Source organism: Ranitomeya imitator, chromosome 5, assembly GCF_032444005.1.
Source record: "Ranitomeya imitator isolate aRanImi1 chromosome 5, aRanImi1.pri, whole genome shotgun sequence".
NCBI lineage: Eukaryota > Metazoa > Chordata > Amphibia > Anura > Dendrobatidae > Ranitomeya > Ranitomeya imitator.
Window position 1 is genome coordinate 459571856 of NC_091286.1, and position 288358 is coordinate 459860213.

The following is a 288358-nucleotide window of genomic DNA, read 5'->3' on the forward strand; positions in this document are numbered from 1 at the left end:
TGCAGGGAGGAAGTGGGGAGAGCACCTTTTCGGCGCGCACACCAGTGGTCACAGTGACTTGCCGATGCCTGCGCAGAAGATCCCTGAATGCAGCGCCCACAGAAGAGAAGATAAGTTATGTATTTCTGAGTGGGTGCAGGATTCTGGGGCCATAACTGATGCTGATGGGAGGGGGTGGTAGTATTACAATGAAGACAGGAGGCAGGGATTGCTTCCAGGCACTGCACGTCAGCCCTCCACAAAGTGCTGATATCTGTATACCTAGTTACATCATCTCAGGATTTGAGAAAGGCTGTTCACAGCCGAAATTTTGCTACACCATATGGGCTAATAAAGTCCACTTTTTTCATCATTTATTGGATTTTTTTCTTTTTTTATATTATTTCTATAAATGGATATTTGTTTTGGATGGCCTTGCACCCTAAATCCTAGTTACATCATAGCTATATCCATGAATGCAGGTACATGAGCCGTCATCACAGTGCATAGAGGTAATCAGGTCCACTGTTTAAAGGGAAGTTCCCATTATTCCTCTGATGCAGAGTATTACAATGGGATAATGAATTTTGTGATTACACATTGTGAAGAAACATCACTTTAAGGCTATGTGCACACGTCAGGTTTTTTGTGCAGAATTTTCCTGAGATTTTCCTGAGGAGAAATTGGCACCACTCCCAGGAAAACCGCATGCGTTTTTTGTGCGTTTTTTGTGCGTTTTTTATGCGTTTTTTACATGCGTTTTTTGTGCGTTTTTTATGCGTTTTTTACAGCAGATAAAGTTGGTTGAAAAAAAAAAAAAACCCATGAGTTCATTTCCTGGTCCAACCCCTCTTCACCATTTAGCTTCCTTGTTGAATTCAAGATGCCGCACCATCGTCTAACTCCAGAACAGAACTGTCTACTGTTGCATACGGCACTACTTTTGCTGCACCACTACAGCGAGCTGGTAAGAAAATGTCATTAGATGTGAACACTTTCCGTATTAGGCTGGGTTCTCAATGTGTACAGCAGCCCGTTCAACACATACGTTCACGGTCTGCTGCAACGCAAGTGCTGACTTTGGCACATCACTAACGCAGATGGAGCATCTGCTAGCTACATCTGCGCTAGCAGTGACAGACACGGAAACGCTGCAGTCAAAGTCTAGAGGTCCGACTGTCACTAAAATGACGGCACATGGCTAGTGATGTCAGACATAGGAGTCAATGGTGGCGCTAGCGGACTACGTTTCACCGCATTATGCAGCGGTGTTACGAAGTCCGTCAAAACGCAATGTGAACCCAGCCTTGCCAGCTGTATAACATGTGTTGTACAGTTCCATGTAATAACACATACTATATTCTCCCATAGGAGCAAGCGCGGAGAAGAAGGGATAGCAGACGGCAAAAAAGGATGTGGGTTCATCCCATCATTCATGAACGGGAGGAAAAGGGACACTTCCATGTTCTTTATCGTGATTTAAGGAGGTAAGATATAGTGAGAAATGGTATATTGACAGCTGTGTTTCTTTGTACCTTTTTTTGATATATACAACATACATTATGTGTGTGTTTAAAATTAAAGTTTTATGTTCCTTTTTATTTTCAGCTTTCCAGATAAATTTTCTCAGTTTTGCCGTCTTTCCATTGAGGCATTTGATCGTCTTCTAATTCTTCTTGGTCCACACCTCACTTACGAAGATACGGTCATGCGAAGAGCGATCTCTGCAGAAGAAAGGCTGCTCATCACCTTGCGGTAAGGCCTTGCTGCTAGTGCCCCCCTAAATGCTGCCACAAATGCTGCCTGTTTAATCCGTAGGCGTAAGTGAGGCGTAATCCCTATCAACCGTCGCCAAATCCCTATCTACCAAGGCCCCTTTTTAATTAATCTAATTGTAAACATTGCTAATAAATAAAAAATATTATTTAAACAATAATCGTTTCCATGTTGTTATTGTTTACCGTTGCTTAATCAGATCCCATTTCCGAGCTTCTTATTTTTATGATAATAAGAAATCTGAGTAGTTAAAATAATTTTTTTTAATAAAGTAAAAGAAAAATTAATTACATTAAAGAAACTTTTTTTAATGTATATGAACTTACATTTTATAACAAAACTTAAAGGGAACCTGTCACCCCAAAAATCACGGGTGAGGTAAGCCCACTTCTGTTAATGCTGTAGATAAGCCCCCGATGTTATCAGAAAAAGGAGAAAAAGACGTTATGTTATACTCAACCACAGGCACTCTCGCTGCTGGTCAGGTCAGATTGGCGTCTCCGGTCCACTGCGGCGCCTCCTATCTTCTTTCCATGACTTCCTCTTCTGATCTTCAGCAACGGCTCCAGCACAGGTGTACTTTGCTCGGCCCTGTTGAGGGCAGAGGATAGTACTGCAGTGCGCAGGCGCCGTGCCTCTGACCTTTCCGGCGCCTGCGCACTGCAGTACTATCCTCTGCCCTCAACAGGGCAGAGCAAAGTACGACTGCGCCGGAGCCGTGGCTGAAGATCAGAAGAGGACTTCATGGAAAGAAGATAGGAGGCGCCGCAGTGGACCGGAGACGCCAATCTGACCTGACCAGCTGCGAGACCGCCTGTGGTTGAGTATAACATAACGTCTTTTTCTCCTTTTTCTGATAACATCGGGGGCTTATCTACAGCATTACAGAATGCTGTAGATAAGCCCCTGATGACGGTGGGCTTACCTCACCCGCGATTTTCGTGGTGACAGGTTCCCTTTAAAGAACTTTTGTAAGATTTGGTCATGAACTCAACGGTTTAACATTCAATACACTCCCGTCTCTACTGAAATAGGATGAGATATCAAAACTCAAAATTGATGGTATTCCGGTTGGTAGCCCATATCATTAAATAAGTCAGGTTGGGAGTAGACACTGCTATTGGGCATACTGGAACGATGGCCAGTTGAACTAGGTACAGGTGTATGGCCACTGTACGCATCTACTTGATTGGCCCTGTATGTTGCCGCCTGTCCGTAACGCTGCGATGCAGCAGCTGGTGGTGGTGGTGGTGGAGGCATAATGGGGTTGCTGAAAACGTTGAAAATACCCGTCATTACTTGTGGAACAGGGGGTAGGGTTGGTGTGTCATCAATTGCCATTAACAGACAATTGACAGCTGTAACGAACATTTGCTGCTTGTCCCGTGGCAGTGTTCTAACACGGTCTGCCAAAAATGACCCAAATTTGTCATGCTCATCTTGCTTTGAAGAATTATCAAGAAGATTGAGCGTTTTACTCGTTAATTGTTCTATAATTTGACCTTGTTTGGTCTTCTTTTGCACCGGTCTTTTCACTGCCACGGGACGGACAGAAGCAGCCCCCCTCCCCATGTGCCTCGACACACCACCACCAGAGTTTGCACCAGCGTCAGAGGAAGTAGAAGTTGTGGTATTTGCTGCAACGTCATGTTCTCCAAGGGAATCACTTATTTCGGGTGATCTTCCGGACAAAGACATGTTCCCCGGAGATTCTTGGCTGTTCATTATGCTGTCTTCTAATTCCTCTCCAATACTGTCCACCGTGGTGTCACCATCGGTAAGGTCCGGAGGTGTTTGGGCAGAGATGTTGCTTTCTGTTCTGCAGACCCAAAAATAAAACAAAGGTTACAAAAATACAAATCATTACGTCAAGCAACACTATTTCTTTATATTATCTACCTCCTCAAACTCCGGCTTCCCAATATGAACTTCAGCTGGTCTCCATAGGGCACCCTCTTCCTTGGCGGCGAGCTGCCACTCGGAGTCTTGAGTGATTTAAGATATCTGTCTGTGACAGACCGCCATCTCGTCTTCACATCGCCCACTGCAAATTTAAAAATTTTAAATAAAACATTACAAATCCATTCTTCTTACTTTTTTTTAAAAAAAGGAAATAAATTTATACTTACAAATCTGTGTTTGCTGCTGTGTTGGGAGATTCGGCCACTCTGGAAAGAGAGCGGTTACTATTTTGGGCCAGGCATCACGTTTTGCCCCCTTGTACTTTTCACTTGACCGGTCCCAGACCTCAGGGTGTTGTTCAATCTTCATAAAAAAGGACAACAAGTAAAAAAAATTGAAATTAATTGTGGCCAACAATAAATACACGGTTATGTACATTTGCATATTTTAGATATAGTAGCATACATCGCAGCAACATAACATAGTGACCAGCCACGTAGTATATTGCACAGGCACTTAGTATATTGGCCAGCCATGAAGTATATTGCCCATCCACGTACTATATATTACCCATCAACGTAGTATATTCCACGTAGTATATTGCCCTACGTTGATGGCCAATATACTACGTGAATGGGCAATATACTACGTGAATGGGCAATATACTATGTGGATGGGAAATATACTACGTGAATGGGCAATATACTACGTGGAATATACTACGTTGATGGCCAATATACTACGTGAATGGGCAATATACTACGTGAATGGGCAATATACTATGTGGATGGGCAATATACTACGTGAATGGGCAATATTGAACCTAGCGAAAAAGCCAAACAAAAAACCAGTGTGGGATTGCACTTTTATTGCAATTTCACCGCACTTGGATTATTTTCCTGTTTTCTGGCACATGACATGGTAAAACCAATGGAACCGTTCAAAAGTACAACTCGTCACGCGAAAAATAAGCCCTCACATGGCCATATTGACAGAAAAATGAAAGTTATGGCTCTGGGAAGGAGGGGAGCCAAAACCAAAGACGCAAAACCGAAAAAAGCTCCAAGGGTTAAGGGGTTAAGAAATCAATGAAAAAAATATGTCTTGACGCATTTGTATATTTCATAAAATGGTTATAAACTGAAGTTTCCAAAAATGATTTGGATTGTTAAAATAAAAAAATGTTAAAAATGTTAGTGCTCTTCCCTATGATCACAACATCACTAAAAAGTATCAAGCTCTCATTATTGATATTGTGGGTGTCTCATTCTATGTAACATGGAATTACAGAAATATCATTATTTTCCACCAACCACTGAATGCATGTCAACGCTTTGGCCACATTAAGGGGCACTTACCCATTACGCCAAATGTCATAAATGTCGCCTCTATGAAATTCACACATCTCCTGATACCATTTTATGGAGAATGTGGCTGGAAATTTCTGAACTAGGGTCAGATAATAACTGCATGTACCTGTAGAGTGGTGTCAGCATAATCTTATTGGTGAATGTCCTGATGTTCGCCAAACGGTTCAAGGAACATACCTGAACCTCATTGACTTCAATGGGAGGCAAAACCAAACACATAGACAATACCATCAGGGGGGCAAAAAAAATGCCAAAACAGCTAAAAATTAGGGGCAGACACCAGGAAAAGTGGAATCAATTGACCCATCAATTGTGCTATAAATAAATAATAAAATAAAAAATTGACGTGGGGTACCCTGTATTTTTGATAACCAGCCAGGCAAAACTGACACACGCGCACACACATATATACACAGACACACACATATATACACATATACACACACACTTACCACACTTATCATCTGCACCACATCCAGCCTCATCCGATCATACCCCTCCATGTCGGCAGCCATAATACAGGAAGACGGGAATGGTGAGTTTCCTCTTCCTGGATTATGGGATGGGCATGAATGGCATGATGGGATAGATGGCATGTCACTTCCTGTAGTTTTTCAAGAAATAAATGCTAGAAAACCGCAAATTTTAATATGATTGCGGATTTCTAGCGTTTCAATACAAGTCAATGCATGCGGGAAATCAGCGATTCCGCAAAAATAATGAACATGTTGCTTCTTTTTCCGCAATTCGTTTTTTTTGCGGAAAAAAACGCTACATTGGCACAATTTTTGCGGATTCAATACAAAAGATTGGGAGCCTTATGTTAGCGTTTTTTTCACGTTTTTATCGCGATTTTATTGCGTTAAAAATGCGAAAAAAACGCAAAAAAACCTGAACGTGTGCACATACCCTTACAGTAGCGTAGCTTCAGGTGGGCCCCCTCAGAGCGTGGGGCCCTGGGCTATAGCCCCCTCTGCCCCCTATAGCTACGCTACTGATTCACACTCTAAGATAGGTATTAGGTAGCATTCACAGTCAATGTGGTTTGGTCCAAACCGGTGCAGTTTTATTGCTTTCATAAAACTCCAACTCACAAGCTCCATCCAGCAGACTGAAACATCTGGTGAACACAGGCACTGGTTTTAGCAAAAAAGGTATGTGGGGCTTTTTATCACATCCTGAAAAGCTAAGACTTAACCCTGTCCTACCTGGCTCTGCTACAACTTGTATATACCGTATTTTTCGGACTATAAGACGCACCGGACCATAAGACGCACCCCAAATTTGGGGTCAAAATTGCAGAAAAAGATTTTTTATAAGATGGGGGTCCGTCTTATTGTCCAAATTTACAGTATCTTACCTGAGGGCTGGCGGTGGCAGAGCAGGGTCACAGGAAGCATGGTGTCAGCAGAGATGTGGTGATGCGGTACGGCGTGCACCTGAGCAGGGTCCCTTCCTGATTAGGTGGGCGACGCCACGGCCTGGTGTCCATGGGGGGGTTGCAGCAGTGGTGTGGCGACGGCAGAGGTGCGGGGATAATGAGCGGTAAGGCGTGAGCAGGCTCCCTTCCACAGGTGAGGTGATGCAGCAGCCCGGTAAGCAGCAGAGCCAGGTTAATTACCAGTTTATTTGTGGCGGCGGCCATCTTCCTGAGGCCGCACGTGCGCAGATGGAGTGCTCTGCTTCCCGGGGCTTCAGGAAAATGGCCGCGGGAGGCCGCGTGTGCGCAGATGGAGATCGCGGCGGCCATTTTCCTGAAGCCGAGATCTAAATCTGCGAACTCGGCTTCAGGAAAATGGCCGCCGCGATCTTCATCTGCGCACGCGTGGCCTCCCACGGCCATTTTCCTGAAGCCCCGGGAAGCAGAGCACTCCATCTGCGCACGCGCGGCCTCAGGAAGATGGCCGCCGCCACCGATAAAGCGGTAATTAACCCGGCTCTGCTGCTTACCGGGCTGCTGCATCACCTCACCTGTGGAAGGGACACCACTCACGCCATACCGCCTCCTCATCCCTGCACCTCTGCCGACGCCGCACCTCTGCTGCCGCCACACCACTGCCGTTAAGCCAGCATTACGACTATAAGACGCACCATTCCATCAAAGTCTGCATTTTGAAACGTCACTACTTCCCTTCTAAGCCGCGATGTGCACCCAAACGGTGGTCCCCTCCACATATGGGGTAACGGCGTACTCAGGATAAACTGGACAACTTTCGTGGTCTAATTTCTCCTGTTACCCTTGTGAAAATAAAAATTTGGGGGCGAAAAGATAATTTCTGTGGAAAAAATATGATTTTTTATTTTCACGGCTCTACGATATAAACTTCTGTGAATCACTTGGGGGTTCAAAGTGCTCACCACACATCTAGATAAGTTCCTTAAGGGGTCTAGTTTCCAAAATGGTGTCACTAGTGGGGGTTTATACTGTTTAGGCACATCAGGGGCTCTCCAAACACGACATGGGTTCAGATCTCAATTCCAGCCAATTCTGCATTGAAAACTGTAAGTGTGTATATTCCTTCCAGTAAGGCTGCGTTGTGTAACTTCGTCTGATAACTGCATTTATACCATCTGTTTTGTAAATCAAGTTTTCTCCTGGTCAATGTTTGTTGCTGGAAATAAAACTTCAATGTAAACTCGAGAGATGTGAACATCCGAACAATTATGAGTGTGAAGAATGTCAGGAGAATGGCGGCTTTTATTGTCAGATTGATCCTAAAGTGACCCAAATTGTGCGCACACATGTTGGACCCATTTCCTGAAATTACCCCATGGCTGGAGTGCCGGTATACAACCCAAATAGTATCTGAAATAAAATTAATAATAAAGATGTAGAAAAGCTTAATAATCACAATGGAAAATAATGTAACCAACTCAATATTCAAGAAATACTTTATTGTACGAAACCACTATAAAGATTGAGTTTTTCTAAAGGTTTATCCAAAAATACGGACGGGATAGTACGTCCGATGGCAGTATCCCCGCTTTGATGTGGGCTCCAACGGTGAGCCCGCGTCAAAGCTGGAACATGTCAACTGTTTTGAACAGCTGACATGTGCCCGCAATAGGCGTGGGTGGAATTGCGATCCACCTGCACCTATTACCTAGTTACAGCGGAATTTAACAAGAGATTCAGGCCATCCAGCCGGAAATGCGCGCATCGGTGACCCCGTCACATGATTGGGGGTCATCGGCATGTCGGCAAGACAACTAGAGGTCTCCTTGAGACCTCTATGGTTGTTGATGCCGGACTGCTGTGAGCGCCACCCAGTGGTCGGCGCTCATAGCAATGCTGAATTCTACTACATACAGGCGATCTGAGCATCGCCTCTGTGTAGCATAGATAATCAAGTTGTTCCAGCTTCTAGCCTCTCATGTAGGCTATAGACGCATGGCAATAGTAAAGAAAAAATGTTTTTAAAATATAACAAAAATGAAAAAAATTCTAAAAAGGTCAAATCACCCCCCTTTCGCCCCATTCAAAATAAAACAAAAACAAAAAAAAATCAATCCTTTACATATTTGGTATCGCCGCATTCAGAATCGCCCGATCTTTCAATTAAAATAAAGGATTAACCTGATAACTAAACGGTGTAGCGATGAGAAAATTCAAAACTCCAGAATTACATTTTTTTGGTCGCTGCGACATTGAATTAAAATGCAATAACGGGCGATCAAAATACCGTATCTGCACCAAAATGGTATAATTAAAAACGTCAACTCGGCACTCAAAAAATGAGCCCTCACCCAACCCCAGGTCACGGAAAATGGAGACGCTACGGGTATTGGAAAATTGTACAATTGTTTTTTTCTTTAGGAAAGTTTGGAATTTTTTTTTACAACTTAGATAAAAAAGAACCTAGACATATTTGGTCTCTATGAACTCGTAATTGCATGTAGAAAAGCCGCGGAGACACCATCACGTGTTTCTCAATGCAAGCAATAAATAGCCAGGTCGTTCACCGGGAAGGAACAACCACAGGAAGGGCAGCATCCAAAAAGGAAAACCACCTATGCCAAAACATGGTATCCATCCACAGACAGCTGTTTCGGGGTATTTGCCCCTCATCAGTGTGGAGTAGGAAACTGGCTATTAGGAACAGTGCCTAGTAAAAGGACTATAAACATAAGGATGAATGACCTCGGGGAGATCAAAACATCCAACACCGCGGAGACACCATCATGTGTTTCTCAACGCAGTGATCCAGAACACTGCTCCCATCCCTTCTGGGAAATATGCAAATGCATGTAGAAAGCCGTGGTGAGAGACCTGGCTATTTATTGCTTGCGTTGAGAAACATGTGATGGTGTCTCCGCGGCTTTTCTACATGCATTTGCATATTTCCCAGAAGGGATGGGAGATCACTGCGTTGAGAAACACGTGATGGTGTCTCCGCGGTTTTGGATGGTTTGATCTCCCCGAGGTCATTCATCCTTATGTTTATGAACTCGTAATGACCTGGCAAATCATAGTGGCAGGTCAGTTTTAGCATTTATTGAACCTAGCGAAAAAGCCAAACAAAAAACCAGTGTGGGATTGCACTTTTATTGCAATTTCACCGCACTTGGATTATTTTCCTGTTTTCTGGCACATGACATGGTAAAACCAATGGAACCGTTCAAAAGTACAACTCGTCACGCAAAAAATAAGCCCTCACATGGCCATATTGACAGAAAAATGAAAGTTATGGCTCTGGGAAGGAGGGGAGCCAAAACCAAAGACGCAAAACCGAAAAAAGCTCCAAGGGTTAAGGGGTTAAGAAATCAATGAAAAAAATATGTCTTGACGCATTTGTATATTTCATAAAATGGTTATAAACTGAAGTTTCCAAAAATGATTTGGATTGTTAAAATAAAAAAATGTTAAAAATGTTAGTGCTCTTCCCTATGATCACAACATCACTAAAAAGTATCAAGCTCTCATTATTGATATTGTGGGTGTCTCATTCTATGTAACATGGAATTACAGAAATATCATTATTTTCCACCAACCACTGAATGCATGTCAACGCTTTGGCCACATTAAGGGGCACTTACCCATTACGCCAAATGTCATAAATGTCGCCTCTATGAAATTCACACATCTCCTGATACCATTTTATGGAGAATGTGGCTGGAAATTTCTGAACTAGGGTCAGATAATAACTGCATGTACCTGTAGAGTGGTGTCAGCATAATCTTATTGGTGAATGTCCTGATGTTCGCCAAACGGTTCAAGGAACATACCTGAACCTCATTGACTTCAATGGGAGGCAAAACCAAACACATAGACAATACCATCAGGGGGGCAAAAAAAATGCCAAAACAGCTAAAAATTAGGGGCAGACACCAGGAAAAGTGGAATCAATTGACCCATCAATTGTGCTATAAATAAATAATAAAATAAAAAATTGACGTGGGGTACCCTGTATTTTTGATAACCAGCCAGGCAAAACTGACAACTGCGTGCTGCCTCAGCCATCAGCTTCTGCAAAGCTGGTTATCAAGAATAGAGTGGTCCCCACCCTGGTTTTTAATTATTTAAATAAAAAATTTAAAAAAGGTGTAGGGTCCCCCCAATTTTTTTTTTTTTTTTTTTTTAACCAATCAATGTTTATTGAAAATTTTACATATTAAACAACACATCAGCAAACTTCAGGGCGAGGGGGGAGAGGGAGAATGAAAGAGGAAGACGGAGGGGGAGGAAAGGGGGTAAGGGGAAAGGTCCAATGCATAACATATTAAAGACCACAATGTAATCAGTACACAATACACAAATACAGTGTCAGATAAAGCAAAAAAAAAAAAAAACAGAATTAGAGAAGCCTACAATTTAAATAAGGGAGAGAGCAGACTGGGATATATATGCCGAGGACATCCAGGGATCCAACCACGAGAGGACCCTAGCTCTCCTCGATAGACCCTGAGCCATAATAACCTCATAGCAGAAGTGTAAGTCGATCCTGGAGACCAGCTCTGCTCTGGAAGGGACATCCGAGGACTTCCAATGCTTCGCGATACATTGTCTAGCGGCAACTAGGATATTAGAAACTATGGGCCGAAGGGGGGAAGGGAGATCAATGAGGGAGATGCCTAGAACAGCGAGCTGACCACTCAGCACAAGGGGGAGACGGGTCAGATCAACAATCAAAGCTTCCACTTCGCGCCAGAAGACCTGAATCTGCGGGCACGACCACCAGATATGAGAGGAGGACCCCAAGGCGCCACATTTCCTCCAGCAGAGAGGGGAGGAAGCTGGGAAAACCTTCGCCAGGTGGACGGGGGTGAGGTACCAGTGGAGCTGAATTTTTTTCACCTGTTCCAAGTGGCCAAGACAAGACGAGAACCTGGAAGGGTGTACCATAGCAAATTGCCAATCCTCCAGGGGGGCCTCAAAACCCAGCGCGGACTCCCAGGAAGACATGAAAGGAAGCTTGTCAGAAGAACCAAATGAAATGAGGGCTTTATAGATTATGGAGATGCCATGTGGCACAATAGTTGCCGGTCTGAAGAATCTATGGGCCGGATCCTCTGTCAAAGGCGGGGGCGCCCCGAATGGCCGACATGACCTGAGAAAGCTGCGGATCTGCAGGTATTGAAAGAAGTCAGACTTAGTAAGGGAGAATCTCCCTGAGAGGTCCTCAAACGACAAAATGCCGTCCGAGCCGAAAAGGTCCGCCACCCGGAGCACCCCACGCCTCGTCCAGGAGGAAAGAGAAATGTGGCCGATGGCACACTCCAGAGCCTGCAAAGAAACATAGTCAAACATAAATATTAGATGGGAAGTGCTAAGCAGCGCCCATAGTTTAGAAGCATTCCTAATAGAACGGAGACAGGGGTCCCCCCAATTTTTGACCAGCCTAGCTAAAGCTGACAGCTGCAGGCTAGTATTCTCAGGCTGGTAAGGGGCCATGGATATTGGCCTCCCAGCCTAAAAATCTCAGCCCACAACCGCTCCAGAAAAGGCACATCTTTGTGAAATTGATGTCCCCTTTTTAAATAATTAAAAAATACGTCATGAGGACCCCTCTATTCTTGATAACCAGCTTTGCTGAAGATGACAGCTGAGAGTTGCTGCCCACAGCTGTCAGTTTTGCCTGGCTGGTTATCAAAAAGACAGGGAAACCACACGTCATTTTTAAATAAAATGTATTAAATAATATCGTGCCAGAGGCGACTCATAAATACCCCCATCAGCCGCTGCTTGCTCTCGCTTTTAACAGTTGAATACAACTCTCAACATTGTCCCCTGGTAGTGCTGATGTCAGTGCAAACAGGGAACAGTTATGTGAGCTGTCTTCACTTCAGCATCCCATGCCTGGGAACTGCGTGAACAAACAGTACTTCTGATTTCCAAACACTGGTACATGTCACACTGATGACACAGGAATGTTATTCGTGTGTCATCAGTGTGTATATGTGCAGGATGTTTTGCGGCCTGTTCTGCTACCACAAACACTGACGTCTGAAAGGGTCATTTACCGAACTTATCCGATTTGTGGGAAAAATGCTCGGGAATCTGAAGATGAATCCGAATGAGCTACGTCCATGCCGAATTTGAGATTGGCGAACGTTTTCCGAACCAGTTCACTCATCTCTCGTCCGGCAATTCAGGTTAGTTGCTATAAAAAGACGTAAAGACCACGTCATCAGCCAAGACAGTACATAGTACTTGATATTGACTCCACTTTCAGCATTTCAGAAAGTGGAAAGGATCCTGCTGATCCAAAATGTGCACAAGGTGCCCACAATGGAAAGCCTCAAACAAGATCCTGGGACAGTCTAAAAAGAAAAGCACCAAGCTCTGAGGACAGTCAGCCAGGGATGCTGTCTCCAACCAAAAGAGCTGCTACCACAAACTTTTCTGATCTACTAAGAGAAGTAACCCCGGAGTTGGAGACCCCACAAATAGAGTTGCCCGATATCTGTAACCAGGAGAACAAATTGTCTCCAGAGAACTTAACCATCCTGAGGAGCAAATGTTTCCTGGATGACGATATTGTCAGCATGGCCCAGATGCTGCTGCAGAGTCTGTTTCAGAGTTTTGAAGGGCCAGCAGCCCCCACCGCTCTTCTAGTGCCAGGGTGCAGCATACTGAAGAATGGCGTAGAAATCCACTATGATGAGGAGAGGGTGCACTGGCTGACAACCTGATTCAAAAATGACCAAATGTTTTTGGCCAACAGCATCAACTTTATAAATCTGTCTCCATTCATCTGTCAGCAGACTAACAACATGTACAGTGAAGTGGTCGAAAAGCCTCTGAAACATCTGAGATTTCTCAAGGTGGAACAGCAGAAGAACTGCTATGATTGTGGCGTATATACTATAGCGTTTGCCTACAATCTTCTGGCAGATGACGGCGAATCCAGAGCTGAGTTCCTGCATCAGAAGATGAGGAATCACCTATTATTCAGCCTGCAGAACAGCAGGAGCAGCGGATTTCCCAAAAAGGTCAGGAAGTGACTCCAGTCTTCACCAGTAAATACCAATGAACTTTCCATAATAACCTCAGTATAGTGAATGCATAAATATGATAGGGGTGCACTAACAATATTGGGGGTGTCTGATCTTCATTGTTCTTACTTTTTGTTTCAGAAAAAGCACAAAGCGAGTAAATTGGGCCGTCACGAAGCTCCAGAGATGGATCACATGTGACGTCCTCACCAAACCCCATATCACATAAGTTAATTGTTCCATTTCTAATACAAATGTTCTGCTAAACCAGACACCACAAAATGTGGCCCCTCGGCCTCCGGGCCCCATAATTCTCCTGTGAAAAATAATTTTTCCCTTTTTCTTTCTATTCAGTTCCCGATTCCTGTGCTGTGGAACAATTAGAGGACAGGAATCATGTCCATGAGAAGATAGTAGGCCTCATTTATCAAAATTGTCATTCTGATGAATTTGAAAAAAGGCATTAAAAAACATGCAAAAGCACACATTTTTTATGCAGTTTTTTTCCCATCAAGAGACACATTTTTGATTCAGAAAGGTCTAAAGCAAATACTTAACATGTGCTCATTCCCTTCCATCACCTCTCCCCCTGTACAGCAGTAATGGCAGTGGGGGAAGGTGGGCGATATAGGAACTATTGTTATCTTGTTACCATTTATTTACTGCAGGGGATTTGCTAATTTTGTTTTTATCCTAGGTCATGGCTGTGAAGCCACCATCTACTTCTCCTCATTGACATCGCAATAAATATGATGGGGGGGCGTGGTACCATTTTTGGGGGTGCCTGATTTTCATTGTTTTCACTTCTTGTTTTCGAAAGAGCATAAAGCAAATAATTCCGGCCGTCACATCCAGGCCCAGAGATGGATCGCATCAGGCGACCACAAAACCTCACATAAGGTAAGATCATTATTACAGGAGTTTGAGTGTGTAATGTGATTAGGAGCTGATAATAAGAACTGCGATGACGCCACATTGTGATGACACGGAATAGATTAAGGGTGAGATTCTCCTGGAAGACGAGGGGAAAAGTGACCATTAGTGTGAAAGCATCCAAATCCTCTGCATTCAACTGGTCATATCCTGACCGCCTGCAGCCACCACTAGGGGGAGCTCCCATTCACTGCACTGTGCAGCCTCCACTGCTCCCCCTAGTGGTACCCAGATTCATAACTAGTGACAGACAGCAGAGAATTTGGAGCTGTGCATCAGATAAGCTTAGCTTCACCCCCTGTAAAGATGTATTAAGAGATTAATCATTGCAGGATTATAAGGTGTTTTTTGCTATTTTGTATAGAAATGTGTGAACCAGAACTAGAACAACCTCCATGTCACGGAAATAACAAATGTCGGTGTTTCTGTCATCACCATGGACCAAATATACCATATTTTTGAGACAGTAAGACGCACTGGTCTATAAGACGCACTGAGTTTTTAGAGGTGGAAAATAGGGAAAAAAATATTAGAAGCAAAAATGTGGTAAAATATTTAATAACATAAATAACATACTATTATATGTGTTGTTATTATATATAATAGTATGTTATTATGTTGGAAGCTACAGGTAGAAGATGGAGCTGCGGGACCAGTGTGGTGTCTGTAAAGTACTATATGAAGACGCTGGAGGGTGAGTATAAGAATGGGGGCACAGGGCTTATATTTAAAGCACCACTCCAAGCACTGAAAAATAACACTGGAGTGCTGCGTTAAGATCTGTAGCATGGCTAAAGGGTTTGTAGTCGATGGGAGGTATGTGCCACATAAGTGCCTGGTTGCTGTAATGTAGCCCGGAGTATTCCTTTCTTGCACATAATCTTGTATATGTGTTTCAGGACCTGTGGTAATGTCAGACCACATGGCTAATCATGTGATGGGTTACTGGGTGGGGTTAGCTCTTTATAAGACTGGCTAAGGCTAGGTTCACACTAGCGTTGCGCCGCCCTGCGTCGGCGACGCAACGCACGACACACGTAAAAACGCGCGCAAACGCGCGCAAAAACGCGCGCGTTTTGCGACGCGTGCGTCGTTTTTGACGAAAATCGGACGCACAGAAAATGCTACAATGTAGCGTTTTCTTGCGTCCGACGCTAGCGTCGGAAACTACGCACGTGGCGAAAAACGCCACCAAAACAACGCACGCGTCCCCTATGTTAAACATAGGGGCGCGTCGCCGCTGCGTCGCCGCTGCGTCGCCGGCGCAACAGCGACGCACATTGGCGGAACGCCAATGTGAACGTAGCCTAATCCTTTACACAGCAGAGATGTGTGGAGGTGAAACCCTCCTGAGTGTGTTACGGCTTCAGGACTGAGCCGGATGAACTGGACACTTGTTTTTCTTTACCTGAACCAAAGGCTATTTGTTTTCTGTTGTTTGCAACATGGTTTATGAAGCAATAAACCCAGTGAACTTTAAAGGAACACGTCTCCTGAGTGTCAGCCGTCGCAGCTGAGTGAGTGAAATCCTTACAATTGGTGGAGAATGCAGGCAGCGTTCCCAGCGGAGACGTGAGTTTATTTTGAATGTCCTGGGTCAAGGCTGTTGCAAGCCAGCAAGCATTGCCGGAGAAAATGGAGGACCTGCTGAAACAATTGGTCCAGATGCAGTCACAGCAGGAGAAAAGGCAGCAAGAGACCAACAGGCTGTTGATGCAGCAGATACAACAGAGCCAGCAGGAGCAACGGCAGCAGATGCAACAAAGCCAGCAGGAGCAACGGCAGCAGTTACAACAGAGCCAGCAGCAGATGCAGCAGAGCCAGCAGGAGCAACGGCAGCAGATGCAGCAGAGCCAGCAGGAGCATCAGCAGCAGATGCAGCTTCTGGCAACCGCCATCCAGGGCAAGGCGAGCGCCCCAACCCCAGGTTTGGCTGATGACACCCACGTCTGGAAAACGGTAAGACGCGCGTTGCAGAAAATGACTCCCGGGGATGATGTTGAGGCCTTCCTGACGGTGTTTGAGAGGGTCGCTGAGAGGGAAAAACTTCCGCCAGAGCAGTGGGCAGAGGTACTTGCGCCATACCTGACGGGAGAACCCCAGAAGGCGTACTATGATTTGACCTTGCAGGATGCCAAAGAGTATCACAAATTGAAAGCCGAGATTCTCGCACGTTTGGGGGTGACACTGACTGTCAGGGCACAGCGAGTTCACTCCTGGGGCTATCACCGGGATAAACCACCTCGTTCCCAAATGTTTGATCTGTTGCACCTGGTCCAGAAATGGCTGCAGCCAGAATCCTCTGCGCCTGCACAGATGGTAGAGCGGGTGATGATGGATCGGTTTGTCCATTCCCTCCCGAGGCCTATACAGTCTTGGGTTGCCCAGGGTGATCCCCAGAATGCCGACGAGCTGATCGGACTGGTTGAGAGGTACCAAGGGTTGGAAGGCTCCTTCGGGAGGCAGCCCATGCCGTACTGGGGATCCCAGAAGGCAGCTGAGTCCCAAAAAGGGGTGGTGCGTCCAAGGTCACAAAGGGCGGGGGAGGTGGTGCCCAAGGTCCCCACGGGTGATATTATTTGTTGGAGGTGCCACAAGCCAGGACATATAGCTGCCCGTTGTTCCCAAACCACTGAGCAGATGGACTGCAGCATGGGACGCCGTTGTTCATACTATGCGTATCCAGCTTGCAGTGTGAACACTCCGCCCAACGAGGGACCTCAAGCATGTCCCGTGAAGGTGAACGGTCAAGCAGTAACGGCACTGTTAGACTCGGGGAGCCTAGTGACCCTGGTGAGGGCCACTTTTCCTCTCCACCTGCTCCCGGGAAAGAAGGTCGGAGTGCGGTGCATACATGGTGATGCAAAGGACTACCCTGTGGCCAGTGTGAACATTGAAACGACATGTGGCACGGAGTCCCACATAGTCGGCGTCGTTCAGGACTTGTTGCACCCTATAATTATTGGCCGGGATTTCTGTTTGTTTTGGGATTTGTGGGGGAAAGGTTCTGAGCTCCCTAGCAAGAGTAGGGAACCAGTGAACCCGGGAAGGGTGGTGCCACACCCCGAGTCAGACAGATTTCCTTTTTGTGTCCTGGCTGGAGATGAGGAGGAAGTGTCCCCTGCATCTGACATTCTGGAGTTAGAGGTATCCGGTGAAAATTTTGGGACTGCCCAACATAGGGACCCCACTCTGAGGGAAGCCTTTAATAATGTCACAGTTATTGACGGGGTGGTACAGGAGCCGGGGGCAGACACAAGATTTCCCCATTTTCTAATGAGCAGGGAGTTGTTGTACCGGGTCACGAAAATAAGGGAGGAGTTGGTAGAGCAGTTGGTAGTGCCGGGTCCATATAGACGGAAGGTGTTGGACATGGCCCATTCACACATCTTGGGTGGACACCTAGGGGTGGAAAAAACGCAGGAACGGGTTGTGCAGAGGTTCTATTGGCCTGGGTGCCACCGGGAAATAGTGAACTATTGCAGGTCCTGCCCTACATGTCAGCTAACTGCTCCCACTCCTCATTTCCGGAACCCCCTTGTGCCACTGCCCATTATTGAGGTGCCATTCGAGAGAATTGCCATGGACTTGGTCGGTCCCTTAGTTAAATCAGCTCGGGGCCATCAGTATATATTAGTCATCCTGGACTACGCCACACGCTATCCTGAGGCAATTCCCTTGAGAAATTCTTCTTCAAAGAGTATAGCTCGCGAGTTGGTCCATGTCTTTTCCCGGACAGGTCTGCCGAAGGAGATCCTGACTGACCAGGGGACACCTTTCATGAGCAAGGTGATGAGGGAACTATGCAAAGCCCTGAAAATCTCCCAGTTGAGGACCTCGGTGTACCATCCCCAGTCAGATGGCCTTGTTGAGAGATTTAACAAGACACTGAAGAGCATGCTGAGAAAAGCTATAGAGAAAGACGGTAGAGACTGGGATTGTCTCTTACCCTATTTGATGTTTTCCATTCGTGAAGTTCCACAGGCCTCCACAGGTTTCTCACCGTTGGAGCTTCTGTATAGCCGACATCCACGAGGACTCCTGGATATAGCCAAGGAAACCTGGGAAGCCGAAGTCACGCCCCACAGAAGCGTCATTGAGCATGTGGCCCTGATGCAGCAGAGGATTGCAAAGGTGATGCCTATCGTGAAAGAACACCTTCTCCAAGCACAAGAAGCTCAGGCCAGGGTCTACAACCGGTCTGCAAGAGTGAGGCAATTCAATCCGGGAGACCGAGTTCTTGTGTTAGTTCCGACAGTGGAAAGCAAGTTCTTGGCCAAATGGCAAGGGCCATATGAGGTTGTCGAGAAACTTGGTGAAGTAAACTATAAAATTCACCAACCAGGAAGACGGAAACCATTCCAAGTATACCATGTCAACCTTATCAAGCCGTGGCAAGATAGAGAGCCGACAGTAACTCCATCGTTGTTAAGCAACCCAGAAGATGAGGTTGGAGCGGTTACTATAGCGGAGACGCTATCGGAGTCCCAGAAACAGCAATGCCGGGAGTTACTCCAGAAAAACAGGGACCTGTTTTCCGAGTTGCCTGGGTACACGAAGGTCATAGAGCATGAGGTCCTGACAGAGCCCCATGTGCGCGTGAACGTGAAGCCCTATAGAATTCCTGAGGCCCGTCGAGAAATAGTCTCCAAGGAAGTGGAGCGTATGTTGAAGCTTGGAGTCATTGAGGAATCCAAGAGCGGTTGGTCGAGCCCAATTGTCCTGGTCCCAAAACCTGATGGGGAGTGGAGATTTTGCAACGACTATAGGAAGTTGAATGAGGTCTCCAAGTTCGACGCATATCCCATGCCCCGAGTTGATGAGCTCATCGAAAGGCTTGGACCCGCCAGGTACATAACCACCTTGGATTTGACGAAGGGGTATTGGCAGATCCCCATGGCACAGGAAGCCAAGGAGAAGACGGCGTTTTCTACACCAGATGGATGCTTCCAGTATGTCCGGATGCCTTTTGGCCTACAGGGAGCTCCGGCCACCTTCCAAAGGGCTATGGATAGAGTCCTTGCACCCCACAAGGCATACGCTGCTGCGTACCTAGATGATATCGTCATTTTTAGCCCGGACTGGGAGAGTCATCTGGAGAAAGTTCAAGCGGTGTTTGATGCTATAAGAGAGGCCGGATTTACAATAAACCCGAAGAAGTGTGCATTGGGTAAAGAAGAAGCTAAGTACCTTGGATACATAGTGGGTCATGGAGAAATAAAACCCCAAATCAGTAAAGTGGAGGCAATTCAAACATGGCCAAAACCAGTTTCCAAGAAGCAAGTTAAAGCCTTCCTGGGAATCGTGGGATATTACAGGAGGTTCATCCCAAACTTCGCCACAATGGCGGCGCCTCTGACTGACCTGCTAAAAGGGACAAAATCAGTAATGGTTAAGTGGTCCGAAGAAACAGATTCAGCCTTCCAAGAAATGAAAGAGGCTTTATGTAAGCAACCCGTTCTGATGGCCCCAAACTTCAAGAAAGAGTTTATTCTTCAGACAGATGCCTCAGATGTTGGGGTGGGAGCAGTCCTTTCCCAAGAACTACATGGGGAGGAGCATCCTGTTCTCTATCTGAGTAGGAAGCTGTCCTCATCTGAAAAGAACTACTCAGTCGTTGAGAAGGAGTGCTTGGCCATAAAATGGGCAGTGGACACATTGCGGTACTATCTGCTGGGACGTAAATTTAGACTGGTATCTGACCATGCCCCGCTTAGGTGGATGAGAGAAACGAAAGGAAGAAATGCTAGAGTCACCCGTTGGTTCTTAGCCCTGCAGGACTTCAGTTTCCATGTGGAACATAGGGCCGGAAAGCTGCACGGTAATGCGGATGCCCTATCGAGAATCCCTTGTTTAGTGGGGGAAAGTGCCAAGCCCCACGGCTTTAGGCAGAGGGGGGAGGTATGTAGCATGGCTAAAGGGTTTGTAGTCGATGGGAGGTATGTGCCACATAAGTGCCTGGTTGCTGTAATGTAGCCCGGAGTATTCCTTTCTTGCACATAATCTTGTATATGTGTTTCAGGACCTGTGGTAATGTCAGACCACATGGCTAATCATGTGATGGGTTACTGGGTGGGGTTAGCTCTTTATAAGACTGGTTAATCCTTTACACAGCAGAGATGTGTGGAGGTGAAACCCTCCTGAGTGTGTTACGGCTTCAGGACTGAGCCGGATGAACTGGACACTTGTTTTTCTTTACCTGAACCAAAGGCTATTTGTTTTCTGTTGTTTGCAACATGGTTTATGAAGCAATAAACCCAGTGAACTTTAAAGGAACACGTCTCCTGAGTGTCAGCCGTCGCAGCTGAGTGAGTGAAATCCTTACAGATCCCATTGGAGACCTATAACTCCCAGCATGCCCGTCAGATTCTATGACATGCTGGGAGTTAATAGTTCACCACAATAGTGGCAGAGTGCATTTTTATGTGTTGTATTTTAAAAACTTTAATTTAATACTAACTTGTATAGACTGTGCAGGTCCGCCAGCCAGCCACGCTGTGGTGACAGGTAATGAAGGGCTGGAGCATCACAACTGAGCAAGCTGCATTGTTTTCAGTAAAGTCTCTGCAGGACCTGATGACATCATAAAGAGGGAGGGCTCTGTGCAGTCATGTGATGCTCCAGCCCGCCCTCTTCCTTCATGACCTCACACAGGTCCTATACCGGAGCACTCAGCAGAGCAGGTATGCGGCGATCTCTCCTCTGGCACCCTGCTTCTGCCTCTCCAACCGCGGACACACGATCTCCCCAGCTGTTGCAGGAGTCCAGAGTAGGGGAACCATGTGTGTCCACTGTTTAAGTGAAGGAATAATCATTTGCTGCTCCCCGCTCACTGCTCGGCACTGACAGGTGGGCGGGGAAGTGACTAATGAATATTCATTCACTTTAAGCATCGGGATCACGTGGTTTCCCCAGCGCTGGATTCCTGCAGCGGAGACATTTTCCTGCCTCCTGCGAGTGGGATCCCAATGCAATCTCACTCCACCACTGCTCCCCTTCCCACGTTACATTTGGTCCATAAGGCGCACCCCACACTTTCCTCCAAAATATGGAGGAAAAAAAGTGCATCTAATGGTCTGGAAAATACGGTAATCCAGGTAGGAGGAGTGTAATGAGCGGCAGTGACCAGGACTAAATCGTGCACACGTCTCTGATATGTAATATTTGTCTGCTCCATAATCAGGTTTGTTTTATCTCTCTACAGATCACCGTTTCAGAGCCAGGGTCTCTCTGTGCCCCCACAATGAAGATGGGGTACAGCTGGAGGTGATGACTTTGACAAGTTAATTATATGGCGGCCACCATGTCAAGAGCGGATGAGCAGCACTTCAGTACAAGGCAGATTCCAGGCTTAATGTTTGTTCCCATTACTTCTTGCAGTCAGATGTAATCACAAAATAAGTGAATCTTCTGCTGCATGCACCCCGATCTACGGCACATGCTGCCATGATCCAGCACCACTTTAACATGCTCATTGGTGGGACCACTGTGCCGTGGCCCAAGGAAAGCCTGGAGGGGTGTAACTAGGTGCCTCACCAAGTCCGACCAAGGATACACGGTGGCTGACAATACCGTGATCCGAGAAGAGACAAAGGATGTGGAACCAGGTGCTGAACCAGGACTGACCTGTGTCATCAGTGTGTACATGTGCAGGATGTTTTGTGGCTTGTGCTGCTATCAGAAACACTGACGTCTGAAAGGGTCATTTACCAAACTTATCTGATTTGTAGGAAAAATGCTCGGGAATCTGAACACGAATCCGAATGAGCTACAGTTAGGTCCATATATATTTGGACAGAGACAACATATTTCTAATTTTGGTTATAGACATCACCACAATGAATTTTAAACAAAACAATTCAGATGCAGTTGAAGTTCAGACTTTCAGCTTTCATTTGAGGGTATCCACATTAAAATTGAATGAAGGGTTTAGGAGTTTCAGCTCCTTAACATGTGCCACCCTGTTTTTAAAGGGACCAAAAGTAATTGGACAGATTCAATAATTTTAAATAAAATGTTCATTTCTAGTACTTGGTTGAAAACCCTTTGTTGGCAATGACTGCCGGAAATCTTGAACACAAGGACATCACCAGATGCTGTGTTTCCTCATTTTTGACGCTCTGCCAGGCCTTCACTGCGGTGGTTTTCAGTTGCTGTTTGTTTGTGGGCCTTTCTGTCTGAAGTTTAGTCTTTAACAAGTGAAATGCATGCTCAATTGGGTTGAGATCAGGTGACTGACTTGGCCAATCAAGAATATTGCACTTCTTTGCTTTAATAAACTCCTGGGTTGCTTTGGCTTTATGTTTTGGGTCATTGTCCATCTGTAGTATGAAACGACGACCAATCAGTTTGGCTGCATTTGGCTGGATCTGAGCACACAGTATGTCTCTGAATACCTCAGAATTCATTCGGCTGCTTCTGTCCTGTGTCACGGCATCAATAAACACTAGTGACCCAGTGCCACCGGCAGCCATGCATGCCCAAGCTATCACACTGCCTCCACCGTGTTTTACAAATGATGTGGTATGCTTTGGATCATGAGCTGTACCACGCCTTCACCATACTTTTCTCTTTCCATCATTCTGGTAGAGGTTGATCTTGGTTTCATCTGTCCAAAGAATGTTCTTCCAGAACTGTGCTGGCTTTTTTAGATGTTTTTTAGCAAAGTCCAGTCTAGCCTATTTATTCTTGATGCTTATGGGTGGCTTGCACCGTTCAGTGAACCCTCTGTATTTACTTTCATGCAGTCTTCTCTTTATGGTAGATTTGGATATTGATACGCCGACCCCCTGGAAAGTGTTGTTCACTTGGTTGGCTGTTGTGAAGGGGTTTCTCTTCACCATGGAGATTATTCTGCGATCATCCACCACTGTTGCCTTCCGTGGGCGCCCAGGTCTTTTTGCATTGATGAGTTCCCCAGTGCTTTCTTTCTTTCTCAGGATGTATCAAACTGTAGATTTTGCCATTCCTAATATTGTAGCAAATTCTCGGATGGGTTTTTTCTGTTTTCGCAGCTTAAGGATGGCTTGTTTCACCTGCATGGAGAGCTCCTTTGACCTCATGTTTACTTCACAGCAAAACCTTCCAAATGCAAGCACCACACCTCAAATCAACTCCAAACCTTTTATCTGCTTAATTGAGAATGAAATAACGAAGGGATTGCCCACACATGTCCATGAAATAGCCTTGGAGTCAATTGTCCAATTACTTTTGGTCCCTTTTTAAAACAGGATGGCATGTGTTAAGGAGCTGATACTCCTAAACCCTTCATCCAATTTTAATGTGGATACTCTCAAATGAAAGCTGAAAGTCTGAACTTCAACTGCATCTGAATTGTTTTGTTTAAAATTCATTGTGGTAATGTCTATAACCAAAATTAGAAAAATGTTGTCTCTGTCCAAATATATATGGACCTAACTGTACGTTCATGCCGAATTTGAGATTGGCGAACGTTTTCCCAACAAGTTCACTCATCTCTCATCAGGAGCTTCAGGTTAGTTGCTATAAAAAGACGTAAAGACCATGTCATCAGCCAAGACAGTACATAGTAGTTGATATTGACTCCACTTTCAGCATTTCAGAAAGTGGAAAGGATCCTGCTGATCCAAAATGTGCACAAGGTGCCCACAATGGAAAGCCTCAAACAAGATCCTGGGACAGTCTAAAAAGAAAAGCACCAAGCTCCGAGGACAGTCAGCCAGGGATGCTGTCTCCAAGCAAGAGAGCTGCTACCACAAACTTTTCTGATCTACTTAGAGAAGTAACCCTGGAGTTGAAGACCCCACAAATAGAGTTGCCCGATATCTGTAACCAGGAGAGCAAATGTTTCCTGGATGACGATATTGTCAGCATGGCCCAGATGCTACTGCAGAGTCTGTTTCAGGGTTTTGAGGGCCAGCAGCCCCCACCGTTCTTCTAGTGCCAGGGTGCAGCATACTGAAGAATGGCGTAGAAATCCACTATGATGAGGAGAGGGTACACTGGCTGACAACCTGATTCAAAAATGGCCAAATGTTTTTGGCCAACAGCATCAACTTTAGAAATCTGTCTCCATTCATCTGTCAGCAGACTAACAACATGTACAGTGAAGTGGTCGAAAAGCCTCTGAAACATCTGAGATTTCTCAAGGTGGAACAGCAGAAGAACTGCTATGATTGTGGCGTATATGCTATAGCGTTTGCCTACAATCTTCTGGCAGATGACGGTGAACCCAGAGCTGAGTTCCTGCATCAGAAGATGAGGAATCACCTATTATTCTGCCTGCAGAACAGCAGGAGCAGCGGATTTCCCAAAAAGGTCAGGAAGTGACCCCAGTCTTCACCAGTAAATACCAATGAACTTTCCATAATAACCTCAATATCGTGAATGTATAAATATGATAGGGGTGCACTAACAATATTGGGGGTGTCTGATCTTCATTGTTCTTACTTTTTGTTTCAGAAAAAGCACAAAGCGAGTAAATTGGGCCGTCACGATGCTACAGAGATGGATCACATGTGACGTCCTCACCAAACCCCATATCACGTAAGTTCCTTGTTCCATTTCTAATACAATATCTTTTCATGTGATAATATGTGTATATAACCAAAGCCACAGCCAAATGTTCTGCTAAACCAGACACCACAAAAAGTGGCCCCTCGACCTCCGGGCCCCATAATTCCCCTGTGAAAGAATTTTTTCCATTTTCTTTCCATTCAGTTCCCGATTCCTGTGCTGGGGAACATGTGTGGAACAATTAGAGGACAGGGACGATGTTCATGAGAAGATAGTAGGCCTCATTTATCAAAATTGCCCTACTGATGAATTCGAAAAAAGGCATTAAAAAAACATGCAAAAGCACACATTTTTTATGCAGTTTTTTCCCGTCAAGAGACACATTTTTGATTCAGAAATGTCTAAAGCAAATACTTAACATGTGCTCATTCCCTTCCATCACCTCTCCCCCTGTACAGTAGTAATGCCGGTGGGGAAAGGTGGGCGATATAGGAACTATTTTTATCTTGTTACCATTTATTTACTGCAGGGGATTTGCTAATTTTGTTTTTATCCTAGGTCATGGCTGTGAAGTCACCATCTACTCCTCAATGATATCGCAATAAATATGACGGGGTGGGGGGGGCGTGCTACCATTTTTTGGGGTGTTTGATTTTCATTGTTTTCACTTTTTGTTTTAGAAAGAGCATAAAGCGAATAATTCTGGCCGTCACATCCAAGCCCAGAGATGGATCGCATCAGGCGACCACAAAACCTCACATAAGGTAAGATCATTATTACAGGAGTTTGTGTAATGTGATTAGGAGCTGATAATGAGAACTGCGATGACGCCACATTGTGATGACATGGAATAGATTAAGGGTGAGATTCTCCTGGAAGGCGAGGGGAGAAGTGACCATTAGTGTGAAAGCATCCAAATCCTCTGCATTCAACTGGTCATATCCTGACTTCCTGCAGCCACCACTAGGGGGAGCTCCCATTCACTGCACTGTGCAGCCTCCACTGCTCCCCCTAGTGGTACCCAGATTCATAACTAGTGACAGACAGCAGAGAATTTGGAGCTGTGCATCAGATAAGCTTAGCTTCGGCCCCTGAAAAGCAGTATTAAGAGTTTAATCATTGCAGGATTATAAGGTGTTTTCTGCTATTTTGTATACAAATGTGTGAACCAGAACTAGAACAACCTCCATGTCACGGCAATAACAAATGTCGGTGTTTCTGTCATCACCATGGACCAAATATAATCCAGGTAAGAGGAGTGTAATGAGCAACAGTGACTGGGAGTAAATCGTGCACACGTCTCTGATATGTAATATTTGTCTGCTCCATAATCAGGTTTGTTTTATCTCTCTGCAGATCACTGTTTCAGAGCCAGGGTCTCTCTGTGCCCCCACAATGAAGATGGGGTACGGCTGTAGGTCACGACTTTGACAAGTCAATTATATGGCGGCCGCCATGTCAGGAGCGGATGAGCCGCACTTCAGTACAATGCAGATTCAGCACTCTCTGTTTGTTCCCATTACTTCTTGCAGTCAGATGTAATCACAGAATAAGTGGATCTTCTGCTGCATGCACCCCGATCTACGGCACATGCTGCCATGATCCAGCACCGCATTAACGTACTCGTTGGTGGGACCACTGTGCCGTGGCCCAAGGAAAGCCTGGAGGGGTGTAACTAGGTGCCTCACCAAGTCTGACCAAGGATACACGGTGGTTGACAACACCATGAGCCGAGAAGAGACAAAGGATGTGGAACCAGGTGCTGAACCAGGACTGACCTCGGGTGGATAGCAGCTGACCCCCAAAGGACTGGAGGCAAGGATGGCGGGCTAGAACAGTAGCTGGCACAACTGACACACGATCTGGTACTGGCGGACACAGCAAGTATCTTTGCTGCACGACTGATGAACAGGGGGGAACGGCTAATACACTAATACCCCCAGCACCTCCTCCCTCCCCACTCATCTCAGCTGAAGACTTTGCCTCATTTTTCAAGCAGAAGATTGATAGCATCAGAGACAGTTTTAGTAAACAACCCCCAGAACCCTTCCTCCCAACTACCCAGCCCTCCACCTCCAAAACCAACTTCTCCACCATTACAGAAGACGGATTCTCCACTCTACTCTCAAGATCGCATCTCACCACCTGTGCACTTGACCCACTCCCATCCCACTTCATCCCAAACCTCACCACAGTCTTCATCCCAACCCTAACCCATCTCTTCAACCTATCACTAACAACTGGTGTTTTCCCCTCAAGCTTTGAACATGCCTCCATCACACCTATCCTCAAAAAGCCCTCCCTTGACCCATCCTCTGTATCTAGCTATCGCCCTATATCACTTCTCCCCTTTGCCTCAAAACTACTGGAACAACATGTCCATCTCGAACTGTCCTCCTATCTATCTTCCCGCTCCTTCTTCGACCGCTTTCAATCAGGCTTCCGGTCACACCACTCCACTGAAACTGCCCTAACTAAGGTCACCAATGACCTATTAACTGCCAAGAGTAAGCGACACTACTCTATCCTCCTCCTCCTGGACCTGTCCTCTGCTTTTGACACAGTGGACCATTCCCTGCTGCTGCAGACCCTCTCATCCCTTGGCATCACAGACTTGGCCCTATCCTGGATCTCGTCATACCTAACTGACCGGACATTCAGCGTCTCCCACTCACACACCACCTCCTCACCTCGACCCCTATCTGTCGGAGTCCCTCAAGGTTCAGTTCTAGGACCCCTGCTCTTCTCCATTTACACCTTTGGCCTGGGACAGCTCATAGAATCTCACGGCTTTCAGTATCATCTCTATGCTGATGACACACAGATCTACATCTCTGGACCAGATATCACCACACTACTAACCAGAATCCCTCAATGTCTGTCTGCTATTTCATCCTTCTTCTCCACTAGATTTCTAAAACTTAACATGGACAAAACAGAATTCATCATCTTTCCCCCATCTCACACGACCTCCCCAACGAACCTATCCATTACAGTAAACGGCTGCCCACTCTCCCCAGTCCCACAAGCCCGCTGTCTTGGGGCAATCCTTGACACTGATCTCTCCTTCAAACCACATATCCAAACCCTTTCTACTTCCTGCCGCCTCCAACTCAAAAATATTTCACGGATCCGTACATTCCTAAATCAAGAATCTGCAAAAACCCTAGTCCATGCCCTCATCATCTCCCGCCTCGACTACTGTAACCTCCTGCTCTGTGGCCTCCCCTCTAACACTCTTGCACCCCTCCAATCTATTCTAAACTCTGCTGCCAGACTAATCCACCTGTCCCCCCGCTATTCCCCAGCCTCTCCCCTCTGTCAATCCTTGCACTGGCTCCCCATCACCCGGAGACTCCAGTACAAAAGCCTAACCATGACATACAAAGCCATCCACAACCTGTCTCCTCCATACATCTGTGACCTCGTCTCCCGGTATTTTCCTGCACGCAACCTCCGATCCTCACAAGATCTCCTTCTCTACTCCCCTCTTATCTCCTCTTCCCACAATAACATACAACATTTCTCTCGTGCATCCCCCCTACTCTGGAACTCTCTACCACAACATATCAGACTCTCGCCTACCATCGAAACCTTCAAAAAGAACCTGAAGACGCACCTCTTCCGACAAGCCTACAACCTGCAGTAACCACCGATTGACCAAACCGCTGCATGACCAGCTCTACCCTCACCCACTGTATCCTCACCCATCCCTTGTAGATTGTGAGCCCTCGCGGGCAGGGTCCTCTCTCCTCCTGTACCAGTTGTGACTTGTATTGTTCAAGATTATTGTACTTGTTTTATTATGTATACCCCTCCTCACATGTAAAGCGCCATGGAATAAATGGCGCTATAATAATAAATAATAATAATAATAATACACAGGCAGGTGGGCACAACTGATAGACAAGCAGGCAGGCTCGGCTGATAGGTTAATAAAAAACCTCAAAGGCAGAGTACACATCTACTAAATAATTGTCTAAGGGTCACTTCCATCTTTCTGTCTGTCCTTCTGTCTGTCACGGATATTCATTGGTCGTGGCCTCTGTTTGGTCATTTTGCCACGACCATTGCCACGACCAATCAGCGACGGGCACAGTCCGCCGGCAAAATGGCCGCTCCTTCCTCCCCGCAGTCGGTGCCCGCTCCATACTCCCCTTCACACAGGGTTAATGCCAGAGTTAATAGACCATGGTGTATCGCACTCCATTAACGCAGCTATTAACCCTGTGTGACCAAATTATTACTATTGATGCTGCATATGCATCATCAATAGTAAAAATATCTAATGTTACAAATAATAATATTAAAAAAAAACCTTTATTCTCACCCTCTGACGTCGCGCCCTGTTCTCGGCAGTGCAAGCGGCAGGTTCTGGTGCCAAGGATGCTATGCGAGAAGGACCTGCCATGATGTCACGGTCATGTGACCGTGACGTCATCACAGGTCCTGCGCTCATACCAACCCTGGGACCGGAAGCTGCCGCGTGCACCGCACACAGGCGCCAGGACTACAAGGGGCCCTCGGAAGGTGAGTATATGTTTATTTTTTATTTTAAGTCTTTTTTAACCTGTTACATACATGGCTGGGCAATATACTACGTGACTGGGCAGTATACTATGTGTCTGTGCTGTATACTACGTGGCTATGTGCTGTATACTACATCGCTGTGCTGTATACTACGTGACTGGGCAATATACTATGTGGTTGGGCAATATACTATGTGGCTGGGCAATATACTACGTCGCTGGGCAATATACTACGTGGACATGCATATTCTAGAATACCCAATGCGTTTGAATCGGGCCACCATCTAGTGTAGATAGTAATTAATATGATGTAGAGTTACATTGGAAGAAATTCAAAAGCCCAGAATATATGAAAGGAATATAACTTTATTCAAATTATAATAGACATTAACAAGTGAGGTAGGAGTGGGAAAAAATAACCAGGGAGAAGCGGACACAACACAAGGAGCAAGTTAAAACATTAAATTGTATGAGCAATAGCAGCAGAATTTAAATTAACCCCTTAATCCCATATGACGTACTATCTCGTCGAGGTGACCTGGGACTTAATTCCCAGTGACGGGATAGTACGTCACAGTGGATCGGCCGCACTCACAGGGGGAGCACGGCCATCGCGGCCGACTGTCAGCTGACTATCGCAGCTGACATCCGGCACTATGTGCCAGGATCGTATAAAAGCGCCAAAACATAAAAAAATGATATAAATGAGGTATTGCTGTAATCGTACTATCCCGAAGAATAAAACTGCTTTATCAATTTTACCAAACGTGGAACGGTATAAACGCCCCCCAAAAAAGAATTTCACGAATAGCTGGTTTTTGGTCATTCTGCCTCACATAAATCGGAATAAAAAGCGACCAAAAAATGTCACATGCCTGAAAATGGTACTAATAAAAACATCACCTCGTCCCGCAAAAACAAGACATCACATGACTCTGTGGACCAAAATAGGGAAAAATTATAGCTCTCAAAATGTGGAGACGCAAAAGCTATTTGCAATAAAAAGCATCTTTTAGTGTGTGACAGCTGCCAATCACAAAAAATCTGTTAAAAAAACCCTCTATAAAAGTAAATAAAACCCCACTTCATCACCCCCTTAGTTAGGGAAAAATAATAAAGTTAAAAAAAAGTATTTATTTCCATTTTCCCATTAGGGTTAGGGTTGGGGCTAGGGTTAGGGTTGTGTTGTGAATTCAGCTTTTGGGCTCCCTCCGGTGGTTGTAGAGGGTAATGCAGTTGTGCCTGGACTGCAGGATTGGACAGGTGTATCTACTAATTGCAAAACTGACTGGGGTATATAGCCTTGCAGGACTCTTTAGTCCCTGCCAGTTGTCCATTGTTTATGGAGGATTCACATCCCTTCTGGTCTCTCCTGTTCGCTGTGCTTTTCTTCAAAGATAAGTCCTGGCTTTGCTTTTGCTGTCCACCTGCTGTGGACCTTATAGTTCTGTGCATATTCATGTTTTTGTCTTGTCCAGCTTTGTCTGTGAAGGATTTTTTGCAGCCAAGCTGTGTCTCTGGAGATGCAGATATACCCCCATGTCTTTAGTCAGATGTGGTGATTCGTATGTTCTGTGGTGGATATTTTCTAGTGTTTTTATACTGACCGCATAGTACTCTGTTCTATTCTTTCTTTTTAGCTAGTATGGCCTCCTATGCTAAAATCTGATTTCATATCTGCGTATGTTATTTTCCTCTCCACTCAAAGTCAATATCTGTGGGGGCTATCTTTCCTTTAGGGATTTTCTCTGAGGCAAGATAGGTTTCCTGTTTCTGTCTTTAGGGGTAGTTATTTCTTAGGCTGTGTCGAGGGGTCTAGGGAGTGTTAGGTACCCCCACGGCTACTTCTAGTTGCGCTGCTAGGTTCAGGGTTTGCGATCAGTACAGGGACCACCTTCTCCAGAGTCCATCTCATGCTGCTCCTAGGCCACCAGATCGTAACAGGGTTGGGGTTAGAGTTAAGGTTGGGGTTAGGGTTGGGGCTAGGGTTAAGGTTGGGGCTAGGGTTAGTGCTAGGGTTAGATTTGGGGCTAGGGTTAGGGTTGGGGTTAGGGCTACAGTTAGGGTTGGGGCTAAAGTTAGGGTTGGGGCTAAAGTTAGGGTTAGGGTTTGGATTACATTTACGGTTGGGATTAGGGTAAGTGTGTAAGGGTTAGGGGTGTGGTTAGGGTTATGGGTAGAGTTGGGATTAGGGTTAGGGGTGTGTTTGGGTTAGGGTTTCAGTTAGAATTGGGGGCTTCCACTGCTTAGGCACATCAGGGGCTCTCCAAACGCGGCATGGCGTCCGATCTCAATTCCAGCCAATTCTGCGTTGAAAAAGTAAAACAGTGCTCCTTCCCTTCCGAGCTCTCCCGTGTGCCCAAACGGGTTTACCCTAACATATGGAATATCAGTGTACTCAGGACAAATTGGACAACAACTTTTGGAGTCCAATTTCTCTTGTTACCCTTGGGAAAATAAAAATTTGGGGGGCTAAAAAAAAACATTTTTTGGGAAAAAAAGATTTTTTATTTTCACAGCTCTGCCTTATAAACTGTAGTGAAACACTTGGGGGTTCAAAGTTCTCACAACACATCTAGATAAGTTCCTTGGGGGGTCTAGTTTCCAATATGGGGTCACTTGTGGGGGGTTTCTACTGTTTAGGTACATCAGGGGCTCTGCAAATGCAATGTGACGCCTGCAGACTATTCCATCTAAGTCTGCATTCCAAACGGCGCTCCTTCCCTTCCGAGCTCTGCCATGCGCCCAAACGGTGGTTCCCCCTCACATATGGGGTATCAGCGTACTCAAGGCAAATTGGACAGAAACCTTTGGGGTCCAATTTCTCCTGTTACCCTTGGGAAAATACAAAACTGGGGGCTAAAAAATAATTTTTGTGAAAAAAAAAGAATTTTTATTTTCACGTCTCTGCGTTATAAACTGGAGTGAAACACTTGGAGGTTCAAAGCTCTCACAACACATCTATATAAGTTCCTTAGGGGGTCTACTTTCCAAAACGGTGTCACTTTTGGGGGGTTTCAATGTTTAGGCACATCAGGGGCTCTCCAAACGCGATATGGTGTCCCATCTCAATTCCAGTAAATTTTGCATTGAAAAGTCAATCAGCGCTCCTTCTCTTCCAAGCTCTGCCATGCACCCAAACAGTGCTTTACCCCCAGATATGGGGTATCAGTGTACTCAGGACAAATTGCACAACTTTTGGGGTCCAATATTTTCTCTTACCCTTGGGAAAATAAAACAAATTGGAGCTGAAGTAAATTTTTTTGTGAAAAAAAAGTTAAATGTTCATTTTTTTGTTTTTTTTAAAACATTCCAAAAATTCCTGTGAAACAACTGAAGGGGTGCAGTTTTTAGAATGGTGTCACACTTGGGTATTTTCTATCATATAGACCCCTCAAAATGACTTCAAATGTGATGTGGTCCCTAAAAAAAATGGTGTTGTAAAAATTAGAAATTGCTGGTCAACTTTTAACCCTTATAACTCCCTAACAACAAAAAAAATTGGTTCCAAAATTGTGCTGATGTAAAGTAGACATGTGGGAAATGTTACTTATTAAGTATTTTGTGTGACTTATCTCTGTGAGTTAAGGGCATAAAAGTTCAAAGTTGGAAAATTGCAAAATTTTCACCAAATTTCCGTTTTTTTTCACAAATAAACACAGGTAATATCAAATAAATTTTACCACTATCATGAAGTGCGATATGTCAGGAGAAAACAGTGTCAGAATCATCAGGATCCGTTGAAGCGTTCCAGAGTTATAACCTCATAAAGGGACAGTGGTCAGAATTGTAAAAATTGGCCCAGTCAGTAACGTGCAAACCACCCTTGGGGGTTAAATAAATAGTAAAGTGTCTATGTGCAAAGTTGCAGTCATAAGGCATGATAATATCAGTATACTATATAAGTAACAGTTATTGCTGCAAAAACATGTGTAATGCAGTAGAACAAGCAAACACAGGTATATAAAGTGAAAGCAATGTAAACAGGGAGAGGAGATAAAGTGAGTAAAGGGCATGTGCAAAAAATGCCTGGAGTTAGGTAGCAGCAGGCTATATAAATGAATCAGGGAAAGGTGATAGCCCTCATAATGTTGCCTGAAAAGATTGCTCAAATGACATGCTGCTACTGAGAAAATATATCCTCATCTACAGTTGTGCTCAAAAGTTTACATACTGCAGCGGAATTTTTGCTTTCTTGGCTTTTTTTCAGAGAATATGAATGATAGCACCAAAACTTTTTCTCCACTCATTAGTGGTTGAGTGAAGCCATTTATTGTCAAACTACTGTTTTCTCTTTTTAAATCATAATGACAACCCAAAACATCCAAATGACCGTGATCAAAAGTTCACATACCCCATTTCTTAATACCGTGTATTACAACCTCTACCATCAATGACATCTTGAAGTCTTTTGTGGTAGTTGTGGATGAGGTTCTTTATTTTCTCAGACGATAAAGCTGCCCACTCTTCTTGCCAAAAAGTCCCCAGTTCCTGTAAATTCCTGGGCTGTCTAGCATGAACTGCACGCTTGAGATCTCCCCAGAGTGGCTCAATGATATTGAGGTCAGGAGACTGAGATGGCCACTCCAGAACCTTCACTTTGTTCTGCTGTAGCCAATGACAGGTCAACTTTGCCTTGTGTTTTGGATCATTGTCATGTTGGAACGTCCAAGTGAGTCCCATGTGCAACTTCCAGGCTGATGATTGCAAATTTGCCTCCAGTATTTGCTGATAACGTGCTGCATTCATCTTTCCTTCAACTTTGACCAGGTTTCCTGTGCCTTTGTAGCTCACCCCCCCCCCCAAAAGAAAAAAAAAAACACATCAGAGATCCACCTCCGTGCTTTACACTAGGAATGGTGTTCCTTTCATCATATGCCTTGTTGACCTCTCTCCAAATGTAATGTTTATGTTTGTGGACAAAAAGTAAAATTTTGCCCCATCTCTCCAAACTACCTTGTTCCAGAAGTTTTGAGGCTTGTTTCTGTGCTGTTTTTCGTATTGTAGGCAAGATACTTTGTGGCATTTATGCAGTAATGGTTTTCTTCTGGCGACTCAACCATCCAGACAATTTTTCTTCAAGTACCTCCTTATTGTGCATCTTGAAACAGCCACACCGCTAGTTTTCAGAGAGTCCAGTATTTCAGCTGATGTGATTTGAGGGTTTTCTTTGCATCCCGACCAATTTTCCTGGCAGTTGTGGACAAAATTTTGGTTGGCCTACCTGACCGTGGTTTTTGTTTTACAGAGCCTCTTATTTACTATTTGTTAATCACAGTTTGAACGCTGCTGACTGGCATGAATTCTTTGGATATCTTTTTGTATCCCTTTCCTGTTTTATACAGTTCAACTACCTAATGCTACACAGTATAATGGACCCCACATTGTGCACCACAATATAACATTCCCCACATAGTGCTCCATACATTATAATGGTCTCACAGTGCACAATACAGTATAATAGGCCCCAAAAAGTGCTCCACAGTATAATGAGCCCCACATGGGTTTCACATAGTGCTCCATGGTATAATTGGCCCACATTATACTCCACAGTATAATGGCCCTATATAATGCTCACATTATAATGAGCCCCACATATTGCTCCACAGTATAATGAGCCCCACATATTGTTCTACAGTATAATGTGCCCCACATAGTGTGTCACAGTATAAAAGGCCCAATATAGTTCTTCACAGTATAATGGCCCTACATAGTGCTCCATAGTATAATGGGCCCCACATAGTGCTCAACAGTATTATTGCCCCACATTGTGCTCCACAGTATAATGGCCCCGCATAGTGCTTCACAGTATAATGGCACCGCATAGTGCTTCACAGTATAATGGCACCGCATAGTGCTCCATACAGTATAATGTCTCCACACAGTGTTCCACAGTATAATGGCCCCACATAATGCTTCATTCAGTATGATGGCCCCCACGTAGTGCACTATACAGTATAATGGCCAACATATTGTTCCACAGTATATTGGCCTCACATAATACTTCACAATATAATGGCCCCACATAGTGCTTCATAGTATAATGGTCCCATATAGTGCTCCACAGTATAATGAGCCCCTCAGAGTGCTCCACGATATAATGGGCCCCACATAGTGCTCAACAGTATAATAGGCCCCACATTATGCTTCACGGTATAATGGCCCTCACATAGTGCTCCACAGTATCATGGCTCCACATAGTGCTCCACAGTATCATAGCCCCACATAGTGCTCCACAGCATAATGGCCGCAAATTGTGCTCTACAGTATAATGTCCCTGCATAGTGCTCCACAGTAAAATTGCACCACACTATAATGCGCCATACAGTACAATGACCCCCACGTAGGTAATTATACAGTTTAATGGCCCACATAGTGCTCCACAGTATAATGGCTGGCCCCACATAATGCTCCACAGTTTAATGGGTCCCCTATAGTGCACCATGATGGGCATTGTATACACAGCCCTATTATGTCAGTTTACAGTGGCATAGCAGAGCTGAGTCAGTAATTCAGAGCACAGCAGCGTGATGAATTCTCTGCTGTGGACTGAACATGGCAGGTGTAGGTGGTGATCTGCTGCCTGTATTGTACTACTGGTGTCACGCTGCAATCAACACTCCACACTGCGGATACTCACGTCATCCAGAACTTCCGATCCTGACATCTCCTGTCACCACTTACAGCCCGGCAGCTCCTGTCACCGTTTGGCTCGCGCTGTGCGCAGAGCGGTGACAGGGGGTAAGTGTAGCCCGCAGCATACTCAAAAATGGTGCCAATCTCTTCTGACAGCTATGACCTTGACAATCTAGGGGGCGTGCCCAGGACACAACAGGAGGCAACCACAGTGTAAGAGCTCCAGTGGGATGTACAGTGGCTGTTGTATTTGAGGTATACACACCTGCAAATGCCAGTGGCAGCCCCCAGTGATTACATAAAATAATAATTTAAAAAACAGATAAAACAATGAATTTAATTTTGTATTAAAAATAATTGATGATATAATTAATAATTAATGCAAAAATAAAAATCGTGGCACTATCCTTTAAGAGTTGGGCAGGCATTGCCACTGACTAGGTACCATGACCTAGAGAAAGACTTACTAGAGGAAGAAGAGTGAGTGTGAAAAGAGTGAGAAGTTGACAACCTGCAGAGTGCACCAGGGGAGTCTGGAAGATGATGAATTTATTAAAGGGAATCTGTCACCCCCAAAATCGAGGGTGAGGTAAGCACACCGGCATCAGGGGCTTATCTACAGTATTCCTTTTTTCTCATCTTTTAGGATACATCGGGGGCTTATCTACAGCATTACAGAATGCTGTAGATAAGCCCCTGATGCCGGTGGGCTTACTTCACTCGCAATTTTGGGGGGTGACAAATTCCCTTTAAAGGGTCTGTATGGTCTTCTGATGAAAGTCTGCAATTACCCTATGTGACTGCAGACTTCTGAATCATTTCTCCATCCCCTTGAGAAAGTGACATGTAACCAGACAAAACGCACGTCGGGGACTGTGTCATCCGTTTTCTATGGCAACCTGAGTTATCTAAATAGGTAAGATGTGCCGTCTCCAGTTTAATACAGATGATACTCATTTGGCTCGAGTAACTTTTGTTACTGTTGGTCTGGGCTGCATTTACTTATAAGTATATGTTTGGATACTGATTATCATTACTTGTTATTTTTGATAACCCTTAACTGTTATTCATTTGTCTTTTCAATACACAAAAAAAGTTATGAAATTTAAAATATATATATTTTGCTAATGAAACATTACTATTTAAAATAATTTGCACTCCTTATGCTCTTGTTTTTATATGCTTGCTTCGGATTGTTTTTTGCTATTGTGACTCACCGCACCCAATACCGTGCTGTGTATCTTTCACATTGAATATACAACTGGTTGGTTGTTTGATGCTACTGCAAGATGTTGCAGTCAGACAGGGCTTACTGCTTGAAGAGGAGGATCAGTCCATTGCAGTTAAAGTGGGCTTTTCACCAGATCAATAGTGGTCAGGTGTTTGCTCATATTTTAACCCTACTGCTCCCAAGTATTTCACTTTTTTTTTAATTTGCCATATGGTTACAAATACATAGGCCTTTTCTAGTGCTCCCATTGTGTTAATTCTTATGGTCGTTATCAAGGAGATGTTGCTCACTGGGTGATTATGCAGAGTAGCCTAAAGACCCCCCCAGAGAATCCCACAAGTACGACCCCCTTAGTAAACACTTGTTGCTCGGGTTTTCCGGAGCACGCTCGGGTGACCTCCGAGTATTTGTTAGTGTTCGGAGATTTAGTTTTCATCGCCTCAGCTGAATGATTTACAGCTACTAGCCAGCCTGAGTACATGTGGGGGTTGCCTGGTTGCTAGGGAATCCCCACATGTAATCAAGCTGGCTAATAGTTGTAAACCATTCAGCTGCCGAGATGAAAACTAAATCTCCGAGCAGTCATAAATACTCGGAGGTCACCCGAGCGTGCTCCGGAAAACCCGAGCAACGAGTATACTCGCTCATCACTAGTAAACACCCTGAAAACTAGCACGACATAAAAAGGCCCATATCTCTGGAACAAATGAGCCAGTGTGCCTTGTAGTTGGCTTTTCACTGTAATTCACAGTGACAGCAATTTGTGCGGGTCCCAGAAGTAGGATATCAAGGGATCCCCAATGTTTATGGAAATGGCCTCTTCAGAGGCATGGCCTAGAAGTCTCCTCATGCTGTCTATGCACTCTCCACAAGGAGACATAGTTATGGCATATACTAATCTAATATATAATTGCCTAGAATACTACTTCCTGCAATTTGTGCCAACTTCCTGTCCGGAGCTAATGTCCGGAGCTAATGTCCGGAGATAAGTGACGTCAACAGTGTCCAGTGTCTGATTGGTTGCCGCCTGCTGCGAGCGACCAATCAGAAACGTGCCGTACTGTGACACACTCCGCCCGCCATTTTGGTGTGATTTTTGAATTTTTACCTCACAGCAAGTTTCTACTGCGTGGAGGCGGGCCCAGTGACGTTGCTCTTCAAGCTCCTGCCGAATTTCGTCAAAAAAATGATAATACCATTTACCAAAACTATATATATTTAGTTGTGAAGTGGTTCAGTGACATTTTCACACCAATTTTGAACTTTTGTTTGGTGTTTTCTCCATATACTGCCTATTATTTTTGTTCTTTCTTACTATTATTTATTAATTGTATTATTCTTACATTTGAATAAATAAAGTATATATGGATTCTAGACTCCCGATTCTTTAGAATCGGGCTGCCATCTAGTGTATATAATAATACAGCAACAACTGAAAAATCTTAATCCAGCATTTCCAAATATTTTGCATAGGTTGTGTTTAATTTAGTAAATACACTAATAAAGAGATTTGAAAAATTGTCAGCAAAAAAATCACCCTAAGAAATAAAATGAAAAAAACAAAAACATTTAGTAAATCTATTATTTTCCCAGCCACTACAGAAAAAAAAAATCTCCAAACTAAAAATGATCAAAATAAGGTATTCCTTTATAAAGCTAGAGACGATGCTGAAGTTGGTTTCTTATTCGTTCAGTTTCTTATTCGGGCTGAAGTTGGTTTCTTATTCAGCAGTTTCTTATTCGGCTATTTTTTATTTTCTGTTTTTTTCAGGTTTTGGTATAAAAATAAACCATTCTGAGTATATAATAATATGCGGTCATGTGTCCTTTTGTGAATACACTTAAAAACAGATACAAAATTTAGAAGGCTGGCACAAAAATGGGCATCAAAGTGGGCACTGAGGTATGGTATTGAAGGGGTTAAATGCCTTTGTGCCACTAATCTAACACCTGATTTACATATTTACTGATGCCCCACATGAAATGCATGTCACTCCAGCCTGGCACAAATGGGTTCTGGGCATCAAAACTGGCATCAAAGTGGGCAGAGAACCAATTTTCACACATGCGAATAAGTAACAGCTATTTTTGAGGGGTTAAATGCCTTTGTGCCACTGATATAACACCTGATTTACATACCTACTGATGCCCCACATGAAATCCATGTCACTGCAGCCTGGCACAAATGGGTTCTGGGCATCAAAACTGGCATCAAAGGGGGCAAATCGCCCATTTTCACAGATTTGAATAAGTAACAGCTATTTTTAAGAGGTTAAATGCCTTTGTGTCACTGATTTAACACCTGATTTACATATTTACTGATGCCCCACATGAAATGCATGTCACTCCAGCCTGGCACAAATGGGTTCTGGGCATCAAAACTGGCATCAAAGTGGGCAGAGAACCAATTTTCACACATGCGAATAAGTAACAGCTATTTTTAAGGGGTTAAATGCCTTTGTGCCACTAATCTAACACCTGATTTACATACCTACTGATGCCCCACATGAAATCCATGTCACTCCAGCCTGGCACAAATGGGTTCTGGGCATCAGAACTGGCATCAAAGTGGGCAAATCGCCCATTTTCACAGATTTGAATAAGTAACAGCTATTTTTAAGGGGTTAAATGCCTTTGTGCCACTGATATAACACCTGATTTACATACCTACTGATGCCCCACATGAAATCCATGTCACTCCAGCCTGGCACAAATGGGTTCTGGGCAACAGAACTGGCATCAAAGTGGGCAAATTGCACATTTTCACAGATTCGAATAAGTAACAGCTATTTTTAAGGGGTTAAATGCCTTTGTGCCACTTATCTAACACCTGATTTACATACCTACTGATGCCCCACATGAAATCCATGTCACTCCAGCCTGGCACAAATGGGTTCTGGGCATCAAAACTGGCATCAAAGTGGGCAGAGAACCAATTTTCACACATGCGAATAAGTAACAGCTATTTTTCAGGGGTTAAATGCCTTTGTGCCACTAATCTAACACCTGATTTACATACCTACTGATGCCCCACATGAAATCCATGTCACTCCAGCCTGGCACAAATGGGTTCTGGGCATCAGAACTGGCATCAAAGTGGGCAAATCGCCCATTTTCACAGATTTGAATAAGTAACAGCTATTTTTAAGGGGTTAAATGCCTTTGTGCCACTGATATAACACTTGATTTACATACCTACTGATGCCCCACATGAAATCCATGTCACTCCAGCCTGGCACAAATGGGTTCTGGGCATCAGAACTGGCATCAAAGTGGGCAAATCGCCCATTTTCACAGATTTGAATAAGTAACAGCTATTTTTAAGGGGTTAAATGCCTTTGTGCCACTGATATAACACCTGATTTACATACCTACTGATGCCCCACATGAAATACATGTCACTCCAGCCTGGCACAAATGGGTTCTGGGCATCAGAACTGGCATCAAAGTGGGCAAATCGCCCATTTTCACAGATTTGAATAAGTAACAGCTATTTTTAAGGGGTTAAATGCCTTTGTGCCACTGATATAACACCTGATTTACATACCTACTGATGCCCCACATGAAATCCATGTCACTCCAGCCTGGCACAAATGGGTTCTGGGCAACAGAACTGGCATCAAAGTGGGCAAATTGCACATTTTCACAGATTTGAATAAGTAACAGCTATTTTTAAGGGGTTAAATGCCTTTGTGCCACTTATCTAACACCTGATTTACATACCTACTGATGCCCCACATGAAATCCATGTCACTCCAGCCTGGCACAAATGGGTTCTGGGCATCAGAACTGGCATCAAAGTGGGCAAATTGCACATTTTCACAGATTTGAATAAGTAACAGCTATTTTTAAGGGGTTAAATGCCTTTGTGCCACTAATCTAACACCTGATTTACATACCTACTGATGCCCCACATGAAATCCATGTCACTCCAGCCTGGCACAAATAGGTTCTGGGCATCAAAACTGGCATCAAAGTACTCAAATCACCAATTTTCATAGATTTGAATAAGTAACAGCTATTTTTGAAGGGTTAAATGCCTTTGTGCCACTGATATAACACCTGATTTACATACCTACTGATGCCCCACATGAAATCCATGTCACTGCAGCCTGGCACAAATGGGTTCTGGGCATCAAAACTGGCATCAAAGGCGGCAAATCGCCCATTTTCACAGATTTGAATAAGTAACAGCTATTTTTAAGAGGTTAAATGCCTTTGTGCCACTGATTTAACACCTGATTTACATATTTACTGATGCCCCACATGAAATGCATGTCACTCCAGCCTGGCACAAATGGGTTCTGGGCATCAGAACTGGCATCAAAGGGGGCAAATTGCACATTTTCACAGATTTGAATAAGTAACAGCTATTTTTAAGGGGTTAAATGCCTTTGTGCCACTGATATAACACCTGATTTACATACCTACTGATGCCCCACATGAAATCCATGTCACTCCAGCCTGGCACAAATGGGTTCTGGGCATCAGAACTGGCATCAAAGTGGGCAAATCGCCCATTTTCACAGATTTGAATAAGTAACAGCTATTTTTAAGGGGTTAAATGCCTTTGTGCCACTGATATAACACCTGATTTACATACCTACTGATGCCCCACATGAAATCCATGTTACTCCAGCCTGGCACAAATGGGTTCTGGGCAACAGAACTGGCATCAAAGTGGGCAAATTGCACATTTTCACAGATTTGAATAAGTAACAGCTATTTTTAAGGGGTTAAATGCCTTTGTGCCACTTATCTAACACCTGATTTACATACCTACTGATGCCCCACATGAAATCCATGTCACTGTTATATCAGTGGCACAAAGGCATTTAACCCCTTAAAAATAGCTGTTACTTATTCAAATCTGTGAAAATGTGCAATTTGCCCACTTTGATGCCAGTTCTGATGCCCAGAACCCATTTGTGCCAGGCTGGAGTGACATGGATTTCATGTGGGGCATCAGTAGGTATGTAAATCAGGTGTTATATCAGTGGCACAAAGGCATTTAACCCCTTAAAAATAGCTGTTACTTATTCAAATCTGTGAAAATGGGTGATTTGAGTACTTTGATGCCAGTTTTGATGCCCAGAACCCATTTGTGCCAGGCTGGAGTGACATGGATTTCATGTGGGGCATCAGTAGGTATGTAAATCAGGTGTTAGATTAGTGGCATAAAGGCATTTAACCCCTTAAAAATAGCTGTTACTTATTCAAATCTGTGAAAATGTGCAATTTGCCCACTTTGATGCCAGTTCTGTTGCCCAGAATCCATTTGTGCCAGGCTGGAGTGACATGGATTTCATGTGGGGCATCAGTAGGTATGTAAATCCGGTGTTAGATTAGTGGCACAAAGGCATTTAACCCCTTAAAAATAGCTGTTACTTATTCAAATCTGTGAAAATGTGCAATTTGCCCACTTTGATGCCAGTTCTGATGCCCAGAACCCATTTGTGCCAGGCTGGAGTGACATGGATTTCATGTGGGGCATCAGTAGGTATGTAAATCAGGTGTTAGATCAGTGGCACAAAGGCATTTAACCCCTTAAAAATAGCTGTTACTTATTCAAATCTGTGAAAATGGGTGATTTGAGTACTTTGATGCCAGTTTTGATGCCCAGAACCCATTTGTGCCAGGCTGGAGTGACATGGATTTCATGTGGGGCATCAGTAGGTATGTAAATCAGGTGTTAGATTAGTGGCACAAAGGTATTTAACCCCTTAAAAATAGCTGTTACTTATTCAAATCTGTGAAAATGTGCAATTTACCCACTTTGATGCCAGTTCTGTTGCCCAGAACCCATTTGTGCCAGGCTGGAGTGACATGGATTTCATGTGGGGCATCAGTAGGTATGTAAATCAGGTGTTATATCAGTGGCACAAAGGCATTTAACCCCTTAAAAATAGCTGTTACTTATTCAAATCTGTGAAAATGTGCAATTTGCCCCCTTTGATGCCAGTTTTGATGCCCAGAACCCATTTGTGCCAGGCTGCAGTGACATGGATTTCATGTGGGGCATCAGTAGGTATGTAAATCAGGTGTTATATCAGTGGCACAAAGGCATTTAACCCCTTAAAAATAGCTGTTACTTATTCAAATCTGTGAAAATGGGTGATTTGCCCACTTTGATGCCAGTTCTGATGCCCAGAACCCATTTGTGCCAGGCTGGAATGACATGGATTTCATGTGGGGCATCAGTAGGTATGTAAATCAGGTGTTATATCAGTGGCACAAAGGCATCTAACCCCCTCAAAATAGCTGTTACTTATTCAAATCTGTGAAAATGTGCAATTTGCCCCCTTTGATGCCAGTTCTGATGCCCAGAACCCATTTGTGCCAGGCTGGAGTGACATGGATTTCATGTGGGGCATCAGTAGGTATGTAAATCCGGTGTTAGATTAGTGGCACAAAGGCATTTAACCCCTTAAAAATAGCTGTTACTTATTCAAATCTGTGAAAATGTGCAATTTGCCCACTTTGATGCCAGTTCTGATGCCCAGAACCCATTTGTGCCAGGCTGGAGTGACATGGATTTCATGTGGGGCATCAGTAGGTATGTAAATCAGGTGTTAGATCAGTGGCAAAAAGGCATTTAACCCCTTAAAAATAGCTGTTACTTATTCGCATGTGTGAAAATTGGTTCTCTGCCCACTTTGATGCCAGTTTTGATGCCCAGAACCCATTTGTGCCAGGCTGGAGTGACATGCATTTCATGTGGGGCATCAGTAAATATGTAAATCAGGTGTTAAATCAGTGGCACAAAGGCATTTAACCCCTTCAATACCATACCTCAGTGCCCACTTTGATGCCCATTTTTGTGCCAGCCTTCTAAATTTTGTATCTGTTTTTAAGTGTATTCACAAAAGGACACATGACCGCATATTATTATATACTCAGAATGGTTTATTTTTATACCAAAACCTGAAAAAAACAGAAAATAAAAAATAGCCGAATAAGAAACTGCTGAATAAGAAACCAACTTCAGCATCGTAAGCTAGAGATTATAATATGCACAGTATACATTGTATGTAAGTAATAGTAACCTTTGACTTTATTACTATGTAATAGACATGTAGCAAGGGCTCCCAGGGGCTACATAGAGGATCAGCACATCAGCCCCCTGTATGAGCAGGGCAGTGGGTCCAGCCCCTAGGATGGGAGTGATACTGAGCATGGAAACTACAAGACCCAGCATCCTGTGCGGTCTGGGTGGGCAGGAGCATGAAAGCATCCATTCCACTGCCTCCTTCCATCAGCTTCCCTTCCAGCAGACGAGAGACAGGACAAAAGGATCTCAGCTGGAGAACACAAGTACATGCGATCCACAGCCTTCCATAGCCTGTAGGTAAGGGCCCCCCTGCATCTCTGGGGTATTGGGGGGCACTGAGAGCTGCAGCATTGATCCTGGCTGGTATGGGGGTGCAGAGGGATAGTAGATGTGGGGCTGTAAACACTCTATGGGAATCCACAAATATATATATATATATATATATATATATATATATATATATATATATATATATATATATATATATACACACACACACACACACATATATATATATATATATATATATATATATATATATATATATATATGTGTGTCACATTGGCACAGACATCTGTATATATGCATCAGGAAATGTTGCACAGGGAGGGACTGCAATGCTGAGTGTGATTTATGTAATGGGAGGATATCCTTGTAGGGGGGAGAGGTAACAGATCTTTCCTGCTGCTTATCATAGTGACACAGTGGAGACACATCTAGATGCTGGATATCTGTGTGCGCTGTGGGTGTGCCCATGTGCATGGTGCCACTTCAGGGGGCAGGATTACATCACTCAATGTGAGATATATATATATATATATATATATATATATATATATATATATAGTTTTTATATATATATATATATATATATATATATATATATAATTTTTTTGTACAGGAAAATATAGAAATGTATTGATATACTGTATGTGATGTCACTTTAGGAGGGAGGATTACATCATTTAATGTGATATATATATATATATATATATATATATATAATGTCTAGATATGTATATAATCCTGTCCGTTGCTTAGTGGATAATTTGGGTCAGGATGCCCAGGAATATAGATCTACGCTGGCTCATCACTATTATCTATATATAGATATATATTATGGAATCAGTGGTGCTCTAAGAATAAATGCTATTGATATACTGTATATATACTGCATATAGGGGGCAGATGTGTAATGTATCGCTCTTCCCAGCCGTGCCTCATCCTCATGTGTCACATTAATCCTGTTTCTGAACCCGTTGTGTCAATTTCCCTGTTTTCCTGCTATTAAGAAGAGGCGTGGTGAGATAGCTGTACATAACGCCATTTATTCTATGCCAAATAACCGGCACACATGAACCTGGGGCTGGATTTGTTGCGATCACTTCTTCTATTCTCTGTGCCGTATTCTGCATTTGCAGCAATTTGGGAAATGAGAGAGATCACTGACGAAAGTGACATGTATAGACAGTGCCCTCGATCATACAGGGGGCGCACATTGTAGCTTCAGTAATGCTTGTATTATTAAAATCTACCTATTATTTATAGATTGTGGCACTGATCCAGCTCATCTTATTATCATGCAGGGTGGATGCTGAATAAAGCGAAAAACGAACTTTTATGACATTTATAGATTTTCCTCCTTGGCTCCAGTCCTGACAAATCAGATCTCAATTTCCCATCATTGTCTCCAGGAGATGGATCTAAATTAATGTAAAGTGACCGTCCAACTTTTGGGGTACCGTGATATTTCCACCCTCCAATAAAGACAGTTTATACCTTCACATGCAAGATATATAAGACCTATAAAGTCACAATAACACAGTGTGCATGGCAGTAAGTGTATCGGAACGCATCTGGATATGGCGCAATGGCAATATTATATATCCCTCGCGGGCAGGGTCCTCTCTCCTCCTATACAAGTTATGACTTGTATTGTTTAAGATTATTGTACTTGTTTATTATGTATACCCCTCCTCACATGTAAAGCGCCATGGAATAAATGGCGCTATAACAATAAATAATAATAATAATAATATATGTTACCAGTAATTCGTGTGGGGTAACAAGAAGTATTGAGTAAAGTCGAAATAAAATGACCATTATATGTAATGAATATTTGATGTAACAGGAAGTCAGGGCAAAAGGACTGTTCGAAGTGAAAGTGTGCGGTATTTAATTGTTCTGTGTAAATAGGGAAGAGATGATATTTGTCTTTTGGTTTTGAAGATTTATAGTGCAATATGTAAAAACGACAGCTGCGTATTTAAACGCATTTCCGCCTTTATACCTAACGTAACAAATAATGGCTGCACGTCAGTGTTTCAATGAAACCTAGATTAAGGGGTTTCCGTTTCTGGAACCAGGCGTACTTTTCCCACACTTCCCTGACGTCATATCAACAGCCCTGCAGCCAATCTGTGGGCGCAGCGGCTCTGCCCAAATACACGGCGTTAGCCACTGAACTCGCCGATTGGCTGCTGCGCTGTATACATGATGTCAGTGATTGGACCTGGGGAGAGTGAGTAATGCCCAGTTATCTCAATCTGTGATATGCGAGCTTGTAGATCCATTGAAGGGATTCTTGAATACATTTTTTGGGCTGATTGGACACAAATTCCCATAGTTGTGTTAAAAAATGTAGTGGTAAGTCTAAAGTATTGAGCAAACAGAATGTGGACCTTTGCTTTATAAGCTAGGGAAGAGCAAAGTCACATTCCCAATGTGTGCTCTCTATGTAACACAAACACATAGAGGGGTTAAATAAATGTCCTGTATTTCTAAAAGGATTTTTAGAGTTCTCAATGAAAGCACTGTATTGATCACTTGCTATAGTTGGCCGAAGGACATAGGATGGATTGGATAGTTCTAACTGGAAGAACATGCTGGGGGATATTGAGAAGTCATCTTTAAAGGGAATATGTCTGCAGAATTTGCTATGTAATCTGAGAGCAGCATGATGTAGGGGCAGAGACTCTGATTCCAGCCATGTATCACTTGCTGGCCAGTTTGCTGTCGTTTTGGTCCAATCACTGTTTTCTCTGCTGCAGATGTAGGAGTGCTTATGTCTAACCCCGTACACACCACTAATTGGCAGCTTTCTATGTACTCATTGACTGAAAGCTGCTAATCAAGAGTGGAGTTGGGGTTACAGAGAACTAGTTGACCAGAATGCACGTGTCATCTAGTCCTGTAGTGATGATCTCCTGCTGATATAGCACTGATTTATTGAAACAGCAGCTCACAGGTCAGTAAGTGATGCATCGCTGGACTAAGGGTCTCAGCCCGTGCATTGTGTTGCTCTCAAATTACATGGCAAAAATCTGCTGTCGGATTTCCTGAAATAAGATTCACAGACTGACCCAGTTTAAATTAGTTCATAGAATATGTTATACTACAGATGTGCTGCGCAAAATGAATAGTTAGACCTACTAGGCGGAAATATTGGGCTCAAATTTTGCACATTTGGCCTGTGGAACTCTGTTTTTTTTTAAAGAACTTGAGAGTGAACTTGAGCTTAACCTTCCACATAATATATTAATGGGGATTCTTAATTGTACCAGTGAGTGGAATTGTAGCGACAGGTTAAGTAAACTTATTACTTATGAAAGAATATGGTTTAGGAGTAAGAGCCATTTCGAAAAATGTAGGGAAATCTAGGATATGTGGAAGAGTGGGAGTAAGTTCAATAGGTGGGATTCCTTTTACCTTCTCCACCTTCTTCCTTTTCTAAGTGATGCATACACCAAACAATATCACTATACCAATAACAAGTATTATCACCATACTGTTACTGAACAAAGACCATTATACTCAGACCGATATTACCATAATACCACTATATAAGGGAAAAATAATACCACCACTTCATATTAACCAAATATGACCGAAAATCACCAACATACTGATCATTCACAAAAAAACACTGTATCAAGACCAATATTGCCATGAATGCTTTAAGGGACACATAATACCACCAAGTCATAACCACATATTAATAACAAAGAATAGTGATCAAATAAAACCACCATGCTTATTAGCAGAAACCAACGTACTTAGACATTACTACCATACAGTGGCTATGTAGTGGTAGATACCAGTTCTGCACAGATAAATAATGGCCTCAAGGTGACGTTCTCTCCAATTGTCATTGTTCACTTTCCCTTTTCGTCTCCATTCAATCCAGACTGCCATTATTACTTTTTCAATACAGTACTCGTCTCTGCAGAATGTAACACACAGACTTATTTTGGCTCAAATTTTTCTAGCATCCTCCTAACTTTTTCCTATCTCTACACAAACCACATATTGTTATACCATATATACTCAAGTATAAGCTGACTCAAATATAAGCCGAGGCACCTAAATTTACCACAAATAGCTGCGAAAACTTATTGACTCGAGTATAAGCCTGGTATGCATGGTCTCCTCATCCCTATCATGGTATGCAAGTACCCTCATCCCTGACTTGGTATGCAATGCCACCTCATCCCAGTGATGTCATGCGTTGCTTACAAGAAGTGCACAGCTGCCATAATACTCACTTCTCTCAATGGGAGTGGAGAGCAGTGATTATTCATTCCCTTAAGTAGCGAGTACACTTCAGAGCCCAGCAGCTGCAGGAAGCCGGCGGCTGAGGTTACTGTGTGCCCGCTATTAAAGAGAAGTTAATATTCACTGCTCTCCACTCCCATGGGCATGGAAAGCAGTCAATATTAATCTCCCTTTAGCATGGGGCACAGGTGTTAGCCACAGGAGCCCACTTTTGCCTCCTGTGACCTGCTCTTTCACTGCTGCTCCCCCTCCGTCTTGTGGGACCCCCACTTGAGTATAAGCGAAAAGGGTCTTTTTTAGCATAAAAAATGTGCTGAAAAACTTGGCGAGTATACACGAGTATATATGGTAATTATCCATCGTGCCCTAAGCAGAGATAATGTCTCGCTTGCTGCCAGGGCCATATTTTGCACTCATGCTAATCTAGGCACTTTAAGTGGTCATGCCCCCTACTGGTAAATTAGACTAAACGTGCCCATACGCTATAGATGGTAGTCAAGTCTCCGTTACACATTCGAATACCATCAACCGAAACCACCAATGTTAAAGCGAACTCACTTGTATATTAGAGAGTCGAGCAAGATAGTAGCTGCCTGAATGATCGAACATCTATCTACAGTGTATGTTAGGCATTATTCGACTAATATATACAGTAGGGGAAATATAGATTTGAAACCTTACTGATTTTGTATGTTTGCCCACTGACAAAGACACGAACAGTCTATAATTTTAAGGGTAGGTTAATTTTAACATTGAGAGATAGAATATGAAAAATAAAATCCAGAAAATCACATTATATAAATTATATACCATATATATTCGAGTATAAGCCGACCCCCCCCCCCCCTAATTTTGCCACAAAAAAAACTGGGGAAACTTAATGACTCGAGTATAAGCCTAGGGTGGAAAATGCAGCAGCTACCGGTAAATGTCAAAAGTAAAAATAGATACCAATAAAAGTAAAATTAATTGAGATATCAGTAGGTTGTGTTTTTGAATATCCATATTGAATCAGGAGCCCCATATAATGCTCCATAAAGTTTGATGGGCCTATTTCCATATTAAAATATGCCCCATATAATCCTGCATAAAGGGTAATAAGGGCCCCATAAGATTCTCCATACAGACACTTGCCCCATTATAGTGCTGCACAAACGTTATGGCCCCATAAGATGCTCCATACAGTCACTTGCCCCATTATAGTGCTGCACAATCGTTATGGCCCCATAATATGCTCCGTACAGTCACTTGCCCCATTATAGTGCTGCACAATCGTTATGGCCCCATAAGATGCTCCATACAGTCACTTGCCCCATTATAGTACTGCACAAATGTTATGGCCCCATAAGATGCTCCATACAGTCACTTGCCCCTTATAGTGCTGCACAAGTGTTATGGCCCCATAAGATGCTCCATACAGTCACTTGCCCCTTATAGTGCTGCACAATTGTTATGGCCCCATAAGGTGCTCAATACAGTCACTTGCCCCTTATAGTGCTGCACAATTGTTATGGCCCCATAAGATGCTCCATACAGTCACTTGCCCCTTATAGTGCTGCACAAATGTTATGGCCCCATAAGATGCTCCATACAGTCACTTGCCCCTTATAGTGCTGCACAATCATTATGGCCCCATAAGATGCTCCGTACAGTCACTTGCCCCATTATAGTGCTGCACAATCGTTATGGCCCCATAAGATGCTCCATACAGCCACTTGCCCCTTATAGTGCTATACAATTGTTATGGCCCCATAAAGTGCTCCATACAGTCACTTGCCCCTTATAGTGCTGCACAAATGTTATGGCCTCATAAGATGCTCCATACAGTCACTTGCCCCTTATAGTGCTGCACAAATGTTATGGCCCCATAAGATGCTCCATACAGTCACTTGCCCCTTATAGTGCTGCACAATCGTTATGGCCCCATAAGATGCTCCGTACAGTCACTTGCCCCATTATAGTGCTGCACAATCGTTATGGCCCCATAAGATGCTCCATACAGTCACTTGCCCCATTATAGTGCTGCACAATCGTTATGGCCCCATAAGATGCTCCATACAGTCACTTGCCCCATTATAGTGCTGCACAATCGTTATGGCCCCATAAGATGCTCCATACAGTCACTTGCCCCATTATAGTGCTGCACAAATATTATGGCCCCATAAGATGCTCCATACAGTCACTTGCCCCTTATAGTGCTGCACAAATGTTATGGCCCCATAAAATGCTCCATACAGTCACTTGCCCCTTATAGTGCTGCACAAATGTTATGGCACCATAAGATGCTCCATACAGTCACTTGCCCCTTATAGTGCTGCACAAATGCTATGACCCCATAAGATGCTCCATACAGTCACTTGCCCCTTATAGTGCTGCACAAATGTTATGGCCCCATAAGATGCTCCATACAGTCACTTGCCCCTTATAGTGCTGCACAAATCTTATGGCCCCATAAGATGCTCCATACAGTCACTTGCCCCTTATAGTGCTGCACAAATGTTATGGCCCCATAAGATGCTCCATACAGTCACTTGCCCCTTATAGTGCTGCACAAATGTTATGGCCCCATAAGATGCTCCATACAGTCACTTGCCCCTTATAGTGCTGCACAATTGTTATGGCCCCATAAGATGCTCCATACAGTCACTTGCCCCTTATAGTGCTGCACAAATCTTATGGCCCCATAAGATGCTCCATACAGTCACTTGCCCCTTATAGTGCTGCACAAATGTTATGGCCCCATAAGATGCTCCATACAGTCACTTGCCCCTTATAGTGCTGCACAATCGTTATGGCCCCATAAGATGCTCCATACAGTCACTTGCCCCTTATAGTGCTGCACAATTGTTATGGCCCCATAAGGTGCTCCATACAGTCACTTGCCCCTTATAGTGCTGCACAATTGTTATGGCCCCATAAGATGATCCATACAGTCACTTGCCCCATATGCTGTGGCTGCGATAAAAAAAAAAAATCACATACTCACCTCTCCGTCGCTCAGGACCCCGGCACTTTCACCTGCTCCTCGTTAGGGTGCGGCTCTGTTTAGCACTGACGTTCAGCAGAGGGCGCGCACTGACCACGTCATCGCGCCCTCTGACCTGAGCGTCACAGCCAGAGGACGCTGATGACGGAGCCGCATCGGAACGAAGAGAGGTAAATATCGCGCAGCGCTGCGCTCCCCCTCCCTGTATACTTACCTGCTCCTGGCGCGGTGCAGTCCCTGATTCTCCCGCCAGTGCATATTCTTCCTGTACTGAGCGGTCACGGTTACCGCTCATTACAGTAATGAATATGCGGCTCCACCCCTATGGGAGGTGGAGCCACATATTCATTACTGTAATGAGCGGTACCATGTGACCGCTCAGTACAGGAAGAAGCTGCCGGCGCCGGGGAAAAGACGTGCAGGGACTGTGCCAGGAGTTGGTGAGTATAATTAGACAGCCCCCGCTCCCCCTCCCCTGCCGACCCCTGGGTATGACTCGAGTATAAACCGAGAGAGGGAATTTCAGCCCCAAAAGATGGGCTGAAAATCTAGGCTTATACTCGAGTATATACGGTACATTCATTTGCATTTTGCAGTGACAAATAAGTATTTGATCCCTCTGGCAAACAACATAATACTTGGTGGCAAAACCCTTGTAGGCAAATACAGCAATTGGATGTTTTTGTAGCTGATGATGAGGTTTGCGCACATGTCAGGAGGAATTTTGGTCCACTCCTCTTTGCAGATCATCTCTAAATCATTCAGATTTTGAGGTTGTTGCTTGGCAACTCGGAGCTTCAACTCCCTCCATACTTTTTCTGTGAGATTAAGGTCTGGAGACTGGCTAGGCCACTCCATGACCTTAAAGTGCTTCTTTTTCAGCTACTCCTTTGTTGCCTTGGCTGTATGTTTTGGGTCATTGTCTTGCTGGAATACCAAACCACAACCCTTTTTTATGTCCTGGCAGAGGGAAGAAGGTTGTCACTCAGGATTTTAGGGTACATGGCTCCATCCATTCTCCCATTGATGCAGAGAAGTTGTCCTGTGCCCTTAGCAGAGAAACACCCCCAAAACATAATGTTTTCACCTCCATGCTTGACATTGCAGACAGTGTTCTTTGGGTCGTAGGCAGCATTTCTCTTCCTCTAAATACGGCAAGTTATTACCAAAGACCTCAATTTTTGTCTCATCTGATCACAGCACCTTCTCCCAATCACTCACAGAATCATCCAGGTGTTCATTGGAAAACTTCAGACGGGCCTGTACATGTGCCTTCTTGAGCAGGGAGCCATCGCGGGCACTGCGGTATTTTAAACCTTTACAGCATAATGTGTTACCAACGGTTTTCTTGGTGACTGTGGTCCCAGCTGCCTTGAGATCATTAACAAGTTCCCCTGTGTAGTTTTAGGCTGATCTCTCACCTTCCTCATGATCAAGGATACCCCATGAGGTGAGATTTTGCATGGTGCCCCAGATCGATGTGGGCTGACAGTCATTTTGTATTTCTTCCATTTTCTTACAATTGCACCAACAGTTGTCTCCTTATCACCCAGCGCCTTACTTATGGTTTTGTAGCCCATTCCAGCTTTGTGCAGGTCTATGATCTTGTTCCTGACATCCTTGTAAAGCTCTTTGGTCTTGCCCATGTTGTAGAGGTTAGAGTCTGACTGATTAATTGATTCTGTGGACAGGAGTCTTTTATAATGGTGACTATATAAGACAGCTGTCTTTAACCCCTTACCGGCATCGGACGTACTATACCGTCCGATGCCGGCTCCCCTGCTTTGATGCAGGGCTCCGCGGTGAGCCCGCATCAAAGCCGGGACATGTCAGCTGTTTTGAACAGCTGACATGTGCCCGTAATAGGCGTGGGCAGAATCGCGATCTGCCCGCACCTATTAACTAGTTAAATGCCGCTGTCAAACGCAGACAGCTGCATTTAACTACCGCTTCCGGCCGGGCGGCCGGAAATGACGTCATCGCCGACCCCCGTCACATGATCGGGGGTCGGCGATGCTTGTATATTGTAACCATAGATTTCCTTGAGACCTCTATGGTTACTGATGACCGGTGGCTGTGAGCGCCACCCTGTGGTCGGCGCTCACAGCACACCTCCATTTCTGCTACATAGCAGCGATCAGCAGATCGCTGCTATGTAGCAGAGCCGATCGCGTTGTGCCTGCTTCTAGCCTCCCATGGAGGCTATTGAAGCATGGCAAAAGTGAAAAAAAAAAGTTTAAAAAAATGTGAAAAAAATAAAAAAAACATAAAAGTTTAAATCACCCCCCTTTCGCCCCAATCAAAATAAATCAATAAAGAAAAAATCAAATCTACGCATATTTGGTATCGCCGCGCTCAGAATCGCCCGATCTATCAATTAAAAAAAAGTATTAACCTGATCGCTAAACAGCGTAGCGGGAAAAAAATTCGAAATGCCAGAATTACGTTTTTTTGGTCGCCGCGACATTGCATTAAAATGCAATAACGGGCGATCAAAAGAACGTATCTGCACCGAAATGCTATCATTAAAAACGTCATCTCGGCACGCAAAAAATAAGCCCTCAACCGACCCCAGATCATGAAAAATGGAGACGCTACGAGTATCGGAAAATGGCGCAATTTTTTTTTTTTTTTTTAGCAAAGTTTGGAATTTTTTTTCACCACTTGGATAAAAAATAACCTAGTCATGTTAGGTGTCTATGAACTCGTACTGACCTGGAGAATCATAACGGTCATTTTTAGCATTTAGTGAACCTAGCAAAAAAGCCAAACAAAAAAACAATGTGGGATTGCACTTTTTTTGCAATTTCACCGCACTTGGAATTTTTTCCCCGTTTTCTAGTACACGACATGCTAAAACCAATGATGTCGTTCAAAAGTACAACTCGTCCCGCAAAAAATAAGCCCTCACATGGCCAAATTGACGGAAAAATAAAAAAGTTATGGCTCTGGGAAGGAGGGGAGCGAAAAACGAACACGGAAAAACGAAAAATCCCCTGGTCATGAAGGGGTTAATGCAGGTAATGAGTTGAGAAATCTTAATGGTTGGTAAGGGATCAAATACTTATTTCTCACTGCAAAATGCAAATAATTTTGTATAAATGTGATTTTCTGGATTTAATTTTTTATATTCTATCTCTCAAAGTTAAAATTAACCTACTCTTAAAATTATAGACTGTTCATGTCTTGGTCAGTGGGCAAACTTACAAAATCAGCAAGGGATCAAATACTTATTTTCCCAACTGTATGGCCTCATTCAGAGAGCTGTATTTTCAGTCTTTTAATTGAACAGTTGTACAGCAGACAGTATACTAACATCAGAGGCGTAGCTAGGGTTTTGGTTCAAGGGGGCGAAACTTCTCAGTGGGCCCCTAACCAGGCAACCTTGATTACAACTGGGTGAAGCACCCTAATAGTGGAGGAGAACCTCAGCAGATGACCGCGCTGTTACTGAAGATAATCTCAATATAAAGACCAACGTGGATATTACCGCCATATGGTCAGTGGTAGATACCAGCCCTGCAGAACATATAAGAGATCACAGCACAGTTGCAGATAATGTCTTACCGCTGACGTTCTTTCTGATGGAATCGTTCACTTTTCCCGTCTTTTCCATCTGGCCCAGACCGACATGACAACTTCTTCCAGCCACGACTCGGCTGCAGAGAATACAATAAAGACATATTTCACTTCTCATATTCCAGCCATCACCATCTATTCTTAACCTGCACAAACTCCTCATCCTGCTGATACCCCAATACTGAGCTGCTGCTGCCGTATGTGTCCCTATTACTGCACCTGCTGTGTGGTTCTCTGTGCCTTCTAAATTCTAAAGCGACCCTCTATAATATAGTAATGCCGGGTGCAAGTGCCCTAGAAAACAGTGCCCATATTTTACCCCCTAGAAAGTTTTAATGCCTTGTGTGCCCCTTTGACAGTCACAGTAACCTGAGTTCCCCTAAAACAATAAGTGCCCACTTTACATTTAATATTGTCCCGAGTCTCCTCCCTGTACAGCTCCCCTATCTATACACAGTATGATGCTCTCTTATACACAGTATAATGCCCCCTCACTGTATAGTACCACCCACACAGTATACAGGCCCCTTAGTAGCCCCCAAACTGTTTGATGGCTCCAACACTGTATGATGGCCCCTTCAATGTAATCCCCACACTGTATGATGCCCCCTCACTGTAATCTCCACACTGAATGATGGCCCCCTAGATAGCCTCCATATAGTATATTGTACCAGATCGTCCTAAATATAGTATAATGCACTCCCCATAGGCCTACTCTATATTGTATAATGCACCCCATAGGCAGACTCTATAGCACAAGACAGCACCCCCATAGGCAGAACCTGTAGTATAAGCCAGCACCCCATAGGCAGACCCTGTAGTATAAGGCATCACCCCATAGGCAGACCCTGTAGTGTAAGGCAGCACCCCCATAGACAGAGCCTGTAGTATAAGGCAGCAGCCCTATAGGCAGACCCTGTAGTATAAGGCAGCCCCCATAAAAAAACAACAAATACTCACCTCTCTTCCTCCTTGTTCCAGCGATGCTCCGAGCTCCCACTCATCTGACAGGGGGATGATGGGAGAAGGAGCGCAGCGCCCCTTCCCTCATCAATGCGGTCAGCTGTAGCGGCTAAATGCCAAAACAGCTGACCTTGCGGTGATGGGCGGGGGGCCCATTGCTGGCTGCGCGCGCCGATACAGTTACAGTAGCGTAGCTCCGGATGGGCCCCCTCTGAGCACCGGGCCCGGGACGATGGACTCCTCTGCCCCAGGTAGCTACGCTACTGACTAAAACTATAATACTCTATTGTCAAGTCTAATGATAGATTACTAAATCTACAGTAATATAGGATCATAACCATCAAGACATGCATACAGCACCATAACCTCCATCGGTACATAAATACAGCATCAGAACCATTATCAATACAGGAATAAGCCTTACCGCTATCATTAGTACAGTTAAACAGCAACAGAACCACCATCTGTAAATACATTATCTAAACTATCTCATCAATACATTAATTCATCACCAAAATCACCATCCATCAGAACATGCATAATCACAAGAATCACCATCAGTACCAAATTACAACACGAGAACTACCATTAGTACATGAATGCAGCATCAGAATCACCAATAGTATATGAACACATATCAGTGGAGGTCTTATGACCCGGACCCCCACCAATCTGTTCACAATTAAAGAGCGTGTTTACTTTAGACTATAATCGAGAACTGAATATTTCATTACATAAATAGTCTGCCAATCACCAGATTACAGGCATAATGTTCGTTTGTTGGTCAAAATGATTTTTAAATGTCATTGTTCTAGGTAGCACAATGTCCTGTATAAATATGTGCTGTCGAGAACAATGCTATTCCATGCACACACAAAAATATTGTTACTTACCGATAACGGTATTTCTCGGACCCCATGACTGCACCACGGAGAGAGGGGATCCGCCTCGTCGGGACAGGAAACCAACAGATAAAAAGCGGTACCCCTCTTCCACATCAGTTGTTTTACAGAGCATTAAAGGAACTATCAGGTTAAAGACATCACTAATTACATTAAATACTTATATTATTACTGAACGGAAGCACCGCGTGACAGTTTTACTAACTGGATAACTAAACAATTGCATAGCTGGATGTGCACACCCACGCGTGAAGGGAGGGAATATACAGGTGCCGTCATGGGGTCAGAGAAATATCGTTATCGGTAAGTAACTATATTTTTCTCTCACCCCCCATGATGGCACCACGAAGAGAATTGCAGAGATATGCAGACTAGGGTGGGCCCACCACCTCCAGAACCCTTTTGCCAAAAGTAAGATCTGAAGAGGAGGCTAGATCCAGCCGATAGTGATTGAAGAATGTAAAGGGGAGGACCAAGTAGCGGCTCTACATAGCTGTTTTATCGAGGCTCCGGCTCTTTCTGCCCAGGAAGTTGCCACTGATCTTGTTGAGTGAGCCTTTATTTTCTCCGGAACGGCTGCTCCATGAGAGGAGTATGACAGTGTGATGGCATTCCTTATCCACCTTGCGAGTGTACTCTTGAATGCTTTCCGTGGTCCCTGAAAGCAGACAAAAAGAGACCTGTCCTTCCTACACTCCTGTGTTGCTGCTAGATACTTGACTATGCATCTCCTCACGACTCTGGTGTGTAAAGCTTCCTCCCTATTATTTTTGGGGTTGGGACAGAAAGCAGGGAGAGTTATCTCCTGGTCCCTGTGAAAACGAGATGCCACTTTTGGGATGTAAGCCGGGTCTATCTTAAGGACCACTCTATCCTCTAAAAATTGGGTGAAGGGTGGATAAGCCGATAGAGCCTGAATATCGCTGACCCTGCGAGCCAAAGTTAAGGCCACTAGTAAGGAGGTTTTAAGGGACAATAGTTTCAGCGAGGCTTCTGATAGGGGTTTAAAAGGGTCCATTGTTAAAGCTGAGAGGACCAAATTTAGATCCCAGGGGGAAACACCTCGAGATAAGATGGGTTCGGATCTACTTGCAGCTTTGATAAATCTATCTACCCATTTGTTCCCTGCCAAGTTATAATTATACAGGGCACCTAGCGCTGCAACCTGAACTTCTAAGGTATTTGTGGCCAGCCCCTGTTCTAGGCCCTTCTGTAAAAATTCTAATATAGCCGTAAGTGGAACCTCCCCATCCCAGGAAGCACCCGGCACTAAGATACATTTTTTCCAAATTCTATGTTTTGGTAGTTACCGGTTTTCTGCTTTTTTGGAGGGCGGCAATTAAATTTGGGGAGAATCCTTTATTGCTTAAAGGGAAGGTGCCACCAGTTTTTTTGTATTTTGTTTTTTTGTGAAATTAAGCTTAAAATAGTAATTAAAATGTATTAATGCAATGTTTGCACTGTTTGCAAACATTTCTATATGAAAAATATTATATATTTATCTACAAATATACATATTTACCACTAGGGGGAGCATTTTCCGTTTTAGACCTCAAGCAGCTATAGTAAGATTTAACAGCTCTGCCCCAGGGATATTAGACCACCCAAAAGGGGAGGGAAATGGTGATGTCAGCAGTTACTGCTCCAACAGTAAGAATGAAGAGCAGCATCACAGGGCAGCACCATTTTGTGTGTGACTGCCCTGTGACCTGCTGTCACCAGCAGTTACTGCATCAGAGTGACAGCTCGTATATGTGACAGCTCGTATATATATGCAGCATGTATGTAGCATGCATGTATGTAGCATGCATGTATGTAGCATGCATGTATGTAGCATGCATGTATGTATGTAGCACGTATGTATGGAGTATATATGGAGTATGTATGGAGTATTTTTTTTTTTTCATTCAACACATTAGCCGGATGATGGGACTATTACTGTCCCATAATTGGCTAATGTGTCAATCACTGTCATTGTAGCAGGCATCGTCCGATGGGACTTGTAGTCCCATTGGACGATACTTGCACACACGCATAGAGACCTCCCCCACGCCGCACAGAGCCCCCCCCCCACGCCGCACAGAGCCCCCCCCCACGCCGCACAGAGACCCCCCCCACGCCGCACAGAGACCCCCCCCACGCCGCACAGAGAGGGAGAGCGACACAGGGGGAGACTGCAGTTTACCGGAGATCACTGGGACTGTGTGCAAGTGGGGAGGCGGAGACAGAGCAGAGGGAAGCACACAGGGCAGCGTGTGAGAGCAGAGGATGTCTGCCCAGGACATGCCTGCCTGGAGTACAGAGGAGCAATGAGTGCTTCTTCTGTCCTGCGATAGAGAGTAAGTGAAGCTCGGCAGATAGCACTGGGCTATAATAAAATGGCAGCTAGTCACACCTACAGCAGTGAGCTGTGCAGCCCACAGAGGCGTGCCCAGCTCACTGCTAATGCTGCTGCAATGTTAGAGATAGGGTCAGTGCCGGTCTATTATCTCCTATGTCCATGGGGTGCCGTAATCTGACACTGATAGGGCCCTGCTACTGCTGCAAAACCAAGATGTCAGCCCCCAGTGCCTTCTTTCTACTCATATAACACACGGAATCTGTTTTACATGCATTCAAATCTGGGTTATAACAGCATGTTATGCTACATTACAGTGATTTATTAATGATCTACAAACACGGTACCTTCCCTTTAAAAGTGACCTTTCAAGTTCCATGCTGTCAAGTGTAATTTTTTTACTTTCCTCCATTACACCGTTCCCAGCAATGCTTTGCGCGCCCGACGTCATCGGGATCCCGCACATGCTCAGTACTGGATTACCCAGTAATGCATCGTGGCCGCCTATCTCGCGCGTGCGCCCTCTAGTTCCGGAGTTCCGGAACATGGAGCCATGAGGGACGCCGGGAGAGGTGGTCTTCTGTTCCTTCTTCTGCTACCTCTCCCCGCACACCCTCAAGGGCCCGCTGACCCTGCGGTGGTGCTTCGGAAACTGCCCCAGTCGAGGCAGGGAACCCTCCTGCCTGCACCGAACTGACCGGCCCGGGAATCTGCAGTGACAGAGGTACGCTGGAGCTGTATGGTTCCCTCGGGACAGGAAACCAACTGATGCGGAAGAGGGGTACCACCATTTTATCTGTAGGTTTCCTGTCCTGATGGGGCGGATCCCCTCTCGCTGTGGTGCCGTCGTGGGGGTAGAGAGAAAATAGCATGTTGATGATAATTCTGTTCACATGAAAGCACTGTCGGCCTCTCTAAACAGGCTATTATATACTTATAGCTGGTCAGCAGTAATTTAAAAGCCTCAGTTATCCAGTGTAAATACACAGTTCTCACCTTCTCCATACTGCCGCATGATGAGGTGACCTGCTTTGATATTTACTACGGCGAAGTGGAGGGGGGACCAGTCTTGTTTTCAATTTACCGTTGCCACAGGCATTGGCCGAATATGGCCCTGGCTGCTGCCCCACACAAAAATAGTATCCCTTTTTGTGTATTCATACAGTGATAGTGCCCCCGCTCTCTTTGCCTCTATTTATTAACAGTGCCCCCTCTGTGCCTCCATATAGTAGTGTCCATCTCTTAAGTCTCCATATAATAATTGTTCCCCCTCTCTGCCTCCATATAGTAATAGTAGCTCTCTCTATCCCTTCATATAGTAATGGTTAGGGTTGAGCGAAACGGGTCGAACATTTTCAAAAGTCGCCGACTTTTGGCTAAGTCGGGGTTTCATGAAACCCGATCCGACCCCTGTGCGGGGTCGGCCATGCGGTACGCGACTTTCGCGCCAAAGTCGCGTTTCAATGACGCGAAAAGCGCCATTTCTCAGCCAATGAAGGTAAACGCAGAGTGTGGGCAGCGTGATGACATAGGTCCTGGTCCCCACCATCTTAGAGAAGGGCATTGCAGTGATTGGCTTGCTGTCTGCGACGTCACAGGGGCTATAAAGAGGCGTTCCCGCCGACCGCCATCTTACTGCTGCTGATCTGAGCTTAGGGAGAGGTTGCTGCCGCTTTGTCAGAAGCAGGGATAGCGTTAGGCAGGGTCCATTAACCACAAAACCGCTTGTGCTGCAGCGATTTGCACTGTCCAACACCACCCTCGGTGTGCAGGGACAGTGGAATTTTTTTTTTTTTTTTTTTTCCCCTCAGCGCTGTAGCTCATTGGGCTGCCCTAGAAGGCTCCCTGATAGCTGCATTGCTGTGTGTACGCCGCTGTGCAAACCAACTGCTTTTTTCAAAGCACAAATCCTCTTGTTCCTTCCTTTCTGCACAGCTATCTTTTTTGTTTGTCCACACTTTTTATTTCATTTGTGCATCAGTCCACTCCTTATTGCTGCCTGCCATACCTGGCTGAGATTACTGCAGGCAGGGAGATAGTAGCTGCCTGCCATACCTGGCTGAGATTACTGCAGGCAGGGAGATAGTAATTGTAGGACATTCCCTGTTTTTTTTTTTTTTTTTTTTTTGGTGGGAGATTAAGATTGGCAATTTGGCATTTCTGCTAGAGTGCCATCCCTGTGTGTGCCATCTCTCTCACATAGTGGGCCATAGAAAGCCTTTTCATTTTTCTGTATTTTTTTTTGTGGGGTGTATAAATTCTCCCTGATAAAAATACAGTGGGAGATTAATATTGGCCTTTGGGCTTGTGTGCCAGTCCTGAGTGTGCCATCTCTCTCACAAATAGTGGGCCATAGAAAGCCTATTTTATTTTTTTTTGGGTTTTATAAATTCTCCCTGAAAAAAAGGGAGATTAATATTGGCCTCTGGGCTTCTGTGCCAGTCCTGAGCGTGCCATCTGTGCCAGTCCTGAGCGTCCCATCTCTCTCACAAATAGTGGGCCATAGAAAGCCTATTTAATTTTTTTTTTGGTTTTATAAATTTTCCCTGAAAAAAGGGAGATTAATATTGGCCTCTGGGCTTGTGTGCCAGTTGTGAGCGTGCCATCTGTGCCAGTCCTGAGCGTGCCATCTCTCTCACAAATAGTGGGCCATAGAAAGCCTATTTAATTTTTTTTTTGGTTTTATAAATTTTCCCTGAAAAAAGGGAGATTAATATTGGCCTCTGGGCTTGTGTGCCAGTTGTGAGCGTGCCATCTGTGCCAGTCCTGAGCGTGCCATCTCTCTCACAAATAGTGGGCCATAGAAAGCCTATTTAAATATTTTTTTGGTTTTATAAATTCTCCCAGAAAAAAAGGGAGATTAATATTGGCCTCTGGGCTTCTGTGCCAGTTGTGAGCGTGCCATCTGTGCCAGTCCTGAGCGTGCCATCTCTCTCACAAATAGTGGGCCATAGAAAGCCTATTTAAATATTTTTTTGGTTTTATAAATTCTCCCAGAAAAAAAGGGAGATTAATATTGGCCTCTGGGCTTCTGTGCCAGTCCTGAGCGTGCCATCTGTGCCAGTCCTGAGCGTCCCATCTCTCTCACAAATAGTGGGCCATAGAAAGCCTATTTTATTTTTTTTTTGGGTTTCAGAAATTCTCCCTGGAAAAAAAAAGGGAGATTAATATTGCCCTTTGGGCTTGTGTGCCAGTACTAAGCGTTCCATCTCTCTCTCTCTCTCAGTCAGTGGGCCATAGAACGCATATTTTTGGTTTTATTTGTTTTCTAAATTCTCCCTGAAAAAATCATTTTATTTTATTTGGTTTCTAAATTCTTCCTGATAAAATCATATTTTTTTTATTATTTTTATTTCTAAAGTCTCCCTGAAAAAAAAAAAAAAAAAAAACAACCAAAAAAACAGTGGGAGATTAATATTGGCCTTTCTGCTTGTGTGCCAGTCTTGACTCCTGGGTGTGCCATCTCTCTCTCTCTCTCTCTCTCTCTCTCTCTCTCTCTCTCTCTCTCCAATTGTGGTCCATAGAAAGCCTATATTTTTTTTCCTTGATTTGGGTTCTAAAATCTACCAGAGAAAATAACTACATCAATCATTGGTAGAAAAATATTGGCCTCTGGGTTTGTGTGCCACTCCTGACTCCTGTGTGCGTCATCTCTCAGTCAGTGGGCCATAGAACGCCTATTTTTGGTTTTATTTGTTTTCTAAATTCTCCCTGAAAAAATTATTTTATTTTATTTGGTTTCTAAATTCTTCCTGATAAAATCATATTTTTTTTATTATTTTTTTTTCTAAAGTCTCCCTGAAAAAAAAAAAAAAAAACAGTGGGAGATTAATATTGGCCTTTCTGCTTGTGTGCCAGTCTTGACTCCTGGGTGCGTCATCTCTCAGTCAGTGGGCCATAGAACGCCTATTTTTGGTTTTATTTGTTTTCTAAATTCTCCCTGAAAAAATCATTTTATTTTATTTGGTTTCTAAATTCTTCCTGATAAAATCATATTTTTTTTATTATTTTTTTTTCTAAAGTCTCCCTGAAAAAAAAAAAAAAAAAAACAACCAAAAAAAACAGTGGGAGATTAATATTGGCCTTTCTGCTTGTGTGCCAGTCTTGACTACTGGGTGCGTCATCTCTCAGTCAGTGGGCCATAGAACGCCTATTTTTGGTTTTATTTGTTTTCTAAATTCTCCCTGAAAAAATCATTTTATTTTATTTGGTTTCTAAATTCTTCCTGATAAAATCATATTTTTTTTATTATTTTTTTTTCTAAAGTCTCCCTGAAAAAAAAAAAAAAAAAAACAACCAAAAAAAACAGTGGGAGATTAATATTGGCCTTTCTGCTTGTGTGCCAGTCTTGACTCCTGGGTGCGTCATCTCTCAGTCAGTGGGCCATAGAACGCCTATTTTTGGTTTTATTTGTTTTATAAATTCTCCCTGAAAAAATCATTTTATTTTATTTGGTTTCTAAATTCTTCCTGATAAAATCATATTTTTTTTATTATTTTTTTTTCTAAAGTCTCCCTGAAAAAAAAAAAAAAAAAACAACCAAAAAAAACAGTGGGAGATTAATATTGGCCTTTCTGCTTGTGTGCCAGTCTTGACTCCTGGGTGCGTCATCTCTCAGTCAGTGGGCCATAGAACGCCTATTTTTGGTTTTATTTGTTTTCTAAATTCTCCCTGAAAAAATCATTTTATTTTATTTGGTTTCTAAATTCTTCCTGATAAAATCATATTTTTTTTATTATTTTTTTTTCTAAAGTCTCCCTGAAAAAAAAAAAAAAAAAAACAACCAAAAAAAACAGTGGGAGATTAATATTGGCCTTTCTGCTTGTGTGCCAGTCTTGACTCCTGGGTGTGCCATCTCTCTCTCTCTCTCTCTCCAATTGTGGTCCATAGAAAGCCTACATTTTTTTTCCTTGATTTGGGTTCCAAAATCTACCAGAGAAAATAACTCCATCAATCATTGGTAGAAAAATATTGGCCTCTGGGCTTGTGTGCCACTCCTGATTCCTGTGTGCGTCATCTCTCACTCAGTGGCCCATAGAAAGCATATAGTTTGTTACATTTGTTTTCTAAATTCTCCCTGCAAAAATCTATTTTTTTTTTTTTGGGGGGTTTCTAAAGTGTTCCTGAAAAAAATAAAAATAAAAAAAAAATAATAGTGTGACATTAATATTAACATTTGTGCTTCAGTGACAGTCCTGCGTGTGGGGCATCTCTCTAATTTGCAGCCACCAAAAAAAGAGTGTGTAACATTGGGCCTGATTTTCGCTGTGGTCTCACCAACCTGTAAAGGGGTAGCTAAATCATACAGAAGTTATAGCTCACCGTGTAAGTTGTGTGACTGCAACAAATAACGTTAGTTTGGTTACGTTTTTAAAACAATGAGGAAGTCTAGTGGAAGAGGTCGTGGCCGGGGGCGTTCATTGTCAGCTGGTAATGAGGGTAGTGGTAGTGGTGGAGCATCAGGTGGTCGTGGGGGAAAAAATATTGCACCTAAGTCTGGAGCTGTGGAGCCAGGTTCGTCGTCCGGCTACACAAGGCCTCGAACGCTCCCTTTTCTGGGATTAGGAAAACCGCTTTTAAAGCCGGAGCAGCAAGAGCAAGTTTTGGCTTATCTTGCTGACTCAGCCTCTAGCTCTTTTGCCTCATCTCGTGAAACTGGTAAAAGTAAAAGCAGCGCGTCGTTAGTGGATGTTCACGGTCAGGGACAAGTCACTTCCTTGTCCTCTTCAGCAAAAACAACAACAGAGAAGAATGCAGCAGGCGACACAACGGGTTACTCCATGGAGCTCTTTACACATACCGTCCCTGGCTTAGAAAGTGAAGCAGTTAACAGTCCATGCCCATTACAAATTGAATCTGACATGGAGTGCACTGACGCACAGCCACAGCCAGACTACTATGCTGGTCCTTTGACTCAGACCACAACATTGCCCTCGCAGGGTGCTGATCAAGAATCAGACCCTGATGAGACTATGTTGCCCCATCACGAACGCTATACCACCGAACGACACGGTGACACAGACGAAGTTGCGCAGGAGGTACAAGAAGAGTTATTAGATGACCCAGTTCTTGACCCCGATTGGCAGCCATTGGGGGAACAGGGTGCAGGCGGCAGCAGTTCTGAAGCAGAGGAGGAGGAGGGGCCGCAGCAGGCATCAACATCGCCACAGGTTCCATCTGCCGGGCCCGTATCTTGCCCAAAACGCGTGGCAAAGCCAAAACCTGGTGGAGGACAGCGTGGCCATCCGGTTAAAGCTCAGTCTGCAATGCCTGAAAAGGTATCCGATGCTAGAAAGAGTGCAGTCTGGCATTTTTTTAAACAACATCCAATTGATCAGCGCAAAGTCATCTGTCAAAAATGTTCTACTTCCTTAAGCAGAGGTCAGAATCTGAAAAGTCTCAATACTAGTTGCATGCATAGACATTTAACCACCATGCATTTGAAAGCTTGGACTAACTACCAAACGTCCCTTAAGGTTGTTGCACCCTCGGCCAATGAAGCTAGTCATCAACGCAACATCCCTTCCGGCAGTGTAGGACCACCATTTAGCGCACCACCTGCTGTATCTGTGCAGGTATCTTTGCCAGGCCAAAGCAGTCAGGGTCAGGGAATCACCAGTTTCGTAGTAGGAAACACTGCATCTAGGGCACCGGCGGCAACAATACCATCTCCCACCGTCTCTCAGTCTGCCATGTCCACCGGCACCCCCGCTAGTTCCACGATCTCCAGCTCTCCAGTCCAGCTCACCCTACATGAGACTATGGTTAGAAAAAGGAAATACTTAGCCTCGCATCCGCGTACACAGGGTTTGAACGCCCACATAGCTAGACTAATCTCGTTAGAGATGATGCCCTACCGGTTAGTTGAAAGCGAAGCTTTCAAAGACCTGATGGACTACGCTGTACCACGCTACGAGCTACCCAGTCGACACTTTTTTTCCAGAAAAGCCATCCCAGCCCTCCACCAGCATGTTAAAGAGCGCATCGTCCATGCACTCAGGCAATCTGTGAGCACAAAGGTGCACCTGACAACAGATGCATGGACCAGTAGGCATGGCCAGGGACGTTACGTGTCCATCACGGCACACTGGGTAAATGTGGTGGATTCAGGGTCCACAGGGGACAGCAAGTTTGGGACAGTTCTGCCTAGCCCACGGTCTAGTAAACAGTTGTCTGTAGCCGTTCGCACCCCCTCCTCCTCCTCCTCCTCGTCCTCCTGCAGAAGCAAGAGCTCGTCCACAGACCGCAGTCGCACAAACACTCCATCCGCACCTGCCACTGTTGCACACCAGGTCTCCCATTATGGGGCAGCTACTGGCATACGTCAGCAGGCTGTATTGGCTATGAAGTGTTTGGGCGACAATAGACACACCGCGGAAGTTCTGTCCGAGTTCTTGCAGCAAGAAACGCAGTCGTGGCTGGGCACTGTAGATCTTGAGGCAGGCAAGGTAGTGAGTGATAACGGAAGGAATTTCATGGCTGCCATCTCCCTTTCCCAACTGAAACACATTCCTTGCCTGGCTCACACCTTAAACCTGGTGGTGCAGTGCTTCCTGAAAAGTTATCCGGGGTTATCCGACCTGCTCCTCAAAGTGCGTGGACTTTGCGCACATATCCGCCGTTCGCCTGTACACTCCAGCCGTATGCAGACCTATCAGCGTTCTTTGAACCTTCCCCAGCATCGCCTAATCATAGACGTTGCAACAAGGTGGAACTCAACACTGCACATGCTTCAGAGACTGTGCGAACAGAGGCGGGCTGTTATGTTTTTGTGGGAGGATACACATACACGGGCAGGCAGTAGGATGGCAGACATGGAGTTGTCAGGTGTGCAGTGGTCGAAGATTCAAGACATGTGTCAAGTCCTTCAGTGTTTTGAGGAATGCACACGGCTGGTTAGTGCAGACAACGCCATAATAAGCATGAGCATCCCCCTAATGCGTCTGCTGATGCAAAGTTTGACGCACATAAAGGATCAGGCGTCTGCACCAGAGGAAGAGGAAAGCCTTGATGACAGTCAGCGATTGTCTGGTCAGGGCAGTGTACATGACGAGGTACCGGGCGAAGAGGAGGTGGAGGATGAGGAGGATGATGGGGATGAGTATATTTTTAATGAGGAAGCTTTCCCGGGGGCACGGGAAATTGGTGGCGTGGCAAGGCCGGGTTCTGGTTTTTTGAGGGACACAAGTGACGTAGATTTGCCTGCAACTGCCCCTCAACCAAGCACAACCGCAGATTTGACAACGGGAACTTTGGCCCACATGGCGGATTATGCCTTGCGTATCCTCAAAAGGGACACACGCATTACAAAAATGATGAACGATGACGATTACTGGTTGGCCTGCCTCCTTGATCCTCGCTATAAAGGCAAATTGCAAAATATTATGCCACATGAGAACTTGGAACTAATATTAGCAACAAAACAATCAACTCTTGTTGACCGTTTGCTTCTGGCATTCCCTGCACACAGCGCCCGTGATCGTTCTCACACGAGCTCCAGGGGCCAGCAGACCAGAGGTGTTAGAGGGGCAGAAATCAGAAGTGGCGTTGGACAGAGGGGTTTTCTGACCAGGTTGTGGAGTGATTTTTCTATGACCGCAGACAGGACAGGTACTGCAGCATCAATTCAAAGTGACAGGAGACAACATTTGTCCAGTATGGTTACAAACTATTTTTCATCCCTTATCGACGTTCTCCCTCAACCGTCATTCCCATTTGATTACTGGGCATCCAAATTAGACACCTGGCCAGAATTGGCAGAATATGCATTGCAGGAGCTTGCTTGCCCGGCAGCTAGTGTCCTATCAGAAAGAGTATTCAGTGCTGCAGGTTCAATACTAACAGAAAAAAGGACTCGTCTGGCTACCCAAAATGTAGATGATCTAACCTTCATTAAAATGAACCACAACTGGATTTCAAAATCTTTTGCCCCACCCTGCCCGGCTGACACCTAGCTTTCCTATGAAAAGGTCTTGCCTGTGGACTATTCTGAATGACTTTTCCAATCTCGTAATTTTCTTCACCTGATTGTCCAGCATACGACATGTTTCCACCTCACGAAATGGCCAAACTCCCCACACGGGGCCGTGCTATCGCCACTTTGCGCTTGGACCCTTGAGAGTGCTGTTTGTCTGAAGAGGTGGGTGTGGCCGCTTTTGGTCGACGGCACTGCCACTGGGTCCCTCATAGTACAATAAAGTGTCTCTGGCGGTGGTGGTGCGCACCCAACGTCAGACACACCGTTGTAATATGAGGGGCCCTGTGCCTGTACCGCCGGCCACAAGACAGTTCCCCCCCCCAGCTCAAACAGTGCTCTACCACTAGCAAAATTATCTCTCACAGCTTCACCAATGTGTAGTCTAGCCGCTGACATCCTTCAATGCCTGGCACTGACAATACCATTGTTTTGACATTTTTGTTATGTTAGGCCTTCGAAGCCTGTCTGCGGTCCCTTCTTTCTACAACTACTACACTGACCAGGCCACTGCTGGCCGTGTTACCCTGGAACCAATTTAAAAGTGCCTACAGTCAGCCCAATTTTGTTATGTTAGGCCTTCGAAGACTGTCTGCCGTCACTCCTTCCACTAGACTTCCACTGACCATACACTGCTGCCCATGTACCCCTGGAACCAATTTAAAGTGCCTACAGCCAGCCCAATTTTGTTATGTTAGGCCTTCGAAGCCTGTCTGCGGTCACTCCTTCCACTAGACTTCCACTGACCAGACCACTGCTGCCCGTGTACCCCTGGAACCAATTTAAAAGTGCCTACAGCCATGTGTTATTATTTTAGGCCTTCGATGCCTGTCTGCGGTCACTCCTTCCACTAGGCCTCCACTGACCACACCACTGCTGCCCGTGTACCCCTGGAACCAATTTAAAATTGCCTACAGCCAGCCCAATTTTTTTATTTTAGGCCTTCGATGCCTGTCTGCGGTCCATTCTTTCAACTACTACTACACTGACCAGGTCACTGCTGCCCGTGTACCCCTGGAACCAATTTAAAATTGCCTACAGCCAGCCCAATTTTTTTATTTTAGGCCTTCGATGCCTGTCTGCGGTCCATTCTTTCAACTACTACTACACTGACCAGGTCACTGCTGCCCGTGTACCCCTGGAACCAATTTAAAATTGCCTACAGCCAGCCCAATTTTTTTATTTTAGGCCTTCGATGCCTGTCTGCGGTCCATTCTTTCAACTACTACTACACTGACCAGGTCACTGCTGCCCGTGTACCCCTGGAACCAATTTAAAATTGCCTACAGCCAGCCCAATTTTTTTATTTTAGGCCTTCGATGCCTGTCTGCGGTCCATTCTTTCAACTACTACTACACTGACCAGGTCACTGCTGCCCGTGTACCCCTGGAACCAATTTAAAATTGCCTACAGCCATGTGTTATTATTTTAGGCCTTCGATGCCTGTCTGCGGTCACTCCTTCCACTAGGCCTCCACTGACCACACCACTGCTGTCCGTGTACCCCTGGAACCAATTTAAAATTGCCTACAGCCATGTGTTATTATTTTAGGCCTTCGATGCCTGTCTGCGGTCACTCCTTCCACTAGGCCTCCACTGACCACACCACTGCTGTCCGTGTACCCCTGGAACCAATTTAAAATTGCCTACAGCCATGTGTTATTATTTTAGGCCTTCGATGCCTGTCTGCGGTCCATTCTTTCAACTACTACTACACTGACCAGGGCACTGCTGGCCGTGTACCCCTGGAACCAACATCAGAAAATATAAAAATAAGTATTTTGCTTATAAAAAAGAAAATACTGGTGAGATATCAAATGCAGACATTTTAACATTAAAAACAAACACACAACTCTAATCTGGTACAGTACTAAAAATGGCCACCAGCTACAATTACTTTCTCCTGCAAGTAGTTAACTGAAAGTTTTTTTAAATTGAAAACACACATATGGCATCCACCGAGTGTTGTCCTGTCGCGTCTTCTTTATATTATTGCCGAGAAGATGCAAAATAATGAAAATAATAAAATCATTAATTACCAAAATAATAGAGAAAGTCAACACCACATTGCAAATAAACATTCATTCCAAATAAAGAAGCAGGGCGCGTCCGAGGGTGAGTATATACCTAATAAGAATATAATCACCCTCGGACGCGCAATGCTTATTTCCAACAGCCTTCCTTCCTAAGAATCAGCCCTTCCGTCGTGTAGAGAGACGTTGTGTTACACTCCAAGGTGTTCCCCAGGTTGCCTTTCCTGAGCTTCGATCTTCCGGCTCTCGTTTAGTAGTTCTTGGAAACTACACTGCATTAGGCCTTCAAATTGGGTATGGGGTGTAGAGAGAGGGTGTGTTACACTCTAAGGTGTTCCCCAGGTTTCCTTGCCATTGCTTCGGTCTTCCGACTCTCGTTTAGTAGTTGTAGAAAAGTACACTGCATTAGGCCATACAAAATGGGTATGGGGTGGAGAGAGATGGTGTGTTACACTCCAAGGTGTTCCCCAGGTTGCCTTTCCTGAGCTTCTATCTTCAGGCTCTCATTAAATTGTGGTTAAATGGAACAACTGCATTTGGCGTACTAGTTGGTTTGGGGCCTACTATCGGTGTCTGCCACTCCTTGCTGTTCTCCTCCACTGAACAAAGCTGTGCCGCCTGTTTACTACGGTTGCCAATTTTGAACTGCATTTCGACTACTTACTGATTTGGCCCTACTCTCTGTGTCAGCCTCTCATTCCAGTTGTCCTCCACTGCAATGCCCCCTGGTTATTCCTGTGTTACCAATTTTGAACTGCATTTAGCCCACTTTCTTCTTTGGGCCTATATCTGTGTTTCCACTTCATCGTGCCCATTGCCCAGCCAGTGATAGATGAGTCTGCTGGTACATTGACCCATAACGCAACATTCCCCGTGCACGCTACACAACAACATTGTGACCCTGCTGAAAGTCAGGTTGCTCTTCCCGCATACCATACCACCTTACACGGGGACAAAGAGGAAGGTGCAGATGAAAGTGCAGGTTCCTTCATCAGGTGGGGGGAGGAATACTAGTTGGCGACGTCACTGGCACAGGGCCTCTCATAGTACGCAAAAGTGTTGCTGCCGGTGGGAGGCGCCCCCGCCGTGCAAACACACCGCTGTACTTTGAGGGGCCCTGTGCCAGTGCCAATGCCAACGAGTGGGCCCCCCCTGCTTGCTCAGGTTCACAGCACTTGCAAAGTTGAAATACTTACCTCTCCCTGCTCCACTGCCGTGACGTGGTCCAGATTTCCTGGGCCCACTAATTACTTGAACCAGCCCTACCCCCCACAACTTTAGCCAAATGACCCCCAATTTCAAATGCCTTCCAATTATTATAAGGTAAATTACGCTTGACAAGCTTCATTAAGAAGAATGGATGGTTTTGACATTAAAATGGCCACTCTAGGTGTTTTCCTGGCCCCCACTCACTGCCGACTATGCTGCCCCATTGACTTGCATTGGGTTTCGTGTTTCGGTCGATCCCGACTTTACGTCATAATCGGCCGATTTCACTCGACCCGACTTTGGACATAGTCGGGTTTCGCAAAACCCGGCTCGACTCTAAAAAGGTCAAGGTCGCTCAACTCTAGTAATGGTGACTACATTGTGCCACCATAAAGTGATAGTGTACCCTGTACCTGCTATACATATTAATAGTGGCTCCCTCAGTGTTCATACAAAACAGTGTCCTTTCTGTTCTTCATATAGTAAGTTCGATTCTATTGTAACTCCATATGGTAATAGTGTTATAGTGCCCCTATTTTGCATTCATGTAGTAAAACAACTCTCCTCTGTGTCTCCATATAGTAATAGTACCTCCCTCCATATAATAGTCCATCTTCAAATAGTGTCCCTTCTGTTCCTTCATATAGTAATACTAGTTGACCCGTGTGAAATTTTCGCAGATTGGTTGTCGGGGGCGCAGGCAATTTCAGGAAAATCAAGCTGGTCAAATGTAAATGTATTTAATGAGATGATGAACAAAGAGAGGTATGTGTCTCACTGTATATATGTTTTCAAGAATATTTGAGTTCATGGATCCATTATATGTCATTTTTGCAAGCTGGCGAGAAAATCTCGCCATACGGATATCATTGTAACTCCATATAGTAATAGTACCCCAATGTTCCCCACATAGTAATAGTGCCCCTGTTGTACCTCCAATTAGTAAAACAATGCTTTATCATACTGAAGAAGAAAAAGTGGAATAAAATGCAATAAAAAAGATAGATATAAATAATCCTTTACTGCGGTTTTTTTTTAAATGGAATCTGTTGCCATGGTCCACTTGTCAGACCCGGCCTGGAGAGAGCGAACTGCCCCACTACCATTCTGTAGTTCTCTCCAAAAATAAAAGCCCATGCCGGATTTCCTTAAATCTGCCTTGGGCAAATAGCTTGTCCAACACCACACTTACTTTTATTCTGCATTGCAACCACAGCTATACCTGTGACTGCAATGCACTCCAGCAGCCTTAGTATGCACATATGCACATCCTGGGGGAAACATAGCGACCCTCGCATATAACACCAGTCACTGCCTCACAATATTTACAATTATTTAAAAAAAAAGTGTAACTTTTTTTTTTTAAACTTTACTTTGTCCCACTATGGGACTATCATTTTTTTGCAGCAGCATCACCATACTATGCAAACTGTCCTCTCTACACTGACAGAGAAAGTTGCTGATCATGCACTGCGCGTGATGAAGCAACTTTCCTAGCTCTGGTGACCCAGATATCATCATGATGACATCGGGTCACCAAGGCAACGATCAAGTCCCCACGTCACGCCGCGAAGTCTCCCATCCAAAGGCAGAGGGGCTGTCATTCCTCTGCTTGCTCCCGGAATGGTGCATTCTTGTTTGATCGCAGTATTCAGGGGGTTAAAGTGCAGGGAGCGGTGCGTGACCGCACCTGGCATTTATTGCCGGGGGTCAGCTATCAGAATCAACTGACACCCATGTGCACGGGCGATGACATAATAATCCGTCCCTGGTCAAGTAGGCCCATGGCATAGGGACAGATTATTATGTCAGATGTCAGAAAGGGGTTAAAAAAATGATATAAATGAAGTGTCGCTGTAATCGTACTGAATAAAGCTGCCTTATAAATTTTAACACATGCAAAATGGCACAACCCCACCCTCCAAAAAATACAGTTCCTGAACTGCTGTTTTTTGTTCATTCTGCCTCCAAAAATAGAAATAGGAAGCGATCAAAAAATGTTATGCGCCCGAAAATGATACCATTATAAACCTTAACTGTTCCTGCAAAAAAAACAAGCCATCACATTACTCTGTTGGCAAAAATATGAAAAAAATTATAGCTCTCAAAATATGTCGATACAAAAACTAGTTTTTAAGTTTTTACTAAAAAAAAGTGTCTGACAGCAGCCAAACAGGAAAAAACAATATAAACCTGGCATAGCTGTAATTGCACTCACCCGAAGAATATAGTTATCCAATCAAGGAATCGCACAAGGAATAGCATAAAAAAAAACAAATAAAACCAGTTCTTCACTTTCTGTTGATTTATTTATTCTGCCTCCAAAAGATCGCAATAAGGCTCTTTGCACATTTATCCTGCACTCTACACTGAGCGCTTACATTGGAATTTTGGTGTAAGGCTGGTTTCACATTTGCGTTGGGCAGAGCTGCGGAGGGCTTTGTACTTCCTCCGTTAAGCCCCACCCTCTGCCGCACCTCTTCCATTCAGCTCTACCTACGTCAGCATGCGTTCTACTTACCTATCTTTAATATTGGGTACTTAGGCCATGTGAATGTATGCGGATGACTCCGCATGCGTCGTTTTGACGCCTCGTCGAATGCAACATGTTGCATTTTGTTGCGGTCGGCACAGCGTCAAAACGACGCATGCGGAGACATCCGCATACATTCACATGGCCTGTGTACCAATGTTAAAGATAGGTACGCAGGACGCATGCTGATGTAGGCGGAGCAGAATGGAAGAGGTGCGGCAGTGGGCGGGGCTTAACGGAGGAACTACGCAGCCCTCCGCATCTCTACCCTTCGCAAATGTTGTCCTACAGTAGCCTAAATCTTTGAAATACATGATTCAGACAGAAACCACAGCGGACTATTCCCTGTAATGAGGCAGATGGAGGCACTGTGGACGTGGTTTGGCCTACTAACCGACTGTGTGTCTTTTTAGGTGTGCATAAAAGTGCAGTCAACCATAGTTTTGTGCACTTCTGAAAAGAAGGACACTTCTGAACAGAGGCCCGACGGAGTCCAGAGTAACTGCTGCCTTATTATAGTGATTGGATCCATTGGGGGTTTCGTCTGAATCACGTCATTTGGAGATTTACAGTAGATGGAAACCCTGATGTAAGTGCTCAGCATAAAGCGCAGAATGAATGTGATCCAAAATGTTATGCAAAATGTTACCAATAAAAGCTTCAATACAATCCACAAAAAAAAGCCTCACTCAAGTCCTTCATCTATTAATGGAAGTAAAGGGGATTTCCATGTTACTGGTAGCACAAAGGCTCTGGAAAAACCCTATGGATCCTCGCCCCCCAAAAGAAATTCAGCAAATTCTGCACTCCCAAATGCCCCCTTCCTTTCTGCACCCCAGTGTGCCTAAACCACATTTAGCATCCACATGTTTGGCAGTTGTATAATCTCCACAATGGGGTCACTTGAGGGGTGACTCTGCTCTTCTATCACTTAGGGATTCTGTATATGGAGTCTGCAAACTATTCTAGGAAAATCTACACACCTGGAGGCAAATGGCGCTCCTTCTGTGCAGAGTCTCGCAGTTTGACTAAGTAGTACTGTACAGCCACATTTCCAAGTTCAGCAGAAATTGTGTGACAAATTTTAGTGCCATTTTTACCCCTTTCACTTTGTGAAAAGGTAAAATCTGGGGCTAAAACAAAATTTTGGTGGTAAAAATGCAATTATTTTTTCTTCACTGCCCAATGGTATAAAATTCTGTGACACACCTGTGGTGTCAGTATGATTACTGCATCCTTAGATTACGGATTATGGTAATTCATTGAGAGGTGTACTTTGTGAAATGGAGTCACTTATGAAGTGTTTTGCTGGGGGGGGCCGCATCGCACAATCATCCCTTAAGACTTCATCCTTTTTTTTTCAATATCATGTGGCTACATTTTTTTTATGTTTAATCTGTATTTTATGCTCAACCCACATGCCACACATTGGAACCTGAAAATTTGCACATGTTAGCGACACCTGCTACTTCCCACGATGTGCATAACCTTACTACTTGTGAGTCGCCTGCCAGGGCCGTGGGGTTACTTAGTACCTGGTCCAGTACTTAAAGGGATGTGTCATGGTGGCGACCCGGTCTGTGGCCCTGGGCGCCCATGTAAAAGGAAAATTGATTAAAGTTTGTGTTCGTGACACCACCTGTGGTATTTGGTCAGTGGGGACCGACGCTGCTTAAAGGGGCCTTTGGGATGATGTTATGGCAGCTAGATGGTATAACTTCCCACAGATGAAGTAGGTCCCCAGGGATCCCAGTGTATAGGCGGAGATGGTGAGAGGTGTAGTTAAGAACGAGGACACAGGTTTGCAGTCTTTTTACCTGGTTTACTGTAGGGTTCAGGCAACCGCAGTCCAGGGCACCAGATAACAGGTACAGGCAGGGTCCGGCCGGTCTTGGAAGCAAAACCACCCTTTACCAGGTGGAGATGAAAGCCTTCCTGAAAAAGCAGTGATGCTGTAGTCCCTTACTGCCTATGGCTTCTGATAAGGTCCTCACAGTTCCTCACTGTCCTTCATAAAGGTTAGGACACAAACCTGTATGACAGGTGACTCGAGCCTTTTTACAGGTCTCTATCACGACCCAGGCCGTATGTGTCACTGTGCCTCCTGGGTGTAAAGGCGAACAGGTAACTTAAAGTTTAGCTGTCCTGCCGGTTTCAGCTATGTCTCTTAGACTCCAAAACGGCCTCGGTCTTCCGGCCACCGGAATCTGCGCACAGCCAGGGAGGTAGCCAAATCACTGCTCTGCTCCCCTGGTGTCACTCTCCTGTGCCTTTTCTCTCCTACACAAGCTGTCCTTTCTTTCTCTGTTTCCCTTCTCCAGGAGCTGTAGCGACTCTGGCTACACGGCCCCTTCAGTCTTTCTGACACTCACTGTCCGACTGCACTCTCCTCTGTCCTCTGACAGACTGCTCACTAACTTCCCCTCCAGCCAGAATATATTAGGGAAGTTCCCCTTAATCCGGGTTTAGAGCTCCCCCTTCTGGCTCAGAGTATGAACGTGTTGCGTGTACGTGATTACCTTTCATCACTTCCAAGCGTGACATCACTCTCCCCATGAGGAAAGCAATGCCACTGTGATGACCAGGACCCTGGGGCGTCACACTTGTCCTTTTTGGTGTTGCAATTTAAATGTTGAGGATTATTTACACTATTCATGGTTGAGGGGAAAAATTCCTCCTGACTCTAAAATGGCAACTTCTTGAGAAGTTAATGATAGGGATTATAAGGCTATGTGCACACATTCAGGATTTCTTGCAGAAAATTCCTGAGAATTCCGGACATTTTCTGCAAGAAATCCGTAAGAAAACCGCATGCGTTTTTGCCGCGGTTTTGCCGCGTTTTTGCCGCGGTTTTGACGCGTTTTTGCCGCGTTTTTTTCTGGACACTTCCCAATGCATTTTGGAGTGGGAAATCCGCAAAAAAAACGAAAAATTAATGAACATGCTGCGTTTTTTTGCCACGATGCGTTTTTTTCGCGGAAAAAAACGCATCATGTGCACAAAACATGCGGAATTCATTCTAAATGATGGGATGCTTATTGTATGCGGTTTTTTTGCGGTTTTTATCGGGAAAAACCGTGAAAAAAACGCAACGTGTGAACACAGCCTAAATCTCAAATGTATTATAAGAACATTAACAATTGTTCACATATTTGTATGAAATGGACATGAGCATTAGGTATAAATTTGATAAAGTAAGAAAATCATGAAAATAGCAATATAATTCCTGTCTACCAATGAATGATATACAGTCATGGCCGAAAGTGTTCACACCTTTAAAATTGTTCCAGAAAATTAAGTATTTTCCCAGAAAATTATTGCAATTACACGTTTTGTTATTCACATGTTTATTTACTTTGTGTGTATTGAAACAACACAAAAAAAAGCAGAGAAAAAAAAGGCAATTTGGATATAATTTCACACAAAAAAAAAAAAATGATCCGGACACAATTGTTTGGACCTTTACAAAGTTGTGGGTAAACAACTTTGTTTCATGCATGTGCTGCTCCTTTAGACTCACCTATGGCAAGTAACAAGTGTGAGCAATATGAAAATCACACCTGAAACCAGATAAAAAGGGGAGAAGTGGACTTAATCTTTGCACGGTATGCATGTGTGTGCCACACTAAGCATGAGGAACAGGAAGAGAAGAAGAGAACCGTCTGAAGATTTGAAAGCCAAAATTGTTGAAAAATATCAACAATAACAAGGTTACAACTCCATCTCCAGAGAACATCTCTTTGCTGTTTGTCACGATTCACCGTGCTGCCAACACTAGGTCACGGGTCCCACCAACGTGTCAGGGATCCTGGGGATGATATCTTTATCGTCCCCACTACTCCCACCAATTTGTCATGAACCGGGGTTGTTTGGTTGCCTCTGGTTCCTTCTGAAGGGGATTTATCTTTATCCCACTTCCCAGTTCCGGTTTGGAACTTGCAGCTCTCTGGCGCCCCCCTTACCCTCAGTTCAGAATATGTACTGCACCTAGGGTATTTAGTCGCCAGAAAGGCTGCCTGCTATGTACTGGCTATTGGGCACGATGCAGCGGGGGCGATATAACTACTCCCACTCAGGCGGGAACAATAATTATCAATGCCGTCCGTTGCTACAACGATTCCCAATTGTACAGAACAATTATGCTGCCACCAGCTCAGATTAAACTGGTCCGAAGCCAACCCAAATCAGTAGCGCAATTCACTTCACAGAACGCACAGTTCGTTTATAGAGCAGTAGAGACAAGATTAGTAAAATTATATATTTTACTCCATTAGAAGGATAGGCAGTGTTTATAAAAAGATTAAAAAGATTTTTTAAAGGAGACGATCATATGTACAGTACAGATTACAAAATAAAATAGGGACTAAAATAGAAGATTACACTCACATTTTGCTTAAGTCATTGCGGGCTAACCATGCTGGTTGAGGATCCAGACATCACAGTGCATGACCAAGGGTCTTCATGGATTAAGCTCCCAGGCAAGAATGAAAGCCAGGCTAAGTGCAGGAACCTACACCTCTGAGCTTGTGACATCACTAAAGGGCTGGTTAATGACATGCACTGAGGCTCAGAGATATTTACTTATTCCAAGGTTTCAGACAAAAGAATTCCTGAGTGAGAGGGAGGGGACCACTAGTGGCTTTGCAGGATTGGTACCTGCAGTTTAAAGTCACACCCTGCTCGCACACTAGCTTCAAGTTACCCAGTCTCTGCCATAGGCTTTGTTTCGAGTAGGAGTGAAGCGCATTGTGCATTGTGAGTGTGTGCATAGAAAGCCATGTCTTTCAGACTAACTTCACAATATGACATTTTTTGGCATTATCGTGACACTGTTCCTTTGTCCATGGTGTGCAACATAATCAGGAAATTTACAAACATGACACAGTAGCTAATCTCACTGGACATGGACAGCAGAGAAAAATTGCTGAAAGGTTGCAACGCAGGGTAGTCCAGATGTCACCTATTGTCAAAGGACTGTGGGCACCTACCCTATCCCTCGAACTAGCGGCACCCTAGTCTATCCCTCTCCTGGTTACTCCTGAAGGTGGAGACGCCAGGTTCTTGTACAGGGCTGTGGAGTCGTTAAGCCAAACGTCTGACTCCTCACTACTGAGCCTGTACATAAAGTGCAGTAGATTCATCTCAACGAAAAAACGCTGCCACTTTTGATAAATTTAACGAGTGGACAGAGCCACGCACCATCTTGCCCTTGCTCCTATCTTGTTGGAGTTGGACAAAACTGGCATGAACATGTCAAAAGTCGCCAAATTTTTGTATTACTTCAAAATATTTGTCTTTTGAAAATGTTTTATACCATTTTTCACTTTGATTAATCACAGACTATTTCTTGGGATTTATTACTTAAGGAGATGTCCCCAGTGCATTGTCAATAATGCAATGTGTGTCACTATCACGGCTCCACACTGTTGCGCTGTGACGAACCACACACAGCCAATGAAGCTGTGTACTAGGCACAGCTTCAGTGTGCACAAGCAGGGAGCCGCTTGTCACGGCACATGCGCCGTTGCCCTATCCACACTGTGCAAGTGCTGCTCCATGATACACTGCGTAAGCAACTGTCTGTGACTGAATTAACCCCTTAACAACCGCCGATACGCCTTTTAACGGCGGCAGTTAAGGGTGCTTAAACCACAGCGACGTTAATTAACGGCGCTGTGGAAAAAGTGAATAGCGCCCCCCAGAGTCGGATTTTCTCTGGGGTCTCCGTTGCCGGGGTAGCCGAGACCCCAGAGAACATGATTCAGGGTTTTTTTTTACGAACCCCTGAGTTGCGATCGCCGGTAATTAACAGTTTACCGGCGGTCGCCAAAAAAAAGCAATTTCCCATTTAATTTATCTGTCCTCCGATGTGATCGCACAAAGAAATGGGGTCCCCAGTAGCCCCCTGATACTCACCTGTCTCCCCGGTGCTCGTCGTGGCTCCCGATGGGCGCCGCCATCTTTTTCCGGCCAAAAAATGGCGGGCGCATGCGCAGTGCGCCCGCCGGCCGGCACCCGAAAGGTCTTTGGGGTCTTGGCTGCCGGGGTAGCCGAGACCCCAAAGAACATGATCGGGGTCAGTTTTTACAGACCCCTGTTTTGCGATCGCCGATAATTAACTGTGATCGCACATCAGAGGACAGAGAAATAGGGGGATTCGTGTTATGAACTGGTGATTCAGAACCACAATGGACCTGGTGGTTACGAGCACAGAAAATGACCTGAAAGTTACTAATCACATAGGACGAGCTCTGAGACGTGGGAACTCTGCTGACCGCACTCCCTAATCCTATCACACCACACTAGAGGTAGCCGTGGAGCGCTCCTGACCAGACCTAGGCGCCTCGGGCACAGCCTGAGAAACTAGCTAGCCCTGAAGATAGAAAAATAAGCCTACCTTGCCTCAGAGAAATTCCCCAAAGGAAAAGGCAGCCCCCCACATATAATGACTGTGAGTAAAGATGAAAATACAAACACAGAGATGAAATAGATTTTAGCAAAGTGAGGCCCGACTTACTGAATAGACCGAGGATAGGAAAGATAGCTTTGCGGTCAGCACAAAAACCTACAAACAACCACGCAGAGGGCGCAAAAAGACCCTCCACACCGACTAACGGTACGGAGGTGCTTCCTCTGCGTCCCAGAGCTTCCAGCAAGCAAGACAAACCAATATAGCAAGCTGGACAGGAAAAATAGCAAACAAAAGTAACACAAGCAGAACTTAGCTTATGCAGGGCAGACAGGCCACAAGAGCGATCCAGGAGAGAGCAAGACCAATACTGGAATATTGACTGGAGGCAAGGAACAAAGAACTAGGTGGAGTTAAATAGAGCAGCACCTAACGACTTAACCTCGTCACCTGAGGAAGGAAACTCAGAAGCCGCAGCCCCACTCACATCCACCAGAGGAAGCTCATAGACAGAACCAGCCGAAGTACCACTCATGACCACAGGAGGGAGCTTGACCACAGAATTCACAACAGTACCCCCCCCCCCTTGAGGAGGGGTCACCGAACCCTCACCAGAGCCCCCAGGCCGACCAGGATGAGCCAAATGAAAGGCACGAACCAGATCGGCAGCATGAACATCAGAGGCAAAGACCTAGGAATTATCTTCCTGACCATAACCCTTCCACTTAACCAGGTACTGGAGTTTCCGTCTCGAAATACGAGAATCCAAAATCTTCTCCACTATATACTCCAACTCCCCCTCAACCAAAACCGGGGCAGGAGGATCAACGGATGGAACCACAGGTGCCACGTATCTCCGCAACAATGACCTATGGAATACATTATGGATGGAAAAAGAAGCTGGAAGGGTCAAACGAAAAGACACAGGATTAAGAACCTCAGAAATCCTATACGGACCAATGAAACGAGGCTTAAACTTAGGAGAGGAAACTTTCATAGGAATATAACGAGATGACAACCAAACCAAATCCCCAACACGAAGTCGGGGACCCACACAGCGCCTGCGGTTAGCGAAACGTTGAGTCTTCTCCTGGGACAATGTCAAATTGTCCACTACATGAGTCCAAATCTGCTGCAACCTATCCACCACAGTATCCACACCAGGACAGTCTGAAGACTCAACCTGCCCTGAAGAGAAACGAGGATGGAAACCAGAATTGCAGAACAACGGCGAAACCAAAGTAGCCGAGCTGGCCCGATTATTAAGGGCGAACTCAGCCAAAGGCAAAAAGGACACCCAATCATCCTGATCAGCAGAAACAAAACATCTCAGATATGTTTCCAAGGTCTGATTGGTTCGTTCAGTCTGGCCATTTGTCTGAGGATGGAAAGCCGAGGAAAAAGACAAATCAATGCCCATCCTAACACAAAAGGCTCGCCAAAACCTCGAAACAAACTGGGAACCTCTGTCAGAAACGATGTTCTCCGGAATGCCATGTAAACGAACCACATGCTGGAAGAACAATGGCACCAAATCAGAGGAGGAAGGCAATTTAGACAAGGGTACCAAATGGACCATCTTAGAGAAGCGATCACAAACCACCCAAATGACCGACATTTTTTGAGAGACGGGGAGATCCGAAATAAAATCCATAGAGATATGTGTCCAGGGCCTCTTCGGGACCGGCAAGGGCAAAAGCAAACCACTCGCATGAGAACAGCAGGGCTTAGCCCGAGCACAAACCCCACAGGACTGCACAAACGAATGCACATCCCGCGACAGAGACGGCCACCAAAAGGATCTAGCCACCAAATCTCTGGTACCAAAGATTCCAGGATGACCAGCCAACACCGAATAATGAACCTCAGAGATAACTCTACTCGTCCATTTATCAGGGACAAACAGTTTCTCCGTTGGGCAACGGTCAGGTGTATTAGCCTGAAATTTTTGCAGCACCCGCCGCAAATCAGGGGAGATGGCAGACAAAATCACCCCCTCCTTGAGAATACCCGCCGGCTCAGGCAAACCCGGAGAGTCGGGCACAAAACTCCTAGACAGGGCATCCGCCTTCACATTTTTAGAGCCGGAAGGTACGAAACCACAAAGTCAAAACGGGAGAAAAACAGCGACCAACGAGCCTGTCTAGGATTCAACCGTTTGGCAGACTCGAGATATGTCAAGTTCTTGTGATCAGTCAAGACCACCACGCGATGCTTAGCTCCTTCAAGCCAATGACGCCACTCCTCGAATGCCCACTTCATGGCTAGCAACTCTCGATTGCCAACATCATAATTACGGTCAGTAGGCGAAAACTTCCTGGAAAAGAAGGCACATGGTTTCATCACCGAGCCATCAGAACTTCTTTGCGACAAAACAGCCCCTGCTCCAATCTCAGAAGCATCAACCTCGACCTGGAACGGGAGCGAAACATCTGGCTGGCACAACACAGGGGCAGAAGAAAAACGACGCTTCAACTCCTGAAAAGCTTCCACAGCAGCAGAAGACCAATTGACCACATCAGCACCCTTCTTGGTTAAATCAGTCAACGGTTTAGCAATACTAGAAAAGTTAATGATGAAGCGACGATAAAAATTAGCAAAGCCCAGGAACTTTTGCAGACTCTTCAGAGATGTCGGCTGAGTCCAATCATAAATGGCCTGAACTTTAACAGGGTCCATCTCGATAGTAGAAGGGGAAAAAATGAAACCCAAAAATGAAACCTTCTGAACACCAAAGAGACACTTTGACCCCTTCACAAACAAAGAATTCGCACGCAGGACCTGGAACACCATTCTAACCTGTTTCACATGCGACTCTCAATCATCCGAGAAGACCAAAATATCATCCAAGTATACAATCAGGAATTTATCCAGGTACTCTCGGAAGATGTCATGCATAAAGGACTGAAATACTGATGGAGCATTGGAAAGCCCGAATGGCATAACCAGGTACTCAAAATGGCCCTCGGGCGTATTAAATGCTGTTTTCCATTCATCGCCCTGTTTAATACGCACAAGATTATACGCACCACGAAGATCTATCTTGGTGAACCAACTAGCCCCCTTCATTCGAGCAAACAAATCAGACAGCAGCGGCAAGGGGTACTGAAATTTGACTGGGATTTTATTTAGAAGGCGGTAATCAATACAAGGTCTCAACGAACCATCCTTCTTGGCCACAAAAAAGAACCCTGCCCCCAATGGCGACGACGACGGGCGAATATGACCCTTCTCCAAGGATTCCTTTATATAACTCCGCATAGCGGCGTGCTCAGGTACAGACAAATTAAACAGTCGACCTTTAGGAAACTTACTACCAGGAATCAAATCGATAGCACAATCGCAATCCCTATGCGGAGGTAGGTGTTATGTTTGCTAATGACAGGTGTTATGAAGGCAATCCAGAAACACAGTGTGCTTAGCGATCAGAGCGCACACAGTGATCTGACAAATACCCAAAAATACAAGAACGAGCTCTGAGACGTGGAAACTCTGTAGACTGCATACCTGATCCTATCCTAAACACAACTAAAAGCGGCTGTGGATTGCGCCTAACAACTACCTAGGCAACTCGGCACAGCCTAAGAAACTAGCTAGCCTGAAGATAGAAAAATAGGCCTGACTTGCCCCAGAGAAATTCCCCAAAGGAAAAGGCAGCCCCCCACATATAATGACTGTGAGTAAGATGAAAAGACAAAACGTAGGGATGAAATAGATTCAGCAAAGTGGGGCCCGATATTCTAGGACAGAGCGAGGACAGTAAAGCGAACTTTGCAGTCTACAAAAAACCCTAAAGCAAAACCACGCAAAGGGGGCAAAAAAAACCCACCGTGCCAAACTAACGGCACGGCGGTACACCCTTTGCGTCTCAGAGCTTCCAGCAAAACAAAAGACAAGCTGGACAGAAAAAAAGCAACAAAAAAGCAAAAAGCACTTAGCTATACAGAGCAGCAGGTCACAGGAACAATCAGGAGAAGCTCAGATCCAACACTGAAACATTGACAAGGAGCAAGGATAGCAGCATCAGGCGGAGTTAAGTAATGAAGCAGCTAACGAGCTCACCAGAACACCTGAGGGAGGAAGCTCAGAAGCTGCAGTACCACTTGTGACCACAGGAGTGAATTCAGCCACAGAATTCACAACAGTACCCCCCCCCCTTGAGGAGGGGTCACCGAACCCTCACCAGAGCCCCCAGGCCGACCAGGATGAGCCGCATGAAAGGCACGAACAAGATCGGAAGCATGAACATCAGAGGCAAAAACCCAGGAATTATCTTCCTGAGCATAACCCTTCCATTTAACCAGATACTGGAGTTTCCGTCTAGAAACACGAGAATCCAAAATCTTCTCCACAATATACTCCAATTCCCCCTCCACCAAAACCGGGGCAGGAGGCTCAACAGATGGAACCATAGGTGCCACGTATCTCCGCAACAACGACCTATGGAATACATTATGTATGGAAAAGGAGTCTGGGAGGGTCAAACGAAAAGACACAGGATTGAGAACCTCAGAAATCCTATACGGACCAATAAAACGAGGTTTAAATTTAGGAGAGGAAACCTTCATAGGAATATGACGAGAAGATAACCAAACCAGATCCCCAACACGAAGTCGGGGACCCACACGGCGTCTGCGATTAGCGAAAAGTTGAGCTTTCTCCTGGGACAAGATCAAATTGTCCACTACCTGAGTCCAGATCTGCTGCAACCTATCCACCACAGAATCCACACCAGGACAGTCCGAAGACTCAAACTGTCCTGAAGAGAAACGAGGATGGAACCCAGAATTGCAAAAAAATGGAGAAACCAAGGTAGCCGAGCTGGCCCGATTATTAAGGGCGAACTCAGCCAACGGCAAAAAGGACACCCAATCATCCTGGTCAGCAGAAACAAAACATCTCAGATATGTTTCCAAGGTCTGATTGGTTCGTTCGGTCTGGCCATTAGTCTGAGGATGGAAAGCCGAGGAAAAGGATAGGTCAATGCCCATCCTACCACAAAAGGCTCGCCAAAACCTTGAAACAAACTGGGAACCTCTGTCAGAAACAATATTCTCAGGAATGCCATGCAACCGAACCACATGCTGAAAGAACAATGGCACCAAATCAGAGGAGGAAGGCAATTTAGCCAAGGGCACCAGATGGACCATTTTAGAAAAGCGATCACAGACCACCCAAATGACTGACATCTTTTGAGAAACGGGAAGGTCAGAAATGAAATCCATCGAAATATGTGTCCAAGGCCTCTTTGGGACCGGCAAGGGCAAAAGCAACCCACTGGCACGAGAACAGCAGGGCTTAGCCCTAGCACAAATCCCACAGGACTGCACAAAAATACGTACATCCCGTGACAGAGATGGCCACCAGAAGGATCTAGCCACTAACTCTCTGGTACCAAAGATTCCAGGATGACCAGCCAACACCGAACAATGAAGTTCAGAGATAAGTTTATTAGTCCACCTATCAGGGACGAACAGTTTCTCTGCTGGACAACGATCAGGTTTATTCGCCTGAAATTTTTGCAGCACCCGCCGCAAATCAGGGGAGATGGCAGACACAATGACTCCTTCCTTGAGGATACCCGCTGGCTCAGATAAACCCGGAGAGTCGGGCACAAAACTCCTAGACAGAGCATACGCCTTCACATTTTTAGAGCCCGGAAGGTACGAAATCACAAAGTCGAAGCGGGCAAAAAATAACGACCAACGGGCCTGTCTAGGATTCAAGCGCTTGGCAGACTCGAGATAAGTCAAGTTCTTATGATCAGTCAATACCACCACGCGATGCTTAGCTCCTTCAAGCCAATGACGCCACTCCTCGAATGCCCACTTCATGGCCAGCAACTCTCGATTGCCCACATCATAATTACGCTCAGCAGGCGAAAACTTCCTGGAAAAGAAAGCACATGGTTTCATCACTGAGCAATCAGAACCTCTCTGTGACAAAACCGCCCCTGCTCCAATCTCAGAAGCATCAACCTCGACCTGGAACGGAAGAGAAACATCTGGCTGACACAACACAGGGGCAGAACAAAAACGATGCTTCAACTCCTGAAAAGATTCCACAGCAGCAGAAGACCAATTAACCAAATCAGCACCCTTCTTGGTCAAATCGGTCAATGGTTTGGCAATGCTAGAAAAATTTCAGATGAAGCGACGATAAAAATTAGCAAAGCCCAGGAACTTTTGCAGACTTTTCAGAGATGTCGGCTGAATCCAATCCTGGATGGCTTGGACCTTAACTGGATCCATCTCGATAGTAGAAGGGGTAAAGATGAACCCCAAAAATGAAACTTTCTGCACACCGAAGAGACACTTTGATCCCTTCACAAACAAAGAGTTAGCACGCAGGACCTGAAAAACCATTCTGACCTGCTTCACATGAGACTCCCAATCATCTGAGAAGATCAAAATGTCATCCAAGTAAACAATCAGGAATTTATCCAGATACTCACGGAAGATGTCATGCATAAAAGACTGAAACACAGATGGAGCATTGGCAAGTCCGAACGGCATCACTAGATACTCAAAATGACCCTCGGGCGTATTGAATGCAGTTTTCCATTCATCTCCTTGCCTGATTCTCACCAGATTATACGCACCACGAAGATCTATCTTAGTGAACCAACTAGCCCCCTTAATCCGAGCAAACAAGTCAGATAACAATGGCAAGGGATACTGAAATTTAACAGTGATCTTATTAAGAAGGCGGTAATCAATACACGGTCTCAGCGAACCATCCTTCTTGGCTACAAAGAAGAACCCTGCTCCCAGTGGTGATGACGATGGGCGAATATGTCCCTTCTCCAGGGATTCCTTCACATAACTGCGCATAGCGGCGTGTTCGGGCACGGATAAATTAAATAATCGACCTTTAGGGAATTTACTACCAGGAATCAAATTGATAGCACAATCACAATCCCTATGCGGAGGTAGAGCATCGGACTTGGGCTCTTCAAATACATCCTGATAATCAGACAAGAACTCTGGGACCTCAGAAGGGGTGGATGACGAAATCGACAAAAATGGAACATCACCATGTACCCCCTGACAACCCCAGCTGGATACCGACATGGAATTCCAATCCAATACTGGATTATGGGTTTGTAGCCATGGCAACCCCAACACGACCACATCATGCAGATTATGCAACACCAGAAAGCGAATAACTTCCTGATGTGCAGGAGCCATGCACATGGTCAGCTGGGCCCAGTATTGAGGTTTATTCTTGGCCAAAGGTGTAGCATCAATTCCTCTCAATGGAATAGGACACCGCAAAGGCTCCAAGAAAAACCCACAACGTTTAGCATAATCCAAATCCATCAGATTCAGGGCAGCGCCCGAATCCACAAACGCCATGACAGAAAAAGACGACAAAGAGCATATCAAGGTAATGGACAGAAGGAATTTGGACTGTACAGTACCAATGACGGCAGACCTAGCGGACCGCTTAGTGCGCTTAGGACAATCGGAAATAGCATGAGTGGAATCACCACAGTAGAAACACAGACCATTCAGACGTCTGTATTCCTGCCGTTCAACTCTAGTCATAGTCCTATCGCACTGCATAGGCTCAGGTTTAACCTCAGGCAGTACCGCCAAATGGTGCACAGATTTACGCTCGCGCAAGCGTCGACCGATCTGAATGGCCAAAGACAAAGACTCATTCAAACCAGCAGGCATAGGAAATCCCACCATGACATCCTTAAGAGCCTCAGAGAGACCCTTTCTGAACAAAGCTGCCAGCGCAGATTCATTCCACTGAGTGAGTACTGACCATTTCCTAAATTTCTGACAATATACTTCTATATCATCCTGACCCTGGCACAAAGCCAGCAAATTTTTCTCAGCCTGATCCACTGAATTAGGCTCATCGTACAGCAATCCAAGCGCCAGGAAAAACGCATCGACACTACTCAATGCAGGGTCTCCTGGCGCAAGAGAAAATGCCCAGTCTTGAGGGTCGCCGCGCAAAAAAGAAATAATAATCAAAACCTGTTGAATAGGATTACCAGAAGAATGAGGTTTCAAGGCCAGAAATAGCTTACAATTATTTTTGAAACTTAGAAACTTAGTTCTATCTCCAAAAAACAAATCAGGAATAGGAATTCTTGGTTCTAACATAGATTTCTGATCAATAGTATCTTGAATTTTTTGTACATTTATAACGAGATTATCCATTGAAGAGCACAGACCCTGAATATCCATGTCCACACCTGTGTCCAGAATCACCCAAATGTCTAGGGGAAAAAAAAAAGTGAACACAGAGCAGAAAAAAAAAAAAAAAAAAATGATGTCAGAACTTTTTCTTTCCCTCTATTGAGAATCATTAGTTTGGCTCCTTGTACTGTTATGTTTGCTAATGACAGGTGTTATGAAGGCAATCCAGAAACACAGTGTGCTTAGCGATCAGAGCGCACACAGTGATCTGACAAATACCCAAAAATACAAGAACGAGCTCTGAGACGTGGAAACTCTGTAGACTGCACACCTGATCCTATCCTAAACACAACTAAAAGCGGCTGTGGATTGCGCCTAACAACTACCTAGGCAACTCGGCACAGCCTAAGAAACTAGCTAGCCTGAAGATAGAAAAATAGGCCTGACTTGCCCCAGAGAAATTCCCCAAAGGAAAAGGCAGCCCCCCACATATAATGACTGTGAGTAAGATGAAAAGACAAAACGTAGGGATGAAATAGATTCAGCAAAGTGGGGCCCGATATTCTAGGTCAGAGCGAGGACAGTAAAGCGAACTTTGCAGTCTACAAAAAACCCTAAAGCAAAACCACGCAAAGGGGGCAAAAAAAACCCACCGTGCCAAACTAACGGCACGGCGGTACACCCTTTGCGTCTCAGAGCTTCCAGCAAAACAAAAGACAAGCTGGACAGAAAAAAAGCAACAAAAAAGCAAAAAGCACTTAGCTATACAGAGCAGCAGGTCACAGGAACAATCAGGAGAAGCTCAGATCCAACACTGAAACATTGACAAGGAGCAAGGATAGCAGCATCAGGCGGAGTTAAGTAATGAAGCAGCTAACGAGCTCACCAGAACACCTGAGGGAGGAAGCTCAGAAGCTGCAGTACCACTTGTGACCACAGGAGTGAATTCAGCCACAGAATTCACAACAGGTAGGGCACTGGACTTGGGCTCATCAATTACATCCCGGTAATCTGACAAGAACTCTGGGACCTCAGAAGGGGTGGATGGTGAAATAGACAGAAATGGAACATCACCATGTACCCCCTGACAACCCCAGCTGGACACACATAGATTTCCAATCCAATACTGGGTTATGGACTTGTAGCCATGGCAACCCCAACACGACCACATCATGCAGATTCTGCAACACCAAAAAGCGAATATCCTCCTGATGCGCAGGAGCCATGCACATGGTCAGTTGGGTCCAATACTGAGGCTTATTCTTGGCCAAAGGCGTAGCATCAATTCCTCTCAATGGAATAGGATGCTACAAGGGCTCTAAGAAAAACCCACAGCGCCTAGCAAACTCCAAGTCCATCAAATTCAGGGCAGCGCCTGAATCCACAAATGCCATGACAGAATAGGATGACAAAGAGCAGATAAAAGTAACGGACAAAAGAAATTTCGACTGTACCGTACCAATGGTGGCAGACCTAGCGAAACGCTTAGTGCGCTTAGGACAATCGGAGATAGCATGAGTGGAATCACCACAGTAAAAACACAGCCCATTCCGACGTCTGTGTTCTTGCCGTTCAGCTCTGGTCAAAGTCCTATCACATTGCATAGGCTCAGGTTTATGCTCAGATAATACCGCCAAATAGTGCACAGTTTTACGCTCACGTAAGCGTCGATCGATCTGAATGGCCAAAGACATAGACTCATTCAGACCAGCAGGCATAGGAAATCCCACCATGACATCCTTAAGGGCTTCAGAGAGACCCTTTCTGAAAATTGCTGCCAGAGCACATTCATTCCATTGAGTGAGCACAGACCACTTCCTAAACTTCTGACAATATATCTCTACCTCACCCTGACCCTGACACAGAGCCAGCAAGATTTTCTCTGCCTGATCCACTGAATTAGGTTCATCATAAAGCAACCCGAGCGCCAGAAAAAACGCATCAATATCACATAATGCAGGATCTCCTGGCGCAAGGGAAAATGCCCAGTCTTCAGGGTCGCCACGTAATAAAGAAATAATGATCTTTACTTGTTGAACTGGGTCACCAGAGGAGCGGGGTTTCAAAGCCAGAAATAGTTTACAATTATTTTTAAAATTCAGAAACTTATCTCTATCTCCAGAAAATAACTCAGGAATAGGAATTTTAGGTTCTAACATAGGATTCTGAACCACTAAATCTTGAATGTTCTGTACACTTATAGCTAGATTATCCATCAAAGAGGACAGATCTTGAATGTCCATGTCTACACCTGTGTTCTGAACCACCCTGATGTAAAGGGGAAAAGAAAGACAAAACACAGTGCAAAGAAAAAAAAATGGTCTCAGAACTTATCTTTTCCCTCTATTGAGAAGCATTAGTACTTTGGGCCTCCAGTACTGTTTGAACTGGTGATTCAGAACCACAATGGACCTAGTGGTTACGAGCACAGAAAATGACCTGAAAGTTACTAATCACATAGGACGAGCTCTGAGACGTGGGAACTCTGCTGACCGCAATCCCTAATCCTATCACACCACACTAGAGGTAGCCGTGGAGCGCTCCTGACCAGACCTAGGCGCCTCGGGCACAGCCTGAGAAACTAGCTAGCCCTGAAGATAGAAAAATAAGCCTACCTTGCCTCAGAGAAATTCCCCAAAGGAAAAGGCAGCCCCCCACATATAATGACTGTGAGTAAAGATGAAAATACAAACACAGAGATGAAATAGATTTTAGCAAAGTGAGGCCCGACTTACTGAACAGACCGAGGATAGGAAAGATAGCTTTGCGGTCAGCACAAAAACCTACAAACAACCATGCAGAGGGCGCAAAAAGACCCTCCGCACCGACTAACGGTACGGAGGTGCTTCCTCTGCGTCCCAGAGCTTCCAGCAAGCAAGACAAACCAATATAGCAAGCTGGACAGGAAAAATAGCAAACAAAAGTAACACAAGCAGAACTTAGCTTATGCAGGGCAGACAGGCCACAAGAGCGATCCAGGAGAGAGCAAGACCAATACTGGAACATTGACTGGAGGCAAGGAACAAAGAACTAGGTGGAGTTAAATAGAGCAGCACCTAACGACTTAACCTCGTCACCTGAGGAAGGAAACTCAGAAGCCGCAGCCCCACTCACATCCACCAGAGGAAGCTCATAGACAGAACCAGCCGAAGTACCACTCATGACCACAGGAGGGAGCTTGACCACAGAATTCACAACAGATTCGGGGACCCTGTTATACTTACCGGTGTCCCTGGATCCTACTGCGTCCCCTCCTGCCCCCCGGCTTCTTTATTGGGAAAGAAAATGGCGGGCGCATGCGCAGTGCGCCCACCATGATCTGCCGGCCGGCAGCTAGAGTTGGGGCTAAAATTAGGGTTAGGGTTGGGGCTAAATTTAGGGTTAGGGCTAAAGTTCGGGTTAGGGCTTGGTTTAAGCTTCTTTCACACTTGCGTCGGTACGGGGCCGTCACAATGCGTCGGCCCGACGTACCGACGCACGTTGTGAAAATTGTGCACAACGTGGGCAGCAGATGCAGTTTTTCAACGCATCCACTGCCCAGACTATATCCTGGGAAGGAGGGGGCAGAGTTATGGCCATGCATGCACGGTCGGAAATGGCGGACGCGGCGTACAAAAATAAGGTTACATTGAACTTTTTTTGTGACGACGGTCCGCCAAAGCACAACGGATCCAGTGCACGACAGACGCGACGTGTGGCCATCCGTCGGCAATACAAGTCTATGGGCAAAAAAGGCATCCTGCGGGCACATTTGCAGGATCCGTTTTTTGTCCAAAACGACGGGTTGCGACGGATGCCACACGACGCAAGTGTGACAGTAGCCTTAGGGCTAGGGTTAGGGTTGGGGCTAAAGTTAGGGCAAGGGTTAGGGTTGGGGCTAAATTTAGGGTTAGGGCTAAATTTAGGGTTAGGGCTGGGGTTAGGGTTGGGGCTAAAGTTAGGGCTAGGGTTAGAGTTAGGATTAGGGTTAGGGTTGGTATTAGGGTTGGTATTAGGGTTAGGGTTGGCATTAGGGTTACGTTTGGGATTAGGGTTAGGTTTGGGATTAGGGTTAAGGTTAGGGTTGGGATTAGGGTTAGGGGTGTATTGGGATTAGGGTTAGGTTTGAGGTTAGGGTTGAGATAAGGATTAGGGGTGTGTTGGATATAGGGCTTTGATTGGGGTTATGGTTAGGGTTGAGATTAGGGTTGTTTTGGGGTTAGGGTTGTGATTATCATTAGGGTTGTGATTAGGATTATGGAGAGGGTTGGGATTAGGGTTAGGGGTGTGTTTGAGTTAGAATTGGGGGTTTCCAATGTTTAGGTAAATCAGGGGGTCTCCAAATACGACAGCCAATTTTGCGCTCAAAAAATCAAATGGTGCTCCCTCCCTTCTGAGCTCTGCCTTGCGCCCAAGCAGTGGTTTACCCCCACATATAGGGCATCAGCGTACTCGGGATCAATTGGACAACAACTTTTGGGGTCCAAATTTTCCTGTTACCCTTGTGAAAATAAAAACTTGGGGGCTAAAAAATCTTTTGTGGAAAAAAAATATTTTTTATTTTCACGACTCTGCATTATAAACTTCTGTGAAGCACTTGGGCATTCAAAGTTCTCACCACACATCTAAATACGTTCCTTGGGGGGTCTAGTTTCCAAAATGGGGTCACTTGGGGGTTTCTACTGTTTAGGTACATCAGGGGCTCTACAAACACAACATAACGCCCGCAGACCATTCTATCAAAGTCTGCATTCCAAAACGGCGCTCCTTCCCTTCCGAGCTCTGCCGTGCACCCAAACAGTGGTGTACCCCCACATATGGGGTACCAGCATACTCAGGACAAATTGGACAACTTTTAGTGTCCAATTTCTCTTGTTTCCCTTGTGAAAATAAAAACTTGGGGGCTAAAAAATCTTTTTTGTGGAAAAAAAATCTTTTTTATTTTCACGACTCTGCATTTAAAACTTCTGTGAGGCACTTGGGCATTCAAAGTTCTCACCACACATCTAGATAAGTTCCATGGGGGGTCTAATTTCCAAAATGGGGTCACTTGTGGGGGGTTTCTACTGTTTAGGCATATCAGGGACTCTCCAAACGCGACAAGGCGTCCGATCTCCATTCCAGCCAATTCTACATTGAAAAATTAAAACGGCACTCCTGTTCCAAGCTCTGCGGTGCGCCCAAACAGTGGTTTACCCCCACATATGGGGTATCGGCGTATTCAGGATTAATTGCAAAACAAAATTTATGGTTAAATTTCGGTTTTTACACTTGTGAAAATAAAAAAAAATGGTTCTGAAGTAAAATGTTTGCAAAAAAAAGTTAAATGTTCATTTTTTCCTTCCACACTGTTTCATTTCCTGTGAAGCACGTAAAGGGTAATAAACTTCTTGAATGTGGTTTTGAGCATCTTGAGGGGTGCAGTTTTTAGAATGGTGTCACACTTGGTTATTTTCTATCATATAAACCCCTCAAAATGACTTCAAATGTGATGTGGTCCCTAAAAAAAAATGGTGTTGTAAAAATGAGAAATTGCTGGTCAACTTTTAACCCTTATAACTCCCTAAGAAAAATTGTGCTGATGTAAAGTAGACATGTGGGAAATGTTATTTATTAACTATTTTGTGTGACATATCTCTCTGATTTAAGGGCATAAAAATAAAAAGTTTGAAAATTGCAAAATTTTAAACATTTTCGCCATATTTCCATTTTTTTCATAAATAATCGCAAGTAATATCGAAGAAATGTTACCACTAACATGAAGTATAATATGTCACGAAAAAACATTCTCAGAATCAGCGGGATCCGTTAAAGCGTTCCAGAGTTATAACCTCATAAAGTGACAGAGGTCAGAATTGCAAAAATTGGCTCGGTCATTAAGTACCAAATTGGCTCTGTCACTAAGGGGTTAAATGAAACTCACCCTTATGACTAAATGAGCAGATATGATCTAACTATATAAAGTGCTTTTTGCGCTGGGCGGTGCTCATAGTAATCCAGCAGTGACAACTATAGAGGTCTGCTGGAGACCTCTGGTTGTCATGCCAGCCCATCAGCGACCCGCGGTCATGTAGCGGGCGCCGATGGGCAGGATTTCCGGAGCACTTGCCAGAAGTGTGTTAAATGGCGCTGTCAGAGTTTGACAGCGGCATTTAACTGGCTAACAGCTGCGGATGGATCGCGACTCGATGTGAGCTCAGCGCCGGAGCCCACATCAAAGGGAGGGAGTCCGACATCGGTGTACTATTATGCCCGATGCCGGAAAAGGGTTAAAACTTCTGCTATAGGGCCCCATGATTTCTATGTACGCAGTTGACTCTAGAAACACCTTGAGATCATCACAATATCTTGTCATTGTATAGATGGTGTTATTAGGAGGTGTGAGGCATTGACCGGTGTTATATGCGAGGGTCGCTATGTTTCCCCCAGGATGTGCAAAGAAGCAGAAGTAGGCCGTGGGAGTGCATTGCAGTCACAGGCATAGCTATGATTGCAATGCAGAATAGAAGTAAGGGTTGATCTTGGGCAAGCTATTTGTCCAAGGCAGATTTAAAAAAACCTGTTCTGGGCTTTTATTTTTGAAACGGACAACAGTATGGTAGTGGGGTGGTCTGTTTCCTACCCGTATCCGGGTTTTCCATGTGGCCGGCGGCCACAGGTTCTTTTGTAAAAACTCCTGCAGCAGGGAGTGGGGTGTGTCAGTTTTGGTCTTGCAAGCAGGCAGAGCAGAAGGCTCTGCAGAGCTCAAACTGTGTGCGGCAACACAGAGCCAAGCAGATCCAAAAGGCCTGGCACTCTCAGTGTACATGGCGGTGCAGTCGCCCACGGCAACAGGTCACAGAATGTCTTTGTTTTTCTCGGAGGATACAGCATGCTATGCACTGTGTGAGTTTGGACATTAAACCTGTTTTGCTTTGAACTTTGCTGGGTCACTGCCTCACCACTGCACAGCGTGGATACCTCTGCACTATGGAGGACCATGTTAACAATGAGCCAGAAGGACAGGGGAAATTATTATAATTATTAAAGGATTTCCAAATCGTACCATGATACTTTCCCGGGAAATGGAACCTGTAACATTACATCACAGTGGCTCAGTGGTTAGCATTGTTGCTTTGAAGAGCTGGGGTCCTGGTTTCCCACCAAAGACAAAATCTGAAAGGAGTTTGTATGTTCTCCCCGTGTTTACATGGGCTTCCACTGGTTTTGTCCCTCGTTCCAAAGACATACTGATAGCGAATTTAGATTGTGACCCCCAACCTGTAAAAGCTGCAGAATATGATGGCGCTATTTAAGCAAAGCATTATAATAAAATAAAAAAATCAGTGTTTTAGTGATTAGTAATATGACTACGGTATTTATGTGATATGACTCTTGCTGTGCTATTCTGGATAGTGATGATAGTTTCTTATTTGCTGCTATACACTGAGAAATGTAATGTTGATTCTGTGGTGACATTTATGGAATTACTGCATTTTACAATGCAAAATATTAAGATACTGTTTACAGCAAATATAATGCTTTACACTGTGTGCACAAGTATTAAGCAATTTATATTTTTGATTAATTTTATTATTGAATAACTACAGTGTTGTCACAATCAATCCAAAAGAGTAATAAACCTGACACCTGAGTATTCAAGAAAGTAAAAGTCAGGTTTTGTCTTTCTTAGGAGAATATCTGCATGTAGAATTATTTCATAACTAAACAGGGGCGGATTAAGAGTAACCAGGGCTCCAGCCAGTTTAGAAGGTGTGGGTCCCCCCCAAGTACCCAATGTATCGCGTGACATGTCACATGATCCCCTTTGATAGATCATGCTATATATATGGAGCGCCCCCAGACACAGGGCCGCGGGTTACTCGGTACCGGTCCCCTCTGTCTCAGTTCTAGGGTTGTCACGGTGGCTGGACCCGGTCTGTGACCCTGCTAAGGGGCGTCCAATGAAAGGGGTGATGAAAGTCGGCTATGGTTTCGTGACACCACCTGTGGTATTCGGTCAGGGTGACCGACGCTGCCTGGGGTCCACTGGGGTGGTGTGATGGCAGCTATATGGTATACCTTCCCACAGGTGAAGTATATCCCCAGGGCTTCCCAGTAGTGTAGGTGGTGATGGTGTGAGGCGCAGTTAATAACGAGGACACAGGGTTGCAGTCTCTTTACCTTTTACTGTAGACTTCGGGATCCTCAATCCAGAGCACTGCTAACTGGGCTGTCTGAGACCGGACGGTCCGAAGGCCCATTCAGAGTTCCCTTTGCAGGCGAAAATCAATGCCTACCACTAGCGCCTGTGTGTTGTAGTTCTTCCCTGCTGAGCATTCGGGATAGTCCTCACAACTCTCGTGTTCTTTCTCGCTCTCTCTCGCCGTCCCCCAAGTTTATCTGGATAGGACGCACCCGTTTGACGGGAAGGCTCAGAGCTATTCTGGGACCCTAGAGACGCCCCTCTCCACGCTTGCCCCCTATGTCTTCTTAGGTGATGTATGGTAGACAGCCAACCTATAATCAACTGTCCTGCGGTATTTGAAGTAGTGCTTGGAGTCAGTTACTTCCTCGGTGTTCCGGTCACCGGCTACGCGCCTCAGTAGGATGTTGCCGTTCTCGGGGCACGACTCCTACTGGCTCTCCTTTGTGCTTTGATCTCGTTTCTCACTTTTCCACAATATCCTTCTCTTTGTGTCCTTTCTTGGGATACCGCCGCAAGGTAGTGCAGGCGCGGTTCCGTCACTCTCTACTCTTTCTGCTAGGCCCCTGTCAGGAACCCACCCCTGACAGGTCCTCCCTGGACTCTCCCAGGCTGCGTTCTGTTCTAACTTCCTATCCGACCCCTAGTTTTACCAGTGTGAGGAGTGGCCTAATACATAGTGCCTTTTGCTCCCCCTAGTGGCCGGAGTGTGAAGTGTAATGTGTGCTTGTGATACCTGGTCAGGTGAACTCCTTTAGTGCAATCAGACATAACATCACTCCCCTTAGTGGCAGAGCAACATTACTGCAACAACCAGGACTCTGGGGCGCTGCATATATATGTGTATATATATATATATATATATATATATAAAATTATATATATATATATATATATATATATATATATATATATAGCCACACACTATTACATAGTCTCCTTTATTATGTATATTGCCATCCCTTATTATAAAGTTCCCTCTCTTGCTATGTACAGCACCATCCCTTACATATTGGATTATATGGAGCCCTCTTTTTATTACATACCGTCCTCTCTTGTTAGATTGTTAGATATATAATGCAATGATGGCTGATAGAGCATGGGAAAACTTCTTTTCTAATGGAGGAGATAATGGACTGGTCATCTGGTCACCGGCTCCTCCATCAGCAATCATTTCATATCTAACAAGAGAGCGGACTATGCAATAAAAGAGGGCGCTGTGAATAACAAAAATAACAAGAATAAACTATGTAAGAGACAGCAGTGTACATAACAGCAGAGGAAGCTATATAATAAGGGACGACGTCATATATAACTAGTGAGGATGGTATGCAATAACAGACTGTGTTATACATAAAAAAGAGGAAACTTTGTAACTAAGCATAGTGTTAAACATAATAAGTAAGTACACTATATACTAAGGGACTGTACTATACATACAGTGGGGAAAAAAGTATTTAGTCAGCCACCAATTGTGCAAGTTCTCCCACTTAAAAAGTTAAGAGAGGCCTGTTATTGACATCATAGGTAGACCATAACTATGAGAGTCAAAATTAAGAAAACAAATCCAGAAAATCACCTTGTCTGATTTGGCAAGATTTATTTTTCAAATTATGGTGAAAAATAAGTATTTGGTCATTTAACAAAAGTTAATCTCAATATTTTGCTATATATCCTTTGTTGGCAATGACAGAGGTCAAATGTTTTCTGTAAGTCTTCACAAGGTTGGCACATACTGTTGGTGGTATGTTGGCCCAATCCTCAATGCAGGCTAAATACTTTTCTCCACTGTAAATGAGTTTACTATATACTAAGGGAATGTGCTATACATAAAAAGTGACTACACAATATACTGAGGGATGGCGCTATACATAATAAGCGAGTACACTATATACTAAGGGACTGTGGTGTACATAATAAGTAAGTACACTATATACTAAGGGACTGTGTTATACATAATAAGCGATAATGTCTTCCTCCACCTCCCCCTGTTCCTAAATCCATAATAAATCCCCCTTCCTCCCTTCCCAATCCCCCACACCCCTCATTGTCCTCCTCCCCCTCACATCCCATTATTTTCCTCTTCCCCACCCCATCATGGAATTCTCCCCCAGCACCCCCATCATTGTCCTTGCCACCACCTCTATCCTTGCCTTCACCCCCACCACCCCATCATTGCCCATTCCACCACCTCCATCATTTCCTCCTCCCCTATCACCCCATCATTGCTCTTTCCACCATCATTGTCCTTTCCACTACCACCATCATTGCCTTTTCCCCCACCCCATCATTGCCCATTCAATTACCTCCTCCCCCACCACCCCCATTATTGCCCTTTCCACCACGACCATCATTGTCCTTTCCACCACCACTATCATTGCCTTTTCCCTACCACCCCCATCATTGCCCATTCCACCACCTCAATCATTGCCTCCTTCCCCTCCACCCCATCATTGTCCTTTCCACTACCATAACTGCCGTTTCCCCCATCAGCAAATCATTGCCCATTCCACAACCTCCATCATTTCCTTCCCACCACCCCATAATTGCCCTTTCGACCACCAACATCAATGTCCTTTCCATCATCTCCATCATTGCCTTTTCCCCCACAACCACCATCATTGCCCATTCCACCACCTCTAGCATTTCTTCCTCCACCACCACCCCCATTATTGCCCTTTCCATCACCCCTCTCATTGTCCTTTCCACCACCTCCATCATTGTTTTCTCCCCCACCACCCCATCATTGCCCATTCCACCACCTCTATCATTTCCTCCTCCCCTATCACCCCCATCATTGCTCTTTCCACCATCATTGTCCTTTCCACTACCACCATCATTGCCTTTTCCCCACCCCATCATTGCCCATTCCATTACCTCCTCTCCCACCATTATTGCCCTTTCCACCACGACCATCATTGTCCTTTCCATCATCTCCATCATTGCCTTTTCCCCCACAACCACCATCATTGCCCATTCCACCACCTCTAGCATTTCTTCCTCCACCACCACCACCCCCATTATTGCCCTTTCCATCACCCCTCTCATTGTCCTTTCCACCACCTCCATTATTGCTTTCTCCCCACCACTCCATCATTGCATTCTTCCATCATTGTTCTCCCTTCCACCTACACAGCACCATTCACCTCTCTGCACATTCCCCCGCAGCTCTACACAGGCTCGCACACACACACACACCACCACTCATCTCTACACACACCAACACGTACGTACACGTATACAAACGCGCACACACACACACAGCACCTTTCACCACGCTCTCCCACAGCAACGCCGGCAGCTTCCTCTAGTATAGCCGCGTCGGCACTGAATTATGTCATCCAGCCGCGCCACTGACTGCTGTCCTGTGTGAGACAGGAAGCAGGACAGGATCGCTGCAGCTCCACTGCCATTTTGACTTGTAGGCAGCGGAGCTGCAGGGCTCTCTTCCTGCCCGCCGCACGAGGGCAGCTTTTGGGCCCCGGTGCAGCTGCATCGGCTGCACATGCAGTATGTCCGTCCCTGGATCATGTGATAGATCATGTAACACATAGGTGCAGTGCTAACCACTGAGCCATTGCTCAAACACTGCACATTGCTTCCTAGATACTTTATAAGCCAACACAAAGCCCTCTATATACAGTATGAGCCGCCACATAGCCTCCTATACACAGTATAAGCCCATATATAACCTCCTATATACATTATGATACCCTATATTGTCTCCTATGGACAGTATGAGCCCCTATATATGCTCCCATATACAGTGTGGGCCTGCACATAGCCTCCTATATAAAGTGTGACCCCTATATAGCCACCTATATACAATGTGAGCCCTATATAGCCTCCTATATTCAGTACGAGCCCCTATATAACCTCCTAAATACAGTCTGAGCCCTCATATCTTTATATACAGTATTAGAACCATATATCCTCAAATATACAGTATGAGTCCCCATATAGCCTCCTATATACAGTATGACCCTGCACATAGCCTTCTATATAGAGTGTGAGCCAGCACATAGCCCCCCTATACAGCAGCGTAATGACCGTGGTCGTAGTGGTAGCCCCTGTGACCTGGATTGGCAGGTCAGGGGCAACGACGCCAGCAAAAGATGCAACTGTAGGTGCGTCCGAGACGCACATACAGTTGAAATGTATTACGGCGTGCAGGTCTGCCCGCCTCAATACACGCTGCCGGACAATCAGAGGCCAGCAGCTGACATCGCCGTACATGTGACGGGGTGCATGGCAGTGACATCACACACTCCCGTCAAATGCCGGAGTCAGCTTTTGGCATCATAAGAGGACACGAGCAGCGAATTGAAGGAATTATGAGTATTTATAGGGGTGCATTATGCTACTATGGATGACTATGGGGTGCATTATACAGTACTTTATAGGATGACTATGTTGGTGTATTATACTACTGTGGTTGATTATGGGGTTGCATTATACTTTATAGATGACTATAGGGGTGCATTATACTACTATGGATGACTATGGGGTGCATTATACTTTATAGGATGACTATGGGCATGCATTATACTATATATGATTATGGGGTGCATTATACTAGTATATTTGATTATGGGGTGCATTATACTTTATAGGATGAATATGCGGGTGCTTTATTTGTTATAGGATGACTATGAGGGTGCATTATACTACTATGTATAACTATGGGCTGTACATTATACTTTATGGAGGACTATGGGCTGTGCATTATATTTTATGGATTACAATGGGCTGTGCATTATACTTTATATGGAGGACTATGGGATGCATTTTACTATATAGAGGATTACGAGCTGTACATTGTAATTTATGGATGAGTATGGACTTTGCATTATACTTTATGGAGAACTATGGGCTGTGCATTATACTTTATAGAAGATTATGCACTGTGCATTATACTACATGGATGACTATGAGCTGTGCAGTATATTATATGGAGGACTATGGGGAGTGCATTATACTTTGTCTATGGAGCCCCATGACTTCTATGTACACCCCTCGTGAGTATAATGATTTATTTTCTTCTATACAGTAAAGAAGAGCGGCATCACCAGGGCCAATCAGACTAATTACGCCACTGCCCCTATATACAGTATGAGCTCTAGTTAGCCTCCTATATGCAGTATGAGTCTGCACATTATCTACCATATACAGTGTGAGCCTGCACATATCCTCCTATATACACCATGAGCCCCAATATACAGTATGAACCTGCATATAACCTCCTATATACAGTGTGCGCCTGCACATAGCCTACTATATACAGTATGAACCTGCATATAACATCCTATATACAGTGTGAGCCTGCACATAGCCTACTATATACAGTATGAGCACCTACGGTATATAGCTTTCTCATGAACAGCACCATGGAATCAATGGTGCTATATAAATTAATAATAATAAGATACAGTACAAGCCCTCACATCCCATACGCGTTAATAAAGAAAACCCAACACATACAAACCTACTCACCTCACTTCCATTCCCCTGACGCTCTGTTCTGGTCCCTGAGGCTCCAGTTCTTCTCATCGTGCTGGTGCCAGCTGAAGATGTAATCGCGCTAGTGTAAGGAGGAAGAACGGGTTGCGGGCACCTGTACTGCGCCGGGTCCGGAACTTTCGAGGCTGCGTCCCAGGTTGTCCGGGGGAAAGAATAAGGAAGTGGACAGACCTCTTCACCCGGAAGCAGGGGGCGGGGCAATCATAAAAGCACGTACAGCGAATGGCAGGTTCCCGCCAACGCAGGCAGAGCAGGTGTGTGCACAGCGTGCTCCGGGTTCCAGGCAACAGCGCCGCAACGGACTACGGCTGACGCCCCACGAGCACTGCATCAGGACTGTGAGCAGAGACAAGGCCGTGGGCTCAGTTAAGTGCATAGAAGCGTGAGCGGAGAGCAGGACCCGGTGCTGCGACCCCCCTTGCTGACCAGCGCATCAGAGACCTCACTTGATATTGGGGTTTTTGCAGCACCCTTGAATTTGGCTGAACGAATCTATGGACTAGGTGCCCAACAGGTGAGACCAGAGACTGCCCGTTGCCTCCAGAAGTCGGACCATGAGCTGTGGAGCCTCCTCTGAAGACCTTACATCGGCCGTTGCTGCTACTACAATTCTCATTGGATCATCCGAAGCTGAGGAAGCCACGAACATGATAAGTTTATTGAGTGGACTGTTATCACGTTATTGTCGTTTATTTGCCCTATCATTTGCCATTTAACTGATCATCTGCCTGTGATGAGTATTCTAAGGCTGGGTTCCCATTGCGTTATGGGAACGCGCTTAACGGACAGCGTTGCACTTCGAAATTAACGCCGTGCAACGCGTCCGTTAGCGCGCCCATTCACGGCATTGGGAACGCGCAGCACTAGCGCGTGCCATGTTCGGCACGCGCTAGCGACGCGCTGGTGTTTCCTGGTGCGCCGCGGACGCTGCTTGCAGCGTCCGAGAGGCGCCCGCGGTCCGTTCCCCGCTCTCGCAGATCGGGGATCTGCCAGAGCGGGGACGTTACCGCGACCCCGGGACGCGGCCACAGTAAAAACATTGCGTTAGCGCAACCCGCTAGCGCTAAACGGGTTGCACTAACGCAATGTGACCCTAGCCTTACTGTTAAATTAAATTGTTGACCCTTGCTCTGACTTTCTTGCATCACTGCATCCCGCAACCTGCTTACTCTAATACGTCACAGCAAAGGCGATGGGAGCTCCCCTGGAGCTGCACTGCCATTCTATATTATCAGCAGTGCAGCTCCAGGAAAGCTCCCTGCCGGAATATGTGTGCTACCGTGTTATGAACAGGTAATTCAGAACCACAATGGACCTTGAAGTTCAGAGCACACAAGGTGACCTGACATTTACCAAAAACATAGGACAAGCTCTGAGACGTGGAAACTCTGCTGACCGCAATCCCTAATCCTAACACACCACACTAGAGGTAGCCGTGGATTGCGCCTAACGCTCCCTATGCAACTCGGCACAGCCTGAGAAACTAACTAGCCCTGAAGATAGAAAAATAAGCCTACCTTGCCTCAGAGAAATTCCCCAAAGGAAAAGGCAGCCCCCCACATATAATGACTGTGAGTAAAGATGAAATACAAACACAGAGATGAAATAGATTTAGCAAAGTGAGGCCCGACTTACTGAATAGACCGAGGATAGGAAAGATAGCTTTGCGGTCAACACAAAAACCTACAAACAACCACGCAGAGGGGCAAAAAGACCCTCCGCACCGACTAACGGTACGGAGGTGCTCCCTCTGCGTCTCAGAGCTTCCAGCAAGCAAGAAAAAACCAATATAGCAAGCTGGACAGAAAATATAGCAAACAAAAAAAACACAAGCAGAACTTAGCTTATGCAGGATAGAGAGGCCACAGGAACGATCCAGGAGGAAGCAAGACCAATACTAGAACATTGACTGGAGGCCAGGATCAAAGCACCAGGTGGAGTTAAATAGAGCAGCACCTAACGACTTAACCTCGTCACCTAAGGAAGGAAACTCAGAAGCCGCAGTACCACTCTCATCCACCAAAGGAAGCTTATAGACAGAACCAGCCGCAGTACCACTCACGACCACAGGAGGGAGCTTGGCCACAGAATTCACAACAGTACCCGCCCTTGAGGAGGGGTCACCGAACCCTCACCAGAGCCCCCAGGCCGACCAGGATGAGCCACATGAAAGGCACGAACCAGATCGGCAGCATGGACATCAGAGGCAAAGACCCAGGAATTATCTTCCTGACCATAACCTTTCCACTTAACCAGATACTGGAGTTTCCGTCTCGAAACACGAGAATCCAAAATCTTCTCCACAATATACTCCAATTCCCCTTCAACCAAAACCGGAGCAGGAGGATCAATAGATGGAACCACAGGTGCCACGTATCTCCGCAACAATGACCTATGGAACACGTTATGGATGGAAAAAGAAGCCGGAAGAGTCAAACGAAAAGACACAGGATTAAGAACCTCAGGAATCCTATATGGACCAATGAAACGAGGCTTAAATTTAGGAGAGGAAACCTTCATAGGAATATAACGAGATGACAACCAAACCAAATCCCCAACACGAAGTCGGGGACCCACACAGCGCCTGCAGTTAGCGAAACGTTGAGCCTTCTCCTGGGACAAAGTCAAATTGTCCACTACATGAGTCCAAATCTGCTGCAACCTATCCACCACAGTATCCACACCAGGACAGTCCGAAGACTCAACCTGCCCTGAAGAGAAACGAGGATGGAACCCAGAATTGCAGAAAAACGGCGAAACCAAAGTAGCCGAGCTGGCCCGATTATTAAGGGCGAACTCAGCCAAAGGCAAAAAGGACACCCAATCATCCTGATCGGCAGAAACAAAACATCTCAGATATGTTTCCAAGGTCTGATTGGTTCGTTCAGTCTGGCCATTTGTCTGAGGATGGAAAGCCGAGGAAAATGACAAATCAATGCCCATCCTAGCACAAAAGGCTCGCCAAAACCTCGAAACAAACTGGGAACCTCTGTCAGAAACGATGTTCTCTGGAATGCCATGTAAACGAACCACATGCTGAAAAAATAATGGCACCAAATCAGAGGAGGAAGGCAATTTAGACAAGGGTACCAAATGGACCATCTTAGAGAAGCGATCACAAACCACCCAAATGACCGACATTCTTTGAGAGACGGGGAGATCCGAAATAAAATCCATAGAGATATGTGTCCAAGGCCTCTTCGGGACCGGCAAGGGCAAAAGCAACCCACTGGCACGAGAACAGCAGGGCTTAACCCGAGCACAAATCCCACAGGACTGCACAAAAGAACGCACATCCTGCGACAGAGACGGCCACCAAAAGGATCTAGCCACCAAATCTCTGGTACCAAAGATTCCAGGATGACCAGCTAACACCGAACAATGAACCTCAGAGATAACTTTATTCGTCCACCTATCAGGGACAAACAGTTTCTCCGCTGGGCAACGGTCAGGTCTATTAGCCTGAAATTTTTGCAACACCCGCCGCAAATCAGGGGAGATGGCAGACAAAATTACCCCCTCTTTGAGAATACCCGCCGGCTCAGACAAACCCGGAGAATCGGGCACAAAACTCCTAGACAGGGCATCCGCCTTCACATTTTAAGAGCCCGGAAGGTACGAAACCACAAAGTCAAAACGGGAGAAAAACAGCGACCAACGAGCCTGTCTAGGATTCAACCGTTTGGCAGACTCGAGATAAGTCAAGTTTTTGTGATCAGTCAAGACCACCACGCGATGCTTAGCTCCTTCAAGCCAATGACGCCACTCCTCGAATGCCCACTTCATGGCTAGCAACTCTCGATTGCCAACATCATCATTTCGCTCAGCAGGCGAAAATTTCCTGGAAAAGAAGGCGCATAGTTTCATCACCGAGCAATCAGGACTTCTCTGCGACAAAACAGCCCCTGCTCCAATTTCGGAAGCATCAACCTCGACCTGGAACGGAAGCGAAACATCTGGTTGGCACAACACAGGGGCAGAAGAAAAACGACGCTTCAACTCCTGAAAAGCTTCCACAGCAGCAGAAGACCAATTGACCACATCAGCACCCTTCTTGGTCAAATCAGTCAACGGTTTAGCAATGCTAGAAAAATTAGCGATGAAGCGACGATAAAAATTAGCAAAGCCCAGGAACTTCTGCAGACTCTTCAGAGATGTTGGCTGAGTCCAATCATAAATGGCCTGAACTTTAACAGGGTCCATCTCGATAGTAGAAGGAGAAAAAATGAACCCCAAAATTGAAATCTTCTGAACACCAAAGAGACATTTTGACCCCTTCACAAACAAAGAATTAGCACGCAGGACCTGGAACACCAATCTGACATGCTTCACATGAGACTCCAAATCATCCGAGAAGACCAAAATGTCATCCAAGTATACAATCAGGAATTTATCCAGGTACTCTCGGAAGATGTCATGCATAAAGGACTGAAACACTGATGGAGCATTAGAAAGTCCGCATGGCATAACCAGGTACTCAAAATGGCCTTCGGGCGTATTAAATGCTGTTTTCCATTCATCGCCCCGTTTGATACGCACAAGATTATACGCACCACGAAGATCTATCTTGGTGAACCAACAAGCCCCCTTAATCCGAGCAAACAAATCAGACAGCAGCGGCAAGGGGTACTGAAATTTGACCGTAATTTTATTTAGAAGGCGGTAATCAATACAAGGTCTCAGCGAACCATCCTTCTTGGCCACAAAAAAGAAACCCGCTCCCAATGGCGACGATGACGGGCAAATATGACCCTTCTCCAAAGACTCCTTCACGTAACTCCGCATAGCGGCGTGCTCAGGTACAGATAAATTAAACAGTCGAACCTTAGGAAACTTACTACCAGGAATCAAATCGATAGCACAATCACAATCCCTATGCGGAGGTAGGGCATTGGACTTGGGCTCATCGAATACATCCCGGTAATCAGACAAGAACTCTGGGACCTCAGAAGGGGTGGATGATGAGATAGACAGAGATGGAACATCACCATGTACCCCCCCTGACAACCCCAGCTGGACACAGACATTGATTTCCAATCTAATACTGGGTTATGGACTTGTAGCCATGGAACCCCAACACGACCACATCATGCAGATTATGCAACACCAGAAAGCGAATATCCTCCTGGTGCGCCGGAGCCATGCACATGGTCAGCTGGGTCCAATACTGAGGCTTATTCTTGGCCAAAGGCGTAGCATCAATTCCTCTCAATGGAATAGGACACTGCAAGGGCTCCAAGACAAACCCACAGCGCCTAGCATACTCCAAGTCCATCAAATTCAGGGCAGCGCCTGAATCCACAAATGCCATGACAGAATAGGAAGACAAAGAGCAGATCAAAGTAACGGACAAAAGAAATTTCGACTGTACCGTACCAATGGTGGCAGACCTAGCGAACCGCTTAGTGCGCTTAGGACAATCGGAGATAGCATGAGTGGAATCACCACAGTAGAAACACATCCCATTCTGACGTCTGTGTTCTTGCCTTTCAGCTCTGGTCAAAGTCCTATCGCACTGCATAGGCTCAGGTTTATGCTCAGATAATACCGCCAAATGGTGCACAGATTTACGCTCGCGCAAGCGTCGACCGATCTGAATGGCCAAAGACATAGACTCATTCAGACCAGCAGGCATAGGAAATCCCACCATGACATCCTTAAGGGCTTCAGAGAGACCCTTTCTGAAAATAGCTGCCAGCGCACATTCATTCCATTGAGTGAGCACGGACCACTTTCTAAACTTCTGACAATAAATCTCTATCTCATCCTGACCCTGACACAGAGCCAGCAAATTTTTCTCTGCCTGATCCACTGAATTAGGTTCGTCGTACAGCAATCCGAGCGCCAGAAAAAACGCATCAATATTACATAATGCAGGATCTCCTGGCATAAGGGAAAATGCCCAGTCTTGAGGGTTGCCACGTAATAAAGAAATAATGATTTTAACTTGTTGAACTGGGTCACCAGAGGAGCGGGGTTTCAAAGCCAGAAACAGTTTACAATTATTTTTAAAATTCAAAAACTTAGCTCTATCTCCGGAAAATAACTCAGGAATAGGAATTTTAGGTTCTAACATAGGATTCTGAACCACTAAATCTTGAATGTTCTGTACTCTTATAGTGAGATTATCCATCAAAGAGGACAGACCCTGAATATCCATGTCCACACCTGTGTTCTGAACCACCCTGATGTAAAGGGGAAAAGAAAGACAGAACACAATGCAAAGAAAAAAAAATGGTCTCAGAACTTCTCTTTTCCCTCTATTGAGAAGCATTAGTACTTTGGGCCTCCAGTACTGTTATGAACAGGTAATTCAGAACCACAATGGACCTTGAAGTTCAGAGCACACAAGGTGACCTGACATTTACCAAAAACATAGGACAAGCTCTGAGACGTGGAAACTCTGCTGACCGCAATCCCTAATCCTAACACACTACACTAGAGGTAGCCGTGGATTGCGCCTAACGCTCCCTATGCAACTCGGCACAGCCTGAGAAACTAACTAGCCCTGAAGATAGAAAAATAAGCCTACCTTGCCTCAGAGAAATTCCCCAAAGGAAAAGGCAGCCCCCCACATATAATGACTGTGAGTAAAGATGAAATACAAACACAGAGATTAAATAGATTTAGCAAAGTGAGGCCCGACTTACTGAATAGACCGAGGATAGGAAAGATAGCTTTGCGGTCAACACAAAAACCTACAAACAACCACGCAGAGGGGCAAAAAGACCCTCCGCACCGACTAACGGTACGGAGGTGCTCTCTCTGCATCTCAGAGCTTCCAGCAAGCAAGAAAAAACCAATATAGCAAGCTGGACAGAAAATATTACAAACAAAAAAAACACAAGCAGAACTTAGCTTATGCAGGATAGAGAGGCCACAGGAACGATCCAGGAGGAAGCAAGACCAATACTAAAACATTGACTGGAGGCCAGGATCAAAGCACCAGGTGGAGTTAAATAGAGCAGCACCTAACGACTTAACCTCGTCACCTGAGGAAGGAAACTCAGAAGCCGCAGTACCACTCTCATCCACTAAAGGAAGCTTATAGACAGAACCAGCCGCAGTACCACTCACGACCACAGGAGGGAGCTTGGCCACAGAATTCACAACACTACCGATGGCGGTGCACAAACCATTATAATGAGGGCAATCTGGCGATGGGCCCGGACGGTAGCCCAGATTGACCTCATTATAATCCGCCTATGCAATTAAATGAAAAATGTAAATTTTCCCATCAGGTCCATTTTCATGTGCTAAAGGGAGAATAATAACCAGAAAAATTCAAGATGTACAAAAATACATGGCTAACAAAAAAATATATTAGTGACCAGTATAGCCATCCTTCTCTTCAACACCAGCCATAAAAGTATTGACACCTCTGCAATTCTGTCAGATAATACTCAGTTTCTTCCTGAAAATGATGGCAAATACAAATTCTTTGTTATTATTATCTTCATTTAATTTGTCATAAATGAAAAAACACAAAAAGAATTGTTCTAAAGCCAAATTGGATATAATTCCACACCAAACATAAAAAAGGGGGTGGACAAAAGTATTGGCACTGTTCGAAAAATCATGTGATGCTTCCCTAATTTGTGTAATTAACAGCACCTGTAACTTACCTGTGGCACCTAACAGGTGTTGGCAATAACTAAATCACACTTGCAGCCAGTTGACATGGATTAAAGTTGACTCAACCTCTGTCCTGTGTCCTTGTGTGTACCACATTGAGCATGGAGAAAAGAAAGAAGACCAAAGAACTGTCTGAGGACTTGAGAAACCAAATTGTGAGGAAGCATGAGCAATCTCAAGGCTACAAGTCCATCTCCAAAGACCTGATTGTTCCTGTGTCTACCGTGTGCAGTGTCATCAAGAAGTTTAAAGCCCATGGCACTGTGGCTAACCTCCCTAGATGTGGATGGAAAAGAAAAATTGACAAGAGATTTCAACGCAAGATTGTGCGGATGTTGGATAAAGAACCTCGACTAACATCCAAACAAGTTCAAGCTGCCCTGCAGTCCGAGGGTACAACAGTGTCAACCCGTACTATCCGTCGGCATCTGAATGAAAAGGGACTGTATGGTAGGAGACCCAGGAAGACCCCACTTCTTACCCCAAGACATAAAAAAGCCAGGCTGGAGTTTGCCAAAACTTACCTGAAAAAGCCTAAAACGTTTTGGAAGAATGTTCTCTGGTCAGATGAGACAAAAGTAGAGCTTTTTTGCAAAGGCATCAACATAGAGTTTACAGGAGAGAAAAAAAGAGGCATTCAAAGAAAAGAACATGGTCCCTACAGTCAAACATGGCGGAGGTTCCCTGATGTTTTGGGGTTGCTTTCCTGCCTTTGGCACTGGACTGCTTGACCGTGTGCATGGCATTATGGAGTCTGAAGACTACCAACAAATTTTGCAGCATAATGTAGGGCCCAGTGTGAGAAAGCTGGGTCTCCCTCAAAGGTCATGGGTCTTCCAGCAGGACAATGACCCAAAACACACTTCAAAAAGCACTAGAAAATGGTTTGAGAGAAAGCACTGGAGACTTCTATGGTGGCCAGCAATGAGTCCAGACCTGAATCCCATAGAACACCTGTGGAGAGATCTAAAAATGGCAGTTTGGAGAAGGCACCCTTCAAATATCAGGGACCTGGAGCAGTTTGCCAAAGAAGAATGGTCTAAAATTCCAGCAGAGCATTGTAAGAAACTCATTGATGGTTACCGGAAGCGGTTGGTCGCAGTTATTTTGGCTAAAGGTTGTGCAACCAAGTATTAGGCTGAGAGTGCCAATACTTTTGTCTGGCCCATTTTTGGAGTTTTGTGTGAAATGATCAATGTTTTGCTTTTTGCTTAATTCTCTTTTGTGTTTTTTCATTTAAGACAAATTAAATGAAGATAATAATACCAAAGAATTTGTGATTGCAATCATTTTCAGGAAGAATCTGAGTATTATCTGACAGAATTGCAGGGGTGTCAATACTTTTGGCCACAACTGTAAGGCTAGGTTCAGATTGCGTTAGTGCAATCCGTTTAGCGCCTAGCGCTAGCGGATTGCGCTAACGCAATGTGTTGTAAAGGGGTCGCGTTAAACGTCCCCGCTCTCGCAGATCCCCGATCTGCGAGAGCGGGGAACGGACCGCGGGCGCGCCTAGGACGCTGCAAGCAGCGTCCGGCGCGCCACAAAACACCGGCACATCGCTAGCGCGTGCCGAAAATGGCACGCGCTAGAGATGCGCGTCCCCATTGCTGTTAATGGGCGCGCTAACGGATGCGTTGCACGGCGTTAATTTAGCCGTGCAACGCTGTCCGTTAGCGCGGTCCCATTAACGCAATGGGAACCTAGCCTAAGGCTTCCAATCAGGGCTGTTACTGGGAATTTCGGGGCCCCATACTGGCAAAATTTTCGGGGCCCCCTTGATACTCCGCCCAGGCTCCGCCCCAGTCCCACCACCACCCCTCGTACCATCCACAGTCCCACTGCCCTCTCTTGGAAAAACTCCACTTCTGCACCACATCCTTACCAATCGCAGATTTAGGCTATGTGCACACGTTGCGGAATTGCTAAGGAAATTTCCTCTGTAATTCCGGAACTCCCTGCCGCGGGTAAAACGCATGCGGAATTGGCATGCGTTTTCCCACAAACACTAGCGTTTTCCAAGCAATCTGTAGCATCGCTTGGAAAACTGACTGACTATGTTTGACAAGTGTGACCAACTTTTTACTATTGATGCTGCCTATGCAACATCAATAGTAAAAGATAGAATGTGAAAAATAATTTTAAAAAATGGTTATTCTCACCTTCTGACGGCCCCCGATCTCCTCAGCGGCGCTCCCAGCAGCTTCCGTTCCCAGGGATGCTTTGCGCGAAGGACCTTTGTGACGTCACGGGCATGTGACTACAACATCATCCCAGGTCCTTCACACAATGCATCCCTGGGAACGGAAGCCGCCGCGTGCACCGCTTAGAGGCGGGAGGACTCCGGGGGCCATTGGAAGGTAAGTATATCAGTATTTTTAATTTTATTTATTTCTTTTTTTAACACAGGATATGGTGCCCAGTCCCTGGAGGAACGTCTCCTCTCCTCCAGATCCTGGGTACCATCTGTACATGAGCCGCTTACTTTGCGCATGTTTGGCATAGCCCCATGCAGAAAGTAAGCGGATCAGTGCATTCCTGTGTGTACGGAATCGCCGCGATTCCTCACAAAGAATGAGCATGCTGCGTATTTTTCCACGATGCTACTACGCCGCGGAAAAATACGCAGCATTAGCACAGCATTGCGGAATCCCATTGAATTCAATGGGTTGTTTTGTGTATGCGTTTTCTCGGTGAAAAAATGCAGCAAAAACGCATACAATCCGCAACTTGTGAACATAGCCTTACAGTTCCCATCACCACATACAAAGCCAGCAGCTTTTGTTTTCGCCAAAAGATTTTTTATCCACCATCAAGACAAGGTAGACTCTTCTGGCCGGACTCTACTGTTACTTACTAAACATTTGTTAAAATATTCAGTACAATTTTGGTATATTTTTATTTATTTTTCAATTTTTAAAATAACCAATAATATCATAAACAAGGAAAAATACCGCCACACCATGGTCAGACACCATATTACTACCACATAATGACCTATAATACCACATACAAGGAACAAATACTGCCACACCATGACCAGACCACATATTACCACCACATAGTGATTGAATACTGCAATACTGATCATTAATTAAAAAATACAATACTGTCACCATAAGTGCCATTATACACAGGAGATCTGTACTTAGTATGCAGTGTTTGTGTACAGGTAACACACTAACTAACCAGTGACGTCTCTAGGTGAAGTCCTTCAGCCTCGCTTTCCATCTTCATCCAGTACAGACCACCATCACGTCTTCTAGCCAGGACTCATTTCTGCGGGAAATAACATAGTTATCTCAAGCTCCGCTTACAGAACACATTGCTTAATTTTTTTCCCGACTTCTACACTACACCAGATGAAGAAAAAAAGTGACCTAGTGTCGCTTTGCACAGTAACAGGACCGCCCCCCCATTTAAAACAGTATCCTCAAAAAATAAAATAAATACATCACTGCAGTAATAATATCCCTTAATTAGCCCCTATGGTAATATCCCCCATCCTGGCCCCCGTGTGTCTCATTCCTGGCTCCAGACATATGTTCTCACATCCTGCCCTCATGAGTATCCATTCTACCCCCATATGATCTCCTCATGCTGCCCCATGATCCTGACCCATCTGTCCCATGATCCTGACCCATCTGTCCCATGATCCTGCCACCCCATCTGTCTCCATCGTATCCATCCTGCCCCGTGATCCTGCCCCCTCTGTCTCCATCCTGCCCCATCTGTCTCCAGCCTGTGTCTCACATCCTGCCCCCATGTCACATCCTGCCCCATGTCACATTCTGCCCCGTATCACATTCTGCCCCATCTCACATTCTGCCCCGTGTCTCACATCCTGCCCCTCTGTGTCTCACATCCTGCCCCCCAAGTCTCACATTCTACACTGTGTCTCACATTCTACCCAGTTTCTCACATCCTGCCCCGTGTCTCACATTCTGCCCCGTGTCTCATATTCTGCCCCGTGTCTCACATGCTGCCCCGTGTCTCACATGCTGCCCCGTGTCTCACATTCTGCCCCGTGTCTCACATTCTGCCCCATGTGTCTCACATCCTGCCCCATGTGTCTCACATCCTGCCGCGCGTCTCACAAATTCTGCCCCGTGTCTCACATCCTGCCCCCCGTGTCTCACATTCTGCCCCCTGTATCACAAATTCTGCCCCGTGTCTCACATCCTGCCCCGTGTCACACATTCTGCCCCCCTGTGTAGTTTTCATTCCTGCCCCCTGTGTTTCCATTCCTGCCTCCTGTGTTTCCATTCCTGCACCCAGTGTTGCTTTCATTCCTGCCCTGTGTTTTCATTCCTGCCCCCCGTGTTTTCATTCCTGCCCAACTTTTTGGGCAGAAGCAAAAACAGCCTCCCAGACACTGTTCAGAGAGGTGAACTGTTTTCGTTCACAGTAAATCTCCCATTTTAGAAGGGCCCACAAGTTCTCAACAGGGAGTAGGTCAGGCGTGGGAGAGGGCTATGTAATTATTCTTTATCTTTAAGGCCTTTACTGGCTAGTTAGTGGAGTGGAGACGTTGATGCATGCAATAGAGCATGGTCCTGCATGAAAATCATGGTGTTCTTGAAAGATGCAGGCTTTTTCCTGTACCACTGCTTGAAGAAAGTGTCTTCTAAGAACTGACAGTAGGTTTTGAAACTGAATTTGAGTCCATCTTCAACCTGAAATGGTCCAACTAGCTCATCTTTAATAATACCAGCTCATAGTAGTACCCCACCTCCACCTTGCTGGCATCTGAGTGGAAGTGGAGATCTGTGCCTTTCACTGATCCATCCATGGGTCCACACAACTGGTCCATTAGGAGTCACTCTCGTCTCATCAGTCCATAAAAGCTTAGAAAAATCTTTCTTCAAATATTTCTTGACCAAGTTTTGACAATTCAACTTAGGTATCTTGTGCAGTGGTGGATGGTTTTCAGCCTTCCTGACCGTGACCAAATTACAATAGTTGCCGATCAGATATGGAACACATGTGATGGAGCCTCATGGTCTCGCGGCTGTTCGACAGCTGCAACATGAGCAGGGATTGCCTAACAAGCAACTGTCGAACAGCCACCAGACATGTAGCTGCGGGGAGTCAAGCATAGTATTCGAGCACTCCAAGATGCTCTATTAACACTCTAGCATGCTGGGATAACCTTATCCAAACACGCTCGCTCATCGCTAGCGAATCTTTAAGATACTGTTGGCTTTCAAGTGCAAGTTGCCTGAACAATGGTCAAGTCACTTGTTTTAGCTGCCACACGGCTTTCGAAGTCTGGAACAGTTAAAAGAAGTAAAAAAAAAGAGATGGAACATGTGCACAGCAAGTCGTTTTCACATTGCTGTGCATATGTTTATTATTTTTTTACATTTATTGAGTGCTTTTTCAGGCATGTTACATGCGAAATATGCCTGAAAAAACCCAGTTTCATTAGTGTTCACTGCAGGGTAATAATAATAATAATAATAATTTTATTTATATAGCGCCAACATATTCCGCAGCGCTTTACAAATTATAGAGGGGACTTGTACAGACAATAGACATTACAGCATAACAGAAATACAGTTCAAAACAGATACCAGGAGGAGTGAGGGCCCTGCTCGCAAGCTTACAAACTATGGGGAAAAGGGGAGAGGGTAGTGCAGATCACATCTTATGCAAATCATAGTTATATGGGTATGTCCATATGGGACTGATATTACGAAAGTTTTCCTCAATGGCCAAAAGCACTACAAATCGGTTTGATTTTATTGTGGGTTCCTTTGTGGAAATGTTGCAGACTTGCATGCCAAGGGCGCACTTCCAGGTGGCGTATATGTGGCTGAATTTGTTGTGGAATTGCTACCGCGTTTATGTTTGAAAAACGAATTGATATTCTGCTGTGCAAATCCATTATGTATTAGTTGGTTGGAATGTACCCCAAAGGGTAAAGTCTGCAGTAAAAATGTCAATATGGTGGCATCTCATCCACAAACAGCAATGCTACTCTACTGAACAATTCTCTGAAAATCCACAGCGTATTTGCGAAAGTGGAAAAATAACCTATAACTAACAACCAGGCAGTTACATTTCATTAGAAAGGAAAAGATAACCAGGAGCGCTTCAGTGAAGATCTGCAGAAACACAAATGTCTGTCCAAGGAGCGCTAACGATCAGAATATATTACTAGAAATTCTGCAGATTTGCGGCAGATTTCGAGCTGGTGCTGTTTATGAAGGCAATTTACATTCAGACCGAGTAGCTTCTCCAGGCGGAACAGCTATTTTTAGCCTCAGCTGAGGCTTAATTTAGAAACAGAACACCGAAGTTCTATATTTTCAGATTTTCAGGGCAATTCTCCGCTTCCTCCCTACATGTCCGTAACATAACAGTGATCAGGCAGCAATCGCTCCTATAAATTCTAGATTGTGATGCGATGGTATATGGAAGCATACAGTATATACTGCAGATAGTTTTTATATGTTTTTTCTCGATGTGACACATCCAGCTTTTGCTGCTTCCTCTTTTCTTCCGCATAACATATATTACAGTACTAGTAGTGAGGATGACTGCAGAATCAGGACTTTATCCTCAAGAACAACTAAGGCTATGTGCACACGTTGCGGATTAGCCTTAGGAATTTCTGGTGCGGATCCTGCCTCTCCTGGCAGAAAACGCCCCTGCGGTTCCGCAGAGTTTTTTGTGCATCCCGCAGCGTTTTTTGTGCGTTTTTGCTGCGGTTTTCTTGCGGATTTGCTGCGGTTTTTAACCCTGCGGTTTTCTATAATGGAATGGGTACAAAAACGCTGCAGATTCACAAAAAAGAAGTGACATGCTACTTCTTTTAAACCGCAGCGATTCCGCAGCGGATTTTCCGCAAAGTGTGCACAGCATTTTTTTTTTCATTGATTTACATTGTACTGTAAATCAATTGCGGATCTGCAGCGTTTCTGCACCTCAAAAACGCTGCGGATCCGCAGAGAATCCGCAACGTGTGCACATGCCCTAAGGCTATGTGCACACTTTGCGGATTCGTGTGCTAATTTTTCCGCACTGTTTTCGGAAAATCCACAGGTAAAACACACTGCGTGTTACATGCGGATTTACAGCGGATTTCCTGTTTTTTTGTGCCGATTTCACCTGCGGTTTTACTCCTGCGGATTCCTATTGAGGAACAGGTGTAAAACACTGAGGAATCCGCACAAAGATTTCCATGTGGTATTTTCCGCACCATGGGCACTGCGGATTTGGTTTTCCATAGGTTTACATGGCACTGTACAACACATGGAAAACTGCTGCGAATCTGCAGAGGCCAGTCCGCAACATGTGCACATAGCCTAAGGGGTGGAATTAATTTCATCATAAAGGGGTGGAATTAATCATGGCTTTTACATCAGGAAAATATATTTAAAAAAAAGCTGTTAGAGAGCCTATGCCACTATTTTTCTCAAACGTAGGTGGGGATTATTGAAAAGGTGCGGTGAACCGCAGACCATCAGATGGCCCGTTTCGTCAATAGCAGTGAGTGTGTTGGAGTCAGATGCTCCTGATTCATTAAGAGGTGCATACTCCTTCATGAATCCGGAGCGTCTGACAAGTGGTATATGCATGCATGCGCCTCACCACAAATCTTACTCCAGTCAAGGACTGGAGTAAGATAAGGAGCACCACAGCTCATCATGACTTAGATGGGCTGTGGCGTCACGCCCTCATCTTGCCTCACCTCCAACCATTCTGGCGCAGCTGGAATTAACTGGCAAAAGATACCACATTTTTGCGCAACTATGAGATGAGCAAAAAAATTGATGCTTTTCAAAGCAATTTATGAAAACTGTGCCAAAATTTCATTAATGAATCGGGTTCAATCATTTACACCAAACTGGCATAATCTATAGCAAGAATGTACTTCACCTGGAATACATTTCCCTAAACCCTAATGATCCAAAACTATGATATTGATCAATATGAGATTGGTGTGGGTCTAACATCCAACAACCCACTGATCAGCTGTTAGCTGGTCATCTGGGCATCAGAAAGCGGCAGTGTGCCAGCTCTGCACACTGTCTAGTGGCTGTTCTTGGGTACTGCAGCCCAGCTTCCAACTAAGTATAGGTCATTAAGGCTGGAGTCACACACAATGTATAAAAAATCTGTCCGATTTTGTCTGCTGAGAATCGCACAAATGTTCTCCGTATGGTGATCCGTATCTCATCCGTGTGCAATGCCAGGATGCTTTTTTTCCTCATCCATGTGTTGAGATTTTGTCACACACTTGCAAAATGAGCAAATAATGGCTGAGCCATTCCTGTCACCTGCCCAATGCCTGAGAATTTTTCGCAAGTCACACCCATGGTCCGTGTGCTGTGCATTTTTTTCTTGCCCCCATAGACTTGCATTGGCGTTTCTCAGCTGAGATACGCGAACAATCGCAGCATGCTGCGATTTCACTCGCAAGCGTAATACGGACGAGAAGAAAAAAAAACGGATGATAGGAGCTGCCCCATAGATTAACATTGGTCCGTATTACAGACTAGTGTGACCCTGGCCTAATACTGTAACCCCATCAAGTGTGCACCTGTTAAAGAGAACATTCCATGTCCAGAAACACTATTTATTTGCAGATATAGGGTTGATCTGCAGGTAAATAGCATTAAAATCTTGTTTAACTGCCTTACTGGAGCAGCAGCTACAGGGAGATAATGAACTTATATATTCCCTGTGTCTGCTCACTTCCAGTGATAGTGGCAATGCAGAAAGCAGTCATAGTCCCCACTCACTACACAGTCCATGGTAACACAAAACCCATTCTTAATTAAAATAAAGACACAAAACCTCAAGTTGGAAATCAATGGCCGTGGTGTTTATTTAGGTTGACATGAAATAAATTAATTGAATATTACCAATAAATATCTTAATAAATAAATACCAAGAATTTCATAAATTAATTAAATAACACCAATAAATAACTGAAACAATCCACCCAATAGTTGGGCGATTTTACCCTCAAATAAACAACCACGACAAGGAAAGGAACACAACAAAATAGGGAGGGCGGGCGGGATCTTCTCTCTTCATAAACGATATGAGGAAAACTGAGGTAAACCTGCCTATTTATAGACAAGATTTTTCCCGGTCTTTTACAGCTGACCAATGAGAAGGCATAAAAAGAGCACCAACAAAAAAACCCAGAAATAACCAGCTCGTGTTACCACAGCTTTACTCATTACTCATTTAACCCTAAAAATTCATAACAAAAACCAACCAATATAACAGCAAAGTGATAATTAAACTAATAAATGAAAAATAAACTGTAGGGTCTGTGTTCCCATGAGACCTCCCCGCATACTTGGCTTCAGGGGAGGGCTTCCATTCACAGCATAGAGACGCCTTAGGTTATTTTCAGAGCAACTATTGTTGCGAGAGCCGAGCCTTAGGCTATGTGCACACGATGCGTTTTTTTTACATGCGTAAATGGTCCAAAAACGTTATGGAATACTTATGCAAGGTAATGCAATGACAATTCTGGAGTGTTGGTCACATGATCAGTAAATTTCTGCCATATTGGCAGCATTTTATTTTCTGCAGCATGTCAATTCTTTTTGTGTTTCTGCAGGGTTTTTGACTCATTGACTTCAATTGAGTCAGTCAAATCTGCAGCAAAAACGCAGATGTAAAAAGGGTTGTTTATTTGCTGCAGATTTGCTGCCAAAAATGCTGTGATTTGTCAAAGGAAAGATGTCAGAAGGAGGAAGAGTGTGTGGGCGGAAAAAATGTGTGTGTCTCTTTGTGTGGGCGGAGAATATGTGCGTGTGTCTCTGTGTGTGCGGAGAATATGTGCGTGTGTCTCTGTGTGTGCGGAGAATATGTGCGTGTGTCTCTGGGTGTGGGCAGAGAATATGTGCATGCGTCTGTGTACCCATGCGACGTGTTTACCCAGGCGTCGTCTGATGGGACTACTACTCCCATCCGGCTACGTCTTTTGTCATATATAACAGAGACAGCATGAGCCGATGTTGGGAGAATAGTCTCATCATACGGCACCTGTGTTCAATTGTAAAAAAAAATAAATTCATTTACATAATTACATACATATTCACATACAAAATACATACTCACCGAACACCTAATCCCCGATGCCCATGTCTCCTGCAAACAATCAAAAATAGTAAACCAACATATACTCCCCTTTCCGCCGTAGTCCATTTAATACCGAGTGTCCCACGTCGACGTTACCCAGCCGCTGGTGATACACTGCGGGAGCGATAACCTCCTGTCAGTGTATCACCGGAGGCCGGGTAGAGCAGTCACATCTCCCGATGTGACTGTTCTACATGTGAGATCGCCGTGGGACACTCAGTATTAAGTGGACTACGTCGGACAGGGTAGTATTATATGTTCGTTTAATATTTTTTGATTGTTTGCAGGAGACGAGGGCATCAGGGATTAGGCATTCAGTAAGTATGGTAAATTTAGATTCAATAAAGGAGTCTGTGTGATTATTTAAAATATAGGACTTTATTCTGGGTGTCTGTGTTTTATACAATTATCACCATGGGGTTAGTAATGGATAGGTGTCTTCTAGACGCATTTCTATTACAAACCCGTTGACAATACAAAGGTGACATCAACCCCACAAATATGAACCCCACTTGCCACCGCTACAGGGCAAGTAAGAAGAGCAAGGCTAAGTGCCAGAATTGGTGCATCTATAAGATGCAACATTTCTGGGGTGGCTGAGAGGTGATATTTTTAGCCTGGGGGTGCCAGTACCCATGGCTCCTTCCCAGGCTATTAAAATCAGCCCGCAGCTGTCTGCCTAGCCTTTGCTGATTCGATTTTATTGGGGGATCCCATGTCAATTTTTCTCTGTTCCCCTGTAAACTAGCCAGTAAAGGCTAAGCAAACAGCTGTGAGCTGATGTTAATAGCCTGGGAACCTTTGACTATTGGCTCCTTCCCAGAATATTAACATCAGCCGTCGGCTTTCCCTCTGCTGGTTATGAAAATTATGTGGGAGCCCATGCAATTTTTTTTTAAATAAACAGATATTGCATTTTACACAGATTTCTGACAGTTGCTGTTTTGTTACAGCATATGTAGGTTAATTGTGTTAATGCTCCTACATAGGCTGGTGTGTGTGTGTGTGTGTGTGTGTGTGTGTCTTTATTTAATATCAATGAGGGTATCTGGCTGAAGAGGTTGAACAAGGAAATTACATCACAATTCTTTTTTTTTTATAATAATATCTTTATTTAGCTCTATGAATTTACAAAAACGCATGAAAAAACACATGCAAAAATGCATAAAAAACGCACATATTTTCAGCTGCGTTTTTCTGCATAGAGATGCAGAAATTTCTGCAAGCAAATAGCAACGTGCGCACATAGCCTTAAAGGCATATACATTCAGAATATAAAACAACTGCCATCAAATGAAGGAGATTAGGCTACTAAAGGTATAGAGAAAAGATTTGCTAAGACTATCATTGCTTTTGTGCCTTATTTTGTCTAGTGTTGTGCCTCTTATCTGTTCACACCATATTTATCTTCCTATTTGCACCTTTATTCAAGTTTTTCTAATAGGTGATTACCTGTTTTTTTGTTAGGTTTGCCATTGTGGACAAGATTTGTGATTTCCTAATGTTTTCACTTGATTTATCATTCGCAACTTTTTGAAAAGTTGCAAAAATGATCACAAGTTTACTACAGTTCTCCTGGAATGATTTTGGTGCAATTTTTAGCTATTGTACGACACTTGTGACTTTTTTAATGTAAAAAAAAGTCTTAAAATGGTTAAAGGAAAAAACAAAGATGATTTTTAACTATATGCAAAATTGATGCACTGCGCAAAACTGTTTGAAGGATTTGGCATAAAAAAATTAGAACAAATGCCAGAAGACAAAAAAGAAAAGTGACTTAAAAATACACATGATGAATCGGGGTCAAAGTGTTTGATTTAAGATGGATGGTTTTCAGAGGCATAGCTAGGGTTTCAGCTTGGGGGGGGGGGCGAAAAATCTGAGTGGGCCCCTAACCAAGTAATCCTGACTACAGCTACACGCGGCGCAACCTAATTGTTGGTATAGGGGAAAATCACCAGATGACTGCGTTGTGATTGAAAATAAATATATATATATATATATATATATATATATATATATATATATATATATATAAATACGAACACTGATATTACTATGTGGAGACCGTATAGTGGTAGATACCTTATATGGTATTTTTCCCTCATTTAAGCATGCCATCATACACCCATTACTTAAAAAACTATCCCTCGATCAAAACTGTGCCACTAATTATAGACCTGTCTCTAATCTTCCCTTCATCTCTAAACTCCTGGAACGCCTGGTCCACTCCCATCTTACCCGCTATCTCTCAGATAACTCTCTTGTAGACCCTCTTCAATCTGGTTTCCGCTCTTTTCACTCTACTGAAATTGCCCTCACTAAAGTCTCTAATGATCTACTAACAGCTAAATCTAATGGTCACTACTCCATGCTAATTCTCTTGGATCTCTCCGCTGCATTCGATACTGTGGAGCATCAGTTCCTTCTCACTATGCTCCGCTCCATCGGCCTCAAGGACACTCTTCTCTCCTGGTTCTCCTCCTATCTCTCTGACCGCTCCTTCACTGTATCTTTTGCTGGTTCCTCCTCCTCTCACCTTCCCCTTACTGTTGGGGTTCCTCAAGGATCAGTCCTAGGCCCCCTCCTCTTCTCTTTGTATACTGCCCCTATTGGACAAACAATCAGTAGATTTGGTTTCCAGTACCATCTCTATGCTGACGACACCCAATTATACACTTCTCCTGATATCACGCCTGCCTTTTTAGAAAACACCAGTGATTGTCTTACCGCTATCTCTAACATCATGTCCTCCCTCTATCTGAAACTGAACCTGCCAAAAACTGAACTCCTCGTGTTCTCTCCCTCTACTAACCTACCTTTGCCTGACATTGCCATCTCCGTGTGTGGTTCCACCATTACTCCCAAGCAACATGCCCGCTGCCTTGGGGTGATCCTTAATTCTGAGCTTTCCTTCACCCCCTACATCTGATCATTGGCTCGCTCTTCTTATCTGCATCTCAAAAACATTTCTAGAATTCGCCCTTTTCTTACTTTCGACACTGCAAAAACTCTTACTGTTTCACTCATTCATTCTCGTCTGGACTATTGTATCTCTCTTGGCCTCCCTCTTACCAAACTCTCCAATCTGTCCTGAATGCTGCTGCCAGGATTATATTCCTCACCAACTGTTACACTGATGCCTCTACCCTGTGCCAGTCATTACACTGGTTACCCATCCACTCAAGAATACAGTACAAAACTATTAACCATCATCCACAAAGCACTCCATGGCTCACCACCACCCTACATCTCCTCCCTGGTCTCAGTCTACCACCCTCCCCGTGCTCTCCGTTCTGCGAATGATCTGAGGTTAACATCCTTAATAATCAGAACCTCCCACTCCCGTCTCCAAGACTTTTCATGTGCTTCGCCAATTCTTTGGAATGCACTACCCAGGTTAATAAGATTAATCCCCAATCCACACAGTTTCAAGCGTGCCCTAAAAAAGCATTTGTTCAGACTGGCCTACCGCCTCAACGCATTAACCTAACTATCCCTGTGTGGCCCATTAAAAAAAAAAAAAAAAAACCTTAAACCTTAATCAGGTTCCTCACATCATGTTCTAATATATGTCATGCAGTTAATAGCCCTCTGTACAGCCTGTCTGTACTGCTACATACTTAGGCTGTTAACTGGTTCAAGCAGCTTTACATGAACACCCGATCCTTACACTATGGCTTGTCCGAACAACAAAAGCAATTGTTACCATCCACCTCTCGTGTCTCCCCCTTTTCCTATAGATTGTCAGCTTGTGAGCAGGGCCCTCACTCCTATTGGTAACTATTTTGAACTGTGATTTTTGTTATGCTGTAATGTCTATTGTCTGTACAAATACGCTCTATAATTTGTAAAGCGCTGCGGAATATGTTGGCGCGATATAAATAAAATTATTTATTATTATTATTATTATTATACCAGTCCTGCATACTGTATAAGAGATCACAGTACAGTTATAGATGGTGACTTACAGCTGACGTTCCTTCTTACGGAATCATTCACTTTTCTCGTCTTTTCTATCTGGCCTAGACCGACATGACAACTTCTCCAGCCAAGACTCATCAGCAGAGATTACAATGACACATCTGGCTTCTCCTCACATTTCCAGCCCCGTCCCCATGTATCCCCAACCTGCGCAAACTACTCATCCTGCTGATACCCCAATACTCAGTTGCTGCTAGAATAACGTCTCCTCTTACTGCCCCACATAATAATGCCACCACTGTAACCCTTACGTAGTAATAATGACTCCTTTGTGCTCTCTAGATAATAAAATTCACCCCTAGAAAACATTAATGCCCTGTGCTAGTGCCCTCCACATTTTATCCCTAGAAAGTAAAAATACCACATATGTAAATTTGATGGTCACAATAATCTTGAGTGCCCCTATAACAATAATGCTTAAGTGCCCACTTAACATTTAATAATGTCTCCTAAGTAGCCCCCATGTAGAGCTCGACTATACACAGTATGGTGGGCCCACAGCTTCCGTATAAACAGTATAATGCCCCCCACAGCTCCCCGATACACACTATGATGATCCCACAGCTCCCCTATACACAGTACGATGTCCCACTGCTCCCCCATACACAGTATGATGAGCCCACAGCTCCCCTCTACACAGTAGAATGATCCCACTGCTCCCCTAAACACAGTATGATGAGCCCACAGCTCTCCAATACACAGTCTTATGCTGACAGCTCCACTATAGAAAGTATAATGCCCCCCAGAGCTCCCCTATATACAGCATAATCTGCCAACAGCTCCCTTATGCAAAGTATAATGCCGTCATAGCTCCCCTACATATGATAGGCCCACAACTTCCTTATACACAGTATGATGGGCCCACAGCTCCAGTACATACAGTATGATGTCCATTAGAGTTCCCCTATACATAGAATGATGTCCCCACTGCTCCCCCAAAACACAGTATAATAGTTAATAGTGTTCTGACACCGTGCGTCACCTGCACTGACAGTCCCGCTACCAGAAGGAAATTAACTTTATTCCTCACTTCAGCCTCAGGGGCGCCGCCGGCACGGTTTCAGTCACCACTCTTGGTATAGAGAGCGGCAGCTGTATCTGCGCCCCTGACCCTGACTGACAGCCGACGCAGCACCCTCTACCACATAGTAGCTGTGCACTGGTGCTCCTATAAATAATAATGCTTCTTAACTGCCCACTTGACATTTAATAATGTCCCCCCATGTACAGTAATAACGGCCCCAGCATTGCTGATGTCAGCAGGAGGCCACGTAATTACTCTTTCGGCTCTCTCAATTCTCTTCTATTGCAAGAAACCAAACCTTTCTAGTCGACACAAGCACATAGCAAACATGGGGTTTGATAATGCCAGTGATATTGGGGCTCCCTGTCATGATTTGGCAGTCTGCTTATTATTAAATTATTAAAGCACCACTCTATCAGGTTTTTTTTTTCACTGCTGGAGGTGCCCTGTCATATACTCATCGTCCGCCGTATTCACTCCAGTCCCGCGGCTCCATCTTGTGAGTGCAGCTTCTGATTGGCCAGAAGTTAGAAGCTACGTCACAAGCTCTAAATGTAAGTTTAGGAGAGCCAGGAAGAGGCGATAAAGAGGCCAAGACGAGGCTGTCATAGACTCACATTGATTAGTGACCTCCGTCCTGCTCCATGAAACACTGGGGCAGCAGACAGGTCACAAACTGCAAGAGATGGAGCCGAGCGGTGCGGTGACGAAAACAGATGAAAACGCCGGAAGGTGAGTATCAGTCAGTCTTTTATTTAAAGCGCCACTCCAGCAGGGAAATGAAAAAACTGCTGGAGTGGTGCTTAAAATGTGATGCAGCTCATGGCTTACCCAACTGGTAAGTATAAAAAGCCCCCTACCTCCCCATCCCAGACAACAACTATTACATGTGATGGAGTGCATATAATCTAATACCAAAAGCGTATAATAATCAGCCCCCAGTGTAGCTGCCACTCCCCCAGCTCAGCCCTCACATTACCCTTGTCCTCTCACATTCACCCGCCAGTGCCTTGCCCCCCACCTCAACCCCAGCCCCCACAACACCTTCATCCTCTTACATTCACCCCAGTGCCCTGTCCCCCTCCCCCACCTCAACCCCAGCCCCTACAATACCCCCATCCTCTTACATTCACCCCCCTTTGCCCTGTCTCACACCCCCACAACACCCCCATATTTACCCCCCCCCCAGTGACTATGATATGTGAGTCGCCTGCCAGGGCCGTGGGGTACTCATTACCTGGTCTGGTACTTAAAGGGGATGTCATGGTGGCGGCGACACGGTCTGTGGCCCTGGGTGCCCAAGTAAAAGGGAAAGTCTTTAACTCCTTTCTGACCTCGGACAGGATAGTACGTCCGAGATCAGTACCCCCGCTTTGATGTGGGCTCCAGCGGTGATCCCGCAACAAAGCCGGGACATGTCAGCTGTTTTGAACAGCTGACATGTGCCCGCAATAGCGACGGGTGGAATCGCGATCCACCCGCTGCTATTAACTAGTTAAATGCTGCTGTCAAACGCTGACAGTGGCATTTAACCGGCGCTTCCGGCCATCGGGCCGGAAATGAGCGCATCGCCGACCCCCGTCACATGATCGGGGGTCAGCGATGCGTCTGCATAGTAACCATAGAGGTCCTTGAGATCTCTATGGTTGCTGATGCCAGATTGCTGTGAGCGCCACCCTGTGGTCGGCGCTCATAGCAATGCAGGAATTCAGCTACATAGGAGCGATCTGATGATTGCTGCTATGTAGCTGAGCTGATCCAGTTGTGCCAGCTTCTAGCTTCTCACGGCTATTGAAGCATGGCAAAAGTAAAAAAAAAAAAAGTGAAAAAAATTAAAAAACTATAAAAGTTTAAATCACCCACCTTTCGCCCCATTCAAAATAAAAAAATTTTTTTAAAAAATCAAACCTACACATATTTAGTATCGCCGCGTTCAGAATCGCCCAATTTATCAATAAAAAAAAAGGATTAACCTGAACGCTAAACAGCGTAGCGATAAAAAAAATTTGAAACGCCAGAATGGAACGCAAAAAATAAGCCCTCAACCGACCCCAGATCATGAAAAATGGAGACGCTACGGGTATCGGAAAATGGCGCATTTTTCTTTTTTTTAGCAAAGTTTGGAATTTTTTTTTACAACTTAGATTAAAGAGAATCTAGACATATTTGGTGTCTATGAACTCGTAATGACCTGGAGAATCATAATGACAGGTTAGTTTTAGCATTTAGTGAACCTAGTAAAAAAGCCGAACAAAAAACAAGTGTGGGATTGCACTTTTTTTTGCAATTTCACCGCACTTGGAATTTTTTTCCCGTTTTCTAGTACACGACATGCCAAAAGTACAACTCGTCCCGCAAACAAGCCCTCACATGGTCATATTGACGGAAAAATAAAAAAGTTATGACTCTGGGGAGCGAAAAACGAACATGGAAAATCCCAGTCATGAAGAGGTTAAAGGGGTTTGGAATAAAGTTCGTGTTCGTGACGTCACCTGTGGTATTCGGTCAGTGGGGACTGACACTGCTTAAAGGGGTCCTTTGGGGTGATGTTATGGCAGCTAAGATGTTATAACTTCCCACAGGGGAAGTTGAGTCCCCAGGGCTTCCAGTGTGTAGGTGAAGATGGTGGGTGGTGTGGTAAGAAACGTAGGACACAGGTTTGCAGTCTCCCTGGTTTACTGAAGGCTTCAGGCACCCGCAAGCCACGGCACCAGATCACAGGTACAGGCAGGGTCCGGCCAGCTTGGAAGCAAGTTCAGAGTCCCCTTTACGAGGTGGAGGTTAAAGCTTTCCTACTAGCACTGTGGTGTAGTCCCTTACTTCCTGTGGCTTCTATCAAGGTCCTCACTGTTCTCTCTTTCCTCCATAAAGGTGGGACACTAACCCGTATGACAGGTGGCTCGAGCCTTTTTACAGGGTCTCTATCAGGACCCGGGCTCTATGTGCCACTGTGCCTCCTGGGTGTTAGGGCGGACAGGTTACATGTAGTCCAGCTGTCCTGCCGGTTTCTGCTGTGCCTCCCAGAGTCCGACACAATCTCAGTCTTCTGGCTACCGGAATCTGCATTCTGTAGGAACGTAGCCCAGTCGCAGCTATTCTCCAGAGTTGTCACTCTCCTGTGCTTCACTCTCCTGCACGCTCTCTACAATCTGTTCTTTCCTTCTGAATTTTCTTTTCCCAGAAGCTGCAGCAGCTCTGGCTGCATGGCCCCTTCAGTCCTTCGGACACTCACTGTCTGACTGCCCTCTTCTTTGTCCTCCTGACTGACTGCTTTCCCCTCCAGACCAGAATCTACATATAGGGAAGTTCCCGTTAAACCGGATTTAGAGCTCCCCCTTCTGGCCTGGAGTGTGAACATATTAAATGTTTGCATTTACCTGACAGAAGACATCTTCCCTTGCCTCCAAGCGTGACATCACTCTCCCCATGAGGAAAGCAATGCCACTAACAACCAGGACCCTGGGGTGTTACACATGCCTATCAATCTAATACATTTTATACCCACTTACCGAAGTCTGCAGCAGGGCCAAGAAGTATCTGAGTGACATTCAGGAGGGCACTAAGACCCAGCGTGCTTGTCCTGAGCCAACCCTAGCTTGCACTGAGTTAAGAAATCTGCAGCCTGGAGAGGCTCCTGAGGTTGGTCAGCACAATACAGTGCAGGAGGGAGATTCTGCAACTGGCCACTGTGCTACCAGCGTGCGTCTCCGTCAGGTAGGGGAGCAGGCATTTTCCTGCTCTCCTCCTGTCCTGCATTGTGTCTCATCACTGAAATGGCAGTGCCGGCTCCCAATAGGCTCCTTCCTGTGACGGGGCCCAGGGCAAAGGCCCCCTCTACCCCCCAGTAGCTAAGCTACTAATGGTTTTAGAAGAAATACAAGGAGATGATGAGGCACAAATACAGACAAGACTTCTCCAGGAGGTTTACTGGATTCATATTCATTGACCCAGAAAAGATTAAATATATTGTGCAATTTCAATGTATATTTATGACATTGATCTTATTAGGTACCATTTAATCTGTACTTGTATATATGAATCTGATTTCATTTATATGCTGTATTCATGGAATTTTGTCTGAGTCACATCACAGTTGTATAGTAATAAATATCGTAGTGCAAAGTTTTTGCTAAAATATTTTTATATTTGAAATATACAGTTGTGGCCAAAAGTATTGACACCCCTGCAATTCTGTCAGATAATACTCAGTTTCTTCCTGAAAATGATTGCAATCACAAATTCTTTGGTATTATTATCTTCATTTAATTTGTCTTAAATGAAAAAACACAAAAAGAATTGTCCTAAAGCCAAACTGTATTTTTTATCTAGTCTTCTTAGGTTAAACAATGTAGTAGTGTGTATGTGCAAAATTTGGGCGCTCTAGCTATTATATTTAAGGGTTAAATCGCGGAAAAAATTGGCGTGGGCTCCCGCCTGAATGGTAAAGCCAGTGACTGAGGGCAGATATTAATAGCCTGGAGGGGGTCCATGGTTATTGCTCCCCCCCCCCCGGCTAAAAACATCTGCCCCCAGCCACCCCAGAAAAGGCACATCTGGAAGATGCGCCTATTCTGGCACTTGGCCACTCTCTTCCCATTCCCGTGTAGCGGTGGGATATGGGGTAATGAAGGGTTAATGTCACCTTGCTATTGTAAGGTGACATTAAGCCAGATTAATAATGGAGAGGCGTCAATTATGACACCTATCCATTATTAATTCAATTGTATGAAATGGTTAAAAAACACAAACACACATTATTACAAAGTCTTTTAATGAAATAAAGACACAGGTTGTTGTAATATTTTATTAGACTCTTAATCCACCTGAAGACCCTCGCTCTGTAACAAAGGAAAAATAAAAAAACAACAATATCACATACCTTCCGATGATCTGTCACGTCCCACGCTGTAAATCCATCTGAAGAGGTTAAATAATTTTACACCCAGGAGCTCTGCTAATGCAGCTGTGCTCGTGGCTGTAAAACCCCAGCGAATGAATGGAAAGTAGGTCAATGACCTGTAGTTACCTTCAGTTGCGGTGATGCGCCCTCTGCTGGATGTCCTCATATGAACTCGAGCCTGGGAACTTTTCTGAATATTTTCCCACGCTCGAGTTCATATGAGGACATCCAGCAGAGGGTGCCTCACCGCAACTGAAAGTAACTACAGGTCATTGACCTACTTTCCATTCTATGTGTATATACAGTATCTACTCTAATCTAACCTGTCAGTGTGATTTTACTGTACACTGCGCTGAATTATCGGCTTTTCAAAGGAGACCCATGCGTAAAAATCGGACAGCAATACGGATGTCATACGGATGTTGCGATAAAAAAAAAAAATCGCATGACACTCACATGACACTCACAGACGTTACATCCGTTTTTTCGGTCCGTGAATCGGACCGTTTTTTTTCTCACAAGTGGAAAGGGGCCCTTGGATTGATGCCAGTTTTAACTTCTCGAGTGTCATTCGTGTGCTATTCAAGTGTGCGATTTTCTTCTCGCCTAGCATCCGTATGCAATGCGTTTTCAAAAATCACTGCTGACATCAAGCCCTGTTGTTAGTAATGGAGAGGGGTCTATCAGACAACCCCATTACTAAGCCAGTAGTAAGAAAAAATACACACAAAATTATTTTTTTTGTTAAATAAACTCTTTTTCCACACTTTCCCTGGTTCATCGATTTATTAATGAAAATAAAAAGCTATGCAGGTCTGCCGTAGTCCTGAAAATCCGCAGTAGTCTACCGAATGCGCCGTAGTCCACAATTGGATACCTGAAGAACATAAAAAGGGAAAACTAAAGACAAGACACTGTCCTCGTTCACCAATTTATTAGAAAACAAAATGTTCCCACGCAGGTCTGATGTAGCCCATGACATTCCAAAAATCCAAAGTCCAAAGGCTATGGAGCCTGATTCAGGGAATGAAGGTCCATAGGCAGTAGCAGCAGCCACACCGGGTCCTGCTGTGCTCCGTGAGACCCACTGGCTCTGAACAGCAGTGACGTCAGTAAATATACTGCTCATCGGAGTCCATAGGCTTTGGACTTTGGTGTCGAGAGAATGCTGGACAATGTCGGACCTGCGTGAGAACTGTTTATTTTCTAATAAATTGGTGAATGAAGGACTGTGTCCTGTCTTTATCTCTTTTTATGTTTTTCAGGTACCCATGTGTGAACTACAGCGGATTTGATGGACTACGGCAGATTCCCAGGACTACTGCGGACCAGCATGGCTTTTTTTTTTTTTATTAATGATGAACCAGAGAAAGTGTGGGGGGAGTGCTTTTTGAAATAAACAATTTTTTGTGTGTTTTAATTTTTTATTACTGGGTTTGTAATGGGGGAGTCTGATAGACACCTTTTCATTGCTAACTCTAGGCCTTTGGAGCATGCGCTAGGACAGTGGGGTACTCGGCACCTGGCCGGTTGTTCTTAAAGGGGTGGTCATGGTGGCAGTGACCTGGCCCTGGGCGTCCAGTAAAAGGGGATTAATGAAAATGGGAATAAAGTCTAAGGTAGTATGTTTGTGACGCCGCCTGTGGTACTCGGCCAGGGATGGCTGACGCTGCTTAAATGGGTCCACTGGAAATGATGGTATTGCAGCAGAGGTGGTATAGCTCCCCACAGGTAGAGCTTAGTCCCCAGGGCTCCCGGTATAGTTGGTAAGGTTGATGGATGGTGAAGTGCAGGAAAGAATTGGAGGACACAAGTTGCAGTCTCTTTACCTTTTACTGATGACGGTCAGGTACACAGATTATAGGTGGTCTTTGGAATCCGGGCAGCCTGGAAGTGATTCCTTTCTGTGCTGTGTTCTAAGTCCCTTGCTGCCTCAGGCTTCATACAAGGTCCTTTCTCAATCTGTCCTCTTAGGTGGACACTACCCGCATAGCAGGCAACTTCAGCCTTTTTACAGGTGTCCCTTCTCGTGGTGACTCCGGGCTCAATCTGCTGCTGTGCCTTTGGTTGCAATTGTGGCCAAGAGACTTGGCATCTCCTGCCCGCCGGTTTCTGCTGTGGGGCATACAGTTCCCCCACAACCTCGGACTTCTGGCCTCCGGTTTCTTGCCCTCAAACCTGGAGTGAGCCCAATCGCAGCTCCACTCCAGTTTCTCTCTCCTCCTTTGCTCCATCTCCCGTCACTGTCTCCTACAGACTGACTGCTAACTCCTCCTCCAGCCAGAATATATAGGGAAGCTACCCTCAAACCGGGTCTAGAGCTCCCCCTTCTGGCCTGGAGTAAGAACAGTGTTGCATGTAAGTTTCACCTGTTAAGGGGATCCTTCTCTCTTCCAGGCATCAAGTTTATTACATGTAGGAACCTTGTGGAATTATATATTTACAGGACATCTATGTATTTTGTGGGTTCTGGATGTGAATTTACTGTAAAAAAAAAGCTAAACTATCAGAATGGAGAGCAGGGTCAAATATGTCTTAACAAACAGAGGACAAAATAGACCCTGAAAATTAACTTTTATTAATAAATTTTTAAAAATCCTTTTAAAATATTTAAATAAAAGTACATTTTTAGGCCGGAGTCACACTACAGCGAGATATGGCCGAGTCTCGCAGGTTAAAACCAAGCTCTGGCACCGGCACTCCGGAGCGGAGCGTGCAGCTCCATGTATTGCTGTGCGTCTGCATGCTCCGCTCCGGAGTGCCGGTGCCAGAGCTTGGTTTTAACCTGCGAGACTCGGCCGTATCTCGCTGTAGTGTTAATCCGGCCTTAGGGTCTAATTTGTCCTCTGGTTGTTGTGAATTCACTGTACTTGGCTGGTTAAATTCCCTGGTTCCTTTGAGATGTGTGCAAGAAAACAAAACTGGTGGCATACACATGGTCTGTGTGCTGTCTTTTTTCTCTCGCACCCATTGACTTGCACTGGCGAGTCTCATCTGATGTTTGCGACCATACGTAGCACGTTGCAATTTTTTCTCAGCCCAATTACGGTACATCTGAGCCAGAACTCACAGATGAACACTGCCTCATTGAATAACATTGGTGCGAGTGCAGAGCGATTTGTTATTACATTGCACTCACCGATTTTATATGCAGATGTGAGCAAACCCTAAATACAATACTATATCGTCCCAACATGAGTTATAGAGCACATGCTTGGAAAAAGGGGTTATGCCCCCAAAATGTCCAAGTGCATTGTTCCTTGCTGAGTTACATAGTTAGTAAGGCCAAAAAAAGACATTTGTCCATCCAGTTCAGCCTATATTCCATCATAATAAATCCCCAGATCTACGTCCTTCTACAGAACCTAATTGTATGATACAATATTGTTCTGCTCCAGGAAGACATCCAGGCCTCTCTTGAACCCCTCGACTGAGTTCGCCATCACCACCTCCTCAGGCAAGCAATTCCAGATTCTCACTGCCCTAACAGTAAAGAATCCTCTTCTATGTTGGTGGAAAAACCTTCTCTCCTCCAGACGCAAAGAATGCCCCCTTGTGCCCGTCACCTTCCTTGGTATAAACAGATCCTCAGCGAGATATTTGTATTGTCCCCTTATATACTTATACATGGTTATTAGATCGCCCCTCAGTCGTCTTTTTTCTAGACTAAATAATCCTAATTTCGCTAATCTATCTGGGTATTGTAGTTCTCCCATCCCCTTTATTAATTTTGTTGCCCTCCTTTGTACTCTCTCTAGTTCCATTATATCCTTCCTGAGCACCGGTGCCCAAAACTGGACACAGTACTCCATGTGCGGTCTAACTAGGGATTTGTACAGAGGCAGTATAATGCTCTCATCATGTGTATCCAGACCTCTTTTAATGCACCCCATGATCCTGTTTGCCTTGGCAGCTGCTGCCTGGCACTGGCTGCTCCAGGTAAGTTTATCATTAACTAGGATCCCCAAGTCCTTCTCCCTGTCAGATTTACCCAGTGGTTTCCCATTCAGTGTGTAATGGTGACATTGATTCCTTCTTCCCATGTGTATAACCTTACATTTATCATTGTTAAACCTCATCTGCCACCTTTCAGCCCAAGTTTCCAACTTATCCAGATCCATCTGTAGCAGAATACTATCTTCTCTTGTATTAACTGCTTTACATAGTTTTGTATCATCTGCAAATATCGATATTTTACTGTGTAAACCTTCTACCAGATCATTAATGAATATGTTGAAGAGAACAGGTCCCAATACTGACCCCTGCGGTACCCCACTGGTCACAGCGACCCAGTTAGAGACTATACCATTTATAACCACCCTCTGCTTTCTATCACTAAGCCAGTTACTAACCCATTTACACACAATTTCCCCCAGACCAAGCATTCTCATTTTGTGTACCAACCTCTTGTGCGGCACGGTATCAAACGCTTTGGAAAAATCGAGATATACCACGTCCAATGACTCACCGTGGTCCAGCCTATAGCTTACCTCTTCATAAAAACTGATTAGATTGGTTTGACAGGAGCGATTTCTCATAAACCCATGCTGATATGGAGTTAAACAGTTATTCTCATTGAGATAATCCAGAATAACATCCCTCAGAAACCCTTCAAATATTTTACCAACAATAGAGGTTAGACTTACTGGCCTATAATTTCCAGGTTCACTTTTAGAGCCCTTTTTGAATATTGGCACCACATTTGCTATGCGCCAATCCTGCGGAACAGACCCTGTCGCTATAGAGTCCCTAAAAATAAGAAATAATGGTTTATCTATTACATTACTTAGTTCTCTTAGTACTCGTGGGTGTATGCCATCCGGACCCGGAGATTTATCTATTTTAATCTTATTTAGCCGGTTTCGCACCTCTTCTTGGGTTAGATTGGTGACCCTTAATATAGGGTTTTCATTGTTTCTTGGGATTTCACCTAGCATTTCATTTTCCACCGTGAATACCGTGGAGAAGAAGGTGTTTAATATGTTAGCTTTTTCCTCGTCATCTACAACCATTCTTTCCTCACTATTTTTTAAGGGGCCTACATTTTCAGTTTTTATTGTTTTACTATTGATATAGTTGAAGAACAGTTTGGGATTAGTTTTACTCTCCTTAGCAATGTGCTTCTCTGTTTCCTTTTTGGCAGCTTTAATTAGTTTTTTAGATAAAGTATTTTTCTCCCTATAGTTTTTTAGAGCTTCAATGGTGCCATCCTGCTTTAGTAGTGCAAATGCTTTCTTTTTACTGTTAATTGCCTGTCTTACTTCTTTGTTTAGCCACATTGGGTTTTTCCTATTTCTAGTCCTTTTATTCTCACAAGGTATAAACCGCTTACACTGCCTATTTAGGATGTTCTTAAACATTTCCCATTTATTATCTGTATTCTTATTTCTGAGGATATTGTCCCAGTCTACCAGATTAAGGGCATCTCTAAGCTGGTCAAACTTTGCCTTCCTAAAGTTCAGTGTTTTTGTGACTCCCTGACAAGTCCCCCTAGTGAAAGACATGTGAAACTGCACAATATTGTGGTCGCTATTTCCTAGATGCCCGACCACCTGCAGATTTGTTATTCTGTCAGGTCTATTAGATAGTATTAGGTCTAAAAGTGCTGCTCCTCTGGTTGGATTCTGCACCAATTGTGAAAGATAATTTTTCTTGGTTATTAGCAGAAACCTGTTGCCTTTATGGGTTTCACAGGTTTCCGTTTCCCAGTTAATATCCGGGTAGTTAAAGTCCCCCATAACCAGGACCTCATTATGGGTTGCAGCTTCATCTATCTGCTTTAGAAGTAGACTTTCCATGGTTTCTGTTATATTTGGGGGTTTGTAACAGACCCCAATGAGAATTTTGTTACCATTTTTCCCTCCATGAATTCTGTCCGTGCATCGTTTCTTGTACATATTGGCACGTTGAGCCGAACATACAGAAATGTTTTTGTATATGTTTTTGCCATGATGAGAAATTGTGATATAGCTTTAAGATGAAGAAAAAGAGAAAAATGTCTTCACCAATTCATTAGTGTCCATGTGTGATCGATGTTCTGTGGTTGAGAGCAGGGTTGGAGAGATCCCACTGGACTTGATGATATACTGTCCTGACAAAGAATAATTTAGGAACATTTTTGCTAAGGACTGACACGATTTTTATGCTAGTTACCTTCAGATTAACCCTATATCTGCAAGTACAGTAAATATCCTTTTTGAACATGACAGGCTACCTTTAATACATTTTGCAGATCTTACGTGAACTTTTCTTCCAGACTGACATAAGAGATGCCAGTCTTAATCAATAGGCTTTGACCTGGTAAGGACTAAAAAATTGAAGGTTTGAGTTGGCTACAATTTTGGTTTATCCATTGGCCCTCCTAAGTTTTTCCAAAATGTATCTATTTTCAAGACCACTGGAAACTCCTTTCAAAAGCTTGCGTAATGTTTTAGTTTTACACGTTGCGTTTTTTTCTTGAGGCAAAACCTGTTCTCTTGGCAGAAAAGAAGCTGCGTACAAAAAATAAAACCATTTTGGGAAAAAAGGCAATTTGATCAAATTATTTAGTGTCAAAAGATTTTTTATCTCTGAAACAAAAAGTGACTATTCTGAACAAAAATGTTCACGTGAGTTCATGAAAAAATACAGAATTACAAATGTGACAGTAGTGGAAGTAGAATTGGTCAGGAATAGTTGACCTAAGGCTATGTTCACACGTTAAGTTTTTGCAGCTTTTCTTTGCTGAATTTTTCTATACAAATTTTATGCTGCATTTTACAGTCCCAGCAAAAGCTTTGATAGTTCAGAAATGTCATGCACACACATTGTTTTTTTTCTTACCGATTTAGAAAACTGCTGCATTTTTGCAAATGTCACTTCTTTCAGCGTTTTGTCACCCATAGGAAACAATGCAATGCGAGTGGAAAAACGCAGTATTGGTTTTTGTTGCACTTTGGTGCAAACATCTAAGGAAGTAAAATCATGCTTTTTTGGGGGGCCACTAAACTTTATCAACATTAATAAGAGACAACAAAAACTCAGCAAAATCTGCTTTTGGTAGGTAGCTTCTTCAATAGAGCAAATGTGGAAAAATGTGGGAAAAAAATGCAGTGTGTGTACATAGTCTAAGTTTATGTATGCTGTTTTTTAATGCAAATTTTAAGCTGCATTTTATAGTAGCAGCAAAATCTATGAGATTTCAAAAATCTCATTCAAACATATTGTTTTTTTCCTGGCTATATTGGAAAACTGCTGCGTTTTTTAAAACTGCAGCATGTCACGTCCTTCAGCGTTTTTTTCACCCAGAGAAAGCAATGAGTAAGGCCGGTTTCACACGTCACCCATTGGGGTGGAGCCGCATATTCATTACTGTAAATGAGCGGCCCCACGTGACCGCTCATACAGTAGAAGGTGTGGCCAGGACAGGAAGCAGCGCCAGCGAGGGAGTCGGGTGAGTATTTTAATAACAGCGGGCAGGCGCACAGGGGGTGGGAGGGGGGTGGGTACATGGATCTTTATTATAAACACGAGAAACTCAACAAAAAAAAGGATTATTCATATCTTCACTACAGCAAACGCTGCTGCAGAGAAGATATGAATGGCAGCTTCAGCACCAGATGCAGGGGACAGCGCTTATCTCTAGCGCTGTCTCCTGCACGGTGTGTGTGGTACCCAGTCGGTACACGGGCGTTTTACTCACTTGGGTGCGACAAGAGGAAGACAGGAGACTTGGTCCTTTAAAAGTTAATGTGGGCTAATTCCTTCATAAACCCCAGAAGCAAAAAAACAGAAAATAGAGAGCCTTTAGATCAGGCAAAGAAAATACAAATGTCCATAGCAGGGCTCTGCTCTGCAGGCCTGTGGGCACACAGGCTGAGTATGGGCAGTACGGTGGCACAGTGGTTAGCACTGCAACCTTGCAGTGCTGGAGTCCTGGGTTCAAATCCCACCAAGGACAACATCTGCAAGGAGTTTCTATGTTCTCGTGTTCGTGTAGGTTTCCTCCGCAGAGGTGAGGTATCTGGGATACCCACCCACCCATCTCTCATAGCTACCCGCAACCCGGTCCCAGGTGCAACAAAAGAAGCTCTTAGTGCTTTCCTTAAGAGAAAATATTCTGGGTTACATCACAGAGACAAGCCATTTCTGTGACACATACCTCCCATCGACTCTGCGACCATTAGGGCCCCTTTCCACTTGTGTGAGAAAAAAACGGTCCGATTTACGGACCGAAAAAACGGATGTAACGTGTGCGATTGTCATGCGAGTGTCATGCGAGTGTAATGCGATTTTTTAATCGCATCATCCGTTTTTACATCCGTATGCAATCCGTTTTTTTTCTCTGCAACTATTTTTATACAGTCATTTACAGGACTATTTACAGTGTTCTGTGCCACAGAATGGTAAGGTATCCGTAAAAAAACAGATGGAATACGGATGGTCCGTATTCCATGCGTTTTTTTTCTCGCACCCATTGACTTGCATTGGCGAGTCTCGTCCGAGAATCTCAGCAATACGCAGCATGCTGCGATTTTTTTTCTCAGCCGACACAGATTTTTCTCAGTCCGATTTCGGCTGGGAAAAAAACCTATTGAAAAACATTGGTCCGAGTGCAATCCGATTTTTTATCGGATTGCACTCGTCCGTTTTTCTCACAAGTGGAAAGGGGCCCTTAGACACATACCTCCTCCCTCTTGCCAAAAGCCATGGTCAGACCGACCAAGTCCATAGCAATTCTCTCAAATGGCACTTCAATAATGAGCAATGGCACGAGGGGACTTTGAAAATGAGATGTGGGGGCGGTTAACTGACACGTGGGACAGGACCTGCAATAGTTTAATATTTCCCGGTGACATCTGGGCCAATAGAACCTCTGCATGATCTGTTCCTGCGTTTTTTCCACTCTTAGATTTTCCCCCAATATGTGTGAATGGGCCATGTCCAACACCTTCCGTCTATAGGGGCCTGGTACTATTAACTGTTCCACCAGCTCTCCTCTCACTTTCATGACCCGATACAACAACTCCCCACTCATCATAAAATAGGGAAACCTTGTGTCAGCCCCTAGATCCAGTGCAACCCCATTTATGATGGTGACATTATTAAATGCTTCCTTCAGAGTTGGATCCCTATATTGGGCAGCCTCAAAATTCTCACTGGTCACCATTAACTCTGGAATGTCAGACACAGGGGATACTTCCTTCTCATCCCCCAATAGGGAAAACCCTCTGCCTCTGGGTGTGGTGATACCTTATTAGGGTACACTGGTTCCCTATTTGTGCCAGCGAACTCAGAACCCTTCCCCCACAGATCCAAAAATAAAAGTCCCGGCCTATAATAATAGGGTGCAACAAGTTCCGGACGATGTCTACCTCATGCGACTCAGTACCATGGGCTGTTTCAATGCCCACTCTGGCCATAGGGTAGTCCTTACTGTCACCATGTATGTACCAAATTCTTATTTTTTTTCCTGGGATCAGTTGGAGAGAAAAAGTGGCCCTCACAAGGGTCAGCAGCCTGCCTGAGTCTAACAGTGCCGTTACCTCCCACCTGTTCACCGTCACAGGACACGTTTTTAACCCCTAGTTGGATGGAGAGTTCACACTGCAGGCTGGATATGCATAATATGAACAGCGGCGTCCTATGCTGCAGTTCATCTGCTCTGGGGTCATGGGACAACAGGCAGCTATATGGCCTGGGCCGTGGCACATCCAACAAACAATATCACCCGTAGGGACCATGGGCACCACCTCCCCTGCCCCTTTGAACCTTGGATGCCCCACCTCCTTTTGGGACCCCCAGTATGGAGTGGGCTGCCTTCCCATGGAACCTTCAAACCCCTGGTATCTCTTGACCAGTTCATAAGCATTCCTGGATCACCCTGGGCAACCCAAGTCTGTACGGGCCTCGGCAGGGAGTGCACAAACCGGTCCATCACCACCCGTTCTACCATCTGCGCAAGCGTAGAGAACTCTAGCTGCAGCCTCTTCTGGACCAGGTGCAACAGGTCAAACATTTGGGAGCGAGGTGGTTTGTCCCGATGATATGCCCAACGGTGAACCCACTGTGTCCTGAGAGTCATTGTCACCCTCAAGCATGCAAGAATCTCAGTTTTTAGCTTGCCATCCTCTTTGGCGTCCTGCAAAGCTAAATCATAGTATGCTTTCTGGGGTTCTCCCATCAAGTATGGCGCCAGTACTTCTACCCACTGCTCTGGTGGGAGTTTCTCCCTCTCGGCGACCCTTTTAAACATCGTCAGGAAGGCCTCAACGTCTTACCGCCTTCCTGACGTGGGAGTCATCAGCCGTAACTGGGGTTGGAGCGCTCGTCCTGCCCTGGATGGCGGTTACAAGAAGCTGCATCTGTGTTGCGCTAGGGGGGGCAAGAGACAAGAGTGGACCCACTGGACCGTAATACCGAACCTCCCTCGAGCGAGCGAACCAGATAGACCAACCCCTACACAGGGATAGTTAGGGAGCAAGCTCGAAGGTAACTAGTACTACGGAAGCCAGGACCAGGGATCGGCTCCAGAGGAGTAGATAGGGAACTACGAGAGAGAACACAGGGAAACATGGGGAAGAACCACAAAAACGGTAGCAGTAGGATAGTGAGCTCCTAGGATGTGGAGATGAGGAACACAGGGCAGGAAGGCAGGGAACCAGGACTAGACGGAGAAAGAGAAGAGATGGACCTGGGTGCAGAGCCAAACACAAAGGAACTCAGAGTTTAACTTAACAATCAGGCGCCTACACAAAGGAAGGGCGGCCTGAAATACCAAGTGGCTGCCTCCTATTGGCCCAGCACTGTGCATAATGCATAACACAGTGCGGGGCTGGGAATTCAGTAACAGGGTGGCCGCACTGCCCACACAAGCGCAGTCAGGAATCCGGCATCTGAGCTATGACTGCCAATCCTCAATGCACCTGCCCCAGGCAGGCACGCACAGCGCAGGGGCCGGATTTAAGAAGAGCAGCGCGCAGGGGGCGGCGACCATCGCCCCAGAAGAGATGAGTGCCGGCAGTTGGGTGCTTCACAGAGGAGGCTTCAGACCCGCCTCCGTGGACAAAGATAGGTATTTTTGAAAAGTTTCAAAGCGCTTTATTTTAGTAATACATGAACACAAAACTAAAAGAGCCACCTTGTTAGAATGCAGCATTACTGCTGCACAAGGTGGCTCTTTTAGTTTATAACGGCTGGAGGGGGGTGACAGTGGCCCTTTAACATTGTGTACGCAGGGACACGCGTTTGCATCAGTTCGCATGCGGATGCGTACGCATGCGTAGTTTAGCGGTGTGCGGCAAACGCAACATGTTGCTTTTTTTGAGGCATCAAATATGCGCAGGCTTACGCATGCAGACGAGTGCATCAAAACAATACATTACTGTCTATGGGAACGCATTGGTATGCTAGGACATGTGAACGCATGCGTTCCATACGCATGTGTACTTCAGACTGTGCATGTCCAGGAAATGATTTCACTACCTCCACCATGCGCATAAACGACGCAAATGCCTGTCAAACGCATTTAAACGCATGCACACGCAGCGTTTTTTTGCATCATGCGTAAGATGATGCGGAGTAAAAACGTAGTTTGCATGAGTTTTGGCATGCGTTTGCGCATGCAGATGATATGCTGCGCACAGAAACGCTGATGTGTACTTAGCCCAACACAGCTCAGAACATAGGAATAAAATGGCAATACATTAATACACAAGGCATAAGAAATACAGACATTACTAAACGGGTACACCTTCCGGGTACCACTTAAGATGTTCTCCGTCATCTCCTTACATGTGCATGAGATTTCTGAAATCTGTTAGTTTTTTTCTGGTAGTGTAATAAGCAGCTTAAAATTTGCATAAAAACATGCAGCAAAAGCGCAACTTGTGTGAACATAGCCCAACTCATGGGCTGACCAAAGTGTGAAAGAAACAGTGTCCTACAAACGTCATGCTCTGTCAATGTGGATCCCACAATTTTTAAGTTTGTGTCTAGATCTATTTCTTTATGCAGGTCCAGAAATGTTTATTTTTAATTCTGTTGAGCTTCTCTTAGACTACGTTCCCACGGCCCGGAATAATCAGCGCTTTGCATGGTGTATTTACGCTGCGTCCAAAGCGCTGCCGTCTATTGAACGCAGGTAAATCCGCATGTGTTCACTGAACTGTGCGGATTTACCACATCCAATACATTGTATTGGTTACATTTCAGTTGTGCAGACTAGCGACTCCGGAAGAGAAATTGACATACTGCGGTCCTGGAAGAGGCGTTGTATGTCAGTGTCCGTGGGTGATCCGCAGGCGCTCATACACGCATAGCCCACATAGAATTTCTTGAAATCCCATCCACTATGCTGTAACATCTGGCTGCTGCGGCTTGATGCTGCAAAATCCACAGCATCAAAACCGCAACAATTCCTGAACAATGTAACATACCCGTAGGGCAGGGGTGGGGAACCTCAGGCCCCAGGGCCATTTATGGCCCTCGATGACCTTTTATCAGGCCCCCGGACAGATTCTCAGGGACCGCATTCTTGGGCAGGGAGGTGTATTTTGATTACAACCAGCTCATTAATAATTTCTTGCTCTGTTTGCACACACACACGGTGTTCACTACTGAACACTGAAGGGCATGCAATGAAAGATTACGTCCTGAAACCAGTGCCAGAGTCAGGATGTACTTTGTGGGCGGAGTTTGTTCGGCCCCCGAAGGATGGTATAAATATCCAAATGGGCCTTCCCAGAAAAAAGATTCCCCATCCCTGCCTTAGGGTGTATTCACACTTCAGTGTGAATGTCGGTGTCCTGCCCATTTATTTTCTTGGACAAAACACAGACCCACTAAGTACGTCCTATTCAGATCCTCAATAAGAATAGGACATAATCTGAATGTCACCAATTTCATTCTCAGATCTGTCATTTTCACGGACGCCTGAATGGATCTGTGAGACTATGGGTCCAATTGCTGTACAACAACAACAAAAAAATCAGACTGCACTCAGACATTAATCATTGATATGTAAGTGCACCCTTAATGGTTGGAAAAATGCATTTACTACAGATGATGTTTCTATTGTTTATGCAGCATTTTTTGTTCCTTTAGCTATGACTACCTCAGTGTTAGATATATCTGAGCCCGATGTGCTGGAGAATATCACATAAGCGAGTAAGCAGGACTTCTGCAGTTATCTCATATTTTTTGGTGTTGACAGGCATTACATTGATCTGACCTTGACCTGTGCCCTCTGTCAAACACTAGTCTATAAACTAGGATAGAACTAGAACTATCCACTGAGGATGGCTTTGATTGTATTCTGATGGATGGAGAAGACCATGAGGAATCAGCCTTCCTCCCTTCTCTCATGTCAGCTTTATAACCAGATATCTCAGTAAACATGAAATGCCCTAAAACAATGACTTTCTTGATATGTTTTAAGGAACCTTTATGTGACAGCAGCTGCTTGTTTAGTTGCCAAATCTCCATAAATGCAGGGTGCAGTGACATCACACTTCCTATGGTGCTAATTATCAGCTCCTAAGAATAGTATCACATATACACAGAATGGAACATACAATGTGCTTTCTTCCCCTTAGTACAAAAGATCCAGTTTGCTTACTCAAATCAAACAGACAAAATCTGACATCTTATCTCAAATTTGGGTGTTTATCTAGAATTGTACCTAAATATTGCTTTACTAGATGGTGGCCCGATTCTAACGCATCCGGTATTCTAGAATATATATGTATATAGCAGCCACATAGTATATAGCACAGGCCACGTAGTATATAGGAGTACTACGTGGCCTGTGGTATATACCATGTGGCTGCTATATACATACATACATATTGTAGAATACTCGATACATTAATATAGGCCACGCAGTATGTAACACAGCCCACGTAGTATGTAACACTGCCACGTAATATATAACACAGCCCACGTAATATATAGCACAGCCCACATAGTATCTAACAGTGGCCACATAGTATATAGCACGCAGTATAGAACACAGCCACGTAGTATATAACGCAGCCCACGCAGTATAGAACACTGCCCACATAGTATCTAACACTGGCCAGGTAGTATATAGCAGCCACACGGTATCTAACACAGCCCACATAGTATTTAGCAGTGTGGGCACCATATCCCTGTTAAAAAAAATAATTAAAATAAAAAATAGTTATATACTCACCCGGCGGGATCCAGCGTAGATCCAGCGAACCTCTGGCGATGCACGCGCGGCTGCCGCCATCTTGCGTTCCCAGGATGCATTGCGAAATTACCCAGATCACTTAGCGGTCTCGCCAGACCACTAAGTCTTCTGGGTAATTTTGCAATGCATCTCTGGGAACGGAAGCTGGCGGCAGGCGCGAGCGCATCGTCGGACTACGGAAGGTGAGAATAGCAGGTTTATTGTTTTTTTTTAATTATTTTTAACATTAGATCCTTTTACTATTGATGCTGCATAGGCAGCATCAATAGTAAAAACTTGGTCACACAGGGTTAATAGCGGCGGTAACTGAGTGAGTTACCCGCGGCATAATGTGGTCCGTTACCACTGACATTAACCCTCTGTGAGCGGTGACTGGAAGGGAGTATGCGGGCAGCGGGCACTGACTGCAAGTATGGAGCGGGCACTGACTGCAGGGGAGTAAAGAGCGACTAATCGGACTGTGGCCGTCGCTGATTGGTCGTGGCAGCCATGACAGGCAGCTTGCGAGACCAATCAGCGACTTTGATTTCCATGACAGACAGAGGCCGCGACCAATGAATATCCGTGACAGACAGAAAGACAGAAGGACAGACGGAAGTGACCCTTAGACAATTATATAGTAGATTATTCAAAGTTCCTAGATGGCAAACTCAGCGTCGTGTACTGCACGGCCGTCGTGACTGGGCATTTACCTCTCATTCTTCACATACGTTATTTTATTAGTCATGTTTAGTCTTTGAGCACCAAGTCATAAATATCCTGTAAATAAATGTACATTATGGAGGCCCTGTTCACAATGTTCTCGTGACTTTTTTATCAGGATTCATGGCGGATCTGATGGATCAGTTCTGATCCGCTTAATGGATTGCTTCTTTTTTGCTATTGACTTATAAACATGTTTTCATTAGGTATCAGATTTTTTTCTTTGCTGGATACCATAGTATAGCATGCTGTGCTGTTCTGATCTTCAAAAACCACCTGTGCTCTGATGTAACATAGGCAAGTGTGAATAGAGCTCGAGGGATATGAGAAGCCAAGTGAAAACTGTGAACTGATAGAAATTATGGAATGAGATATTATACCACAACAAAGCTGACTGCTGTTTGCATTTTAGCATGCATACTTTTAGGTAAGCCTTTATGGGTGACAAGTGTTTTTCTGTAGCCATGAGAAATTTGATTAGCGCTGTCAATGTCTAGCATTCTGTCTAGTCCTCTATGGTAGCTGGTCTTTACTTGTGCAAATGTCATTTCCAGGCCGGTAACTTTGGCCTCTTTCACACTTAGTAAGTTTGGTGACATTCTAACCATGTGTTGCAGCATACATCATGACATCACGTGAGGCCTAGTGATGTCATGAGGCCTACTAGTGATGTCATGAGGCCCACTAGTGATGTCACGAGGCATAGTGAGTACAAGGATGGAAAGTGCAGTAGTGAACACCGGCTGCGAGAGAGGACGGGAATGAATGCTGGACAAGGGCAGTAATAATCAAATTGTGTCTGCCATACTCCCTACATGCCTCTCACACACTGCCATCACAGGGGAAACACTCTAGAAGTACCGTGTTCATAGAGGTTTCAGTAGGATTTGGCGAGCAACCAGTAGAATTGCTGATGAATGCCACGTGCCGAAACACGTGTTTGGATCTGGCGCCAGTGCAGCCGGAGATGACCACAGGTAATCTTTTGTCCATCATTACCACATATATTAGTCTATACTTAGATCTTTTTTAGGACACTTGAATATCAGGCTTTAGGTGTCTCATGGGATACTCTAGTCTAACACAATATTTGTATACTTACCTATTGTGTAACCCTGTGTAAAATCAGCTGTACATACACCTCGCTGGCTTTGTTTCCCTAGCTTGCTCATTTTAATTTCATCAATAAAGATATATATATTTTATTATACTTCTGGCTATATAATTTTTGCTTATAGGTTTTTCAGTAGAATTGCTAACTCGTCTGGGAGATCACCACTTTATCTGGCAGCCTCACAGACAATCAGTATTTTATTATTCACATGTACCTATAATATTCTTCTAGTATGATCTTTCCGGCTACACATATTTTCGTGATGGCTGTACTTTCCTTTGCACTTGATACATACTACTCCTTGGGAGGACACTCTTTTTGGCCTTCATCTACTAAATGGAGGCCTATGTATACCATTTACATATATACCTGTGGAGACATGGGGGTCAGCGAGTCAGCTCTAGTCCCCTGGCTCTAGACCACATGGACCAGGGCTCATGCCAGTGAACTCTCGCTCTCCTTTTACCGTGGGCATAATATTACTCAGACAACACAGGGTGAAGGTAAAACAGTATGGCAATACTTTATTGAACCCCAAAACAGACGATAACACATAGAACAGTCCCAGCAAAATACTCAAGATGGTGCAAATTACAGAGTCTCACCCTTCCGCTGAATCGCTGGGATTAGAGCAGCTGCGACTTCAGAGCTTCCCAACTACCCCCACCTGTGGCAAGCACAGAGAGGAAGTAACAACAAGGTTAGGAAGCTGACAGTCAGTTGAGGTACGAGACCAGGTGACCGGAGGGTCACAACGTGGCTTCTCTGAACATCTCCATGGAGCCAGGTGACCAGTGGGTCTAAATCTTGGCTTTCCCAAATGTATACATAGGGCTCAGGTGACCAGTGGGTCCAAATCCTGACTACCCAAAACGTATCCATGGGACAAGTTGACTGGTGGTTCAAAATCCTAGCTTCTCCAAACATCCATGAGTTCAGTGATGGTCAATGGAGCAGATCTGTATGCTTTCAGCCAGGGCAGTGGTCCCCTAACCTGGCATCCTGAAGAATGTCAAATCTGTGTCCCTTGTGATGGAGCCATGATGTCCTGGCTGCTGTCCTGTAGAGTGTTCCTGGCTGTGGTTTTGTAAAGAATCTCTGGTACTCCTTTTACAGAGGCATATCCCCTTTATATAGTTCACTACTGTTGTCCTTCAAGCCATCATTGAAAGGTCAAGAGGAAGGTGTGATGAAATTAACTCTCAGTGTTTGAGTATTTAATCAGTTGGCGTAGATTTTCCTCCTTTGTTTTGCAAGTCAACAAGCCACAGAGTCCCAAACAATGGTCAATCAATATATTATCAAACATTAATTGTTCAATGACCCTGCGTCTCTGTCTTGCAAAGATAGCAGACAGTAGTCTGTAGGAGCTGATATAAGAAGCAAACAGCAGCTATTAAAAATATAGAAAATTAACATATATGACTCTTAAAACAACAATCTATGGTTCTTGACCAACTGAAAATAGACGTCTGGATAATTAAGATTAAATGCTGTGTCGTCACAATACCTAAAGGTTTTTGTAATGCATGGGAAATGTAGAGCTCAGTGTACACAGTCAACGCCAGTTTTTTTACACCGACTATAGGATGTCATCATTTATAGACATCATAAATTAATATTAATAGATTCTTATTGAATTTCACCAAGCCATTTCTGTATCTATGGCTTACATTTCTTCTGCTTATGCAATACAAATATGGAAATAGGAACATGCATTTGATTGTAATAGTTCTCTTCAATTTGGACAGGCATCGTTTTCAGAATATTTATAGCTGACATTACACGAAACAGTTACTTTACACTGTCACTTTGAAGGCATGGGTGTAGCCCATGACAATACACAGACGAGCAGCTCTGCTGTTGGAAAGATGTTGTTGAAATGGAGTGCTAAATGTAGCAGAGAGAATGCATCCCGTGACTGATCCATTTTTTTATGTGTTCAGCCACATCACATATGGTAGGATAAATATTCTCTTGGAAAACAGACAAATGTGTATATATATTATATATATCATGAAATATATTTTAAATAAAATACCATGTTTTCTTATACACTATGTAAAGCAGGTAAGTCCTGCATGTTTTAAATGAAAACAGATGATTCCTGTTGACCTACTTTAAATTGCACGGTTATGCTATGTCATAGATGGTCTCAATTCCCACAACGTCCTTGCACACAGATTCATTCTATATCTGGAAAAAATGGCATCCAAGGCATTACTGTATAAAAAAAGACAATACTGCGGATATTTTAGGATGGGGGGAGAAAGCCATGAAAAAAATAAGCTATTGAAATTTTCCTTTTTTTTAATGGAAAAATCAATGTTCAACATTTTCCAACCTATGGGTGTAGGCGAGTTTGCATACTATACTTTGGATCACCCTGGAAAAAAAGCAAAAAAAAAAAAAAACCTCCTTGCTTTTAAAAGAATTGTTCAGTTAATGGACTGTCAACTGTAAGCAACTGGACAGCCCTGTTTTTTTTAAGGACTGGTTTAGTGGATATGTCAAATGCATGCTGAAAATGTAGACATTTTGGGGCTTTTTCAAAGGTATGTGCTTGTTTAACCCTATACTGTCAAGCTTCTGACCAGAAAATTTGGAGCAAACAAAGAGCAAAAACCCAAGCTGGCAGCACGGGATGTGAGTATAAGATTTATTATTTTATGGGGGCCAAGCGAGTGGTATGACAAGGTGTTGTCCTAGTAGTGGACAACTTCTTTAAATGTAATTTTTCCCTTACAGAGTGCTGTCTGGTCCGATGGGCGTCTTTGGCTCTCTGGTTTTGCTCGGCGCTTCCTTTCTTCCCTTAATCACCGTCCTCATGGGGTTACTCAGATTGATGTGGATATTGCGTCCTACGTCATCCACCCAGTTCTACTAGTCTTGCTTCTGCACAGGTGTACTTCTTTCTGCCCTTTTGAGGGCAGAGCAAAGTACTATAATACGCATGTGCAGGCATTACTTCTGGTCATTGACGCTTTCATTTGTCTTCTCCCGACACATGTGCATTACACTACTTTGCTCTGACCTAAGCAGAGCAGAGGGAAGTATTTCTGCACAGGAGCGAGATAGGGGACACTGTGTGGATGATGTAGGATGCATCATCTACATCAAGCTGGTGTAATATGCCAAATTAACCCCTGTTCAGATTAAACCCAGGTGTAGTTTGGCCCAGGCCGGAGTATACCCCCGAGGATAAACTGCTCTAGGACAAACTATACCCGGGGGTGTAAAATAGCCTAGGCCAAACTATACCCCTCCAGGCTACAATATACCCCTCTATTATATGAGCCGTAGTAAATAAGAGATTTTGGATGCCATTTTTTAATAACTTAAAACTGACTTACACATAGTGGGAAGGTATGTGTGTTGTTACTTAATGAAGATTGATCTTACAATACAATGTGACTGGTAGCGGACAACAGTCATTACATCTGAGATTACACTGTTGTCCATTTAGGCCTCTTTCACACTTCAGTTGTTTGGCGTCAGTCTAAAACCGCCATTTTCCTCAAATAACGGATCCGTCATTTTTTTTTTGGCGGATCCGTTATTTTCCCATAGACTTGCATTAGCGACGGATTGTGACGAATGGTCGTCCGTTCCATCCGCCATGCGACGGATCCGTCGAAATTTGGCGGACGTTGTCTAGACATAGACGGACACTGAAACGTTTTTTGTCAGCCCCGAAATGGCAGATCGCGACGGATCTGTCGCGTCCGCCATTCCATAGAATGGCCACCTATGGGCGACGGATCCGTCGCGACCGTCATTTCGGCGGATCCGTCGCCCCAATCCGCTTTTTCAATTGCGCATGCTCCAAAAAGTAGATACTTTTCCCAGACAACCCCCAAGTAACGGATCCGTAAAAAAAATGGATCCATTAGAACCGTTTTCTCAAAAATTGTGACGGATCCGTCGATCCGTCACTATGTCGGAAGTGACTGACGCCAAACAACTGAAGTGTGAAAGAAGCCTAAGATAACTTCTTCTACCTTAGAATGCAATTGTAACTTGATGTTATCACTTCAATGATTTTCTCACCCTGTCTCTGATTGGTGGAAAAGTGTGCATATCTCTTTCTATCATAATCAGACTCGCAGCTATTTTTAAAGGGAATCTGTCACCTCATTTTTCGCATATTAGCTGCGGCCACCGCCATTAAGACTTATCTACAGCATTCTGTTATGCTGTAGATAAGCCCCCCCCCCCGATGTAACCTGAAAGATAAGAAAAACAAGTTATATTAAACTCACCCAAGGGCGGTCCTGCTGCGGTCCGGGTCCAATGGGCGTCGCAGGTTCCGGTCCGGCGCCTCCCATGTTCATATGATGACGTCCTCTTCCTTGCTTCTGTGGCGGCTCCTGCGCAGGCATACTTTATCTGCCCAGTTGAGGGCAGGTTAAAGTACTGCAGTGTGCAGGCGCTGGGCCTCTCTGACCTTTCCTCCTGTGCACTGCAGTACTTTGCTCTGACCTCAACAGGGCAGAGAATTACACCTGCACAGGAGCCGCCACAGAAGGAAGAGGACGTCATCACACGAACATGGGAGGTGCCGACACGGACCTGCGACGCCCATTGGACCGCACTGCCCCTGGGTGAGTAAAATCTAACTTGTTTTTCTTTCAGGTTACATTGGGGACTTATCTACAGCATTACAGAATGCTGTAGATAAGCCCGTAATGGCGGTGGCCGTATCTTATATGCGAAAAATTAGTTGACAGATTCCCTTTAATGTGTAACTACTGAGAAGTGCGGTAGATTCTTTACCTCATATCTTTGTGGAAAAGTGAAATATTTTTACGGAATTAAATTTTTCTTGTTCAAATAATAAAATTCTATGTGTTTAGAACTTTAAGTTCTCACTTAACTTACCTAACAAACCTGAACCCCCAATAAGATGTTGAAAAATTAAGTAATTCTTGTGTATATCACTCAACACTGCTGATTTCAAGGGGGTATAATCTGGCATGAGGGAGTATGAAATGGCCTAGGCCAATTTATACCCCAGAGAATAAATTGGCCCAGGCCATAGTATACCCAGAGTATAATCAAGCCAAGGCAGCTTTAACCCCAGGTAAAATCTGGACTTGGGGTATACTATGGCCTGTTACACTGAGCAGCCACATGAAGATGGTGATTCTAAGGAGAGATGTGTCTGGCAAGACAGGTGCCACCCATTGGACCGGACTGAATGAGAGGATTTTAAAAGGTATTTTTGGGGTTTTGCAGAGATATTTGGGTGCTTACATGCAGATTGCTAGACTTCTGTATAAGAAAATTTAAGGTGGTGTTCGTAGTTTATATTGGGAAAACCTGGTGACAGGTTGCCTTTAAGGTTATGTTCAGACAAAGGGCAAATTCATCAAAGCTTTTACGACAGAATTCTAGAGTTAAAAGCTTTGAAAAGTTGTAAAATTTTGGTGCAACATAAGGATGTGCTAACATTTTGCGACTTATGGTGTACTCACACCATTTTCAGCCACCTCTGAAAATGTGGGTGGAGCTTGGGTAGGATGGCGCACGGTGACAAATGCTTGTTAAATTCATTGCGAGCGATGGTGTTCCTTAGTCCACAAATCTTACTCCAGTACCCTACTGGTGTAAAATTTTTGGCAAGGTGCACAGAGTGTGCACGCCACTTGTTTCACGCTCCTGATTCAGTAAGTGCTGAATTGTGAGCGTCTCCTCCAATACGCCTCTTCATCCCCAAAAGTTATGAAACCGATTCATCGAGACCAACATTGTTCTTGCCTGTCTTGATGAGTCACAACCATCGGTTTTGGGGAGTTTCTGGAGATAATCCGATGGCGAACAATGCCTAAAACACTCCCAAAGACTCTTGCTGTTCATTCACAGAGTTTTGTTAGAGTATTTTTCCACTTCAGGATTTAAAAAACACAGGGTGAAAAAAATTAAATGTGTGTCACTTATTTTAAGGAGATTCTGAACGATTTTCTCCAAATGTGGCACAGTCCAATCAAAAGGCTACAAAAAAAAACCTTCAGTAACATAAATGTTCCAAAACGGTTCAAAACCGCTTCAGGAAGCAAAAAAAAATCTCTAAAAACACCTCAAAGAAGTATTTTCCTGAAGCAGATGACACTTTCAAAATTTGTCATTTTTTAATGCCTCAAAAAACTCCATCAGCACATAGCCTAAATGTGTGTTGCTCTTATAAATGTTCATTGGTTTTTGTCTCTAGTTAAAAAAGCATTTGGAAATTTTAGTTTTTGGTACTTTTTAGTTACATTCCCCTCATTTTAAATCCTGTACTGTAAGTTCAATAATGCTGGTATTATATCCAATTATTTTTTTTTTTTACAAAAAGGCACAAAAACAAAACAGAATTTTGCAAGTATTTGTAAAAAAAAAAAAAAAAAGCCGCCACTGTATAAAATGTGTGCGTTTTGTAAAACCTGACTATAGGATAACATTATGGCCCCTCTTTATCATTGTCTTTGCATCTTTCTCTTGAGTAAAAATAGTTCTAATAATAACTTTATATTTGTTCCTTATTCCTTATTTAATTTCCTCCTTTTTTTAAGCAAACTTTACTTGGTTACGTCTGTTTTGGTTGAGGGTGTTGTTTACCTTTTCCAGATATTTTACCCTAATTCATCATTTACAATTTTTGAAATGTACATTTTTTGCACAATTACATTCCTGTTCCCTAGTGAAGTATAAAATTTGTCTAATTTTATTTTTGCGCATCATTGCTGCGCCACTAGTCTGAACTGTGCGGAGGGAAGCAGTTGCACTGAAGATGAGCGTATTGGGAGCTTAATAGCGCGCTGTAGCGATCCAACAGAGCAGTGATTTTAAGCTTTATTAAAAAGAGCCTGTAAAGCAGTGAGTATATTCAGCCACCGCTAGGCAACCAGCAAAAAAGCAATAAGATAAAAAATTGTTCATTCTTGAGAACAGAGAGCATTTTTTATAACAAGCAAATTAAAAAAGTTGCTTGTTTTTACAAACCCTTTATAATTGTAACCACTCCTCGAGTAATTTCTCAATAACCATACTCCTCTTCCCCCATGTAAAAATGAAAACAGCCTGAACTCACCTCTGGTGCTGATCCAGCGATGTTGGCGCTGGATCTCCCAGGACTCTCGTGACATTGTTGTTTCCTGTGAGCCCCGCAGTCAATCAGCAGCCGTTAATGGAACTCTTTCCTCTCACTTTCTTCAATAAAAATGACATCCAGAAAAAGTGAGAGAGCAGTAACAGATCTCACTTCTTTCGGTTATCAATTTTGTTCGAAGGACTTGAGAGTGAAGTGGATCATTAGCGGCCGTTGATTGGCTGCGGGGCTCACATGACATAATAATATCACAATAGCTCCATCTTGGACATCGCTGGAATGGCTCAGGCGCTGGAGGTGAGGCCACCCATAGAAAATTCAAGCTAATGACTGATTTAGACCAGTTTTACCATGGGTTTAGCACCATGAAAATTTCAATATGAGTCACTTACCATCCACTGTAATCCACCAAATATTAAACTGTGTGATGGATGTAGTGCATATACTGGCACCCCCCATACCTACAAATCCTACATTTCCCACAGTAAATGTACTGTTACAAGTAATCTATGTGACTTATATGGAAGTGTCTAAAACTATGCGTGCCAATTTTTCGAAGCTGGAAAAATGGTTAGAACTCGGTCAAGGGAGCGCGGAAAGGAAACTCTGACACAAGATGGGGTTAAACCACAACGCGTTTCGACGGAAGTACCGTCTTCATCAGGTGGACGTTCACCTGATAAAGACGGTACTTCTGTCGAAACGCGTTGTGGTTTAACCCCATCTTGTGTCAGAGTTTCTTTTCGGTGCTCCCTTGATCGAGTTCTACCCATTTTTCCTGTTTTCTTTCCTCCTCCGGAGGTGCTCGGCTGGAGCTGCGGCGGTACTCTGTACCCTCCTCACACTGGGGCTACCCTTCCTAGCGTTCCTAAATAATCCGCCTGCTACTGACTTTAATTTTTGGAAGCTGGCATTCAGGTAGAAGTGAGCCTTGTGATGCAAACGGTGTTCCCGATGTATGGCCCTGAGCAAGCCATCCTCTATGCTAACTCCACATCGATTCATTGCCACCGCAATGCCCTGACACTGCCTCTTTTAGATGATGGGGCACAAGAAACATTTGGTGGAGTTTGGAAGATTTCCCAACTTTTCCGAGAGTACATGAAATCTCCCGGATGCTTTTGGAGAGGGAACAATTTGCAAATATGTTCAATCTTGATATCCGGTTTAGGCTACTAGCATATTATGTTTGCTTTTAGGGATAATAATTATAATAATATTGGGCGGTGTAGGTCTTTAGAGAGCTTTGTAGACTAAAGAAATAAGTTTGCATTGTATTCTGTAGTGAAAGGACAACCAGTGCAATTATTGCCACAAAACGGAGGCATCAGTGTAGCGGGACGGATTGGAGAGGAGAAAGTTTTGTTAGCGGGAGACCGATCAGTAGAATGTTGCAGTATTCCAGAAGAGAATGAATGAGAGCGACAGTAAGAGTTTTACAGTATGAAAGGTGAGAAAGATCGGATTCTGGAGACTTTTTTCAGATGCAAATAAAGGAAAGTTTTGAGTCAAATATGACCCAAGACAGCATGCTGCTTGGGGGTTATTGTTGAACTACCTAAGGCAATTGCAATATTGGATATAGGTAGAGGGAGGAAACATGAAAAGTTCAGTTTTTGATAGATTCAGTTTCAGATAGAGGGAGGACATGATGTTAGAGACAGCGGACAGACAATCCCTGGTATTTTGTATTAAGGTGGGGGTGATGCCAGCAGGAGAGGTGTATAATTGGCTATCATGAGCATAGAGATGTTACTGGTAACCAAATCTGCTGATGGTTTGTCCAATAGGGGCAATTTCTAGAGACTAGGAGGGGGTCTAGGACTGAAACTTGAGGAACCCTGATAGGGTAAGTGGAGGGGTTGAAGAGCCAGTAAAAGACACAATCAAGGAAGGGTAAAAAAACCAGAGAACAGTGTCCTTGTTGCCTATGAGCATAGTGAGGAGGAACTGGTGATCCACAGTGCAAATGATGCAGAGAGGTCCAGGAGAACAGCAGGGAGTAGTGACCATTAGATTTAGCTGTTATTAGATCAATAGAGACTTTAGTGAGGGCATTTTCAGTAGAGTGTAACAGCGGAAACCAGATTGTGAAGGGTCAAGAAGAGAGTTATCCGAGAGATATAGGGATAGCTGCATGTCTATGTGGGCCCTTTGGTAAAAAGTCACAGAGACTCTGTGACAGAGTTCATCCGAAAAACACACCCTCACTTTAACGGCTCTTTCAGACGGACATGTGCTGTCTGAGTAAAATCGGACAGCACACTGACTAATGTAACTCAATAGGGCTGTTCAGATGACAGTATTTTCACACAGACCAAATGTCCAGGGGAAAAAATTCAACATGAACTATCCTCTTTCGAGTCTTGGAGGAGACATACCCATTCATGTCCATGGGTATGTTAAATAAAAATCGGATCCCAACCAAAGCATTATGCGGTAACCGATATTTATGGATACATTTCCATTATTAGCCTATTTGATCTTGTACATTTTTGAATGTAGAATGTATGAAAATGGCACAGGGATGAAAATTGTCAGAGTTTTCTGGATAAAAATCGGATGATTTTTCATATGCTCGTCTGAATCCAGTCTAACATTTACTGAAAATATGGTGTTCATGAGATCCACACAGCATAACACCATACCATACAGCTTCTGCTATGCACGTTTTAGTTATGGATCCCATTCTAGCTTTATCAAAATGAAACTGAATCACAGCCCTATTTTAGTTTGCAAATTCTTATGTGATCGGGTGTATAATGAGTGGATAATCCAGGACCAGGGCCGGTTTTAGACAAAGTGGGGCCCTGGGCAAAAATTTAAAGTGGGGCCCCAAATGCTAACATTGTAAAATCACACAAAAATTTTAGTTACAGTACATGAGCAGGATGCGGATACAGTTGGTGGAGGGGCCTGGAGCCAGTGCTCACACTGTGGCCCCCATATTTAGGTGCCTTATATCGCCCAACAGGTCTGCCACTATTAGCTGTATGCGGGGGTGTTGCTATGGTCAGAAAAGATTGGGGGCCCAAGCCCCAAGACAAAGAGTTACCCCCAACCCCCTCTTAATTTTTTTTTTAACACCACAGATAATACAGTGATAATTCTCTGAATACAGATAATTCAAAGGATTTGAGAGTGAAGTGGATCATTAGCAGCCGTTGATTGGCTGCGGGGCTCACATGACATAATAATGTCACAATAGCTCCATCTTGGACATCGCTGGAAACGCTGCGTTGTATTTTCTGCAGCATGTCAATTCTTTGTGCAGATTCCGCAACGTTTTACACCTGCTCCATAATAGGAATCCGCAGGTGTAAAAACGCTATTGAAAACCGCACAAAAAAACGCGGTAATTCCACCGTAAATCTGCAGGTAAAACGCAGGGTGTTTTACCTGCAGATTTTTAGGAAACTGTGGAAAAATCCGTGGCAGATTCCGCAATGTGTGCACATAGCCTCATTGTTCCACTGCTGTTTCTGCATTACAAATACTGATGTGAAATACTGAACATGTGAACGAGACCTAATAGTTTAATTCATCAAAACCACTTAAATTGCAGTGAGAAATGCCGTTGCAATATCCGCAGCTTTTTTATTCTTTCATTGCTTTCTACAGGTGAAAACAACACTGAAAGAAGTGACACGCTACAGATTTATAAAGCGCTACAGTTCTGAAATCCAGTCAGAAAACAAACAAGCGCCTGCAGGAGATTTCGGAAACCTCATGTTTTGCTGGCACTTTATAAAGCAGCTTTTCGCCATGTCCAGATGCAGAATTTTTGCAGCTTTTTCTTCTGCAAATAAGAAGTTTACAGCATTTTACAGCACAAGCAAAAACTGAGATTTTCAGAAATCTACTGCACACCCTTTTATTTTCCCCTGACTGAATTTCACAACTGCAGCGTTTTTTAAATCTGCAGCATGTCACTTTCAGCAATTTGTTTCACCCGTAGAAAGCAATTAAAAAGTTAAAAAAATGCTGCAAACGTTGCAACATTGTTTTTCGCTGCGTTTTTTGTGAATAACACTAACTTTATTAAACATGTACTGTAGACAAAATGCATACTGTAAAAAACAAACAGCAAAAGCTCTAAGGGTGTGTGCCCACAATCAGTAAATGCTGCGGGTCGGCTGCTGTGTACTTGTGCAGCGTCTAACCCGCAGCGGCCACATGTTACAGTATAGCGGAGGGGATTTCAAGAAATTCCATTTCTACTATGCGTGCACTGACACCCGCACCGCACCTGCGGAGACGGACATGTGGCGCGTCTCTCCAGACTGCAGCATGCCAATTTATATGGCGTAGACGCGAGTCTCCACCAGAGAAATCTCACCCCTGCAATATATAGGACGTGGTGATTCTGCACGGTTCAGTGAACACAGGCGGAATCACCTGTGTTCAATACATGGCAGCACTTTGGACGCAGCATGATGTCCACTGCGTACAGAGGTTGCCATTTCCGGATACTCTGCACATACCCTAAATAAAGGGTGCTTTAAAAGCAGTGTTTTTACTGCCAAGAGAGCAGGCTTTGGCTGCAAAAAAATGCACCAAAAACGCTGATTCCTATGCACACCTGTACTATATGTGTATAGTTTACCCTTATTATTTCACGTGAGAATTTATTTATTTCTATATAATAAATACCCTGATTCAGCAGACAATATTCCTGCCTTGTGTCATCCATTCAGTAGTGACAGGAGGTCGCCCTGTCAGATTACAAGCAATGATTTAGTGACTGGTCAGAGCCTATGCTATTCCCTGCTGTATGTGACTGTGAAACCTGATCCTACAGCAAACAGCACAGAGCTCTGGACCACATGAATAAATCACAGCACTGAGGGGGTCTCAAGGGGGGTTTGGGAGACACGCTCTGGGACTACAGAACAATGCACAGCATTATTCACTGCTGGAAACCCACTGGGCACTTCATACAGGGTTGCAGATGCAGGGGGCCTGTTGTGAATTCTGTTGTCGGGCTCCCTCCTGTGGTCATGAATGGTACTTCGGCTGGTTCTGTCCATGGACTTCCTCTGGTGGGTGTTTCTGAGTTTCCTTCCACAGGTGACGAGGTTAATTCGTTAGCTGCTGCTCTATTTAACTCCACTTAGATCTTTGCTCCATGCCACCTGTCAATGTTCCAGTATTGGTTTAGTTCACTCCTGGATCGTTCTTGTGACCTGTCTTTCCAACAGAAGCTAAGTTCCAGCTTGTATTTCTTTGGTTTGCTATTTTTCTGTCCAGCTTGCAATTTTTATTGTTGTCTTGCTTGCTGGAAGCTCTGGGACGCAGAGGGAGCGCCTCCGCACCGTGAGTCGGTGCGGAGGGTCTTTTTGCGCCCTCTGCGTGGTCTTTTTGTAGGTTTTTGTGCTGATCGCAAAGTAACCTTTCCTATCCTCGGTCTGTTCAGTAAGTCGGGCCTCACTTTGCTAAATCTATTTCATCTCTGTGTTTGTATTTTCATCTTACTCACAGTCATTATATGTGGGGGGCTGCCTTTTCCTTTGGGGAATTTCTCTGAGGCAAGGTAGGCTTTATTTTTCTATCTTCAGGGCTAGCTAGTTTCTTAGGCTGTGCCGAGTTGCATAGGGAGCGTTAGGCGCAATCCACGGCTATTTCTAGTGTGTTTGATAGGATTAGGGATTGCGGTCAGCAGAGTTCCCACGTCCCAGAGCTCGTCCTTTATTATGAGTAACTATCAGGTCATTCTGTGTGCTCTTAACCACCAGGTCCATTATTGTCCTGACCACCAGGTCATAACAGTACAGGTGGCCCAAAGTACTAATGCATCTCAATAGAAGGATAAGAGAAGTTCTGAGACCATTTTTTTTCTTTGCAGTGTGTTTTGTCTCTTTTTTCCCCTTTACCTCTGGGTGGTTCAGGACACTGGTGTAAACATGGACATTCAAGGTCTGTCCTCTTGGATGGATAATCTCACTACAAGGGTACAAAACATTCAAGATTTTGTGGTTCAGAATCCGATGTCTGAGCCTAGGATTCCAATTCCTGATTTGTTTTTTGGTGATAGATCTAAGTTCTTGAATTTCAAAAATAATTGTAAATTATTTCTTGCCTTGAAACCTCGCTCCTCAGGTGACCCTGTTCAACAAGTAAAGATCATTATTTCTTTGTTACGTGGTGACCCTCAAGACTGGGCATTTTCCCTTGCGCCAGGAGATCCGGCATTGCGTGATGTTGATGCGTTTTTCCTGGCGCTTGGATTGCTTTATGACGAACCTAATTCAGTGGATCAGGCAGAGAAAATCTTGCTGGCTCTGTGTCAGGGTCAGGATGAAGCGGAGATATATTGTCAGAAGTTTAGAAGGTGGTCTGTGCTCACTCAGTGGAATGAATGTGCCCTGGCAGCAATCTTCAGAAAGGGTCTCTCTGAAGCCCTTAAGGATGTCATGGTGGGGTTTCCCATGCCTGCTGGTCTGAATGAGTCTATGTCCTTGGCCATTCAGATCGATCGACGCTTGCGTGAGCGTAAAGCTGTGCACCATTTGGCGGTACTATCTGAGCATGGGCCTGAGCCTATGCAATGTGATAGGACTTTGACCAGAGCTGAACGGCAAGAACATAGACGTCGGAATGGGCTATGTTTTTACTGTGGTGATTCCACTCATGCTATCTCCGTTTGTCCTAAGCGCACTAAGCGGTTCGCTAGGTCTGCCACCATTGGTACGGTACAGTCTAAATTTCTATTGTCTGTTACTCTGATTTGCTCTTTGTCATCCTATTCTGTTATGGCATTTGTGGATTCAGGCGCTGCCCTGAATTTGATGGACTTGGAGTATGCTAGGCGCTGTGGTTTTTTCTTGGAGCCCTTGCAGTATCCTATTCCATTGAATACGCCTTTGGCCAAGAATAAGCCTCAGTACTGGACCCAATTGACCATGTGCATGGCTCCTGCACATCAGGAGGATATCCGCTTTCTGGTGTTGCATAATCTGCATGATGTGGTCGTTTTGGGGTTGCCATGGCTACAGGTTCATAATCCAGTATTGGACTGGAAATCTATGTCTGTGTCCAGCTGGGGTTGCCAGGGGGTACATGGTGATGTTCCATTTTTGTCTATTTCGTCATCCACCCCTTCTGAAGTTCCAGAGTTTTTGTCGGATTATCAGGATGTATTTGATGAGCCCAAAGCCAGTACCCTACCTCCTCATAGGGATTGCGATTGTGCAATTAATTTGATTCCTGGTAGTAAGTTTCCTAAGGGCCGATAGTTCAATTTATCTGTGCAAGAACACGCCGCTATGCGGAGTTATATAAAGGAATCCTTGGAGAAAGGCCATATTCGCCCGTCGTCATCACCGTTAGGAGCAGGGTCCTTTTTTGTGGCCAAGAAGGATGGTTCTTTGAGACCTTGTATTGATTACCGCCTTCTTAATAAAATTACAGTCAAATTTCAGTATCCTTTGCCGTTGCTATCTGATGTGTTTGCTCGTATTAAAGGGGCTAGTTGGTTCACCAAGATAGATCTTCGAGGGGCATATAATCTTGTGCGTATTAAACAAGGCGATGAATGGAAAACAGCATTTAATACGCCCGAGAGCCATTTTGAGTACCTGGTTATGCCATTCGGGCTTTCCAATGCTCCATTAGTATTTCAGTCCTTTATGCATGACATCTTCCGAGAGTACCTGGATAAATTCCTGATTGTGTATTTGGATGATATTTTGGTCTTTTCGGATGATTGGGAGTCTCATGTGAAGCAGGTCAGAATGGTGTTCCAGGTCCTTGTTAAAGTCCAGGCCATTTACGATTGGACTCAGCCGACATCTGTGAAGAGCCTGCAGAAGTTCCTGGGCTTTGCTAATTTTTATCGGCGCTTCATCGCTAATTTTTCTACTGTTGCTAAACCGTTGACTGATTTGACCAAGAAGGGTGCTGATGTGGTCAATTGGTCTTCTGCAGCTGTAGAAGCTTTTCAGGAATTGAAGCGTCGTTTTTCTTCTGCCCCTGTGTTGTGCCAGCCAGATGTTTCGCTCCCGCTTCAGGTTGAGGTTGATGCTTCTGAGATTGGAGCAGGGGCTGTTTTGTCGCAAAGAAGTTCTGATGGCTCGGTGATGAAGCCATGTGCTTTCTTTTCTAGAAAGTTTTCGCCCGCTGAGCGTAACTATGATGTTGGTAATCGTGATTTGTTGGCCATGAAGTGGGCATTCGAGGAGTGGCGTCATTGGCTGGAAGGAGCCAAGCATCGCGTGGTGGTCTTGACAGATCACAAGAATTTGACTTATCTTGAGTCTGCCAAACGGTTGAATCCGAGACAGGCTCGATGGTCGTTATTTTTCTCCCGTTTTGATTTTGTGGTTTCGTACCTTCCGGGCTCTAAGAATGTGAAGGCTGATGCCCTGTCAAGGAGTTTTGTGCCTGACTCTCCGGGTGTTCCTGAGCCGGCGGGTATTCTCAAAGAGGGGGTAATTTTGTCTGCCATCTGCCCTGATTTGCGGCGGGTGCTGCAAAAATTTCAGGCTGATAGACCTGACCGTTGCCCAGTGGAGAAACGGTTTGTCCCTGATAGATGGACTAGTAGAGTTATCTCTGAGATTCATTGTTCAGTGTTGGCTGGGCATCCTGGAATCTTTGGTACCAGAGAATTGGTGGCTAGATCCTTCTGATGGCCGTCTTTGTCACGGGATGTGCGTTCTTTGTGCAGTCCTGTGGGACTTGTGCTCGGGCTAAGCCCTGCTGTTCTCGTGCCAGTGGGTTGCTTTTGCCCTTGCCGGTCCCGAAGAGGCCCTGGACGCATATTTCTATGGATTTTATTTCGGATCTCCCCGTCTCTCAAAAGATGTCGGTCATTTGGGTGGTTTGTGATCGCTTTTCTAAGATGTTCCATTTGGTACCTTTGTCTAAATTGCCTTCCTCCTCTGATTTGGTGCCATTATTTTTCCAGCATGTGGTTCGTTTACATGGTATTCCGGAGAACATCGTTTCTGACAGAGGTTCCCAGTTTGTTTCGAGGTTTTGGCGATCCTTTTGTGCTAGGATGGGCATTGATTTGTCTTTTTCCTCGGCTTTCCATCCTCAGACAAATGGCCAAACCGAACGAACTAATCAAACTTTGGAAACATATCTGAGATGCTTTGTTTCTGCTGATCAGGATGATTGGGTGTCCTTTTTGCCGTTGGCTGAGTTCGCCCTTAATAATCGGGCCAGCTCGGCTACTTTGGTTTCGCCGTTTTTCTGCAATTCTGGTTTCCATCCTCGTTTCTCTTCAGGGCAGGTTGAGTCTTCGGACTGTCCTGGTGTAGATACTGTGGTGGATAGGTTGCAGCAGATTTGGACTCATGTGGTGGACAATTTGACATTGTCCCAGGAGGAGGCTCAACGTTTCGCTAACCGCCGGCGCTGTGTGGGTCCCCGACTTCGTGTTGGGGATTTGGTTTGGTTGTCGTCTCGTTATGTTCCTATGAAGGTTTCCTCTCCTAAGTTTAAGCCTCGTTTCATTGGTCCGTATAAGATTTCTGAGGTTATCAATCCTGTGTCATTTCGTTTGGCCCTTCCTGCTTCTTTTGCCATCCATAATGTGTTCCATAGGTCGTTATTGCGGAGATACGTGGCGCCTGTGGTTCCATCCGTTGATCCTCCTGCCCCGGTGTTGGTTGAGGGGGAGTTGGAGTATGCGGTGGAGAAGATTTTGGATTCTCGTGTTTCGAGACGGAAACTCCAGTACCTGGTCAAGTGGAAGGGTTATGGTCAGGAAGATAATTCCTGGGTTTTTGCCTCTGATGTTCATGCTGCCGATCTGGTTCGTGCCTTTCATTTGGCTCATCCTGGTCGGCCTGGGGGCTCTGGTGAGGGTTCGGTGACCCCTCCTCAAGGGGGGGGGTACTGTTGTGAATTCTGTTGTCGGGCTCCCTCCTGTGGTCATGAATGGTACTTCGGCTGGTTCTGTCCATGGACTTCCTCTGGTGGGTGTTTCTGAGTTTCCTTCCACAGGTGACGAGGTTAATTCGTTAGCTGCTGCTCTATTTAACTCCACTTAGATCTTTGCTCCATGCCACCTGTCAATGTTCCAGTATTGGTTTAGTTCACTCCTGGATCGTTCTTGTGACCTGTCTTCCCAACAGAAGCTAAGTTCCAGCTTGTATTTCTTTGATTTGCTATTTTTCTGTCCAGCTTGCAATTTTTATTGTTGTCTTGCTTGCTGGAAGCTCTGGGACGCAGAGGGAGCGCCTCCGCACCGTGAGTCGGTGCGGAGGGTCTTTTTGCGCCCTCTGCGTGGTCTTTTTGTAGGTTTTTGTGCTGATCGCAAAGTAACCTTTCCTATCCTCGGTCTGTTCAGTAAGTCGGGCCTCACTTTGCTAAATCTATTTCATCTCTGTGTTTGTATTTTCATCTTACTCACAGTCATTATATGTGGGGGGCTGCCTTTTCCTTTGAGGAATTTCTCTGAGGCAAGGTAGGCTTTATTTTTCTATCTTCAGGGCTAGCTAGTTTCTTAGGCTGTGCCGAGTTGCATAGGGAGCGTTAGGCGCAATCCACGGCTATTTCTAGTGTGTTTGATAGGATTAGGGATTGCGGTCAGCAGAGTTCCCACGTCCCAGAGCTCGTCCTTTATTATCAGTAACTATCAGGTCATTCTGTGTGCTCTTAACCACCAGGTCCATTATTGTCCTGACCACCAGGTCATAACAGGGGCCCCCTTGTAGGTGGGGGCCCCAGGCATCTGCCTGGTCTGCCTGTGCCAAACGCCGGCCCTGCTCAGGACATATAAGTCTGTGTCGTCATTAAGATCCCTATAAGATTGTGTACATAACTAATATTGTTAGAATATTTAATCAGGATTGTTATTAATCATCAGGATATGTTGGCATGAGGTTACATGACTAAAAAATTGCAGATAGATTCAGTGTGCATTGCATTCATCAAAGTAGTACAACATGGGTTTTAATTACTGAGAAAGTTTTCACTGCATGACAAAAGCACTGAGTTTTACAGATGAGTATGACCTCCATTACTGTTCCTATACTTGCTTTCCTATTTAGATGCATAGCTTGGCATATCTGTCCAGAAAACCCAAGAAAGCTTGGAGACAATCTGTATGGTCTACAGTGGGGAAAATAAGCATTTGATACACTGCCGATTTTGAAAATTTTCCCACCTACAAAGCATGGAGAGGTCTGTAATTTTTATCGTAGGTACACTTCAACTGTGAGACAGAATCTAAAAATAAAACCAGAAAATCACATTGTATAATTTTTACATAATTGAATTGCATTTTATTGCACGAAATATGTATTTGATCACCCACCAACCAGCAAGAATTCTGTCTCTCACAGACCTGTCCATACAATCAATCAATCATACTCCAACATATCCACCATGGCCAAGACCAAAGAGCTGTCTAAGGACACCAGGGACAAAATTCTAGACCTACACAAGGTCGGGATGGGCTTCAAGACAGTAGGTAAGCAGCTTGCTTAGATGGCAACAACTGTTGGCACAATTATTAGAAAATGGAAAAAACACAAAATGATTGTCAATCTTCCATGGTCTGGGGCTCCATGCAAGATCTCGCTTTGTGGGGTAAGGATGATCCTAAGAAAGGTCAGGAATGAGCTCACAACTACACAGGTGAACCTGTCAATAACCTGAAGAGAGCTGGGACCACAGTCTCAAACATTACTGTTAATAATACACTACGCTGTCTAGGATTAAAATCATGCAGGGCACACAAGGTGCCACTGCTCACGCCAACACATGTTCAGGCCTGTTTGAAGTTTGCCAATGACCATCTGACAGATCCAGAGGAGGCATGGGACAAGGTCAGGTGATTACATTTTTTATATCAACTTCACTTGCTGTATTTGGAAGAAGAAGGATGAGTACAACCCCAAAAACACTGTTCCAACTGTGAAGCATGGTGGATGAAACCTCATACTTTGGGAGTATTTTTCTGCAAAGGGGACAGGATGACTGCACCGTATTGAAGGGAGGATGGATGGAGTCATGTATCGCAATATTTTGACCAACAACCTCCTTCCCTCAATAAGAGCATTGAATATGGATCATGGCTGGGTCTTCCAGCATGACAATAGTAACATAGTAACATAGTTAGTAAGGCCGAAAAAAGACATTTGTCCATCCAGTTCAGCCTATATTCCATCATAATAAATCCCCAGATCTACGTCCTTCTACAGAACCTAATAATTGTATGATACAATATTGTTCTGCTCCAGGAAGACATCCAGGCCTCTCTTGAATCCCTCGACTGAGTTCGCCATCACCACCTCCTCAGGCAAGCAATTCCAGATTCTCACTGCCCTAACAGTAAAGAATCCTCTTCTATGTTGGTGGAAAAACCTTCTCTCCTCCAGACACAAAGAATGCCCCCTTGTGCCCGTCACCTTCCTTGGTATAAACAGATCCTCAGCGAGATATTTGTATTGTCCCCTTATATACTTATACATGGTTATTAGATCGCCCCTCAGTCGTCTTTTTTCTAGACTAAATAATCCTAATTTCGCTAATCTATTTGGGTATTGTAGTTCTCCCATCCCCTTTATTAATTTTGTTGCCCTCCTTTGTACTCTCTCTAGTTCCATTATATCCTTCCTGATCACCTGACAATGACCCAGAACACACAGCCAACGCAACTAAGGATGGGCTCTTTAAGAAAGACCTGCAGTGGACTAGCCAGTCTCCAGAGATGAACCCAATAGAAAATCTTTTGAGGGAGCTGAAACGCAATGTTGCCCAGCAAAAGCCCTGAAACCTGAAAGATCTGGAGAAGATCTGTGTGGAGGAGAGGGCCAAAATCCCTGCTACAGTGTGTGCAAACTTGTTCAAGAATTACAGGAAACCTCTGTAATTGCAAACAAAGTATTCTGTACCAAATATTAAGTTCTGGTTTTCTGGTTTTTTATTGTATCAAATATTTATTTCATGCAACAAAATGCGCATTAGTTATGTAAAAATCAAACTGTGATTTTCTGGATTCTTTTTAAGATGCTGTCTTTCACAGTTGAAGTGTACCTACGATAAAAATGATAGACCTCTCCATTCTTTGTAGGTGGGAAAACTTGCAAAATGGGCAGTATGTTAAAGGGAACCTGTCACCCCGCTTTTTCAGATTGAGATAAAAATACTGTTAAATAGGGCCTGCGCTGTGCGTTACAATAGTGTATGTAGTGTACCCTGATTCCCCACCTATGCTGCGAAATACATTACCAAAGTCGCCGTTTTTGCCTGTCAATCAGGCTGGTCAGGTCAGGTGGGCGTGGTGACAGCGCTGTTTCTTCCCCAGCTTTCCGTTGGTGGCGTAGTGGTGTGCGCATGTCCAAGTGCCGAATCCACTGCGCGCAGGTGAAGAAAAAGCGCGCGATCTGCGCTATTACCCTTGTCATCTGTGGGGGCGGCCATCTTCCTGAGGCCGCGCGTGCGCAGATGGAGTGCTCTGCTGCACGGGGCTTCAGGAAAATGGCCGCGGGATGCCGCGCGTGCACAGATGGAGATCGCGGCGGCCATTTTTCCAAAGCCGAGTTTGCATCTCAGCTTCAGGAAAGTGGCCGCCGCCATTTTCAGGTTTGAGTTAATGATATGCTCGTTTTCCAGGGCGGCCCGTGGGGGGGGGGTCTTCATGTGGTGCTCTGGTTAATGTGAGATAGCGTTTACTGCATGTGTTGGGGGGCACTCGCTTAGCAATGGGATTCAGTCACACAGGCACGTTTTTTTCACAAAAAGAGTCCATGCGGTTTATTATGCAGTCATAAACCGGGTTATGCACAGTTCATTATATACTTCTTAGAACACAATAGGCACCAACAGATGACATTAAATTGCAGTCTCTAAACATGCTGGACCTTACTCCGTCCAGTTACCATGGGTGACCGCACAGTTCATTAATAGTGATGAGCGAGTATACTAGTTGCTCGGGTTTTCCCGAGCACACTCGGGTGACCTCCGAGTATTTGTTATTGCTCGGGGACTTTCATCGCCTCAATTGCATGATTTACGGCTTCCAGATACGCTGAAAACATGTGGGAATTCCCTAACAAACTGGCATTCCTCACATGTATTCAGCGTATCTTGAAGCCGTAAATCATGCAACTGAGGCGATGAAAACTATATCTCCGAGCAATATAAATACTCGGAGGTCACCCGAGCGTGCTCGGGAAAACCCGAGCAACGAGTACATTCGCTCATCACTATTCATTAACTGACCCCGTGTCAGTGCACACAGTTCGCCCTACTTTGGGTTACCTTCCTGGAGCTCCTGCTCCACACGCTGACTCCTTGTCAGTATGTGTTCCCAGGAAAGCTGCCGAACTGGGATCACCGTCCCAGACAGTGAGTGCCGTGCTCACAAGGCCATCTGACAGTCCAGTTCCTCAGACGGGCTGTAGCTCCCCCAATGCAGTGCTGTTGCAGACTCTGCATACTTGGCCTTTCCATGCGCTTTTCAGGACGTCCGTCCCCACCTGGGACCGTCCAACATACAGGCCACTGCGTGTGCTGTTCAGGACGTCCATCCCGACCTGGGACATCCAACACACAATACTCTCAGTGCGCTATTCAGGGATCCAATCCACACACAGGACCTCCCAACACACAATCCGTCCAGGATCTACACACTCTCCATTACAGAGACCTTGTGACCACATCATGGTCACATTATGTAGTTGTAACCACTCCCATAGATGGGTGGTGTGTGTGGTTAGCCAGACCTGCCCAGATCTCTAACTAACCCTGCAAGCCTCTTTTTACATTGTGCAAATACTTGTGGGACTACAGGTCCCAGAACAACATTACTTCAGGCTTACAGCGCATACTCCCTCTGCAACACATACCGGCCAGGTGCTGTCTTGGTCCGGACTTATTATGAGTAAGCTTGCTAATGGGTGATGGACCTTTGCTATGGCCATTTTATATGGGTATTTTCTTATTTCATTACTGACTTATACATATTATTACTTTGGTATAGCTGCAGTATTTTTTCAACCAGCTTTTTCCCTAGTCTATTTACATTTTTGACCATTCACTCACCCCTTATTTACCTCTCTGTCCTCCTTTGTTTAAATTATTATGTCTATATGGATTTTGTGTTATCTGTTTTTATATACGGTAATTGTACACTAAAAATCTTTTGTAATTTTTATCCATATTGTGGCTTGTTGCTACTCCTTTTTTCATTTGTGGTTGTGACTATTGTATTTGAAGTACTCCAATATATTGTTGCCTCTATACTTTAGTGGGGAGAGCTTGACTGCAATATGCTCTTGACCCCATTACTTTATTGGTGTTTTATGATTATTGTTTCAACTAGATGGTGGCCCGATTCTAACGCATCGGGTATTCTAGAATATGCATGTCCACGTAGTATATTGCCCAACCACGTAGTATATTGCTCAGTCACGTAGTATATTGCCCAGCCACGTAGTATATTGCCCAGTCACGTAGTATATTGCCCAGTCACGTAGTATATTGCCCAGCCACATTAAAAATCAATTTTAAAATGGCGCCTGTGCAGTATCAGCTATTGGTGTCTATAGAGGTGATCCAATAGCTGCTATTGCGCAGGCGCCATCTTGGAGGAGGGCATTTTTTTCTTCTCTGGCAAGATTGCGCCATTTTAAAACCTGTCATGTAATTTTTAGCATCTAAATTGTCCCCGGTGCATTGTTAGTGATGCAATGTGCATCACTAACACGGTTTTTCCTTAGAAACGACGCTGTAATCATGTGCAAAGAGCTCTTTATATAGTTAGATCGTACCTGCTCATTTAGTCATAGGGGTGTGCTTAATTTCGTTCCATCACGGATGGCGCTGCCCATGCAATTTGAATGATGTTCCTGTGGTTGCGCCGGCGTTAATTGGATCCATTTTGAAATCCCGAGTTTGAGCAGTGTGTATCGTGGAGCTGCGGTCGTGCAGTGTTGATAGGGGAACCGCGCATGCGCCATGACGAGGGCTCCCTGCGCGTGTTCACTGAATCTGTGTGTCACATGCGTCAACAGTCAGTGAAGGATACTATACACAGCTTCAGTGTGCCCGATCGACTCTGCGCAAGTGTGGCTACACAATACACACTGCGCAAGTGTAGGATTTCAAAGTGGATTTGAGAGAGGTCGGCGCAACCCCGGGAACATCATTCAAATCTCGTGGTCGGTGACAAGCATGACTGAACAAAATGAAGAACAACCCTGTGACTAAATCATCAGGTACAATCTAACTATATCAAGTGCTTTTTGCACATGATTACAGCTCCATTTTTAATGACAAAAATGTGTTATTGGTGCACTGAGGACAGTTTAGATGCTAAAATGACATGACAGGTTCCCTTTAAAGCACCTGTGTGGCGCTAAAAACTTTTTCTGTCACAATGACATTGAGTTAGGGGTCAGGAGAACCCTTTTGTGTGGCCCACATTTAATAGACATTCATTATTTATCCTTTGGATACACCCTAAGTGTCTGAGTTTGAAATACACCTTTAGACAGATTAATCTAAAATATTATGTTGACAAATGAAGTATTTAATATTTGTTTTTTTTAGGATATTAATTTGAATGTTGTTATTTCGGAATTCTATTCTGATTGTTATTATACCGCTTGTCATTCCCATTTGTGTATATTTATAATGTTCTGCTTCATGTCATCCCATTCACAGACATGCAGACTTCAGAGTTTAGTATGTACGTTCCATACAGTAGACCATTGATTCAATGCTGAGACGAGGGGGAAGACGTTTTTAGTAATACAAAATGTCATTCTGCTGACACAGTTGTACACTCAGTGTAGCTCCCTGATCCCATACCAACCTTGGGCATGAGGACTTGCTGAATGTGTAAGCCTTGTTTATCCAGTGATACAATACGTAGCAAGAAGAATGTGATGCAGTGTGCCTAATAAATGCTCGGACGTGGATGTCATAGCTGACATTTTACAGTATTGACTGGTTCCTGCTCATCTTCTGATTCCTATTGCAACACCCCTTTATGTATAAAGCACCAGCTCAATACTTAGAACAGATGCTATACTGACACCACAGAGCATGGCATTATTATTTTTTATATGGGTCCATTGGAGTCGGTGTCCATTTTGGTAGAGTCGGTATAAAATGGACCGGCTCCTAAAATATATAATAAGTTGGGTACAGTAGTTCAGTGCAGGATGTGAATATTTTTTCATAAGAATTTGGAAAAGTTATGAAATGTCCTATAAATGTCTGTTCTGTTCCTTATCTATGGATCTCGACTTTTAGTCGAGATTAATCTGTTCAACACTTTATGTACATGCTCAGTAGTGACCAGTGCTGTGGAGTCGGAGTCAGGGAAATTGAGGAGTCAGATTTCGAGGTTTGGATTACCGACTCCACAGCCTTGATTGAAATAGAAAACTGTATTTTTATGTCAATATTTTTTTTTTAAAGGGAAGCTGTCATTAAATTCATGTTGCCTGAATTTCGTGCTAGATGTGTCAAAACCTAGATGCAAAATTGCGGCATTCCAGGGCAAAATTACTTTGAAAAACTGTTTGGGGACTTAGATAGAGATCTGACTTCCCTCAGCCCTTGTTGGTTGATAGATCTCTCCTTATGAATACACATGTAATAGATCTGTCAATCAACTGGAGTGGGTAAAATATGCCAGCCAGTGTCTACTTACCTAATGCTTCCGATGGTTGGATCGGTATGAATCTAATGACAGGTTCCACTTAAATTGTTATTATGTATAAAACAGCTGCCATATGGATGTAATACATGGACATAAGAATGGCATTTGTTTAGTAATATACGATGTGTTCCAAATTATTATGCAAATTGGATTTAACCCCTTAGTGACAGAGCCAATTTGGTACTTAATGACCGAGCCAATTTTTACAATTCTGACCACTGTCACTTTATGAGGTTATAACTCTGGAACGCTTTAACGGATCCCGCAGATTCTGAGATTGTTTTTTTCGTGACATATTGTACTTCATGTTAGTGGTAACATTTCTTCGATATTACTTGTGATTATTTATGAAAAAAACGGAAATATGGCGAAAATGTAATTTTGCAATTTTCAAACTTTGAATTTTTATGCCCTTAAATCAGAGAGATGTGTCACACAAAATAGTTAATAAATAACATTTCCCACATATCTACATTACATCAGCACAAGTTTGGAAACAAATTTTTTTTTTTGTTAGGAAGTTATATGGGTTAAAAGTTGACCAGCGATTTCTCATTTTTACAACAAAATTTACAAAACCATTTTTTTGGGGACGATCTCACATTTAAAGTAACTTTGAAGAGTGTACATGAAAGAAAATACCCAAACTTGGCATAATTCTAAAATCTACACCCCTCAAGGTGCTCAAAACCACATTCAAGAAGTTTATTAACCCTTGACGTGCTTCACAGCAACTGAAACAATGTGGAAGGAAAAATGAACATTTTACTTTTTTTTTGCAAACATTTTAATTCAGAACCAATTTTTTTTATTTTCACAAGGGTAAAAAGAGAAAATGAACCATAAAATATGCCGATACCCCATATGTGGGGGGTAAACCACTGTTTGGGCGCACGGCAGGTCTTGGAAGAGAAGGAGCACCGTTGGACTTTTTCAATGCAGAATTGGCTGGAATTGAGATCAGACGACATGTTGCGTTTGGAGAGCCCCTGATGTGCCTAAACAGTAGAAACCCCCCACAAGTGACACCATTATGGAAAGTAGACCCCTTAAGGAACTTATCTAGATGTGTGGTGTGCACTTTGAACCCCCATGTGCTTCACAGAAGTTTATAACGTAGAGCCATGAAAATTAAAAAAAAAAATCGCATTTTTTACACAAAAATGATTTTTTCGCCCACAAATTCTTATTTTCACAAGGGTAACAGGATAAATTAGACCATGAAAGTTGTTGTGCAATTTCTCCTGAGTACGTCGATACCCCATATGTGGGGGTAAACCGATGTTTGGGCGCACGGCAGAGCTTGGAAGAGAAGGAGCACCGTTTGACTTTTTCAATGCAGAATTGTCTGGAATTGAGATCGGACGCCATGTCGCGTTTGGAGAGCCCCTGATGTGCCTAAACAGTAGAAACCCCCCACACGTGAAACAATTTTGGACACTAGATCCTTTAAGGAACTTGACTAGATGTGTGGTGAGCACTTTAAACCCCCAGGTGCTTCACAGAAGTTTATAACGTAGAGCCGTGAGAATAAAAAACTGCATTTTTTCTACAAAAATTATCTTTTCTCCCCCAAATCCTTATTTTCACAAGGGTAACAGGAGAAATTAGACCCGAAAAGTTGTTGTGCAATTTGTCCTGAGTACGGTGATACCCCGTATGAGGGGGTAAACCACAGTTTGGGCACATGGCAGAGCTTGGAAGAGAAGGAGTTCCGTTTGACTTTTTCAATGCAGAATTGGCTGGAATTGAGATTGGACGCCATGTCGCGTTTGGAGAGCCCATGATGTGACTAAACAGTGGAAACCCTCCACAAGTGACCCCATTTTGGAAACTAAACCCATTAAGGAACTTATCTAGATGTGTGGTGAGCACTTTGAACCCCCAAGTGCTTCACAGAAATTTATAACGTAGAGCCGTGAAAATAAAAAATCCTTGTTTTCCTCAAAAATGATATTTAGCTCACAATTTGTTATTTTCTCAAGGGTAACAGGAGAAATTGGACCCCAAAATTTGTTGTCCAGTTTGTCCTGAGTACGCTGATACCCCGTATGTGGGGGGGACCACTCTTTGGGCACACATCGGGGCTCGGAAGGGAAGTAGTCACGTTTTAAAATGCAGACTTTGATGGAATGGTCTGCGGGCGTCATGTTGCATTTGCAGAGCTCCTGATGTACCTAAACAGTAGAAACCCCCCACAAGTGACCCCATTTTGGAAAATAGACCCCCCAAAGAGCTTATCTAGATGTGTGGTGAGCACTATGAACCCCAAACTGCTTCACAGAAGTTTATAATGTAGAGCCATGAAAATAAAAAAAAAACATATTTTTTCCACAAAAATTATCTTTTCACCCCCAGACTTTTACTTTCACAAGGGTAACAGGAGAAATTGGACGCCAAAATTTATTGGGAAATTTATCCTGAGTAGGCTGATACCTCATATGTGGGAGGGAACCACTGTTTGGGCGCATGGCAGAGCTCGGAAGGGAAGGGGTGCCGTTTTGGAATGCAGACTTTGATAGAATGGTCTGCGGGCATCATGTTGCGTTTGCAGAGCCCCTGATGTACCTAAACAGTAGAAACCCCCCCACAAGTGTCCCCATTTTGGAAACTAGACCTCCCAAGGAACTTATCTAGATGTGTGATGAGCACTTTGAACGCCCAAGTGCTTCACAGAAGTTTATAATGCAGAGTCGTGAAAATATATATATTTTTTTCCACAAAAATGATTTTTTTTATCCCCCAATTTTTTATTTTCCCAGGGGTAACAGGATAACTTGGACCCCAAAATTTGTTGTCCAATTTGTTCTGAGTACGCTGATACCCCATATGTGGGGAGGACCACTGTTTGGGCACACATCAGGGCTCGGAAGGAAAGTGGTGACGTTTTCAAATGCAGACTTTGATGGAATGGTCTGCGGGTGTCATGTTGCATTTTCAGAGCCCCTGATGTACCTAAACAGTAGAAACCCCCTACAAGTGACCCTATTTTGGAAACTAGACCCCCAAGGAACTTATCTAGATATGTGGTGAGCATTTTGAACGCCCAAGTGCTTCACAGAAGTTTGACGCAGAGCCATGAAAATTAAAAAAATAATTTTTCCCACAAAAATGATTATTTAGCCCCCGTTTTTTTTTCACAAGGGTAACAGGAGAAACTGGACCCCAAAAGTTGTTGTCCAATCAGTCCTGAGTACGCTGATACCCCATATGTGGGGGTTAACCACTGTTTGGGCGCACGGCAGAGCTCAGAAGGGAGGGAGCACCGATTGACTTTTTGAACGCAAAATTGGCTGTCGCGTTTGGAGACCCCCTGATGTACCTAAACAGTGGAAACCCCCCAATTCTAACTTCAACCATAACCCCAACACACTCCTAATGCTAATCCCAACCCAATCCATAACCCTAATCAAAACCCTAACCGCAAAACACCCCTAACCCTAATCCCAACCCTAACCCTAATCAAATCGCTAAGCCCAACACACCCTTAATCATAATCTCAACCCTAACCTCAAACCTAACCCCAACCCTAACCTTAACCCTAATCCCAAATGTAACCCTAATGCCAACGTTAACCCTAATACCAACCCTAATCCAAACCCTAATCCCAACTCTAACCCTAACTTTAGCCCCAACCCTAACTTTAGCCCAAACCCTAGCCCTAACCCTAACTTAAGCCCCAACCCTAGCCCTAACCCTAACTTTAGCCCCAACCCTAACCCTAACTTTAGCCCCAACCCTAGCCCTAACCCTAATTGGAAAATAGAAATACATCCATTTTTTTATTTTAGCATTGTTTCCTAACTAACTAACATATTAAACACCTTCTTCTCCACGGTATTCACGGTGGAAAATGAAATGCTAGGTGAAATCCCAAGAAACAATGAAAACCCTATATTAAGGGTCACCAATCTAACCCAAGAAGAGGTGCGAAATCGGCTAAATAAGATTAAAATAGATAAATCTCCGGGTCCGGATGGCATACACCCACGAGTACTAAGGGAACTAAGTAATGTAATAGATAAACCATTATTTCTTATTTTTAGGGACTCTATAGCGACAGGATCTGTTCCGCAGGACTGGCGCATAGCAAATGTGGTGCCAATATTCAAAAAGGGCTCTAAAAGTGAACCTGGAAATTATAGGCCAGTAAGTCTAACCTCTATTGTTGGTAAAATATTTGAAGGGTTTCTGAGGGATGTTATTCTGGATTATCTCAATGAGAATAACTGTTTAACTCCATATCAGCATGGGTTTATGAGAAATCGCTCCTGTCAAACCAATCTAATCAGTTTTTATGAAGAGGTAAGCTATAGGCTGGACCACGGTGAGTCATTGGACGTGGTATATCTCGATTTTTCCAAAGCGTTTGATACCGTGCCGCACAAGAGGTTGGTACACAAAATGAGAATGCTTGGTCTGGGGGAAAATGTGTGTAAATGGGTTAGTAACTGGCTTAGTGATAGAAAGCAGAGGGTGGTTATAAATGGTATAGTCTCTAACTGGGTCTCTGTGACCAGTGGGGTACCGCAGGGGTCAGTATTGGGACCTGTTCTCTTCAACATATTCATTAATGATCTGGTAGAAGGTTTACACAGTAAAATATCGATATTTGCAGATGATACAAAACTATGTAAAGCAGTTAATACAAGAGAAGATAGTATTCTGCTACAGATGGATCTGGATAAGTTGGAAACTTGGGCTGAAAGGTGGCAGATGAGGTTTAACAATGATAAATGTAAGGTTATACACATGGGAAGAAGGAATCAATATCACCATTACACACTGAATGGGAAACCACTGGGTAAATCTGACAGGGAGAAGGACTTGGGGATCCTAGTTAATGATAAACTTACCTGGAGCAGCCAGTGCCAGGCAGCAGCTGCCAAGGCAAACAGGGTCATGGGGTGCATTAAAAGAGGTCTGGATACACATGATGAGAGCATTATACTGCCTCTGTACAAATCCCTAGTTAGACCGCACATGGAGTACTGTGTCCAGTTTTGGGCACCGGTGCTCATGAAGGATATAATGGAACTAGAGAGAGTACAAAGGAGGGCAACAAAATTAATAAAGGGGATGGGAGAACTACAATACCCAGATAGATTAGCGAAATTAGGATTATTTAGTCTAGAAAAAAGACGACTGAGGGGCGATCTAATAACCATGTATAAGTATATAAGGGGACAATACAAATATCTCGCTGAGGATCTGTTTATACCAAGGAAGGTGACGGGCACAAGGGGGCATTCTTTGCGTCTGGAGGAGAGAAGGTTTTTCCACCAACATAGAAGAGGATTCTTTACTGTTAGGGCAGTGAGAATCTGGAATTGCTTGCCTGAGGAGGTGGTGATGGCGAACTCAGTCGAGGGGTTCAAGAGAGGCCTGGATGTCTTCCTGGAGCAGAACAATATTGTATCATACAATTATTAGGTTCTGTAGAAGGACGTAGATCTGGGGATTTATTATGATGGAATATAGGCTGAACTGGATGGACAAATGTCTTTTTTCGGCCTTACTAACTATGTTGCTATGTTACTATAACTAAGGGGGTGATAAAGGGGAGGGGGGGGGTTATTTACTATTTTGTTTTATTTTGATCACTGTGATAAGATCTCACAGTGACCAAAATAAAACAAGAGGAAGAATCTTCCTCTGCTGGCCGACACATCACGGCAGGCGCACTGCGCATGCACCCGCAATTTTCTTCCCGGAGGAAGAAGCCGGCGGCCAGGAGGGGACGCAGGAGGACCCAGGGACACCGGTAAGTATGATAGGGTACCCGAATCCCCCTATTTTTCTGTCCTCTGATGTGCGATCACATCAGAGGACAGTGAATGACACGCCGCTTTTTTTTTTTGCGTTCGCCGGTAAACGGTTAATTACCGGCGATTGCAAAACTGACCCCGATCATGTTCTTTGGGGTCTCGGCTACCCGCGGCAGCCGAGACCACAAAGATCTGCCGGGTGCCTGCAGGCGGGCGCACTGCGCATGCGACCGCCATTTTTTCCCTGGAAAAAGATGGCGGCGCCCATCGGGAGCCACGAGGCGCATCGGGGGAGATGGGTGAGTATCGGGGGGCTATTGGGGACCCCATTTCTCTGTTCTCTGATGTGTGATCACATCGAAGGACAGAGAAATTATATGGGAAATCGCGTTTTTGGGGGAGTTTTTGCGGCCGCCGGTAAACGGTTAATTACCTGCGGTCGCAACCCAGGGGTCGGTAAAAACCCCCCGAATAATGTTCTTTGGGGTCTCAACAACAGAGACCCCAGAGAAAATCTGACTCTGGGGGCGCTATTCACTTTTTCCACAGCGCCGTTAATTAACGGCGCTGTGGTTTAAGTACCCTTAACTGCCGCCATTAAAAGGCATATCGGCTGTCGTTAAGGGGTTAAGTGTCATAAAGATTTAATTGTTTTGTTTTTCAAATAAACTCGTGGATGGAATTGTGTCTCAGGGCTCAATGGATCACTGAAATCAATCTTAAACACGTGATAATTAGTTTTCCAGGTGATTCTAATTAAAGGAAAACTACTTAAAAATTATGTTCCACATTATTAAGGCTACGTTCACATTAGCGTTGCGTCGGGCGCAGCCGCGGCGACGCATGCATCATGCACCCCTATATTTAACATGGGGGCGCATGGACATGCGTTGTCTTGCGTTTTGTGACACATGCGGCATTTTTGGCGCAAGCGTCAGGGCGCAGAGGACGCAGCAAGTTGCATTTTTTTACGTCCAAAATCAAGCCAAAAAATGGACGCATGCGTCACAAAACAACGCGTTTTTGCATGCGTTGTGCGTTGCGTCGCCGACGCAACACACAACAACGCAAATGTGAACGTAGCCTAAGCAGGCCACAGGTTTCAAGCAATATGGGAAATAAAAAGGATCTCTCTGCTGCTGAAAAGCGTTAAATAGTGCAATGCCTTGGACAAGGTATGAAAACATTAGATATTTCACGAAAACTTAAGAGTGATCATCATTCTGTTAAGAGATTTGTGATTGAAGCAGTTTATGCAGATAAAGGCATAATAAGGAAGGTTTCTGCTAGACAAATTCATTTGATTAAGAGAGCATCTGCCAAAATACCATTACAAAGCAGCAAATAGTTATTTGAAGCTGCTGGTGCCTCTGGAGTCCCTCAAACCTCAAGGTGTAGGATCCTTCAAAGGCTTGCTGTGGTGCATAAACCTACTATTCAGCCACCCCTAAACAGTATTCACAAGCAGAAAGGGTTGCAGTGGGCCCAGAAATACATGAAGACTAATTTTCAAACAGTCTTGTTTACTGATGAGTGTCGAGCAACCCTGGATGGTCCAGATGGATGGAGTAGTGAATGGTTGGTGGATGGCCACCATGTCCCAACAAGGCTGCGACGTCAGCAAGGAGGTGGAGGAGTCATGTTTTGGGCCGGAATCATGGGAAAACAGATGGTAGGGCCCTTTAAGGTTCCTGAAGGCGTGAAATGACCTCTGCAAAGTATATAGAGTTTCTGACTGACAACTTTCTTCCATGGTATAAAAAGCAGAAACGTGCCTTCAGGAGCAAAATCATCTTCATGACAATGCACTATCTCATGCTGCAAAGAATACCTCTGAGTCATTGGCTGCTATGGGCATAAAAGGAGATAAACTCATGGTGTGGCCACCACCTTCCCCTGAACTCAACCCTATAGAGAACCTTTGGAGTATCATCAAGCAAAAGATCTATGAGGGTTGGAGGCAGATCACATCAAAACAGCAGCTCTGGGAGGCTATTCTGACTTCATGCAAAGAAATACAAGCAGAAACTCTCCAAGAACTCACAAGTTCAATGGAGGCAAGAATTGTGAAGGTGATATCAAACAAGGGGTCCTATGTTAACATGTAACTTGGCCTGTTAGGATGTTTTGGAGTTAAAGGGAACCTGTCACCCCGAAATTCGCGGGTGAGGTAAGCCCACCGGCATCAGGGGCTTATCTACAGCATTCTATAATGCTGTAGATAAGCCCCCGATGTTACCTGAAAAAGGAGAAAAAGACGTTAGATTATACTTACCCAGGGGCGGTCCCGCTGCTGGTCAGGTCAGATGGGCGTCTCCGGTCTGCTGCGGCGCCTCCTATCTATTTTCCATGACGTCCTCTTCTGATCTTCAGCCACGGCTCCGGCGCAGGCGTACTTTGCTCTGCCCTGTTGAGGGCAGACAAAGTACTGCAGTGCGCAGGCGCCGGAAAGGTCAGAGGCTCGGCGCCTGCGCACTGCAGTACTTTGTCTGCCCTCAACAGGGCAGAGCAAAGTACGCCTGCGCCGGAGCCGTGGCTGAAGATCAGAAGAGGACGTCATGGAAAGAAGATAGGAGGCGCCGCAGCGGACCGGAGACGCCCATCTGACCTGACCAGCAGCGGGACCGCCCCTGGGTTACTATAATCTAACGTCTTTTTCTCCTTTTTCAGGTAACACCGGGGGCTTATCTACAGCATTACAGAATGCTGTAGATAAGCCCCTGATCCGGTGGGCTTACCTCACCCGCGATTTTCGGGGTGACAGGTGCCCTTTAAATAGCTTTTTTATTCAGTGAATGTGACCTCCTAATGCTGCAAATTCCACAAATTAGCATTTTCAGTTCTTTAAAACATATCAAATGTTTAGAAATTCTACTGTGCTTAATAATTTTGAACAGTGCATTTTGAGTTTTTAGTCATTTTGTAGACTATACTGTTATGATTGGGAAGTTTCTTCGATAAAATTCGATGTATACTCTAACGCAGGGGTCCCCAACCTGTAGCTCGGGAGCCATATGTGGCTCGCGGTCCCATGAATTGTGGCTCGCGGCTGTCTGTCAGCTTGGTGCATTAGCTCCAGTTGTAGCAAACAGTTATGAAGAGCACATCTGAAAATGGTGAATTTTGTTAGCAGCCCTGCACAAAAGAGGAGATCTGGATGCACATATACTGGTCTTAGGGGTTTTGAGATGATTTAAGTATGGTACGCTGGAGACAAGATGACACCACCTCTCAAAGGAGGTGTTTGAAGTTGGATGTGACAGTGTCTTGGGAGTGCTTTATAGGAGAATACTGAATGGGGATATTGTAGGAACCCCTGGATCTTTGTATACTGCTTTGGGATGATTGATTTTTGTGGAAAAGCTTTGCTTACCTGTTGTGAATTCTGTGGCAGAGCTCCCTCCTGTGGTCACAAGTGGTACTTCGGCTGATTCTCTCTGTGAGCTTCCGTTGGTGGAGGAGAGTGGTACTGCGGCTTCTGAGTTTCCTTCCTCAGGTGATGTGGTGAAGTCATTAGGTGCTGCTCTATTTAACTCCACCTAGTGCTTTGATCCTGGCCTCCAGGCAATGTTCTAGTATTGGACCTGTTTCCTCCTGGATCGTTCCTGTGGCCTGCTGCTCTGCATAGCTAAGTTCCGCTTTTGCAATTTGTTTGCTGTTTTTTTCTGTCCAGCTTGCTTATTTGTTTTCTCGTGCTTGCTGGAAGCTCTGGGACGCAGAGGGTGTACCTCCGTGCCGTTAGTTCGGTACGGAGGGTCTTTTTGCCCCCTTTGTGTGGTTGTTTGTAGGGTTTTGTGTTGACCGCAAAGTTACCTTTCCTATCCTCGCTCTGTTCAGAAAGTCGGGCCTCACTTTGCTAAATCTATTTCATCTCTACGTTTGTCTTTTCATCTTAACTCACAGTCATTATATGTGGGGGCTGCCTTTTCCTTTGGGGTATTTCTCTGAGGCAAGGTAGGCTAATTTTCTATCTTCAGGCTAGCTAGTTTCTCAGGCTGTGCCGAGTTGCATAGGGAGCGTTAGGCGCAATCCACGGCTGCCTCTAGTGTGGTTGGAGAGGATTAGGGATTGCGGTCAGCAGAGTTCCCACGTCTCAGAGCTCGTTCTATGTTTTTGGGTTATTGTCAGGTCACTGTATGTGCTCTGACTTCTATGTCCATTGTGGTACTGAATTACCAGATCATAACAGTACTGGAGGCCAAAAGTACTAATGATTCCCAATAGAGGGAAAAAAGAAGTTCTGAGACCATTTTTTTTTCTTTGCACTGTGTTTTGCCTTTTTTTTCCCCTAGACATTTGGGTGGTTCAGGACACAGGTGTGGACATGGACATTCAGGGTCTGTGCTCTTCAATGGATAATCTCGTTATAAATGTACAAAAGATTCAAGATTTGGTGGTTCAGAATCCTATGTTAGAACCAAGAATTCCTATTCCTGATTTGTTTTATGGTGATAGAGCCAAGTTTGTGAATTTCAAAAATAATTGCAAACTGTTTCTGGCCTTGAAACCTCGCTCCTCTGGTGACCCAGTTCAACAAGTGAGAATTATTATTTCTTTTTTGCGTGGCGACCCTCAAGACTGGGCATTTTCCCTTGCGCCAGGAGATCCTGCATTAAGTAATATTGATGCGTTTTTCCTGGCGCTCGGATTGCTGTACGATGAGCCTAATTCAGTGGATCAGGCAGAGAAAAATTTGCTGGCTCTGTGTCAGGGTCAGGATGAGATAGAGGTATATTGTCAGAAATTTAGAAAGTGGTCCGTACTCACTCAATGGAATGAAGGTGCGCTCGCAGCTATTTTCAGAAAGGGTCTCTCTGAAGCCCTTAAAGATGTCATGGTGGGATTTCCTATGCCTGCTGATCTGAATGAGTCTATGTCTTTGGCCATTCAGATCGGTCGACGCTTGCGTGAGCGTAAATCTGTGCACCATTTGGCGGTATTATCTGAGCATAAACCTGAGCCTATGCAGTGCGATAGGACTTTGACCAGAGTTGAACGGCAAGAACACAGACGTCTGAATGGGCTGTGTTTCTACTATGGTGATTCCACTCATGCTATCTCTGATTGTTCTAAGCGCACTAAGCGGTTCGCTAGGTCTGTCACCATTGGTACGGTACAGTCAAAATTTCTTTTGTCTGTTACCTTGATCTGCTCTTTGTCATCTTATTCTGTCATGGCATTTGTGGATTCAGGCGCTGCCCTGAATTTGTTGAACTTGGAGTATGCTAGGCGTTGTGGGTTTTTCTTGGAGCCCTTGCAGTGTCCTATTCCATTGAGAGGAATTGATGCTACGCCTTTGGCCAAGAATAAGCCTCAGTACTGGACCCAGCTGACCATGTGCATGGCTCCTGCACATCAGGAGGTTATTCGCTTTCTGGTGTTGCATAATTTGCATGATGTGGTCGTGTTGGGGTTGCCATGGCTACAAGTCCATAATCCAGTATTAGATTGGAAATCCATGTCGGTGTCCAGCTGGGGTTGTCAGGGGGTACATGGTGATGTCCCATTTCTGTCTATTTCGTCATCCACCCCTTCTGAGGTTCCAGAGTTCTTGTCTGATTACCGGGATGTATTTGATGAGCCTAAGTCCGATGCCCTACCTCCACATAGGGATTGTGATTGTGCTATCGATTTGATTCCTGGTAGTAAATTCCCAAAGGGTCGACTGTTTAATTTATCTGTGCCTGAGCACGCCGCTATGCGGAGTTACGTGAAGGAGTCCTTGGAGAAGGGGCATATTCGCCCGTCATCGTCGCCATTAGGAGCAGGGTTCTTTTTTGTGGCCAAGAAGGATGGTTCGCTGAGACCTTGTATAGATTACCGCCTTCTAAATAAGATCACGGTTAAATTTCAGTACCCCTTGCCGTTGTTATCTGATTTGTTTGCTCGAATTAAGGGGACTAGTTGGTTCACCAAGATAGATCTTCGTGGTGCGTATAATCTTGTGCGTATTAAGCGAGGCGATGAATGGAAAACTGCATTTAATACGCCCGAGGGCCATTTTGAGTATCTAGTAATGCCATTCGGACTTGCCAATGCTCCATCAGTGTTTCAGTCCTTTATGCATGACATCTTCCGAGAGTACCTGGATAAATTCCTGATTGTGTACTTGGATGACATTTTGATCTTCTCGGATGATTGGGAGTCTCATGTGAAGCAGGTCAGAACGGTGTTTCAGGTCCTGCGTGCTAATTCTTTGTTTGTGAAGGGATCAAAGTGTCTCTTTGGTGTTCAGAAGGTTTCATTTTTGGGGTTCATCTTTTCCCCTTCTACTATCGAGATGGACCCTGTTAAGGTCCAAGCCATCCATGATTGGACTCAGCCGACATCTCTGAAAAGTCTGCAAAAGTTCCTGGGCTTTGCTAATTTTTATCGTCGCTTCATCTGCAATTTTTCTAGTATTGCTAAACCATTGACCGATTTGACCAAGAAGGGTGCTGATGTGGTCAATTGGTCTTCTGCTGCTGTGGAAGCTTTTCAAGAGTTGAAGCGTCGTTTTTCTTCTGCCCCTGTGTTGTGTCAACCAGATGTTTCGCTTCCATTCCAGGTTGAGGTTGATGCTTCTGAGATTGGAGCAGGGGCTGTTTTTTCGCAGAGAAGTTCTGATTGCTCGGTGATGAAACCATGCGCCTTCTTTTCCAGGAAGTTTTCGCCTGCTGAGCGAAATTATGATGTTGGCAATCGAGAGTTGCTGGCCATGAAGTGGGCATTCAAGGAGTGGCGTCATTGGCTTGAAGGAGCTAAGCATCGCGTGGTGGTCTTGACTGATCATAAGAACTTGACTTATCTCGAGTCTGCCAAGTGGTTGAATCCTAGACAGGCTCGTTGGTCGCTGTTTTTTGCCCGTTTTGACTTTGTAATTTCGTACCTTCCGGGCTCTAAAAATGTGAAGACGGATGCTCTGTCTAGGAGTTTTGTGCCCGACTCTCCGGGTTTATCTGAGCCGGCGGGTATTCTCAAAGAGGGAGTAATTGTGTCTGCCATCTCCCCTGATTTGCGGCGGGTGCTGCAAAAATTTCAGGCTAATAAACCTGATCGTTGCCCAGCGGAGAAACTGTTTGTCCCTGATAGGTGGACGAATAAAGTTATCTCTGAGGTTCATTGTTCGGTGTTGGCTGGTCATCCTGGAATCTTTGGTACCAGAGAGTTAGTGGCTAGATCCTTTTGGTGGCCATCTCTGTCGCGGGATGTGCGTTCTTTTGTGCAGTCCTGTGGGATTTGTGCTCGGGCTTAGCCTTGCTGTTCTCGTGCCAGTGGGTTGCTTTTGCCCTTGCCGGTCCCGAAGAGGCCTTGGACACATATCTCTATGGATTTTATTTCAGATCTTCCCGTCTCTCAAAAGATGTCAGTCATTTGGGTGGTTTGTGATCGCTTCTCTAAGATGGTCCATTTGGTACCCTTGTTTAAATTACCTTCCTCCTCTGATTTGGTGCCATTGTTCTTCCAGCATGTGGTTCGTTTACATGGCATTCCAGAGAATATCGTTTCTGACAGAGGTTCCCAGTTTGTTTCGAGGTTTTGGCGATCCTTTTGTGCTAGGATGGGCATTGACTTGTCTTTTTCCTCGGCTTTCCATCCTCAGACTAATGGCAGACCGAACGAACCAATCAGACCTTGGAAACATATCTGAGATGCTTTGTTTCTGCTGATCAGGATGACTGGGTGTCCTTTTTGCCTTTGGCTGAGTTCGCCCTTAATAATCGGGCCACCTCGGCTACCTTGGTTTCGCCGTTTTTCTGCAACTCTGGGTTCCATCCTCGTTTCTCTTCAGGGCAGGTTGAGTCTTCAGACTGTCCTGGTGTGGATACTGTGGTGGACAGGTTGCAGCAGATTTGGACTCATGTAGTGGACAATTTGACCTTGTCCCAGGAGAAGGCTCAACGTTTCGCTAATCGCAGACGCTGTGTGGGTCCCCGACTTCGTGTTGGGGATTTGGTTTGGTTATCTTCTCGTCATATTCCTATGAAGGTTTCCTCTCCTAAGTTTAAACCTCGTTTCATTGGTCCGTATAGGATTTCTGAGGTTCTTAATCCTGTGTCTTTTCGTCTGACCCTTCCAGATTCTTTTTCCATTCATAACGTATTCCATAGGTCATTGTTGCGGAGATACGTGGCACCTATGGTTCCATCTGTTGATCCTCCTGCCCCGGTTTTGGTGGAGGGGGAGTTGGAGTATATTGTGGAGAAGATTTTGGATTCTCGTGTTTCAAGACGGAAACTCCAGTATCTGGTTAAGTGGAAGGGTTATGCTCAGGAAGATAATTCCTGGGTCTTTGCCTCTGATGTCCATGCTCCCGATCTTGTTCGTGCCTTTCATATGGCTCATCCTGGTCGTCCTGTGGGCTCTGGTGAGGGTTCGGTGACCCCTCCTCAAGGGGGGGGGTACTGTTGTGAATTCTGTGGCAGAGCTCCCTCCTGTGGTCACAAGTGGTACTTCGGCTGATTCTCTCTGTGAGCTTCCGTTGGTGGAGGAGAGTGGTACTGCAGCTTCTGAGTTTCCTTCCTCAGGTGATGTGGTGAAGTCGTTAGGTGCTGCTCTAGTTAACTCCACCTAGTGCTTTGATCCTGGCCTCCAGGCAATGTTCTAGTATTGGACCTGTTTCCTCCTGGATCGTTCCTGTGGCCTGCTGCTCTGCATAGCTAAGTTCCGCTTTTGCAATTTGTTTGCTGTTTTTTTCTGTCCAGCTTGCTTATTTGTTTTCTCGTGCTTGCTGGAAGCTCTGGGACGCAGAGGGTGTACCTCCGTGCCGTTAGTTCGGTACGGAGGGTCTTTTTGCCCCCTTTGCGTGGTTGTTTGTAGGGTTTTGTGTTGACCGCAAAGTTACCTTTCCTATCCTCGCTCTGTTCAGAAAGTCGGGCCTCACTTTGCTAAATCTATTTCATCTCTACGTTTGTCTTTTCATCTTAACTCACAGTCATTATATGTGGGGGCTGCCTTTTCCTTTGGGGTATTTCTCTGAGGCAAGGTAGGCTTATTTTCTATCTTCAGGCTAGCTAGTTTCTCAGGCTGTGCCGAGTTGCATAGGGAGCAAAAACATAGAACGAGCAATAACCCAAAACTATAGCAATAACCCAAAAACATAGAACGAGCTCTGAGACGTGGGAACTCTGTTGACCGCAATCCCTAATCCTCTCCAACCACACTAGAGGCAGCCGTGGATTGCGGTCAGCAGAGTTCCCACGTCTCAGAGCTCGTTCTATGTTTTTGGGTTATTGTCAGGTCACGGTATGTGCTCTGACTTCTATGTCCATTGTGGTACTGAATTACCAGATCATAACACTTACCATTATTGTGAGGGTGCAGGAGCTGAATGTGGCTCGCGACCCTCTCTCAGAGCTGAATGTGGCTCTCAAGGTCAGAAACATTGGGGACCTCTGCTCTAACGGGTGATGACTTTTATTAGACTGACTGTCATTTGCACCGACCATTTAGGAAAATCCGAGAAAAATGTCATTTGCATAATAATTTGGAACACGGTGTACACTGCTCAAATAAAATAAAGGGAACACTAAAATGCCACATCCTAAATATCACTGAATGAAATATTCCAGTTGCAAATGTTTATTCATTACATAGTGGAATGCGTTGAGAACAATAAAACATAAAAATGATCAATGTAATTTAAAATTAATATCCCATGGAGGTCTGGATTTGGAATGATATTCAAAATCAAATTACAGGCTGATCCAACTTCAGTGGAAATATCTCAAGACAAGGAATTGGTTCTGTGTGTGGTCTCCACATGCCTGTATGACCTCCCTAAAGTGCCTGGGCATGCTCCTGATGAGATGGCGGATGCTTTCCTGAGGGATCTCTTCCCAGACCTGGATGGAAGCATCAGTCAACTCCTGGACAGTCCGTGCTGCAATGTGGCGTTGGTGGATGGAACAAGACACGATGTTTCAGATGTGCTCGATTGGATAAAGGTCTGGGGAATAGGCAGGCAGTCTATAGTATCATTACCTTCATCATGCAGGAATTGCTGCCACACTTCAGCTACATAAGGACTAGCATTGTCATGCTTACGGAACCCAGGGCCCAGTGCACCTGTATATGGTCTCACAAAGGGTCTGAGGATCTCATCCCGGTACCTAATGATAGTCAGGGTAACTCTGGCGAGCACATGGAAGGCTGTGTGGCCCTTCGAAGAAATGACTCCCCATATTATTACTGACCCACTTCCAAACCTGTCATGATGGAGGATGTTACAAAACGTTCTCCACAGCGTTTCCAGACTCTGTCACATGTTCTCAGTCTGAACCTGCTCTCATCCGTGAAGATCACAGGACACCAATGTCTAATCTTTCCAAACTTGGTGTTCTCTGGCAAATGCCAATCGCCCTGCACGGTGTTGGCCTGTAAGCACAACATCCACTTGTGGACGTCGGGCCCTCATACCACCGTCATGGAGTCTGTTTCTGATAGTTTGAGCAGACACATGGATGTTAGTGGCCTGCTGGAAATCATTTTCCAGGGCTCTGGAACTGTCCTCCTGTCCCCCCTTGGACAAAGGAGGAGGTAGCGGTCCTGATGCTGAGTTGTTGCCCTCCTATGGCTCCCTCCACGTCTCCTGGTATCTACTTCATGCTCTAGACACAGTGCTGACAGACACAGCTACCTTTTTTGCCACAGCTTAAATTGATGTGCCATCCTGGATGAGCTGCACTGTCAGAGCAACCTCTGTGGGTTGTAGACACCACCTCATTCTACTGTACGTACCTCTAGGGTTGAGAGCAATGACAAAATGCAAAGTGACCAAAGCAACAGCCAAAAAGGATACGAAAAGATAGATTGTCTGTGGTCACCACCTGCAGAACCACTCCTTTTATAGGGGTTGTCTTGCTAATTGCCTATAATTTCTACCTGTTGTCTGTTCCATTTGCACAACAGCAGGAGAAATTGATTCACAATGAGTGTTGCGTCATAACTTGACTGGTTGATTTCACAGAAGTGTCATTGGCTTGGAGTTATGATGTGTTGTTTAAGTGTTCCGTTTATTTTTTTGAGCAGTGTACATTTTTTTTCTAGATGAAAAATGACGATTTTCTAAACATATACGCTCAGTGCTGGACTAGGGTCCCGATGGCCCACCAGTAACCAACTCCAGGGCCCCACTTTTCAACTACATGCAAATGTGACATTATCCTCAATCACAAATTTATATAACAATGAACAGGGTGATTGTTAAATGAATAAGATTCTGCCTTTGACTGTCCATAGTGATTCAAGCATATAGTGCCAAGTACTGCTCATATAAGAGGGTGGTGGCCCACTCTTGCACAGGGGCCCACCGAAGGATTCTCCTGTGGGCAAGTCCAAGCCTGTGATACGCTGAACCTGGCTGAGACTGGCCCACAGGGGAGCCGGTGAATCCTCCGGTGGGCCCCTGTGAAGGAGTCAGCCTTTACCCCCGCTAAACAAGCAGTGTTTGGCATGATACGCTTGATTCACCATGTACAAACAATAGCAGCATCTCATCATTCATTTATCAATCTATCCAGTGTATTAGGATATAAAAGGACAGGTGTGTGAACAAGGGTCAGGTAATATTTCATGTAGCTGAACAGTGGGCCACTGGCATCCCAGATCAACACTGCACCAAGATATCAAACGGTTACTGGTTTAAAGGGAGTATGGTACAATATAGTTCATGGTTGACATCATGATGTCTTCTGTGAGAACCGCATTGCATTTGGAAGATTCCTTCTTTCCATGATAGGATTTATAATAATTTATGGGGCATTGTAGGCAAGGAACCGGTTAAGTTTCCTTTTTTCTGACGCAGGCCGTGAATCCCATGGCAACTGTCTGTCATGTGGGCTCAGCCTGTGTTGCAGGGGAAGAAGCTTCCTGCTGCTGGGAGTTGCTAGGCTTCAGTGTCAGTAAGTAGCATGGAAAATGTCTGGATGCTCAGATGAGCTCTCCTGTGTCGCCATGTGTTTTATTGTTAGTGTGACATCCTGGACTGGCCCCTGGATCTACAATGCTCGCTGCTTTTCTAAGAGCAGGCGTCCAAGTGTGGCTGGCTAGGGGCACGTGACGGCTTCTTGCAATTTAGCAAAATGGATCTGAGCATATTGCAGAGGAGGGGTTCCAGTGCGATGTAACTATCCAAAAATGAGGCTGTTAGTGGCAAAATATATTAGCATCTCTGCATCATTGTTCTCGTCAGCACTGGTGTGAAGCATGTTGCTATGTGAAAAGACAAATTAACCCTTCAGGTACATATGTAATGCTAAATATAATGCTGGAGAGCACAGAGCTACAGTGGGGAAAATAAATATTTGATACACTGCCGATGTTGCAAGTTTTCCCACCTACAAAGAACGGAGAAGTCTGTAATTTTTTTTCATACGTACACTTCATCTGTGAGAGAATCTAACCATAAAAACCAGAAACTCACATTGTATGATTTTTAAATAATTATATTGCATTTTATTGCATGAAATAAGTATTTGATCACCTACCAACCAGCAAGAATTCTGGCTCTCACAGACCTTTTAGTTTTTCTTTAAGAAGCACTCCTACTCTGCACTCATTACATATATTAATTAATTGCACCTGTTTAATCTCGTTATAAAAGACACCTCTCCACACACTCAATCAATCACTCTCCAAGCTCTCCACCATGGCCAAGACTAAATAGCTAAGGACACAAGGGACAAAATTGTAGACCTGCACAAGGCTGGGACGAGCTACAGGACGATAGGGAAGCAGCTTCGTGAGAAAGCAACAACAGTTGGCACAATTATTAGAAAATGGAAGAAACACAAGATGACTGTCAATCTTCCTTGGTCTGGGGCTCCATGCAAGATCTCGCCTCATGGGGTAAGGATAATTCTAAGAAAGTTCACAAATCAGCCCAGAACTGCAAGGAAGGACCTGGTCAATGACCTGAAGAGATATGGGACCACAGTCTCAAACATTACCGTTAGTAGCACACTAGGCCGTTATGGATTAAAATCCTGCACGGCACGCAAGCTCCCCCTGCTCACACTAGCACATGTCCAGGCCCGTTTGAAGTTCACCAGTGACAATTTGGATGATCCAGAGGAGACATGGGAGAAGGTCCAGAGGAACTCCACTTGCCATGTTTGGAGGAAGAAGGATGAGTACAACCCCAAGAACACCGTCCCAAACATGAAGCATGGTGGGGAAACATACTTTGTGGGTGCTTTTCTGCAAAGGGGACAGGATGACTGCACTGTATTGAAGGGAGGATGCATGGAGGTTTGTATCATGAGATTTTGGCCAACAAACTCCTTCCCTCAGTAAGAGCATTGAAGATGGGTCATGGTTGGGTCCTCCAGCTTGACAATGACCTGAAACACACAGCCAGGGCAACTAAGGAGAGGCTTCGTAAGAAGCATTTCAAGGTCCTGGAGTGGCCTATCCAGTCTCTAGATCTGAACCCAATACAAAATCTTCGGAGGGAGCCGAAACTCAATAAAAGATCTGGAGAAGATCTGTATGGAGGAGAGGGCGAAAATCGCAGCTGCAGTGTGTGCAAACTTGGTCAAGAACTACAGGAAACGTCTGATCTCTGTAATTGCAAACAAAGGTTTCTGTACCAAATATCATCTTCTGTTTTTCTATTGTATCAAATACTTATTTCATGCAATAAAATGCAAATTATGTAAAAATCATACACTGTGATTTTCTGGATTTTTTTAAGATTCTGTCTCTCACAGTTGAAGGGCACCTACGATTAAAATTACAGACCTCTCCATTCTTTGTAGATGAGAAAACTTGCAAAATCAGCAGTGTATCAAATACCGTATTTTTAAGACTATAAGATGCACTTTTTTTTTGGGGGGGGGGCGTCTTATACGTGCTGCTGCAGATGACTAACAGTCTCTCTGTCTTATGGATACATAGGGAGAGACCTGTCAATCACCTGCAGTAGTGTGGAAAAGAGTCGACAGGGGCAAAGCTGAACCAATCTGGTCTTCAACTATGGTCCCTGGCTGGATTTTCAAAGTACATTTTCGAGGGATCACCAGACCCTTTCATAGAATAATATACTTGACTGCAATCGTATAAGCTCTTTGTATCTCCCCCACCTCATTGTAGATTGTAAGCTCTCACAAGCAGGGTCGTCTTATTGTGCTTTACTTATTGTATTGTTAACGTTGTTACTTATGACTTGTGTTTGAAACTGTTAAACGGTAAAGCGCTGCGGAATATGGTGGCGCTATATAAATAAAGATTATTATTATTATAAGCATTCTGTTTGGGCAGCAAGAATCACCTGTCAGGTTCCCCTTTAATGTAGTGGATAAATTTACACTCTTCAACATTAAAATTGCAACATCTATAAAGAAAATTCCTAGAATAATTGAAATCACATGATGTATAGACATATTAAAGGGAACCTGTCACCCCGAAAATCGCGGGTGAGGTAAGCCCACTGGCATCAGGGGCTTATCTACAGCATTCTGGAATGCTGTAGATAAGCCCCCGATGTATCCTAATAGATGAGAAAAAGACGTTAGATTATACTCACCCAGGGGCGTTCCCGCTGTTGGTCCGGGTTCGGCGCCTCCCATCGTCTTACGATGACGTCCTCTTCTGGTCTTCATGCTGCGGCTCCAGCGCAGGTGTACTTTGTCTGCCCTGTTGAGGGCAGAGCAAAGTACTGCAGTGCGCAGGCGCCGGGAAAGGTCAGAGAGGCCCAGCACCTGTGCACTGCAATACTTTGCTCTGCCCTCAACAGGGCAGACAAAGTACGCCTGCGCTGGAGCCGCAGCATGAAGCCAAGAAGAGGATGTCATCTGATGAAGATGGGAGGCGCCGGACCTGGACCAACAGCGGGAACGCCCCTGGGTGAGTATAATCTAACGTCTTTTTCTCATCTTTTAGGATACATCGGGGACTTATCTACAGCATTCCAGAATGCTGTAGATAAGCCCCCGATGCCGGTGGGCTTACCTCACCTGCGATTTTGAGGGTGACAGGTTCCCTTTAATGATATGCAAATGACAAAAAATGGAAACAATTTTCAAAAACATCTTGATTGATTACGAGAAATACACACACTTACATGCCTTGGCTGCTGTCAATGAGGTTAATAAATTGTCTGAAGAATATTCTGCCATCCTGACTGCCCTTGGGCTCCCAAATCATCACTGTACACAGCTGGCAGCCGCCCTTACAAATGCCGATAAATGACGTCCCAGGCCATGGTAGCACGTCTAAGCCATGCAGGCTGATCAGAATAGCACAAGCAACTTGGTGTCATCATGTTGGAAAATGGCTCCTAGAAACTATGGACAAATGGCCGTACTCCTGGTTCTAAAACCACTGAGCTGTTACTGTACCTGGAATGAAGGCTTTGGTGTATTACGTCACCCCACACCAAAATGCCAAAAAAAGGACTGGGGTGATGATCCCTTGTGAAGGCCTTTTCATGGTGTCTCCAGTCCAATCTCCTGCTAAGGAGAAAAGTGGGACTCATTCCAGCCACTGTTTCTGTCTTACTCTGCACCATAATAGCTTTTGAGAGTGGTGGCGTGAGATGAATGAAGGGGTCTTTATGGGGAATGTCACACCAGCCCTACTTCTGGGATTATGATGTTGGGTGGCATAGTGTATAGTAGTCTCCTTCAGTCTTGAGTCCGGGTGCACATGTTAGAATCTGTTTAGTTTGTTATTATCTGCCATTTTACTTGTGGCGTTCTGGCTGCTGGTCTTTTTCCTCTGGTGCTAGGTTTGTCTTGGGTCAGGTGTTTGTTTCACTCTTTATTAACCAGCACCTGCCTCCCATCACAAACAGCTTGGCGTTACATAGATTTGGTGATGGAAACAGTGGTACAAGCATTTCTCCAAAGTTTCCCAGTAGCCATCTTTCAACACAACACTAGGCCGCATATTGCTCATGCTGCCTGTGTTGCCTAAACATGCCACCATGGCCTGCAGAGTCTCCTGACCTATCTCTCTTTGAGCACATCTCGGACGCCAGTTGTCAGCAACTGCAAAGGCAGCTGCCAGCAGCAGATTGTGATGATTTGCTGCCGAGGTGCATTCAGCATGGTAGAGCCTTCGACAGTTTCCACAGTAATCAGCTCATTTATAGCACACGTACCGGCGACATGTCTGGCTATCCGGTCATTTCCATCATTACAGCTTTGCCTTTTCAGTGTTGCAATGTTAATGGTGAGTAGTATCTATATATGGTGGTACGGTTGCGTGTATATATATGTATATATAGTATGGTAGTACGGTTGTGTGTGTGTATATACACTTCTCAAAAAATAAAGGGAACACTTAAACAACAGAATATAACTCCAAGTAAATCAAACTTCTATGAAATCAAACTGTCCACTTAGGAAGCAACACTGTTTGACAATCAATTTCACATGGTGTTGTGCAAATGGAATAGACAACAGATGGAAATTATTGGCAATTATCAAGACACACTCAGTAAAGGAGTGGTTCTGCAGGTGGGGACCACAGACCACATCTCAGTACAAATGCTTTCTGGCTGATGTTTTGGTCACTTGTAAATGTTGGTTGTGCTTTCACACTCGTGGTACCATGAGACGGACTCTACAACCCACAAAAGTGGCTCAGGTAGTGTAGCTCATCCAGGATGGCACATCAGTGTGAGCTGTGGCAAGAAGGTTTACTGTATCTGTCAGGGTAGTGTCCAGAGGCTGGAGGCGCTACCAGGAGACAGGCCAGTATACCAGGATATGTGGAGAGGGCCGTAGGAGGGCAACAACCCAGCTGCAGGACCGCTACCTCAGCCTTTGTGCAAGGAGGAACAGGAGGAGCACTGCCAGAGCCCTGCAAAATGATCTCCAGCAGGCCACAAATGTGCATGTGTCTGCACAAACGGTTAGAAACTGACTCCATGAGGATGGTCTGAATGCCTGACGTCCACAGATGGGGGTTGTGCTCACAGCACAACACCGTGCAGGACGCTTGGCATTTGCCACAGAACACCAGGATTGGAAAATTTGCTACTGGCGCCCTGTGCTCTTCACAGATGAAAGCAGGTTCACACTCAGCACATGTGACAGACGTGACAGAGTCTGGAGATGCCGTGGAGAGCGATCTGATGCCTGCAACATCCTTCAGCATGACTGGTTTGGCAGTGGGTCAGTAATGTTGTGGGGTGGCATTTCTTTGGAGGGCCGCACAGCCCTCCATGTGCTCGCCAGAGGTAGGCTGACTGCCATTAGGTACCGAGATGAGATCCTCAGACCCCTTGTGAGACCATATGCTGGTGCGGTTGGCCCTGAGTTCCTCCTAATACAGGACAATGCCAGACCTCATGTGGCTGGAGTGTGTCAGCAGTTTCTGCAAGATGAAGGCATTGAAGCTATGGACTAGCCCGCCCGTTACCCAGAGCTGAATCTGATTGAACACATCTGGGACATCATGTCTCGCACCATCCACCAACGTCATGTTGCACCACAGACTGTCCAGGAGCTGGCGGATGCTTTAGTCCAGGTCTGGGAGGAGATCCCTCAGGAGACAATCTGCCACCTCATCAGGAGCATGCCCAGTCGTTGTAGAGAGGTCATACAGGCACGTGGAGGCCACACACACAACAGAACATCATTTCCTTGTCTTAAGGCATTTCCACTGAAGTTGGATCAGCCTGTTATTTGATTTTCCACTTTGATTTTGAGCATCATCCCAACTCCAGACCTCCATGGGATATTAATTTTGATTTACATTGATCATTTTTGGGTTTTATTGTTCTCAACACATTCCACTATGTAATGAATAAAGATATACAGTGGGGCAAAAAAGTATTTAGTCAGTCAGCAATAGTGCAAGTTCCACCACTTAAAAAGATGAGAGGCGTCTGTAATTTACATCATAGGTAGACCTCAACTATGGGAGACAAACTGAGAAAAAAAAATCCAGAAAATCACATTGTCTGTTTTTTTAACATTTTATTTGCATATTATGGTGGAAAATAAGTATTTGGTCAGAAACAAAATTTCATCTCAACACTTTGTAATATATCCTTTGTTGGCAATGACAGAGGTCAAACGTTTTCTGTAAGTCTTCACAAGGTTGCCACACACTGTTGTTGGTATGTTGGCCCATTCCTCCATGGAGATCTCCTCTAGAGCAGTGATGTTTTTGGCTTTTTGCTTGGCAACACGGACTTTCAACTCCCTCCAAAGGTTTTCTATAGGGTTGAGATCTGGAGACTGGCTAGGCCACTCCAGGATCTTGAAATGCTTCTTACGAAGCCACTCCTTCGTTGCCCTGACGGTTTGCTTTGGATCATTGTCATGTTGAAAGACCCAGCCACGTTTCATCTTCAATGCCCTTGCTGATGGAAGGAGGTTTGCACTCAAAATCTCATGATACATGGCCCCATTCATTCTTTCATGTACCCGGATCAGTCGTCCTGGCCCCTTTGCAGAGAAACAGCCCCAAAGCATGATGTTTCCACCACCATGCTTTACAGTAGGTATGGTGTTTGATGGATGCAACTCAGTATTCTTTTTCCTCCAAACACGACAAGTTGTGTTTCTACCAAACAGTTCCAGTTTGGTTTCATCAGACCATAGGACATTCTCCCAAAACTCCTCTGGATCATCCAAATGCTCTCTAGCAAACTTCAGACGGGCCCGGACATGTACTGGCTTAAGCAGTGGGACACGTCTGGCACTGCAGGATCTGAGTCCATGGTGGCCTAGTGTGTTACTTATGGTAGGCCTTGTTACATTGGTCCCAGCTCTCTGCAGTTCATTCACTAGGTCCCCCCGCGTGGTTCTGGGATTTTTGCTCACCGTTCTTGTGATCATTCTGACCCCACGGGGTGGGATTTTGCGTGGAGCCCCAGATCGAGGGAGATTATCAGTGGTCTTGTATGTCTTCCATTTTCTAATTATTGCTCCCACTGTTGATTTCTTCACTCCAAGCTGGTTGGCTATTGCAGATTCAGTCTTCCCAGCCTGGTGCAGGGCTACAATTTTGTTTCTGGTGTCCTTTGACAGCTCATTGGTCTTCACCATAGTGGAGTTTGGAGTCAGACTGTTTGAGGGTGTGCACAGGTGTCTTTTTATACTGATAACAAGTTTAAACAGGTGCCATTACTACAGGTAATGAGTGGAGGAAAGAGGAGACTCTTAAAGAAGAAGTTACAGGTCTGTGAGAGCCAGAAATCTTGATTGTTTGTTTCTGACCAAATACTTATTTTCCACCATAATATGCAAATAAAATGTTAAAAAAACAGATAATGTGATTTTCTGGATTTTTTTTTCTCAGTTTGTCTCCCATAGTTGAGGTCTACCTATGATGTAAATTACAGACGCCTCTCATCTTTTTAAGTGGTGGAACTTGCACTATTGCTGACTGACTAAATACTTTTTTGCCCCACTGTATATATAGTATATATAAGGTATGGTAGTACGGTTGTGTGTATATATATATATTGTATGGTAGTACGGTTGTGTGTGTATATATATATGGTATGGTAGTACGGTTGTGTGTATATATATATATTGTATGGTAGTACGGTTGTGTGTGTATATATATATAGTATGGTAGTACGGTTGTGTGTGTATATATATATATATATATATATATATATATATAGTAGTACTGTCTTGTGTGTATGTGTATTTATATACAGTGGGGAAAATACCTGAAGACACAAAAGAGAATAGTAAAACCAAAAACACTCAGTTTGAAAAAATGTTGCAGTAATCCGCAAGTGCTAGTAAAAGATGTAAAAACAGGGTATTTGGTTGATACGTTTTTTGCAAAAAGTGGGGAAAATACCGTATATACTCGAGTATAAGCCGAGATTTTCAGCCCATTTTTTTTGGGCTGAAAGTCCCCCTCTCGGCTTATACTCGAGTCATACCCGGGGGTCGGCAGGGGAGGGGGAGCGGGGGCTATCTAGTTATACTTACCTACTCCCGGCGCGGTCCCTGGACGTCCCTGCTTCTTCCAGCGCTACAGATTCTTCCTGTATTGAGCGGTCACATGATACCGCTCATTACAGTCATGAATATGCGGCTCCACCTCCCATAGAGGTGGAGCCGCATATTCATGACTGTAATGATCGGTAACTGTGACCGCTCAATACAGCAAGAAGATGCAGCGGTGGAAGAAGCAGGGGCGTCCAGGGACCGCGCCTGGAGCAGGTAAGTATGCGGGGAGCGCAGCACTGCGCGATATTTACCTGCTCCTCATTCCGGTGCTGCTCCGTCTCCAGCGTCCTCCAGCAGTGACGCTCAGTTTAGAGGCCGCGGTGACGTAGTCAGTGCGCGCCCTCTGCTGAGCGTCAGTGCTGGAGACGGAGACGCACGAGGAGCAGATAAATATTGAAAGCGCTGGCGTCCTGAGCGAAGAGAGGTGAGTATCTATGTGATTTTTTTTTTATTGCACCAGCAGCAGCATTATATATGGCACAGCTTTATATGGAGCATCTATGGGGCCATAATGAACGGTGCAGAGCATTATATATGGCACAGCTTTATATGGAGCATCTATGGGGCCATAATGAACGGTGCACAGCTTTCTATGGAGCATCTATGGGGCCATAATGAATGGTGCAGAGCATTCTATATGACACAACTTTCTATGGAGCATCTATGGGGCCATAATGAATGGTGCACAGCTTTCTATGGAGCATCTATGGGGCCATAATGAACGGGGCAGAGCATTATATATGGGGCACAGCTTTATAAGGAGCATCTATGGGGCCATAATGAACGGTGCAGAGCATTATACAGTGGGGCAAAAAAGTATTTAGTCAGTCAGCAATAGTGCAAGTTCCACCACTTAAAAAGATGAGAGGCGTCTGTAATTTACATCATAGGTAGACCTCAACTATGGGAGACAAACTGAGAAAAAAAAATCCAGAAAATCACATTGTCTGTTTTTTTAACATTTTATTTGCATATTATGGTGGAAAATAAGTATTTGGTCAGAACCAAAATTTCATCTCAATACTTTGTAATATATCCTTTGTTGGCAAACGTTTTCTGTAAGTCTTCACAAGGTTGCCACACACTGTTGTTGGTATGTTGGCCCATTCCTCCATGCAGATCTCCTCTAGAGCAGTGATGTTTTTGGCTTTTCGCTTGGCAACACGGACTTTCAACTCCCTCCAAAGGTTTTCTATAGGGTTGAGATCTGGAGACTGGCTAGGCCACTCCAGGACCTTGAAATGCTTCTTACGAAGCCACTCCTTCGTTGCCCTGGTGGTGTGCTTTGGATCATTGTCATGTTGAAAGACCCAGCCACGTTTCATCTTCAATGCCCTTGCTGATGGAAGGAGGTTTGCACTCAAAATCTCACGATACATGGCCCCATTCATTCTTTCATATACCCGGATCAGTCGTCCTGGCCCCTTTGCAGAGAAACAGCCCCAAAGCATGATGTTTCCACCACCATGCTTTACAGTAGGTATGGTATTTGATGGATGCAACTCGGTATTCTTTTTCCTCCAAACACGACAAGTTGTGTTTCTACCAAACAGTTCCAGTTTGGTTTCATCAGACCATAGGACATTCTCCCAAAACTCCTCTGGATCATCCAAATGCTCTCTAGCAAACTTCAGACGGGCCCGGACACGTACTGGCTTAAGCAGTGGGACACGTCTGGCACTGCAGGATCTGAGTCCATGGTGGCGTAGTGTGTTACTTATGGTAGGCCTTGTTACATTGGTCCCAGCTCTCTGCAGTTCATTCACTAGGTCCCCCCGCGTGGTTCTGGGATTTTTGCTCACCGTTCTTGTAATCATTCTGACCCCACGGGGTGGGATTTTGCGTGGAGCCCCAGATCGAGGGAGATTATCAGTGGTCTTGTATGTCTTCCATTTTCTAATTATTGCTCCCACTGTTGATTTCTTCACTCCAAGCTGGTTGGCTATTGCAGATTCAGTCTTCCCAGCCTGGTGCAGGGCTACAATTTTGTTTCTGGTGTCCTTTGACAGCTCTTTGGTCTTCACCATAGTGGAGTTTGGAGTCAGACTGTTTGAGGGTGTGCACAGGTGTCTTTTTATACTGATAACAAGTTTAAACAGGTGCCATTACTACAGGTAATGAGTGGAGGAAAGAGGAGACTCTTAAAGAAGAAGTTACAGGTCTGTGAGAGCCAGAAATCTTGATTGTTTGTTTCTGACCAAATACTTATTTTCCACCATAATATGCAAATAAAATGTTAAAAAAACAGACAATGTGATTTTCTGAATTTTTTTCTCAGTTTATCTCCCATAGTTGAGGTCTACCTATGATGTAAATTACAGATGCCTCTCATCTTTTTAAGTGGTGGAGCTTGCACTATTGCTGACTGACTAAATACTTTTTTGCCCCACTGTATATGGCACAGATTTCTATGGAGCATCTATGGGGCCATAATGAACGGTGCAGAGCATTATATATGGCACAGCTTTATATGGAGCATCTATGGGGCCATAATGAACGGTGCAGAGCATTATATATGGCACAGCTTTATATGGAGCATCTATGGGGCCATAATGAATGGTGCAGAGCATTATATGTGGGGCACAGCTTTATATGGAGCATCTATAGGGCAATAATGAATGATATGGAGCATTATATATGGCACAGCTTTATATGGAGCATCTTATGGGGCAATAATGAACGGTATGGAGCATCTATTTTTATTTTTGAAATTCACCGGTAGCTGCTGCATTTTCATACCCTAGGCTTATACTCGAGTCAATAAATTTTCCCAGTTTTTTGTGGCAAAATTAGGGGGGTCGGCTTATACTCGGGTCAGCTTATACTCGAGTATATACGGGTAAGTATTTGATACACTGCCGATTTTGCACATTTTTTCACTTACAAAGAATGGAGAGATCTGTAATTTTTATCGTAGGTACACTTCCAACTATGAGAGGCCGAATCTAAAAATAAAAACCAGAAAATCACATTGATTTTTAAATAATTAAATTGCATGAAAAAAGTATGTGATCACCTACCAGCCAGCAAGAATTCTGACCCGTTAGTTTTCCTTTAAGAAGCCTCCTACACTGCGCTCATTACCTGCATTAATTCCACCTGTTTGAACTCGTTACCTATATAAACGATACCTGTCCACACACTCAGTCACACCATAACCTCTCCACCATGGCCAAAGAGCTGTCTAAGGACACTATGGACAAAGTTGTAGACCTGCACAAGGCTGGGATGGGCTACAGGACGATAGGCAAGCAGCTTGGTGAGAGGCAACAACTGTTGGCACAATTATTAGAAAATGGAAGAAACTGTAAATCTTCCTCGGTCTGGGGCTCCATGCAGGATCTTTCATCGTGGGATAAGGATGATTCTAAGAAAGGAGTCAGGAATCAGCGCAGAATTACACAGGAGGCACATGCACATTTTAGGAGAATGAGGAGTTCTCAGGTGAATATAATAAAAGCCAAAGTTTTTATTACAAATAATATATGTAAAATAGACATGAAAACAATAATAATGTGACATGACGCAATCCAGGAACGAACAGACCTACCAGGGTCAATGCCCCCTACTGCAAGCCCATTGCACATATCCCATAAGTGTGTAAAGTGCCAGCAAAGTAAAAAGTGTGCATACGGTTAGAGGCACCTCTGAAACATAACACCATGAAGAAGAGGTCAAAATGAACAACGTCTGAGGATGGCTCTTACCAGGTGCAGAAGGAGAAGGACCCTGGGCCAGGTGGTGAAGCCTCGACGCGCGTTTCACGTGTATGATACACCGCTTTCTCAAGGGAATGGTTAATGACCTGAAAAAAACTGGGACCACAGTCTCAAGCATTAGTTAGTAACACAACACCATTATGGATTCAAATCCTGCAGGGCACACAAGCTCCCCCTGCTAACGCCAACCCATGTCCAGGCCCGTTTGAAGTTTGCCAATGACCATTTGGAGGATCCAGAGGAGGCATCGGAGAAGGTCAAGAGGATCAACACCAACTCACCGTGTTTGGAGGAAGAAGAATAAGTACAACCCCAAGAACACCACCCCAACTGTGAAGCATGGTGGGGGAAGCATCATACGTTTGGGGGTGCTTTTCTGCAAAGGGAACAGGACGATGGCATTGCATGGAAGGGAGGATGGATGGGGTCATGTATCTCGAGATTTTGGCCAACTGCTTCCTTCCCTCAGTAAGAGCATCGAAGATGAGTCCTGGCTAGGTCTTCCACCATAACAATGACCCAAAACAGACAGCCATGGTAACTAAGGAGTAAGAAGGATTTCAAGGTCCTGGAGTGGCCTAGCCAGTCACCAGCTCAAAAATCTTTCTAGCTGAAACTCAACGTTGCCCAGCGAGAGCCCCGAAACCTGAAGGATCTGGAGAAGATCTGTATGGAGGGAGTGGGCCAAAATCCCTGCAGCAGTGTGTGCAAACTTGACCAAGAACCACAGGAAGCGTCTGACCTCTGTAATCGCAAAGGTTTCTGTACCAAATATTAAGGTGTTTTTTCTATCGTCTCAAATGCTTATTTCATGTAACAAAATGCTAATTATGTAAGAATCATACACTGTTTTATTTTTAGATTCGGTGTCACAGGTGGTGTACCCACCATAAACATTCTTTGTAGGTGGGATACATCGTCAGTGATGACTCCTTTCCCCGGTGTATGAGGTATGTGTGTACATGTATAGTGTGTAGCACCTCCGCGGACACCGGCTCTACGCCCCTCACCGGAGGAGGAGAAGGCTTCTCTTCTCTTCCTGTTGGTGACATTTGTAGTTCACTGTTGGCAGGGCAATAGGATTAGAAAAAGGAAGCGAGTGTTCAGTGCTGTCATTTCCCCTCCCCTTTGCGTTACTTGGTAGCGTCCGTGCGCTCTCCCCGGATCATACTATTTGTTTTTAGGGGGGTCTAAGAAGCCTGACTGTCGCTTCGCCTGTGAAGGCGCGGTACCGGAGCACTATAGCGGAGGGAGAGGACGCCCGGTATACACGGTGGCAGGCCGGGAGGGCCCGGAGCCGCGCACACTGCCGGGCTGTTAGCTTCGTGCCGGTTTCTGGCGCGGCACCCCCCTGTACTTGGTGTGTGTGCTGCGGGCCTGGGTGTGGCGGATCTCTGGGCCGTGTGATACAGGCTGCTGGAGGCCGCTCCTTCTAACGGGATCCCGGGCTGAAGAGGCGGCGGGGAGCCAGGGTCACCGAGGCGGAGGCCGCGGGCCAGGAGCGGGCATGTGAGTAGCGGAGGAGCGGCCGGCCGCCTGCGGTGTCATCCTCCATCATTGTACGGAGCCTCATCCGCCTCCTGCTCCGCCAGCCCCCGTCCTCACCCCGCACCCCGCCGTCAGCGCCCACCGCCACCATCCTCCGCGCCATGGGACTTCCTCATTCTCCGCCCTCACATTTTCTGTCCCCTCTGCTTTTGCTCTTCCCTCTGTCGCCATCATTACCAGATCCCCGTCTGTGCCCAGGCAGGAGGTGCAGCGGCCCCGTTATTGGGGTGCACCACAGCCTGCTGCCTGGGGGGCCGCGTCATGGCCTGGGGGTCGCACCCCTGCCGTGTTGTACCCTGGGGGTCAGTGTCATGCCTTGGGGGGTTGCACCCATTGCTGCTTTGTACCCTGGGGGGCCGTGTTGTACCCTGGGGACAGTGTCATGCCTTGGGGGGTTGCACCCATTGCTGCTTTGTACCCTGGGGGGCCGTGTTGTTCCCTGGGGGTCGCACTCCTGCCACTTCATGTCGGCCTGGGGGGCTGTCAGGAGGACTCCTGCCTCCTGGGATTGGCCGCTGTGGTCAGGACGAGTGCGATGTTTGGGATTTCTGGAACGATGCCCCCATACTTCTACTTTATTGGCTCCTAACAAGCAGTCAGGTTCCCGTTAATGCCCCGGTGACTTCAGTGCTGACGGTCAGCGTGTAGTTTACTGCCCGTTGTTTCCCATTATTCTTGGTGTCTGACGAGTCCCTAAGTGCCCAGTGCCATCCCGTGCGGTAATGGATGTGCTGGCACGGTGGGCGATTCATAGAGACTGGTGTCCTGTAGACCTCCATTATAATGTGTACTGCAGTAGTGACTATTGGGCTGCACTAATATGTGCCCATTCCTTTTCTTTAGAACATAATAATAATAATATTATTACTTATTGTTATAGCGCCATTTATTCCATGGCGCTTTACATGTGAGGAGGGGTATACATAATAAAAACAAGTACAATAATCTTAAACAATAGAAGTCACAACTGGTACAGGAGGAGAGAGGACCCTGCCCACGAGGGCTCACAATCTACAAGGGATGGGTGAGGATAGAGCTGGTCGTGCAGCGGTTTTGTCGATCGGCGGTTACTGCAGGTTGTAGGCTTGTTGGAAGAGGTGGGTCTTCAGGTTCTTTTTGAAGGTTTCGATGGTAGGCGAGAGTCTGATGTGTTGTGGTAGAGGGTTCCTGAGTAGGGGGATGCGCGAGAGAAATCTTGTATGCGATTGTGGGAAGAGGAGATAAGAGAGGAGTAGAGAAGGAAATCTTGTGAGGATCGGAGGTTGCATGCAGGAAAATACCGGGAGACTACGTCACAGATGTATGGAGGAGACAGGTTGTGGATGGCTTTGTATGTCATGGTTAGGGTTTTGTACTGGAGTCTCTGGGTGATGGGGAGCCAGTGCAGGGATTGACAGAGGGGAGAGGCCGGGGAATAGTGGGGGGACAGGTGGATTAGTCGGGCAGCAGAGTTTAGAATAGATTGGAGGGGTGCGAGAGTGTTAGAGGGGAGGCAACAGAGCAGGAGGTTGCAGTAGTAGAACTTAAATGAAAATGTCAAAAGTGTGTAAATGTGACTTACCAGGGGTCGTCTGCTCTACGATTGGTGAGAAGTCGGCCCCCTTTGTATTGACAAACGTTAATCAGCCCCTTATGCCTCGGGTGCCGTCCTGGACTCTGCCCCACTGGTGGATTAACACCTTTACAAATTAAAATAATAAACATATTAATCCTCAAAGGAAATGTTACTGTCAGACCCAAAGAGTGCAGCTGGGCGACATGGTGGAACCTGCCCGGGTCTTATGTAATGCAAGTCTGCCATTGCTAGTGGGGGAACTAATGTGTTTCAAAGGCCGGGGTCTGAGAAACTCACACATAAGTACCCGACACTGTGAAGCTGTATGTAGTTCTATGCAGCCGCATGCTTCGGTCCTGAGTGCCTGCGGCAGTGCCGGGTATTGATGCTGATGCGCGAGTTTTTCTCGCATCACATTCGCAAGTGTGACCCCAGCCTAAAAGGGCTCAGACTGGTAGAAAATATAACAGGGCTTGGACAGTATAAGACCCTCAGGCCTCTCGTTCGGGCGTCCGTTTTTCACCTATAATGCACTATGCGGTTGCTCTCTTGCATCCTTGTGCTCTCAGGACCATGGCTTCTAGGGGTGGGACATATTGGGCAGCAAGTGAACATTCCCTTCTTAATGTTGATGTGTGGAAGCAGAAAAAGTGGACAAGCGTAACACTCAGAACATCTGACAAGGGCCAGACTGTAATGGCTACACCACAACAACTCCAAAAAGATGAGGTCTGTGGGGTGTTTCCAGATTAGTGGTTATTGCTATGAAAGGTAGTCTGATGGAGAGGTGGGGACATGGTCATGGGCTTATTGAGGCCCGTGTGGGCTAGCAAACTTGGTCTGATCCCATAGAAGAGCCACTCTATGGCAATGATGGAAACTTGTCCAGACCCCGAGTGTTGCAGCTTCCAGTGTAGAGGGCGGGCAGCATGCCCATGGAGGCCCTACTCCACAACCCAAAGACTCTACATTGGCACATGACCCCCAGCTGAATCTGGTCTCTTGGTCACATTTTCTTTTTTATTAAGTGAATGATTGGGTGCGTTACTTAAGGAAGAGATGGCACCATGATGCACTGAGGCAGAAGACCAGCTGGCAGAGTCAGTGTGCCTCTCTGGGAAACCTTAGGTCCTGGCATTTATGTGGATGTTGGCCTCTGTGCAGACTTTCAACCCTGCATTGGGTTTTAATGCTGAAAAAAGCTCTACTATATACCTCGATGTATCCATTGGGCTCCATTCAACAGTTTTTACAGATCAGTCCTGTCCATGTATAACATGAATGGCCAATGTGTATTATGACACTGAATGTGAGTGTGTTTCGCTGTGAATTAGGGAAAAGTCAGACGGCTAATAACTCGGACGAGGATGGCACTGCAATGCTCCGACTGGCAGTCGGCTCTCCTGACCCGAATGGGACAGCATGTATGTCTATGCAGCTGTGACGCTTGGGTCGGGAGAGCAGACAGCCAGTCCGAACATTGCGTTGCCATCCTTGTCCAAGTTATTTGGCACACAGTACAAATAGAGCGCACTGTCAGCATCTCATATCGTGCTGCAAGTTAGAGGTATGTTTTCTGTATGGCCCACATTGTGGGCCTGAAAAGTGAGAAGACCTGTAATGATGATATATGTTACCAGTGAGGAGCCAATGTTAATGCCAGGGTGGGGCATCGCTGCACACAGTGTGTCAGTGCCATAATGCTAATCTTTTCACTGGTGCCAGATTCATAATGCCCTTATCTCGATGGCCGCCTTATCAGCAAGGGCCATTGTGCTGTGTACAGCTAGCCATAGACAGATACAGGTCCGCTCCACTGACATCACCATAATCCTGTCTGTTCCTCTTGGCCAAGTGTTTGTTCTTCCCATGGCGGGAGGAAGCTGAGCGGCCACCAGGCAATCTGGCACCACTTGTCTGGAGGAAACCACAATAGATGCAGCACTATTCATGGGAATCTACCTGGGCACCAGGATTTTCTGATGTTGCGCCTCTACCAGAAACAAGAGCAATATATCTAGTAAAATGCTTCCTTTTTTAAGGGAAGAAATTAAACATGGGTGAAGCTTCTTTCTATTATAATTAGCATATGTGCTGGGGAGGCGGAGTGCAAATTGCCTAAATGTATGCATAGGCCGCATCACCCTGCAGATGCCGAGTGCCCTTTGCCCGCAGTTGAAATCCTAAGTTTACCTACACCATAGCCATTCTCATCTTAGCATATACTGCACAGATCCCGACCTTTAACCCTACTCCACATTCCCACTCCTGGATCCAAAAAATGCCTAATTCACACGTCCGTGTTCTAGATGTGATATTCACGGATGCGACATGTACTCATTATAGTCTAAGGTGCTGTTCGCATGTCCAAAACACAGAACAGGGGTCAGTCTTTCCACTCAAAAGTACTGATGTGTGAATGAGGCGTAAAGGATAGGAAAAGCTTTTAATTTATTCCTCCAAAATGTAAAAATAGCTGATGACACACTGATCTAAAACACTAACGCTGCTAACATTTTTTTTTTTTTTTTGGTACGTGAAAAAGATGTCTGAATGAGGCGTAATACTAAAGGCAATGTTTTATTTCAGCTTTTATTTCTTTCCTCACTTTCCCTGCAACTCAGAAGTTTGCATGCATATGGTTAGTATATGGTAACTGCCTTTACATTGGTTGTGCTACCACGCATTTCGGGCAGCTTTCACCATGCTTCACGATAATATTCTGGCCCGTTCCTCCTGGTAAACAGCTGGTAAACAGTCAGGTTGGTAGACCATTCTCACTCAAGCATAGAAGTCAATGGTTTGTGATGGCCACTCGGTTATCTTCACATTGTTGTCCTTGAGCCAGTTTGTCACAACTTTAGAAGTGTGGTTGGAGTCATTGTCCTTTTTGGGCACCCAACTGTGCTAAATCTGTAATTTCCTGGGGCATGTCTTGAGATGTTCCTTCAATATCCCCACACAAATTTCCTTTCTTCTAATGCCATCCATGTGACGTTCACCAGTCCGTCCTGCAGAGTTCCCCCACATTATAATGATACCACAGCCTGTTCTTCACAGATGGGGTGGTGTGCTTTGGCTTGCAAGTCTCCCTTTTTTTCTTCAGACATAAGTGTTGATTATGGCTGCTCAGTTCCACTTTTGTTTCCTGAGATAGGAGGACAATTCTCCAAAAGTAAAATCTTTGAATCCATGTGCAGTTGAAAACTTAAACCCGGCTTTGACTGTGGAGCATTTGCTCCTTTTTTTTTTTTTTTTTTTTTTGCAGAAATGTCACGTCAATATAGGGCACTCATTCCTGTTGATATTGACACTTTTGTACCTGTTTTCTCCAGCATCTTCACAAAGTTGCATAATGTTGTTTATGTTGATTTGTATTTTCTGCTGCAAAATATATTCATCACTAAGAGGCAGAGCCGTCTCCTTCTTGTACTGTATGATGGCGGTGTGGTCCTGTGGTGGTTAGTACATTAATCACTAGGAGGCAGAGCCGTCTCCTTCCTCTACTGTATGATGGCGGTGTGGTCCTGTGGTGGTTAGTACATTAATCACTAGGAGGCAGAGCCGTCTCCTTCCTCTACTGTATGATGGCGGTGTGGTCCTGTGGTGGTTAGTACATTAATCACTAGGAGGCAGAGCGCGTCTCCTTCCTGTACTATATGATGGCGGCGTGGTCCCATGGTGGTTAGTACAGTCACCTCTAGGAGGCAGAGCCGTCTCCTTCCTGTACTGTATGATGGCAGTGTGGTTAGTACAGTCACCTCTAGGAGGCAGAGCCGTCTCCTTCCTGTACTGTATGATGGCGGTGTGGTCCTTTGGTTGTTAGTACAGTCACCTCTAGGAGGCAGAGCCGTCTCCTTCCGGTACTGTATGATGGCGGCGTGGTCCTGTGGTGGTTAGTGCATTCATCACTAGGAGGCAGAGCCGTCTCCTTCCTGTACTGTATGATGGCGGCGTGGTCCCATGGTGGTTAGTACAGTCACCTCTAGGAGGCAGAGCCGTCTCCTTCCTGTACTGTATGATGGCGGTGTGGTTAGTACAGTCACCTCTAGGAGGCAGAGCCGTCTCCTTCCTGTACTGTATGATGGCGGTGTGGTCCTGTGGTGGTTAGTACATTAATCACTAGGAGGCAGAGCCGTCTCCTTCCTCTACTGTATGATGGCGGTGTGGTCCTGTGGTGGTTAGTACATTAATCACTAGGAGGCAGAGCCGTCTCCTTCCTCTACTGTATGATGGCGGTGTGGTCCTGTGGTGGTTAGTACATTAATCACTAGGAGGCAGAGCGCGTCTCCTTCCTGTACTATATGATGGCGGCGTGGTCCCATGGTGGTTAGTACAGTCACCTCTAGGAGGCAGAGCCGTCTCCTTCCTGTACTGTATGATGGCAGTGTGGTTAGTACAGTCACCTCTAGGAGGCAGAGCCGTCTCCTTCCTGTACTGTATGATGGCGGTGTGGTCCTGTGGTGGTTAGTACAGTCACCTCTAGGAGGCAGAGCCGTCCCCTTCCTGTACTGTATGATGGCGGTGTGGTTAGTACAGTCACCTCTAGGAGGCAGAGCCGTCTCCTTCCTGTACTGTATGCTGGTGGTGTGGTCCTGTGGTGGTTAGTACATTCATCACTAGGAGGCAGAGCCGTCTCCTTCCTGTACTGTATGATGGCGGTGTGGTCCTTTGGTTGTTAGTACATTCATCACTAGGAGGCAGAGCCGTCTCCTTCCTGTACTGTATGATGGCGGTGTGGTCCTTTGGTTGTTAGTACAGTCACCTCTAGGAGGCAGAGCCGTCTCCTTCCGGTACTGTATGATGGCGGCGTGGTCCTGTGGTGGTTAGTGCATTCATCACTAGGAGGCAGAGCCGTCTCCTTCCTGTACTGTATGATGGCGGCGTGGTCCCATGGTGGTTAGTACAGTCACCTCTAGGAGGCAGAGCCGTCTCCTTCCTGTACTGTATGATGGCGGTGTGGTTAGTACAGTCACCTCTAGGAGGCAGAGCCGTCTCCTTCCTGTACTGTATGATGGCGGTGTGGTCCTGTGGTGGTTAGTACAGTCACCTCTAGGAGGCAGAGCCGTCTCCTTCCTGTACTGTATGATGGCGGTGTGGTTAGTACAGTCACATCTAGGAGGCAGAGCCGTCTCCTTCCTGTACTGTATGATGGCGGTGTGGTTAGTACAGTCACATCTAGGAGGCAGAGCCGTCTCCTTCCTGTACTGTATGATGGCGGTGTGGTTAGTACAGTCACATCTAGGAGGCAGAGCCGTCTCCTTCCTGTACTGTATGATGGCGGTGTGGTCCTTTGGTTAGTACAGTCACCTCTAGGAGGCAGAGCCGTCTCCTTCCTGTACTGTATGATGGCGGTGTGGTCCTGTGGTGGTTAGTACAGTCACCTCTAGGAGGCAGAGCTGTCTCCTTCCTGTACTGTATGATGGTGGTGTATAAACTCGCATATTGGCTTATGAACAGATGAACGTGGTACCTTTTAAATGGTGTTTGGGAGACTGCTACCTGTATCTGTACCAGATATGTAGAGGTGCAGCTTTACATGTCAGATTTCTGTGTAGGGTTGTGCCTCCAATTTTAACACTTCCTCCATATTGGAGATAGAATTTTTTTTGCAATTCATAAATCCGGTTTATATTGAATCCCTTTCCCACCCACATTTCAGAAGAGGCAAAATCATCATAACATAAGACATAAGAAGCCAGAAAACTGGTCAAAATCCTTGATGGCTTCCTGCCCAAATGCTTTTTCCATAGAGGTCAGTGGAGACTAAAAATGTGATTAGAGATGGGCGAATTTATTCTCGTGAATTCAACTTGACGTTTGCAAAAATCTGTCTTCTCTAGAGGTTTTCTTTCAATTTCACTCCACAAGAATTCATCAAAACGGCAGCCTCAAGTCCTGATACCCCTGGTGCTCTGTCCGGTCATCGGGGGCTTCTTTCCATGGTCACACACCAATGCCTTCTAGAACAGGACTTTGGCCCAATCAGCACTCACAGGTAATAACCTGTTGTGGTGATATACCGTATATACTCAAGTATAAGCTGAGATTTTCAGCCCATTTTTTTGGGCTGAAAGTCCCCCTCTCGGCTTATACTCAAGTCATACCCAGGGGTCGGCAGGGGAGGGGGAGCGGGGGCTGTCTAGTTATACTTACCTGCTCCTGGCACGGTCCCTGCTTCTTCCAGCGCTGCATCTTCCTGTATTGAGCGGTCACATGGTACCGCTCATTAGTCATGAATATGCGGCTCCACCTCCCATAGAGGTGGAGCCGCATATTCATGACTGAAAATGAGCGGTAACTGTGACCGCTCAATACAGCAAGAAGATGCAGCGGTGGAAGAAGCAGGGACCGCGCTAGGAGCAGGTAAGTATACGGGGAGAGGAGCGCTGCGCGATATTTACCTGCTCCTCGCTCCGGTGGGGCTCAGTCTCCAGCGTCCTCTGGCAGTGACGCTCAGGTTAGAGGGCGCGGTGACGTAGTCCGTGCGCGCCCTCTGCTGAGCGTCAGTGCTGGAGACGGAGCCGCACGAGGAGCAGGTAAATATTGAAAGCACCGGCGTCCTGAGCAAGAGAGGTGAGTATGTGATTTTTTTTTTTTATTTTTTTTTTAGCATTATATATTGGACAGCTTTATATGGAGCATCTATGGGGCAATAATCAACGGTGCAGAGCATTATATATGGCACAGCTTTATATGGAGCATCTATGGGGCAATAATGAACGGTGCAGAGCAATATATATGGCACAGCTTTATGTGGAGCATCTATGGGACCATAATGAACGGTGCAGAGCATTCTATATGGCACAGTTTTATATGGAGCATCTATGGGGCCATAATGAACGGTGCAGAGCATTCTATATGGCACAGCTTCATTATGGCCCCATAGATGCTCCATATAAACGGTGCAGAGCATTCTTTATGGCACAGTTTTATATGGAGCATCTATAGGGCCATAATGAACGGTGCAGAGCATTATATGTGGCACAGCTTTATATGGAGCATCTATGGGGCAATAATGAACGGTATGGATCATCTATTTTTATTTTTGAAACTCACCGGTAGCTGCTGCATTTCCTACCCTAGGCTTATACTCGAGTCAATAAGTTTTCCCAGTTTATTGCGGCAAAATTAGGGGGGTCGGCTTATACTCGAGAGTGTGTGTGTATGTGTATGTGTATATATATATATATATATATATATATAATTTCTCATTCCATGCGCGTAATCTGTATTGCATGGCAGTAACCGTGTACGCATCCATACAGGGACACTATAGTACAGTATTGTGTGTATGCTGTATGATCTCATTAATTGAAGTGGGGTCACAATTCCATATCTTTTGGCCTTGCTCCTAGATCATTGGTTTTTGGGAGGAGGTGAGAGCTTTAAAAAGCAGGGCCCTCTTTGTGGCGGTTGGATTAGATTACCTTCTAAATGTCGCCCCTAAAGGGATGGGGAAGAATTCAGCTAGACTTTTACTTCATATTCTTACCTCAGCAAGGTGCTTGATGGCTCTTCACTGGAATCAGCCCCCCCGCCCCCCAATCAATATTTTCTGAACAGGATTGCTGACGCTCGTAGGATAGAATATATTATGGCCTTGATGAGAGCGAGTGTGGACAGATTTGACATGGTTTGGGACTATTATTGGGCTCAGAATAGTGACTAGGTGTCTTCTCTCACCTTAATATTATTGGTTTTGTGCTTTTCTCGCTCCTTATCCTATTTTGTGTCGGTCTTGTTCCTATATGTGTGGTTAAGTTGATAAGTTTTACTTGGTAGATTGACAAGTGGAGCTAGTGTACAGTGGTGCCAACTATAACTGTATTGGAAAGTGTTAGGCTATATTCACACGTTGCGGTTTTTACCGCGGAACCGCAGCGATTTTGCCGCTGCGGGTCCGCTGCAGTTTCCATAGCGTTTACAGTAACATGTAAACCCTATGGAAACCGCAAACCGCTGTGCACATGCTGCGGGAAAAACCGCGCGGGAACGCAGAGGTTTAAAACCCGCAGCAAGTCACTTCTTTGTGCAGAATCGCTGCGATTCTGCACCCATAGGAATACATTGAACCGCTTACTTCCCGCGTGGGGCTGTGCTCACGTTGCGGGAAGTAAGCGGCTAATGTGCGGTTCCTACCCGGGGTGGAGGAGAAGAGACTCTCCTCCAGGCCCCGGGAACCATATTTGGGGTTAAAAAAAAGAATAAAAATAAAAAATCATGTTATACTCACCCTCTGAAGTCTCAGCGCTGCACGCGGCCGTCTGGTCAGAGTTGCTATGCGACCAGGACCTTCGGTGACGTCGCGGTCACATGACCGTGACGTCACGAAGGGTCCTTCTCGCACAGCATCTCTGGAACCGGACCGCCGGGTGCAGCGCCGAGGGATCGGGACGTCAGAGGGTGAGTATAACCAATTTTTATTATTTTTAACACTACTATTGATGCTGCATATTGCTGCATATGCAGCATCAATAGTATAGGCGGAAAACCCGCAGCGGAAACCGCGGAACAAACCGCGATAAATCTGCAGGGAGAACCGCAGTTGTTTTGCCCTGCAGATTTATCAAATCCGCTGCGGGAGAACCCGCAGAGGGACAACGCAAAGTGTGAACATAGCCTTAATAGAAAACTCAGCAGAATTTTATGTTTCCATTATCAATTTACATTTTGATTTTTCACCACTGGGGGAGTCTATTGTACTACATTTTGCGTTTGAAGCTCCTTTTAATTTTCTGCTAATGGATCTTTAGAAAATGTTTCTGAATGTATTTGTTTGGATTTATTGAATCCTTATTTTCAATTTGCTATATCTGAAAACTTTTATAAAAATTTACCGTAAAAAAAAAAAAAAAAACCAAGGAAATCATTCTAGTCTGTGGCTTTGAAGATGCCTTCAGTGTTGTCTGTAAGAGCCCATAGCGGTGGCCCTTCTCTCGGCCTGATTATGCATCCATTCCGTGGTCTGCCAGGCCATGTGGTCGCACTCCTCTACTATCTGGTAACTCGTGTTGTCTGCAGTTTACCCTCCATAAGGTTCTGTTATGTGGGTACCCACAAATGATCACCGATGGGCTCAATTTACATTGAGCAACCAGTGGCATCATAGGAGTCTGAGTGATTGTTGGTGTCTTTATTGTTAGCGGCACATCTTGTTTTCCTGGAGTGAAGTGCGGCTAACAAATTATTAACCAATGTGTACATGTCTGACAATTTTGGGTTAATGGTCGGGAATCCTTATCAGCCCATGTAAAAGTGCCTCCGTTATTCCACCTGCCTCTATGGATATGGAAGAAAGCTGTATTTAAAAGTACAACCCTGATTCCTATAGAGTTGGGACACTATGAAAATAATTTTAGAAGGCAGTGGTTTGGAAATCTTACTGCTATATTTTATTCACAACAAAACATAGAGCGCAGATCAGAAAGTGGAAGTTAGGCCAGTCTCACACGTTCAGATAATTCCGGTACCGGAAAAATCGGTACTGGAATTATCCATGTCCGTGCGTTTACGCTGAATATCAGTTAAGCGCTGTCCCCTGCATCTGGTGCTGGAGCCGCTAATCATTTCTTCTCTCCAGCATCGTTCGCTGGAGAGAAGATATGAAAACTTTTTTTTTTTAAACACAAAAAAAAAAAAAGATTCCTGTCCCCAACCCCCTCCCACCCCCTGTGCACCTCCCCCCCGCTGTTAATAAAATACTTACCCGGCTCCCTCGCTGGCGCTGCTTCCTGTCCTTGCCGCAGCTTCTCCTGTATGAGCGGTCACGTGGTGCCGCCTATTACAGTGATGAATATGCGGCTCCACCTCCCATAGGGTGGAAAATGCAGCAGCTACCGGTAAATGTCAAAAGTAAAAATAGATAGCAATAAAAGTAAAATTAATTGAGACATCAGTAGGCTAAGTGTGTTTGAATATCCATATTGAATCAGGAGCCCCATATAATGCTCCATAAAGTTTATGATGGCCCGATAAGATGCTCCATATTAAAATATGCCCCATATAATCCTGCATAAAGGTTAATAATGGCCCCATAAGATGTTCCATACAGACATTTGCCCCATATAGTGCTGCACAAACGTTATGGCCCCATAAGATGCTCTACATAGACACTTGCTCCATATAGTGCTGCACAAACGTTGATTATGGCCCCATAAGATGCTCTATACAGACAATTGCCTCATATAGTGCTGCACAAACGTTATGGCCCTATAGATGCTCCATACAGACACTTGCCCCATTTGCTGTTGCTGCGATAAAAAAAAATAAAAAAATAATCACATACTCACCTCTGTGCCGGGGCACTTTCAATATTCACGTCGTTGAGGCAGAGGGCGCGCACTAACCACGTCACCACACCCTCTGACCTGAGCGTCACTGCAGAAGAGACAGAGCGGTGGCTGGAACGAGGAGCAGGTGAATATCGCGCAGCGCTCCCCTGCCCGTTAAACTCACCTGCTCCTGGTGCTCTGCAGTCCCTGCTTCCCCGACGCTGCTGCTTCTTCCTCTACTGAGCTGTCACCATTACCGCTCATTACAGTAATGAATATGCGGCTCCACCCTAATGGGAGGTGGAGCTGCATATTCACTACTGTAATGAGCAGTACCATGTGACCGCTCAGTACAGGAAGAAGCTGCCGGCGCCGGGGAAAAGACGTGCAGGGACTGCGCCAGGAGCAGGTGAGTATAATTAGACAGCCCCTGCTCCCCCTTCCCTGCCGACCCCTGGGTATGACTCGAGTATAAGCCGAGAGGGGGACTTTCAGCCCAAAAAAATGGGCTGAAAATCTCGGCTTATACTCGAGTATATACGGTACATTTAATGAAAAATTAACTCCTACAGTTTGTCAGCAAAAAATCTCAAAAATTGGGACTGTAACAAAAGGCTAGAAAAGGAAGTGCCCTGTCCCAAGTTTTTTGAGATGTCACTTCCATCAATTTGTAAATGAGTAAAAAAAAATTAAATGAAATGAGAAAATGTCTAAGGCTAGGTTCAGATTGCGTTAATGGGACTGTGCTAACGAACAGCGTTGCACAGCAAAATTAATGCTGTGTAGCGAGTCCGTTAGCGCGCCCATTGGCAGCAATGGGAATGCGCATCGCTAGCGCGTGCCATTTTTGGCACGCGCTAGCGATGTGCCGGTTTTTTGTGACGCGCCTCGGACGCTGCTTGCAGCGTCCGCGGCGCTCCCAAGGTCCGTTCCCCGCTCTCGAAGATCGGGGATCTGCGAGAGCGGGGACGTTAAACGCGACCCCGAAAGACATTGCGTTAGCGCAATCCGCTAGCGCTTAGCGCTAAACGGATTGCCCTAACGCAATCTGAACCTAGCCTTATATTCACCTTCTAATCTGTGTTTTGGTGTAAATATGACTGAGATTTCCAAATCATTGCTTTCTCATTCTTGTTTTTCTTTACATTTTGCACACACAACTTTGTTGCAATTATACTTTTCTGCAACTTGTACATTGGGATTTTTTATTTTTTTGGATGGGGATAAAAAGGTATGCATTCCACGTAGATATATATTTCTTTTCTGTTTTTCTTGCAAAGTTTGCTTATGGAATAGTGATCCTGCAGTTTAAAAAATCCAATAAAGAGACCCCTATTAATATTGGATAAACATAAATAATTTTTATCGAATAACAGACTAAAGTAACAGGAAAGAAATATATCTTGGTACTAAAGTCTCAAATTTTTTTTTACTAAAGTAAAAAAATTAATAAAAACCTTAAATTACAATTGTGTGGGGAGTAAATATGGTGCGGGGGAAAAAAAATCAATGACCACACATGACGCACAAATCAATTGCATAAATGAATTGTATCCTGACAGTATATAGATCATGGTATAAAGTAACCTAGTTACTAAATGACATTGAAGGAGTATAGAGAAAGCTAATAATCTATACATAACAGATAGTGTAGTAGTAGTAATAATAATAATACATAGTAAAAAAATAAATCAATGGACAAATAGTAAAGCTGCCTAATACCGCAATAATAAGGGGATACTATAATGGGGATTCCCATACGATAAATAAGTAAAAGGCACATCTTTTAATTAACAAAAGTGTGTATATTCCTGATACCTTAGTGTAAGTATATGGAAAGAAGGGATCTACTACATATGTCATTTAAGAGACAACACCTGTAGCTGTCGAACCCATAGAAAGGAATTTATAGGGTTACAAAGAACAATGTAGAATAAGGGGCACAGAGCGTCAGTCATAAATCTACATAACTAGGTAATCCGCAGCTCAAGAATGAAATTGGAGGGTCATGTAAGTTATGCTGTGGAATTACACATGGAAGGTATACATAGAACGTACCATCCGTCATATGTCACCGTGTGCCCCTTACAGTGCCATCGCTGCTGCATAGAGCCGTCATGTACCGCTGCGCCGAGTACACAAGTGTAAATGTACATGAATGTAAATACAGTTGTAATTTACACTTATTCAACCACCCTTTGAAAATTGGCTTTATTAGCAAAATTTCCAAACTGTAATAAACCAATGAGACAACCATATAAACCACTCACCACAACTGATATAACCGGTGGTTCCTCCAAGTTCAGCACCGTTATTCCACTGTTAATGACAATTGCAGTCTTGGAATTATTTAGCCCCTTCACGACAAGCGTCTTTAGCACTGAGAAGTCCATGGCTGTTATGACCTGCTGTAAACGTGACATGTAGTCAGACGCCAGCTCCTGGCAGCGTTCCTGAGGAAGAGTGAGTGAACGTTCTCAGGTAATGTGTTATCAGAGCATGCTTGTGTGCTCATTGAGTGTCTTCGATGTGCTCAAAAGAGGAGTTTGAGTCTGTATGTCTTGCTGCTGTTGGGCTATCGCTGCATGTGTTGCAGCTGTCGAAAAGCCGCGAGACATGCAGCCGCGGGAACTCAAACCTCTGGAGCACCATGAAGACACTTGGTTAGCACTGGAGTATGCTCAGATAGCTCCTTATCTGAGCACGTTCGCTCATCACTACTGAGGGATCTTCGCTCATTTCTCATATGCATTGACCTTCACTAATAATTTTGAATGATCCAAAAAATAAATTGGGTGGTCTGGTTATACAGATCCTATGGATGGGTCATCAATATGGTAACGGTGTGGGTCTGGCACCTTGCATCTGCACACATCAGCTGTTTTGCAGACTCGCATTTGCATCAGGGCTTAACGGCCAGAGTGCCATTTGCTGGATTTAGAGAAACCTTTTATTGTTGAGCTACATAAATGTCTTATTGCAAACCGCAGAAAGTGTGTAAATTGTGCTAATCTAACTTACAATGGGGGTTGAATAATTTTGATTGCATCTGTACCTACAGACATATAATTGCACACGCTGGCGTACCTCTGTACTATTGGCATCTTGCTGTATTTTTATTATTCTCAGACGGCGCTCAGCACAATAGTACATGACTTCTCACCAGCTCTATTATGGCTTCTCCGCAGTGCTGTTCATCAGCAGGCAATGGTTGAGCACCTCCCATGGCGGCCACCACTCCGTACAGAACCTCGGAGATAAGCCACAAAGACTGAAGGCACACGGGGTGTTTGAATACCCCTTACCCCACCAATATGCTATGATTTGCTTGGCATACATTGTGACTAGTTAAGTAACCTGAAGCGATACTTTGTTCTGCCCATTTTGCCACCTGTGCACAGGATAGGTGATAAATGTATGATCACTTCGTCCGACATTGAAACTGCCACTTATCCTGATGTATGGAGCAGTAGTGATCCTGCGTGACCACAGTTCTTGTAGTCGGTGAAATAGCTACTGCTCTACTCATCTAACGGAACTTTCTGGCCCCCATTGTGGTGATCTCCCCCTTCACAGCGATACCTTGTGACTGTCGCATGGCCTCTGTAAGGAACCGTACCATGGCTACACAGAAATAATTCATATGGGAGGCTGCATTCCTCCATTTGTGTTTTGCAGCAATACTGGCGTTAGTTACTACTGTAAAATTTAGTGGTGGAAGGACCATGGTTCAGGGATGATTTTCAGTTTGGGCTAAGCCTCTATTTTCCAATTCTTCCAGTTTTGTGGGAAGCTTAGGGAATGTTCTTTCCTGTCATAACCTGACCACCCTTGTGAATAAAGTGAGGTCTAGTGATGAGTGCAAGTGCTTGTTACAGGTTCTTGCCTAGGGTGCTCTGGTATGCACAAGGTATCGTGGGTGCTCGAGTGACCTGTTAAGAGTCCCTGCACCGTGCATGCTTCACTGCTGTTAGACAGCCACAAAACATGCTGGAGTTGCCTGACAAACACAAGCAAGCCCCACATGTTTTGTGGCTGTCTAACAGCAGCGAAACATGCGTGAGCGGGGACACGAACATGTCTATTGAGCCCCTGCGATACTCTGTGCAAACTCGCGTAACCACTTGCACTCCTCACTAGTGAGAGCCACAAACGCGTGAATTGGGGAAGCTTAACCCCTTCATGACTCAGCCTATTTTGACCTTAAAGACCTTGTCGTTTTTTGCAATTCTGACCAGTGTCCCTTTATGAGGTAATAACTCAGGAACGCTTCAATGGATCCTAGCGGTTCTGAGATTGTTTTTTCGTGACATATTGGGCTTCATGTTAGTGGTAAATTTAGGTCAATAAATTCTGTTTATTTGTGATAAAAACGGAAATTTGGCAAATATTTTGAAAATTTCGCAATTTTCACATTTTGAATTTTTATTCTGTTAAACCAGAGAGTTATGTGACACAAAATAGTTAATAAATAACATTTCCCACACGTCTACTTTACATCAGCACAATTTTGGAAACAAAATTTTTTTTTGCTAGGAAGTTATAAGGGTTAAAATTTGACCAGTGATTTCTCATTTTTACAACAAAATTTACAAAACCATTTTTTTTAGGGACCACCTCACATTTGAAGTCAGTTTGAGGGGTCTATATGGCTGAAAATACCCAAAAGTGACACCATTCTAAAAACTGCACCCCTCAAGGTGCACAAAACCACATTCAAGAAGTTTATTAACCCTTCAGGTGCTTCACAGCAGCAGAAGCAACATGGAAGGAAAAAATGAACATTTTAACTTTTTAGTCACAAAAATGATTTTTCAGCAACAATTTTTTTATTTTCCCAATGGTAAAAGGAGAAACTGAACCACGAAAGTTGTTGTCCAATTTGTCCTGAGTACGCTGATAACTCATATGTGGGGGTAAACCACTGTTTGGGCGCATGGCAGGGCTTGGAAGGGAAGGAGCGCCATTTGACTTTTTGAATGAAAAATTGGCTGCACTCTTTAGCGGACACCATGTCACGTTTGGAGAGCCCCCGTGTGCCTAAAAATTGGAGCTCCCCCACAAGTGACCCCATTTTGGAAACTAGACGCCCCAAGGAACTTATCTACATGCATAGTGAGCCCTTTAAACCCCCAGGTGCTTCACAAATTGAAAAAGTACTTTTTTTTCCACAAAAAAATTCTTTTAGCCTCAATTTTTTCATTTTCACATGGACAACAGGATAAAATGGATCCTAAAATTTGCTGGGCAATTTCTCCTGAGTACACTGATACCTCACATGTGGAGGTAAACGACTGTTTGGGCACATGGTAAGGCTCGGAAGGGAAGGAGCGCCATTTGACTTTTTGAATGAAAAATTATCTCCATCGTTAGCGGACACCATGTCGCGTTTGGAGAGCCCCTGTGTGCCTATGCATTGGAGCTCCCCCACAAGTGACCCCATTTTAGAAACTAGACCCCCCAAGGAACTTATCTAGATGCATACTGAGCACTTTAAACCCCCAGGTGCTTCACAGAAGTTTATAATGCAGAGCCATGAAAATAAAAAATAATTTTTCTTTTCTCAAAAATGATTTTTTTAGCCTGGAATTTCCTATTTTGCCAATGGTAATAGGAGAAATTGGACGACAAATGTTGTTGTCCACTTTGTCCTGAGTACGCAGATACCCCATATGTGGGAGTAAACCATTGTTTGGGCGCACGGCAGGGCTCAGAAGGGAAGGCACGCCATTTGGCTTTTTAAATGGAAAATTAGCTCCAATCATTAGCAGACACCATGTCGCGTTTGGAGAGCCCCTGTGTGCCTAAACATTGGAGATCCCCCACAAATTACCCCATTTTGGAAACTAGACCCCCAAATGAACTAATCTAGATGTGTGGTGAGCACTTTGAACCCTCAAGTGCTTCACAGAAGTTTATAGCGCAGAGCCATGAAAATTGTAAAAAAAAAAATTCTTTTCTCAAAAATGATTTTTTTAGCCCGCAATTTTTTATTTTCCCAAGGGTAACAGGAGAAATTTGACCCCAAAAGTTGTTGTCCAGTTTCTCCTGAGTACGCTGATACCCCATATGTGGGGGTAAACCACTGTTTAGGCACATGCTGGGGCTCAGAAGGGAAGTAGTGACGTTTTGAAATGCAGACTTTGATGGAATGCTCTGCGGGCGTCACGTTGCGTTTGCAGAGCCCCTGATGTGGCTAAACAGTAGAAACCCCCCACAAGTGACCCCATTTTGGAAACTAGACCCCGAAAGGAACTTATCTAGATGTGAGGTGAGCACTTTGAACCCCCAAGTGCTTCACAGAAGTTCATAACACAGAGCAGTGAAAATAATAAATACGTTTTCTTTCCTCAAAAATAATTATTTAGCCCAGAATTTTTTATTTTCCCAAGGGTTACAGGAGAAATTGGACCACAAAAGTTGTTGTCCAGTTTCTCCTGAGTAAGCTGATACCCCATGTGTGGAGGTAAACCACTGTTTGGGCACACGTCGGGGCTCAGAAGGGAAGTAGTGACTTTTGAAATGCAGACTTTGATGGAATGGTCTGCGGACGTCACGTTGCGTTTGCAGAGCCCCTGGTGTGCCTAAACAGTAGAAACCCCCCACAAGTGACCCCATTTTAGAAACTAGACCCCCCAAGGAACTTATCTAGATATGTGGTGAGCACTTTGAACCCCCAAGTGCTTCACAGACGTTTACAACGCAGAGCCATGAAAATAAAAAATAATTTTTCTTTCCTCAAAAATGATGTTTTAGCAAGCATTTTTTTATTTTCACATGGGTAACAGGAGAAATTGGACCCCAATAATTGTTGCGCAGTTTGTCCTGAGTATGCTGGTACCCCATATGTGGGGGTAAACCACTGTTTGGGCACACGTCGGGGCTCGGAAGTGAGGGAGCACCATTTGACTTTATGAATACAAGATTGGCTGGAATCAATGGTGGCGCCATGTTGCGTTTGGAGACCCCAACACACCCCTAACCCTAATTCCAACTGTAGCCATAACCCTAATCACACCCATAGCCCCAACACACCCCTAACCACAACCCTAATTCCAACCCTAACCCTAAGGCTATGTGCCCACGTTGCGGATTCGTGTGAGATTTTTCAGCATCATTTTTGAAAAATCCGCGGGTAAAGGGCACTGCGTTTTACCTGCGGATTTACCGTGGATTTCCAGTGTTTTTTGTGCGGATTTCACCTGTGGATTCCTATTGAGGAACAGGCGTAAAACGCTGCGGAATCCGCACAAAGAATTGACATGCTGCGGAAAATACAACGCAGCGTTTCCGCGTGGTATTTTCCACACCATGGGCACAGCGGATTTGGTTTTCCATAGGTTTACATGGTACTGTAAACCTGATGGAACACTGCTGCGAATCCGCAGCGGCCAATCCGCTGCGGATCCGCAGCCAAATCCGCACCGTGTGCACATAGCCTAATTCTAAAGGTATGTGCACACGCTGCGGAAAACGCTGCGGATCCGCAGCAGTTTCCCATGAGTTTACAGTTCAATGTAAACCTATGGGAAACAAAAATCGCTGTACACATGCTGCGGAAAAACTGCACGGAAACGCAGCGGTTTACATCCCGCAGCATGTCACTTCTTTCTGTGGATTCCGCAGCAGTTTTACAGCTGCTCCAATAGAAAATCGCAGTTGTAAAACCGCAGTGAAATGCGCAGACAAACCGCGGTAAATCCGCGATAAATCCACAGCGGTTTAGCACTGCGGATTTATCAAATCCGCAGCGGAATAATCCGCAGAGGAACAGAATACGTGTGCACATACCGAAACCCTAACCCTACCCCTAACCCAAGTTCTTACCCCAACCTTAGTGGAAAAAAAAAATATTTTTTTTTTTTTTATTGTCCCTACCTATGGGGGTGACAAAGGGGGGGGGGGGGGGGGGGCATTTACTATTTTTTTTTTTATTTTGATCACTGAGATAGATTATATCTCAATGATCAAAACTCACTTTGGAACGAATCTGCTGGCCGGCAGATTCGGCGGGCGCACTGCATATGCGCCCGCCATTTTGGAAGATGGCTGCGCCCAGGAAAGAAGACAGACGGATCCCGGGAGGCTAGGTAAGTATAAGGGGGGGGGAGATCAGGGCACGGGGGGGCGTCGGAGCACGGGGGGGGGGGGTGTGGATCGGAGCACGGGGTGGGGGATCGCTGTGCAGGGGGGTGGATCGGAGCACGGGGGGATCGCTGTGCGGGGGGGTGATCGAAGTGCGGGGGGTTTGATTGGAGCACGGGGGGTGTGATTGGAGCACGGGGGGAGCGGAGCACAGGACGGAGGGGAGCGGACCCCAGATTGGAGGGCTGGGGGGGCGATGGGTGGGGTGGGGGCACATTAGTGCTTCCAGCCATGGCCGATGATATTGCAGCATCGGCCATGGCTGGATTGTAATATTTCACCAGTTTTTTAGGTGAAATATTACAAATCGCTCTGATTGGCAGTTTCACTTTCAACAGCCAATCAGAGCGATCGTAGCCACGGGGGGGGGGGGGGGAGGGGGTGAAGCCACCCCCCCTGGGCTAACTACCACTCCCCCTGTCCCTGCAGGCCTGGTGAAATGGGAGTTAACCCTTTCACCCGATCTGCAGGGACGCGATCTTTCTGTGACACAGCATATGCGTCACAGGTCGGATTGGCACCGACTTTCATGACGCATACGCTGTGTCACAGGTCGGGAAGGGGTTAAAGAGGACTGTTCACCGTTAAATGGGTTACATCATAAGAAGCTGAGGATCCGAATAACTTCTTTTTTTTTTTCTTTCTTCTTGCAATGGCAGAGGTATTGGCTTTTAAATTTTAGTGTGCATAGTATGCTAATTTTGTCACAAACCGAGGGGGTTGTTACCAGAGATTATGCTCTAGGAGCATTTGCGATTTCCCCTGTATGATGTTGTCCAATCATAAGAAAGCAGCATTACACAAGAAAATGGGTGGGAGCGGTGAGGAATGACACAACAAACGCCCCCAGAGAAGGTCTACATCTATCCTAGGTATTGGGGCATTATACCCTGATACCTGGGTTCCAGAGAACTGTAGGTAATGAAATGGCAGCACAGCTCTCCTTTCCTGGGAGTTGTCAGGTCAGTAAATGTTGGAAGTCAGGCGATTCCTGTGAGCTCAGGTTAGGCTACTTTCACACTAGCGTCGGCCCGTCGCAGTGCGTCGGGCCGACGTACCGATGCATCCTGTGCCAACGCAGCACAACGGGGGCAGTGGATGCATTATTACAACGCATCCGCTGCCCCATTGTGAGTTGCGGGGAGGAGTTCTGGCCGCGCATGCACGGTCGGAAATGGCGGACACAACACACCAAAAAACGTTACAAGCAACGTTTTTTGGTGCCGACGGTCCGCCACAACACGACGCAACCGTCGCACGACTGTTGCGACGTGTGGCAATGCGTCGCTAATACAAGCCTATGGAGAAAACGCATCCTGCAAACAACTTTGCAGGATGCGTTTTTTCTGCAAAACGACGCATTGCAATGTGCGTCGTACGACGCTAGTGTGTAAGTAGCCTTAGGGTACCGTCACACAGTGCCATTTTGATCGCTACGACGGTACGATTCGTGACGTTCCAGCGATATCCATACGATATCGCTGTGTCTGACACGCAGCAGCGATCAGGGATCCTGCTGAGAATCGTACGTCGCAGCAGATCGTTTGGAACATTCTTTCGTCGCTGGATCTCCCGCTGTCATCGCTAGATCGGTGTGTGTGACAGGGTAAACATCGGGTTACTAAGCGCGGTCCTGCGCTTAGTAACCCGATGTTTACCCGGGGACCTCGGCATCGTTGGTCGCTGGAGAGCTGTCTGTGTGACAGCTCTCCAGCGACCACACTACGACTTACCAACGATCACGGCCAGGTCGTATCGCTGGTCGTGATCGTTGGTAAATCGTATAGTGTGACGGTACCCTTAGACTCCTCACTCACCAGACAGATGAGGTTACCTCCATGTCAGTCTCCTTTAGACTGTCCTTCATTGCCTGTTGACTGGCTCCTGCCCTTTAAGTTGCCCAAAGCCTTAATTAGCAATGTATTTTCATTGTTTCTGCATATCTGTCACTATGGTAACAGACAACAAATCTTGTGTAGTCTGGCCCTGCCCTCTGCTTCTAGCTCAACTACTGAACACGTGTATATATGGCAGAACGGGGGACGAACTGAAGGACTAGGTGACAAGTACTGAGCTGCCATAATGCACATGTCTGGAATAGTATTGGAATGGGAACAATGTTGAGGCTCTGCTGTGCTAAACCTGCTCTTCTATTCTACTGCCAGTCCTACCCTGACTCCTCACGGTGCCACCATTTTCTGTGATGGAAAAAGCCTGTGTGTAGTTTTAATGTGTGCTGCACACTTACATTTTATAATTGGGCTACATCTCCTGATCTTTCCCCATATAGGCACCCTCCATAGAAGGGCTTAGCTTCCAGTCCCTGTATAGATGCTCAATGTTGGGGAAGGTCTCCATTCCCCTGGACTATGTTAAACGTGTTGTGGCTGGAGCACTGGCACTGCCCGGTGTAGTTTTCCCTGACCAGGTGACTACATTTGAGATGATGCCGTGTTCACCAGACTTCTTCTTCGTTCCCGTATGACTGTCACCATCTGTCAGGTTCTATGTGAGGACTGGATGCACAGGGTAAAGCGGCGTTTACTTCCTTACCAGGGGCGGGGCTGACTGTTTCCTGTTTTTGTGCTATTGTCCGATGGAGGCACCTCTGCTTCATACGCTTCCAGAGCTGCACAAGGGGGAAGACAATGGCTCACTGACCTCAGATCAAGGTTGCACCCAAGATCATTTCCTGTTTTGCCTCCTGGTGAGGATGGCCCAGAGCGTGCGCACACAAACCTGTAGGAGTATGGGGAGCTTGGCAGCTGGAACGGCATGTCTGTCTGTACATCACATGGACATCACAAACGTGTAGCTACGACGGCTCTTAGTAGGGCTTTACTATAGTGACCATCTAATAGTGTCCTCTAGATTGACATCTACGGAGGTCCCTGCACCCCTAGACTCAGGGTATGGGCACTACATCAGAAATGAATATTAGTAATGTGCAGTGTGAATGGAAGGCTAGACGATCTTTGGTGGAGTGAATTGTCAGTGATGTCAGGAAATGGAGCAGAGGAAAGTTCACAAACTGTCTCTCTGATCTGATTCCTTTTTTATTCTTCTATATTAATGACCATGTTCACATATGTGCAAATAAGGCAAATACACATCATCTCCAACAAATCTGTGTGTGACGAGCAAACAAACTACCAATGTGCTTTACTGATATCTTGTGTATATTTATAATGTGTGTAATAAACCTATGTAATGTATAAATAATCTGTATTCCCTTGTTTCTTTCTAGATCTGTTCTTGCGGTTTGTGGCTGAGGGGTGTAATAGTTCCAGGCTTTCAAGATGAGTGAACTGGAACAGTTACGACAAGAAGCCGAGCAGCTGCGGAATCAGATCCGAGTAAGACTTGATTTTGGGATATTGCACATGCGCCTGCCCCTGTTCTACCAACCACGGCAAGAAATTAGCTGGGCTTTGGATTGTATAGAGAAGTAGATTCTCCATCAGATCCATTTGTCACTGACGTTATCAGTTTAAGGCCTCTTTCACACACCAGTGTCTCCGGTACGTGTAGTGACAGTTTTCTCACATACCGGAGACACTGACACACGTAGACCCATTAGAATCTATGTGTTTCTGCACATGTGCGTGTTTTCACACGGACCGTGTGCAAAACACGTAGACATGTCCGTTTTTTACCGGCAGCATAGACCACAATACGGACAGCACACGTGCACACGGAGAACAGTGTGCACTCTCCTCCGTGTGCACGTACTGCCCGCAGGAGAGACAGCGCTACAATTAAGCGCTGTCCCCCCTGCGTGTGGTGCTGAAGCCGGCATTCATTCCTTCTCCCCAGCAGCATTCGCTGGAGAGAAGGAATGAAAAATCAAGGTGTTTTTTGGGGTTCCCCCCCCCCCCTTTAAAAATAAAGTTTGTGAGTCACCACCCGCCTCCCATCCCCTGTGCGCCCCCCCCTGCTTGCCGGGAAATACTCACCCAGCTCCTGCGATGTATGCTCTCGGCGCCGGCAGTTGGTCCTGTGTGAGCGGTCACATGGTACCGCTCATTACAGTGATGAATATGCGCATATTAATCACTGTAATGAGCGATAATATGTGACCGCTCACACAGGACCTACTGCCGGCGCTAGAGCATACATCGCAGGAGCTGGGTGAGTATTTCCCGGCAAGCGGGGAGGCGCATAGGGGATTGGAGGCGGGTGGTGACTCACAAACTTTATTTTTAAGGGGGGAAAAAAAAAACCTTTTATTTTTTTTCATTCCTTCTCTCCAGCGAACGCTGCTGGGGAGAAGGAATGAATTGCGGCTTCAGCACCACACGCAGGGGACAGCGCTTAACTGTAGCGCTGTCTCCTGCACGGTCCGTGTGGTACTCAGTCGGCACACGGCTGCCGCACGTGTGCCACACTGATGTGCTACGTGAGCACACGGACACGGATAATTATCTGGACGTGGGAAAGAGGCCTAAGGCTGTGTTAACACTTGGGTCAAGGTCTCCATCGTGAGCAGATATTAGAACACCGGGCCTGATCAATAGCACTCCAGACATCTGTGCCAACCAGTGAGTTCCATTGCCTCGTAATAGGATTCACTTAGTTTCACCATGGTGCCCGCTGACTCAGATGTGAGAATACACGTGTTTTATTTGAAAAAAAAAACTTTCAAAGCGGTTTATCCACCTTTTTGGGGACTATTTATTTATTTTTTTTCTTTTTAAATGCATGTTCGAAAACCATATTTGCAAATGGGTTTCATTAAAGGCTTTGCACCATTTGGCTTTTACAGGCTGTCCCTCTCACATTCAACTGTGATGTGGTCTGTGACCATAAATCCGCTGACTGACAGATTCTCCGTTAACTCATTCTGCAGCCAGCGATAACGCAGCATTGAGGTTATAGAAGGCAAATAATGCTACATTCTTAAACACCGTTGCAAAAATTCTTTTACCCCAAAATACATGAATTTAAGTAAAAAAAATTAAATGAATAAAAACACATTGTCCCAGAAAGATGGATAGCTCCTTTAAAGGCAAGTAAATTACATTTTTTTTCACCCTCTATTTTCCAGGTTTCTGCTTTATAGGCAAAGTGTGAATTCTCGATGGCCCAAGCTTAGGACAGGCTGTCAGTTAGGTGGTGGACCTGGGGTTGGACCAACCCATCAATCAGGCAATCCCTTTGACATGTAATTAGACGTGATCTTGTGGTGACTTAGCGTAGACTGGACTTGAATAAATGGCAGCTCCCTGTATCGCCATAAATCCTCCTTTAGATGCCCTTTAGTGACCTGTAGGCAGACTCCGGTCCCTGCACAGTTGTGGTAATCTGCGAGTCGCTGGCTGTGCAGAATGTAGTATGGCTGTGACTATGCAGAATGTGACGTTCTACTCATGCCGTGGGTATGTCTTCTGGATTATTACGTCTTTGACACATTGCAATGAATTCTCTTTGTTGTAGGATGCCCGGAAAGCATGCAGCGATACAACCCTCGTCCAGGTACGTTGGGCTGTCCTCTGTGAGTATACCCACCACTTCTCCACGATTCCTCTCTAACTGTTTCTTTTAATCTCCCCGTCACAATAGATCACAACCAGTTTGGACTCCGTAGGCCGAATCCAAATGCGAACTCGACGCACATTGCGAGGTCACTTAGCTAAAATTTATGCCATGCACTGGGGCTCTGACTCGAGGTATGTGTTTTTCTAGATCAGCTGGGGTACATCTTCCATATTCAGATACAGAGCTTGGCAGAAGTCTTCTTCTCTCTTCACTTTTACACTTGGGCCCCATCATTGCCCAAGGATGAGATGTCAGAGAACCATTTCTCCTTTTCTCATTAATTGTATTGTGATAACCAAAAATCCTTGTTTGTCAGCCGCATGTTCAGTTTTATGAACAGAAGGTCAAAAATGTTAGAGCTGGTTGGGCCATGTAAACGGTAGCAGACAATCGGTGGGTGTAGATGCCATTTATCTGGCCGGGTAGTTGGATCTGCTAAATCCTTTGCCTTATGATTTATCAGTGAGACCCAGGAAGGATCCTACAAGAACTGCACTCCTTTAGATCTTCAGTCTAGTATAAAACTGTTCCATTGTTCGTCTGATCTCTCATGCTTGTGTTCTGTTTTTCCCTAGGCTATTAGTAAGTGCGTCCCAAGATGGGAAATTGATTATCTGGGACAGTTATACAACAAACAAGGTACATTTATTTGTGTCTAATTGTTACTAAAAAAAAAAAGTGACAAGCCAAATTATCATTTATTTTATTTATTTTTTTTCATCACTTGCCCTCTGTTAGGGCTGGTGTTTTTCTTACTGGGAGACTTTTAAATACTGCCATCACGCTTGACAGTGGCACTTAAAAAGTTGAACTGATGCAATTAGGTTAATTTGGGTTATGTTCTTGTCTAATGCTGGGCTAGTAACACAGCCGACGCTTGTACTGCATGGAGCAGGCTCAGCTCCAGAGCCTGCTTCTATGGCTGGAGTCACACCGTCTGGCATTGGATGTGATATGCTAATGACCCTCGGCTACTGCTCTGCTGCATTGGGAGCAGAGTGTCCTGCTACTGTACTCCAATTCTGTTTTGTGTGTTTTTTTTTGTTTTTTGTTTTCTTAATTCATGACAGGTCCTCTTAAATTACTTTAAATTCCCAGTGTTTTCCTAGTCTTGTTCTGAATCACGAGACTGCAGCTCAGACCACCCAGAAGTCAGCCTCCTTAAGTAAATCTGAGACTCCTTTCCATAGACATGCCATTCTGTGAGCCAGGTGGTATAAATATTGTCACGTGGCTGCCAATAGGACCAGACTGACGCTGGAAGCAGGAGAAGTTGCCCATTCTAGGTGTAGTAATGCATGGACACTTCTTCTTCTTCTCACCTATCTTGTATGTATGGGTACCTCTGCAGGTCACTAAGATGTGTAGTCTCTGCTAGGAGTCCCTTATTCCTAGTACAAGAATAGATAATTACATCTCAAGTTCTGTCTTTTTGTTCTGTGGCTGGTTTGTCTGATAATTCTCTTGGTTCTTGTAGATGCACGCCATTCCTCTTCGGTCCTCCTGGGTGATGACTTGTGCTTATGCGCCATCTGGAAACTACGTAGCTTGTGGAGGATTAGACAATATCTGCTCCATTTACAACTTGAAAACCAGAGAAGGAAATGTGCGAGTGAGTCGAGAGCTGCCAGGACACACAGGTAATAAATGCCATGATGGCAGCATGCCCCGGTGCTTCTCCTACACAAGGTCCAGGATTCCGCTGTAACTGCACCTGTTGGATGTTTGGCCAAGTTCATGGGAACAGTACGCTGAGTCAGTCTCCGTCATATGAGCCTGACCTTGTCCTTTTTTTTTTTTTTTTTTTTCTTTTTTAAACATTCGTTTCCTTTATATATTTGTACTATGTGTTGGAATCTCACAGTGACACTGATCTCCTAGCTTCATATAGGAAGCGTTGTGCATGTTGACATGAGAGGTGATCTATCTCTGTCCAGCTGTCGATGGTGGACTTGGTTATTGGTTGTGTTCACCAGTCATAAAATAACAGTCCAGACACAAATGTAACTGGGCCTTAGATTTATGTTCTGAAAAACTGACAGATTTATGGCATACAAGGAGTCCCGCAGTCTGTAGTTGGGTGCAGATTCCACAGGCGAGACCCGAATCTTTGAGACAATTAGTCGCATATTCTGTGTGAAGTGCCACAACAGGCTAGCGTGGGGCTACAATTACCATGAATCGCCTGTTCCCCTACAATGGATGATGATTGCTGTGGGATCCCACCCATTACTATAGGGAACTTGTGTGCTATTGCTCCACTCATAAAGGGAACCTTGAGAACTTGGTGGGGCTTCCAGCATTTGGACCCCCAGTGGTCATTCACTTGCAAACTATTCTCTGCCTAGGTAATTCATGTTTATTTGACAAGCTCTTTTAAGCTGATGTATGTATAAGACACTGGATGTATGATTACTGCAAAACGTAGCTCAATTTACAGAAAAAAACACATTAAAAACCGCTGGTCAACTAATTGGACAAGAAGGTTCTCGTGGGCTTCTGCCCAGCAGCTTCCTTTGAGTGACAGATCTCTCCCTTTGTGTATGTGAGGGTGAGTCTTTCAGCAAGTGGGGAGAAGCCTTTCTGAATAGTCGCCAGCGCGGCTTGGTCCCCAGCAGCTTTTAAAGTACCGTATATCCTCGAGTATAAGCCGACCCCCCCCCCCCTAATTTTGCCACAAAAAACTGGGAAAACTTAATGACTCGAGTATAAGCCTAGGGTGGGAAATGCAGCAGCTACCGGTAAATGTCAAAAGTAAAAATAGATAGCAATAAAAGTAAAATGAATTGAGACATCAGTAGGCTTAGTGTTTTTGAATATCCATATTGAATCAGGAGCCCCATATAATACTCCATAAAGTTTATGGTGGCCCCATAAGATGCTCCATATTAAAATATGCCCCATATAATCCTGCATTAAGGTTAATAATGGCCCCATAAGATGTTCCATACAGACATTTGCCCCATATAGTGCTGCACAAACGTTATGGCCCCATATAGTGCTGCACAAACGTTGATTATGGCCCCATAAGATGCTCTATACAGACAATTGCCTCATATAGTGCTGCAAAAACGTTATGGCCCTATAGATGCTCCATACAGACACTTGCCCCATTTGCTGTTGCTGCGATAAAAAAAGAATAAAAAAAATAATCACATATTCACCTCTTTGTGTGCCGGGGCACTTTCAATATTCACGTGCTGATCGTTCCGGCGCCGCTCCATCTTCAGCTCCCATAAGATGCTCCATATTTAATATGCCCCATATAATCCTGCATAAAGGTTAATAATGGCCCCATAAGATGCTCCATAGACACATTTGCCCAATATAATGCTGCATAAATGTTGATTATGGCCCCATAAGATGCTCCATGAAGATATTTGCGCCATATAGTGCTGCACAAACGTTATGGCCCCACAAGATGCTCCATACAGACACTTGCCCCATATAGTGCTGCACAAACGATATGGCCCCATACAGACACTTGCCCCATATAGTGCTGCACAAACGATATGGCCCCATACAGACACTTGCCCCATATAGTACTGCACAAAAGTTATGGCCCCATAAGATGCTCTATACAGACACTTGCCCCATATAATCCTGCACAAATGTTGATTATGCCCCATATGATGCTCCATACAGACACTTGCCCCATTTGCTGTTGCTGCGATAAAAAAAAAAATCACATACTCGCCTCTCCGTGGCTCAGGCCTCAGACACTTTCAATATTCACCTGCTCCATCTTCAGCACTGACGTTCAGGCAGAGGGCACGCACTAACCACGTCACTGCTCCCTCTGACCTGAGCGTCACTGCTGAAGACGGAGCGGCGCCCGGAACGAGGAGCAGGTGAATATTGCGCAGTGCTGCGCTCCCCTCCCCGTTATACTTGCCTGCTCCTGGCGCTGTGCACGTCCCTGGCTTCCCCGGCAGCTTCTTCCTGTACTGAGCGGTCACCGTAACCGCTCATTATAGTAATGAATATGAGGCTCCACCCCTATGGGAGGTGGAGCTGCATATTCATTACTGTAATGAGCGGTACCATGTGACCGCTCAGTACAGGAAGAAGCTGCCGGCGCTGGGGAAGCCACTGGACCTTCAGGGACCGCGCCAGGAGCAGGTGAGTATTAGACAGCTCCCCCTCCCCTGCCGACCCCTGGATATGGCTCGAGTATAAGCCGAGAGGGGGACTTTCAGCCCAAAAAAATGGGCTGAAAATCTCGGCTTATACTCGAGTATATACGGTATGTCTTTCTCTGAAATGCAGCAGCCGCTGGTGCCTGATATATGCTGCCTCTGGATCTGTCTGGTTCCTTTCGCCAAAAATAAAGATCCACCAGGGCTGAGACCTTCACTCTTATGCATGTCTGACTTTATGGTTCTGCCTGAGTGTGATTTAATGTTGTGTGTGGTTGTTTTTTTTTTTTTTTATGTAATAAGTTTGGTCTTACTGTTGTGGCTCTTCAAGGAAGATTGGTGAAGAGCTTCCTAATGTTAAAAGGAGCGATGTCTGTAATGGGCTGACTGCTTCTGGGGCCCCAAACACAGTAGGTCGCTGCCAGTTGAACCATAGTTTTGCTGACATCTCTCTTAACTCCAATCACAGGAGCCCTTCTGTGCCCTCTATAAAGGTCTCCTACCACACCACTGTTTTTGGTGAGATAAGCCACCAACAAAGGATCAACAGTCTGAAATCTGACATGGCAAAATGTAATTGATCAGGGAGCGTGGGGATCCCGCGCCTCCCCCCCCCCCCCAATGCATTAGTCAGCTGAGCCTTCTGATATTGGCACACTTGGCCGACTTTAGTCCAATGCGTATGGGGCTTTTTATAGTGATCATACACATTAGATGAAAGTTGGACAGGCCACCATTTATCCTGCAGTAGATATGCGCTAATGACTGACTGGTTTCTTCCCCTCTACCTATTGAGAACATGGCAGGGTGAGGAGGGCGACCTGTTGCCCCAATGAGCTGTCAGCTGGCTGCTATCTAAGTGGATAGATCCTTTTACAGAGCATGTACACTGTGTGCAGAATTATTAGGCAAGTTGTGTTTTAGAGAATTATTTTTATTATTGATCAACTACGTTCTCAATCAACCCAAAAGACTCACAATTATCAAAGCTTAATATTTTAGGAAGTTGGAGTGGGATTTTTTTTAGATTTTGCTATCTTAGGAGGATATCTGTTTGTGCAGGTAACTATTACTGTGCAGAATTATTAGGCAACTTAATAAAAACCAAATCTATTCCCATCTCACTTGTTTATTTTCACCAGGTAAACCAATATAACTGCACAAAAATTAGAAATAAACATTTATAACATGCAAAAACAAAACCCCCAAAAATTAGTGACCAATATAGCCACCTTTCTTTATGATGACACTCAACAATCTTCCATCCATAGATTCTGTCAGTAGCTTGATCTATTTACGATGAACATTGTGTGCAGCAGCCACCACAGCCTCCCAGACACTGTTCCGAGAGGTGGACGGTTTTCCCTCCTTGTAGATCTCACATTTTATGAGGGACCACAGGTTCTCTATGGCAGGGGTGTCAAACTGCATTCCTCAAGGGCTGCAAACAGGTCATGTTTTCAGGATTTCCTTGTACTGCACAGGTGATAATTTAATCACCTAAACACATAATGATTACAGCACCTTATGCAATGCTAAGGAAATCTTGAAAACACGCATGGTTTGTGGCCCTCGAGGAATGCAGTTTGACACCCCTGCTCTATGGGGTTCAGATCAGGTGAACAAGAGGGCTATTTCATTATTTTTTTTCTTCTTTGAGACCTTTACTGTCCAGCCACGCTATGGAGTAGTTGGAGGCATGTGATGGAGCATTGTCCTGCATGAAAATTTTTATTGAACGATACCAACTTCTTCCTGTACCACTGCTTGAAGAAGTCTTCCAGAAACTGGCAGTAGGTCTGGGAGTTAAGCTTCACTCCATCCTCAACCCAAAATGGTCCCACAAGTTCATCTTTGATGATACCAGCCCATACCAGTACCCCACCTCCACCTTGCTGGCATCTGAGTCGGAGTGGAGCTCTCTGCCCTTTACTGATCCAGCCTCTGGCCCATCAAGAGTCACTCTCATTTCATCAGTCCATAAAACCTTTGAAAAGTCAGTCTTCAGATATTTCTTGGCCCAGTCTTGACGTTTTATCTTGGGTTTCTTGTTCAAAGGTGGTCGTTTTTCAGCCTTCCTTACCTTGGCCATGTCCCTGAGTATCGCACACCTTGTGCTTTTTGTTACTCCAGTAACGTTGCAGCTCTGAAATATGGCACAATTGGTGGCAAATGGCATCTTGGCAGCTTCACGCTTGATTTTCCTCAATGTATGGGCAGTTATTTTGCGCCTTTTTTGCCTAACACGCTTCTTGCGACCCTATTGGCTATTTGCCATGAAACGCTTGATTGTTCGATGATCACGCTTCAAAAGTTTGGCAATTTTCAAGACTGCTGCATTCCTCTGCAAGACATCTCACAATTTTGGACTTTTCAGAGCCCGTCAAATCTCTCTTCTGACCCATTTTGCCAAAGGAAAAGAAGTTGCCTAATAATTAAGCACACCTTATATAGGGTTTTGATGTCATTAGACAACACCCCTCCTCATTACAGAGATGCACATCACCTGATTTACTTAATTGGTGGTTGGCGCTCAAGCCTGAACAGCTTGGAGTAGGACAACATGTATAAAAAGTATCATGTGATCAAAATACAACTTGCCTAATAATTCTGCACACAGTGTAGACATGAGATTTATTGGTGATGACTGGCAAATCCAGCCGCCTTATTGCATGTGTATGAACAGCGCTGATATCTTGTTTTCAGGAGATCTGTCTCTGCCAGTGGTCTATCCATGAGTGCCAGCTGTGCTCCTGCAAACACTCCTTTAGGGGAATGATTTCCTTCTAGAAATCTCCAGTGTCAGTGACCACTTAGTGTGCTGCACGCAGGGCTGTCCTGGGCTGTTTCACTTGCTCATTATGGTAATGGAGGGTTATCCCTCCTTGCATGAGGCCTCAATAGTTGTACTTGTCACTTACACTTATTTTCTGTACTGTAGGATACCTGTCATGCTGCCGCTTTCTGGATGACAACCAAATCGTCACCAGCTCCGGGGACACAACTTGGTAATTATGAAAGTAATATTACAAAAGATTTGTATCCATTAGTGATCGATCAGAAGACCGACCCAGACCCTTATTGCACCTAGTCATGCTTCGGTTTCAGTTCGTTACATCTGCAGTGACCTCCGGTGATGTCCCAGGAGGTTTCATGGATTTTATTCCTATTTTAAGTGTCTGAATAGTATGAAAGGGGGGAGAGAAGGTAGTGGTCACTTCTCCAGGCTACTCAGCGCTGTTCTTATTGAATCCTTATTCTTTTACCAATCTGTTCCATCTACTACCAGTATGAGATTTTTATAATGCTGAAATGAATTAGGTATGCTGGTACGTGTAGTGCATGTTATATCACTGAACCTTTGGGCAACCAGCTTTGTTTAAGGTGGGGGTAGTGGGTGGGTACAAATTTCTCCCGCTGATCCGTATACTTCACTAATGTACCTAATGCATAGCTATAGGTGATCGCAGAGTGACTGACCGCAGGTATTACTGGGGCGTACATGATTATTGCCTTTACAATCAGCTGGAGGTGCCTGCCATCATGTGGAGTTTTCCCTACAGACTTCACATGTGTATGTAAATATGATGCGCTCGCGAGCCTCGGTCTCTAGATGCGCACGCGAGCCTCGGTCTCTAGATGCGCACGCGAGCCTCGGTCTCTAGATGCGCACGCGAGCCTCGGTCTCTAGATGCGCACGCGAGCCTCGGTCTCTAGATGCGCACGCGAGCCTCGGTCTCTAGATGCGCACGCGAGCCTCGGTCTCTAGATGCGCACGCGAGCCTCGGTCTCTAGATGCGCACGCGAGCCTCGGTCTCTAGATGCGCACGCGAGCCTCGGTCTCTAGATGCGCACGCGAGCCTCGGTCTCTAGATGCGCACGCGAGCCTCGGTCTCTAGATGCGCACGCGAGCCTCCTTTTACATATGAATTTCTTTTTTTCTTTTTTTCAGTGCTTTGTGGGATATAGAGACAGGACAGCAGACCACAACCTTTACAGGACACACTGGGGATGTGATGAGTTTGTCCCTGAGCCCCGACATGCGGACTTTCATCTCCGGTGCTTGCGATGCTTCCTCTAAGCTGTGGGATATCCGTGATGGCATGTGTAGGCAGTCTTTTACTGGCCACGTTTCAGATATCAATGCAGTCTGCGTAAGTATCACGAGCTGGCTGGTGTACCCCAAAATAAGGCTGGCCCTGACCTCATCTGACATTCCGTATATACCTTCACTAGTGCCAGACCTTCGCATTACAAGGGGAGAACTGAAATTGATAATTTGTGAGATTTTATGTTTATGTTCTTGTCTCCTCTGCTTGGAGACATTAGACCTTGTTCAGATGACGACTCGCAGCTTTTTCCCACAGTTGGGGCTCATCCAGACATCTGTTTTTTTGCATATTTTATGGATAGAATTCATGCCTAGTTTAGTCTATGGGGCCGTTCACATTTCCGATTTTCCTTGCAGACCAAATGGTCTGTGCAAAATTGCAGAGATCTATCCGATACTGATTGGATCTAAACAGTCCATGCAAGTCTATGGGTCAGTGAAAAAATCTGCAGCACTCAGATGTCATTGGAGTGCTTCATCACAGACTGCTAGATAGGAGAAACTTTCTTTTTTTCCCTCTCATCTGAGAAACAAGTTCAGACCAAACTGGGATGAGACCCAAATGACACTGTGGAAACGATGGTGAAATGTAGACCGTTTTTCTCAGATGTGAAAAAAATGCATGTCTGAATGAGCCCTTAGAGGGAAATGGCCTCATTGGGGAGAACATAGATGAAATCCGACTTCTATAATCGGGTAACTTTCTGCATTTCAGTTTTTCCCCAATGGCCATGCCTTCGCCACTGGATCGGATGATGCGACTTGCCGGCTATTTGACCTGCGTGCGGACCAGGAGCTGATGATGTATTCTCACGACAATATCATCTGCGGAATCACATCCGTAGCGTTCTCAAAAAGCGGGCGCCTGTTACTAGCCGGGTATGATGACTTCAACTGCAATGTGTGGGACACTTTGAAAGGTGAAAGAGCAGGTAAGTGTCTGCAGCCGCCCCGATGCATCGCTTGGTTCTGTACTCCTAGTGTGCATCAGAAATCTTGTCCCTCTCATCTGGTGATCAGATCATGCTGTCCTTCAGCAACGCAGTCCATTAATGTCTCCATCACAAAATTTCGGATGGAATCGTGTGGAGCGTATGTGAATGTACGCCACGGACAAATGCGCTTCACAGGCTGCAAGTCTTCATTGTGGGCTTGCTGCAGATTTCACTTCTCACAATGCCAGATAAAAATCTGCAGCAAAATTTTAAGATGTCAAAACAGATTTGTCTACGTGCATCTTTAAAGATGAAAGGGTTATTTCCATGTCTGCCATGCGCTCTCCTACAGTTTTCATGACTCCCATTCACTTCTATGGGTCTTAGGCAAACTGCCGTGGCCTAGAAGAGATTCTTCCAGTCATCTATGAAAGGCAGAGATAGGAATAACCCTTTAAATGGAGTCTGTCGTGTTGTGCAGTCTGATCTGTGCACCGCATTGTATAGAGCAGAAGCTGAGCACAACGTTATAGAGGATAGTCAGGAAAGACTCCCCATTGGGGTAGGCTCGCACCACCGTCTAACACAGGTGGGGAACCTTTTTTTTTTTTTTTTTCTTTTCAGTTGCTATTAATCCAGAACAGGACCGTTTACAGTTTCATTTGTAACAGAATTGCAATGTATCAGTCAAAATTGAATACTTTACTGTGGCATCCGATTATTTATTTTATTTTTTTAAACTTTAATGGATGAATCTTTCAATTTCCTGAGGATTTTTTTTTTTTCAGATTGTCAGTGAAAAAAAAATTGAATAACATTGGTCTGTGTGTGATCCATTTCTTTAAAGGGACACTGTCACCTGAATTTGGAGGGAACAATCTTCAGCCATAGAGGCGGGGTTTTGGGGTTTTTGATTCACCCTTTCCTTACCCGCTGGCTGCATGCTGGCTGCAATATTGGATTGAAGTTCATTCTCTGTCCTCCGTAGTACATGCCTGCACAAGGTAATCTTGCCTTGCGCAGGCGTGTACTATGGAGGACAGAGAATGAACTTCAATCCAATATTGCAGCCAGCATGCAGCCAGCGGGTAAGGAAAGGGTGAATCAAAAACCTCAAAACCCCGCCTCCATGGCTGAAGATTGTTCCCTCCAAATTCAGGTGACAGTGTCCCTTTAACAGTTGGCGTTCGGACCAAAAAATAAGGTCGTGTGCATGAGCCCTAACCTGTATAGCATGCAAACATCAGGGATTTCAGTGAATGAAAAGGAGTCCTGTGGGCGGTCCTATATCTATCTGTCTATATATCTAGATCTCAGGAATATCCGGAATACAAAGCAATTTCCCACAAGATTGTATATTAATCTGATCTGCTTATCGATCTAGCTGGTTTCCCTCTCCCTGCCCCTTCTCTATCTATTAAGCCAGAGCTGTCAATCAGAGAGAGGGGGGTTGGACATAGCGGTAAAACAAGCAGGTGGGAAGGTGTATAAATGATTGGCCCCGCCGTGAAGCACCGAGCAGTGGGACTTGGGTTGAACAGTCATTCTATACTGACAGTCCCTTTTTAAAGCATAATGTAGAGACCGAGATCCTTATTCCAGTGATGCTGAAGATGCCACTAGTTATTAGTTGTGTTAAGCGATTTTATTTTTATTTTTTTTAAATCTTGTTTATTACAAAAAGCTAGAAAGTTTGTACATTTTGCTGATCAACCTAATTTGTAATATGGGTTGAATAATTTTTTACTGCATCTGTAAGTACACCAGCCTCGTCGGGTCTAAGATCTGTTGAACAATGTAGTAGTTGTATTGTGCCATCTGGTGACCCAGTAATGCTATAGTTTGGGACCTGTGAACCGCCTGAGGCCGACGTGCCCCCTTGTGAAGCCCGGTGCGTTGCGTGTAAACGTCTTGTGTCTGTTCTGTCTCCGCAGGGGTCCTCGCTGGGCACGATAACCGCGTGAGCTGTTTAGGTGTCACCGACGATGGCATGGCTGTAGCTACAGGGTCTTGGGACAGTTTTCTCAGAATCTGGAATTAACACGGGCAAAGATGAATGATCTTGTAAATTCTCCACCGAGATCTGGAGAGGTCAATGCTGCAGCCTATAGCTGTGAAATAATAACATTTCTACCTTGTATTTGCAGGTGAAGTTTTTCTATTCACTGATTATTATTACACGAAAAAAGGCTTTCTTTAAAACTAGTAAAAATCAAGTGAAGTCATAAGGGTTCAAAGGGGGACGAGCATTGGTGACTATTTAAAGGGGCTAGCACACAGGATCATGGTGACCAAGAGTCTAGGAGCCAGTCTTTATTTTGTGGTTTGGTTAAGTTGTTTTAACCCTTTTGCTGCTAGAAAAGTCGTTTTATGTCTAGAAGACCTTTACAGCAGCCACACGGTTAAAAGATTTCTGCTTTGTGCTCAAAAGTCTGCGGAGTCTGTACTGATATTTCTTTTTCTTCTTTTTTTTTTTTTTTTTTTTTTATTATTTTTGTACATAATTGAATGTACACACTATAGCAGCCGATCATGTAATGTTTGTATGTAAAAAAAAAAACACAAAAACAGAAAAAAACAAATACGAAATAATGCCTTTTTTATTTAAAGAATATGAATTGTAGCTTTTTTTTTTGAACGCCACACTAGTTTAGTGATAAATATACTTGATTGTCGTTTTTTTTTTTGTTTAATTACTTTTTTTCTTTGTGAACTTGCTGTGGATGAAATGAAGTCATTGCTTTGTACTTGTTTTCATACAGTTGTAGTATATCTTCACGTTTTAGGCAGGCCAGTTTTTAACCTTGCTCACGACCCTCCTCACCCCCTATATATCTAGTGATGTACTGAGGCCATTGTGCAGGACAAGAAACATGCAGGAAAACCTGAATTCAATGCACTAATGTAAATTGCTAAACTTCTCCATCTGCCTGCACTGAATAGAAGAAAAAATTAAAAAAAAAAAATTGAGAAGGATCAGATAAATCCCAAAATGTAAAGTGTGAGTCTCCAGGGAGACATCGTATTCCTGTCCTGCAGATGGAGACCACCCACTGACCATCCTATACTGTAGCCCCTACTGTCATGGCAGAATGAAAGTTGTTGTGATCCATCGACCCTTTGTGTACAGGTAGCGTCACTCTTGTCTGTACGAGCGGCACAGAAATCACCCTCCCCACCCTAGTCTGCAGACCTCAAGCCTTGCAGTGAAATCCAACATGTTGGCCTCGTCAGACGAATGCAGCTTCAACGATCATGCGCTGCTCAATAAGTAGAATCCATGTTTGATAAAGGAAGACCTTTTTAACTTTACCCTCGACGTTCTCTCCAGTGCCAAATCTGTTTGCCCTTCAGTATTGGGACTTTGGGTACCAGTTGGTAGGGGCGGCCACGTTATTTGAGGATCCACCTTCCTCAGGCCAGGACGTATCCCACGGGCAGGTGACCAGTGTATGGTAGCCGTAGATTACCTGTGATGATGCACTGTGCCTTCTGTCACGTTCTTAATAGTCCGACACATCACCATGCACAAGTATTCTAATTCAATATGAAGGACCAAATTGTGACTTGGATCCAGTATTCTCTTGTATCGTTCACTTTTCCCGGCATCTTTTCTTTCTTTCTTTTTCTTTTTTTTTTTTTTCTCCAATCCGGTCTTGTCACTGAAGGAATGGGAAGTGTTTTGACAACAATGGTGTTCCACAACTTTTTGAGAGCAAACAGACTTCAGCACACAACGTCATGTGTACGGCCATGTCGGTGCACTTAACCACGCTGCAAAGTCCTGACCGCACGTCATTCTGGCATTTGTCAACCTGCAGCACCAAATTCCGACATTACATGGGTAGATCTGTTTACGAGGGGACGCAGCAGGGAGTTTGGGAAATCGGGTCTTGTACGTTGCTAGCTAATAGCCAGAGCACCATTTCTTTTCTTTTTTTTTTTTTTATATAAGGTGAATGTGAGACATTGGGCACGATGATACGACGCATTTCTTATTTCCCATTGAATACACGAACTGTGCCAGGTGTGTAGTATCTGTTGGGTATAGTGGCTTCTGTAGATCACCCGGGTACCCACATACCGCTCTCTCGTGAGATGTCGACACCAACAAATTGTTCTCTTTCATAAATTTAGGGGGGTGGGATTCACAATGTGCCAATGTTTAACCCTTTGTATTAACGCCAACTGTAATGTATTTTATTTGCCTGCCTTTTCTGTTTTACTCGTTGCCTTCTTACAACGGAAACGGTCCTTGGGCGAGCCTGCGTCTGTCGACGATCCACCTTGTCCTTACACCATTCGTGGCAGGGGCAGCTCATCTGTGGAAGGAAATGTAGCTTAGCCATTCATTGGGGGCCAAGGCCAGTCACTTCATTGTATTTTAGCTAATTGGGGGGGTTAGCCAACAGCATGACTGATCCAACGTTTTTGCGCAGATGATTGGTACATTTTAAGTAACTATTTTGGAGTAAAGAACAACATCAGCCTGTAGAAAATTGGTGTCCCTTACCCTCTCTGCTGTGCTGCAAGGTATTGGTCGCCCCATGTGCAATCGCCAAGCTAGACTCTGCCAGTTCCCTACAATGGACCTTGATGTATCTTACAGTCCCATCTGAAAACGACCGCCCGCTTCTTCCACATAGGACAGAGAAGACCATTTTCTTTCGCCTGAATGGATCTGCAGTCCATAAACTGCTCTCCTCATTACATTCCACCGCTCTAATAAAAGACCCTGAAGTACTGTATTCACACGTTCTGGTGGCTGCAGGCTGCTGTCCATGCTCCAGTGAGCTTTTCCCCAGTGGAAGACTGCGTATGTGCAAGTAGCAAAGCATGGGCTAATGGCGCACCTTGTATACATACTCTGGCATGCATGCTAGTGAAATCTCTTCCTAAGTTTTGGGGCCCCATCGGCCTTGTCTCTTCTATTATTTTCTATTTTTTTTTATTATCCAATTGCTGGTTGTATAAAATCCATGCAGAATGTTTAATGCCGTGTCGTATGGTAATATGTGCAAACAGTGTTACTGATTGGTATAACCTGATAAACACATTACATGTGCCTCACAGATTCTTCTACCACACAGTGTGCTAGGGTTCGGGTTCATCTGGACTTCAGTGGAGAGTAGTTCTAGATCTTTATGGCCTTTTATTGCTTTCTTTACATAGTGGTGCTTTATCCTGTGTGTTTCTCCATTCTGGGGATGGGAAGGGAGGAGGGGAAAAAAGGTTAAAAAAGAAAAAAGAAAAAAAAAAAAAGCATCTTTTACTTGTGAGTTCTTACACTTTCTATCCCTAGAGGTCCAAGGTTTAGTTGCTTTCGAGGAGACATTGTTTAGTTGCTGTAATATATATCTACACTTTACAGGACGACTCTCGCACATTCATTTTATAACATTTTTACTCATGTGTTGCTGACAAAAGGCTTTATAAATATGGATTCTGAATTCGTTCTGCACTGCCTTTTGGATCGTTTATGTATTAAGAACTGTCTTAAAGGTTTTAAGCCAATTAAAAACCAGGGACGTGCCATGCTTTTTCTTTTTTTTTTTTTTTCTTTTTTCTTCTCTCTCCCTTTATAACAGTTGCTGTTGTATAAAAGATTTCCCTGTGAAATAATCACTTGCTATAAACGTTTTGTTTATATTTTTCCACAATTGATTTTTTTTTCTTTGTATTTGTACAGTGGCTCAGTGAAACCGATATGTTGCCATGAATTGATATTGTAACCAATAAACAAGTGCTTTTAACCAGATCCGCATTGTCGGTGCTTCTTGTCTGAAGGTGTACATCAGATCATCCTCCACTAAGGGTGCATTGGAATATAACTGTATGTGGCTTCTGCCGGAGAGCTGTTATCAGTCAGGAAACTGCAAACTTCCTTTATTTTACAGTAGGGGGCGCACTAATTAGAAATGCTCCACTTTCTACAAAACAGTTTTCATTGTGTAAATATATACATGCATACATACATACACTGGTATCGCTGTAATCAAATTTACCACACACGGAACAGCATAAAAAAAAGCAAACAAACCTGAATTGCTGTTTTTTATTCATTCTGTTTTCCAAAAATTGGAATGGAAAGTGATCAGAAGTCATGTGCCTGAAAATGGCCCAAAAAACAAGCACGCACACATGACTGTCGACTGAAATATGGAAAAAAATTCTAGCTCTCAAAATATGGTAATGCAAAATCTTGTTTCTGCTATTTTTTTTTGTCTGAGCAGCCAAACAGAAAATGTTTTACATCTATTGCTCTAATTGCACCGACATGAAGAATAAAGTCATGTAATCACTTACACCGCACGATGAACAACATAAAGAATAAATGAAACCAATTCTTCAACTTTTTTTTTCCCTTCCCCAACTCTACTCAGCTTGCATTTATCCTGCACTGATCACTTACATGGGGGTTTCCGCTTAAAACTCCTAAAATACGTGATTTGGACTGAATCCCCAGCAAAAGATTCCCTATAATGAGTCAGATGGAGGCACTTTAGACTGTCTGACCTGTGATCTGGCAATGTCAGTCTTTTTAGGTGTGCCTAAAAGTGCAGTACGCCACAGTGTTGTGCACTTTTGAAAAATGACAATGCTGAACAGAAGCCAGACTAGGCCAAGGGTAATTAAGCTTCAAATCAATCCACAAAAAAGGAAGTACCCATGGGCTTTCACTTTACTGGTAGTACAAAGGGTCTGGCAAAGCTAACTGGCTCCTCGCCCCCCAAAAGACAATCAGCAAATTCTGCACTCTGAAATCTAACTGCTCTCCCCCACCTTCTGAGCCCCAGTGTGCCTAAACCAAACTTAGCGTCCACATGTTAGTCTTGATATTTTTAATCGCTACAGAAAAGTCAGTCACTTCCAAACAAATCAGGTATGAACAGGTGCATATTTAGCGCATAAATTGGCCAAATCATGTGTACGCAGCAGTCACGATAAGGTAATTCTCATTGCTGGGAACCTATCTAATATGAATCCTCTCTTAGAGTAAAGTGAACAATTCTATGGAAAGGTAGGTTCCTGCTGTAATTAAAAAGGCTAAGGGGTGGAGTGCTCGGTCAGACCCAATGTATACAAATATCAAAAGGCTGACTTGTCGCTTCCAAACAGAAATCAGGTGTTAACAGGTGCTCAATAAGACTGTTCGAGCATTGTAGGAGCATTAACATAATTAACCTACATATGCTGTGTGGTGAAATATGAATATATATATCTACATGTGTGTAGGGACATATGTCTAGGGTTATATGTGTGACCAGTGATAATGTAACATCTGTCCTGAAGGCAACTCGCACCTAGGTGTTAATAGGTACTTCCTTGGGAATAGTAGAAATTCTGTCTCCAGATCTCACCAGGAGGTCTAGCTAGGGCCGAAATGAAAAGCAACATTTGGCACCTTCTAGGTCTTGGAGGGAAGATGCTAAATTGCGGCCTGAGGGAAGCTATCCCTGGGAACCATCTCCCATGTGTCTGCAGAGGAAAATAATATATATTCATTAGTAGAGCGGCCGTGCCCATGCCCAATCAAACAGACCACAATTATGATATTAACCTGGGAGGCCGGTCTAGAAACCTGACTTCAGACCAAAGTTATAAATTTAGGCTGCAGACAGAATTGTGTTCACATGATGGGGGCAGCCTGAGAAGTTGATATGATCCAATCTACCTTCTTCCTTCCCTCAGGGAGCAGAAAGCAACTACCAGTTAGATAATTTCTGTAAGTTTTCTCCTGTTTATTTTGGCATTGTTTGCATAAGTTGTATGTCTTTTTATTATCATACTTATACCTTTTTCTTATTGTAAGCATTGAACTTTTTGCTATTAAATTATAAAACTTTAACAAGTTGAACCTTGAATGTTCTAAAGGAATCCATAGCCAAAAGGTGTGTGAACCTTATGAGTGATAGACATATTTTTATTAGTATTATTAGTCCGGGACTCATCGCCCGTGTATTCGATGAGTGGTGGCAGCACGTATGAGCGGGTGTGTGATTTATGCTCCCATTACAGCGTAGGACAGAGGTTGAATGCTGGACTGAGAGTGGGGATATAGATTAACCCTTGCAGGCACAACCCCAAGTCACATGTGAGAGCAGGCACGTGACGAGTAAGTGACACCACAGAGAAGGGATCAATTGATGGTAAGCGGTGGGATAGAATTATTTCTATTAGAGCATTAGTGCATGGTTAAAGCCATTATTCCCTGTACTAAAGAATTGGTATCCTTGCGAGGAGTGCACCAGTTCTTCAAGTTTCAACTCAGTGCTTACTTAGACATACTTGCAAACAGTTTCCCCTCCCCGTTTTTCTTTTATTTGGCAAAGGCTGTTCATCGATATGGCAGGCCAGTACAAGAAGCAGAGCAAAGAAGCTCTGACTGACCTCTGTGAGCAGAGAGGAATAGAGACAGCCGACAGATCCAGGGAGCTGCTGATACGCGCCCTGGTCGAGCAGGACATAGAGCAAAGTGCTGGAACATCTGGGCAAGGAGAGAGCCCACCTCAGAGAGACCCAGCAATGCCAGCTCTTGCACCGGAGATGCCTGATGGAAATGTCAGCAATGCCAGTGCTGAGGAGCCTATGGACGTACTTTGCAAATGGACTTACAACGGCTGGGAACAAGTGATCCCAATCTGCGCATGCAGCTGATTCTACAGTACCGACAGGCTGCTGCTGCAGAACGCCGGGAGGAGAGAGCTTTCCAGCTTCAGATGGCTCAAATAGAGCGGGGTATCAGTCCTCAGATAACCCCCTCCCAGGACATAAATCCAAGGAGGCCACATCTTGAAAACTTCCCTGTGATGGAGAAGGATACAGACTTAGATACTTTCCTGTGGAGATTTGAAAAAACCTGCAGGCCATACCATCTACCCCGTGAGCAGTGGGCACAGTATATAACCCCAGGGTTGAGAGGCAAAGCCCTGGAAGTTTTTGCTGGCCTCCCACCACAGCTAGAACTATGAGGCCATAAAAGAGGCCCTGATCAGGAAATACAACCTGACACCAGAAATGTATCGTAGAAAGTTCCGGAACCTACAACGAGGATCAACGGACAGCTATGCGGATGTTGTGAGCACCTTGAGGACCACGTTCCACCAATGGATTAGGGGACTTTCTGTTAACAGTTTTGAGGACGTAACGGATCTTATGGTCAAGGATCAATTTATTCACATGTGCCCCACGGATGTACGACAATTTGTGTGTGATCGGGAGCCACAAACTGCGGATCGGGCTGCAAGGATTGCGGACTGCTATGTGGCTAACAGGGTGCCTGAGGTGCGGAAGCCATCGGGATTCAGCTGGAGGGGAGGTAAGCCAAACGGGGACCCTTCTCCCTCTGGCGGCCGATCACCAGTGCTGTCCAAGCCCACCTTCTATGGGGCCCCGGGAAATAGACATTCTCTAGGCGATGCACGCCGGTGCTTCTCCTGCAACAAAGTGGGACATGTTAGCGCTGTCTGCCCTGATAGGGAACTACAACCACAAAGCCGTCTGTGTCCCCACCGTCTGTCCTCTTTGTAGCCGGCTCTGATGCGAGGCCAAATGAGAACTGTCACTGTTGGCAATAAAGTCACTATTGGTCTCAGAGACACTGGGGCAGAGGTGACCCTGGTGAGTCCAGCCATGATAACCCCTGCTGATATCATTCCAGGAAAGACTGTCTATAACCGGGATTGGAGTGGTCAGCTCTGCCGTGCCCATGACCCGTGTGTACTTGGACTGGCAAGCAGGGAAAGGACTGAGAGAAGTGGGAGTATCAGGCTATTCCAACCAATTTGTTGCTAGGCACGGACCTGGGGAGGATGGTGTCCCACTATGTTCCTCCCTTGCAAGTAAATGATGCAGAGAAGGTGGAAGAAAGAGACCCACCTGAGATCCTGTGCGAGGAGGGAAAATGTTCCAATGCACAGGACTGTAATTATGTGGCAGCTGTGACCCGGACTCAGGCCCAGAGATTAGAGGATGAGTCTCGGACAGAACTGCCAGGACAGGGGGCCCATACTGTGGTCCCGGAGCCTCAATACATGGCAGACCCACCAAGGTCCCTGATAAGACACTGAAAACTCAGCTTCCGACCAGGGCCTGGTAGTCACACTAGGCCAGGGCCTGCAGGCTGACTGTCAGAGCTTCCAGGAGGCCCTGCAGACAGATGTCAGTCTGGAAGAGCTTTGCTTCTGGCAAAGAGAGAGTATACTGGGACCAGGGCAGACTGTATACAGAGACTATCCCCATGGATACTACAGAATCTTGGGACTATGAACAGCGGCTGATCGTCCCTTATCCGTTTAGGGAACAATTATTGAGAATTGCCCATGAAATTCCTTTGGCCGGACACCTTGGAATACAAAAGACTAAAGGTACCGTCACATTAAGCGACGCTGCAGCGATATAGACAACGATGCCGGTCGCTGCAGCGTCGCTGTTTAGTCGTGTGGTTGCTGGAGAGCTGTCACACAGGCAGCTCTCTAGCGACCAACGATGCCGAAGTCCCCGGGTAACCAGGGTAAACATCGGGTTACTAAGCGCAGGGCCGCGCTTAGTAACCCGATATTTACCCTGGTTACCATTGTAAATGTAAAAAAAAAAAAAAAACACTACATACTCACATTCCGGTGTCTGTCACGTCCCTCGCCGTCACCTTCCCGCACTGACTGAGCGCCGGCCATAAAGCACAGCACAGCGGTGACGTCAGCGCTGTGCTTTACGGCCGGCGCTCACAGTCAGTGCGGGAAGCTGATGGCGAGGGATGTGACAGACACCGGAATGTATGTAGTGTTTGTTTTTTTTTTTTTTTTTTTTTACATTTACAATGGTAACCAGGGTAAACATCGTGTTACTAAGTGCAACCCTGCGCTTAGTAACCCGATGTTTACCCTGGTTACAAGTGAACACATCGCTGGATCGGCGTCACACACGCCGATTCAGCGATGTCGGCGGGTGATCCAGCGACGAAAAAAAAGTTCTGGCCTAGCTCCGACCAGCAATGTCACAGCAGGATCCTGATCGCTGCTGCGTGTCAAACATAACGATATCGCTATCCAGGACGCTGCAACGTCACGGATCGCTATCGTTATCGTTCTAAAGTTGCTCAGTGTGAAGGTACCTTTAAGCTCGCCTGGCACACAACTTCTATTGGCCCAAGATGGGGACACAAATTGCCAATTACTGCCGATCGTGCGTAGTTTGTCAGAGAGTTGGAAAGTCTGGGAATATACAGAAAGCTCCATTGATACCACTGCCTGTGATCAATGAACCTTTCCAGCGAGTTGCTGTGGATATCATAGGGCCACTTGCAATCCCTAGCAGCTCTTGCAAAAAGTACATCCTTACAGTGGTGGACTATGCTACACGATGCCCGGAAGCTGTGGCACTATCCTCCATCCGAGCAGACAAAAGTGGCGGATGCTTTACTGACTGTTCTCTCGTGTGGGTTTCCCCAGGGAAATGTTGACCGATCAGGGAACCCAGTTCATGTCTGATCTGATGGAAAGCCTCTGTGAAAGAATACAAGTACAGCATTTTGTGGCCAGCGCCTATCATCCCCAAACCAACGGACTCTGAGAGCGTTTAAGTGGAACACTAAAGCAAATGCTCAAAATGTTGGTGGAGACTGAAGGGAGAGACTGGGAGCGGTACCTCCACCATCTGCTGTTTGCCTACAGAGAGGTACCCCAGGCATCTACTGGATTCTCCCCCTTTGAACTGGTTTATGGGAGGAGGGTCGGGGGGCCACTTGATTTGATTAAGGACTGTTGGGAGGACGACCCCAGAACTACTGGAGTCTCAGTTGTCGAATATGTACTGCAGCTCAGAGAGAGAATGCAAAAACTGAGCAACCTGGCCAATGAAAATGTGACCCAGGCCCAAATCAACCAGAAGTTCTGGTACGACCGTAATGCCAGACTAAGGGCCTAGGAGGAAGGGCAGAAGGTTTGGGTGTTGGTCCTTATGTTACAGAATAAATTGCAGGCCACATGGGAGGAACCATATACTGTACATAAGCGGCTGAATGATGTTATTTATATGGTGACACTAGATGAGCATGCAAAGCATCAGAAAGTGTTTCATGTAAATATGTTGAAGGCACATCATGCAAGGGAGGCCTGTGTCTTACCTGTCTGTAGCCTGCCTGAAGAGGGAGGAGGCTGATCTGTTACTGGATGAGGGAACTGGGACTGAGTCCCTGGAGTCAGCAGAGTTTAACCCTGAGCTATCCCACAGTCAGAGGTCTGAGCTGATGGGGGCGCTCGGCAAATTCACTGAAGTCTTCACAGGGGAGCCTGGGAGGACACACTTAGCAGTTCACCATGTGGACACTGGTACTAATCCCCCAGTACGGCAGTCTGCGTACCGTGTGTCAGCAGAGGTGAAGGCACACATGAGGGAACAGGTAGAGGAGATGCTGAAACTCAAGGTGAAACAAAAATCCCAGAGTGCCTGGGCCTCGCCTGTGGTTCTTGTCCCAAAAAAGGACCGTACTACCCGGTTCTGTGTAGACTACAGGAAGTTAAATTTACTGACTACATGTGAGGTCTACCTCCTGCCGAGGATAGATGAGCTGTTAGAGCAGCTAGCTAAAGCATCGTACCTCACCATTATGGAACTAAGTAGAATTCTGTACCTAAGTAGGAAACTCCTGCCCAGAGAAGTGACTTATGCCACCATTGAAAAAGAAAGTTTGGCAATTGTGTGGGCTCTGCAGAAGCTGCAACCATACCTCTATGGGCGCAACTTCACCGTGCTCACTGATCATAACCCATTGAGTTGGCTCCACAGAGTAGTTGGGGACAATGGGAAATTGCTTAGATGGAGTTTGATAATTCAGCAATATGATTTTACAATTAAGCACAAGAAGGGAGTTGATCATGGCAATGCTGATGGCCTTTCTCGCCAAGATGGGGCAGAACCAGATAAGTGCTCGGGAGCTGACCTGTAAGTCAACCCCCACGCACATTCATAAGGAGGTAGGTGTGGTGAAATATGAATATATATATCTATATGTGTGTAGGGACATATGTCTAGGGTTATAAGTGTGACCAGTGATAATGTAACATCTGTCCTGAAGGCAACTCGCACCTAGGTGTTAATAGGTACTTCCTTGGGAATAGTAGAAATTCTGTCTCCAGATCTCACCAGGAGGTCTAGCTAGGGCCGAAAAGAAAAGCAACATTTGGCACCTTCTAGGTCTTGGAGGGAAGATGCTAAATTGCGGCCTGAGGGAAGCTATCCCTGGGAACCATATCACACGTGTCTCCAGAGGAAAATAATATATATTCATTAGTAGAGCGGCCGTGGCCAATCAAACAAACTGCAATTATGATATTAACCTGTCTAGAAACCTTACCTCAGACCAAAGTTATAAATTTAGGCTGCAGACAGAGAATTGTGTTCACATGATGGGGGAAGCCTGAGAAGCTGATGTGATCCAATCCAACTTCTTCCTTCCCTCAGGGAGCAGAAAGCAACTACCAGTTAGATAATTTCTGTAAGTTTTCTCCTGTTTATTTTGACATTGTTTGCATAAGTTGTATGTCTTTTTATTATCATAATTTTATACCTTTTTCTTATTGTAAGCATTGAACTTTTTGCTATTAAATTATAAAACTTTAACAAGTTGAACCTTGAATGTTCTAAAGGAATCCATAGCCAAAAGGTGTGTGAGCCTTATGAGTGATAGACCTATTTTTATTAGTATTATTAGTCCGGGACTCATCGACCGTGTATTCGATGAGTGGTGGCAGCGCGTATGAGCGGGTGTGTGGCCTGGGTCGGTGTGTGATTTATGCTCCCATTACAGCATAGGACAGAGGTTGAATGCTCGACTGAGAGTGGGGAGATAGATTAACCCTTGCAGGCACAACCCCAAGTCACATGTGAGAGCAGGCATGTGACGAGTAAGTGACACCACGGAGAAGGGATCCGTGACATGCTGTTATTGGGCTACATCCCCACTGTCTGTAATCTGCAGCGCTTTAGACGCAGCACCTGTCTACTCCATCCAAAGCGCTGCTGGCCTTTGAACGCAGGTGATTCCGCATGTGTTCATTGAACCGTGCGGAATTACTGGGCCCTATGCATTGCATGGTTAACCCCTTTCTGACATATGATGTACTATCCCGTCGAGGTGGGCCCGTATGACCACCGACAGGATAGTACGTCATAGCGATCGGCCGCACTCACGGGGGGAGCGCGGCCGGGTGTCAGCTGACTATCGCAGCTGACATCCGGCACAATGTGCCAGGAGCGGTCACGGACCGCTCCCGGCACATTAACCCCCGGCACACTGCGATCAAACATGATCGCGGTGTGCCGGCGGTATAGGGAAGCATTGCGCAGGGTGGGGGCTCCCTGCGAGCTTCCCTGAGACCCCCACAGCAACGCGATGTGATCGCGTTGCTGCGATGGTCTCTTACCTCCTTCTCCTTGCAGGCCCGGATCCAAGATGGCTGCGGCAACCAGGTCCTGCAGGGAAGGAGGTGGCCTCACAGCGCCTGCTCAGAGCAGGCACTGTGAAGCCTGCAGCTGTGCATGTCAGATCGCTGATCTGACACACTGCACAGCAAAGTGTCAGATCAGCGATCTTACACTATAACATGATGCCCCCCCGGGGGGGGCAATGTTATAGTGTAAAAAAAAAAATATTCACATGTGTAAAAAAAATTCCCCCCCCCCACAAAAAAAAAATATTCTTCCTATAAATACATTTCTTTACCTAAATAAAAAAAAACAATAAAAGTACACATATTTAGTATCGCCACGTCCGTAACGACCCCTCCTATAAAACTGTTCTGCTAGTCAACCCCTTCAGTGAACGCGGTAAAAAAAAAACGAGGCAAAAAACAACTTTATTATCATACCGCCAAACAAAAAGTGGAATAACACGCAATCAAAAAGACCAAAATAAATAAACATGGTACCGCTGAAAACGTCATCTTGTCCCGCAAAAAACGAACCGCCATACTGCATCAGCAAAAAAATAAAAAAGTTATAGTCCTCAGAATAAAGCGATGCAAAAATAATTTTTTCTATAAAATAGTTTTTATCGTATAAAAGCGCCAAAACATAAAAAAATTATATAAATGAGGTACCGCTGTAATCGTACTGACCCGAAGAATAAAACTGCTTTATCCATTTTACCAAACGCGGAACGGTATAAACGCCTCCCCCAAAAGAAATTCATGAATAGCTGGTTTTTGGTCACAAAAATCTCACAAAAATCGTAATAAAAAGCGATCAAAAATTGTCACGTGCCTGAAAATGTTACCAATAAAAACATCAACTCGTCCTGCAAAAAACAAGACCTCACATGACTGTGGGCCAAAAATATGGAAAAATTATAGCTCTCAAAATGTGGTAACGCAAAAAATATTTTTTTACAATAAAAATCCGCTTAATAACCCGCTATAAAAGTAAATCAACCCCCCCTTCATCACCCCCTTAGGGAAAAATTTTAAAAAAATGTATTTACTTCAATTTTCCCGTTAGGGCTAAGGTTAGGGTTGGGGCTAGGGTTAAGGCTACAGTTAGGGATGGGGCTAAAGTTAGGGTTAGGGATTACATGTACAATTGGGAATAGGGTTGGGATTAGGGTTAGGGGTGTGTTTAGGGTTACCGTTGAGATTAGGGTTAGGGGTGTGTTTGGATTAGGGTTTCAGTTATAATTGGGGGGTTTCCACTGTTTAGGCACATCAGGGGCTCTCCAAACGCGACATGGCGTCCGATCTCAATTCCAGCTAATAGTCCAAGAGAAGATGAACAGCGCTCCAGTCGGGTGTCGTATTCTCAAACAAACTTTATTGAGCCATGGATATGCGACGTTTCGACCAGTACCCTGGTCTTTTTCAAGCATACAGCAAGGTACGCAGTGCCGGCTTAAATGGTGTGGATACCACGCAGGGCACCAATCACCAACTAGCCACTAATTACTAAAACGTATTACAAAAAACACAGATCAGACAATACATCAAACATTAAAAGCGTTGTAATACATTTTAGTAATTAGTGGCTAGTTGGTGATTGGTGCGCTGCGTGGTATCCACACCATTTAAGTCGGCACTGTGTACCTTGCTGTATGCTTGAAAAAGACCAGGGTACTGGTCGAAACGTCGCATATCCATGGCTCAATAAAGTTTGTTTGAGATTACGACACCCGACTGGAGCGCTGTTCATCTTCTCTTGGACTATTTGGTATATCCAGGCTGGTTCCCTGGACAAAGAACGAGCGCCCCCTGAGTGAGTGCTGTCAGCCCTACCTTTTTTCCTCAATTCCAGCTAATTCTGCGTTGAAAAAGTAAAACAGTGCTCCTTCCCTTCCGAGCTCTCCCGTGTGCCCACACAGGGGTTTACCCCAACATACGGGGTATCAGCGTACTCAGGACACATTGGGCAACAACTTTTGGGGTCCAATTTCTCCTGTTACCCTTGGGAAAAATACAAAACTGGGGGCTAAAAAATAATTTTTGTGGAAAAAAAAGATTCTTTATTTTCACGGCTCTGCGTTATAAACTGTAGTCAAACACTTGGGGGTTCAAAGTTCTCACAACACATCTAGATAAGTTCCTTGGGGGGTCTAGTTTCCAATATGGGGTCACTTGTGGGGGGTTTCTACTGTTTAGGTACATTAGGGGCTCTGCAAACGCAATGTGACGCCTGCAGACCATTCCATCTAAGTCTGCATTCCAAATGGCGCTCCTTCCCTTCCGAGCTCTCCCATGCGCCCAAACGGTGGTCCCCCCCACATATGGGGTATCAGTGTACTCAGGACAAATTGGACAACAACTTTTGCGGTCCTATTTCTCCTGTTACCCTTGGGAAAATACAAAACTGTGGGCTAAAAAATAATTTTTGTGGGAAAGAAAAGATTTTTTATTTTCAAGGCTCTGCGTTATAAACTGTAGTCAAACACTTGGGGGTTCAAAGCTCTCACATCACACCTAGATGAGTTCCTTAGGGGTCTACTTTCCAAAATGGTGTCACTTGTGGGGAGTTTCAATGTTTAGGCACATCAGTGGCTCTCCAAATGCAACATGGCGTCCCATCTCAATTCCTGTCAATTTTGCATTGAAAAGTCAAATGGCGCTCCTTCCCTTCCGAACTCTGCCATGTGCCCAAACAGTGGTTTACCCCCACATATGGGGTATCAGCGTACTCCGGACAAATTGTACAACAACCTTTGGGGTCCATTTTCTCCTGTTACCCTTGGTAAAATAAAACAAATTGGAGCTGAATTAAATTTTTTGTGAAAAAAAGTTAAATGTTCATTTTTATTTAAACATTCTAAAAATTCCTGTGAAACACCTGAAGGGTTAATAAACTTCTTGAATGTGGTTTTGAGCACCTTGAGGGGTGCAGTTTTTAGAATGGTGTCACACTTGGGTATTTTCTATCATATAGACCCCTCAAAATGACTTCAAATGAGATGTGGTAAAAATGAGAAATTGCTGGTCAACTTTTAACCCTTATAACTCCGTAACAAAAAAAAATGTTGGTTCCAAAATTGTGCTGATGTAAAGTAGACATGTGGGAAATGTTACTTATTAAGTATTTTGTGTGACATATCTCTGTGATTTAGTTGCATAAAAATTCAAAGTTGGAAAATTGCGAAATTTTCAAAATTTTTGCCAAATTTCTGTTTTTTTCATGAATAAACGCAGGTAATATCAAAGAAATTTTACCACTATCATGAAGTACAATATATCACAAGAAAACATTGTCAGAATCACCAGGATCGATTGGAGCGTTGAGTTATCACCTCATAAAGGGACAGTGGTCAGAATTGTAAAAATTGGCCCGGTCATTAACGTGCAAACCACCCTTGGGGGTAAAGGGGTTAATATTTATTTTGTGGAGACTGAGCGTCTCCGCAAGATAAATAGACATGCTGTGGTCTGGAAAGACGCGCCGCATGTCCGTCTCCGCAGGGAAGCAGCGGTAGTGGACATGGGATTTCTTGAAATAGCTTCCACTATGGTGTAACATCTGGCCACTGCGGGTTGGATGCTGCAGATGAACGCAGCGTTTACTGACTGGGAACATACCCTCAGAAATCTGCGTGAAATGCAAGATGTTTATTTTTCAAAAAATGTTTTCAAAAAATTGCGTGGGCTCCCGCGTAATTTTAATAACCAGCAGAGTGAAAGCTGATGGCTGATAATCTAGGAAGGAGCCAATAAAGGTTCCCAGGCTATTAATATCAGCTCACAGCTGTTTGCTTAGCCTTTACTGGCTAGTTTACAGGGGAACCCTGGAAAAATATTGACATGGGGTCCCCTATAAAATAGAACCAGCAAAGGCTAGGCAGACCGCTGCAGGCTGATATTAATAGCCTGGGAAGGGGCCATGGATATTGCCCCCCCCCCAGGCTAAAAACATCAGTTTTTAGCAGTCCCAGCCAAGGCACAAATCTGGCACTTAGCCTCGCTCTTCCCACTTGCCCTGTAGCCAAGGCAAGTGGGGATCATATTTGTGGGGTTGATGTCACCTTTTTGTCGGGTGACATCAAGCCCACAGGTTAGTAATGGAGAGATGTCTACAAGACACCTATCCATTACTAACCCCATAGTGATATTGTATAAAACACAGACCCCGAATGAAGTCCTTGATTTAAAATAATCACACATGCTCCTTTTTTTAATTCTTAATTAACAATACTTACAACATCGCCTAATCCCACCAAAGCCCTCAATCTCCTGCAACAAAAATAAAACAGTATACTCGTTGCTTGGGTGATCTCCGAGTATTTGTTAGTTCGGAGATTTCATTTTTGTTGAAGCAGCTGTATGATTTACAGCTGCTAGCTAGCCTGAGTACATGTGGGGGTTGCCTGGTTGCTAGGGAATCCCCACATGTAATCAAGCTGTCTAACAGTCTTAAATCATGCAGCTGCCCGGCGTGGAAAACTAAATCTCCAAGCACTAACAAATACTCGGAGACCACCTGAGCGTGCTCGGGAAAACCCGAGCAACGAGTATACTCGCACATCACTAATAATAAACCAACATATAATACTATCCTGTCTGACGTAGTCCATTTAATAGTGTCTCATGTGTAGAACAATCACATCGGGAGATGTGACCGGCCTCCGGCGTTACACTGACAGGAGTTAATCGCTCCCTCAATGCATCACGGAGCTGCCGTGAGAGTTCACCGTTGTTCTTCACCTCTGGTGCTGTCACGGCACTACCGCTGTGTGAGAACTTTCTCACACAGCTGTACCGTAAGTGAGAGCACCAGATTGATGGTGCAGCTGGTTGTTGAGGTCTGCATTTTTTTGCCCAGTGGGATTCCCAGAGTAACGCATGTTGATTGCTCATGTGAAGGTTCATACATACAGTAGTCAAATTATTGTACTTTTTACCTCAACTCAGTTTATTTTTTCCAAAGTTGGCAGATTACTTGAGTTGGTTCATCCTTTGTAGTGCAAAAAAAGGCCCAGGCTAGGCAACCCTTGCCACCCCTGCGAGCTGCAGACCCACAGACGCTGCTGGTCAGAGGCACAGTTGTGACTGAGGATGCATGACTAGTCATGGCTGCCTCACTAAGGCTAGGGTCACATTGCGTTAGGGCAGTCTGTTTAGCGCATAGTGCTACGGACTGCGCTAACGCAATGTCCCAAAAAGGATCGCGTTAGCCGATCCCGCTAGCGCTATCTGCGCTAGCGAGGAACGGACCGCGAACGCTGCTTGCAGCGTTTGCGGTCTGTCACTCAAATGATGGCACATCGCTAGCACACGCCCAATGTGGGCATGCGCTAGCGATGCATTCGCCATAGACAGTAATGGCGGTGTTAACGGACTATGTTACGCCGCGTTATGCCGCGGTGTAACGTCGTCCGTTAAACGTACCGCCATAACGCAGTGTGGCCCTAGCCTAAGCGTCTGACGGACGGTGCAACGTAACCTAATCTTCCTCAGATGACCTACTCAGCTGTGTGCCTCTATGTTCATGCCAACTGGGATCTAACACCTCATCATCATCCTCTGTGTTATCACATTCCTCACCATTGGAGTCACCCTCTTCTTTCCCTGACATTGGGCATCAGTGCAGATTTCCTCCTCTTCACTCTGCAAAGCTTTTGAACACACTTCTGATGAACATGGCATAGAATGTGTGAACAGCTCTTCAGACTCGACCATCTGTGGTTCCGTGCAGTCAGTTTAACAGATGGATAGTTGGGATGCAAGGGGAGGGGGAGGGAAAACAAGGGGAATTTAGGTGCCACAGCTGTGGACTGTACTGGGTGTGATGTTGAGGAGGAGGGGCTGCTTGAAGCTACACTTGCCATCCACTCAAGTACATGCTCTTTCTGGGCTTCATCGACAAGGCGTACCGCTGTGCGTGTGCCAAAGAAAGGTAGTGGTGTAGCCTGTCCAATAACATAAGTTGTCAATTGTCTTTGCATAGGATATGATGTTGCTTCACTAGTGCTTCCTCAAACATTACCCACCTACCCCACGTGCACCTTAACTACCAAGTCTCATTCCCCTTCCACCACGGCCTCGCTTTTTCCCAGTCATGTTGCTCAGATAGTGTGGTAGGAGTACAGTGTTAGCAACCAAAAATTAGATTTTTAACTCTGCACCATCTCTGCAAACGAATGAATTTCCGCAACAGTACATTTGAAGTTGAAATATGGCATGCTGTATTGTGATAGTCACAGAAACAAATAATTCAGTGTGAGGCCTGTATGACAAAGAAATGCTACAAACCATTTCTCCATCGCCACATTGGGGGACACAGGACCGTGGGTGTATGCTGCTGCCACTAGGAGGCTGACACTAAGTAAATATAAAAAGGGTTAGCTCCTCCTCTGCAGTATACACTGCCCACTGGCTCAGGATAATACCAGTTCTTAGTGTCCGTAGGAGGCACACTGCATCTGATTTTCTCCAGACGTTCTTATTTTTATTTTTAATTTTATTTTTCACTTTGCACAAGAGGATGATGGGGCGACAGACCCTTTTAAGGGGGCCGATCTCCCCCAAAACATCAACAGGCAAGCACGGTGAGTTTACTCCCCGTTCCCTCTTCTGCGACGTGGGATGTACGGCCGAGAACTAGCCTTGTGAAATCCTAGAGGAGCAAACCCTTATAATACACAGAGGCCACCTTCCATAGGCACAGTCCGGCCGCCCTCCCTCTGCACCACCACTGAAGAACAGCGGTGCTGCATTGAGCACCTCAGTCCCTCTCCACCTCCTCATCAAGAGGGCGGCGGATCGAGGGTTACTGCATCTCCCCCCATACCTCGCCTGAAGAGAAGCATCAGCGGTGAGTCTGGCAGGGGTGGGGGGGCTCCTGAGCACACCGCGGGCCGGGCACCGCTAATTTAGTCCCCGGCTTCGGCCCCAGCTAGGCCGCGTCTACACCCACCGGTGTAGCGCTTCTCGCACACTGCGAGAAGCGCTCCACATACTCTCGGTGGCCATCTTGGATACGAGGAGCTTCAGGATGCCAGCTGCACCTTCTCCCGGTCACAGCGCTGCAACAGGACACAGGACCTGGGTAGGTGCGCTGCACACTGACACAGGCCCTCCTACTCCTGCACACAGTGCTCTGCTTTATTAGCTGCACAAGTGCCCCGCATCAGCCCTGGACGGAGGTTAACTACAAGATGTCTCTGCCTAAACCCTCCAAAAAATCTGCAAAAACACATACGGTGTTCTTCACTTTTTTGCACCTCCTGTCAGGCTGCGCTACCAAGCGGGCATACTGCCCCGCTCTGTAATGCTTGTGACCCTAAATGCACTCAGGAGCCCCCCGCTGCAAACCAGTCCCCCTGAGTGGGCCTTGTCACTTTCGCAATCTATGGCTTCTTTGACTAAGGCTATCTAGTCCCTCCAGGATCGATCCAGGAGCAGGACCACTAATCCCCTACGGCTGCGGAATCTTCAGCCTGCAGGGGCCGCTCTCATTCTAAGCACAAGCGGCCATCTAGGAAGCGCATCCGTAGCTCATCCCCCAGGCTCTCTAGTGCCTTGGCGTCCGTTAGCTCCGCTTTCCCCTCGCTCCCCAGGCACCTCTTCCGACCAGGACTCTGAACCTGAGTCTGATGGGCCTCTTGATCTGGAGTCGCCAGGTTATCAGAGCACTATAGATAGTCTCATTGAGGCCGTCAATCAGTCCCTTCAGGTTGATGAGGAACTGGCGATCGGATAATCGGATAATTCGGTGTCCTTCAAAAGGACCAAACGTACTCATAGGGTGTTTGCCAATCACTCGGGGTTCCAGGACATAGTCCAGCGACATAGGGAGCGTCCGGACAAACGTTTTGCAGGCCAGAGATCTCTGGAGTCCAAATATCCTTTTTCTCCCGATCTCCGCAAACAATGGTCAAAATCCCTTCCTGTGGATCCTCCTGTTTCATGTTTGTCCTCTAAAACGCTCCTATCCATGCCGGATGGATCTTCTACCAAAGATCGCACAGATCGCCTAGTGGACAGTGTCGACTGTTCAGCCTTTGAGGCTTCAGGCTCGGCACTCTTTCCCTCCTTCGCTGCTACCTGGGTAGCCAAAGCCGTGACTGTTTGGGCAGACTCTCTGCATAAGGCCTTACAGAACAGTGATCTTCCTTCTGACATAGCAAAGCTAGCAAATCAAATTTCCTTGGCTGGCGATTACTTAGTAAATGCTTCCCTGGACGTGGCGAACTGCTCTGCACTTACGGCTTCAAACGCTGTGGCGATTAGGAGAGCGCTATGCTTGAGGAACTGGCGAGCGGACTCCGCATCTAAAAAGTCCCTCACGTCCCTGCCATATCTCAGTGGCCGACTATTTGGTGAAAAGCTGGACAAGCTGGTTTCAGACGCTACAGGGGGAAAAAGTACTTCCCTTCCCCAGCAGATTTAGACAACCGTTCCGATGACAGCCGCAGCTCGTTTTCGGCCCTTTCATGTAAATTACGCATGGCGTTCCTCAGCCAGTTCCCCTGGATCGGGGCACCACGCCGGCAGAGACAAAAGCCCTCAGGCCTCGTACAGGCCCAACCAATCCTGGAGGGGCCGCACCACGCAGTGTAGGTCCAGGGGATCCAGACCCCAACCATCTTCTTCTAAATGACTCGCAACCTCATCCGGACGACACCAGCAAAGTAGGCAGACGCCTTCTCTTGTTTCGTCATGCCTGGCTCGTAGTCTTTCATGATGAGGGGGTCAGGGATCTGGTGTCCTCTGGTTACAAAATTGTTCCCCCCTCCAACCCGGTTTTTCACTTCCTGCCCTCCCGAAGTGAGAACGCGTGCTCGGGCTTTTTCCCAGGCCATCGAGTCGCTCCGCCAAGACGGAGTTATTGTCCCTGTCCCAGAGGACGAAAGGTTCTGCAGTTTTTATTAAAATCTGTTTATGGTCCCCAAAAAGTATGGAACAGTCAGGCCCATCCTGGACCTAAAGCTCCTTTCCGTCATTGCCTCGATGGAACAAGGTGAATTCTTAGCATCCATCGACATCCGGGATGCATACCTCCACATCCCAATCTTCCCACCTCACCAAAGTTTTCTTCGCTTCGCTGTCAGAGAGGAACATTTTCAGTACACGGCCTTGCCGTTCGGCCTCGCCACAGCCCCCAGAGTTTTCACAAAGGTCATGGTGGCGGTCATGGCCATTCTGCATTCTCGGGGTCTAGTCGTGCTTCCCTAACTAGACGACTTACTGGTCAAAGGCCCATCTTTCCAAGCCTGCGAGGAGTGCGTCCGCATTTCCTTAGATGCTCTTTCTTGGCTGGGCTGGTTGATCAGTTTAAAAAAGTCATCTCCTGTTCCGGCTCAACGGTTCTCCTTCCTGGGCATGACCCTGGACACCTCCCTAGGATTGGTGCTTCCTCCTCGCGACAAGGTCCTGGCTCTTCAACATGGGGTCTGGAAGCTTCTCCAGGCGTCCCCCTGTTCCATCCTTTTCGGCATGAGGATTCTCGGGAGAATGGTGGCCGCAATGATTCCATTTGCGCAACTACACCTATCTCCCCTCCAGCACGCTCTGCTGGACGCATGGGACGGGAGTCCATTTTCCCTTGACCGACTGTGTCCTCTCTCCTCAGGTCAAGCAGTCACTCCAATGGTGGATGCTCCGAACCTCTCTTCTCCAAGGGAGGTCCTTCCTCCCAGTTCATTGGCTGGTAATCACTACTGATGCCAGCCTCCTCGGCTGGGGAGCGGTCTTTTGCCATCACACTGCGCAGGGAACCTGGACTCATCACAAGTCTCGCCTTCCAATCAATATCCTGGAGATATGTGCAATTTGGCTGTCCCTAAAGCGGTTCTGTCATCTCCTAGCAGGCCGCCCCACCCGTATCCAGTCAGACAATGCCACGGCTGTGGCTTATATAAATCATCAGGGGGCACCCGCAGCAGAGCTGCAATGCATGAGGTAGAGCACATCCTTCGCTGTGCCGAAAACAATCACTCGGTCATATCGGCTGTTCACATTCCAGGAATGGAGAATTCGGCTACAGACTTCCTCAGCCGGCAAGGTCTTGCCTCAGGAGAGTTTTCTCTCTATCAGGACATATTCCAACAAATCTGCCTTCGTTGGGGTACTTTGGACGTAGACTTTATGGCTTCCTGGTTAAATGCCAAGGTACATCAGTTTGTGGCCCGGTCTCGGGACCCGAGAGCAATCGGGGCGGACGCTCTAGTCCTTCCTTGGAGTCAGTTTCGCCTTCCTTACCTGTTTCCCCCCTGACCCTGCTTCCCAGAGTCATCAGGAAGATCAGGGCAGAGAGTGTCCCGGTGATTCTCATTGCCCCGGATTGGCCTCGCCGGGCGTGGTATGCAGAGCTTGTCCAACTCATCGCAGACGTTCCTTGGGGCCTACCAGATCGTCCGGATCTACTTTCTCAGGGCCCGATCTACCGCCAGAATTCAGGGGCCCTGTGTTTTGATGGCTTGGCCGTTGAATCCTGGGTTCTGACTCAAGCAGATTTTTCCCCGTGAGGTAGTTTACACTTTGATCAATGCCCGAAAGCAGGTGTCATTGTGCATCTACTATCGGACCTGGAGGATTTTCTTTGAATGGTGCAGAAGCAGAGGTCGCCCTCTGATGGTTTTCAACATCCCTACCATCCTGGATTTCCTCCAATCCGGTCTGGACTTGGGGCTTTCACCGAGTTCCCTTAAAGGGCAGGTCTCGGCCTTGTCAGTCCTTTTTCAACGAAAAATTGCTTCCAAACCACAGGTCAGAACGTTCTTTCAGGGAGTCTCTCACGTGGTGCCTCCCTACAAAGCGCCTCTAGAGGCTTGAGACCTTAATCTGGTCCTAGGTGTCCTGCAGGAATCTCCCTTCGAGCCGTTGCAGGACATCTTTCTACCTCTCCTTTCTTGGAAGGTGGCTTTTCTCGTCGCTATTACCTCGATCTGACTAGTCTTAAAGTTGGCTGCTCTTTCCTGTTGGACGAAGTTCCTTACATTCCACTAGGACAAGGTGGTCCTCAGACCGTCCCCTACTTTCCTCCCAAAGGTGTTGTCTTCCACCTCAACGAGGATATCGTACTTCCGTCATTTTGTCCTGCTCCAACGCACCTCGTGGAGAAGGCTCTGCACTCCCTGGATCTTGTCAGAGCTCTCAGAAAGTACGTATCTAGGACGGCACCTTTTTGACAGACGAAAGCTCTGTTCGTGCTCCCGGCGGGACACCGGAAGGGACTGGCCGCTTCTAAGTCGTCAATCGCCAGATGGATTCAGTCGACTATTCAAGAGGCTTACCGCCCTGCGGGCCTCAGGGCACACTCCACTCGGTCGGTGGGTGCTTCCTGGGCCATTCGGAATCAAGCGTCTGCAGAGCAGGTTTGCAAAGCTGTGACCTGGTCTAGCCTGCACACCTTTTCAAAGCATTACAATGTCCATACTCAGGCATCCTCAGATGCAAGCCTCGGTAGGCGTATTCTGCAGGCAGCGGTAGCGCACCTGTAGACAGCAGGTGCCATAAGTTTACACTGTTGGTTTATTTCCAGCCCAGGGACTGCTTTTGGACGTCCCACGGTCCTGTGTCCCCCAATGTGGCGATGGAGAAATAGGGATTTTTGTGTTCTCACCGTAAAATCCTTTTCTCCGAGCCACTCATTGAGGGACACAGCACCCACCCCTGTTTTGGCTTGTTGCCTATGATGAGTGTTTTAGTCTCTGACATGTTGTTCCTATGGTTAAATTTTGTTAATCTCCTACTGCTTTGCTACCGAACTGGTATTATCCGGAGCCAGTGGGCAGTGTATACTGCAGAGGAGGAGCTAACCTTTTTTGTATTTACTTAGTGTCAGCCTAGTGGCAGCAGCATACACCCACGGTCCTGTGTCCCCCAATGAGTGGCTCGGAGAAAAGGATTTTACGGTGCGTACACAAAAGTCTCTATTTTAAAGTCAGGTCCTTTACTGTATGACGTTAATAACAGGATTTTTTTTTCGTGGCCTATAGATCAGGCCTCTATAACACACTAGATGCTACAAACTATTTAAAGTCAGGTCAAATACTGAATGACGATAATAACAGAAGAATTTTTGGTGGCCTCTGGATCAGGCCTCTACAGCTTAATTTCAACCCAAACAAATGACAACGTGTGATACAGTGGGTTGTCTTAACTATTTGCAATTGAAAAATTATAATTTTTTTAATGTGCCTGAGGTCTGCAGGCAGTTTTATTTCACCACACCACTAAATTACAAGGTGGGATACAGCTGGCTGTTTAATATTTTTTTCACTAGCTACATGTGAATTAGAATGCTCTACTCCTGGATCACAATAAAAGCAGTTCACAACATGTGCCCTGCTGGATTTATTTGTGCACCTCAGTATGGCCACAAAAGAAAAAAAAGTGCTGGAAGGTAAATTTAACAGGCACATTGGACACTAGCTACCTACAGTATCTGTCTGATATGCAACCACCTATCTATCTAAAATGTGGGATACAGCAGGCTTTTTCACATTTAGCTGGTGAAAAAATATTAGAATGCTATACGCGTGCATGCATCACTATAGAATCAGGGCATAACACACTTGTAGGACATGTGCCCTGCTGGCTTTGTCTGAGAACCTCAGTAACGCCACAAAAAAAAAAAAAAATTCCGGAAGGTAAATTTCACAGCCACACTGGATACTAGCTACGCTATCTGACTAACATACAACCGCCTAACTAGCTGGAATCTTGCTGGCAGCAACAGGAGCAGCCTCTCTGCACTGTTACAGTGTGAAAATGGCACTAAAACAAGATGTCTGTTATTTATATGGAGAGGGACATGTGATTTCAGCAGCCAATGACACAAGCCGTTGTGTCAGGACATTGTGGGTGTTTCCCGCGCCCTGATCGTTTAGCCGCAATGTGCACACATAAAGTTAGGAAAAAAAAAAGACATGCCAAACGCTCATGATACACCACCATTACTGTTGCTAAAGGGCTGAAAATATTTTTGTGGCAACGTAAATATTTTCCCGCACTTTTACCAAATGTTACGGATTTTATAAAATTTTACTCAGGTTTCCGATCACGAATCCGAATGTGCCATATTCATGCTGAATTTATATTTGGCGATCGTTTTCTGACCAAATTCGCTCATCACTAGTTATGTGCGCGAGTGCTCCGATATCGTGTTATCCGAGTATCTAGGGCTTGCTTGAGTAATATGATGGAGTCCCGCGGCTGCATGATTCGCAACTGTTACGCAATCACTGCATGTGCTGTGGCTGTCTAACAAACCGGCGATTCCCACCAACAGTTGTGAATCATCCAGCCGGGGGGACTCCAACATATTGCCCGAGCATGATGGGATAACACGATATCCGACCACACTCACTCATCACTAGTATATTCACATTTCTATTTGGAACAGGTCAACTTAACCCCCAAAAATGAACTGGAGTATAAGGCTACTTTCACACTAGCGTTGTTTGGCGTACGTCGCAATGTGTCGTTTTGGAGAAAAAAACACATCCTGCAAATTTGCCCGCAGGATGCATTTTTTCTGCATAGACTTGCATTAGCGACGCATTGCGATATATGACCACACGTCGCATCCGTCGTGGTCATATATGGTCATGGATGCGTCGTGTTTTGGCGGACCCTCGGCAAAAAAAAACGTTACATGTAACTTTTTTTGTGCGTCGAGTACGCCATTTTCGACCGCGCAAGCGCGGCCGAAACTCAGCCCCCTACTCCCCAGACATTACAATGGGGCAGAGGATGCGTTGAAAAACTGCATCTGCTGCCCCCGTTGTTCATTATTTTCACAACATGCTTCGGTACGTCGGGCCGACGCATGGCGACGGCCCCGTAACGACGCTAGTGTGAAAGTAGCCTTAGTTGGTATGAATGTAAAATAGGAGAATGTTCACACTGGCCATTAAACAAACAAAACCTTAGAAACAAAATTAAGGTATACCCTGCTATAAGAAAAAGCATTGGGGCATATAAACATGGGGTACTTGGTAAACATCTCTTTTGATTAAAAAAAAAGCGTAGGCGCCAACCCACCACCGTCACGGTGTACCCAATCCAGGATGGTCTGATCCTCCTCCTTACACAAACAGATAGATGAAATGAATGCTTTTCAGGAAAATTAAAAACTGAGTCAAATGAATTGCTCATGTAACTAAACATTTCCATGTATGTGCCCAAAATGCATAATAAAAACAGACGTTTTGAACAGATGTATTGTTCACTTGTCTTGATCGAGGCCGCACATGTCTCCTCATGTGAAAATTGTATACTTGCAGTTACGCACCCGCCGGCTGCTGGCGCCAGGTAGAATCCTGGCAGCGTGCACACTGCGCACTGAGGATTCACAAGTTTTCAGTAACATATTGACTATGTACTTACACCCCAAATTTAAGAAATGTCACCCAGTTTTTGCTACCAAATTTGAGGCACAGAGACACAGCTTCCAGCGATGTCTCACTTATTGGGCTTCTTAGTGTAGGTGTGATCATCTCCTTTTCATAAAAGTGATTTTATCACTAGAGCACTAGTAAATCTGCTGTCATGTAGTCTTTCATATTCATGAGCTCAGTATAGCTCTGTCCCACCAATGATCAACTTTCTGCCTATGCAGTGTACAAAAAAGCTGTGAGTCAGTGGTGTGTGTTACACAGAGCTCAGGATTTAGAGAACTGGTAGATCTGCAACAGAGAAAACTACTGTGTTATAAAAACTGCAGGTAGAAGCCCAGTAAGTGTTACATTGCTGCTCTCAGATGGGGTAACAAAAACCTGGTGACAGATCCTTTTAACCTCTTTCTGCCATTGGACATACTATCCCGTCCATGTGACCTGGGACTTAATTCCCATGGACCGTGTCATGTGATCTCCTGACGTCAGGAGGTGATCGCCGAGCAGCACTGCTGGAGCTTCCTGCGATAGAACTGCGCGTAACCGGGTGGCGCCTGTCAGCTCTGCAGATCGGAGGGGCTGGGAGTCTCCGCAGTGCACGGACAGGTGAGGAGTAGTGTTGATCCACCTCCCTAGTGTTCGGGTTCGGTTCGGTTCGTCGAACAGGGACGTGTTCGACGAACCCCATTGAAACCAATGGCAGGCAAACACAAACACATACAAACACATGGAAAACACATAGAAAACACCTTAAAAGGTGTCCAAAAGCTGACAAACTGCTCAGAAGACACAACAAACACATGGAAAAGTCACAACTAAGTAAAAGGAGGAGGAGACACAGATATAGGCATGTCATGCCCTTCTAAAATCAAGAAAGGCTGGAGTAAAAATCTAAACTCACTCTACCAACACCCAGACGTCTTGACAAAAAAAAATTAAAAAATAAATATCTTTAGGTAGAATGGCGGCGGGTCCATTCAGAACACTGTCCTTAGAAGATGTAGTGGTACCCCCGTTGGGAGTTGTGCCAGAAAATGAACCCAATACATTCAGACTAATCCACCATTTGTCATATCCAAGGGGCAGGTCAGTAAAGGACAACATCGACGCGGAACCAAGTACAGTACTATGTACTGTACCTCCTTTGACGAGGCAATGAGGCGGGTCAAGAAGTTGGTAAGGGGCACCCTAATGGCCAAAACAGACATTGAGGGGGCGTTCTGGTTACTACCTGTGCCTCCGAATAGTGTCCTCCCATTGGGCTGCTTCTGTGAAGGAGAATACTACATAGATCACTGTTTGCCCATGGGGTGCTCCATATCCTGCTCACTATTTGAGGCGTTTAGTTGCTTCCTCGAATGTGTCGTCATGGACGTTTGTAAGGCGCCACATATTATCCATTACCTCGATGACTTCTTATGCCTGGGCCCAAAAGATTCACCACAGTGTGAAAACACGCGGTAGTCCACCTGTGAGAAGGAGAGAGCTGGAGGGAGAGTGGACACCCCAGATTCGAGGGGTTAGATTGAGAAAGAAAGAAGGTGATGTAGCTTGCTTCATGGGTGGGGTACTCTGCTGAGTAGCAAAATTTGCTACTAGGCCCAAAAGGATTTCCTGGGCCAAATGCCGTTAAAATATAGCACTTAGGTAAACAGGCGGTGTAGCTTGCTTCATGGGTGGGGTACTGTGCTGAGAAGCACAAAATGCTATTAGGTACAAAACTATTTCCTGGGCTAAATGCAGTTAAAAATTAGTAATTAGATCAACAGGTGGTGTAGCTTGCTTCATGGGTGGGGTACACTGCTGAGTAGCACTAAATTCTACTAGGCCCAAAAGGATTTCCTGGGCTAGATGCCGTTACAAAATAGTAGTTAGGTAAACAGGCGGTGTAACTTGCTTCATGGGTGAAGTACACTGCTGAGTAGCACTAAATTCTACTTGGCCCAAAAGGATTTCCTGGGCCAGATGCCGTTACAAAATAGTAGTTAGGTAAACAGGCGGTGTAACTTGCTTCATGGGTGAAGTACACTGCTGAGTAGCACCAAATTCTACTAGGCCCAAAAGGATTTCCTGGGCTAGATGCTGTTACAAAATAATAGTTAGGTAAACAGGCGGTGTAGCTTGCTTCATGGGTGTGCTACGCTGCTGAGTAGCACCAAATTCTACTAGGCCCAAAAGGATTTCCTGGGCAAAATGCTGTTAAAATTTGTACTTAGGTAAACAGGAGGTGTAGCTTGCTTCATGGGTGGGGTACTGTGCTGAGTAGCACAAAATGCTATTAGGTACAAAACGATTTCCTGGGCTAGATGCAGTTAAAAATTAGTAATTAGATCAACAGGTGGTGTAGCTTGCTTCATGGGTGAAGTACGCTGCTGAGTAGCACCAAATTCTACTAGGCCCAAAAGGATTTCCAGGGCTAGATGCCGTTACAAAATAGTAGTTTGGTAAACAGGCGGTGTAGCTTGCTTCATGGGTGGGGTACGCTGCTGAATTGCACTAAATTCTACTAGGCCCAAAAGGATTACCTGGGCTAGATGCCGTTACAAAATAGTAGTTAGGTAAACAGGCGGTGTAGCTTGCTTCATGGGTGGGGTACTCTGCTGAGTAGCACAAAATGCTATTAGGTACAAAACAATTTCCTGGGCTAGATGTAGTTAAAAATTAGTAATTAGATCAACAGGCGGTGTAGCTTGCTTCATGGGTGGGGTACGCTGCTGAGTAGCACCAAATTCTACTAGGCCCAAAAGGATTTCCTGGACCAGATGCCGTTAAAAATAGTACTTAGGTAAACAGGCGGTGGGTGGCTGGGCTACTCTGCTGACTAGTATACATTTTTTGCAAAAAACGTATCAACCAAATACCCTGTTTTTTACATCTTTTACTAGCACTTGCGGATTACTGCAACATTTTTTCAAACTGAGTGTTTTTGGTTTTACTATTCTCTTTTGTGTCTTCAGGTTTCTTGGTGGTGTGTGAACATGATCATACAGACTTGTTCACTGTGCAAGTAGCCCATGTGTTCCTGTTTCCATAATTGTTCTCTTGTGTCTACAAGACTGGGGAGTTCCACCACTCCTCTTGGGCTATCTGCACAAAAGCTGTTCTACCCTGTATGCACACATGGATTTTTCCTCTCTGAACCCTGTTCACACAGGTTATATACAGATGATCAGGTTTTTAAATACATCAGATAGGGATTGCATACATTAGTTAGGACTGCTCTGATAAGGGTATACCGTGAAGATTGGTAGAGCAGCTTAGTATACATTTTTTGCAAAAAACGTATCAACCAAATACCCTGTTTTTTACATCTTTTACTAGCACTTGCGGATTACTGCAACATTTTTTCAAACTGAGTGTTTTTGGTTTTACTATTCTCTTTTGTGTCTTCAGGTTTCTTGGTGGTGTGTGAACATGATCATACAGACTTGTTCACTGTGCAAGTAGCCCATGTGTTCCTGTTTCCATAATTGTTCTCTTGTGTCTACAAGACTGGGGAGTTCCACCACTCCTCTTGGGCTATCTGCACAAAAGCTGTTCTACCCTGTATGCACACATGGATTTTTCCTCTCTGAACCCTGTTCACACAGGTTATATACAGATGATCAGGTTTTTAAATACATCAGATAGGGATTGCATACATTAGTTAGGACTGCTCTGATAAGGGTATACCGTGGAGATTGGTAGAGCAGCTTAGTATACATTTTTTGCAAAAAACGTATCAACCAAATACCCTGTTTTTTACATCTTTTACTAGCACTTGCGGATTACTGCAACATTTTTTCAAACTGAGTGTTTTTGGTTTTACTATTCTCTTTTGTGTCTTCAGGTTTCTTGGTGGTGTGTGAACATGATCATACAGACTTGTTCACTGTGCAAGTAGCCCATGTGTTCCTGTTTCCATAATTGTTCTCTTGTGTCTACAAGACTGGGGAGTTCCACCACTCCTCTTGGGCTATCTGCACAAAAGCTGTTCTACCCTGTATGCACACATGGATTTTTCCTCTCTGAACCCTGTTCACACAGGTTATATACAGATGATCAGGTTTTTAAATACATCAGATAGGGATTGCATACATTAGTTAGGACTGCTCTGATAAGGGTATACCGTGAAGATTGGTAGAGCAGCTTAGTATACATTTTTTGCAAAAAACGTATCAACCAAATACCCTGTTTTTTACATCTTTTACTAGCACTTGCGGATTACTGCAACATTTTTTCAAACTGAGTGTTTTTGGTTTTACTATTCTCTTTTGTGTCTTCAGGTTTCTTGGTGGTGTGTGAACATGATCATACAGACTTGTTCACTGTGCAAGTAGCCCATGTGTTCCTGTTTCCATACTCTGCTGACTAGCAGACACTGAAGCTTTGGAGCAGACCTCTGAATCCCAGGCCATAGTATGAGTAAACAACTCTGCAGATGACCCCACCCACCTGGAATTGACAATGGCAACCTCATGTAAAACTCAGCAAGGGCACTAAATAAAAGTCTCAATTTTTTTTTTTCAAAAATTCAGCCACAGACACCACTTAAGTGGCATCAATTTTGCCAAAGTTTTTTAAAATGTTTGGTGAGGTGATTTTCAAAAATCATCAAGCTTTTAGTCTCCCCAAGATGACACAGGGGTAGAAAAGTGCTTGCGGATCCAGGATTTGTTCATCTTGATGAACGTTAGTCTGTCTACTTTGTCACTGGACAGTCGCGTGCGCTTATCTGTCAGCACACCACCAGCAGCGCTGAACACACGTTCAGAGAGAACGCTGGGTGTGGGGCACGACAAGATCTCCAAGGCGTGAGTGGCGAGCTCAGGCCATTTTTCAAGATTGGAAGCCCAAAATGAGCAAGGGTCCAGTTTCACAGTCATGGCATCGATGTTAACTTGGAGATACTCTTGTACCATCCTCTCTAGGCGTTGGCAGTGCGTCAGACTTCTTGTCTCCTGTGGCCTTGCAAAGGATGGTCTAAAAAATCTTGAAATGATTGGAAAAAATTGCTGTTACCACCAGATACGATGTTACTGTTACGGTTTGAGTGATGACTCGATAGTCCTACGGTTGGCAAGTTAGAACTCAGAGAGTCACTACGTGCACTACTGGTGTTTTGTGGAAAAGCAGATGTTAGATTCTGGAAGTCTCTGCTGATACTCCTGCATGCGTGAATGCCTTTCTATGGCAGGAATTATTCCGCCAAATTTGCTTTTTTACCGGGGATCTAAGAGTGTGGCATTACTTCGGATTCTGACAATCTGAGGGTCATGTTGCAGGTAGTGCAGCAAGAAGGCACTCATGTGTCTTGCGCATCCAGGAGGACCAAGTCCTTGTTGTCTTGGTGGTGGCGAGGTGAGAATCATGCTTCCTTCGTCTGCCCTCTCCCCCCAACCTCGCACAACAGAAATTTGATCAAGGTCTCCCTCATCTGATGAGTCTTCCATGCCCAGCGCCAGTTCGTCCTCCACTTCTTCCTCGCCTCCTGCACCTTCCTCAACAGTTTGGCTGCTACCATGCGCCCTTGGTAATCCCTCTCCCCCAGCCTCCAATGCCAGCCGCCTTGGTGCTGCCAACCTTCTTGACCTTGGAGATATGATCCCTTCCACATACACCTCCTCCTGTTCCCCCTCCTCCTCCTCCTCTTGTTCCACCACCTGACTCCAAACACTGTGTAAGGTGTGCTCCAGCATGTAAATCACCGGAATGGTCATGCTGATAATGGCATCGTCAGCACTAAACATCTTCGTTGCTATTTCAAAACTGTGCAGAAGGGTGCATAGGTCCCTGATCTGAGACCACTCCTGCAGCGTGATTTGCCCCACTTCTTGATCTCGTTGGCCCAGGCTATACATCATAACGTATTGCACCAGGGCTCGTCGGTGCTGCCAGAGTCACTGCAACATGTGCAGAGTTGAATTCCACCATGTGGGCACATCGAATTTCAGCAGATGAACTGGCAGGCCCAACGACTTCTGTAGAGATGCAAGTCGTCGAGCTGCGGGATGCGAACGGCGGAAGTGAGCACACAACGACCGTGCCCTCTGCAGAAGCCCATCTAGTCCGGGATAGTGGGATAAAAATAGCTGGACAACCAGGTTCAAAACGTGAGCCATACAAGGCACGTGTGTGACATTGCCCCGGCAAAGGGCTGCACCCAGGTTTGCAGCATTGTCGCACACAGATATCCCTGGCTGCAGGTTGAGTGGAGACAACCATTGATGGAACTCGGTATCCAGAGCTGACCACAACTCCTCAGCTGTGTGACTCACATTTCCCAAACATTTCAATGTAAACACTGCCTGATGCCGTTGAGCCCTAGTGACAGCATAGTGAGGAGGTGTGCTGGATTCCTTCTGCGCAGTTACAACGTGGGTGACATTACTAGACAGACTTTGGGTGCAGGTGGAGGACCGAGAGGAGGTTGAGGAGGCAGAAGCAGTGGGGGAACTTCTAGATACAGAGGATCGACGAGCAACTCGTGGGGACGGCAAAACTTGGACAGCAGCCCCTTCTGATGTGGCCGTAGTTACCCAGTGCCCAGTCAGCGACATGTAATGCCCCTGTCCATGTCTACTCGTCCAAGTGTCTGTGGTGAAATGCACCCTGTTACACACAGAGTTTCTAAAGGAAACGGTGATGTTGTGTGCGACATGCTGGTGTAGCGCAGGCACAGCTTTCTTTGAGAAGTGGCGACTGGGCATCTGGTACTGGGGCACTGCGACGGACATAAGGTCTCGAAAATCCTCTGTGTCCACCAGGCGGAAAGGCAGCATTTCTGTAGCTAACAGCTTGCAGATGGAGAAATTCAACCTCTTAGCTTTGTCATGGCTAGGAGTAAATGGTCTTTTACTTGTCCACATCTGAGGGACTGAGGGCTGGCTGCCGTGCTTAGACAGAGTTGAGTAGGGTGTCCCCGGCAAACTGCTAGTCTGTGAGGAAGGTGCAGGCGGAGATGTTATGTTGCCTTGATCAAAATGTGGTGTTGATGTCGGAGAGCGCTCAACCCCAGCAGGTGTTTCCACTTGCAAATGTCCTGACGACCTGCCAATCACACTGGCTGTTGCGGGTAAAGAGGTGGAAGGTCTGCATCCAAAACCATGTGCGACTGCTGTCACAGAGGATGAACAGGATGCGGATGCACTTGATGGGGCAGACAGTGGTGGACCTGGCCCACTAGGCCACATTGTAGCACAGTGAGCTTCCCACTGCAACTTATGCCTCATATCCATGTGACGGTTCATGCATGAAATACTCAAGCTAGTGATTTTTTGGCCTCTACTGAGATTTTGTTGACAAATCTTACAAACAACATGAGTTAGGTCATCCTTTACAATGTCAAAAAATGCCCAGGCTATGCAAGGCTTAGAGTCCGTGCGACCTGAAGAGCCACCACGACTTCTGGTCTGAAGCACAGTTGGGGTTGAGGATGCAGTTGTTGACATGCTTCCAGTACTCCGTCTCTGTCCAGGAAGGCACACCGTTACCTCGTCGTCAGACTCGTCACTAGCATCCTCCTCCACCTCCTCTGCTGACCTCATGGACTGGCGGACTGGGGGTTGACAGTAAGTGGGGTCTACAACCTCGTCATCATCATCCTGTGTGTTCTCACATCTGTCGTCCTCAGAGCCAACCTCTTCCTGACCCGACTGAAAAGTCAAGTTTTCATTCCAATCAGGTATCTCAGTCTCATCATCATCTTCCTCATTGTCTCCACCAACAGGAGTTACAGTTTGGGAACGAGGGTCTACATTATGCTCAGAACCTTCTTCATCTGGGCCTGGATCCGACTCACAAAGATTCTGGGCATCAATGCAGATCATTTCCTCGTCTGGATTCACAGAAGCTCTGGAGCAGACCTCTGATTCCCAGGCTATTGTATGCGTAAACAGCTCTACAGACTCAACCATGTGTGTTACCCCATGCTCAGACGGGCAGCTGGAGACTTGGGAGCTGTGAGGAAGCAAGTGCGATTGGGGTGACAACTCTGAGGACTGGAGTAGTTGTGATGTTGAAGTTGACATGGAGGAGAGCCCACTTGAACGAGCACTTGATATCCGTTCAAGCACCTGCTGTTTTTGTGCCTCATCTGGAATTTTTGGCGATGCTTGTAGCGATGGTCTCAAGAAAGGGATCATATCAGATTGTCCACCAAAATAAGTAGACATCTTACTTTGGCTGGAAGATGGTCTTTCTTCTGCAGATGTTACTGTTGCTTTACCACCTACCCCACGGACACAACCTTTTTTTTCCCATTCCAACACGCCTATTCCACTTTCCACCAGCAGCAGGCCTCTTGCCACTTATTTTAGTGCTTAGCTAATTGGCAACTCTGTATCTGTAGTTGTTGGCACAACAACCGATGGATGAAAACTGAGCAGAACTGAGTGGCCAAACTGTTGTACTAGGCCCAAAACTATTAACTGGATTAGATGCAATGAAAATTGAGATACACAGGCGGTGTAGTTAGTTTCACAGGCGGGCTACTCTGCTGACGTGCAGACACTGCTCCTAGGCCCAAAACTATTAACTGGATTAGATGCAGTGAAAATAGAGATACACAAGCGGTGTAGTTAGTTTCACAGGCGGGCTACTCTGTTGATGTACAGACACTGCTGCTAGGCCTTAAACTATTAACTGGATTAGATGCAGTGAAAATAGAGATACACAGGCGGTGTAGTTAGTTTCACAGGCGGGCTACTCTGCTGACATGCAGACACTGCTCCTAGGCCCTAAACTATTACCGTATATACTCGAGTATAAGCCGAGATTTTCAGCCCAAAATTTTGGGCTGAAAGTGCCCCTCTCGGCTTATACTCGAGTCACGGTGGGCGGCAGGATCGGCGGGTGAGGGGGAGAGGGCGCTGAGGCATACTCACCTAGTCGCGGCGGTCCTGACGCTCCCTCTGCCCGTCACATGGTCTTCGGTGCTGCAGCTCTTCCCCTGTTCAGCGGTCACGTGGGACCGCTGATTAGAGAAATGAATATGTGGCTCCACCTTCCATAGGGGTGGAGCCGCATATTCATTTCTCTAATCAGCAGTGCCGGTGACCGCTGATAGAGGAAGAGGCTGCGGCACCGAAGACCGTGTGACAGGCAGAGGGAGCGGGACGCCGGGAGCAGGTAAGTATGTAATATTCACCTGTCCACGTTCCACACGCCGGGTGCCGCTCTGTCTTCACATCCTCTTGCTCTGACTGTTCAGGTCAGAGGGCGCGATGACGCATATAGTGTGCGCGGCGCCCTCTGCCTGATCAGTCAGTGCGGAGAGACGCCGGGACGAGACGCTGGGAGCTGCAAGCAGCGAGGTGAGTATGGCATTTTTTTTTTATTGCAGCAGCAATGGTACAGCTTTATATGGCACAGCTATGGGGCAATAATGAATGGCGCAGAGCACTATATGGAACAGCTATGGGACAATAATGAACGGCGCAGAGTACTATATGGCACAGCTATGGGGCAATAATGAACGGTGCAGAGCACTATATGGCACAGCTATGGGGCAATAATGAACGGTGCAGAGCACTATATGGCACAGCTATGGGGCAATAATGAACGGCTCAGAGTACTATATGGCACAGCTATGGGACAAAAATGAATGGTGCAGGGCACTATACGGCACAGCTATTGGGCCATAATGAATGGCGCAGAGCACTATATGGCAGCTATGGGGCAATAATGAACGGTGCAGAGCACTATATGGCACAGCTATGGGGCAATAATGAACGGTGCAGAGCACTATATGGCACAGCTATGGGGCAATAATGAATGGCGCAGAGTACTATATGGCACAGCTATGGGACAAAAATGAATGGTGCAGAGCACTATATGGCACAGCTATGGGGCAATAATGAACGGCGCAGAGCACTATATGGCACAGCTATGGGGCAATAATGAACGGTGCAGAGCACTATATGGCACAGCTATGGGACAATAATGAACGGCGCAAAGCACTATATGGCACAGCTATGGGGCAATAATGAACGGCGCAGAGCACTATATGGCACAGCTATGGGGCAACAATGAACGGTGCAGAGCACTATATGGCACAGCTATGGGACAATAATGAACGGCGCAGAGTACTATATGGCACAGCTATGGGGCAATAATGAACGGTGCAGAGCACTATATGGCACAGCTATGGGGCAATAATGAACGGTGCAGAGCACTATATGGCACAGCTATGGGGCAATAATGAACGGCGCAGAGTACTATATGGCACAGCTATGGGACAAAAATGAATGGTGCAGAGCACTATATGGCACAGCTATGGGGCAATAATGAACGGCGCAGGGCACTATATGGCACAGCTATGGGGCAATAATGAACGGTGCAGAGCACTATATGGCACAGCTATGGGGCAATAATGAACGGTGCAGAGCACTATATGGCACAGCTATGGGGCAATAATGAACGGCGCAGAGTACTATATGGCACAGCTATGGGACAAAAATGAATGGTGCAGAGCACTATATGGCACAGCTATGGGGCAATAATGAACGGCGCAGAGCACTATATGGCACAGCTATGGGGCAATAATGAACGGTGCAGAGCACTATATGGCACAGCTATGGGACAATAATGAACGGCGCAAAGCACTATATGGCACAGCTATGGGGCAATAATGAACGGCGCAGAGCACTATATGGCACAGCTATGGGGCAACAATGAACGGTGCAGAGCACTATATGGCACAGCTATGGGACAATAATGAACGGCGCAGAGTACTATATGGCACAGCTATGGGGCAATAATGAACGGTGCAGAGCACTATATGGCACAGCTATGGGGCAATAATGAACGGTGCAGAGCACTATATGGCACAGCTATGGGGCAATAATGAACGGCGCAGAGTACTATATGGCACAGCTATGGGACAAAAATGAATGGTGCAGAGCACTATATGGCACAGCTATGGGGCAATAATGAACGGCGCAGGGCACTATATGGCACAGCTATGGGGCAATAATGAACGGTGCAGAGCACTATATGGCACAGCTATGGGGCAATAATGAACGGTGCAGAGCACTATATGGCACAGCTATGGGGCAATAATGAACGGCGCAGAGTACTATATGGCACAGCTATGGGACAAAAATGAATGGTGCAGAGCACTATATGGCACAGCTATGGGGCAATAATGAACGGCGCAGAGCACTATATGGCACAGCTATGGGGCAATAATGAACGGTGCAGAGCACTATATGGCACAGCTATGGGACAATAATGAACGGCGCAAAGCACTATATGGCACAGCTATGGGGCAATAATGAACGGCGCAGAGCACTATATGGCACAGCTATGGGGCAACAATGAACGGTGCAGAGCACTATATGGCACAGCTATGGGACAATAATGAACGGCGCAGAGTACTATATGGCACAGCTATGGGGCAATAATGAACGGTGCAGAGCACTATATGGCACAGCTATGGGGCAATAATGAACGGTGCAGAGCACTATATGGCACAGCTATGGGGCAATAATGAACGGCGCAGAGTACTATATGGCACAGCTATGGGACAAAAATGAATGGTGCAGAGCACTATATGGCACAGCTATGGGGCAATAATGAACGGCGCAGGGCACTATATGGCACAGCTATGGGGCAATAATGAACGGTGCAGAGCACTATATGGCACAGCTATGGGGCAATAATGAACGGTGCAGAGCACTATATGGCACAGCTATGGGGCAATAATGAACGGCGCAGAGTACTATATGGCACAGCTATGGGACAAAAATGAATGGTGCAGAGCACTATATGGCACAGCTATGGGGCAATAATGAACGGCGCAGAGCACTATATGGCACAGCTATGGGGCAATAATGAACGGTGCAGAGCACTATATGGCACAGCTATGGGACAATAATGAACGGCGCAAAGCACTATATGGCACAGCTATGGGGCAATAATGAACGGCCCAGAGCACTATATGGCACAGCTATGGGGCAACAATGAACGGTGCAGAGCACTATATGGCACAGCTATGGGGCAACAATGAACGGTGCAGAGCACTATATGGCACAGCTATGGGGCAACAATGAATGGCGCAGAGCACTATGTGGCACATCTATGGGGGCAATAATGAACGGCGCAGGGCACTATATGGCACATCTATGGGGCAATAATGAACGGCGCAAGGCACTATATGGCACAGCTATGGGACAATAATGAACGGTGCACAGCACTATATGGCACAGCTGTGGGGCAATAATGAACGGCGCAGAGCACTATATGGCACAGCTATGGGACAATAATGAACGGCGCAGAGTACTATATGGCACAGCTATGGGGCAATAATGAATGGCGCAGAGCACTATATGGCACAGCTATGGGGCAATAATGAACGGTGCAGAGCACTATATGGCACAGCTATGGGGCAATAATGAACGGCGCAGAGTACTATATGGCACAGCTATGGGACAAAAATGAATGGTGCAGAGCACTATATGGCACAGCTATGGGGCAATAATGAACGGCGCAGAGCACTATATGGCAGCTATGGGGCAATAATGAACGGTGCAGAGCACTATATGGCACAGCTATGGGACAATAATGAACGGCGCAAAGCACTATATGGCACAGCTATGGGGCAATAATGAACGGCGCAGCGCACTATATGGCACAGCTATGGGGCAACAATGAACGGTGCAGAGCACTATATGGCACAGCTATGGGGCAACAATGAACGGCGCAGCTATGGGGCAATAATGAACGGCGCAGAGCACTATATGGCACAGCTATGGGGCAATAATGAACGGTGCAGAGCACTATATGGCACAGCTATGGGACAATAATGAACGGCGCAAAGCACTATATGGCACAGCTATGGGGCAATAATGAACGGCCCAGAGCACTATATGGCACAGCTATGGGGCAACAATGAACGGTGCAGAGCACTATATGGCACAGCTATGGGGCAATAATGAACGGCGCAGAGTACTATATGGCACAGCTATGGGACAAAAATGAATGGTGCAGAGCACTATATGGCACAGCTATGGGGCAATAATGAACGGCGCAGAGCACTATATGGCACAGCTATGGGGCAATAATGAACGGTGCAGAGCACTATATGGCACAGCTATGGGACAATAATGAACGGCGCAAAGCACTATATGGCACAGCTATGGGGCAATAATGAACGGCCCAGAGCACTATATGGCACAGCTATGGGGCAACAATGAACGGTGCAGAGCACTATATGGCACAGCTAGGGGCAACAATGAATGGCGCAGAGCACTATGTGGCACATCTATGGGGGCAATAATGAACGGCGCAGGGCACTATATGGCACATCTATGGGGCAATAATGAACGGCGCAGGGCACTATATGGCACAGCTATGGGACAATAATGAACGGTGCACAGCACTATATGGCACAGCTATGGGGCAATAATGAACGGCGCAGAGCACTATATGGCACAGCTATGGGGCAATAATGAACGGTGCAGAGCACTATATGGCACAGCTATGGGACAATAATGAACGGCGCAGAGTACTATATGGCACAGCTATGGGGCAATAATGAATGGCGCAGAGCACTATATGGCACAGCTATGGGGCAATAATGAACAGTGCAGAGCACTATATGGCACAGCTATGGGGCAATAATGAACGGCGCAGAGTACTATATGGCACAGCTATGGGACAAAAATGAATGGTGCAGAGCACTATATGGCACAGCTATGGGGCAATAATGAACGGCGCAGAGCACTATATGGCAGCTATGGGGCAATAATGAACGGTGCAGAGCACTATATGGCACAGCTATGGGACAATAATGAACGGCGCAAAGCACTATATGGCACAGCTATGGGGCAATAATGAACGGCGCAGAGCACTATATGGCACAGCTATGGGGCAACAATGAACGGTGCAGAGCACTATATGGCACAGCTATGGGGCAACAATGAACGGCGCAGAGCACTATGTGGCACATCTATGGGGCAATAATGAATGGCGCAGGGCACTATATGGCACATCTATGGGGCAATAATGAACGGTGCAGGGCACTATATGGCACAGCTATGGGGCAATAATGAACGGCGCAGAGCACTATATGGCACAGCTATGGGGCAATAATGAACGGTGCAGAACACTATATGGCACAGCTATGGGGCAATAATGAACGGCGCAGAGCACTATATGGCACATCTATGGGGCAATAATGAACGGTGCAGAGCACTATATGGCACAGCTATGGGGCAATAATGAACGGTGCAGAGCATTATATGGCACAGCTATGGGGCAATAATGAATGGTGCAGAGCACTATATGGCACAGCTATGGGACAATAATGAACGGTGCAGAGCACTATATGGCACAGCTATGGGGCAATAATGAACGGTGCAGAGCACTATATGGCACAGCTTTCTATGGTACATCTATGGGGAAATAATGAACGGTGCAGAGCACTATATGGCACAGCTATGGGGCCATAATGAACAGTATGGAGCATCTATTTTTATTTTTGAAATTCACCGGTAGCTGCTGCATTTCCCACCCTAGGCTTATACTCGAGTCAATAAGTTTTCCCAGTTTTTTGTGGCAAAATTAGGGGGGTTGGCTTATACTCGGGTCGGCTTATACTCGAGTATATACGGTAACTGGATTAGATGCAGTGAAAATTGAGATACACAGGCGGTATAGTTTGTTTCACAGGTGGGCTAAACTGCTGACGTGCAGACACTGCTCCTAGGTCCTAAACTATTAACGGGATTAGATGCAGTGAAAATTGAGATACACAGGTGGTATAGTTAGTTTCACAGGCGGGCTACTCTGCTGACGTGCAGACACTGCTCCTAGGCCCAAAACTATTAACTGAATTAGATGTAGTGAAAATAGAGATACACAGGCAGTATAGTTTGTTTCACAGGCGGGCTACTCTGCAGACGTGCCGACACTGCTCCTAGGTCCTAAACTATTAACTGGATTAGATGCAGTGAAAATAGAGATACACAGTCTCAGTGTAATTAGTTTCACAGGCGGGCTACTCTGCTGACGTGCAGACACTACTCCTAGGCCCAAAACTATTAACTGGTTTAAATGCAGTAAAAATTGAGATACACAGGCGGTGTAGTTAGTTTCACAGGCGGGCTGCTCAGATGACTATCAGACAATGGTACTAGCCCAAAAGGATTCGCTGAGCTAGATTACACCAAATGCTGTGACAAACACTTGCACAGCACTGGCACAGACCTGTCTGGCAAACAGTGCTATGAACTGCTGTAACCTACCCTGAAAAGGGCTGATATTAAAATTAGTCCCGACTCCCTAAACCTATCTCTCTGACAATTCCCTCCAAAAAAACACTCTTAGTCTGTATAGCGCCCACGGCAGCAGCGGTGCTGTCTAACACTAAGCTGCAGCAGTGAGGAAATGGTGGCGACGGGGCTAATGGCTGGTTCTTATAGGGCAAGGACATGTGACATACACAGCCAATGACACATGCCCTTGCTTATGTGCATCACATGCACATTGATGTGTGTGTGTGTGCACTGCTGATAGGCTGAGAGACTACACCGCCCAACAGTAAATGCGGGAAAGAAAAAAAAAAGGAGATCAGCGTTATTTCAGCGCAGATCTATCCCCCGCCCCGCCCACTATACACTGAAACAGTCTATTAACAATGATAAACAGTTTTAATGTGCAAATCAAGCGAGGCTTTTGCTGAACGAACAGTTATCGAACAGAAACTCAAACAGCCGAATTTTAAGCAAATTATTCGGGTTCGTCGAAGGACTCGAACACCGCCCAAAACAGCTCGAATTTGAGATTGACGAACAGTTCGACTGGAACACCGCTCATCTCTAGTGAGGAGCGAGTGGGACGGCGATCACCGGCTCTGCACATCACTGGGCAGCCCGTTATATGGGGGTCATTGACTGCGGGATTAGAAGCGCATGAAGAGAAGGACAGCACCACAGCAATTGTGAAAAAACAGCTCCCGTATTTATTCTGCCATCTGCAACGTTTCGGTCCGTGGACCTTTTTCAAGCATGCTTGAAAAAGGTCCACGGACCGAAACGTTGCAGATGGCAGAATAAATACGGGAGCTGTTTTTTCACAATTACTGTGGTGCTGTCCTTCTCTTCATGCGCTTCTGAATTTACCTACTGGGATGGATCCCCTGGTGAGGACATGCACTCTGCTGTCCATAAGAGACGTTGCCATTGTAGGGTGCGGCTTTACTATTAATATTTGATACTTGACTGTGGGATTACACCGAGCAGAGCTCAGCCTGCTCATGACGAGGTGTAGTGCCGAGCTGCAGTGTCATTCACATCGTTCAGGTATGTGAGGTGCAGGGCACTACTGGTCCCAGCAATGCCGCAGATGGGGATGTGTGTGTATGGTTGGATCTGTTTGTCTGGACCCCAGTCATTGCAAAGGCTGTGACCCCTAATCATGTACAGAGGCAGCTAAGGGAGTGACAGTCACAGAGCCCAGGTCCTGTCCAATGTGATGATGATGACTGAGCAGAGTCCATGTCCTGTCCGATGATGATGATCATGACTGCACAGAACCCAGGTCCTGTGCGATGATGATGATGACTGCACAGAACCCAGGTTCTGTGCGATGATGATGACTGTACCAAACCCAGGTTTTGTGCGATGATGATGATGATGACTGCACAGAACCCACGTCCTGTGCGTTGATTACTGCACAGAACCCAGGTCCTGTCCAATGATGATGATGATGACTGTACAGACACAACCTAGGTCCTGTCCGATGATGATGATGATGACTGCACAGAACCCACGTCCTGTGCGTTGATTACTGCACAGAACCCAGGTCCTGTCCAATGATGATGACTGCCCAGAACCCAGGTCCTGTCCAATGATGATGATGATGACTGCACAGAGCCCAGGTCCTGTCTAATGATGATGATGACTGCACAGAACCCAGGTCCTGCCTAATGATGATGATGATGACTGCACAGAACCCAGGTCCTGTCCTATGATGATGATGATGACTGCTCAGAACCCACCTTACTGGAAGATAAAGTGGTAGCACCTAGTTTCTTTCCAATTTGATGGTCACTGGTGTACAGAGCCCAGTCCAGTGTAATAATGATAGTGAATCTGACAACAAGTGCTCAGAACCCAGTCAAGTGTGATGACAATAATATCACTTGCACAGAATACAGGTATACAGAACCCAGTCCAGTGTGGTGGTGATGATGACAGGTGCAGAGATCTCAGTCCAGTGAGGTGATGACTGGTGTGGATCCTTTATTCCATGACTGTGTGAGAAGACAGGAGTTTAACACATAATATGTTTTATCTGGCACCTGCAAAATCTAGATGATGCCATGTACCATGATGCCGTCCGAGATGACCAGTGTATGGTTCCTCGTTATTCCTATATATTACGATTTATCGTGCTGTTATATATAAGTACTGGAGACCTGACTGCTATTTTAGTGATGAGGGCCGTGATCTTGTGACTTATGGAGTAATGATGTGGGGGTTTCCATACATGCTGTTTAGAGCTCACTTGGGACTTATGACTACCCGCTGATCCATATTATGTATGCTTAATGAAGACCGATGTTGCGTCACAACGTAGCTATTATGTATTAGGCAGAATAAACCCTGTTTTCTCATTTGTCTTGTGCTTGTGGATTCTACCATGTTGGATTCCTGGGTGCTGAGACGCTGCTTTCCTCTCATGAGCTAGTGCCACTGGCTGCCTCGCGCGTTAGTCTGTGATTCGTGGTCTCTAATCTGTCCATGATACACAGACGTGTGAATTCGCGCACAAGGAATCCAAATGAAGTCATGTCTGTAGGTTAGAAACTTCTGCCTAGTTGATTGCCAGCAACATGGACGCTTCTCTAAATCAGGTCTCAGAGTAACTCCAACATTTCAGGTCACCATACACAAGGACAAGATGATAACTTGCGGATTCGAACGGCTCCAAGCTATACACCGCTGTCTCTGGCAGTGCCATAGGGAATGACTAGAGCAGATGCCCCTCGTTCCCTTAGGAAATTTCACAAACTCAGTCTCTGGATCTGTTGGGATCCCAGCGGCCGCATAGCTGATGATGACTTTTTAAATATTGAACATAACCCTTTAATGCAACCTTCCACTTTGGGACTGAAAAACAACTATTCACTTCACACGTACAGTCCCCAGCCTAGTTTCCTCTGTTTGCATCCTGATGCCTTTCTCTGAGGCCAGCATTCCTTTCCTTCCAAGATGGCCGCCTCAGTGGTATAAAGAGTGAAGTAACGCTCTAAGGGTATGTGCACACGTTGCCGATTTCCTGCAGAACTGCATTTTTTTCCACGCAGAAACGCTGCAGATCTGCAAGTGATTTACATTACAATGTAAATCAATGGCAAAAAAGAATGCTGTGCTAATGGTGCGGAAAATCTGCACAGAAAACGCAGCAGATTCAAAAAAGGACCATGTCACTTCTTTTGTGTGGATCTGCAGTGTTTCTGCACCCATTCCATTATAGAAATCCGCAGGGGTAAAAACGCATGAAATCCGCATCAAATCTGCACCTGCGTTTTCTGCCAAGATATGCAGAATCCGCACAGAAAATTCCAGAGGCAAATCTGCAACGTGTGCACATTCCCTAAATCAGCCTCTGCTATTCCTATTCCATGTCACAAAAATGACAAGGGAGGTGGATTAGATTTATTGCTGCACTTCTCAAGCCAAATTTGCAGCCATTTTAGATGTGGGAGGAAAGCAACACTGGCCTCAGAGAATGGGGCATTGCCAGCCAAACGGAGGGCAACAAGCTGTGACTAAACATGTGAAGTGTGTAGTCCCTTTCCAGTCACAGTTTTAACATCTTGACAGAATATACTATATTATATTCATAAAGAGAGAGATTGCTGCCTACGCGGTAGGAGGTGGCTGTACAACGCGTCCGGCAGTGGCTCTACATATATTAACGTTTATTGGGCACAAAAAACAATAAGAGAGTAATTAAAAACAATTAAAATAATACAACCAGGGTTCCTAGGCCAAAAGCACCTCAAAATATGAAGACTAGTCTTGTACATAAAGTACATAAAGTAATCCATCCACATAATAATGTACAATACATAATCCAAATGTTGACAAAAAATAATAACACTGATGCAATGTACACAGATGAAAGGCCACACAGAAAACCACACGTGTACACACCCCTGGTATATGTAGTGAAAATCTCCCCAAGGATGTGAGCCTGTGAAATAGCCCCCAAAAATGTAAGGCTGGAATAGTATGGGTCCTATACCTGACAGTAATTAAGATTAAATGAAGATTCAATAACTTTTGAAGATGTTCATGAAGAGGAACACACAAACATAGGCCGGGATCACACATGCGAGAAATACGTCCGAGTCTCGCATGGTAATACCTGGCATTCCCGCCGTCACTCAGGAGCAGAGTGTGAGGCTGCCTGTATTGCTATGCTCCGCTCCTGAGTGATGGCGGCAATGCCGAGTATTACCATGCGAGACTCGGATGTATTTCTCGCATGTGTGATCCCGGCCATATAGTCCGTACTTGGTCTCATAAGGCTGTATCCGTATGATAAGAGACACAGTTTGGATCAAAATGTATGATCAAATGGCTGCCAAGAAAGCAGTACCTAAGGTTACATTCCTGAAAGAAAACCCCCCAAGAAATATACCTACATATAAGAGGTAGGATCACCGGGGCAAAGGGACCAGTTACAAAGGAGCTCAGATAAGTGTGGAGAGGTGGAGGGCGCAATAAGTGAAGTGAACCACCTGGAGGCCTGGGAGCAGACCCCACGTGTATCGCTGCATCTAATGCAGCTTCGTTAGGGGAAGTGCGGCATGTAAAGAAGCGTGCAGTATATGTAATAAGGCCATTCAATCAAAATACACTCACCGGTGTATTTCGTTCTGGCCGGAAGCAACGAGGAGTCATGTGGGCCGGCAGCAATTTCCACTGAAGAGGGGGAAAGAGTGCACATGCGTGAAGGCACACAGTAGCTGAGGATAGAGGAGGAATAGCGCATGCGCAGCTCCCAGGAACCATAATAATTCTGCAGATATAATTCGGCAGTGGGCTGTGTGTCGGGGCGGGGGCCCCCACCCAGACAGGCAGTCAAAAAGAAAAAAGGAGAATGCGATGAATGCTTATTAAACACAATGCAAATGAAACACCAGTAAAGAGGCAGGAAACTTTGATAGTAGAAGGACATATAAGATAACTAGATGGAGGCCCGATGCAATCACATCAGGAGGGCAGTAATGTCACGATGGGAGCAGGCATGCGGCGCTGTTGTTGCCTAATGGCATCCTGTGATAATCTAATGACTTTTGCATCAGGGGACTCATGTGCTTGACGCCTATGCTTATATGCATTGTTTTTGTCCCAGTGATGCTGTTGCTCTTCAAGAGTCTCATTTGCCCTTTGTTGTCTTCAACGTTGTGTCTTGCTGCTTTCCTTTCATTGTCATTGGCGTTCTTTTTAGGAGGAGCTATGTTAGCTTTATTTGCTTTTTAAAAGGTTTTTTCCCACAAACAAAAGTTCATTTTAAAAATCGTCTGTGTCTGACCGTGTACCGAACATACCACAGCTCCTGAGCAGGGGAGGAAGCAAAAGACAATACTGATATTACAGCAGGAGATCGCAGAGGATACATTTTGTGAGGTAAATATTTTTTAAAAACAGTGAAATATTTTGCCTCACAAAATGAATCCACTGTGATCCCCTGCTGTAATGCCAGTATTATTTTTTGCTTCCTCCCCTGCCCAGGAGATGTGGTATGCTCCGCACACGGTCAGACACAGTCAATTTTTAAAATGAACTTTCGTTCATGGGAAAACCCCTTTAATGTGACCGGCTTCCTCTGCCTATAGACACGTTGCGCATCTGCCGCCAGGATCAGCCGAATGATTCACTGCACCTGCGTGTAATTTGCGCAGGCACAGTAAATCAGACCACTGCCCCCTCCAACCTCCCTCATCTTTGCTGAGGACATTGCCACAGACTTTAAAAATAAGATCGACCAAACAATGCAAATCTTCATTGTTCAACCACCACAACCCCTTTGTATACCAGACCAATGCCCAAACCCCATAACCTCCCTATCCAACATCACTGAAGGGGAGCTTAATTGTCTCCTCTCCAAATCGCACCTCACCACCTGTGTGCTCGACCCCATCCCATCCCACCTTCTCCCCAACCTCACCACCACACCTATCCCATCCCTAACCCACCTCTTCAACCTATCACTCTCTTCTGGCACCTTTCCTTCTGCTTTCAAACATGCCACAATCACGCCTATGCTTAAAAAAGACAACCCTCGATCCAAATGCTACGTCCAACTATCGCCCAATATCGCTGCTCCCATTCGCTTCCAACTCCTGGAGCAGCACGTCCACGCTTAACTTTCCTCCCATCTCTCATCTAACTTGCTCTTTGACAATCTACAATCTAGCTTCCGCTTCATCACTCAACTGAGAAAGCCCTCACCAAAATTACTAATGACCTACTTACCGCCAAAGCTAACAGACAATACTCTATACTCCTCCTTCTAGACCTGTCCTCTGCTTTCGACACAGTTGACAACTGCCTCCTACTACAGATCCTTTCCTCCTTTGGCATCAAAGACCTCGCCCTATCCTGGATCTCCTCATACCTTTCCAACCACACATTTAGCGTCTCCCACTCCCACACTACCTCCTCATCCCACCCTCTCTGTGGGAGTCCCGCAAGGCTCTGTTCTAGGACCATTACTCTTCTCAATCTATACACTTGGCCTTTGACAACTCAAAGTCCCATGGATTCCTGTACCACCTTTATGCTGATGACACTCAGATCTACCTTTCTGCTGTCCAGAATTCTGGAGTGTCTATCAGCCATATCCTCCTTCTCCTCTCGCTTTCTCAAACTCAATGTGGACAAATCTGAACTCATCATCTTTCCTCCATCTCATAGATCTTCCTTACCTGACCTATCTATCGCAATTAACGGCATCATGCTTTCCCCCGTACATGAAGTCCGTTGCCTCGGAGTAACCCTTGACTCTGCCCTATCCTTCAAACCACACATCCAACTCTTTCCACCTCCTGTCACCTCCAGCTCAAAAATATCTCCAGAATCCATCCTTTCCTCAACTGTCAATCTACTAAAATCTTGTGCATGCCCTCATCATCTCCTGCCTCAACTACTGCAACATCCTTTTCTGTGGCCTCCATGCTAACACCCTTGCACCTCTCCAGTCCATCCTTAACGCTGCTGCCCGACTAATTCATCTCCCGGCTCACTACTCCTCTGCTTCTCCCCTCTTCAAATCTCTTCACTGGCTCCCATTTCCTCAGTGCATCCAGTTCAAATGACTAATACTGACCTACAAAGCAATCCACAACCTGTCTCCTCCATATATCTCTGAACTAATCTCCCGATATCTTCCCTCACGTAATCTCTGTTACTCCCAAAACCTCCTTCTCTCCTCCACACTTATTCGCTCCTCACCCAACCGCCTCCAAGACTTCTCCCGAATATCTCCCATCCTCTGGAATTCTTTGCCCCAACACGTCCGACTATCAACCACATTCAGATCCTTCAGACGGAACCTGAAAACCCACCTCTTCAGGAAAGCTTACAGCCTGCACTCCCCCCCACCCCCCTGCCTCCTCAACACTACTAAAGCTACCGTCTCACCAACACCGGAGTTCCTGCAACCCTCGACCTACTGTCTCCTTCCCCACCATCCTGTAGAATGGAAGCCCGCAAGGGCAGGGTCCTCGCCCTTCTGTATCAGTCTGTAATTGTTAGTTTGCTTACTGTATGTGATATCTGTAACTTCTATGCAACCCCTTCTCATGTACAGCACCATGGAATCAATGGTGCTACATAAATAATAATATTGAGACACCCATC

General features: G+C 45.2%; 1 protein-coding gene and 1 long non-coding RNA gene across 4 annotated transcripts; one reads left to right on the top strand and one right to left on the bottom strand.

The window, feature by feature from the left end:
- Positions 1 to 3489: 3489 nt before the first annotated feature.
- LOC138680810 (uncharacterized) lies at positions 3490 to 4095 on the bottom strand. The gene is made up of 3 exons (XR_011321781.1): positions 3885 to 4095; positions 3655 to 3799; positions 3490 to 3574 (listed from the first exon to the last, which is right to left on the bottom strand). It is a non-coding gene; the product is annotated as an uncharacterized lncRNA (long non-coding RNA).
- A 40394-nt stretch (positions 4096 to 44489) lies between these two features.
- Positions 44490 to 242444, top strand: GNB4 (G protein subunit beta 4). Of its 3 annotated transcripts, none has more exons than XM_069727269.1 (10): positions 44490 to 44634; positions 225211 to 225319; positions 227400 to 227438; positions 227526 to 227632; positions 228077 to 228140; positions 228979 to 229141; positions 234582 to 234648; positions 235593 to 235794; positions 236467 to 236683; positions 238621 to 242444. In XM_069727269.1, exons 2-10 carry the CDS (start codon positions 225263 to 225265, stop codon positions 238725 to 238727), a joined length of 1023 nt encoding a protein of 340 aa, XP_069583370.1. In that variant the 5' UTR covers positions 44490 to 44634; positions 225211 to 225262; the 3' UTR covers positions 238728 to 242444. The 3 variants fall into 3 exon arrangements, with proteins under 3 accessions (XP_069583370.1, XP_069583371.1, XP_069583369.1); XM_069727270.1 differs by having other exon boundaries at positions 44520 to 44630; XM_069727268.1 differs by lacking the exon at positions 44490 to 44634 and adding an exon at positions 201629 to 201950.
- The last annotated feature ends 45914 nt before the right edge of the window (positions 242445 to 288358 follow it).

Excerpts from the sequence above, each read along its gene's own strand:
- GNB4 (XM_069727269.1), top strand. The coding sequence starts at position 225,263 with ATGAGTGAACTGGAACAGTTACGACAAGAAGCCGAGCAGCTGCGGAAT. Across the intron at positions 225,320-227,399 it reads AGCTGCGGAATCAGATCCGA|GATGCCCGGAAAGCATGCAG; the intron begins GTAAGACTTGAT and ends TCTTTGTTGTAG. Across the intron at positions 227,633-228,076 it reads CACTGGGGCTCTGACTCGAG|GCTATTAGTAAGTGCGTCCC; the intron begins GTATGTGTTTTT and ends GTTTTTCCCTAG.